Raw genomic sequence first — 288,358 nt, 5'->3', positions numbered from 1 at the left:
AACAGCTTATTAATCAAGTACATTACAGATCACGAAAATGAGGAAAACTATCTTTGACCAATCAATTTGTGTAATATATTTCCTATTTCCTGTAAACAGCTAATAAGTACATTATCATTGACATAACAAATTGCTCTCTGAATAGATACTTTTTCATCTCTACAATTACACATACAGTGAGAAATAACAAGCAATGTATTGCCCCCAGACACATATTATTGTATGCCACTCATGGTTGATAAAAAAAACACATCAGGAAGTGCAAACCAGTTACTTTCCACACCACACACACACAGATTACATAACCTATCTAAACAGCATCTAGTATGCTACACACATACAGGAACTACTACAGATACAGGTAGTTTGTATAGAATTCGACTATATATGACTGTAGAACCTGACCTCTTATACAATACAATACATAGTCTAGCTATCATAAATATCATTTAATACACTTATCAGTCATCACATGTATCTTTCCCCTGACACTGTGGTGTAGTGGTGTTTGACTGTGATCTATCGCTTGATCGAGAAGTATCCACACACATCAAGATGATTATAAACATCAAGATGATCATACACATCAAGATGATCATACACATCAAGATGATCATAAACATCAAGATGATCATACACATCAGACACAAATTTTTAACTATCAAAAGAACATTCGAGGTAGATAAGCTTTTTTGTGTGTATGGAGTACGGATAAAAAAGGACAGCTATGTGGCTTCCACTAGTATTGTTAACTATTATCAAATCTGATTAATAAACTGCAGACTCGCTGTACATAATAACCTTTAGCAAGTCACCTAATCGTTTTCCTACCCTCATGGACACAACAAGTACACAAAGTTTAGACTAATGGTACAGGTCCATCAATAGTCGAACTCTTGGTTCCATGCACACTTGAGCAACTACAATCGCTACCTAATTAAGAACAATTAGCTATTAAATTATAATATGTATACTCTTATTGAGTCTGTAAAATTAATTATAACTCTAGCAGAGTTTACTGGACACAAGAAATATCATGTCACTTGACATTATCCCTTTAAACAATTTGATAATAATAATAATAATAATAATAATAATAATAATAATAATATCATGATAACAATTCAATACACTTTGTGCAACATACATCAGTTACCATGGCAGCTTTTATGCGGTACAGGAAGTTGACTTGACCGTGGAAATCCCTTGTAAACTTGTTCATATAAAATTCTTACCACAGTCCCTTCGCGGTGCGTTTGCCTGGCACGTCTGTCCAGCAGTGAGGTCCCCGCACAACATGACAAGTAGCAGAACACCAAACAACATCTCGACCATCGCCACACAATTGAAGAGGGATTGACTAAGTTCACCCAATCCCAAGTCACTCTGGTGACTAGTATGGGCGCTAGCGGGTTTTTAAAGCCATTCAAGGGACAACCCTCATAACCACATGCGGCTGTTACATCCATAATTCAGTAGGGTCCGCAAAGTGAAAAATCGATATCCTCCAATCAACTACCTAACTATTGTCACGAGTTAGGCTAACTGTAACAATAACACCAGCATGGCAGCCAAGTTTGTCACTTTCTTCTGGTAGAAAACGATACTGAAATGTCTTAAAATCACGTGATTTTTCGTTGCAGCGGTTCGTTGGGTTCTTCGTATGGCTATCGTTTTGTTCACTCATGTTGAGTCCATATGCGCCTATAGGCGCTTTTATAAAAAAAATATTTTTTTAACAATTAATGATATAAGATAAAACAGTACATAATTAAATATGGGCCTCATCGACCTGCAGAGATTAGTGTGCACCTGTAAAGATTGATAATACGAGATGCGCGTGGACATACAGTCACATTAGAGAAGATATATTCAACTTTCAGGATGTGAGGTACGTTACGTTTTTGTACACTGCACAGTACTTTACCCTGGGTACATTGTTTGAATACTGAGACAGAAATTAATCTCCTTTTATAGTCATGGTTTAACTTAGTAATCTGCCTTGGCTTACACATGTGATCAATTTAGGGGCTTGGCTAAAAGAAGTGTTGTAATATCTATGAGTTCATAATAAAGCAGGCAATGACTCTAAGGTCATCAATGGCACGTACACACTTTAATTTTCAGTGGAACCCCTCTAAGACGGACACCATTGGGGAAATGAAATATGTCCTTTATATGGAGGTGTCCTTATTTAAGGGGTTTTCTAAAAGTTCAGTTTAATGCACGAGATTAGACAACTGGTGGAGCAAGATGAGTTATGGTACCATGAGAACCAGATATAATCAGTTTAATTACAACCGCAGAAGTGATCATTGACAAGTTATTGAGCATGAGTTACCTATGGTGTGTGGCCTCTACTACAATATCCAGACAAATAGGCACCACAAAAACTTTGTAACTACATGCTCCCATAAAGTCTTGTCCGGATTACTCCGTATTTGATTAGTTAATTATCACGATGGTTGGCTATACAGATTATGTAGTTTATCCTGTTGGCAGTTAATTCTTAAAGTGCACCAGCTACTACTTTCAGAAGACCTGTGTAAGAACATTAACAGCAGTACTTGTACACGCATTCATATGGCTTCTCATAACTTCAGTGCTTTGTCTCACACTTTGTAGAATAGGCCATACAGAGACAGTACTTTCTGCATTAAATGATTAGTTCGATTGATTGTTGTAACTGGCAATGAATCTTTGTTACTTGTGTCCGCGATTGGGGAGGTGCTGTACTGTAGTCCGGGTGCCAGTAAATTTCTGTATAATTTGATTGTCTTACCCTTCTGGATGTGTATTGCTACAACTCTTACTAGATAAGGCTGAAACTAACAGCCCATTGGTTTTTCGCTCTAGACAATAAAATAATCATATAAAATGAAGTTCGAGAAAAATGTAAACAAGTTGGGTTTTCGCTCAACTTGTCACATATTGTCTATCCTCCAAGATTAAAGTATGCTAGGAGACGATTATAATTCCCTAATTTTTCGTACAAATTTGTGTAAATCTTACAAACTTATAACTAGTCCATATCAACTGGAACAACTTCCCTGTCTGGAATAACTCATAACTAGTCCATATCAACTGGAACAACTTCCCTGTCTGGAATAACTCATAACTAGTCCATATCAACTGGAACAACTTCCCTGTCTGTCTACTTTGTTTTCAAATTCCAAGAATGCTGATTTATTGCATTTGTCAATACCTAGTACTGATGATAAGATGTTACCAAGGTAACAACAACTATAGGAAATCGTGCTTGTTGCAGTTCATCTCATATTATTTTTACCTATCGATATCAGTAAAATATTGAATTTCTCGATATTATTGGCTACTATGTCAAAGTAGTCTTATTAAACAGATGACTTCTAAGTAAGGTGTTACTGTAACTCATGAAGCAGAATTTCTATAAGCAGCTACAGTGGAACCTCACTTAAAGGACCCCCATATAAAAGACACTGAATGTTCAACCTTTTTATAGTGTATAGTTTTAAAATTAATGTCCCTGTACAGACAGACCTATACCAATATAATCATACCTCGAAAAATGCAACTCCCAATATAGTTGCCATTGGGAATATTCTCCACCAGATTCAGATAATAAAATGTGCCATTTGGAAGCCAAGCATTATAAATATCTAGATATACATAATATTATTTATTTCATCATTGCAGATGGATTTTATACTTACAACCACGATACCATCTACTTGGAACCAGGGATGATGTCTTTCGTATGTAATAATTACATACTAAACATTTCCACAGCTGTCCCAGCTCTGCGTCACCAGGTAGGCATGACTGCTTTGCTTTGTGTGTATGCATGTACAGTTGTGTCCACACTAGCTATAGGTCTTGTGTAACATGTAACCAATCCCCTTAATCTATATCCCAATATATTCACAGATTTATTGACTACATTGAGCTAGAGTTGCCAGGTGTAAATATCGGACAGTCTACCAGAATTTGTTGCAGTCATATGACACACAACACAGACTTGGATGTCATAATTAACTGCTGGACCTCAACCTAATTGTCTTTATGAACAAGTTACTGTGATCAAATGTAGAAGTTACAAATAAAGCAGCTCACACTTCATTTTATATAATAATGTATAATAGTACTTGCCGTTAAATGTTTCTCTAGATCTACACAGGAAATGTCTTGATGATATCTACAAAGTTGGTCTGTACAAAATATACTGCTTACGGCAAGAGTATACGGGATATGCATATTATCTACCTATGACCCAGCCTTTATACTGCAACTGGTGCTTTATTGTTTTCTCTATGAAGAGACCTGGTGTTTGTTCCCAGCTTCATGTACCACACACACACATGGTGTCCATTAGCAAGAGTCTTCATACAGTATTTCAGTTTAGTTTAGTGCTTACTACATACCCTATGGTGTATGCTATCGATTATGTCCATGTGTAGGTACAGTCTATTTCAGGTTGGTCGTCCACGTAGGCCAAATGCACAATATCACATGAATAAAATAACCAATGAAATTTCACACCAGGCAGACGGTGCGAGTTTAACCCTGAGGCTACTGATCTCATTGCTACTTTCGAGCATGTGACTTTTAACGCTTCATTTCCCTAGTCAACCAACTGGAAATAGACTGTAACATCCTCTGTGTAAGCCGGAATTAAGAACAACAATCATGTAATCATAAGATGATGTATCTCACAATATATTATAAAAGAAATGATGTATCAAACTCAGTATAGTGTATGTAGACTTGGCCAGATAAATGTACTCTTAGGAGGAGCTGTCTGCAGTCTGCTAGCATCATCACTGCTTGCGGCATCCAGCGGTCATGTATAGGCTAAGGAGTAGAGTGTATAATAGAGTAGTGGTCACATGACAGCATGTTTATAATAACTTGTGAGTATATACTCATGCACCTTGTGGTACTTATGAGCTCATGATATAGTGTAGCCTAGAACATGTGCATAATCTGACACTGTTTCCTAATAAGACTGTAAGTTGATGAGCTAACTATCCCGACAATTGTTTTCGCATTTTAATTGAGTTAGTTCTGGGATAAGACCAGGGTGCAGAGTTTTCACTGTGCAAGGTGCCCTTTGTCACATGTTGATAGTCACGGTTACTATGTGTCACTATACCGGGAATGGAGTGTAGTATTACCCACTCTTTATATTCCCACCATTATAATGACCCAACCCCTGTACTATGTATGACCCTGCAGTTACCCTATCACTCACATCAAGTTCATGACTGTGTAGTTTATCAGAGTGAAGGTCATCTAAGAATTACTTCATCTTACTGCGAACAATAATATATGTACAGATACAATAATTATTTACAGCATCATAACTGGTATAGCCGTTCTTCATTACCAGAGCATGCAAACACATGCTGTTACAAGCAGGCATACTGTACAACATATTAAAAGCAAACCAAACACTCAAGACACAAAACAGATAATGTAACTGTGAAAGATGGTTTACTGTATGTCCTCAATTGTTCCAGGGAACATGTACATGTGTCTGAAACTGTCAGTAGTAATTGGTGGTATAAATCCTAATTGATGAAATAAAACGGAATACTGTAATTTGCAGTATGTATGTGTAGACCGTTCCATACAATGATTCACAATGATGACACCACCGAGGATAATATCCACTGATAAGAAGGAATTTCATACATGTCACATATATACATGTAAGTACTCGTATTCTTGAGCAAAGCACATTAAATTTCACAAATCAAACTCCACAGCCTTCGTGATGTTTTTACTGGGTAACAAATGTATCACATGAGCTGGTTAACATGGATCTTGTGACCTTAAAAATACTCGAGTACCAATTTTACTATTTGAATACCGACATCCTAAACAATATCTCAGTACTTGCAGTATATGTTCAGCACTACAAAATAACTTTTTTTGGAACACGAGGTTCATGTTTGACAACCTCGATAACAACAAAGAGTGCAAGTTGAGTACGTAACTAATCAACTCATTGTTAATTTTCTTATCTTTTTTTGTTGAAATTAATCAGCTGGCAGAAGTAATTTCTGCCAGACCCATACTTTCATATGTACTGCGCTGCATGTGCATGACTTCCTTGTATGTTGTGCTGTAAAATCTTTAGTAACAATACTATTAATATTCTCAACACATTAGAGGGTATACGTATGCACACATGAACATTGCTGTTTACATTGCTGATCACTGAAAACTGAAGTGATTAGGGTATGTGAGAGATGAATGCTCCAAAGAAGTACAATTATAATTTAAAGCACCGTGTATGCTTGTATGTGCAAAAAATACAGCACTCAAGGGAAAATACAGCATTCAACTTTGCCTCTGCTGTAATAGCCTCTTGACATGCCCCTCATGCTGTATTTTCCATACGCAAGTGTGGCAGTGCTTTATAACATAATGGCATACTCACAATGTCCTAAACATTTTCCATACAAATGTAGATAATTATGCACTTTGGTCTGCATTAAGCAGTCACTGTACCTGTCTAATACCTATAATGGTCAGCCACGAATTCGCCACTGTATAGGACATGTGTGTGCATACAGAATTATCTATAAGAGCTGTACACATTGCACGAGGAAGGACATTACTGCATGATAGCAGGTCTATAAATACTGCAGATAGTCTCACGTGGCCAGATCACTATACTCTGTCATTGGGTAGGAGTAGTGTTGTAGGAGGATCCAGTACAGTTTGATACCCTCATTACATCATCAAAGCATGCAGCCCATGGGGTGAACTCTATTGTAACAAAACTGCAACATATTCAACTAACCTGTCTATCACTAAAGAACTTACAAATGCAAATTTTAGCATAGATAATTATTGTTGCTGTAAACCTTCAGTGCTGGTCACTGTAAAATGTTAATAATAATAAAATAATAAATAATATTATATACAAAATCTATGTTTTTAGACACATTTGGTAAATTTGTAAATGATTATGCATGCTTGTGATTAGAAACACAAGTGACTGCTACTCATCACATTGCTTTCTACTACACAATAAGGCTAGTAGTGTTAGCAATAGGAATGGGTGATATTGACATTTCTGGCATACGGTTATTGCCATGAGCCATTATCACGATTATTGCCCACTAAACCACTAAAACAAAAAACGATAAAACATTCACAAAATATTTAAGTCAAATGATTGTAAAAATTCCTCGATTATCATGATCATTACACGATAACTTCCAATTTTGATTATCACTAGTTGATGAAAATTAGATGATGTCGATTATTGCCAACAAAATGATCACGATTATCACAATAACCAAATAATTTCCCATCCCTAGTTAACACGATTTGAACTGTACCAGATACTACAACTCAATGACAAAGAAAAAAAAGTAGTGTGGGCACACAAGGCTACACACACCACAGACTGCTTAGGGCAATTGAAAGACTTCCAACTACCATTTATACATGTATAGCACAACAACATTAAAGTGTGTACATGCCATCGATGACCTTAGAATCATTGCCTGCTATATTAGGCCACTCCAATAAAAATTCATTGTTTTCCATTTCATTAATCTCAAAAATGTGTGAGGGTGGGTGGTTTTTTATAGACATTGTTACTAATTTTTAAATCCATGAGCCTCACAACAGCTACTAGAGCTGGCATGAAATACAGTACACAAACCCTATGGGTTATGACTCTGAGTAAAGTTATAGTTCCTGTGTACAACTGCTACATATTCATGTGATAAATAACACTTTACATCATATGAAAAAAATATAATGAATAAAACCGTGTGGAAGAGAATTTGCATACGGGCTGGAAATGGGAAACAATCAATTTTCTTGGAGTGGCCTTATGCCAAACTCATACACATTACTACATTTCTTTTAGCTAAGCCCCTAAGTTGATCACACATGTAAACCAAGGCACACCATAGGTAACCCATGCTCAATATCCTGATTACTTCTGCGGTTGCAATTAAACCGATTATATCTGGTCTCATGGTACCATACCCCCATCTTGCTCCACCACTTTCCTAGTCTCGTGCATTAAAACTGAACTTTTAGAAAACCTCTTAAATAAGGACACCTCCATATAAAGGACATATTTCATTTCCCCAATGGTGTCTGTCTTAGAGGGGTTCCACTGTAACATGCATAAATTTAAAGTCCATTGATGACCTTAGAGTTATTGCCGACTCTATTATGAATTCATAGACATTACAACACTTCTTTTCACCAAGCCCCTATTAAAGTTGATCACACGTCATAAGCCAAGACAGATTGCTAAGTTAAACCATGACTATAAAAGGAGATTAATTTCTGTCTCAGTATTCAAATAATGTACCCAGGGTAAAGTACTGTGCAGTGGTAAAGTAGATAATAACAACAACATTTCTCTACTTAGGTGGCCTCCCCAAAGTTGGCTCCGAGTGTGGCACTTGGCCGGAATCTGGGTGGCCTGCGGATCAAGTCACGGTGGGGTTGGCTTTTTTTTTTCAGCCCTTCTAGGTATTTGTCCAGTTTCCCTTTAGGATATTTAGCTCAAAGATTTTTGCTTAGGCTCCTAGGCTATGGGTAAACACCTCGAACAGGTGGTGTATGCCCTCCAGTGCCTAACTGGCAAAGTAGATAATAACAAGTGTACAAAAAATTTATGTGCCTCACATCCTGAAAGTTGAATATATCTTCTCTAATGTGCCTGTGTGTCCTGTCACAGAAATATCGGTCCAGCCAGACTGATTTTGGATACCAAAACTGGTCCGGCCGGACCAAATTTGGTTGACCAAGTTTAGTCCGGCCGGACCATTTTTGGCATCCAAAATTGGTCCGGCCTGACTAAAATTGGTCCGGCCCAAACTTGGTTAGCCACATGCACCCCCTGACCACTTGGACCAATTTTGGTTGGTCCGTGGGTGTACCCGGCATTGTGTGGACAGGTTGGTTCATGCTAAGTTTTTTGTGATCACTACTGGAAGAGTTCTCATGAAAACCCAATGAAAGCAATTTTGAAAACACTTTGAAAATGTTGAAAACCCTTTGAAAAGTCAAATTTCAGTGGGTGGCCAAGAATTTTCATTACATTTTCACATACTAAACCTATGAAAATCCATTGAAATTTTCATTTGAATATTCATTGATTTGTCCAATGAAAATACTATGAAAATAAAAATTAATTGGGTACACCAATGAAATTTTGACTTTTCATAGGTTTCTTTGAAAATTTCATTGAATTTTCAATGCCAAATTGCCCAGTAGTGGATGGATCACTGCAGCTGACTTAGCCTGGAAACTATATAAATGAGTACTGTAGTTTCATTTCCCGAGTTGATTTACAGAAAATGCATATATATATATATATATATTATTTATTTATTTAGGCTTTATGGTGTAAAAAACACCAAAGGTCTGTTGGTAGCAACCAACAGCCATAAAATACGTACAATTAACACTAACTACTTAAGTAATTACATAGTTACATAGTTAAGATTATAATTTATTAAAATTGGTAGTTGGAGGTTTAGTTTGGTGACTTCTGGAGCATGGACACAAGTAAGTGTAGAGTGCAGTTGTTGTTCTCATCAAAGTTAGTCAGGAAATGGTCCCACAGATATGATTTCAGTTTAGATTTCAGCAAACAAACTAACATGTTTATGTCTAGAATTGGTATGGCATTCCACAGGGATGGTAAATGATGAAAATAAGAATATCGCGACATGTTGTTAAGATGTTGAGGTAACAAGAGTTTGTTGCTGGAGCCTGATCTAGTATTAGTAGAGTTGAAAGTGATGTAGTTATTGATGTTGAACCGATTAGTTGGTGATTTGATAGATTTAATAGCAAACAGTATGTCTTGAAGTTCAAATATGTACATTAAAGGAAGGAGCCTCAGATTTATCAAACGGTCTTTGTAACAACTAGTGTAATCATTCAAGATGTATTTAGTGGCATGACATTGAATTCTTTCAAGGTTTAAAATGTCTTTCATAAAGTGAGGATGCCAAACTTGCGTACAGTAGAGTAACTGTGATCTTACCAATGATACATACAGTCTACCTAATGTAGAAGGTGAATGGGTGGGGCAAAAGTATGGAAAATTAGTCCAAGCATTTTGCATGCACGAGCAATGATGTCTTTGTAATGTTTATCCCAGCTTAGGTCTTCAGATAATATTAATCCGAGATCTTTATGAGAATCAACATGAGGTATAATTGAATTGGACATAGAATAAGAGGTGTTGAGTTTACGTTTGAATGATAAATGATTAAATTTCTTTAAACTAAAATCCAGATCAACATCCCTTGACCAAGTTAAAAGAGCAGTGATGTCATCTTGAAGAGCCTTATGATCAGAGAGTGTACTAACATGGATAAAGCACTTGGCATCGTCAGCAAATTTGAGTAGTAGGCTTTCATGAATGTATGAAGACATGTCATTGATGTAAACTAAAAACAGCAAGGGACCAATAATACTGCCCTGTAGAACACCAGAAACTACTGGAAGTAAATCAGAATAGCAATTATTGTTGATAGAAACCCTTTGATAGCAATTAGTCAAATAGTTCTAGAATCAGGACCATAGAGTACCAGTTATGCCCACTGACCACAGCTTGATCAGTAAGATACTATGTGACACTGAATCAAAAGCCTTGCTGATGTCAAGGTAAATAACATCTGTTTGTAAGGGACTGTTGATGATTTGATCAGTGAAAATTAACATCTGTTGTAGTGTAGAACAATTTTTGGTGAAACCAAACTGGGATGGACTGATAGACTTGCTAATATGAGAGATAATCTTGTTAAAGATTAATCTTTCAAGAACTTTTGATACAATAGATAATAACGAAATAGGACGATAGTTCTTAACACAATTAGAATCACCCGCCTTAAATATGGGCACGATTTTGTGGATTTTCCAACAGGTTGGTAAAGTGGAGTGGTGGAGTGATTGAATAAATAGATGATAAAGTGGCTCACTAAGAGCTACAGCACAACTTTGTAGTACTCTAGGGGAGATTTTGTCAATTCCAGCAGATTTGTTGACATCTAATGAGATTAGAGCTTGATAAACATCTGCAACAGTAATGGTAATTGATTGTAATGAGTTGTGTATAGCTGGGAGCTCATCAATCTTCGGGATAGAAGATGGATCATGGAAAACTGAATGAAAATATTGATTAAATAGGTTGGCTTTACTGTGGTCAGTATTAGCATTCAAAGACTCAAGGTTCATGACTGATGGAATATTTCTGGTCTTGGTGATAGATCTAAGGTATTTAAATATTTGTAATTATTAGATGAGGTATAACAATTAACAAGATCTAATTTTTATAGTAACAGAGTAATCAATGACTGGAATTCATTACCCCAATCTATTGTTGATTCTCCCTCTGTCAATGATTTTAAAACACTGCTGGACAGACACTACAGTAATTGCTTATTTGATTTTGTATAGTAATTAGAATAGCTAAGTATATAATTTGTTTATGGATGTACAGGCATAAGCCTTTATCCTTAAAATATAAATACAAGATGTAATTCGAAGTTCTGCTTAGCTATTTTAATTTGTCCTGAAGTGTATTTTCAATGGAGTTGATGCTGGAGATATGATTTGTAGGATGATGCTTGTATCTACGACGGAGTGTTCTAAGTCAATTGATGCAATGCCTTATCTCAGAATTGTACCAGATGGGATCTTGGTTTGAATGAACCTTGTACAATAGAATAAACAATTGCATACCTTCCACCAGTAACTGTTCAATGATGTGCCATATAAACTCTATATCGTGACTTAAAAGGCATGGTGTGAAATCAGAATGAATCATGTGATTACAGAGACCTTGGTAATCTCCTTTAGAAAAGTTGAAAGTAAAGTAAGTGGTTGATTTTTTTTATTAGTAGCTAGAAACTAAATTCCATGTCATAGCTATATGCAGCGACTAACACAGTCGCAAAATTAATGCTGTTTTAATTTAAAGCAGTGTGGTATGATAAAAGTCCTGTATTCTTCTTCTCCATGTCAATAGCTAGCTGTCGGAGTGGGAAGTAGAGGTTTTCTTCCGGCATACATCAACTCAAATGCATGGTCAATGCTGGACTCATGGTGTGCAATGTTGCATGCAAAAACACAGGTATCAAGATATTCTTCCCAAGTACGCTTTTATATGCTGAATAAACTTCACAAGCATCATCTGCTCTGCAGTGTTTCGTTGAATCTTTCATCCAGCCTGTTTGTGTTGACTATGACAAACAACTATAGCAACATGATGGAAATCACCGCCTATGCTGGATCACTTATACTTGAGGATGGTAAACAATAATTATATAAAATCTATCATTAAAACATGTCTTATCTTCAACTTCTACATATAGCTCAGAATTTAATTTGTTAATTCTGACCCTTGGTCAGTTCTTTATTAATCTGGGAATACCCATGCATGCATTGTCATAAACAGCTACACATATTATCTCAGGGACTGATCCAGAGGGGGTGAATGAGGTGGCTAGCCACCCACCATGCATGGCCTTGCAACCACTCAGACATGCATTATTTAATAATGCTGAAGATTACTGATCATGAACACTCTTTCGTTATATCGATATGAACTAAATTCCTGCATTGCATCAGATTCCAATTCTAGCTGGCTATAACCTTACAGTAGATGGTAGCAGTATACATGAATTTATCTATGATCATGGGCAGTATTAACTATATCACCAGGCAGAGGACTTCTTGAAGGAAAATATGGGGTCTGCTTTAGGATTGAGTCAATTTTACTTTTATGTCTGCAGTAATTCACCCTAAGGCTGTAGAATAATGCGACTGCCTCAAACATTTAAGTTGGCTAAGTAGTGAAAAACATATACTGAGAATATTATAGCTATAACCTTTAAGGTGATGTTTCTTCCTGTGGGGCACATCATTAGTAGGAGATGATAGTTCACAATTAGTTATATAATGGAGTAAACCTAAACTATCATCTCCTACATATCACATATGACAGAGAGGAATGTGCAGTATGTGCACAGGTGTTACAGGTGTATTACAGTTTGTTTTAACCACTGGTGTTAACTCATGATCAGCCTGTACTGGGATTATAAAATACATTAGGCCAGGAAAACTTGATTACTAGTTTCTCATCCACAAAAATTCAGATTTCCATGCAGGAGGGAGGTCATTTTTCATTATTCATTAGTAAAGAAAATACTCCAAATCAAGCTGTCTGTTATAAAGGTTAACTAAAACCTTTTAAGAACTATCACGTATGCATTAGCTACCACCTTCTCTGAGGTGCAAGTGACATTTGCTGCGCTGTAAAACGATAACCAGCTTTCCTAACATCAAAATACATGTGCACGTGATTGATAACAGCAATAATGAAATTAGAGGTGATGGGGTAAAAAGGGATGCGGGAGGGGATGAGAAACAATTAATCAAGTTTTCCCGGCCTTATTATGTTCACAAGAACATGCTACTAGCTATGTGCTACAAGCTAGATGATAATATTGTCAGCCCTTCTTCCCTGATGTAACTACCAAGACATTCGAGACTCTCATCTTAAAATCTGGGCCAGCCACCCACCTTGGTTTATTTCTGGATCAGTGCCTGCATCTCCTACTGGTATATATATATATATATGCACAGGTGAAAATTAATAAAATTATTTTTAAATTGGTTAAGTAGTGAAAAGCATACAGGGAATATTATAGCTATACCTTTTAAGGAAATGTTTATACCAGTATAGGAATATGTGATCAGTAGGAGATGATAGTACACGTTTAGTTATTTAATGGAGCAAACCAAAGCTATCATCTCCTACATATCACATACAAAAGAGAGAAATGTGCAGTATGTGCACATGCAGGTGTTATAGGTGTATTGTTATAACCATTAGTGTTAACTCATGATCAGACATTATATGTGCACAAGAGCACAGTGCACATGCTACTGCAGGGGCGGATCTAGTATTTCAGAAGGGGGGGTGCTAACATGGATATTTATATATGTAGCAAGAAAGTTGATAGTTGATACAACTAGTGTGATAAGCATGCTCTATCTAGGGGGTCTGGGGGCATGTCCCCACAGGAAACCTTTGCAAATTTGGCCTATTGAGATTGAATTTGGTAGTAATTTTGAGTGAAAAATGATGTCACTTTGTTTATGTGATACCATTATTCCCCTACAGCTTGTCAATATAACTAAAGGGTGCAGCCATGTAGCTAAAATTCAATCTTAGACTAACATCTTAAAGAATTAGTAGTGGAAACATATGGTATCAGCTGCACATGATCAAATTTAGTATTTAGAAGGGTATTACTTATTTTTGGCTTTGTCGTGAGAAACGATACTAAAGGCCTGTTGGATAACTGTTATACCAAGAGCCACAATGTTCTGAGTGCTCTATAATAATATTATATTATGTATAACATGCACTTTGTAGAGCTGTCTATGAATGTGTATAGCCATTTCTGAATTTATGTGAGGTTTATAAGTCATTGAAAAAAATCACATGTATATATACTTTAGAAATCACATTTTTAAGTCACATTTAAGGTAATAGATCCATAGTGGGAAGACATAGGCCATTGAAATTGCATATTATACCGAGTATCATAAGTCTTTAACTTATGACTCATAATAATAGGATATCTATAGTAAATGTCTACATCTCACACATGTAATATGTTACCAAATATATTATACCATACACAGTCTATATTCAACTTACAGTTTGGGTGAAGTTATGATTCAGAATGGAAACCTCCTTGCCCTTGGGGCCCCACTTTAGCTCTTTGCCCTGGGCCCCCTAATTAGCCCGTGGGGCCCCACTTTAGCTCTTTGCCCTGGGCCCCCTAATTAGCCCGTGGGGCCCCACTTTAGCTCTTTGCCCTGGGCCCCCTAATTATTAGGGGGCCCAGGGCAAAGAGCTAAAGTGGGGCCCCACGGGCAAGGAGGTTTCCATTATGAATCATAACTTCACCTAAACTGTAAATTGAAGACCAAAAAAATGTCATTACATGCTGACAATGACAATAGCTACCCCTCACCAACCAACCATATCTCCTTATTTATAAGCTTGCTACACTGCTCCTCTGAAGAATACTTTGACTGCTCTATTAGAGTATTTATATCTGATTGCTCTATTAGAGTATATCGATCTTTTAAACAGGTATTCAATGGGCCCTTCATGGGGCCTCCTGGGGCCCCTTTCAGGTTGGGTCCCGGAGCAATATGCCCCAGTTCCCCCCTGTGGGCGGCCCTGCCATCAGGTTCGATGTAAAGTGTATGAGCAGTTACATGTGAGACTACCACAAGTAGGGATAGACACTGGGAAAACAAAAGCCCAGATTTATTTGTGTGACACGGTCCAATGACAGTGCTAGTTTGTTTCATTAATTTCACTGTTTGATTAGCTATAGAATAACATTGTATATAGCTAGCCACACAAGTACAAGTCATATTCTACCATCACAGCACAATTATATCACAGATAATAATTAGCATTACGCTACCTAAAATCGATGGTCTTTATAGGGTATAGCTATAGGCTGTGAAAACCTCTTAAAACATTGAGATAGTATAGCATTAAGAAGAAAGTAGAGTGCCTAAAATATTTCCTGGTTTGTATGTACAATTGTCTAACATTAAAGCAGCTAGCATGTGTTTAAGCCAGACAGAAGCCAGACTAAACACTGTACATAGTTTTGTAGTTAAGTGGAGTGATTGATGTGCACTTGTACAGAAACAGTACGTAAATGTAGAGTAGCTATATATTCAAATCTTACAAACAAACACATCCTCACCTATTTCTCCTACTTTAAATCACACTGTGCTCTGAATTTATGAAGTGTTTACTATTTCAGCATATCCCATACTGTATACTTTACCCTACTTTATCTGTCAGAAACTATAAATAGTACATAGAGACAATAACACATTAAAGCGCTCTCCTGATTGTTATGTATTGTTGCTAAGTGTATATTGAATAATTGAATCATCATGTTTTCATTTTCATTTTCAGAGTTACAATGACTTCATCAGTTGGCCTAAATATTTTATTGATATTTTTAGGCTTCTCCGGTTTGTGATAAACGTATCATACACAGGCTCTGTCATCTGTGCCCACCCTTCTTTGCCTAAAGAGAAGTATTATATGCTATCTACCCGTACTGATGTCACCAGTACTCCCTGTGGCCAAACAGTGTAAGGTTGATAGAAACGTTACTTCCTTGCAAGATCCATGAATTTATAATAATGTTGGTGTAATCTGATGGCCAGATAAATTAAACATACACTTAGTCACCACATTTTAAGAGATGCAGTATGAACAGATTAAAGTGCAGAACCAAGAGTACATATATTTATATGGGGAGAGTATCTAACTCTCAGTATGGCCTGTACAAAAACCTAAAGTTCACCAAAGTTCACCTTTCATCAAATTACCACCTTCACTGGAAATAGAGAACTGTTGATTGGTGATTTATGTTGATGAGGGCAAAGCCTTTGTTCTCACAAAAGGCTGAGCTGTTACTTTACCCAGGGTGTTTGGTGAATGCATTCAAGTTAAACACTCTCCCCCATATAAATATTATGTACTCTTGGCAGAACTATACAGTACAATGAAATAGGGCATGTTGGTCCTATATTTGAAAGAGAAAGTGTTGATCATATATCTTAAGTCATTCAATGTAATGTGCAATAAGTATTATATTAGTGTTGAGTGGTTAACTCATATTATCTGTAATGTGGGTGTAGTTTGTTTGACTATTCTATTCTATGAATACTATCCTACTAGGGACCTGTGAGAAGACTCAAAGCCTGTGAATACACAGAGTCAGAAACATGTAGCTGAAATGTGAAGAATGTAGAAGAAAATCCCAGACCCAGGTTTGATCCCTTGCAACATGCAGTCTAGGCACATGCCAGAGGAGCCACAACAGCTGGGATCCTGGTCTCGGATCCATATATACATATCAAGACACACGATAGTGTGTCATGTGGCCCAAGAAGCCGGCGCGCCACACCGTGAGTATATTGACAGGAAGAAAGAAAACGTCATTTTCACACTTTTGTATCTCGGTGATAGCTTATCCGATTGAAACCAAATTTGCTGCAGAGTTGCCCGCCAGCTAGGGAAGTCTACATTCCAAATTTTAAGGAAATCACTCAAGCCATTTCCGAGATATGAGCGGCCAAAGTTTCGTTTTTTTTCTTCGTTTTTTTTTCTTCTTCGTCTTTTTGCACACTTGCAAAAATTGCTATAAAACGCAAACGCGTGGTCCGATCGCCTTGCAATTTGGCACACAGAAAGGGAGTCCAAAGGCGCATCCTAGCATCAAATTTGGTGCAAATCCGATGAATGGTTCAGGCGTTATTACCGATTATTCGCGTAAAACAAGATCGATTTGTTGTCACCCCTACAGGGTAAACCGCTTCATGGAATGAGCTGAAAATTGCTATGTAGATGGAGTAACCATCGTAGGAGTGCCTTTTGGTGGTTTGAAAGGAATCGAGATTAAGACCACGGAGATATGACACAAAACCCAACCTGTGTCACAATTACGCGATCGATTTTTAGTAATAAAAAAGTATTAGTTTTCACGCCTACTAGGCAAACCGCTAAGAGCAATGAGCTGAAAATCGGTGTATAGCTGGAATAATCTTCATAGAAAGTCCTTGCAGTAGTATAGAAGAATTGGATTACAAACCACTGAGTTATGATTCGAAAGTCAACTCTGTGTAGCAAATGCGAGATCGAGATACTCTAATAGAACAGTCACCCTAATAGAGCATTCAGATAATTTATTTACTCCATTATAGAATTCTATTACATTACAAGTTATTCTGTAGGGAGTTCAGCTGCAAACAGTTAATCTTATAGACAGTTCAGCAAGAAGCAAGTCACCCTGTGGAGAATTAAGCTACAATTATATCACTGTAGAGATTCAGAACATTACAAGTCACACTGAAGAGAGTTCAGCTATAAACAAGTCATGCACCCTGTAGAGAGTTCACCTACAATTAAATTACTCTCTAGAGAATTCAGCTACACACAAATCACTGTGCAGAGAGTTCAGCTACAAACAAATTATCCTGTAGAGAGATCAGCTACAAACAAAACACTTTGCAGAGAGTTCAGGTACAAACAAATCAATCTTTAGAGTGATTAGCAACAAACAAATCAACTTGTAGAGAGATCAGCTAGAAACAAATCAACCTGTAGAGAGATAAGCTAGAAACAAATCACCCTGTAGAGAGTTCAGCTAAAACAAATCAACCTGCAGAGAGATCAGCTACAAACATATCACCTTATAGACAGTTCAGCTACAAACAAATTACCCTGTAGAGAGATCGACTACAAACAAATCAACTTACAGAGAGATCAGCTACACACAAATCCACTTGTAGAGAGATCAGCTAGAAACAAATCACCCTGTAGAGAGATCAGCTACAAACAAATCAGCTTGTAGAGAGATCAGTTACACACAAATCAACCTGTAGAGAGATAAGCTAGAAACAAATCACCCTGTAGAGAGTTCAGCTAAAACAAATCAACCTGCAGAGAGATCAGCTACAAACAAATCAGCTTGTAGAGAGATCAGTTACACACAAATCAACCTGTAGAGAGATACGCTAGAAACAAATCACCCTGTAGAGAGTTCAGCTAAAACAAATCAACCTGCAGAGAGATCAGCTACAAACAAATCAGCTTGTAGAGAGATCAGTTACACACAAATCAACCTGTAGAGAGATAAGCTAGAAACAAATCACCCTGTAGAGAGTTCAGCTAAAACAAATCAACCTGCAGAGAGATCAGCTACAAACATATCACCTTATAGACAGTTCAGCTACAAAGAAATTACCCTGTAGCGAGATCGACTACAAAAAAATCAACTTGCAGAGAGATCAGCTACACACAAATCAACTTGTAGAGAGAAACAAATCACCCTGTAGAGAGTTCAGCTACAAACAAATCAATGTGCAGAGAGATCAACTACAAACAAATCACTCTGTAGAGAGATCATCTAGGAACTAGACACAATGTAAGGAGTTCAGCTACAAGCAATACACCCTGTTGAGATTTCAGCTACAAACAAATCAACCTGTAGAGCGATCAGCTAGAAACAAATCACCCTGAAGAGAGGTCAGCTACAAAAAATCACCCTGTAGAGAGATCAGCTAGAAACAAATCACCCTGTAGAGACTTCAGTTACAAACAAATCAACCTGCAGAGAGATCAGCTACAAACAAATCACCCTGTAGAGAGTTCAGCTAAAACAAATCAACCTGCAGAGAGATCAGTTACAAACAAATCACCTTATAGACAGTTCAGCTACAAACAGATTACCCTGTAGAGAGATTGACTACAAACAAATCAACTTGCAGAGAGATCAGCTACAAAAAATCACCCTGTAGAGAGATCAGCTAGAAACAAATCACCCTGTAGAGACTTCAGCTACAAATAAATCAACCTGCAGAGAGATCAGCTACAAACAAATCACCCTGTAGAGAGATCAGCTAGAGACTAGACACAATGTAAGGAGTTCAGCTACAAGCAAATCACCCTTTAGAGAGTTCAGCTACAAACAAATCAACCTGCAGAGAGATCAAATCACCTTATAGAGAGTTCAGCTACAAACAAATTGCCCTGTAGAGAGATCAGTTACAAACAAATCAACCTGCAGAGAGATCAGCTACACACAAATCAACTTGTAGAGAGATCAGCTACAAACAAATCACCCTGTGGAGATCAGCTAGAAACTAGACACAATGTAAGTAGTTCAGCTACAAGCAAATCACCCTGCAGAGATTTCAGCTGCAAACAAATCACCCTGTAGAGAGATCAGCTAGAAACTAGACACTATGTAAAGAGTTCAGCTATAGAAGAGGTCACCTTATAGAGAATTTAGCTACAAAGAAACCATCATGTAGAGAGTTCAGCTGCAAACAAATCACTCTGTATAGAGTTCAGCTAGAAAAAGTCACCTTGTAGAGAGTTCAGCTACAAAGAAACTGCCATGTAGAGAGTTCAGCCTCAAACAAATTACCGTGTAGAGAATTCAACAACAAACAAATCGCCCTGTAGAGGGATCAGCTACAAAAAGATCACCCTGTAGAGAGTTCAGCTAGAAGAAGTCACCTTGTAGAGAGTTCAGCTACAAAGAAACCACCATGTAGAGAGTTCAGCTGCAAACAAATCACTCTGTATAGAGTTCAGCTAGAAAAAGTCACCTTGTAGAGAGTTCAGCTACAAAGAAACTGCCATGTAGAGAGTTCAGCCTCAAACAAATTACCGTGTAGAGAATTCAACAACAAACAAATCGCCCTGTAGAGGGATCAGCTAGAAGAAGTTACCTTGTAGAGAGTTCAGCTACAAAGAAACTGCCATGTAGAGAGTTCAGCCTCAAACAAATTACCGTGTAGAGAATTCAACAACAAACAAATCGCCCTGTAGAGGGATCAGCTACAAAAAGATCACCCTGTAGAGAGTTCAGCTAGAAGAAGTCACCTTGTAGAGAGTTCAGCTACAAAGAAACCACCATGTAGAGAGTTCAGCTGCAAACAAATCACTCTGTATAGAGTTCAGCTAGAAAAAGTCACCTTGTAGAGAGTTCAGCTACAAAGAAACTGCCATGTAGAGAGTTCAGCCTCAAACAAATTACCGTGTAGAGAATTCAACAACAAACAAATCGCCCTGTAGAGGGATCAGCTAGAAGAAGTTACCTTGTAGAGAGTTCAGCTACAAAGAAACCATCATGTAGAGAGTTCAGCTACAAAGAAAGCACCATGTAGAGAGTTTAGCTGCAAACAAATCACCTGTAGAGAGTTCAGCTAGAAACAAATCACCCTGTAGAGAGATCAGCTAGAAGAGGTCACCTCGGAGAGAATTCAGCTACAAAGAAATCACCACTTAAAGAGTTCAGCTACAAAGAAATCACCCTGTAGAGAGTTCAGCTAGAAGAAGTCACCTTGTAGAGAGTTCAGCTACACAAAAACCATCATGTAAAGAGTTCAGCTGCAAACAAATCACCCTGTAGAGAGTTCAGCTACAAAAAGATCACCCTGTAGAGAGTTCAGCTAGAAGAAGTCACCTTGTAGAGAGTTCAGCTACAAAGAAACCATCATGTAGAGAGTTCAGCTGAAAACAAATCGCTCTGTATAGAGTTCAGCCAGAAAAAGTCATCTTGTAGAGAGTTCAGCTACAAAGAAACCTCCATGTAGAGAGTTAAGCCTCAAACAAATTACCGTGTAGAGAATTCAACAACAAACAAATCACCCTGTAGAGGGATCAGCTAGAAGAAGTTACCTTGTAGAGAGTTCAGCTACAAAGAACCATCATGTAGAGAGTTCAGCTACAAAGAAAGCACCATGTAGAGAGTTTAGCTGCAAACAAATCACCTGTAGAGAGTTCAGCTAGAAACAAATCACCCTGTAGAGAGATCAGCTAGAAGAGGTCACCTCAGAGAGAGTTCAGCTACAAAGAAATCACCACCTAAAGAGTTCAGCTACAAAGAAATCACCCTGTAGAGAGTTCAGCTAGAAGAAGTCACCTTGTAGAGAGTTCAGCTACAAAGAAACCATCATGTAGAGAGTTCAGCTGCAAACAAATCACTCTGTATAGAGTTCAGCTAGAAAAAGTCACCTTGTAGAGAGTTCAGCTACAAAGAAACCGCCATGTAGAGAGTTCAGCCTCAAACAAATTACCGTGTAGAGAATTCAACAACAAACAAATCGCCCTGTAGAGGGATCAGCTAGAAGAAGTTACCTTGTAGAGAGTTCAACTACAAAGAAACCATCATGTAGAGAGTTCAGCTACAAAGAAAGCACCATGTAGAGAATTCAACAACAAACAAATCGCCCTGTAGAGGGATCAGCTAGAAGAAGTTACCTTGTAGAGAGTTCAGCTACAAAGAAACCATCATGTAGAGAGTTCAGCTACAAAGAAATCACCACCTAAAGAGTTCAGCTGCAAACAAATCACCATGTAGAGGGATCAGCTAAAAGAAGTCACCTTGTAGAGAGTTCAGCTACAAAGAAACCATCATATAGAGAGTTCAGCTACAAAGAAAGCACCCTGTAGAAAGATCTGCTAGAAGAAGTCACCTTGTAGAGTGTTCAGTTACAAAGAAACCATTATGTAGAGAGTTCAGCTGCAAACAAATCACCCTGTAGAGAGTTCAGCTACAAAAAGATCACCCTGTAGAGAGTTCAGCTAGAAGAAGTCACCTTGTAGAGAGTTCAGCTACAAAGAAACCATCATGTAGAGAGTTCAGCTGCAAAGAAACCACCATGGATGTAGAGAGTTTAGCTGCAAACAAATCACCTGTAGAGAGTTCAGCTAGAAGAAGTCACTTTGTAGAGAGTTCAGCTCCAAAGAAACCATCATGTAGAGAGTTCAGCTACAAAGAAAGCACCATGTAGAGAGTTTAGCTGCAAACAAATCACCTGTAGAGAGTTCAGCTAGAAACAAATCACCCTGTAGAGAGATCAGCTAGAAACTAGACACTATGTAAAGAGTTCAGCTATAGAAGAGGTCACCTTATAGAGAGTTCAGCTACAAAGAAATCACCCTGTAGAGAGTTCAGCTAGAAGAAGTCACCTTGTAGAGAGTTCAGCTACAAAGAAACCATCATGTAGAGAGTTCAGCTACAAAGACACCACCATGGATGTAGAGAGTTTAGCTGCAAACAAATAATCTGTAGAAAGTTCAGCTAAAAACAAATCACCCTGTAGAGAAATCAGCTAGAAGAATATATCTTGTGGAGAGTTCAGCTACAAAGAAACCATCCTGTATATAGTTCAGCTATATTTTAAGTCACCCAGTAGAGAGATCAGCTGCTAAAAAATATCCTGTGGGGAATAATGGGCATGTAATAAATATATGTATATAATTTGTATAATGACTAATAAAATCAAAAATAATTGAAGTATTAAAAATCTTCTATAAGCTCTTTTCTTCTTCCTGTGGTAAATAAAAAAACACATGGGTTAAAAAAGCCCCAAAGCCAGCCATAGGCTGGCTTTGCAGTATACAAATACAAAAAGAAGTGATATCTAATCAAAAACAGCCAAACTGTAAAAAATGGTGCGGCCCCCAAAAAGGCCATGGTGAAAAAAGATGTGAAATCCAAGGTGGCGGCCAAGAAATGGCTGTGATGGTAGGTTAATGGTAAAAATTTTAATAACGACAATTCAGGTGAATTTTGTGCCACTTGGTCTTGGCATCAAATTCACCTGAATTGTCGTTATTAAAATTTTTACCATTAACCTACCATCACAGCCATTTCTTGGCCGCCACCTTGGATTTCACATCTTTTTTCACCATGGCCTTTCTGGGGGCCGCACCATTTTTTACAGCTTGGCTGTTTTTGATTAGATATAATACCATACCTGTTTCACTGCTACCCATGCTATTACTAGTACTAATTATGAGCACATGTGCTCAATATATGGTGGCTGTTGCCACTATTCCCAGACCCCAGAAACCAACATGTTAGCATCAACTTCTCGACTACGCTCCAAAACACTTGTGAATGTGCTGTAAAACTAGTTCTCACCCTTAATTAACATTTCCCAACTCGTAAAATGGCAGTGGTACTAAAACACCTTCTTAGAATCCATGATAATAGTCATTGAGAATAATCTCACAATTGCTGAGCCTTTTACAAAACAAACAGGGTGGTACTACCTCATCCACGTTGATGCTACACTGTATACTTGCTTTGATGAAAGTGGCTTGCTCTTTTAAAGTGCGACTACTTTCCTGGGATACATCTCAATATACACTGGTGTACATTTAGTTGTGTCCCTGTGAAGAGGCATACATGGCAAATGTATCCTCTGTAATTCCTTTGATCTGAGTTGCAAAAGTGGTAATTACATTTTTATCTATATATTCTGCATGTATACTTGATATGTTTATAAAACTAACATGCTATAATCGTACATTTACACCACATAATATACAATGACTTTAAATGCTGATATTACTTTTGGGATGATATCTTTTGTAAAGTCAGTTCATTCTTTGCATTAAACTTCATCTCAAATGAATTTCCAATTGGACTGCCAACTATATGTACTGGAGTAGAACGTCTTCTTTGTGTATAGTGCAATAACGTACTTCTCCTACAAATGTTTAATTTAAAGTGTGATACAATATAATTTTGTAAGACAACAGCATGTGTAGTAATTATCACTGAACTGCAGCAGCTACATGTAGCACTGCTTACTACATGGATAACAGATAGACAATGTACAATGTGCTATACACTAATGCTGGATATTTCATTGTCACAACATAAATCACTCTCAGAATCACCAAATCTACTATATAGTTGCTAACAATTTAGAAGATAAAGTAAATAAGAAATTCTACATATTATTTTCTTAACTTCAGAGCAATAGTGTTAGAGATTAAAGAACATTGCATGGACAAAATCAAAAAAAAGTTTACTTCATGAGCAAAAATTTTCATGATACATAATTTTACAGATTTTGTGGTTAATGCAGCAACTGGTAAAGTAAAATTCGTAAAATTTCATAATGCGTAATGACTTTAAAAATTTGCCAGTATTTTAACTATCAGTAACTGCATTCATGGGCTGCCGTATATATGGAATTCTCCAGTTGGAGAGATTGTGAATTGTAAGAGGGAGACAATCCTTCATGTTAGTGCTTCAAAAACTCATTCAAATTTAAACTGGACGTAACTGGTACTTGAGATTGCTTTTAGCTCTCTGTTAACACCATCAACTGTGACACGCTGTTTGGCAAAGCACTAGCTTAAAGTTATGAGGTATATCTGGTGTAACACGAGCTCAAATACGACACAACACTACAATCAAGAAAATAATATGAAAATTTAATCATGAACATTCCAGTATTGGCATGGAGCTGTGAAAATATAATCATGAAAATCCTGATTTTGGTTAGCAAACATGAAAATTTCATACAGTGAAATTTTCCGTGCATACGCCGCTTAAACTACAGTTGAGGTGTGAACTGTATTTTGCAGTGCATTGAGTGTACTTCAAAGTTTAATAAAAACATTAATTAAAATGCAGACACCAGCAGTTTGTTGCCAACAACCCTCAGGAGAACTGAGTGCTGCCCAACAGAATAGTAAAACTCAGTGATCAGCAGCTTAGTCAACAGAAATTACTGAGGTTTATGATTGTTACACTAGTCAACAAGCTTGTTGTACTGCAGTGGAACCTCATGCAGTTATCTGAACTCCTTGGGACCAGAGGTGGTCCATTAGTCTGAATAGTCCATATCTCTGAAACTGTGTATAAATAACCTTAAAATAGCATAAAGAAAATTTTCAGTAATATCTACCCTAATAGAATGGTCACTACTCTAACAGAGTAGTCATTTCCGTAGTTCGGTTAACTGAGAAATCAGTGGGAACCAGATAACTGAGGTTCCACTGTACAAAGAAGATGGAACACTAGTGATGACATACACCTGGACTATTCACACTCATCTAGACAATTGGTCTCAGTGTACAACTATTATGTGTGTACACTGGCATGCACAGTAGCATATTTTATGTACATATTGGGCTTAAACATTTCATAAACAATTTGAAGCATTGTCTTGCTTGTGCTATATGAAAATTAAAGCATTCAGTGCTTGGCCTCAATGCTGGACAATCACTTAGCAGATTACTTCATTCTTCATTCTCCATATGGCAGTGCTTTAACAAACATGGTGATTGAGCTGCACATTTGCATTTTATAATGGTTTTTGTTAAGTGTGCAGAAAAAAGAATAATATAAATCTATGCGAAGAAATTAAGCCAAACTTATCAGTGGTTGTACTCGTATTTCATGAATGCATACAGTGATCTTGGTGAACTTTGCTAAGTACGGTGCTGAAAGTAGTGCAAATTTGCCATGTAAAGATCACTCAATTTGAGGAAAGGAGCACAAGTTACATATGCATGAAAATCACAAGTTCTTCTTGTCAATATACCCACCATGCAGCATAGTGGCTTTCTGGTCTACATGACACACAACCATGTGTCTTGAATAACAATTACCAAATTGCTTTAAAACTAATAGAAGTTATGAGCTGCTGGTAATACCTGTGTATTACATAATTGCTATACGTGAATGTAAAATTAATGGTTACCCTCATATTGCAACTATTGTAGCTGGTTTAATCCATTTTCTATCAATACACTACCTTTGTGAATTAATTTGACATTTCACCATACACACTACACTACTCATCCACATAACTACACACTACTATACAACAGGACCACATTTCTGTAACCATGCAGGCTTTAAATGTGTATTTATAATTTCTTAGTATGGTACATGAGGAAGATCAGGATCATCATAGTTAACCATTAAGTGCCTTAGTGATCACTAGTATACTGTATAATAATGAGCTGGCCACTTGTGTGAAATGTACTGGATTGCTCTTTAGTTAGACAAATAATTGACAGCAGTTGTGTAATTTACATAAGCAATTCAAAACTAATAGAGAGTTGTACACATTGTTTAGCGCTAATGGTATGGATATGTGTGTTCTGAGTGTATACTCACAAACAACTAACTTGGCATGACATTTTCCTTTCACTTTCTTGTAGACTTCTTTAGCAGCAAATCCAAACAATATTATTATTGGTAAGAAATAAAATGGGATCAAGACTGCAGCATGTCCACTGATCTGGTCCACATTACCACACTGGTCAATACTAAAGGAATGATCGCTATCAAACACTGCAGCTGTCTGTAACAAACTGGATCTTAGACTAGTTAATACTTGTGTAGTTATTACCTTGAAATGATCAGTTGATGTGATCATTACCATAAGCAAAATATCTCCCAATAAAACAACCTCTAATATATTAGTCCACAATTCTTGGTATGGTTGAATATACATGTATATTGCCACACTAATCATCACCAGTAACATCACTGGAATCTAGACACAATTAATATAAAGTACAGTGGTGTTAACAATAATGCACCATACCAAGTTTCCAGGAAATGCTGTGATCAAAATGATGAACAGTAATCTTCTTATTAATTCATTTGGTGCCCACCAGTTACACTGAGCAACAAAAGGCTCTTGTAGTAGTTTCTCAAAAGAGACAGTCCATAGTCGTAATGTTAAACAACCTTTGATCGCCTACAGAACACAGCAGGTGCTGCCTTTACCAAATAAACAAACAAACAGTACACAGCAAAATCATTTGCAATAAAAGTAACTGCTTTGGCTGAAAATGTCATATACAACAAACTGGCATTAATGTTGAGAGTGGCAATCAGAAATGACCTTTGTGAAACTTCTTTGTGACATTAACTGATTTAGTATATCCCAGGGGCAGTGGCTGTAGCCCCTGTGAAAAGATTATGGAGGGGTGTAGCCTCCTTAAAATTATTTTTAACTGCCAGTGAACAATTGTGCTAATTATATTACACCAAATAGCAAATTCCAAGCAATTCCAGCAATTCTACATGAATCAAGATAGATATACCCTAATAGAACAGTCACCCTAATACAACAGTCAACAAATAATTATTTAATGGTGACTGCTAAAATCACTCTCAGAATCAATTGAGTCAAAATGTTAATAAGATTACACACTGCCTTAACGAGATGTACGCACTGCTACCAGTGCATACATCTCATTAAGGCAGTGCGTATATCTCATTACCTTGAGACATTGCACACCTAATATAGGAGTGCACACTATATCCAGAAATTATTAGATTTCTTTGATGTTATACTGTTATCTATCTTATCTTATATAGGGAATCAAGAAAGCTGTGATTGTGGGATAGAATTTTGTCAAACATGCTGTGATTGTGGGATTCAATTTTAATACATCAACTGTAGTTTCATATGAAGAAGTTTGATACATGGAATGGACATTATTTTGCTTAATCATGAAACACTGTAATTTCCACAAACTAACCTGCAGAACTAATTCACAGTGCTTTTGTTTCATTGTAACACTACTTTAGTGAGGTGTCAAGACATCAAAATAGATCAGAGCATTCCCTTCAAATATCTGCCATTCAATTTGCCATGGAAAGAGTAAGTGATTTTCAACCTTAAACTGATGCACTTAAATTTTGTCTGATTTCCTTCTGTTATAGCTCACTTTATTTGCTATTCGCTGCTCTTTCCAAATCTGGTACAGAATCTGAGGTATCTATCACGTGTCGTGGGTTATTATGCCTTTTATTGCATACCCCGAAATTCCCAATACAAAACGTATGGGAAAATTTTCTACACCCGGTTGGTTTAGGCCATTTTGACGCACCACAATTTCCATTAATTGGACTTTTTTTAGAATCATTGTACTCACAGAGAGTTGCTCTATATGTATCACACCCAGAAAGTTACTAAACAGGCTTGAGGTAGCTGGTACACGATAATTAATTTAATTTTTAATGGTTTCTCAATCGAAATGTATTGGAAATGCCTGTTCCAGCTGACATTTTTGCCATGAACAAAAGAATAACAAATGTCCACAAACTTCTTGATATGGTTTTTTAACTTTTGGAAATGTAGTAAATAGTCATTAAAGAAACATAATCACTAGTAAGTCTCTTAAAATTACTATATGACCAATAGTAAAATCAAACTACTGTTTGATGTATTAAAATTGTCACAGATTGTTTGGCAAAATTCAATCCCACAATCACAGCTTACTTGGTTCCCTATACAAGAGAAGGGTATACAACTAAAGATTTTTCCAATTAGGTAGGTTTGCATGCTTTTAAAGTAGAACATATTAGTTATACCCGGGCACTTGTGCTTGGCCTGTATATACGCACTTGCCCTCAGGCCTGCAGCCCCCCTTGGGAGTGTGCTTATATATCAGGCAAAGCACTCATGCCCATGGTATAACTATTACATACGTATGTGACTGAATATTGGAAAAGCATTCCAAATTGCACATTAGAAGTTTAGAGATAAACGGTTTTAATGATTTCAAGTCGGCATAACTCACCAAGGATAACAAGTGTGCATATGAAATTTACACAAGATGTGCATAAATCCATTACCTTTCAGACCACTTCCAGTACTTGTAGCTGCTTGTAGATCCCACCAAATAAGATAGAAAATCTGAGCAGTTGGACAAACAAAGCAGTATCACAAGTGCTCTTAAAGGGGAGAAGGGTGAGGAGAGACAAGGTGGGCAAGAGATAAACTTTAAAATGGAGGAAGACCACAACTGAAGTCCAGACAAGAGATTACAGGGCTGTGCTGGTTTCTTAGTGGCTAATGTGCAGCAAAATCAACAGAAAAATTGTTTGGCCAACATTATCAGGACCTCCACCAGTAATCCATTGATTCTTGCCAAGCCAGACCCTTCACAACACCTGAAACCACCATTCGAGCTCTTCACACCACCCAGAAAAGACGTCTGTTAAAACCAGCCTCGAGTTGTTTGAGTACTTCTGAGTGTCAAAACTTGTAGTACAATAGTGTAGCTATAAACTCAATCCACAATGCAAAACTTTAAGTATATAGCTTTATATTAATAATCTCAAGGAACTGATGCTCTGTACATATCTGTCTCAGCATCAAAGGCAGTTGTGGTCAGGGCTATTTAATAGTTCTACCGTGGCCACGAGGGATTTGCCTGATATATATGCCCAAGCCCAAGGGCGCGGGCATATATATCAGGCAAATCCAGAGTGGCCATGGTATAAGTAATATATACCACTCTGGTATGCTCACCTAATAGGTGAAGGAAGACAAACCTGCATTCACCACATTACTATTATAAAGAGGTTTGCAAACATCGATTGTGGGTTTAAATTGTGGGCACAAAAATGAAATGATTGTGGGTTTCACTGGTTGTAGTGATACCATTTTAAACCAAATAACCACATTGTGGATGAATAAAGTTACCTAAGGTGCTAAAATAAACACTTAGACATATAGGTTGTGAGTGTTTGAGGCATCTTTTCATGCAGTTGAAATGTACTCTGTAGAAAAACAATCCCCACATTACAAAGATGATTATTTAGTGATGCTTAGTAACTGAGCTATGCAATGCTGACTCACTCAATTCTTTTTGCTTCACAACAATGCCCCTAACTAAACCAACATGTTTAGCTCAAACCCACAATGCAAAACTTTAAGCATCTCTATATAAATAATCAAAGGGAACTAATGCTTTGTAGCTGCCTCAGTATCAAAGGCAGTTGTGGTCAGGGCTATATCATGATATCGCCCTATCGCCCTGTGGTCAGCGAAACATGTGATATATAACCCTGTGGTTTCCTTAGATCTGAGGTGTCAAAGTGGTATATATAAAAAGGACTTTGTGTAGGAGGATCAAAGCAAAAAAAGCGTTCTTTTTAGTTATACAAACACAAGTGTTCTATATTGGGCATTTATAGAACACTTCATAGTAACTATATAATAATTATATTTGTAGTATGGTGCTTAAGCAGATCAATGGCTGCCGCCAGTGTTACAAATCAGTTGTAAACTGGTTTACAAATAATTATATCATGGCTAAGTACCTCCTTGTCTGGCCACTAATTAGTTTAAAGACATCAAACAAAACCAAAATACCAGACCAACATAGGAAGTCACAATGAATTTGGCTAATGCATCAAGAAGATGAATCGCTATGGAATGAATTAACACACAACACTGCACTCGTCTGAATGAAAGGGAAGCAGTACAACTGCTGGGCTGAGTTTGTAGCTATTTGTACACCACACTCTCATTCGCCAATAAATTAAGCTAACCAAGACCATTATAACGCTGCACCACTCAACAATGAGTATCAGACACTTCAGGTACATCTGTCTAAACAACGTGAAGCAGTACAATGCATGGCTGGAGTGATTGGCATTGATGCACACCTCGCACTTGAGCATGGGAAATGTGCTACCAATGGATAAACTAGCTAACAATGAATGAACTAACCATCAAGGTACGTAGTAGTAATTGGTGAGTTAAATTGTTCCTTGTATACAGCGCTCAGCGGTAGCCAATATTAGCCTTGTTTTCTTGTTCCTTCCATGTTACAAATGGGCACCTATGATCTGCGCATGTCCCATACCACAAATCAATTAGAACGCACTCATTCAGTTTGTATCTGATTTGTAAACAACTCCACCCTCAGGCCTTCAGCCCTCGGTTGTCGTGTTTACAAATCAGATATATACAAACCTCACGGGTGTATTACAACTATAACCCATATCACTATCATTACATATTTTCATAGCAGTATAAGTAGGATATTGCAGCACGTTTTAGAAATATTACCCATGACTTTATAAAGTTTATGTCATCATGAGGCTTTATAAACTTAAATGGCTTCATGATGCAAACACTGGACTTTATCTACAGTGACTTTATGTGTGAAAGTTGGCTGTGTTATTTGACCTAGGCATACATACCTATGGAGATATTTTTTTTGTTGATCATGTATATTTAAGCCATGCAGGGAATTACAAAGCGATATCCAAGTCTAAGCAACAGGAACAGCTACAAGACAGTAAATGGTGGAGAATTTTCAAGATAATTATCACTCATTGGTTTCTTTCTATACTACCGTATTGCCTCGAATTATGGTCGTCTCGTATAAATGCCTGGTCCTGTTTAGTTGCTGTGGGTATAAAGCATCGTAACAAAAATAAATTCCGGGTTTCGAATAAATGTTGGGTCTCAAATAAACGTCTAGTGTAGTCATTATTTTTAACAATTCCATAAACCATGAAGTGAGGAACGTTTTATAGAGTTCCTTTAAGGTAGAATCTGTGAAATATGGAAACATCAAGGAGAGTCCAAGAGAGTACAACACCAAGGTACTTGTGAATGCTGATCAGGTATATAAACACATAGTCGCTGGTCTTGTTTAGTAGCCAGGGTAAAAGTTGCTTGAAAGAAATAAACTCCCGGGCCGTAATTCAAGACAATACGGTATACGTACCTACATGTTCCTTCATGACTGAAATATGATCGATCAAAGCAAGTTCTTCATAGGCATCTGCATATCAATCCCCCAATTATCACTGCCAAATATCTGTTCTTAATGTTATTATTGTAGATTAGGTGACCTCATCTACAGCAATAACGTTAGGGTCCATACCAAAGGAGTGCATCTTTCATTAGTGACTACTAACATCATAAACTTGCTTTATTATAAGGAGAAAATAACAGTTAATTCTACAACATATTGTGGGAAGGCTCCATAGTGCTGATACACTTAATGGAAAGCTGCAACCTACTATCTTTCCTGCAGCAACAATAAATCACAGGCTACTAGTACTTTTTTTCTGAAAATCCACAGGCAGAAAGTTCCTAAGCTTGTAAAACACCAATTAATTTCTTTAATAGACATTATTAAATTCAGTCATTTATCAGTTGTCTTCACTGATGGAGAGAACCTTTCATCACACTTGTGAATTTTAAAGAAACAAATTACTAGCAGCCTAAAATAAATGTTTAACTAAACATAGTAGTACATATACTGAGTGTGTCAGTACATGGAGCCCACACACATTGCAGAAGTACCTAGTCTACATTTCCTAACATCATTGCAAGTTTCATACTTTCAGTATGGTAGGGTGACTATAATCAAGATTTAAGTTTGCAAATTAAAAGATTTGCGTACTGTAATTTGATTTTTATCATTGTAAAAGTAAAGTTTTATTACTTACACTTTCTAATATTGTAGCTTTATAGCTACTGTAGCAATACATAGTACTAGAGATAATTGTAGTTCCATTCGTAACTTGCTGCTTTTAATGCTGTAGTTATCAAGACACACGGTAGTGTGTCGTGCGGCCCAAGAAGCCGGCGCGTAACACCCGTGAGTATATTGACAGGAAGAAAGAAAACGCAATTTTCGCACCTCCGTAGCTCTGTGCTTCCTTGATGAAACAAGACGATTTTTGCTGTGTACATTCCCTCCAACTGCAGCACTCCACATTCCAAATTTGAGCGAAATCTCTTCGCGCGTTTCAGAGATATGCGACTTCAAAAATTGGCTCAGTTTCTTCGTTTTTTTTTCTTCTTCTTCTTCTTCTTATTATTATTTTTCTTGTCGCACACTTACAAAAACTGCTATAAAACGCGAACGCGTTATCCGATTGCCTTGAAATTTGGCACACAGAAGGGGGGTATAAAGGCGCATCTCGGTACCAACATTGGCTGGAATACGATAAACAGGCAAAGAGTTATGAGCGATTATTCACGAAAAATAACACCAATATGTTGTCACGCCTACAGGGTAAACCGCGTATGGGAAGAAGCTGAAAATCGGTGGGTGAATAGGTTAACTATTGAACCTCAAACCTTTTGTGGTTTGAAAGAAATCGAGCTAAAAAAACAGGAAGATACAACGAAAAAACCAACAGTGTGTAACAATTACGCAATCGAGATTAGCTAATAAAAAAACGACTACTTGCCACGCCTACCAGATAAACCGCTTGGGGTAATGCTTTGAAAATCGTTGTACAGATGGAATAATCATCTTAGAAAGGCTCATCAATGGTGTAGAAGAATCAGACTTAAAGCCACGGAGTTATAACACGAAATCCAACTTGGTGCAGCAAGTGCGAGATCGAGATACTCTAATAGAGCAGTCATCCTAATAGAGCAGTCACTCTGAAGAGAATTCAAGAGATCAGCTAGAAACAAGAAACCTGTATAGAGATCAGCTACACACAAGTCACCCTGTAGAGAGATCAGCTAGAAGAAGTTACCTTGTAGGGAGTTCATGCAACTATGGAAAGGGATAGTTCAGCTAGAAAAAATCACCTTGTAGAATTCAGCTACAAAGAAACCACCATGTAGAGAGTTCAGCTACAAACAAATCGCCCTGTGGAGAGATCAATAGAAGAAGTTACCTTGCAGAGAGTTCAGCTACAAAGAAACCATCATGTAGAGAGTTCAGCTACAAACAAATCTCCCTGTAGAGAGATTAGCTAGAAGAAGTTACCTTGTAGAGAGTTCAGCTACAAAGAAACCATCATGTAGAGAGTTCAGCTACAAACAAATCTCCCTGTATAGAGAGATCAGCTAGAAGAAGTTACCTTGTAGAGAGTTCAGCTTCAAACAAATCACCCTGTAGAAAGATCAGCTAGAAGAGGTCACCTTGTAGAGAGTTCAGTTACAAAGAAACCACCATGTAGAGAGCTCAGCTACAAATTAGTGACTTTGTAGAGACATCAGCTAGAAGAAGTTACCTTGTAGAGAGTTCAGCTACAAAGAAACCATTCTTTAAAGAGCTCAGCTGCAAACAAATCATCTGTACAGAATTCAGCTACAAATAAATCACCCTGTAGAAAGATGAGCTAGAAAAAGTTACCTTGTAGAGAGTTCAGTTACAAAGAAACCACCATGTAGAGAATTCAGCTACAAACTAGTGACCCTGTAAAGACATCAGCTAGAAGAAGTTACCTCGAGAGAGTTCAGCTACAAAGAAACCATTATTTAAAGAGCTCAGCTGCAAACAAATCACCTATACAGAATTCAGCTACAAACAAATCACCATGTAGAGAGATCAGCTAGAAGAAGTTATCTTGTAGATAGTTCAGCTACAAGCAAATCACCCTGTAGAGAGATCAGCTAGAAGAAGTTTACTTGTAGAGAGTTCAGCTACAAAGAAACCATCATTTAGAGAGTTCAGCTTCAAACAAATCACCTGTAGAGAGTTCAGCTACAAACAAATCTCCCTGTATAGAGAGATCAGCTAGAAGACATTACCTTATAGAGAGTTCAGCTACAAAGAAACCATCATTTAGAAAGTTCAGCTTCAAACAAATCTACCTGTAGAGAGATCAGCTAGAAGAAGTTACCTTGTAGAGAGTGAAGCTACAAACAAATCATCCTATTGAAAGATCAGATAGAAGAAGTCACCTTGTAGAAAGTTCAGTTACAAAGAAACCACCATGTAGAGAGTTCAGCTACAAACTAGCCACCTTGTAGAGACATCAGCTAGTAAAGTTACCTTGTAGAGAGTTCAGCTACAAACAAATCTCCCTGTAGAGAGATCAGCTAGAAGAAATTACCTTGTAGAGAGTTCAGCTACAAAGAAACCATTCTGTAAAGAGCTCAGCTGCAAACAAATCACCTGTACAGAATTCAGCTTCAAACAAATCACCCTGTACAGAGATCAGCTAGAAGAAATTACCTTGTAGATAGTTCAGCTACAAACAAATCACCCTGTAGAAAGATCAGTTAGAAGAAGTTACTTTGTAAAGAGTTCAGCTACAAAGAAACCATTTTGTAAAGAGCTCAGCTGCAAACAAATCACCTGTACAGAATTCAGCTATGAACAAACCACCCCTGTAGAGAGATCAGCTAGAAGAAGTTACCTTGTAGAGAGTTCAGCTACAAACAAATCTCCCTGTAAAGAGATCAGCTACCTTGTAGAGAGTTCAGCTACAAAGAAACCATCATGTAGAGAGTTCAGCTGCAAAGAAATCACCACTGCCCAAATTTCAAGGCAATAGCTCTTTCCAATCTGAAGTTATCAATTGTCAAAGTTGGCAAATTGGATGTGTGGAAGGCCCCTTTTCGCAAATCCGGTCACATATGTATTATATATATAATTGTACATCTACTGATAAAATATTTAAAGTACGTACATCTACTTCATCTATTCTTCTTCCTGTAGTAAAGAAAAAAAACATAGGTTTAAAAAGTCCCAAAGCTGGCCATAGGCTGGCTTTGGGGTATACAAATACAAAAAGAAATGAAATCTAATCCAAAACAGCCAAGCTGTAAAAAAAGTGTGCGGCCCTCAGAAAGGCTATGGTGAAAAAAGATGTGAAATCCAAGGTGGCGGCCAAGAAATGACTGTGATGGTAGGTTAATGGTAAAAATTTTAATAACGACAATTCAGGTGAATTTTTGTGCCGCTTCACAAAATTTACCTGAATTGTCATTATTAAATTTTTTACCATTAACCTACCATCACAGTCATTTCTTGGCCGCCACCTTGGATTTCACATCTTTTTTCACCATAGCCTTTCTGAGGGCCGCACACTTTTTTTACAGCTTGGCTGTTTTGGATTAGATAGACTTTCAACTAAGATACTTTAAGCAATAAAAATTATAGCAATGATATTATTTTCTACCAGTATATACTGGTGTGGCAAAAAGAAGATTGAAATACTCTAATAAAGCAATGACATGGCAGTTAACTAGTCCATATAGTTAGGTTAGCCATACCACTTGCAGACATGTGCCATCATCTGCCATCATACAGGTGTACAAACATTCATTTGATAGATTACATTGTGGCTAAACCATCAAAACATTTTAAAATTTTGTTCAGTGCAAATAACACTAAAATATCCTTAAAATAAAGAATTTTAACATGAATTTTTTTGAATAGCTATCTAGTCACCATTTCATGGCAACACTTTTTAACAAGATTTCGGAGACTGGTAGAGCTCCCTCCTGTTGGGGTATAGCGCGAATTAAGTTGATATATAAGAATGGCTCTTCAAATGATTCCTCAAATTTTTGGCCTATTACTCTTACCTCAGTGGTCGGAAAGCTGCTCCACAAGATTCTTAGTCATCATCCTGAGGAATATTTAAGAGTCAATAACTACTTGGATACTAGTCTCCAAAAGGGTTTTGTCAGTGGCTTACCTGGGGTATTTGAACATATAAAAATAATATGAATACTTGTATCATACTGATGGCTAGTTGTACTCTAGTATCACCAGAGCTTCTATTGTTACTTATCACAGCTGCATTGCTTTTACAGTCAATGTGTGTACTTTGCATTTGATCATGATCTTACTCAATAGTGATTTGAAAATTAAACATACCCAACTATAGTGTAATGTGGTACCATAGAATTGGGTTGTTGTTAAGTGCATGTGTCTATTAAGCGCATATTATTTAAGCGCATACACACATTTCTTGTGATTAACCATGGCTGATAAGTGCACATGGTCAAATGCAAGGTTCAAGAAGTGATAAAGCTACACACAGGAAGAAACACTGGAATTATTGGAAAATGAATGTCTCCTTGAGCACTTACATCTATCTTGAGATTTCTCTTCATGTGTATACAGCAAATCGGCCTTCTGGATTGCAACATTCTTGTTCATTTTAAAGGATTTCACCCAGAAATAGAGTCAAATATTGTAGTCAGGGAATTTTAATATAATCTGGGAATAAATTCCTTACCAAGAAATTCTTTTACCAATGTGTTTTTAAAGGTGTCTACTAACTCTCCTCAAAGATTTAAACACAACTCCCCTAGGGGAACTCATGACAGCTGCTGGAAGTTGGACTACCCATGAGCCTTATTTGGTAATATTTGAAATTGTCTGATTGCTGTAAGCATAGTGTGAAATGTCAAACTACATAACTCAAACTATATTGCACCCTTCCAAGGGTAGATTTATGGGGGAGGCTAAGGGCCCCCCTTTCCCTTTACAGAACAGTGTCAGTGAGTACTATTCCTAAAGCAATAGCCATTATAATTAAATATTTAAAGTATCTTTATAATATGAACGACATAATGCATTCCTGACATTACTGTACCTCAGTAAACTGCTCCCAATAATGAGTAAAGGCAGAAGACTAGCTTCCTTTTCTTGAAACATTTTGATTTGATTGTGGGTTTTATTCCCATGTTTACAAAGGTTTTAATTGTGGGTTTTTGGCAGTGAATTCTACAAGGGCTCTTTTGCATCTATTAACAGGTTATCCAAGTGATAGTGTAGTAAGTTGATATAATAGATATCAAACAATGACATCCTACAATAAGTTGTAAGTCATGCAGCAGGAATGATACTGAAAAAAAACAACTGAAAACACTGCCTTTAGAGAGTAACATCCCCCCTCCCCTAGGTTGGCATGCTTTACATGCTAGTGTGCCTCACACACTAATGTAGTTACCTAGGTTTGTGTGAGAAGGCTTGGTATACTACAAATGTCACTGTCAAGTTTAGCCTCCTAAATCCTACATCTGCCCCTGCACTCCTTGGTTGAAATTAAGCCACACCTAACTATCTAATGTATGAAAAATGTGCATGCAAATTCTTTGATTCATGTTTGTGCAAGCTATAATTTTAGCTATACTGAAGCCTTAACTCGCTTAGGTTGTTCAACCGACTGATAATTATCGCTCAACGAGAAATGACAATTGAGGCAAGCTTAGAGTATGAACTGACTCCCCTGCCTTTGTCCTTGCTCAGTAACAAAGATCATAAAATGAACAAGGCAAACAAAGCAATTTTTTCCAACACTAGTATGGATGCGCCGATTTTGCCGGCAAATTTTTTGGAAAAATACGTTGGTAAAAGCAAAGAGCAAAATGCTGGAAAAATAGGTGGAAAATTGGAAAAATGGGCACCAAGGAATGGCAGCTTAGCACATTTTGTATGAAAAAGATCGAGATACTCTAATAGAACAGTCACGCATGGTATTAGCATTATTAGGATAACATGAGCTCATAGGAAATGGTGACAAAAGATCGAGATACTCTAATAGAGCAGTCACTATGTACAAAATATTCTAATAGAGCAGTCACACATGCTTGCAAGCTTGAGATACTGCAATTAATTTTTACTGATGCTCAACAAAATAGAAAAAACCCAAGCAAAATATTGAGCAAAATAGGTGAAAAATGAAAGAATTGCTGGAAAGAAAAATAGGTGGAAAAAAAAGCAAAATAGGCTCATCCCTAAACACTAGCCTGAAAGTGTTGACTGACCCACTCGACCTCACTGACCAACAGTCTGGTAGTGGATGGTGGATGGCTTCTTTACATGGTGAAGTGGGAACAAGGCCATACTTGGCAGGAGATTGCTGACAGTTACCTGAGCTACGTACAGTATCTTGGCAGGTACTCTAGGAAGATCACCGTGGTGTTTGATAGCTACAGCAGCTCACCTAAAGATCATGATCACATTAGGCATACAAAGAACTCCTGCTGTCATGTACAGATTTGACCGAATATGATGCATTTGACACCAAGGGCAAAGTTCCTAGACAACACTCATAACAAGAGTGAAATCATCCATCTCCTCTCTTCAGCATTCCAGAAACATCAGACCACTGTAGAGCTGTATGATAATGATGCTGACACTTCAATTGTGAAGGCTGCATTGGCTGCTGCTAAGGATGACTCCGTTGAGGTCAGTGAACCCCATGGATGGTTGCTATGTTGCTATTCTATTTCTTATTATTTTCAGGTGCGGGCAGAAGATGCTGATGTGCTAATAATGCTAATACACCATAGTTCATACACCAATCATCCACTCTTCTTTACCACGTCAAAGGGTTCTTATGATGACAGGAGAATCCTAGAATCTCTGAAAGACAGAGGCTCTACCTGCTATTTTGTCATGCCTTTACTGGTTGTGATGCTGTTTCTGCCATTGCCAGTCATGGGAAAACCACTCTATTTGACAAGTTTTGTGCTGGGGACATTGATGAACACATGGACACCTTCCTTGATGTACAGGCTAGTAAGGATGTGGTGATCAGGAGTGGCATTTCAATTTTCCAGCACATTTTCCATGCACCAGGTACTGCCTTAGCTGCAATTCGATACAGCATGTTCTCACGAAAGGCAGCAGCTGGGCTAATCAAACCAGAAACTCTACCTCCAATGGAGGGTGCAGCTGCACAGCATTCTCTCCGTGCCTATCTACAAACCCAGGACTGGATGCTATTGCAGAGCATGTCTTTGGACCCCAGTGGCTATGGATGGACATTGGGGAGTAATGGCTATGAGCCAGTTCCAACATCAGTGTGCGAAATAACAGTCAGGACACTGACAATTTCCGGTCAATTACACTAGTTGTCAGGCCATAATTGAATTTGTCCAGAAACAATGTCCTTTCAAGGTATAGCACTCAGTTTAGAGTGTGATAGTAGGAGGCCAGACATAGTGACATCAACATGTAATTGAGTTATGTGTTTATGGTTTGTGGTGGCCACAAAGCCATGTCCAAGAGACCAACAGGTTACATTGCACAGCCTGTTGACTCAGTTACTTGGAACATGTACTTATAACCTGTTAGCCATTACTAGCTTTTACTTGTGGTATTCATCTGTACACTCAACTTGCATTTTGAGCTATATAGAATGGAGTTCATTTTTTACAAGGCACCATTTCATAGCAGCAATAGTATAGTTTGACTACATAGCTATTATATACTGAATTAATTCTCCTTTGAGTCCTTTCCTACAAATGCTCCTGTAATAGCACTGAATTTATAGGACCTTATATGTGACCAGAACCCTAAAGTGTTGTGCTTTTCTGATCTGTCACTGTTATTGAGTGAAAAGTAATAATCAGTTGAGTGAAAAGTAATAATAATCAGTTGTACAGTGACCCCAATGCTTGAAACAAATAATTTGGCAAGAAAGGAGAAATGCAAAAAATGTCTGGACAAATTGATTTATGTCCACTCAACTTTCATGTTGTCCTGACAGTGTGTCAGCACATGTCTAAAATGTTATTTTGTGCACTGCAACATTAGACCCTATGGCACCTGAGAAACTTTTAAAGTTCATAAGCTGTAATTGTAAAGGAGATTGTAGCAACCGACGGTGCAGCTGTAAGAAGAACAATGTCAAGTGCATCTCAGCATGTGGAAATTGCAAAGGAATTACATGCAAGAATTGCATTGATGATGGAGAGTCTGGAGAAGACCCAGACGTTGACTTATGAGGCAATAGACATTATCAAACTAGTCCTTAAGAAATACATGAGTTCCAACTAATAATAATAATAATAATGAGTGAATGTGGTCTTTTCATCAATTTCAGGAGTGGTTAAAAGCTTACAATGTATACATAATAAACCACATGATTTGCTGTACTAACAGCAAATCAACCATTTTCAAATAAGGTCATGGATAGTCCAACTTCCGGAAGCTGTCACGGGTTCTCCTAGGGGAGTTGTGTTTAAATCTTTTGAGGAGGGTTTGTAGACACCTTTACAAACTCATTGGTAAAAAAATTTCTTGGTAAGGAATTTATTCCTAGATATGCCAAATATCTGCTAATATCCCCTGACTATTGGTACATGCTGGTGTGGTGACTAGCATGAAACTACTAACTCCTCTATTACAACGTAGTGATTCCGTGTTAACACACTATAATTATTTATTAGGAGTATGTGCCTAACAGATAGTGTGATATTTTACAAAAGTTTTCTCTGAAACACATTGACTCACTTTAAATTTTCCTAGTACAACCACCACCAGAGCTATTATCAGTAGTGTACACAGTATCAGTACTAATATGGCAAATATTGCTAGACCAGCATGACCTCCTGAGAAGCACTCCACTGTACCATCTACAAACCATCTCTATGTGAGAATGAATAAAAGAAAAACACAAATGCTGCAAGGTCTTACCACAGATTTATGTCCATTGCCATCCCTTAATATGGGACAGTTCAGTACAGACACTGAAGTATTCACTGCATCAGTGAACAATAATAATATCAGTAGCCACACTCCACTACATGATATATAATCCTTGTGATACTTTCTGTATAGATAATAATTGATACATATTATTAGTACTTTATTATTATGGCATTATATACCTGCTGAGGAACTGTATACAGCAACAGATGATAGAGAACAACAGAACTGGAATATATCGGAGACTATACGATACTAGTGCAGTCATTCCAGGATAGATACAAAAGTCATAAGGGAAGTAGAGACTGGCAGCACTGCTAATGTAGTGGAGCTTTAGGAAATATAACAGTACAAATATTACCCATTAACTAACTAGTCACTTACGTATGGTTGAACAGCACTGAATGTGACTGGAAAGTATTGTGCAATATATGGAGTGACCTATGGCATATATTAATAGAAAATTATGTAGGATAATAATTTGATTTACCTGTAAGTAGAACAATACTGGATATAGCCAACTGAAAATGGTTACAGATGATAGTAGGATTACTGTTATCACAATAATATCCACAACAACTACAAGAACAATAACACAATTGATACAGTAATAGTAACAAATGGACTGACCTAAACCAAAGATGAGAGCAATACTACCATGTCCACAGGATACACACTTGTTAAGGAGAACACTAACTCCTTTGTCACCACGACACTTGCCACACAAATAACCTTCAAGATTGTTATGAATTATAATTCTAATTGCTGTATACATAAAAGTAGGCACAATGTTTTTACTATTAATTTTATGCTTTCGAGGAATGCTCAAAACTTATGCTCAGTATTCCCTCCTATATTATTAACTCTTGGTATTATGATAAAATATATACACAAAAGTGATTGTTTTATGAGAGTGCATCAACTGCTACATTACAACATGTGACTGTCTATTAGACTATTTCAATTTCGTTTATTTAAGTAATTAGCCAAGAAACAGTTTGTATAATACGAGTATCACATATTTGTTAATATATATGAAAATGCAATATAAAATTATGTTCATATTTTTGGCTCACACATTGCACATTGTTATTACACTTTAAAGAAAATCATCATTATCGCATAAATGCTGGATGCTTTGCAAGCCTATTATACTGAAATTTTAATGAAACAACTGACTGTAAACTATATAAACAGTTGTAAGTATACATACACTAAATCAGCTAGACACTTCATAAAAATATATCTTATTAGTTACTGTACCTTGTCTATCACAGACACACTGGAGATGATCATTATCATAATAATATACACTGTTACATAAATTACCACCATTATCCTCCCTACTACACTGACAGTAACCAGGTGGACACTGGTAATATTCCATCATCCCATTCAGTGACTCCCCAGTGTTGATATTGGTAGCCCATAATCCTTCCTGTAATGTACAATCTAATCCAAAACAGCCAAGCTGTAAAAAAGGTGTGGTCCCCAAAAAGCCATGGTGAAAAAAGATGTGAAATCCAAGTTGGCAGCCAAGAAATGGCTGTGATGGTAGGTAAATGGCAAAAACTTTAATAACGACAGTTCAGGTGAATTTTTACTGCCTCCTCCAAGTTTCACTGGGACTTAGCAGCAAATTCACCTGAATTGTCATTATTAAATTTTTTGTCACATACCTACCATCACAGCCATTTCTTGGACAACTTGGATTTCACATCCTTTTTCACCAAGGATTTTTGGGGGCTGCACCCTTTTTTTACATCTTGGCTGTTTTGGATTAGATATCATTTTTTTTGTATTTGCACTGTATTCTCCAAAGCAGGCCATAGGCCAGTTTTGGGGTCTCTTTTTACCTGTATTTTTTCTTTACTACAGGAAAGAGAAACAAGATGCAAAGGATTAATTTTGAACATTCATTTTTATATTTGTACAAATTTTATATAAATGAGCTTTTCTCAACAGGTCAACAGTATGTAACTTTCTAACTTGTTACAATTTTCGACAGTCAATTAATCCTTGTTACAAATTACTATATAACTTATTATAATTACTTTAATCTACTACATAACTTAGTTGCTTAACTCTCTACTGGGTTACTTGTTTGTAGCTGAATTGTAGCTGGGTTGACTTGTAGGTAGCTGGACTTTCTACTGGGTTTGTAGTGGAACTCTCTTAAGGTATGCAACTTGCTTGTAGCTGAATGCTCAACTGGGTGACATTTTTGTAGATGAACTCTCTCCAGGCTGATATTTTTGTGCTACTGAACTCTCTACAGGATGGCCTGTTTGCAGCTGAACTTGTTATTTGTTTGTAGCTGAACACTCTACAGTTAATTTCTTTGTAGCTGAATTCTCTACTGGGTGACTTGGTTGTAGCTGAACTCTCTACAGAATGACTTGTTTGCAGCTGAACTCTCCAGAGGGTGATTGTTTATAGTGGAATCCTCTACAAGGTGATTTGTTTGAATATAGCTGAACTCTACACAGGGCGATTTGCTGGTAGTTGAGCTCTCTACAGAGTGATTTGTTTGTAGGTGAACTCTCTACAGGGTGACCTGTTTGTAGCTGAACTCTCCACAGGGCTATTTGTTTGTAAGTTAACTCTCTACTGGGTGACCTGTTTGTAGCTGAACTCTCCACAGGGCTATTTGTTTGTAAGTTAACTCTCTACTGGGTGACCTGTCGGTAGGTGAACTCTCTACTGGGTGACCTAAACTATCTACAGGTGATTGTTTCTAGCTGAATTCTCTACCACGTGACTTCTTTGTAGCTGATTTCTCTACCGAGTGACTAACTTGTAGCTGAACTCACTACTGGGTGACCTGCTTGCAGGTGAACTCTACAGTTGACTTCTTTCTGGCTGATCTCTCTACAGGGTGGCTTTTTTGTAGCTGCTCTCTCTATAAGGTGGCTTTTTATAGTTTAACTCTGATTTGTTTATAGCTGATCTATCCACAGGATAATTTGTTTGTAGCTGAATTCTTTGTCAGGTCTAGATTGTAGCTGAACTCTCTGCAAAGCTACTTGTTTGCAGCTAAACTCTCCACAGGGTGATTAGTTTGTAGCTGGACTCTCTACTGTGTGACTAGTTTGTAGCTGAACTCTCTACTGGAGGACCTGTTTGTAGCTGAACTCTCTACAAGTGACTTGTTTCTAGCTGATATCTCTATAGTGTGGCTTTTTGTCACTGAACTCTCCACAGGGTAATTTTACTTGTAGCTGATCTCTATACAGGGGACTTTTGTAGCTGAATACTCCACAGGGTAATTTGTTTGCAGCCGAGCTCCAACTTTATGTGTAGCTGAACTCTCTACTTCATAACTTGTTTAGGCTGAACTCTCTACTGGGTAGCTCGTTGCATATTGTTACATAGCTGAACGCTCTAATAGAGTTACTCACAATGCTGTATGCTCTGTACTTTAAGAGTATCTTAATCGCGCACTTGCTACACAGTGTTGGATTTTGTATTGTAACTCAGTGGCTTTTACTCCGATTCTTCTATACTAATGCAAGAACTTTCTATGATGATTATTCCATCTATACATACTGGTTTTCAGCTCACTCTTCTCAGTGCTTTGCTTGGTAAGCGTGAAAACTAAGCTTTTTATTCACAAAAACTCGATTGTGTAAGTGGCTAGTACAAGGAGTAGCTCACAAGCTTTAAAAATCCAAAATTGTGTACGAGAGTCCCAATATGTAACTATTTAATACGTATTTCAATGAGTATTTATAAATACAATTTTAAAAACTTATCTACTTTCTAAAGATGTTTCACGCGTGTTGTCACTACTACTACTTGTGTAGGAAACAGGGACAGTAGACAAGAGGAGACCAAAGAAGCCTCGACAGGAACACAATTGTGCTTTATAATGGTTGATTCATGAAACATTCAGTACCTAGTTACTCCAAATAGTCATTGTAACTACCTAGTCATTGTCTGAAAGCCTCATCTTTGATGAATTTTGCTAGTTGCTGCCCTTGAAGTTCATGAAATTAATGCATGAACGGATGGAAACAAAAATAATTGTATTTAAAAGCGATTATAGATTTCAGGATTTCTTAGTATTTAATGGATTTATAATTGGATTTCTCAGATAGTGTACGAGAGTCCCAGCTTGTAAGCTACTCCTTGGGTTAGTACTACTTCTGGACGTGTTTCATGGTTGAAATTGGTACATAAGTTAGCTGTTCTGGAGTATTTGGCTATCAATATGTAGTTGTATGTGACCCATTGTGGGAAAACCAGCCTTATCACCTATTTATAAGTATTGAGAAATACCGGATTTAAGTGTTTAATGTGTTGTATATAGCTCGCCAATGGTTGAAGCTATGTGTACCACATTTTCACACATTTTACACCAATTCCTTACCTTCCAAAGTATCCACTGTGCAAGTAGCCAACAACTAAGTTTTCCACCATTATAGATAGTTTTAAAACCATGGTTGACTGTAACAAGCTAGCTCCAAAAGGGAGAGGGAGGCAGGGGCTCAGAAAGAGGGCAAGAGGCTTTTAAAATATTGAAAAGGAAAGCATAGGGATAAATCAGGCCAAGCTATGGGCCATTCAGGTCTCAAAACTGGCTAAAATTAAAGGAAATTCACAGCAGAGGTGTTTATGCAACACCACAGAGCTGTGCAGTAGCTAGGGTCCGCAATCTGAAAAATCAACTTTTACAAATTGATCCCCCTACCATTGTGGGATGTTCATTGTGGTATCCCATTGCTAGATCCACCATGAAACCGGAGGCACAATTGTTGTCTTCACAGAAATATCGATTTTAGTATTTCACAAGATGCAAAATTTATTTTTTTAAATTTGTGCTCCACAAAAACTTAGCTAAATATTATTTACAGTTATTGTAGTTAAAAAGTACGTACAGTAATAAGCAAATGATTCACCGGGTTCCTGGCACAGGGTTGCTTTCTTTCAAAAATCAGAAAACAAAACAGAGTTTTTTGAATTCAAACTGCCCTAACAACCAGCCAAGACTAGAAAACCAACTTTTCCTCATAGCGATGTGATAAGGTTGGATGCATAGTCTGTCTTAAGCTGTTAGTCTGGAAAGGATCTGAAATTTCTCACCATCTTGGCAAAGAACGTCAAAATGTTTGGTTGTCATTCCATGGGGTTCTCTCAATGGTGCCAAAATCCTTTCCAGTACTACTGATGCTACATTTGTCACCTAATTTTGTTTAGAATGATGATAAATGATGGTCCAAAAAGTTTGGTAGTAGTAGCAGTTGTGATATTATGATGCAGTGTGCCAGCAACTCATGATCACCAGGAGCTCCACCCAGCTCGAATGAAAAATAAAAGGTTTTGTGCCTTTTCGGTTATAATGGTGATCTAGGGTGATCTAGTAAAGATTTGAAGCTGCTGTGGAGCGTGAGAGGTGAAGTCAAATTTGAAATGTTTAGCTGCTTGTCATGGTGCGTTGCTTAGAGCAAGGCGTGGAAGCTGTGGATGAAATAATAATTGAAAACCGCAGCTACCAAATGTCCAGGGACATCTTTTGCCATAGCTTTAGTCAATAAGTAATGATTGTTGTGACTGCTGAAGTGCTGCAAAATGGCTAGAAAGCACAACACATTTCTTTAATGCTGCTGAAAATTTTGATGGTCATCACCCAGATGATAAGTCTCAGATCTTTTCCAAATTAGCAGCATAGATAGACTATGCACCCAACTGTATCAAAAGACTCTGAGGAAGAGTTGGCTTCTCTTGTTCTGGGTGGTAGGACAGTTTGAAATCAAAAATTCGTATTCGTTTGTATGTTTTTTCAAAGAAAGCAACCCTGCGCCGGTCACCCAGCAAATCATTTGCATATTATTGTATATACTTTTAACTACAACAACTTTGAATATGAGTAGCAAGTTTCATCTGGTCCTTCGTGTGGAGCACAAAAAATTGATTAATTTTGCATCTTGTGAGATACTAAAATGATATTTCTGTAAAGGCACCAATCATGTCTCTGGTTTCATGGTGGATCTAGCAATGGGCAATGGTATACTACAATGAACATTCCACAATGGTAGGGGGATTGATTTATAAAAGATGATTTTTCGGATTGCGGACCCTATATGTACAGCCACATACAGCCATGACCAGAGCTCCATTATGATCCCACACCTCATGTATGGATTGCCACTGGATTGGGAAAAGCAGCCAGCAAAACCAGACCACTCAAACCTAGCTGATTTTGATTGTGAAATTAGATTTGTGTTCTTGGTGAAAAATCCAATCTGCTGACATGAGTGATAAGACCAGTTTTCCCAGGCTCAGTCTTATGTACTAAAAGCATGTCAACAAAATTGATTTTAGAGTCACATAATGTCCTCGAGAAGGCTAATGTACGAATATCATCACAGAAAGTGGCATACCCTTGCTATACGCAAAAGGCAAGGTTCTTTTTCTTTGATGTTAATATAATGACACTTTGATTACAAATTACCTCTTATAGCCACAGTACAAAGAAGTATTGCTAAATAAAACAAATCCCAAATTTATTATTATGTGAGTGACATGGCTATATGTAGGGATAAATCCATTATGCTTTTTCTTCCTAATTTTCTTCAACAATTATCTTATTTTAGACTATTCTGTTCATTATTTTGCCAGTAGCATTGTATTTTGCTCAGAGTTTATTAACATTGCACACAAATCATTAAGTTGAAATGTGCTTATTATGTTTTGTGGTTACCATTGTATGCCATTAGTGACTGCACTATTAGAGTACCTTGAAATCTTACTACACTGTATATGACTCCTCATTGTAACATTTTGAAAGAGGCACAGAATCGTACATGTATTGGCATGACGTTTGGTGAGTATATTCATCTGGGGCCTAGATTTAACCGTGAACAATTAAATAAAGTGAACTGAACAGTAGGCCCCCAGCCAATTATGTCGGCATAATTTAAAGCATAATAGATGACCAATTAGACCAAAAGCATCAAGCATAATGCCAGCATAATAGGGACGATATTTAAAAATTTTATTAAAATGTGCAGCCAAATAATCACTGCCAATAATATTATTAGTGCATTTCATATTTAATATAACTTATTAAACCATTTCTTTGTTGGTTATTCTTTGCAGAAATAAGATCGAGATATTCTAATAGAGTAGTCACTTACTCTAATACAGCAGTCAGGAAAGGCTGATATACTCTAATAAAACAGTCAGTTCTAGAGCATAATCTTGATTTTGAAAGCATAATTTTGAGCATAATAGGCTTAATTTGTGAGCAATGCTCAAACGTATAATAGGTAAAATTTTGGGCAAAATAGACCGGGGCCTACTGAACAGCAATGACAGTAGTGGCTGACTGGTTATGGGTTTGAGTGTTAGGTTGGAGGTATGTACTCGGTTAACAACTTTCCTGCTTCTACTTGACTGATTTATTGGAGAATCTCACCCCCATAATTTTACACTTCGGTTTTGGCATTGTAACTGTGTATCTAAGGATTTCTCAATGTTTTTTACAAACTCTTACACATTTCAAATGTATTCTATACCCTGTGCATGATGCTTCTCTGACAGCAATAGTAAAAGGGTTGTGCATGGATTGACTATAGCAGTTATACTTCAGTCCACTAGGTCTTTATAATACGTGTTACTAAATTAGTATATAACTCTGCAGGTCCAGAGCTTATTTGGTTCATTGTATTGTAGTTTGTATAAATAGATTAGGAAACAGTGAGATATGTATCATAATAAAGTATGAGAAACAAGCTCTTTGTATCAGTGATGATAAATTTTTATTTAATTTTCGCATGGTTTCCATGTGGGAAAATACGTAGAATGAAAATGGACTAAGAGGACAGTAAAAGTGTATAAGTATTTCTAGTAAGTAATTTAGACTCAAGGAATTACTATGCATAGACTCTACATCTGTATGCAAAAACAATAACTTTATTTACAATTGTAAGTTCCAACAAATTTCTCATAACAGTTATCATACAACATAAATCCAGCAGGTACCTTTAGTATCAGTCTCCTCTCAGTTGGTGCACAATTAACAATATTCACATCATGGTCTTTGTTACATGTACACTCGTATCCACCCACTGACTTCAATGCCTGGAATGAATGACCAGCAGGACAGGTAGTGATATTTAGGTGGAAGTACAATGATTTATCCTAGAGTAACACAGAAAATACCACCTATATATTATATAAAAACGTAATCATCTATTTCTACAATGCAGTTTGTACAGGTTCATATTCGAGCCTGTACCATATATGTGACTGGATTTTGGAAAAAACGATCCAAATCGCACACTAGAAGATTCGAGATAAACGGTTTTAAAGAATTCAAGCCAGCATAACTTTCCAAGGATAGCAACACGCGTATGAAATTTACACAAAAGATGCATCGATCTATTACCTTTCAGGCCACTTCCAGTACTTGTAGCTGCTTGTAGAGTTACCTGCCAAATAAGATAGAAAATCTGAGCAGTTGGAAGAGTGAAGTAGTATCACGAGTGCTCACAAAGGGGTGGAGGGTGGCGGGTGGAGGGTGGTGGGTGGAGGGTGGCAGGTGGCGGGTGGAGGGTGGCAGGTGGTGGGTGGCGGGTGGAGGGCAGCGGGGTGGGCAACGGTTAGACCTCAAAATGGAAGCAGACTACGATTGGAGTCCAGAGATGAGATTACATGGCTGTGCTGGCTCCTTAGTGGCTGATATGTAGCAAAATCTACAGAAAAACATCTGGCCAACATTATCAGGCTGTCCACCAGTAAACCATTGGTTCTTGCCAAGCCAGGTCCTTCACAAAGCCTAAAGCCGCCACTCGAGCTCTACACACCACCCAGAAAAGACGTCTGTTGAAACCAACCTCGAGTAGTTTGAGTGGTCAAAACTACTAGTACAATAGTGTAGCTATCCAATGGAGGTGTTAGTTTGATTTTGCCTGATGTGTGATTTGGATCGGTTTTGTAAAATCTGGTCACATATTTTTCACATATTATAGGTCATGGACTAGCAACAGCTAATGCAATAAATAGTATATTTACATTTGAGTATATAGGGATCATAGAAGTAAACAGCAATGAAACAAGGGAGGTCATGCATCTACACCTACATCTATAATCATAGTATTGTATATCAACGTTGAAACCGGGTCAGGTCATCCGGGTCACATTTTCTCCGGGTCATCCCGGTCCGACCCGGTTAATAAATTATCCGGGTCTAACCCGAACTGGAGAAACGAAATTGTTCGTTTGACGACGTGGAAATTTATAAACGCTAGTCACGTAGCTCTTTCGTGAGCCACGCCCACTTATTGCGTTACAAACCTACGCTCAGCCACGCCCATTTATTAGTAAGTGAAATCTGTAGCTCAAAACTGTGTCCGTTGCTGTCTGCAAGCTAACGTGGTGCCACGCCCACTAATCCATTATTGTATGAGTCGTATATAGTCTAATATAGATTTTGTGGCAGGCTAAGTACTTTTGTGAGCCACACCTACTTTAATATATCGGGAAATTATAATACTAGATATGGACGAAGCCACACCCAATTGCTGTCTGTAAACTCACAGTAGCTACGTGGAACCAACCCCACTGACTGATTTTAAATTATAAACTTACCGACTTAGTTATCACATAACTACTCGTTTACTCAACACGAATCGAACGATGTTGTATATAGAAGGGATCATTTCCTGCCTAATACATCACCCAAAACCCAGCCTCATTTTTCTTTTATACCAACAATCTTGGTGGTGCTGGATTAGGCATAATCAAGTCCAAAAATATCTTTAGAATGACCCTAAACCTCTCCAACAAACTTCTATGGGCATTATTAAAATTACTCTTCAACTAACTAACTGATACCACCAGCCATGCATAACTTGACAGTGGTTAATGCTATTAACTTGAGTATCAACTTAGGCCAGGCAAAGATAATCTAAACCAAAACAGCCAAGCTGTAAAAAAAGAGTACGGCCCCCAAAAAGGCCAGGGTGAAAAGATGTGAAATCCAAGGTGGCAGCCAAGAAATGGCTGTGATGGTAGGTTAATGGCAAAAATTTTAATAATGACAATTCAGCTGAATTTGAGTTGCCTCCTCCACGTTCCACTAGGATTTGGCACCAAATTCACCTGAACTGTCATTATTAAATTTTTTGCCATTAACCTACCTTCACAGCCATTTCTTGGTCGCCACCTTGGATTTCACATATTTTTTCACCCTGGGGGCTGCACTCTTTTTTTACAGCTTGGCTGTTTTGGTTTAGATATTACTTCTTTTTGTACTGCAAGCCACAAAGCCAGCCATCAACTGGCTTTGGTGCTTCCTTTTAACTTGTTTTTTTTCTTCACTGTAGGAATTGTGGAACAAAAGCCAAAAGCAATTATGTGTATACCTTTTTGTCTGATTAAATATTTGTATATTTTACACTGAATGATATCACATATGTAATAAGGTTATTTCTTAAATAACTGAACTGTGGTTGAAGCTCTCATTGTTTGTAGTATGAACTCTTTTCAGGGTGACTTGTTTCAAGCTGAGCTCTCTACATGGTGATCTGTTTCTAGCACATATTTCTACAGGGTGATTTGTTTGTAGCTGATCTTTCTATAGGGTAACTTGTTTGTAGCTGATCCTTCTACACGGTGATTTGTTTATAGCTGATCTCTCTACAGGGTGACTTGTTTCTAGCTGAACCTCTATTGGGTGATTGAACTCTCTACAGGGTGCTTTCTTTGTAGCTGAACTCTCTACAAGTTAAGCTGATCTCTCTACAGGATGACTTCTTTGTAGCTGAACTCCCTACAGGGTAATCTGTTCATAGCTGAGCTCTCTACAGGGTGATCAAGACACACGGTAGTGTGTCGTGCGGCCCAAGAAGCCGGCGCGCCACACCTGTGAGTATATTGACAGGAAGAACGAAAACGCCATTTTCACACCTCTGTATCTCAGTGATCACTTATCCGATTGAAACCAAATTTGTTACACAGTTGCCCGCCACCTAGGGGAGTCTACATTCCAAATTTGAAGGAAATCGCTCCAGCCATTTCCGAGATACGAGCTGCCAAAGTTTCGTTTTTTTTTCTTCGTTGTTTTTTTCTTTCTTCGTCTTTTTGCACACTTGCAAAAATTGCTATAACAAGCAAACGCGTACTCCGATCGCCATGAAATTTGGCACACAGAAAGGGAGTCCAACGGCGAATCCTAGCATCAAATTTGGTACAAATCCGATGAATGGTTCAGGAGTTATGACCAATTATTCGCGTAAAACAAGATCGATTTGTTGTCACGCTAACAGGGTAAACCGCTTCATGGAATGAGTTGACAATTGCTATTTAGATAGAGTAACCATCGTAGGAGTGCCTTTTGGTGGTTTGAAAGGAATCGAGATAAAGACCCTGGAGATATGACACAAACCCCAACCTGTGTCACAATTACGCGATCGATTTTTACGAATAAAAAAAGTATTAGTTTTCACGCCTACTAGGCAAACCGCTTAGAGCAATGAGCTGAAAATCGGTGTATAGCTGGAATAATCTTCATAGAAAGTCCTTGCAGTAGTACAGAAGAATCGGATTACAAACCACTGAGTTATGATTCTGAAGCCAACTCCGTGTAGCAAATGCGAGATCGAGATACTCTAATAGAACAGTCACCCTAATAGAGCATTCGGCTAATTTATTTACTCCATTATAGAATTTTATTACATCACAAGTTATTCTGTAGGGAGTTCAGCTGCAAACAGTTAATCTTATAGACAGTTCAGCAAGAAGCAAGTCACCATGTGGAGAGTTTAGCAAATATATCACAATAGAGATTCAGAACATTACAAGTCACACTGAAGAAAGTTCAGCTATAAACAAGTCATGCACCCTATAGAGAATTCAGCTACAATTAAGTCACTCTCTAGAGAATTCAGCTACACAGAATTCAGCTACAAACAAATTACCCTGTAGAGAGATCAGCTACAAAAAATCACCCTGTAGAGACATCAACTAGAAACTAGACACAATGTAAGGAGTTCAGCTACAAGCAATCACCCTGTAGAGAGTTCAGCTAAAACAAATCAACCTACAGAGAGATCAGCTAAAACAAATCAACCTGCAGAGCGATCAGCAATGAACAAATCAACACAAATCTACCTGTAGAGAGATAAGCTAGAAACAAATTACCCTGTAGAGAGTTCAGCTACAAAAAATCACCCTGTAGAGACATCAACTAGAAACTAGACACAATGTAAGGAGTTCAGCTACAAGCAATCACCCTGTAGAGAGTTCAGCTAAAACAAATCAACCTGCAGAGAGATCAGCTACAAACAAATCACCTTATAGAGAGTTCAGCTACAAGCAATCAGCCTGTAGAGAGTTCAGCTAAACAAATCAACCTGCAGAGAGATCAGCTACAAACAAATCACCTTATAGAGAGTTCAGCTATAAACAAATCAACCTGTAGAGAGATCGGCTAGAAACTAGACACAATGTAAGGAGTTCAGCTACAAGCAAATCACCCTGTAGAGAGTTTAGCTAAAACAAATCAACCTGCAGAGAGATCAGCTACACACAAATCAACTTGTAGAGAGATCAGCTACAAACAAATCAACCTGTAGAGAGATCAGCTAGAAACTAGACACAATGTAAGGAGTTCAGCTACAAGCAATCACCCTGTAGAGAGTTCAGCTACAAACAAACCAACCTGTTGAGCGATCAGCTAGAAACAAATCACCCTGAAGAGAGGTCAGCTACAAAAAATCACGGAGAAACAAATCACCCTGAAGAGAGGTCAGCTACAAAATATCATCTTGTAGAGAGATCAACTACAAACAAAACACTTTGCAGAGAGTTCAGCTACAAACAAATCAACCTTTAGAGCGATCGGCAACAAACAAATCAACCTGTAGAGAGATCATCTAGAAACAAATCAACCTGCAGAGAGATCAGCTACAAACAAATCAGCTTGTAGAGAGATCAGTTACACACAAATCAACCTGTAGAGAGATAAGCTAGAAACAAATCACCCTGTAGAGAGTTCAGCTAAAACAAATCAATCTGCAGAGAGATCAGCTACAAACAAATCACCTTATAGATACTTCAGCTGCAAACAAATTACCTTGTAGAGAGATCGGCTACAAACAAATCACCCTGCAGAGAGATCAGCTACACACAAATCAACTTGTATAGAGATCAGCTACAAACAAATCACCCTGTAGAGAGATCAGCTACAAACTAGACACGATGTAAGGAGTTCAGCTACAAGCAAACTACCCTGTAGAGAGTTCATCTACAAACAAATCAACCTGTAGAGCAATCAGCTAGAAACAAATCACCCTGAAGAGAAGTCAGCTACAAAATATCACCCTGTAGAGAGAAACAAATCACCCTGAAGAGAGGTCAGCTACAAACACAACACTTTGCAGAGAGTTCAGCTACAAACAAATCAACTTTTAGTGTGATCAGCAACAAACAAATCAACTTGTAGAGAGATCAGCCAGCTACAAACAAATCAACCTGCAGAGAGATCAGTTACAAACAAATCATCTTGTAGAGAGACCAGTTATACACAAATCAACCTGTAGAGAGATAAGCTAAAAACAAATCACCCTGCAGAGAGTTCAGTTACAAACAAAACACCCTGTAGAGAGTTCAGCTGCAAACAAATCACCTTATAGAGAGTTCAGCTACAAACAAATTACCCTGTAGAGAGATCGACTACAAACAAATCAACCTGTAGAGAGATCAGCTAGAAACTAGACATAATGTAAGGAGTTCAGCTACAAGTAAATCAGCCTGTAGAGAGTTCAGCTAAAACAAATCAACCTGCAGAGAGATCAGCTACAAACAAATCACCTTATAGACAGTTCAGCTACAAACAAATTACCCTGTAGAGAGATTGGCTACAAATTAATCAACCTGCAGAGAGATCAGCTACACTCAAATCAACTTGTAGAGAGATTAGCTGCAAACAAATCACCCTGTAGAGAAATCAGCTAGAAACTAGACACAATGTAAGGAGTTCAGCTATAATCAAATCACCCTTTAGTGAGTTCAGCTACAAACAAATCAACCTGCAGTGAGATCACCTACAAAAAAGCACCTTGTACAGAGTTCAGCTACAAACAAATTACCCTGTAGAGAGATCGGCTACAAACAAATCAACCTGTAGAAAGATCAGCTACACACAAATCAACTTGTAGAGAGATCAGCTACAAACAAATCACCCTGTAGAGAGATCAGCTAGAAACTAGACACATTGCAAGGAGTTCAGCTACAAGCAAATCACCCTTTAGTGAGTTCAGCTACAAAAAAATCAACCTGCAGTGAGATCACTCACAAAAATGCACCTTGTACAGAGTTCAGTTACAAACAAGTTACCCTGTAGGGAGATCAGGTAGAAGAATTCACCTTGTAGAGAGTTCAGCAACAAAGAAACCACCGTGTAGAGAGTTCAGCTGCAAACAAATCACCCAGTAGAAAGATCAGCTAGAAGAAGTCACCTTGTAAAGGGTTCAGCTACAAAGAAACCATCATGTAGAGTGTTTAGCTGCAAAAAGTCACCTGTAGAGAGTTCAGCTAGAAACAAATCATCCTGTAGAGAGATCAGCTAGAAGAGGTCACTTTGTAGAGAGTTCAGCTACAAAGAAACCACCACATAAAGAGTTCAGCTGCAAATAAATCACTTGTAGAGAGTTCAGCTACAAATAAATCCCCCTGTAGAGGGATCAGCTAGAAGAAGTCACCTTGTAGAGAGTTCAGCTACAAAGAAACCACCACATAAAGAGTTCAGCTGCAAATAAATCACTTGTAGAGAGTTCAGCTACAAATAAATCCCCCTGTAGAGGGATCAGCTAGAAGAAGTCACCTTGTAGAGAGTTCAGCTACAAAGAAACCACCACATAAAGAGTTCAGCTGCAAATAAATCACTTGTAGAGAGTTCAGCTACAAATAAATCCCCCTGTAGAGGGATCAGCTAGAAGAAGTCACCTTGTAGAGAGTTCAGCTACAAAGAAACCATCATGTAGAGAGTTCAGTTACAAACAAATCACCCTGTAGAGAGATCAACTAGAAGAAGCTACCTTGTAGATAGTTCAGCTACAAACAATTCACCCTGCAGAAAGATCAGCTAGAAGAAGTCACCTTGTAGAGTGTTCAGCTACAAAGAAACCATCATGTAGAGAGTTCAGCTGCAAACAAATCACTTTGTAGAGAGTTCAGCTACAAAGAAACCGCCATGTAGAGAGTTCAGCCTCAAACAAACCACCTTGTAGAGAATTCAACTACAACAAATCACCCTGTAGAGAAGAAGTTACCTTGTAGAGAGTTCAGCTACAAAGAAACCATCATGTAGGGAGTTCAGCTGCAAAGAAACCACCATGTAGAGAGTTTAGCTGCAAACAAATCACCTGTAGAGAGTGCAGCTAGAAACAAATCACCCTGTAGAGAGATCAGCTGGACGAAGTCACCTTGTAGAGAGTTCAGCTACAAAGAAACCATCATGTAGAGAGTTCAGCTGCAAACAAATCACCCTGTAGAGAGTTCAGCTACAAAACAATCACCCTGTAGAGAGTTCAGCTAGACGAAGTCACCTTATAGAGAGTTCAGCTACAAAGAAACCATCATGTACAGAGTTCAGCTACAAAGAAACCACCATGTAGAGAGTTTAGCTGCAAACAAATCACCCTGTAGAGAGACCAGCTAGTAGAGGTCACCTTGTAGAGAGTTCAGCTACAAAGAAACCATCCTGTATATAGTTCAGCTACATTTCAAGTCACCCAGTAGAGAGATCAGCTGCTAAAAAATATCCTGTGGGGAATAATGGGCATGTAATAAATATATGTATATAATTTGTATAATTACTAATAAAATCAAAAATAATTGAAGTATTACAAATCTTCTTTAAGTTCTTTTCTTCTTCCTGTGGTAAAGAAAAAAACACATGGGTTAAAAAAAGCCCCAAAGCCAGCCATAGGCCGGCTTTGCAGTATACAAATACAAAAAGAAGTGATATCTAATCAAAAACAGCCAAGCTGTAAGACCATGGTGAAAAAAGATGTGAAATCCAAGGTGGCGGCCAAGAAATGGCTGTGATGGTAGGTTAATGGTTACATTTTAATAACGACAATTCAGGTGAATTTGGTGCCAAGACCAAGCGGCTCAAAATTCACCTGAATTGTCGTTATTAAAATTTAACCATTAACCTACCATCACAGCCATTTCTTGGCCGCCACCTTGGATTTCACATCTTTTTTCACCATGGCCTTTTTGGGGGCCGCACCTTTTTTTACAGCTTGGCTGTTTTTGATTAGATTTGTTTTGCAGCTAGACTCTCTACATGGTGGTTTCTTTGTAGCTGAACCCTCTACAAGGTAACTTCTTCTAGCTGACCTCTCTACAGGGTGACTTGTTTCTAGTTGATCTTTTTACAGGGTGAATTGTTTCTAGCTGAACTTTCTGGGGTGATCTGTTCATAGCTATATTTGTAGCTAAACTCTTTACAGGATGACTTGGTTGTAGCTGAATTATCTATAAGATTAACTGTTTGTATCTGAACTCCCCACGCATGCAATATAATTCTATAATGGAGTAAGTTATAAACGTAGCTGAATGCTCTATTACGGTGACTGTTCTATTAGAGTATCTCGATCTCGCATATGCTACACGTAGTTGGCTTTCGAATCATAACCCAGTGATTTGATATCCAATTGTTCTGTACTACTGCAAGGACATTCTATGATGATTATTCCAGCTCTACACACCGAGTTTCAGCTCATTGATCTAGGCGGTTTGCCTGATAGGCGTGAAAACTACCGTACTTAACTTTTTTTCGTAGTAAAATAATTTTCGTATGCAAAATTTGTACGAAAATTTCTTGCACGAAAATTTTTACTCAAGATCGAACTACTCTAATAGAGCAGTCATTCACATAAATCATACGAAAATATTTTTACACAAAAATTTTATCCTGAAAATTTTTTGCACGAAATTATGGTAATATTTTTTGTATTCATAAAGTCGATCGCGTAATTGTGACACAGGTTGGGATTTGTGTCGTATCTCCATGGCCTTTATCTGGATTCCTTTCAAACCACAAAAAGGCACTCCTACGATAGTTACTCCATCTACATAGCAATTTTCAGCTCATTCCTTTGAGGGGTTTACCCTGTGGGTGTGACAGACCTTCGACCTTATTTTACGCGAATAATCGGTAATAACTCCGTGAATGTTCATCGGATTCCTACCAAACGTGGTACTGAAATCCGCTATACTGAGCCCTTTAAGTGCGCCAAATTTCAGCCCTATTGGAGCACGTATTCGTGTTTCATGGCGAATTTTGCAAAGTGTGCGAAAAGAAGTAGAAGAAAAATACGAAGAAAACAAAACGAATTTTTGGTCGTTCGTATCTCGGAAATAACTTGGGCGATTTTCTTCAAATTTTGTATGTAGACTTCCCTACCGAGCGGGTACTTCTGCAGCAAATTTGGTTGCAATTGGATAAGGGATCACGGAGCTACAAAGGTGTTTACTTTCTTCCTGTTAACATGCTCACGGTGTGGCACGCCGGCTTCTTGGGCCGCTCGACACATTACCGTGTGTCTTAATTCACAGTTTTTTGCCATTACTCAAATGATAGCTATTGCAAGGCTGCTCCAAAATTTTTATTCTTCACTATCACATTGTGTCTCGAATTATGCACAGAATACATTTTAATATAGAAGAGCTGAAGCAACCATGAATCTAAGATCTTATACTTCATATGATTTAAGATATTCTAATACTGCAGACTCTAATAGAACAGTCAGACACAACTGAATCAGACTGTAAGACAATAGCTATTGATAATTGCATTCTTAATGCACGTGTGAGTAACTATAGTCTATACTGCAACTTGTGATTTACTGTACTTGTATATTATCACAGATCTTCTCATTTAATTGCTCTCAAAAGACTCTGTGTAATATCATATGTGATCAAGTAGCAATTGTAGCTACTTTTATAATCAATTGTAAATAGCAGCGGCCATACCTATAATATATTGATCATAAAAGCTCAGTGGATAAATTAGCTGAAATGCAGTTCATCAAATCCATTGCAGCTACTATTGTAGCTGTAGGTGCAAGTAGGTGGTATATACAAGTATAAATGAACTTACAGGTGACTGGAATACATTGACTCTAATAGGAAATGTCATGTTGACTTTTGAAACATCATCTATTGATCCCAAACTGTATGTGACATTAAATCTCAAACTTTGTGGAAATAGCACCCTAGCTGTAGGGTTGATTAAGATGTAAGGACCCTAAATATATAATATAAAGCATGGACCTTATAATATTGCATACAGTGTCTTTGACATCTGGACTTCTTTTCATGTTGCTTTCAAAAGTTACTATTCCCAATGTAGTTTGATTTAATTCATCCTTCGGTATCATCAACACCTCAAAGCTTTCACCAGGATAAGCACTTACCTACAATAAGTATATACATGAGAAAGTAATACCCCGCAGGTACAGTAACTGTAGCAACTTACAGACTTATTCAGTAGTTTGATTGTGTCAGTAGGAGTTAGCAATGGTGAACTGCTCATTTTATAACTGTCATATGTGATAAACAGCGGCCCCAGTATATTAGTACTATTATGGTTAAAGAAAGGTGGGAGCCATGGGCAGAGTTCTACTTTTGTGTATAAATCACTTCCAACAACAGCTGTATTGTCCATGAAGTTAATGGAAGTCTATGTTGATACATACTACAAATACATGATAATAATTTGTGGTATACACACCTGGTCAGGGTTTAAAGAATCAAAAGGTACAGATGGATCTGAATACTGCAAAAAACATAAAGAGTGAGTGAGAGTGTTTCTGAAAACACTTGGAGTAGTCGGAAGGTCGGCGTCTACCACAACAGATGCACCAACTCTACATTAAAATAATCTTTACATAACTCAATACATCACATACATGTATGATACCTGCCAGTATTGTTAATAAATTTAACATGTGTTCCATTATGAAGTTGGATTTGACTGAAGGAGTAGAGATGCAATGCACCACCCTCATTGACAATGCCTTTACTGGCATCTGTTATGGCATTGTTTCCATCATATATAATATTTCCTTCAGCAAAAACCTTTCCAGAAATCACCTGAAGAAAATCAAGTTGATATTATGCTACATCTTAAAACCAAGCATCAATCATAAAGTATGATAGTACTGTATAGTAGGGACCACAAAGGAGTAGGCATGGTCCACGAAATAGCATTACCCTAAAACCAGCCTCAATTTTCCCTGACGACGCTGAGGCAGTATTTGTTAGGAAAAACTAAGCCCAAAAAAGTTTTCAGATCAACTAGAAATGCTTTCAACAAGTTACTACAGAATTTATCATTTAACGGAATTTTCTACTGACTGACTGACTGACTGAGTAATGGACTAAGTAACTGACTGATGCCTTCAGACAAGTGTACCTCAACAACGGCTGGATTACAAACACAAACATTCACAAAACATCTCTCAGAATGACTACCCCCAAAACCATTCATGGCAATGTCCAAGCAAGCCCCCTCTTGAGTATTTGAGGTGGAAAGTTGGAACTCATCAGGATTGTGAACAGGATGCAGTTCTGGTTCAGTACACAACAGGGAGCACTCCTCTGTCAAAAAGTAGTAGTGAGGTCCCTTATCTCATTGTGGTGAAGGGAAGGTAATTCCCCCCTCAGACAAGAGAGCACATGATCCACAGAGAAGGGAACCCCGCAAGTACAAAGAGTTGAAGTATGGAGATACCGCAAACAAGGCCAAGGAATCCTGGAAGGTGGACTTGTGTAGAGCAAAACCATGCTCATTCAAGGGGAGAGCTGAAAGCCAATCCAAAACCTATTTCACAGATGCTAGTTCTACTGCATGCTGTAGTGTGGGTTTCAACTGCTGACACAATTCAGAAGGACTATTTAATTATTTAGAGTAAGTTTCTAACTTTGCTTTGCACACAGAACATTTTCTAAATTGTTGGAAAGGAAGAGCCTCAATAAAGCTCTTAGAATGGTCATGAATACACAAACAAAGAGACTCAGCAATACGATGTGAAGCAGCTAACTCACTGTTATCTGTGATAGTTGGAAAAAATACCCTGGCCTCCCCAACAAGTAGAAAGAGCAAACAATTGTCGTAAATTGTCCCAAGGTGGTGGACAGCCTGATAAGGTAGGGATAAAATGTTGGCGAATTATGTCCTTGATAGGTTGAAAGATCACACTGTCAAATAGGACAGTCCAAGAAACAAACATCCAATGGCTTGACAAACCATGTGTAATATATAGCATAGTAAGCAGCATGGACCTGACTCTCTGCAAATCTAGCCAAAACCGTAATCTCTTTAGATCACACTGGGCGAAAAGTCCCATGTCCGCTTGTAGGTAATGAGTATAAAATTGCCATGAAATTTGTCATTTCAGCCACATTTCATACTTAGAACATTAGTAGATTTCAGTAAAGTTTCATACAGAGGATAGAGAAAGATTTACTGCATCTAGAATGGTGCTGGAAATGAGGCAGCGAAGAAATGTACATTTTAACACTGTGAAATGCATACAGGATGTAAAAAATCCTGTAGCTGAAATCAACATTTTCTATATTGTGCATCTGCTTTATACTGCGCTAGTAATATAGCTAGCAATGTCTCGCTCCTGTGTTGTATTCACTACCCACAATACGTATTTCATTAATAAGTAAAAAAGCACATCATTTGTACAGCAACTATAATTTTCAGTTCACTAATTGAAGTTCTTGACACCCTCAGGATTCTTTTTTTCTGAGGGATGTTACATCACTAAAATTAATGTAGATTGGCTCTTTTACTTCTGTCCGTTGAGTGCAGCTTTCTTCTCCTAATCTGTTTCATCACTAGTTATATATAGTTCTTATAGGTAGCATCTGTAAAAATGTTGTTACAATAAAAATATTGCTATGGCAATTTTTTTCTGTGACAAACCTTGAATTAATGTATACTATTCCTTGTACAGTGTCATTCATAGCTTTCACAAGATCCAGCCATGATCACAGGTTTCTCCACTGCCTAACTTCAATAGACTACAAAATACTGATTTCCAACAACTATAGCAGAACTTACTATGTGATTTCATCTACAGTACTACCACAAGACATCTTCATCAGCAGTCCAAGTTTTGAAAGCATCAGTAACTACTTTGTAACTTCCTTTGACAACTTTACGTAGCTAGGTGATGTTGATGGCAGATCCCACTGCCATGCAATGATAGATAACAAATTAATAATGAATCATGAATTAGCCACATCTTCTTACCTCACAATTGCTACAAATGCAGCTCTTCCTATATGTCTTTCTGCAAAGTTCCCTATGTCAGGGTAGCTTGCACTTGCAGTCATCTATAAAGTAGACTTAACCAATTCACTGTGAGGTAGTTGTACTATAGAGAAGATGAGTGCTTGTGAAATGCACCCAGTTGTCTCTCGACCCAGGGGGTGTTATCCTCTACTCCTTTTGCCAGCAAGCAACATGCGATTTTGTAGCCGCCAAATGCATGTAGCACTGTAGCTAGCTACTGTAGCTAAGGTATACAATTGTGGCGTCGCCGGAAAAGGATGGAAGAAGCGATATCTATGAACGATCATAAATGCTGTGACAGTCTTTATAGCTATACCTGCAGGTAAGTCTGCCATGGAGCACAAGCACTGTTCTAGTTCTGGATGACAACAAGCTGCATCATTGCTAGAGCCTCGTTATTAACTGCGACTAGAACAATCGGAAGAAACATGCAGCGAAGGTGATTGTGTGCAATCTGTACATGCATGCACTGCTTGAAGTATCTTAGTTTACTACAGTGGTATATCCCCAGTATATGGAACAGTTAATTGTTTGTTATTTTAGTAGTTTTTCAGTACACCCGCATTCACTGATGTTTTACTGAGAGTTTAAAACTTAGTGAAATAATTATGTTCCATATACTTAAGTTTACTGACACTTTACTATCAGTATAACTACAGTAAGGCATCTTAACAAATTAGTAAACTAAGAACCTTCAAGCAGTGATGCATGCTGTTGGTATATATATATATATATATATATATATATCTAATCCAAAACAGCCAAGCTGTAAAAAAAGAGTGCGGCCCTGAGAAAGGCTATGGTGAAAAAAGATGTGAAATCCAAGGTGGTGGCCAAGAAATGGCTGTGATGGTAGGTTAATGGTAAAAATTTTAATAACGACAATTCAGGTGAATTTTGTGCCAAAACCAAGCGGCACCAAATTCACCTGAATTGTTGTTATTAAAATTTTTACCATTAACCTAGCATCACAGCCATTTCTTGGCCGCCACCTTGGATTTCACATCTTTTTTCACCATAGCCTTTCTCAGGGCCGCACTCTTTTTTTACAGCTTGGCTGTTTTGGATTAGATTTCACTTCTTTTTGTATTTGTATACCCCAAAGCCGGCCATAGCCTATGGCCGGCTTTAGGGATTTTTAACCTGTCATTTTTTCTTTACTACAGGAAGAAGAAAAGATGAAACAGGGTGATTTCTTTGTAGCTGACCTCTCTGCAAGGTGACCCTTCTAGCTGATCTCTCTACCGGATGACTTGTTTGTAGCTGAACTCTCTACAGGGTGGTTTGTTTGTAGCTGAACGCTCTACAAGGTAACTTCTTCTAGCTGATCTTTCTACAGGGTGATTTGTTTGTAGCTGAATTCTCTACAGGGCGAATTGTTTGCAGCTAAACTGCTGAACTCTCTACAATGTAACTTCTTCTAGCTGAACTCTCTACGGGCGGCTTGTTTCTAGCTTATCTCTCTACAGGGTGACTTGTTTGTAGCTGAACTCTCTACAGGGTGATTTGTTTGTAGCTGAACTCTCTACAAGGTAACTTCTTCTAGCTGATCTTTCTACAGGGTGATTTGTTTGTAGCTGAATTCTCTACGAGGCAATTTGTTTGCAGCTGAACTCTCTACATGGTAGTTTCTTTGTAGCTGAACTCTCTACAATGTGACTTCTTCTAGCTGAACTCTCTACAGGGTGACTTGTTTCTAGCTGATCTCTCTACAGTGTAACTTGTTTCTAGCTGAACTCTCTACAGGGTGATTTGTTTGTAGCTGAATTCTCTACAAGGTAACTTCTTCTAGCTGATCTTTCTACAGGGTGATTTGTTTGTAGCTGAATTCTCTACAGGGCAATTTGTTTGCAGCTGAACTCTCTACATGGTAGTTTCTTTGTAGCTGAACTCTCTACAATGTGACTTCTTCTAGCTGAACTCTCTACAGGGTGACTTGTTTCTAGCTGATCTCTCTACAGTGTAACTTGTTTCTAGCTGAACTCTCTACAGGGTGATTTGTTTGTAGCTGAATTCTCTACAAGGTAACTTCTTCTAGCTGATCTTTCTACAGGGTGATTTGTTTGTAGCTGAATTCTCTACAGGGCAATTTGTTTGCAGCTGAACTCTCTACATGGTAGTTTCTTTGTAGCTGAACTCTCTACAATGTAACTTCTTCTAGCTGAACTCTTTACAGGGTGACTTGTTTGTAGTTGAACCCTCTACAGGGTGATTTGTTTGTAGCTGAACTCTCTACAAGGTAACTTCTTCTAGCTGATCTTTCTACAGGATGATTTGTTTGTCTCTACAGGGCAATTTGTTTGCAGCTGAACTCTGTACATGTTAGTTTCTTTGTAGCTGAACTCTCTACAACGTAATTTCTTCTAGCTGAACTCTCTACAGGGTGACTTGTTTCTAACTGAACTCTCTACAGGGTGATTTGTTTGTAGCTGAACTCTCTACAAGGTAACTTCTTCTAGCTGATCTTTCTACAGGGTGATTTGTTTGTAGCTGAATTCTCTACAGGGCAATTTGTTTGCAGCTGAACTCTGTACATGGTAGTTTCTTTGTAGCTGAACTCTCTACAATGTAACTTCTTCTAGCTGAACTCTCTACAAGGTGACTTGTTTCTAGCTGATCTCTCTACAGGCCTAGGGTGACTTGTTTCTAGCTGAACTCTCTACAGGGTGATTTGTTTGTAGCTGAACTCTACAAGGTAACTTCTTCTAGCTGATCTTTCTACAAGGTGATTTGTCTGTAGCTGAATTCTCTACAGGGCAATTTGTTTGCTGCTGAACTCTCTACATGGTAGTTTCTTGTAGCTGAACACTCTACAATGTAACTTCTTCTGACTGAGCTCTCTACATAGTGACTTGTTTGTAGCTGAACCCTCTACAGGGTGATTTGTTTCTAGCTGAACTCTCTACAAGGTAACTTCTTCTAGCTGATCTTTCTACAGGGTGATTTGTTTCTAGCTGAATTCTCTACAGGGCGATTTGTTTGCTGCTGAACTCTCTACATGGTAGTTTCTTTGTAGCTGAACTCTCTACAATGTAACTTCTTCTAGCTGAACTCTCTACGGGTGACTTGTTTCTAGCTGATCTCTCTACAGGGTGACTTGTTTCTAGCTGAACTATCTACAGGGTGATTTGTTTGTAGCTGAACTCTCTACAAAGTAGAGGTGTGCAATTATCTAGATATATCCGATTATCGAGATATCAAAGATTTATCGAGATAAGGATGATAAGTTTAATTATCTAGATAATAATAAACTTCCGTAAATTTCTTGTATACCAAAGAATATCTGATGGTGTGGCCACCTTTAACTCTCCAACCACTTGAGCACAGTGGTAAAACTAACACTTCCACTTCTTCAAATTGCAATTTGCTCACTTTACTGGTTACATTTATGGCAGTCAACTAAAACAAATATTTATTACAATTATCTAGATAAGTTAGATAATCGAGATAAGCCCAAAAGGAAATATCGAGATATGTCTAAATTTGTAATCGCACACCTCTACTACAAAGTGACTTCTTCTAGCTGATCTATCTACAGGATGACTTGTTTCTAACTGAACTCTCTACAGTGTGATCTGTTCATAGCGGAACTTTTTACTGGGTGATTTGTTTGCAGCTAAACTCTTTGCATGATTGTTTCTTTGTAACTGAACTCTCTACAAGGTAACTTCTTCTAGCTGATCTCTCTACAAGATGACTTGTTTCTAACTGAACTCTCTACAGTGTGATCTGTTCATAGCGGAACTTTTTACTGGGTGATTTGTTTGCAGCTAAACTCTTTGCATGATTGTTTCTTTGTAACTGAACTCTCTACAAGGTAACTTCTTCTAGCTGATCTCTCTACAAGATGACTTGTTTCTAACTGAACTCTCTACAGTGTGATCTGTTCATAGCGGAACTTTTTACTGGGTGATTTCTTTGCAGCTAAACTCTTTGCATGATTGTTTCTTTGTAACTGAACTCTTTACAATGTGACTTCTTCTAGCTGATCTCTCTTAAGGATGACTTGTTTCTAACTGAACTCTCTATAGTGTGATCTGTTCATAGCGGAACTTTCTGAGTACTGGGTGATTTGTTTGCATCTAAACTCTTTGCATGATTGTTTCTTTGTAACTGAACTCTCTACAAGGTAACTTCTTCTAGCTGATCTCTCTATAGGGCAATTTGTTTGTAGCTGAATTCTCTACAGGGTGATTTATTTCAGCTGAACTCTCTACATGATGGCTTCTTTGTAGCTGAACTCTCTATTAGGTACCTTCTTCTAGCTGATCTGACTACAGGGTGACTTGTTTGTAGCTGAATTCCCTACTGAATAACTTGCAATGTAATATAACTAAGTAAATTATACATGCAGCTGAATGCTTTATTAGGGTGACTGTTCTATTAGAGTATCTTGATCTCGCATTTGCTGCACGTAGTTGCCTTTCGAATCATAACTCAGTGATTTGTAATCCGATTCTTCTGTACTACTGCAAGAACTTTCCATGATGATTATTCCAGCTACATACTGATTTTCAGCTCGTTGCTCTAAGCGGTTTGCCTGGTAGACACGAAAACTAATAGTTTTTTTATTCATAAAAATCGATCGCGTAATTTTGACACAGGTTGGGTTTTGTGTCATATCTCTATGGTCTTTATTCCGATTCCTTTCAAACCACAAAAAGGCACTCCTACGATGGTGGCTCCATCTACATATCAATTTTCAACTGATTCCTCCAAAGGGTTTACCCTGTAGGCGTGACAGACCTTCGACCTTATTTTCCCCAAATAATCGGTCATAACTCCGTGAATGTTCATCGGATTCCTACCACAGTTGGTACACAGATCCGCCTTAATGAGCCCTTTAAGTGTGCCAAATTTCAGCCCGATCCGAGCACGAATTCGTGTTTTATGGCGGATTTTGCGAAGTGTGCGAAATGAAGAAGTAGAAGAAAAAAACGAAGAAATTAAAACGAAATTTTGTTCGCTCGTATCTCGGAAATAGCTGGAGCGATTTTCTTCAAATTTGGTATGTAGACTCCCCTAACTGGGCGGCACGTCTCTAGCAAATTTGGTTCCAATCGGATAAGGAATCACAGAGTTACATAGGTGTGAAAATTGCGTTTTCTTTCTTACTGTTAATATACTCATGGTGTGGCGCGTCGGCTTCTTGGGCCGCACGACACACTATCGTGTGTCTTGATATACGAGCATGATAGAGCAGTGACCTCATCCATGCGCAGCCATATAGCTAGTGTGGTGGATGCACTGTGGCTAATTAGATTGTCCACACTGATTAGTAAAAATATTCATGTACTTGAATGCATTCCTGTCAACTTCTTAGTCAGCTTTAGACTACACTAACAGAGCAAAGCCCAACACACACACACACACACACACACACACACACACACACACACACACACACACACACATACAAACACACACACACAAAAACAATATCTTCACTACCACTTGCATACCTGACTGCATCTGTGTGCTAGCTACTCATGTAGGCTGGTGCTAAGAGTCATCGTAAGCATAATGAGGGCAGGACTAGTATTATACGTAACTCACAGAAAGGTGTACCATACAGTATCTCATGTGAATGTATGGGCATGGCAGCCCAATTAAGTATCACCTGTACCTTCACCCACTACATATGTTATATCAGAGCCATGGATGGTCTGCCTCCCCAGTTGTCACTAGGTTGCCACTTAACACCTGGATAACTGTACTGGGCATCAAACCTGGCTGAAACCTTTCAATTACCAAACTCAGACCACTTATCTTAACTGCCTCATTTACTCTCTCTATCTCTCGCACGCACGCATTCACACACACACACACACACACACACACACACACACACACACACACACACACACACACACACACACACACACACACACACACACACACTAGCTACTACACAACATTAAATTTTTCCATGTATCAAAGCACTGATTGTGCCTACCAAAGGTAATGGATTTGATAGTGACAGACTGTTAGCAGCTACAGAATTTTTTTGTGATTTATAATGTCCGTGCTTGCATGCATGCATGAGTCAAAAGCAAAGTATAAGTCCTTTCAAACTATTGGCACACAGACTAACAGCTGTTCCTTCAAGCCATTAAAATGAATATAACCATTAATACTAATGAAATAATGGGCTGTGGTGGATTCCCAGTATGCAAATTCATAGAATTTTTTGCACTACACATCACTGCCTGCTTCGAAGAGCTTTTGCTCAATATGCTTCACACATCACTGTGGAGATTATTGTGAACACTTGGCACTTTTAAGTTAGTTTTAATATAGAAAAAGCTAGCTACCACCATTAGCAGGACACATGTGCATAGATGAATTGCATTCCATCTTAAGAGCCTCTGTGATTGAAACTTACTTTGCTATATGCTTAATGCATGTTCCTGACATGTAGATATGTATTATTGTGCACACAATAGTTGCTAACAGGTGACTAGAAATTCATTTACAACAGAACAAAGTAATGTTATAGTTTAATATGTATTCAACCAAAAGCATTTAAAACTAGGGCTACCAAAAAAGTCACCATTTAAGAAAGGTCCCTATTTAACAACTGGGTAAACCGGAGCAATGTGAGTAACCTTTCTTGCTCAAGGAAGCAGCAACAGCAACGTAGCATCAACCCTGGCTGAAACCTTACAATTACCAAACTTTGTGCCTACTAAAATTCATGCATTTGATAGTGACAGTCTGACAGACCGTTAGCAGCTATAGAAGTTTTTTTGTGATTCAAAATGTCTATAGACCATACTTACATGAATGAATAGCAAAGTATATAAGTCCCTTCCAAGTATTGGCGACACAAACACACTAACAGCTGTTACTTCAAGCCACTAAATGGATATAACCACTAATGAAATAACGTTAACGCGCTGTGGTGAATGCCCAGTATGGAAATTCATAGAGTAGATTACTAAGCTACACTTCACTGCCTGCTTTGAAGAGCAATATGTGAAAAGCTGTGAAAAAAATGTGAACACTTGACACTTTAAACACATAAAGCTGCAGCTACCACCATGCAGGATCAGGTAACATAGTTAAGCAGGACACATGTACATAGATGGATTGCATTCCATCTTACGAGCCTCTGAGATTAAACTCTTACCCTGCTGACATGATAGAATTTTGTTCACACGTTGCTGCTAAGAAGTGACCAGAAACTCATTTACAACAGAACAAAGAAATGGGCAGGTAGCTATAGTTTATGTATTTAACCAAAAGATCTACCAAAACATTTGAATATAGTTATGTGTAATTCTTCAACTCTATGAATATGACCAATTAGCTGCCACCACCCTTCTCACTCAATCAAGACATGCAGTTTCTTAGCAAATAGCTAATTTTAGGAGAACTTTATTCCTCATGCAAGTCCTTGCACATTACTAGCTACTAGTTACATGTGAATGATGATCACATCTAGTTGGTCTCATAAAGTTATTAAAGCATACAGGTCTCCAAATCTGTATAGTAAATCTGTGAACTAAAAAAAATTGATGTGATACTAGCTATAGACCACCATACGAGAGTGCTGTAATCCAAACATTTTGTTTTCTTACAACATCATAATTCTTGCATGGATAGAAGCCATTTAACTGTAAACCAACATTGCAATTAATAAACCATCTAAGTGTCATTAGTGTTTTTTTCCTGCAATAAAGTTCTACCAATAACCTCTTGTACCAAGAGTCCATACTATAAGACCTCTTTATTATGAACTATTGATAGTACACATATACGATCAAAAATCAGTAATTTACTGTTATACATTACATACACTTGTCAGAAAGTGCCCAGTGGCAGTGACACAAAGACTAACACCTGTTGGTTTGACAACCATCCACTACAGGATTGGAGGAAAGACTATACCACAGTTGGCTGTGGTGCCTCAACAGAGACTAGGGGAGGTCACAACATTACAGTATAATGTGTTGACGTCATCCATGACTGACCAAAGAGTTGAGATTAGCCATATTGTATATTGTCAATGTAGACTTGCGTGCATCATGTATCAGGTAATGTAGACAGTATGATGCAGCTATTGCACACAGAAACTAGCTATATGTAAAATGATGTGATATCATCATAGCTAAGTTGATAGCTTGCTTCAGTTATAAAATTAATGTAAAGCAACATTACAATAATATGTCACTTGAGCGATAACCAGGAATGCTAGGATGGCATCAACTTAGTCACTGCACTGTAGCTATGTTACACATAATCACCCACATAACTGTAAAGGCATATATTCCCATTCCTTATATATACACTAGGGGAAATTTTTATGGTGTACATGCATAATATTCATAGCCACTTACATTTCCTTTATTATTATATTCATGAAATGCACTATTTCTTTTTTATCTCCTGGCAACCAAGTGCAGGTTATTTTATCGTAGTAATCAGTACCTTTCCACAAATCCAGGTATATCATTGTAGTATACATTAAAGTACATAGCATGAAGATGGTGAACCGCTGAAACAGTAAGTAAAGCCATCGCTAGATATTTACTAAAATAAACACTTTGTCACAATGCCATACTCCCCAGCTGTCTGTCACTATTCATGACAAATTCTAACATCCATATTGTACAAAGACACAAAGTGTAACACACAATTAAGGCCATAAATTCATGTAATATTTACCTTGGCATACAGTACATAACTATCCAGCTCCGTGTGTTGACTGTTTACATTGTCATGTTGAAAGCCCTAAAGGGTTGAGTATCATCACTGTATGCCATAGCTTCTTTTTTCTGTAGCACGGTAAGTCACTGAGAAATATGGTGTAGTTGATTTAGATACAATTCTGGCATCACGTAAAGTTAATTTTAAAAGTAAAATAGAGCTTCCTTAGTATAACAATTCATATACCACCAAAAGTTATTGCAGCAGCATAATATGGGTTACAGTGTTACACATTGTTGTAGAGACACTCTGTTATATGATGTTGAAAGCCTATGTTGTGTTGAGAACCAAGTTTTGGCTCAGTATTACACTGAGCTAAACACAAGAAACCTGCAGTATCCATTTGATCAGTTTACAGCTGCATTTTCACTAGTCATGAATGTGGTGAAAATCTTAATACTGATTTTATCTACATTTCTTGTAAATGTTAAAGCAATTTACTGCAATGTGACACTAACAGGAAATTGTACAGAAAATGTTCAAAAACATTTCCTGCATGATAACTCGAATAGGAAATTCTAAAGGAAATCATTAAAAAAATTTCCTACGTGCTGACACAAGCAGGACATCTTACTTTTCGTGCAGTGTCAGCCTTTGATCTTGTCAGCAACAAAAGATTGTATGTAACTCTTTAAACCTATGGTAGAATGGCCATCACCGGTAACTCTGATACCAGACTCACTGAAGGAAGAAATAGAGTCCTGAATCAAGTGATCCTTCATAATCAGCAAATGGCAAAGTACCCTAAAGAAATACCTAACTAAAAAGGCGGTCCGACCACTTACGCACAGCACCTATCTTCCCACAAGCAGAAGCATCATCAGCATACCAAATTTGTTCAACTCCCGATGGTAATTGCTGCATCAAGTGAATGGTTGTCAAGGCATACATAATATGTATATTCCCTACTTGTTCTTAATGTCTGAAGAAGGTACTACATAAGGTGACCCTTAGCTATGCCTTTGTGATGCCATCCAGATGGTTGATGCAAGTATTGCTGAATAGAGCAGTGGCCTTGCACAATGTGAGACAGATTTGTCCTCCTTTTGCGACTATCTATATTTACTGTAGTCACAAAAGGAGTAGTCTCACATTGTGCAAGGCCACTGCTCTATTCAGCAATACTTGCATCAACTATCTGGATGGAATCACAGTCACCACAAACAAACACTCAAGCAACAAATGGATAGCAGTCTCCATACCAGCCGCTTGTCCAGCACAAAGTTGCAAAGGACCTGCGGCCGCCATGATATCTTCTGTAATGATAGAAAGAACTACCTTGGCCACCAAACACCTCACACACACACACACACACACACACACACACACACACACACACACACACACACACACACACACACACACACACACACACACACACACACACACACACACACACACACACACACACACATACACACATCAATGGGCCAAACACCCGGCTGCTTGTCTAGAGCAATCAGATGACAGGCAAAGGCGGCAAGAATATCTGGGGTGACAAAAATTGAATAAATGCATCTAGCAAACAAAACAATAGCAATACACAAATCACTTGATGCCGAATGGAAGGCAGTGCAGAGTCATCTCCAGCAGCAGGCATTCATTCCCCAAAGTAGGCCTCAGGGAATTATGCTCCTAAGTTTCATCATTATTCTATTTCGAATTTCTCCAAAAAAGTTATCATTATGCTAGTATTATTCCCAAAATGTACTCATTATTCTCAAAATTATTCCCAATTTTTATTTTTTTAAATGTTCGACTTCTGCAAATTAATCATGTTTAGCAGGATTTTTGTATGGTAATTATGTTGTTCTATTACCCAGGAAATTAGCTTTTAGCTGCTAAGATGCTTAGTCACTATTGCAATAGAGTAAAGATTATTCCGCTGACTGTTCTATTAGAGTAAGTGACTGCTCTATTAGAGTATCTCGATCTTAACTTATGCGAAATTGCATTTTATGCCAATTGTATCACTTCAAAATGCCAGAATAATTCCCAATTCTTTTACCCCATCATTATGCTCAAAATTATGCAGGCATAATTCCCGGACTCCTACCCCAAGGACCAGTAACACCAGTTGTTTGCAGAGCTGCAAAACGAATAACACAACCATCTAAAGCATCGAACACAACAGGGTGGATACAGGAGGATTGTCCCAGTTAGGTAACAAACAGTTCAAATAAAGTGGTAGAGCAGAAGGATAATCAGATTCGAGAACATCATGGGCATGGGGGTCAGAATCAGCCTTATCATCCAAGATCAACACCCCACCATTGTGCTGACCAGCCAAGGGTTGTAGAGTTGTCTTTGTCTTTCCCTCAAGCATCAACTTTGCAAATACATAAGATGATTGATCATTCTTCCAGGTAATATGTTTAGACTCAAGATGGGCTTGGATTGTTCTTCCCTCATGCAGAAGTTCAGAAGTATCTTGATTCTTTCAAAAAGCTAGACGTTGCTCCAATCTCTTTACATTATCAGTTGGTTTAGTGCGAGGACATGTATGTTGTAACAATAGTGAGCTTGCCACAAACACAACCTTAAAAACAATGAACTCCAGGGCAGAGCCCTGACCTACTGCACAAAACAATCTGGCAAGCTCACACACAAAGGAATTACCAGCAGAGCCACAAGGGGTCATTTCTTGGCCACTGAGTCACCTCCTTGTTGGCTGTATTCATATCATCACAAAAACTAGCTGCATCCTTTACACCCAAGGTAAAATTTGGCTCAGTAACAGGAGGAAAACCCATAAGCTCAAGAGGATAGGTTGACTCTAGAGTAGTAGGATGAGTTGATAAGTCAGGAGGATGAGGGGACTCATAAGGAGTAGGGAAAAGTGTTCTTGAAAAGGAATTCACCACCTCACCGGGGGGATTAAGCAGGAGAAGGGGAGTAAGTCAGATTATCCACCAGAGCAACAAAGTGGCAGTACTGCTTTCCAGGAATGGTTGGAAATTGGCTAAGTGGTTGATCCAAGTAATGGATAGTGGCCTTCCAATTCTTAGCAGAGGCCTTGCTTGCCTCACGTTGAAACTGACACAGAGAGATGGTACGAGAACCCAACTGAGTACAAGGACTGGATCCACAGGATAAGTCTTTATTTAGCAACTTTGCTTGTAAAGTCCCACAATAGACTATATTCACACCAACACTTGACTCTTAGAATGTGATGAATCATTAAAGAAGTTTATTAGTCCCTATGGTGCATATAGCACTGTGCTTAGCGTTTCTGCTTAAAAGTATATTCTTGAAATGCTCTATATAGTAACAAAATCCATAATAACTGTATTCACTGACTGTAATAGAGCATTCACCAAATTTGTAAAATTGTTATGTTATGTTATGATTATGGGTTTAAGTTTTTTTTTTACAGATTGGAGCAGGCTCGGCCTTCGTAGTATAAATGGGGCTCAAAAATCAATCTGGATTGCACTGAAGTGATCCGCAATCTGCAGTATAAACAGGCAGAAAGTTTATTTTCTACAATTTCTGCAGTGAGATTCTACAAAAATATTGGTGCTAACTATTATTATGATGGATCTAAAGCCTAAAAATTATGGTTTAAGTTGTTGAGAGAGCAAGTGATGAAAAAGATGCCGTTTTGGTCAATTTTTGCTCAATAATGGGATCACTCAGATTGTGAAATCTCAGAAATTAGCCATACTTGGTACATAACTTCTTTGCTGATGGGTGACTACTATTGTGGTTTGAGGAAGTTTTGGCTATCATTCAATTCATTTTCTAGACGAAAACCCAATTTTGAACCCTAAAATCCTGTCTAAATGATGCAGTGACAGTTATCATGCTTCACCAATCAAACCACCAGTACTTTTTTGTGAAGTCTTGCTCACAGTGTGAAGGTTGAAGTGCAGTATTGTGATAAAAGATTATCATTTCCGGGAGGTACAGTTCATAATTTCATGATTCTCAGATATTTCAATCAATTTACATTGACTCCAAGAAGGCAATAGAATTTAATGCCACTGAAGCTGTATTGAAGTGGGGGAGACAACATGTAACAGCAGTTAGCAAATTATTTTGAAGATGTCAATTTTTTTACATTGGTAATTACCCCTCTAATACCCAAACCCTTTACACTTTGCCACTGCTGTCATTTGCTCACCTCACTTAATTTCTACTTTATAAATAGTTCTGGTTTAGTACACTAGAAAGATAATTCGTAACTCTATCAGCGGAAATTTTATATGTCACTGAATTTGACAAAACAAGGCTTACACACGCATCCAATTTTCTGACTTTAACTAACTGTAAGTTGACTAGCTATACCTATTTGCCTAAAACTTTCACACAATTCTTGTATAGCATTGTAAAACACCAAGTAAAAATTTGAAACTAATGGATGCTCCTACACTGAGTGATGAAGCCTTGTTATGCGTCAATTTTGGTCACAAATGCGTTGTGCTCAGAAAAAATGTTTGCGTTACTAGAATACTACAAAAATTATGAAAATAGCCTATATCAAGTGTGTCATGTGGCCAAGTACAGCCGGTGCAGGTGGTTAAAGGTCCACTGAAATGATAAAATCAACTTGTGCTATAGTTAATCCTCACCAACAGTAATACAAGTTGATGTATGTGATTCAGTCTAGATCAATAGATATGACAGATTTTAGGTCTTTGTGGTTGATGACGCAAGATGCGTCATAAAGCATCATACCGGGAAAGCTCAATACGCATCACCGCTATAAAAATCATAACTAAAACGATGTTTGCAGTATAGTCGATCCGTATAGCTTCTGATAACACTTTAATCATGCCAAGACGCTGTGTAGCAGCCGATTGCCACACTGAATGTGGACGGGGATACAGTTTACACGAGTTTCCTAGTGATGGTACGCTAAGAGCAAAATGGACACGGGATGTACAACAGCAGCGAAGGAACTGGGGAGGGCCAACGCCCCATTCTTTGCTTTGTGCAAAGCATTTTACACCCGAGTGCTTTGAAACTGACGGCTTACGCTATCGAGATGCCATAGGTATCCCTGCTAAGAAGCGCTTGAAGCGAGGTGCCATCCCGACCATATTCCCCAGATCTATTCATGGTGGCCGCAGCCAACCATCTGCACCACCCAAGAGACCAGCTTCCGAACGAAGAAGACGAAAATCAGTAAGTAGCAGTAAAATTAATACAACATATTGAAAATCAACAAAATTTATAGCTTTTGAAAAATCAAACAGTAAACTTTTATACAGATAGCTGATGAGGTCCTACAAACTAGTTTAACAGAAGATCTGCAGAGTACACCGCCGTTAGAATATACCAATACCGAACAGCTGGAGTCTGCTACATCTGAACAGTTGGAGCCTGCAACTTTTTCACAGTGGGATACTGAGTCTGATCAGCTAGAAGTTGAGTTAGAGTCTGCTACTACTGAACAACCACCTGCACAAATGGAAATACAGACACATACACAGAATAAAGGTCAGTCCTGGTATTAGTTATGTGACTAAATTGAAAATAGGTTCTCTGGTAATAGAGTCAGTCGGAATACAGTGTAATCTTCTAGCAGTACCTCCACTGAAAAAGTTTTCCCGCACCACTGAACTGTTGCTTTCTAGTGAGCCTGAGGAAACTGAGCCAGACGAAACTGATCTTGAGAGTTCTTTCTACATTTCTCAGGATGAAGCCTCAACAGAGTAAGTAATATTTTGTCTACACTTATAAACATTTCATCAGCACCTATTAATATACACAGTGATGACATTCAGCAGCCATGTTCTTCAATTCACTCAGGTTCAACACTGGATGAACTAAAATACATAGTGTTTAGATCATCTCTGTTAGAGCTGTTCACTCATTGTCCATCATGCCATAGCTTATGCCCTGGAATAACAACAAAGCCACAGGGAACATTTGATGTAGATTATGTACACTATGTATACTATGTACACTATTTAATGTAGATTGTTGATTGCTGTAATGCACTTCAACGAGAACTTTGCAAGGGAACAAGCCATAACCAAGTCTGGCAAAGAGAGGATAAAATTTTATTATCCAAAAGCCAAACAAGAAGAATGCACGCCTAAAATTGTGCCAGTGCCACCAACCTATAGTAAGCCATGTGAAGGTATAAATCATGGATCGAAATTTGCCTTTGTAGGGTATGCAGCACAATTAATGGCGAAGACAATATATTTTGTCATACATCCTGACGAGAGGCCACCTTTACCAGAAGAACCACCACATTTGACCAGCCAATATGAACACCCCGACAAAGACTTGATACCTCGCTTTTCACGTTATAAAAAATAACTATGTATAATAATTTAATCGTTGATACACAGATAACATGTTATATTATATGATACATACTTAATCTAAGGTGTAGGTGGTGGGTAATGATGCCCAGTATATTCTTCTGAAGGAAACTCGTGCCTGATCCTGGACACAATGCATGATGGTAGCACTACACGCCTGTACATGCCCAAATAGTGCCACCCCCACCACGTCATCTGCCTATAGGCAAGGTATCGGAATCTCCTGGAGGGAAAGATTGCTATAAAATACAGTAGCAAACTTATTAGCAGCAACCTGTTTTCATCATCAGGAACATCACTACTGCCATGGTGGTAACGATGACTATGCAGTGAGACCAGTAGTACTGTCCGGCATAAGCACACTGTAGCAAAATCAGTGTGCTGTGTAACACATACAGGATGGGTTGCAGGACCAGAATCTTCCAAAATGGAAAGAGTCTGCTCTAGTTCTTTACAACAGATAGATTCTCTGTCCGTGGACATTACTTCACAATGACCACACGTACACCTACAAGTATATTACAGAACAAAAGGAAGGCTTTAAAGTTATCTTCTAGATACTTGTATTATCTATACACACAAAACTTCCCACTCCTTATCAACCTACCAGTCAGTATTCCCCACGCGGCTAACTTCAAAATCTTCGGTTTCGGTGGGTAGGCTAAAACTCGCGCTAGTAGAAGGCCCAGGCTCCTCATCAGAATTGTACATCGGCTCAAAGCGATATGGCAATACTTCGGACGGTAAAGACAAGTGCAACTCTTCGCTCGCCTCTACTGATGAATATGTGGAGGAAGATTCGTCTGAATCATTACTGCTGAACGATGAATTGCGCGAGCTGCCACTTTCTACCATTGTAACACGAGTAATAAAACTCTCGTGGTTCCCGATCTTACGTCACAGATTCAATTATTCGTGACGTGATCGAACTTTGAGGGTTAATATCTCGGTATATCATTACAATGAAATCATTAAAAAGGTGTTTTTGTGCACTGCACGTTATAAACAACACGTCCATACAATAAAATAGGAGGTAAAATTTCCATTTCAGTGGACCAAAATTTTAATAACGACAATTCAGGTGAATTTTTGTGTCGCTTCACAAAATTTACCTGAATTGTCATTATTAAAATTTTTACCATTAACCTACCATCACAGCCATTTCTTGGCCGCCACCTTGGATTTCACATCTTTTTTCACCATAGCCTTTCTGAGGGCCGCACACTTTTTTTACAGCTTGGCTGTTTTGGATTAGATTTCATTTCTTTTTGTATTTGTATACCAGCTTTGGGACTTTTTTAACCTGCGTTTTTTTCTTTACTACAGGAAGAAGAAAAGATGAAGTAGATGTACTTTAAATATTTTATCAGAAAATGTACAAATTATATATACTGTATAATACATATTTGACCGCATTTGCGAAAAGGGGTCTTCCACACACATCCAATTTGCCAACTTTGACAATTGATAACTTCGGATTGGAAAGAGCTATTGCCTTGATATTTGGGTAGTGGTGAGCACCACTATAGCTGAATACATGGAGAAATTTTCAGGTTAATATGTTACTTGAACACTGAGTTATGGTCTCCAACGTTTACGGAATTGGATGTGTGTGGAAGACCCCTTTTCGCAAATCCGGTCACATATATTGATTACAGAAATCTCCATGGTGGTTTCTTTGTAACTGGACACTCTACAAGGTGACTTCTTCTAATTGCTCTCTCTACAGGGTGAATTGTTTGTAGCTGAACGATCTACAAGGTAACTTCTTCTAGCTGATCTCTCTACAGGGTGATGTGTTTGTAGCTGAATTTTGTATAGGTGATTTGTTTGCAGCTGAGCTCTTTACAGAATGGTTTCTTTGTAGCTGAACTCTCTAAAAGGTAACTTCTTCTAACTGATCTTTCTACAGGGCAATTTGTTTCTGGCAGAATTTTCTACAGGGTGATTTCTTTGCAGCTGAACTCTCTACATGGTGGTTTCTTTGTAGCTGAACTCTCTACAAGGTAATTTCTTCTAGCTGATCTCTCTACAGGGAGATTTGTTCGTAGTTGAATTCTGTACAGGTGATTTGTTTGCAGCTGAGCTCTTTACAAAATGGTTTCTTTGTAGCTGAACTTTCTCCAAGGTAACTTCTTCTAACTGATCTTTCTACAGGGTGATTTGTTTGTAACTGAACTATCTACAAGGTAATTTCTTCTTGCTGATCTCTCTACAGGGTGATTTGTTTGTAGCTGAATTCTGTACAAGTGATTTGTTTGCAGCTGAGCTCTTTACAGAATGGTTTCTTTGTAGCTGAACTCTCTACAGGGTGATTTGTTTGTAGCTGAAATCCCTACAAGGTAACTTCTTCTAGCTGATCTCTCTACAGGGTGATTTGTTTGCAGCTGAACTCTCTACATGGTGGTTTCTTTGTAGCTGAACTCTCTACAAGGTAACTTCTTCTAGCTGATCTTTCTACAGGGTGATTTGTTTGTAGCTGAATTCTCTACAGGGTGATTTATTTGCAGCTTAACTCTCTACAAGGTGACTTCTTCTAGCTGAACTCTCTACAGAGTGATTGATTTTTTTTGCAGCTGAACTCTCTACATAGTGGTTTCTTTGTAACTGAACTCTCTACAGGGTGATTTGTTTGTAGCTGAACTCTCTACAGGGTGATCTGTTCATAGCTGAACTCCCTATAAGGTAACTTCTTCTAGCTGATCTCTCTACAGGGTGATTTGTTTGCAGCTGAACTCTACATGGTAGTTTCTTTGTAGCTCTACAATGTGACTTCTTCTAGCTGAACTCTCTATAAGGTGACTTGTTTCTAGCTGATCTCTCTACAGGGTGACTTGTTTCTAGCTGAACTCTCTACAGGTGATTTGTTTGCAGCTAAACTCTCTACATGGTTTATTTCTTTGTAACTGAACTCCCTGCAAGGTGACTTCTTCTAGCTGATCTCTCTACAGAGAGATTTGTTTGTAGCTTAACTCTCTACAGGTGATTTGTTTGCAGCTGAACTCTCTACATGATGGTTTCTTTGTAGCTGAACTCTCTACAAGGTAATTTCTTCTAGCTGATCTCTCTACAGGCCGATTTGTTTGTAGCTGAACTCTCTACATGATGGTTTCTTTGTAGCTGAACTCTCTACAAGGTGATTTCTTCTATAGCTGATCTTTCTGCAGGGTGATTTGTTTGTAGTTGAACTCTCTACATGATAGATTCTTTGTAGCTGAACTCTCTACAAGGTGATTTCTTCTATAGCTGATCTTTCTACAGGGTGATTTGTTTGTACCTGAACTATCTACATGATGGTTTCTTTGTAGCTGAACTCTCTACAAGGTAACTTCTTCTAGCTGATCTCTCTACAGGACAATTTGTTTGTACCTGAACTCTCACATGATTGTTTCTTTGAAGCTGAACTCTCTACAAGGTGATTTCTTCTAGCTGATCTTTCTACAGGGTGATTTGTTTGTAGCAGAACTCTCTACAAGGAAACTTCTTCTAGCTGATCTCTCTACAGGGAGATTTATTTGTAGCTGAACTCTCTATACATGATTTGTTTGCAGCTGAATTCTCTACATGATGGTTTCTTTGTAGCTGAACTCTCTACAAGGTAACTTCTTCTAGCTGATCTCTTTACAGGGTGAATTGTTTGTAGCTGAACGATCTACAAGGTAACTTCTTCTTACTTATCTCTCTACAGGGTGATTTGTTTGTAGCTGAACTTTCTACAAGGAAACCTCTTTTAACTGAGCTCTGTACAGGGTGAATTGTTTGTAGCTGAACTATCTACAAGGTAACTTCTTCTAGCTGATCTCTCTACAGGATGATTTGTTTGTAGCTGAACTATCTACAAGGTAACTTCTTCTAGCTGATCTCTCTACAGGGTGATTTGTTTGTAGCTGAATTCTGTATAGGTGATTTGTTTGCAGCTGAGCTCTTTACAGAATGGTTTCTTTGTAGCTGAACTCTCTACAAGGTAACTTCTTCTAGCTGATGTATCTACAGGGTCACTAGTTTGTAGCTGAATTCTCTACATGGTGGTTTCTTTGTAACTGAACTATCTACAAGGTGACATCTTCTAGCTGATCTTTCAACAGGGTGATTTGTTTGTAACTGAACTCTCTACAAGAAAACTTCTTCTAACTGATGTCTGAACAGGGTGAATTGTTTGTAGCTGAACTCTCTACAGGGTGATTTGTTTGTAGCTGATCTCTATACAGGTTACTTATTTCTAACTGATCTCTTGAATTCTGTTCAGGGTGACTGCTCTATTAGGATGACTGCTCTATTAGAGTATCTCGATCTCGCACTTGCTACACCAAGTTGGATTTCGTGTTATAACTCCGTGGCTTTAAGTCTGATTTTTCTACACCATTGAAGAGCCTTTCTAAGATGATAACTCCATCTGTACAGCGATTTTCAAAGCATTACCCCAAGTGGTTTATCTGGTAGGCGTGGCAAGCATAATAATAATAATAATAATAAAATTAAAAATTAGCTAATCTCGATTGCGTAATTGTTACACACTGTTGATTTTTTCGCTGTATCTTCCTGGTTTTTAGCTCGATTTCTTTCAAACCACAAAAGGTTTGAGGTTCAATAGTTAACCTATTCACCCACCGATTTTCAGCTTCTTCCCATACGCGGTTTACCCTGTAGGCGTGACAACATATTGGTGTTATTTTTCGTGCATAATCGCTCATAACTCTGCCTGTTTATGGTATTCCAGCCAAAGTTGGTACCGAGATGCGCCTTTATACCCCCCTTCTGTGTGCCAAATTTCAAGGCAATCGGATAACGCGTTCGCGTTTTATAGCAGTTTTTGTAAGTGTGCGAAAAGAGGAAGAAAAATAAGAAGAAAAAAAAAACGAAGAAACTAAGCCAATTTTTGAAGTCGCATATCTCAGGAATGCCTGAAGCGATTTCGCTCAAATTTGGAATGTGGAGTACTGAAGGTGGAGGGAATCTACACAGCAAAATTAGTCTTGTTTCATCAAGGCAGCACAGAGCTACGGAGGTGCGAAAATTGCGTTTTCTTTCTTCCTGTCAATATACTCACGGGGTTGCGCGCCGGCTTCTTGGGCCGCACGACACACTACCGTGTGTCTTGATATGAGACTGTTAATATCAAAACTGTACTGACATCACTGCAGCATTTCTTTGCCACCAATCATAATTTCATATTTTAATCATAAAGACTGAACACATAGCTACATTGTTCAGGCATTGACAACTGTAACACTTACTTGCACAGCAGTTCCTATGTTGTTTCTAAATCTGACATTATCAAATCTTGCATTGAAATAAGCAATGCTGATAGCTGCACCTCCTGCACCAAAGTTGCTGTCAAACAAGCTAATGTATATACCAGGACAATTAATTACTATTTCAATGTATTTATCATCTCCACACATACGTAATTACATTTTTATTTAATAGCCATAATAAATTAATTTTAAATGCACCCCTTTCACAACCTTGCTGCTTGGGCAATAGACAAAATGTACAAGCTCTATACTTATCTCTATCTTATCCCGTTGTAATACGTAACTGCAGGACAGATTTATTGAGGCAACTTTCCTACTCGATCAGACAAATCATAGCTTTGTGTAACGCACTCACATTCAACATAATTGTGCCACATATTTGCATGTGGGTCATAAAACAATTTGGAAAGATTTATAAATCAGGATCAACACTGACTTACCATATAGTGCAAAAGTTTAACAGGGAACATTTTAATGAATTTGGCAATTTGTATTGCAATTTGTCAACTTCAAAATTTTACATTTATTGCACACTATTGGACCATTTCCTCAAAATTTTACTCATAATAATGCTTGATTGCCCAATTCGTCAAAAATTTGCCTCATCAAATATTTGTGTTACACACGCACCGTTGATGCATCAGTGTAAATCATTTCAGCAAATTAATTTCACACACTACAATGAATCAATTTTATTGACTGCAAGCATAGTCAATACGTAAAGGCTTCATCAAGTTGTACTATTAGAGTCATTTATACATTATATTTTTACATGCGTAACTTACCAGTTAATAAATGCTACAGGAATAAAACTGCTTTTATCCACATGGATGTTATGAGCCGCATCCAATATCTGTACAGTGCCATAAACCTCTGTAGCTGAATTGTTGACAAAAGTGCACTGCTTAAATGTCACAGAATTAGTTAATCCTCTTAATACTGGAATTTGGGTAACCCCAGCTTGTTGAGCGGTGTTATCCACAAATGTACAGTTATAAGCAACCATACTACAAACTGCTTCATCATTTTCTTGAAAGCGTACTGCATAAAACATGGCTCCAGATTTTGTAGCTCTATTTCCCTCAAACATAATGTTTTCAAGGATGTATGTATGGTTGTTGTATACTGTGAAAATTACACAGAACAACCCTCCACCAAAAAGACCAGCTATATTGTTATTAAATGTTGAGTTACTTACTATACAGTTTAATACACTAGAAGTGTTAACAAGAATTCCTAAGCCTCCACCTCTACTGTCAAAAATATTTTGACTTAAAGATTGTTGAAGTGAAGTCCTATAATCTAAACCATTGATAGTTGCAGCCACATTATTAATAAACTTACAATCAGTTACAGTAATGTTAACACTAGTTGCTGCTACAGAATTGTATGATATAGAGAGACCTCCACTACTTGTCTGGAATGTTCTAATATCACTACCATCAGAAGTGTTGTTGTAAAATGTACAATTCCTCACTAGCACATTTGGTGAGTTGTTAATGCTTACTGCTCCATTTTTCATATGCCTGTGATGTGTACATATATAATACCTACAAGTATATCTTATTATGTCCCTCCAATATACACAATGTATGAAATGTAGCACTTGGCTGAATTACTGCATTAATTGTTATTTCTGTATTATTTTTACGCTACTTCATGTGACTAAGTCTGCAAAAATAGGGCATGTGAGCAAAAAAAGTTAATGACTTATTATGCCTTTACACTATGGCCAATACTTGTGAAACATTAAAGTAAGTTACAGAATGCATATATTCTTATTCTATTTCACTAACCGATTAAGTGACTGGGTGTAGTTCCCATATGCCTTATTTTTGCAGGCCTACTCACATATCATGGAGTAACGATCAAATCTATTATACCTAACTTGCATATATTTGTACTACAGCATACTCCCAGTATGGGCCATCAAAATTACAGCCACAATCCACAGGCTTCCCTTGAATTTGCAGGAAGGGTGTTAACATGCTTTGGCTTGCATACACTAAGGCTACTAAAAGTCACCACCTCCTAAAGTGTTACTCACTCAATCAGCATTTATATCACAAGGGTAATTTACTATAATATCCAGAAAGACTTGTGACATACGGAGTTAGGCACTTTCTCCATTACTATTTACTCTTGCTTTTAGCAGTTAGTGACAATTGAATAATTATACCTTGCATTGTGGCACCCCAATTCTTGCCTCATGTTATTTTAGAAGTCATTGGTGGAACACTCACTAAAAAATAATGTACAGTCATGGATAGCTTCAAGATACTTGAGACACCCTTATGTGATAGAAAGAAAACCGCTGTATGTATCCATGCATGGCATCATTAAAGTGGTTCTATTTGTACCATATGATAGACAATATTGAAGTGCTGTAAATACATAGCAAGAGGTCACATGCTGTTAAGCTGGAAGAATCTTTACTAGGCACATAGAAGGTCACCAGCTGTTAGTGTATAGCTAGCTGCTTTGAGGTGGGACTGTACGTAAATCAGTGGATTGTCATTGTGTGACCTTGCCCCATTTTTGCTGTTTCTTGGATCAGCTTGCATAATTTAGTCTCCTGCCTATGACATGAATGGCATTTATGTGCTATTTTAGCCAATTCTGTAATTTGATAAATATTTATTTTCTAATAAGACCCTGGTCTAGGGCTGCTTGTAAATTCACAATGATAAATATCTTGACTGCCAGAAGTATGCCACATTGGAACACTCTGGACAAGTTTTTAATTCATATTCCAAAAGTCAAAGTGCTATGGAAAGAGCAGTCCATGCCGAGTCACAATCACGCTAGATGGTGGAGCAGGTGTAAGGTGTATGTAATGGAAACACCACTATCAACACTATCACATGTGAAAACTAGGTTTTCTTAGTTGAAAACAGTGTTTATTCTAGGATTTCTTCTTTGGGGGGGAATCAGGAATTTGGGGAGTGACTAGGTGAAAGTTTGTTATATAGTTGTCCAAGTTCACAACTATATAAAACAGTTGAGGTAGTTTGCTAAATACTGGTTAGTCATGTAAGGCTGTGTCACGCATGAATGTTGATTTTGATTGATTTTTGTGATTGTGCGTATGAAGACTGATCGCACACAAATTGTAAAGATTCAACATTAGATATGCAGTGCATTACACTGTTATGTCATACTATACACTCATACATCAATCTCTACCAACCATATATATCATCTGGCGAGTATTAACTATCATTGTACATATGATACCACAATTACAGTAAATTATAAGATTATCCAGGGGCGGATCCAGAGCCTGGAAAGAGGGGGGGCACCTTGCTGAAAAAAAGTTGAAGAGCAAAAAAAAAAAAAATGTCAACAATGATAGCCAGTTATCCTTTACCAAATATATTATATCACGTATGTTATGTAAAATAAAATCCTATTTATAGCTTCCTAAGTAAGCTACACTTCCCCATGAACACTGTGACTGCTTTATTAGAGTGATTGGTGATTGACTGCTCTATTAGAGTATCTCGATCTTATATACATTTTTTGAAGGGAGGGGGGGGCGTGCCCCCTGTGCCCCCCCTGGATCCGCCACTGATATCATCTGGCCAGTATTAACTATCATTGTACATAATTATGATACCACAATTACAGTAAATTATAAGATCTGCATGGGTGGATGTCTTCCAAGAAATAATTAAGATGTTTGAAATTAAATACTAGGGAATTTTCATGTGGGTTATTGCAATACAAGAAGTTTTTCAAAATCAGGCTTTCTGAGATTAAATCTGGGGGGTATTTGTGCTGGCTGTGCATGCGGTTTTGAAAGTAGAAAATTTTTACAAATCACACCTTCTGAGATTGAATGTAAGGAGAGTTTTTTCTATATTGGGTAAACTTGGGCTCTCAGATATTGAATTTATTAATGTATTTTAAATTGATCTGATACTGAATCTGAGAGGCAGCATTTTAAGGTTGTATTTGCATTTGTTAATCTGGGAAAATTTTACATATTAATCACTCTGAGATTGAATCTGAGATCATTTTTGATAAGTTTAGTGTGTCATTTCTAATATTAGTTACTCACAACTTTAGGGGGGTGAGGTTGAGATTTTAGCGGGGGGAAGTTCCCCCCCCCCCCCCCTAACAGCCCTAGAATAAACACTGAACTTAAAAAAGCAGATTTGGTATCATTGTAGCATATTATACTAAAGGCCTTTTCACACCTGATGCGAATTGCATTGGAAGTACATTTATAAAATGCATCAAGTGAATTCAAAGTGCATTAAACAATTTCACACTCTCAGATGGAATGACCACTACATGATTGCACTGCATCATTTCAATGCCATTAACACATGATTGGTGTAAAATTAATAGCATTGTATTTCACAGCAGTGTCTTTGGTGTTTCTAATGCTACATCTTTGCATTACTGCCCTTAGATGGAGGAATGTGTATTACTGGCAGAGCTAAAAGATGATGGGAGCTAACTAGAGGCAAGGGTGATGGCACAGCAAAGATTGTGATTGCAGATTTCAGCATTTGATAGTACAGCGCAACTGCAGTAGGTGAAGCCCTTACAATTGGTCACAAATGAGTGGACTGTGATTTCATAGTTAATTTATAGCTAGATTATAATTGTGTACACAATGGTATGGCATGTGAGTGTTTAAATATAAGGCTTAGCTGTCAAAGTTTATAGCCCTGAACAGTCTTCACAAATGATGGAATGCACATACGTATATACAGCACATAGTATTCTTTTCAAATTCTATTCACAGGATTTCCAAAATGAGAATTTTAACTGTATGTGGTGGGTGATCTCAGATGCAACAGACACTAACAAACAATATTGATGTCTTGAAAATGCAGAGAAATGTGCCTATTGATGTGATAATTAACCTTCAGATTCATTGGCAAAAATCTCCTTAAAATGGAACCATGTGTAGACAACTGAAAAATACTACCTTACTTACTGGTCTAGCCTTTGTTCTCCCTATTTTCTAGATTACGCATGCCAATGATGTCATATGTGAGCAATTACATTAGCAGAAATGCGGTGACTACTCTATTAGGGAGTTTTGTCGTAATTCAACTTGCATCTCCAGTATAGTTGTAGATCTAACTTCAGTATACAGTGGATCCTTGAGTGGTGGTTCATTATGGTATGTCTGCTTAATTAAATCCTTAGAAATGCTAAGCGTGTTCATATGGTTTTCGGCGACATCCGTGGTCATGTGTGGTAAATGCCTATCACCGAAGATTTTCTTAACGTGATTCATACCACCAATGAATTTATTACCACTTATGGTGCATTTTGTAGTCTTCTAATGGATCGTGGTATAGTAAGCTACTGTAGCATGATCGTTTACCTTCAATTAACTGAAATCCACAAAATTACTATAATAAAACTCTCTAATAGAGCATTCAAGTTTGACCGAATTTCTGCTAATGATTTATATATATATATATACTGTTATGTCATGCTTCATGGTATGAACCACCAACATGGACCATGTTAAAGAGAAGTCCTTACAGTTGATAAAGTTTCATAATAGTCACCAATACTATGAGGGGGTGAGTAACATGAGAAGGCTAAAATACATTTGGAAAACATGGTTTCACATCTAAATAAAGTACCCCACAGAAGCCATAAGCTTCCTGGCTCCTATTACGCTTCCTATTACAAACGTATAACAGTAGCCATATAGCTACATGTATATAGACAAAAAGATCCTGCTAGTTAAAGAAAAGTTTGGCCTGTTACTTAGATCTCCAATCCAGGACAATAAGGATGGCAATGGCAGCCCTTTCTCTGGTACCCACAGCTGAGTGGCCTGGCTGCTTACCTAGTTGACACCTATCATCAGGACCCAGCTGGGCAGTATACTGTATACGGTAGTATACAGTATACTGCCCAGCTGGGTAGTATACCCAGCTACGGTATACTACCGTAGCTGGGTAGTATACTGCCCAGCTACGGTAGTATACTGTATACTATACACAGCACTATACACTTACTGGAACACACAATTCTGGATCACCACATTGTTCACTTCCTCCAAATATATTGGACGAAGACATTCAGTAAACACTAGTCCATCAAATACAACCATTGAGGCTTTTGATAGCAAAAGATTTGATGCATAAACCACACCCGTGCATCTTATATATGCCCTATCTCTCTCTACTTGCATCTTCAAACTATCATTTTCCTTTAAGTCAACTCCATGTACAAACTTTGTTACATTTAGTTGATAACTATTTGCAGTTAGTGACAACTGAATATACCTGTAATGTAACAGAAAGCGTCATAACGGTCAAATGTAACTTACAACAGGGAGGAAAAACAGCAAAATAACATAAAATAACAACTAATTAGCTAGCTACTAAGCTATAAACAAACTTATAGTTACAGCTAATACATTAAAAAAATATTATAGCTAATTACAAAACTTGAATATAGCTACCTTGGATAGCGGCATCCCAATTCTCGTCTCTGTAAAGTGATCTTGTCCAAGAAGAGATCTAGCTGCGATTGGTTGGACACTCGTTCGAAATAATGTACAATATTAGCGCCACTGCAAGTTGTAACATGTGGGGAGACTAAGCTTACGCAAAGTGATCCAAGAAACAGCGAATAATGAAGCGGCAAGTTCGCATAATATGAACAATCCATTGTTAGGATAATCAAACAATTATTCAATGGACGGAGTTCATACTAGTGAAGAATAGGTGGAGACTATTCTACGGAACGGAACGGAACGGAACGGAACTGAACGGAACGGAATGATGGACTAAACCACTGAACGGAACGCTTTCTAAAATTGAAGCTTGCAACTTACCATTGCTGAAACTTCCCTTATAAGTTAGCAGTGGCATCTCCAGTGGGTGATTAAACATAAGATAAATAGAATTAACGGATCGATTGTGGGTTTTTGTTGGTTGTCATTAGTAACGAAGTATTATTGTGGGATGAGCTGTATCAGTGATGTTCATCCATACGGAAGGGAACTTTATGTGAGCTGTTTTTCTTATTTAGACTTTAGAAAACAGTCTGGGCCGGTCTTTCAAGTCATAAGTCAGTGTATAAATAAAGCAAGCATGAAGATACTGGTAACAGGAAAGAGCCAGCTGAATTAAAACTTGAAGAATTTTGTGCAGTGTGTGAGGAGCAAATATTTTGGCAGACCGCAAGGAGGGTATATTCTGCAAACATCACTGAAGTGTATGCATGGAGTTATTTATATATTAACAGCTGGTGCAGTGGACTAATGCCATATTCAATAGTGAGCTGATTTTATCTGTTGCACAATTCAAGGATGTGTCTGACTGCTAGCCTTGAATCAGGCTAAATGCCATAACTCCAAGATCAGCCAAATCTCTATTATAAGCCGCATGTGAAACCATGCCCACAGCCACCAGGCAAACGTGATTTGGACCAGGATATGTGTGTAATTTCAATGTATCTAGTCAGACTTGAAATGGAACACTCACATTAATTATATACCACCTAAGAATCCTAGGATTTCTTAAGTGTAACATTTCACATGCTTCACTTCAAACAAAACAGGTTAAATTTGTTCGTCTATTTTCAAGTGATTCCCAGTCCAGCTGGTCCATGAAATTACAATGGGATCACATGTATTTGTTACAGTGCGGGCTGTCCTGTGTTGGATCTACTCTAGAGTTGAGATTTCAAGGTAGACTCACTGCCAATGTACTGACACTAGTACTGTTGTAGCATGTTTAAGTGGAGGACAATTAAATGAAATAGTAATGCTAGATTATTTATGTATACAAATTTTTCATAATGAAATTGATATCTAATTTTGATTTGTACTTCCACTTTGCAACATATTCAAGAACAAGAAGCTACCACACTTAATCTCCAACCACTGTCATTAATTAACCAAGATCTCACTAGTCTGTAATTCACCTTACTGTAGTGATTTTATTGATTCAACTGTATGTTTTCTTCATTTTCCTTTGAAGTTGTACCAAGAGTTCATAATAAGGTGGAGAGTGTCTAACTTGAACGTATTCACCAAACACCCTGCTTAAAGTAACACCTCGACCTTATTTCAGAACAAAGGCTTTACCTTCTTCAGCAACACTAATCAACAGTTTTCTATCCCCCAGTAAAGGTGTTGATTTGATGAAAGGTGAACTTTACGCAGGGTGTTTGTACAGGCCATACTGAGAGTTAGACACTCTCCCCCATACAATTCCGTATTACGAACTCTTGGTTGTACAGTATAGGTAAACAAAGATAAGTTTCTCTCCCATCTTATTCTAGGATTTCTATTGACAAGGAAAATTCAATTATTTGTATACAGGCTCAAAATTGAGAAAATATAAAGAAAGTGAATTAATATTATACAGTCAGTTTGCTTTTGGATATTTAATGTCTCCAACCACAACAAAAATTCGATGAATCCATGCATCTCATCACTGGTCGTCTGAACATTCTGAAAGTGATACCTCACTCAATAAACCATATAATCTGTTTATTAGACTGAATAAAGTCATGATTACCTAAACAATCAATTAATGTTTTATAATTATCCTATTCCATTTTCCTGGAGGTTCCACTGATAAAATGCAATTTCAGCAATGATAGCAGATAGCAGCTAGCCAAGCTGCAAGTTGATTCAGAAAGCATTCCATTCTGTAAAATAGACTCCATCCAGAATTCAACTCAGTACTCAGGCTGAGATATCTGACAAAAGTCCACTACTCTGTTAATGAATCATTGATGTTCACACAATATAGCCTCCTTGAGGTATCTGAATGTTTGCTCCTCACACACTGCACAAAATCCCTTTAGATTCTGCTTAGACTGAGTTGATTCAGCTTGTCACCATGCTTGTTTCCTTTGTAGTGTAGCTATACACATACTGATTTATGCCGATTAGAAAGGCTGGGCCTCAGACTGTACATTCTAAAGTCAAGTAAGCAAAAATAACTCACATACTAGTAAAAACAAGTCATGCATTAGTTCCCTACTTGATATATCCGAAGATGAACACACTAGAGTCAGCTATTCCCACAATTAGTACTTCGTTTCTAATGACAACCAACAAGAACCCACAATCGATCCTTAAATTCGTTTTATCTTTCTTGGGGTAACGTTTGATTACCTGCTGGAAGTGCCACTGATAACTTGTACAGCAATGGTAAGCTGCAAGCTTGAATCTGAGAAAGCATTCCGTTCCGCAGTTTAGTCCATCATTCCGTTCCGTTCCGTTCCGTAGAATAGACCCCACCAGAAGAATATTGGATGCTGTAACCTTTAGTATTAAACAAAATAAAATCGCCACAAACACGTTTCTATTAAAGAAAAATTGATGACAGTGTATTGCTGTAATTACCTCCCACTTTGCGTTAAAAGATGATATTACGCTGAGATAACAGCGCCTTCACTTCCCTTCACGTAAACTGTTCTTAATCGCAGAGATAGTGGCGACCTCTGATATCTTTAGTACACAACCTCTCTCTGCTTCTCTGTGATAGTGGCGACCTCTAATATCTTTAGTACACAACGTCTCCGTGTTCGCTGAGATAGTGGCAACCTCGGATATCTTTAGTATACAACCTCTCCGTGTTCGCTGAGATAGTGGCGACCTCGAATATCTTTAGTACACAACATCTTCGTGTTCGCTGAGATAGTGGCGACCTCGGATATCTTTATTATATACTAATCAAATGTACTGAAATCGCTGGGATCACTGCTACTGCTTTCTCCCGCCCACACAAAATGTACAGAATGGTGTATTTTTATTTTTTACTATACAGGACTGTACAAATCAATAAACAAAAATTAAGAGCTTAAATGATTAAATTACAGAACTGAAGGTCTACCAGTGTCTTGCACTGGTAGCCATAATTAATACTTACAAAGTACAATAAGCTATATAACTACAAATAATAATTACAATGGGTAGCTATAAAGAGTATAACTTAAAGAATAAAATAGTTTGTAGGAGCTGAAATGTTAAACATTTGGAACAGGGGCAACAGAAATAAAAAGTACATAGATTATTACAGTCAAAATTGCTAACAAATGATTCCAAAAATAATTCTCAAGTTGAGTTTGAATTTGAAAGTTTGAGGGTCTGGGATAGGTCAATTAATGGTAAGCTGTTCCACAATCTGGGTATATGGCACAAGTAGGAATTCATTACTTATAGTATACATATAGCTTAAATAATGGTAGGCATGGTATATACTGCTTACCCCAAAGGGATGGAGCAATGCATTGATAGTTCATCAATGATTATTATGATGACAATTTTGTACAGCTTAATCAATAAACGAATATTCATATGGTTCTACATGGGGTACTTAGAGGTAATAAGTCACTCTCCAGAGTTCCTATACAGAAATTGACAAGGAGCAAACATCTTGACTGCCTGGCAGACTCTTGTAAGCATTCGAGCATTAATCGGATGGCTGCAGGTTCGAGGCTGCCCAGTGTAAAGCCTTAATAAATAAATAAACAAGACCCTCATGAGAATTTCTGAACATGCATGTGGCAAATCTCCCTTTTTACTGTATCAGAACTGTTTGCTTGTTACAAAGTTAAGTCACAAGACTTATGTATTGAGTACAAAATCAGTACCAACCACATACTAATCTCCTCCTCCAATATTGTGGGACTATCTATCTCATGACCAAATATATAAGTAGAGTGGCTAATTGAGCAAATCGTTCACTTTTTCAATAAAAGCAACAAACTTGGTACAACATTTGCTTAATTCATACTATTTCATATTAGATATGGTGAATTTAAAATTACCAATCATATCATGCTCAAAGAACCTGAAAAGTAAAGTTAGTAGAAAATGTATTGGGGAAGCCATAAAAGAGCTCTGAGCTGGCTCAATAGTACATATACCAAGAGTTCTATTATGAACTCTTGCATATACTGAAACTTAGCATTTGAATAGACACGTTAGGGATGGTAATATCCAAATCTGATCAAGGGAGGTGTTCATCCAGGTCACTAGCTTGCCATATTAAGATGTATGGAGGGTCATGGCATATGAAGCCATAGATGTACAATACATTGTTTCTATTTGGTCGTACCTGTACTTTTAACACTGAAATATTTGCTCCATTTGTAGTGTTTAAAAACAGGTAATTTTAACACATTTTGAATTTTTTTCTGATTACACCTGAAAATGAGATACATTCAATAAATTAAAATGAAGGTTCTTAATGCACTTGTGTGGTTTCCTTACCAGCTAGAAGTGCACTTATAATCTACTTTAAAAGTTTCGAAACATGCCCTAAGGCAATGAATTTGACATGGCACCGTATCTAAAATGATTTAGTATACCTTACTCAACTTCCACAGAAAATTTAGTGCTTTTATCACAAAGTGAACAATTTCATCAAAATTTGTTGCTTAGCCGCTCTACTATATAGGCTTACATGGACTATGAATTCAGAAGTATAGAAAGCGGTCCATTCTAGAGTTTGCATGGAACATGTATTCATAAGTATAGAAAGTCCATACTGACTGTTTATAGCCACATAGTATACAGAGAAATATAATTTTATATTATTGATATGAATCAAGTTTCCATGCCACTACAACAATTTATAATAATTAATCAACTGCAAAAGCTACAATGAAAATAATCAAACCACACAGTTATTATAAGTTACATGAAACAAAAGGTTCTACATTGTTTTATAATTGTTAACAATAATGTACATAATAATAGTAATATCACTCTACAGTGTCATAAAATCAATAACAAGTTTAGATACCGTGGTGTATTTCTGTAATGATATAATAGTACTATATTAGTTAATTAGTTAAGTATAATAACAATAATTATTACAGCAATCATGAATAAATTATAATTGATGCAAATCTAGACAAGTAGTCGATTACCTAAAACCAGAAAAGTGCTACAGTATTTTAACTTCTCCCTTTTCAATGGATTTTTTTAAAGACTTTATAATTTCATAGTCTTCAGGACCACAGTCATCAAATGATATTAGATAGCCCTGTTTATTGTATCTTATAACCGTTCCTTTGTACCATGTTGTGGCACTGTTATCAGGATCATTATAGAACTCCACACTAACACGCTTACCTATAGCCTTCTTTCCTGTTGGGATTTCTTTAGTCTGCCTGGACTTTGATGATAATGCAGACCTCTTTTCAGGGGGCTTTAGGGGTCTTCGGGTTCTTCTTCTTGCCTTTACATGGTAAGTAATTGTGATATTGGCTGCTATGGCAAACTTCTAAAATAGCTTGCCTTCGATCTTCAAGATATACATGTTCCACTAAAGGCTTTAAAGAAACTAATTTCTGGTTTTCTGGTACACTTTGTCGATTAATAGATTCCACTGGATTGGTGGTTCCTGGTAGATCTTCCCATTCTTCAGCTGAAAGTGAACTGTATGCTTTACTCAGCTTCTTCAAAACATGAGGTCTTTTCCACCAATCCACCCAGGTTTCTGTTTCTTTCCATCTGCTGGTATCCACTTGAGTGAAATCTGTGGCCCTAAGATCTGGTGGTAATTGATCTGTAAATTGTTCAGATGACTGAAAACCACATAACACATCAAAAGCTTCATCTACCCTTTGCTTGGACGGCTCATCTGGGATTCTCATCTGAAAATGTGATAGCTAGGTGATGTTGTAGATGGATTTACTAACTTGGAAACACGCATAGCAGACCTCAAAAAATGTACTGCACACCCTCGCAAAACATTTGAAAGTTCTTGTCCAAAGCTAGCAACAAATGCATTTGATTCTGTATCGTCAAAATCAACTAGTATCTCTTTGTGAGCAGTTTTGATGTTGTATTCGCTATGATAGAGTTTCACATTTTCAACTAATTTAGACAACACTGTACCAATAGATTCAGCATCTTGACGGTTCAATAATCCTCGTCCACAAGCAATGTACTTTGAAGTAATGGTATTAAAACAGATGACATTAAGTAGATATGGAAAATGGTGGCACCCAGTGTGGTCAATGTCTACGCAAAGAACTTCTGCCTGTGACCAGTGCTTTGCCTGAAATGGTGACCGAAACAATGCAAATTGTCTGTCTCTGCCAAAGCAGTATGCATCATTTTCATCGATTTGGTATTTTCCTACCAGTTTATCTACGGTTTCACTCTGTTGACAGTGGTTGCTCTTATCAATACGCTCTTTAATGTTAGGGAAAGAGGCTATGATCTTAAATGGATTAACCTTGTCATTGTCAATTTTATCCACCTCTTTCCTGGCTTTCTTTACATGCACTCTAACCTGTTCTATGTTTATAGCAGCTAATGAACTTTCAATTGGTCTATATTCCATACCTGCTCCATTCTGAATCTCCTTAGGAGTGATACGCATGTTCCTTTGTGCTGCATTGGCAATGTCACGTAACACATTTGGAGCTATCTTCCATTCGGGCGGAGAACTATGATTGTGAATTTGTCCTGTTTGCTCAGCACTCAGTACTACAAACCATTTCCTACCATCTTCCAAAGGATTGGGAGGGTACACACATGCAATATAACAGTTACAGGGACCTGTAGATAAAAGGGCAGCATTTTTATACTCAGTGCATCGATTTACCCGTTGTTTTGTTGACACCGTATATTTGCACCCCTCTCCAGCACAGACCTTTATGCCTGAACGATAAGATCGGTTGGCCATCAGCTCTGTTTCAACTCCATCTATATTAACTTGAATTGGTTTAATACCAGCTTGCGAACGTGAGAACTGTATCACATTTAATAGATAATGGGGCTTCCTAGTTGCTTCAGGAAGTGAAAAACAATCATGAAAGAAAAACACATGTCATCATTTACTTCCGGCCCTAATCCAAGAAACTTGATTTTGTCAATAGTTCCTTCTATCGAGCAACCTTCCAATGCAGCAATTAGTCTCGGTTTCAACTGCTTACCCCGGTTCTGATGACACTTGCTATATTTCTTGCTTTCAACCACTCCCAACATTACATCAACAATATTTGACTGTGGATCAACTGACATTACAGAAGTCAGATTATTGAGGAATACTTCCCCGGTCAATGCAAGTGAATATTTTCGATGCACTTCATGACGATTTTCATAAGGGCGAAAATCAAATGTTACATTAACGTAACCCAAATGAACAGCAACATATATGACTTTATGCCATGACGGTTTTGACATTCTAGCATCATTAATGTAAAGACTACTACCCCAACAAGTATCATTATCACTATCAAGCAAGTCAGATAAACTATCAAAACTTCTCACATATGTTTCATTGCACTACAACAAAACTGAGATCAGCAGGGTCTTGGTGACTCTTGGCAAACTGGCAGCATGTAACTGTTGCATTGTATTAAATAATGTTGATAGAAAAGGCTGTATGTCAATGCTCCATTGACAGATGTGATCAATTTGTGCACATACTGTGCACAATGGGCTGTTTGAAACAAAACATGTTGGCGGATCAATATCACCAGCACCTCCATCAACGCAGCCAAGGACCTTGAAAGACATTTTCCATGGTATACAGAGTAAACAAATTTCCATGCTGTAACGTAGGTTTCTATGACCTCTGATCTTTTTTGTTCATAATGTGCATTTCCTTCATTTGACTTTTCTAATGCCGATTTTAGCCACACTCCTATCTCTTATCATCTTGCACTTCATTAAATAGTAATAACCCTAAAGCTGTGCTGTTTGGCTTCCTTCCTGCCCTACCCAATTCTTGCAGTAAGACCCCTAGATTACGGGGACAGCTTATCCTTATTACCTGAGTAATGTTGGGTTGTCCACACCCAGTTCATAAGCTTCAGTGGCTACAAGAACTGAATAATTTCCCTGCAAAAATTTTTTCTCAATTTCTTCGTGTACAGGAATTTTCATCTGCCCAGTATATTTGCCTACATTAACATCTCCTCTTTTAATAACATCTGTGACATCTTCTACATCTTTAACAAAGTCCAAATATAGCACTGTGGATTGGTCTTTCATCAGAGGTAGGACTTTTGAAACAGTTTCTCCCCACATAGATTGACTGCTGGACAAAGCAGACTGATACTCATCATCTTCATCACAATCTTCATCATCACAATTAATACTATTGCTGATGTCTGCAAATGGTCGATGTCTTCGCCGTCGATATCGTTGAAGTAATATCTGCAAATTGCTCCGGCTTACACTGTTGATCAAAACTACGCATTTATCACTTTGCAGAAATTCCTGCTTTAATTCACTGATCTGTTTATCAGTCAAAGTAGCAGACATTGCAACAATAGGGCAAGAAAGCTCTTTTAGCCGTTTCATGCTATCAAATGTAGACCGGTAATCAGGCATGCGGTCAAAAACCTTGTGGGCTTCGTCAATAGTCACCATACAAGATATTTCGCTATTATCTACGAATATGTGAAACATTCCACTGGTACCTGAATATGTACCAGAGGAAGGAGTTCCAAAAAGGTATTCAGGAGTACAAAAAACTATCTTAGGCAAATCTGTACATTCTTTAAACAGGCGTCAATAATTGGCTGTTTTATTAGGAATGTCTGCTGCATTGCCCAAAGCAATGGCATCAATTTCTTTGCGTTGTAACATTTCAACTTGGTTTATGATTATAGCTACTATTGGCTCAATAACAAGGCTGACCTTGCCATGTGACAGTAATGCAGGCAATGTAAAACAAACTGACTTTCCCGATCCAGTTGGCTGTACTACTATGACATCATTACCCCTGTTTATAGCAGCCAAGCATTGTGTTTGGAATTCCTTTAATTCTCTGATGTTGAGCTGTGACTTTGCAGTGGCTATATCACCAAGCAGCCATGGTTCAGATGACAATGCATGTTGTACGTCAGTTTCATGTGAAAGTGATCCATGTGGTACATCAGTGTTCTCTACAAGTGATATTGATCCATGTGGTACATCTGAGTGGTCTGGAAGTGATGCATGTGCTACATCAATGCTGTGTGAAACCTCATGGCCACCTGAAGCTACAGGTATACTGGAAACTGGGACTTCTTTTAAAGGAGATGTTTCTATGGCTAGAAAGCTGTTGGCTTCTGTGTCATCATTATTTACTTCTGTGGAATTTGATTCATCATCATTGCTGTCTAAATAATGCTCCAATTCTTTATATACATTAAAAGCTGAGGGACGTAGCAAGTGATCATGCAGCTGACATTTTTCAATTATACTAACTATATGCTCTGGAGTTGTGTCTGGAATAACAGGGCGATACCCATGCCTAACTCGTTCAATAAGATCAAATGAAACATTCTTCCATGGGTTTATACCTAAGATGACCTCATAAGCTAAAAGTCCTAAAGAGTACACATCACTTGATGCTGTAGGCTGTGAGTAAATGCCATCATCACTAAACAACTCTGGGGCCATGTACGCAAGTGTCATCAGTTGCTTTATTGATACTGATTTAGAAGATGATGGAGTGACAATTTCATTGCCTAAATATGCATAATCCGTAACCTTAAAGCAGAACTGTTCGTTCTCCTCACCACATACTAGCACATTGAGGGGTTTGATGTCCCCATGTACTACACCCTTGTCATGCAAATATTGAATTCCATCTGCAACATCTGCAATTGCAGTAATTCGTAAATCCAATGGTAACAAGCTACCAAAATGCAGCTGCAAGTCAGCCAAGTTCTAACAGTAATACCATTAACAACCTTTTCACAATACTCCATTATTATGTATCCTTCTTTTGGACAGATTCCTAAGACTTTCACAACATTACTATGTGACAGCTCAAAAAGACCTTCATAAGCAGCTATCACACTGGATGCAAACCTTGAAGAATAGAATTTCAATTGCTTAACAGCAACCATATTTTCTCCCAAAAAGCCCTTGTACACTCTACTTGAACCACCATCTCCCACTTCATCTGATGTTTTGACAATTTGTCTATTTAAATTAAACCTACTCGCCCAATTGCTATCTACTAATCTTGGCAATTGTGGCACAGCAAAACTGTGTTTCCTACGTTTCTTTCTCACTGGCTCGTCTGAAAGTTCCACTATTATGAAAGATACAAGTACCAATATTGTACCACTGATGATCAATGCTTACTTTCCGCGAAACTATTAGCCAACACGTGCTCGATTTCCCTGCAGTTCAGTGTGATGCACCCTGGAGTAAGGCACTGAATGTTTCGCTAGCTACACAAAAAAGATACACGTAACTATGGTAGACTACCACTGAAAACCAATCTCCTACTTACTTTTCCACAAAACTAATCCAACATGTATTACCACGTGTTGAATTTCCCGCGATTGTGATGCACGTGATGCTTTAGTACATGGAAACAGGCGCTTGAAAGCACACCAACGACTAGTCTGGCGCCGCCCGCCCCTTCGCAAAAAGTAAGGGTCTGGTGAAATACAAATACCTAATCATTTCAAAAGGAATTCAATTAGACAGCGCACGTAATGCTTGTTACGTCAGATAATTGCACTTCAATTCGAACAAAGCATTGTGTTGCCAAGGCGATTTCTGTGTGAACGTCATTGGTATGCACTAATTGGCTAGCGCCGAATCTGGGCGCTAGAAATGATTTAGTATCTGTATTTCACCAGACCCTTACTTTATGCGAAGGAGCGGGCGGCGCCAGACTAACCAACGACATGCGTAAAGTTGAAACCTCGATTTTATATAGAGTATAATGCATATAAGGCTACTCCAAATAAATTCTCTGTTTCCCGTCCTGAACTCAAGCATATTTGCATGCCGGCGGGCAGGCGGTCCATTTCCAAAAAAACAAAGCAAAAAAAAAGGTCCACTCCCATTGTTTCATTATAAAATTGGCACAACCATAAAAAGCTGCATAAATGCTTGTTCCTTCCTTTTAAGTTGCAAAAATAACATAAAAGTAAAGATTGTATCGACCTGATATATATAGCATTGCTGGAACGTGAGCTGACACCATTTCAAGATGGCTTTACTGAGTCTCACTGTGAAAAAAGAGGAATATAAGATGGTATATCTAATGGCTTAAACTATACAAATAATCTCAGTATAGTCTTGCATTACACTAACTATCTTATACTTTAGTATAAACCCCATCTTATATTATGGGAAACAGATTATATTTTAATTTAATACACATTCTTTGTATGGCTTTGTTTGCTTAACTAAATGTGATAACTTTTTAGCTTCACCATCAGGTCTCATTATTGTCTCATTTTTAGCTTCACCATCTCATTATAAGCATCTCATGTGACTTAAGATTTTTTTTACTGTACCAAACAAAGTCATGATGATTTTACAATAAGTAGCTACACTTCTGTTAATCACTATAGCTAGCTAACTAGCTTCAGTTTGTTGTGATAATTTCATACGCACACATTTTCATATAACAAAGCATATAATACCACTAAAATTAATTATTCAATCTAAGAGCCATACAAATCTAGATTTTCTTGCACAGTTAGCACACCTGCAAAAGTTCGTAGTAATGCTTGTTTAAAATTGAAGGGGTCAGTGGTGTGCGCATGCGTATTAGGTGCAATTAAGTCGCCATCTTTGTCGCTATTGTGTTGTATTAGAGGTTGTAAATGTGAGTGATACGACGGTGTATCTCGCGGAGAGAGTGTGCGCGATCGGCGCTATCGTCCAATGAGCCACGATGATAGTTATGGACCACAACTGTACATCCCTGCTGGCTGTAGTGGTGAAGTGGCGCGGCCAAGTGGACAATTCCTTCGATGGCAGCAATCAACAACAGCTCTAGATGAGTAAGTATTAGACTAAAATGGTAGCTTGTACGATAGGTTTAGCCGTATTAAATTGTTTATTGTGTATTGTATGACAATGGCCTGCAAACGATTCAACTTTGGTGTTGCTGTGTACGTATTACATGTTTTATATCCTGTTATCTCAGCTTATGGCGGATGACGAGTGGACACAGTTCATCAGCCATCAACGGTAAGAGTATACATGGTCTGCTCTTACGATTTTGTATATTATCTCTTCAGAGGTACAGTTTCTTGTCGAACCTCTTAGTTCTACAGGCTGTCAGTGTACAACATCTGCAGTGTTAGTTTCCTTCAATGGCAGCTGCTTCCTTTAAAGAATCTGGTAGTGACCATATGCGGACAGTTTTGTTCTTTTTTCACGGAGTTGATCAACGTCATCTTCTAATTACTTACAGCTGTAAGTGCATTAAGCCTGATTGTGTTTTTATTCATTCTCTTTTCAATAGGGTAGAATTACAGACTTGGTCTCAGTTCTAGGAGATTCTTCTTATTGCTAACATCTGTAAGTAAGTACACTGAGAGTGTCCAGTATACAATTTATATTTACCTTCATTTAGGTTTGTGGAAACTGGTCTCATTTCTTCTGGGAACCGGTCTCATTTCTTCATGTTTTTCACTACTTTTTATCAACAGCTGACGGCTGCTAACTTGTCTGGTACTGTAAATGAGTTGAGTGTTTTCAAGAACCTGTTCCGTCTTGTTTGTCCTTATTTCACTGACCATGCTCGTATTGCTAACGAAAGTAAATTCACTGAGAGTATGCAAATTATATTATATTTAGTCTTGTTTCAGTTGTACTTAGTGATTACAAGATTCTTGGACTTGGTTATCAGTGTATCAGATGCTTCTTGTGAGCTTACGTAACACGTTAGCCCAACAAAGTCACATACTAAGTGCATGGCTGTTTTATGTCTGGTTAGACTTTCTGATAATACCTGTAAGTGCACCAAATAATCCAGAATATGAATTATGTTTGCCTCCATTTAGGGTTGTGAGACCTGGTCTTATTAGACTTGTCTTAGATGTACATGGATTGTCGGTCTCAATTTTAAAAGATTGTTACAAACTGTAAGTACTGTGATTGTTCAGTATACGCATTATATTTACCATCTTTAATAGAGTTGTGGGACCTAGCCGCCGTTCTACATGGTAATACTAGGTTTCCAGACAAGGTCTCAGTTTTATGAGATTCTTATTGTTGCAAACTGTAAGTCCAACAATTATCCAGAATACAAATTATATTTACCATCTTTGTATTAGAGCTGTGGGAGACGACTATCAGATTGTCACAGAGTTCTACATAGTGATGATAATACAGGTAATTTGTAATGGAACTTGTGAATTGTATTTACTGTCTTACCTGCTGCAGTTGGATAAAGACTGATAAATGACGAAATTGATTTGATACTGCCATGGCCAAGGAGACATTGATTTACTAGCTGTACTTATTGTGGTTTTAACATATTTACAGAATTAAATTCATTACAAATATAATTATGGAAATTATTTAATTAAGGTAGCCACAGATTATAGGAAAGTAAAAAAGTGCAGTAGTATAGTAGCCAATATATGGTCGAAATAGGCTTAGTATAGTCTGATAATACACCGCACTATACTAGTGATTTAATCTCTAATATATGACTGTCTTAAATGTATTCAATAAGCTTGTTATAGTAAAGTCCTAATCTAATAATATATGCTGTACTATTTCATTCCAATACTAACATAATAAGACTGTTATAGACCTTATTATTCTGAGCTTTTTTCAGTGTCTGTCAGTATTCAAGAACAACCACAAAATAATGAAAGAATACGGAATAATAGAATATTTAGAGCTGACAGTAACCAAATACGGGCTGTGGACGGAAAACAGATTTGGAGTGGCCTAATTAATCATGAACTGATTTTAAACTGTATTACTTAGTGTAGCTATAGGTCTACTAGGTGGGATTTTTTTATTCTTTATATTCTGTAATACATGCTAGTGAGCCTTTAGGTTTTCTCGCTATGTTTTTACCTTGCCATGCCCACAGTATGTTTTCTGCATGGCTCACTTTGTGGTTGCATGTTTCCCGAGGTTTCACATGTTTATTTGTTTGTGTACATTTCAGTTCTTCATCAGAAATAATTTTGATGATGGTTCTCTCTCTTGCATATAGCAATTTTTTTATATTTCACATCTTGCTGTGCTTACACCAGTGTTTATTTAACACTTCTCTGTGGTCGCATGAGACTGAGGACACATTCATGCTTTTATTGCAGACATATACATTTTCTCATTGTTCAATGATGGTATCAATTATTTACAAATTATATATAAAAGTTATACCAGAATTTCTGTGTAAATCTATCAAACCGGCTGAGTCATTGCATGTAGCTATATTCTGGGAATGCCATTCCACTAGGAACCTGTGAGAAGGCTTGTGAATACAGAGAGTCATGCAGAAACATGTTACAGTAGCTGAAATGTGAAGAATGCAGAAAACTCCCAGACCCAGTGGTGTCCCCACAACATGTAGTCTAGTATGTATCTAAGGTAAGGTGGAATCTATTTGCTGAGGGAAATTAATGAATGTCAGTATGATTCACAGGTACATCATGTAAGTGTTGTAGATGGTATTGGTATACCCACAGGTGTTACGAGTGACAGCTGCAGATCTATATTAGGCCAAAGGGGTAGCTATACTCCTGCATGCATGGGTATGCAAATCAGATTCTTTAAAATTTTGCAACTTTAAAGTAGCTATGATCTTCTAGTTTCAATATATCATTGGCCAACCAAGAGAGTTCAGCAAAATAGTAACACTATAATAGTCTAGTGTTGTCCTGATCATATACTTACTATGCACAACCTAGCAGCTCTAGGTCTTCTCTGCAACATTTTTGAAGAGTCCATATCATGGAGGCCTATTCTATTATAGGACACATGTAGCACTGATGTCTTAAAGCAATGTTCTTTGATATGACATGAGCAGGGTCACAAATATGATTCAAGAATGCTAGAGCTGCATAAGCTTTTGATTTAATGTGTCCTTTCTGAGTTACAATAGTAGTTATAGTTAGAATTGCTATTATAGGGCTAACACCTCATAAACTCAATTGTGATAATTGGTTTATGCTTTCCCTGATACATGTTGGTTATCATAAACAATTTTGGCTCAAGATAAATAATTATTAATGCTTGCCGAGAATGCATGAAGAGCCTTACTGCATAATGATATTGACCTATAATTGCTAGAGCTAAAATGAATATTCTAAATGCCTATGAAATGAGTAGTTGTAAAAATAACAAATACTGATTCGAATATTCTAAATATGTTTTATTCACAAACACTTGTGATTATGTTTTTGTAGGAAATGAAACTGTACTTCATTTGTGCTGATCTATTGGTACAACTACTATAAGCCCCATATATTTCATCGAAGTTTTAGTCTATTAGCTATATTGATAAGAATTATTAATTATTCAAAAGAGCTTTTGCTTTACCATTGTAAAGTATGTCTATAGAATATTGAATCTGCTCACATAGCATTGAATATTTGATTTAGAATTTAGAATGAATAACGAACTATTTGAATGGTTTGTTTTAGCCCTAATAACTATTATAGGTAATGATCTATCACCTTTTCTGAGCAGCTTTCCAGTCAGAGTCTGCACATGGACTTGTATAGAGTGCATGAAGCTTTGAGCAATTTTGATTAGCAGTTTCTTTTAGCATGGACCAAACTGAAATTAGGTTATAGCTACATGATAATACTCTGATGATAATGACAAGGCAGATGTTCCCTCTATTTTCACTGTTGAAGATACTTCACATTTACCAGTAACCACACAGTGAAGATGAAGCTCCTAGGATGTAACCATCAAGTTGCAAGATTTCTCTCAGGTTTCAAACCTGCATTATATTGCTGCATATTAACTCTTAATTCATATACCATGTAGGCCACAAACGCTTATAAATTCACCAAAATTAATTTAAGGAGGTTCTTAAGACCCTTCTAAATTTCTTCTTGCACCATTTCTTCTTTATCTACCTATCCATTATCATAATAACTGTAGTTTTTTATTTAAGGGCCATTTAATCTCAGCGTTTATCCTAGGTTGACGTCTGTCTGATACTTTAGCTGAACTTGTAAAAGACACTTTCTACTGATAACCTTAAATTCTGATCTGACCATCTATCGTTATTGCATTTGTTTTAAAAACCTATACTCTGAAAGGTAGTTATATAGCCACAATTATTATGTTAAGGAAGAATACCAGTTTAGCAGAACAATCAGCTGAAAATCCCTAACCACTACAAAACCTATACCCAGATGAAGAATTAATTGGAATTTTTGGGGACTGAACTAGCTACCGACAATTTTCTGTCGATTGGAATTTTTCATTAAATTTTACTAGTCAGAATTTAATTTCTAAATATTGTCTTTAAATTTTCGTCACAGCATCCCATATTTATAGCACAGGACTTCAAGGCCAGAATGGCTGTGTCTTACTTAGAACTCACTGAATCTTGTCATTTATAATTTATATGTACATATAGTTATGCTATAATGTTTTTGTACTTCTCATTTCACTCTAGTTTCATTTTAAGAGCCAGTCTTTGGTCATATGTGACTAAGGTTTTCTGTGTGTATACTTAGTGCATTACACTCTCTCATTTCATTCACTGTATATTTTCAATAATGATGGTTGCGTGCAAACAAGAAAATATAAGTATACAACAAATGATTAGATGTATTGGGTATGCTGAGGGTTAAGTGATAATTATACAGTAATTACACATAGTTAAATAAATCATGGTTATAAAAATGATTGTTAATTAAAGGGGTATAGTACTTCAAACTGTTGCGGCATTGGAGATATGTTTCAAAAATTCCACTAAAATATAGTTGCACTTCATTAAATGTCAGCCATGTGACTGACCATTTTATAATGTGATCATTTTGAAGAGCTATAATCATCACTATACTTCTTTTATTAATTTTATTTATTTATTTATTAATTTTATTTATTTATCTGTTTATTTATTCATTCATTAAGATTTACAGCATAAGTTCTGAAGGTCTGTAGACTCCTTAAAGTTTTTACAGAAACTATATGTTTGAAAAGGTGCATGAGATTATCATTAGTGTCATTGGCAAACATATGCATGAATACAGGACTTGAAACAATTGATGGTCTATAATACCAGTGACAAATTAAACATTGTGAAGAGCTCGCACAGGACCTAACACTGATCTCATACATGGTACACTACTTGTTACTGGGATGTATGACCTATATAAGTACAACTTAATAATTGTTCTTGTGTAGTAATTGGGTAGTACAAGATCTTTAAGTAAAAATTCATGAGCAGAGATCTAGACCAGTGGATAAATGTCTCACATGCACTCTCAATATGCATGTGATCATTAACAATAGATCCCCTAAACTTGTAAAAATTATACATATATAGAAGTTAAATTAATTGGTCAATAGTTTGACTCTGAAACAAGATTCCATGCACTCTTGTGAATGGGTGGTACATGGGAAGACTTTCAGTCTACAACATCTATACAACTATTAAACAACTTATTGAATATATATATATATATATTAGACGGCAATGAATTCATCAGGCCCAGGATATTTACCTCCTGTGGATAATGCAGTTTTTAAAGTGTATGTCCCAATGGTTACATGTGCTCAGATTCTGAAATGTTCATTCTTTAATTTAATTTGCAATGATTACTTTTTACCATTGAAGATATACTACCATCATTCCTACAGTTCATCCAACAGGCTCTCCCCTTGCTGTTGATTCTATTGACATGACGCTAGAAATTATTTTCAGTAAAGTGATAAATACTGAAGTCACCAAAATGTCCCAATACAGACACCACATGCAATGATGATAATAGAGTGGATATTTTGGTGGCCAGGAGACACTTTAGATTTTACAGTGGTTGCTACCTTGGGAATATATAGGCATGAAAGTCAGCATGATACATATGTAGCTTCTTAGTACTTAACTAGTCTCATACTCATAGCATTTTACATCCGGGGGCCTGGCAATAGCACGCCTGCAGCAGAGAAATGTTTCAGGCAATATTAGTACTGAGCTGGCTGAAGGTTCGGCAAGGCCGCCCAAAGCTAGTCATGGACTTTTCTCCTTTCTCCACCTTTTCAAACATACTTTATATAACAACTTTAAATAGGTTGTAGGATCAGGTGTCCTACAGACCTTCAACACTTATAGCTGTGAAGCCTTAGCTAGTAGATAAAATAAATTAAAATTAGAAACTCATGCAGTCAGCTCTAAGAATATGAAAGAATGTTCCTTATCCATGGCTGCTCCTTACCACACTTAGAAATTTAAATAAGCCCCTAAGCATGTGGTTGCCATGGTTGCAAGTGCCTGCTTAGTCCACCAAGTGATAGCCTTTTTATAAATAGTATTAATTTTGTACAAAGGGGAGGGCGCACCTGGCTCTAGACAAACTACAGAACCGTGGCATATTAAGAATCGTGGCATATTAGTAACCTAGCAGTCATAGCAACCATACTACACCTGCAAATATGACTTGTTTAACTGAAAGCAATAAATTCTTGACAACTCGGACAAAACAATTTCTGTTTTAATTTCTATTTCACCCATGATGTGTACATCTGTGTGGGCAGGAGAAAGCAGTGGCAGTAATCCCAGCAATTTCAATGCATTTGATTAGTATATAATAAAGATATCAGAGGTCGCCACTATCTCAGCAAACACGGAGACGTTGTATACTAAAGATATCCGAGGTCGCCACTATCTCAGCGAACACGAAGACATTGTGTACTAAGGATATTCGAGGTCGCTACTATCTCAGCGAACACGGAGACGTTGTGTACTAAGGACTGCCTAATAGCCATAATCTTGGCTATCAGACAGTATTTATATCAAAGGTATACCGTGCTGCTGAAGTCTCCGCGTTTGTGGTGAGTTTGATTCAAAGTTTTTTCAAGCCGCCATAATCTTGGCTATTAGACAGTCTTTATATCAAAGGTATACCGTGCTGCTAAAGTCTCCGCGTTTGTGGTGCATTTTATTCAAAGGTTTATCAAATCACCATAATCTCAGCTATTACACAGCCTTTATGTCAAACGTCTTTGAAGTTGCTGATATCACAGATGGTACCGTCGCCTTTAATACAAAATGTAACACTTTCACACCTCAGATCAGAGGAATTCTTTATGCTACAAATGTGATGTGGCACACTTAGCAGTGCAACATCTAGATGTTGCATTACAAAGTGTGCTGACAACTCATTACTGCATTCCACTAACTGTACAGCTTTAATGCTTCTTACTATTGAATACTGTAGTAAAATGTATATGAAACCTATATGACCAACATCCACTTTACATTGTGGGCTTCAGTGATCTCCTGTGGCCTACAATTGAGCCTCCTGTGGCTCTCAATTGAGACCAACCGAATCCCACAATCAAAACTGTCTCGTGGTGATAAGGTTTCTTATACATTTTGAAAACCTTACATAGTAAGTACTAGTGTTATAGTAACAGCTAATATGAAGCTTTGATATAGTAACAATAATGATATATTCAACCACCACAGAGGATCCTGGACAAATGCCAGACCACATTAAAGGCACCCTCAACCACATCAAAGGCATTTAAGTTAAAAGTGGATTTAGCAGCTTAAAACTACTGTAAAAGTAACTTGAAAGGGTTAGAACTACTTTAAAAAGCTTCTTTGAAGTGCAACATATTAGTTGCAACACTGTAAGTCGTGCATTACCTGATATGTATGCACTCGACCTCGGGCGCTGCGCGCCCTTGGGCACCGTGCATACATATCAGGCAATGCACTCCCCACAGCGCCACAACCATTACCTGCATTACCTCCAATATTTATATATTATATATATACCCCATGTTGCTGACCCTTTTGATCCATGGTCCATGCAGAACCAGGAACAATGCTAATCCCCGTGTGGTCCCAGTTCAAAAGTAAATCATCTGGGATTTCTTGTAGCTCTTTAACCATGACAATATCAGCTAAGAAATGGCCTTTGATAGCATCAAAATCATTGACCAGATATTTTGTAGTTGTACTACCCCTTCTTTTAACAAATTTCATACGATACAATAATGATTTTTCCCAATCGGATGTTATTCTTGTAAGGCCATCCTCACCCATAGACTCATCAGCTATTAATCCTGGGTTGTACTTTCTAACGATTGCTCTTGCAGCTGCCATTGTTATCTCCATTGTAACTAGCCCACCTCCTTCGCGAACACTTCTAATGTAAGATTTTACCTCACTGTCAAGTGTATCCCCCAGAAGTAATGGTCGACCACGTTTTGCTACAGGTGGCACAGGTATTGCAGAAACTTCCTCACCAGCTTTTCGTTTCCTTTCCATCTCCCTATTGTATGTTGTAACCCACCCTCGAACAGAACTCTCATCAATAACTTTATCTGTAGTGCTGAATTTCCTAGCAGCTCGACTATTGCCGTTTTCAATAGCATATCTTGCTACTTTTGCCTTGAATTCTGAAGTATACTTATTGTAAACGCCCCTCTTTTCACCAGTAGACTTGAACTTGCTAGAGCCATGGCCACTCGCGTTTATGACATGCATGACTTCAATATTAGCAGCTGCAATTGTAGAGGGAAGCATTTTGCTGCTCAATGGCCCCCTGGGATCTGGCAAATGAGCTTCACACCGCTTCTTAGAGAAATAATCTAAAAGTGATCTCGACATAATCGCCAGCTGACAATCACGCCAAAATTATCTTAATCCCACAATTCTTGGCTAGCTAGCTGATCATGCAGAATAAATTTTCCCGAGTCGTGAGCTCATTCTGGAAATTCGGGAAAATTTGCACCTCGGGAAAATAACCCGCTATACGGTATGTATTGCTGCTAAGTGTATATTGAATAATTGAATCATCATGTTTTAATTTTCATTTTCAGAGTTACAATGACTTCATCAGTTGGCCTAAATATTTTATTGATATTTTTAGGCTTCTCCGGTTTGTGATAAACGTATCATACACAGGCTCTGTCATCTGTGCTCACCCTTCTTTGCCTAAAGAGAAGTGATGAAAATATATGCTATCTACCTGTACTGATGTCACCAGTACTCCCAGTGGCCAAACAGTGTAAGGTTGATAGAAACGTTACTTCCTTGTAAGATCCATGAATTTATAATAATGTTGGTGTAATCTGATAGCCAGATAAATTAAACATACACTTAGTCACCACATTTTAAGAGATGCAGTATGAACAGATTAAAGTGCAGAACCAAGAGTACATATATTTATATGGAGAGAGTATCTAACTCTCAGTATGGCTTGTACAAAAACCTAAAGTTCACCAAAGTTCACCTTTCATCAAATTACCACCTTCACTGGAAATAGAGAACTGTTGATTGGTGATTTATGTTGATGAGGGCAAAGCCTTTGTTCTCACAAAAGACTGAGCTGTTACTTTACCCAGAGTGTTTGGTGAATGCATTCAAGTTAAACACTCTCCCCCTTATAAATATTATGTACTCTTGGCAGAACTATACAGTACAATGAAATAGGGCATGTTGGTCCTATATTTGAAAGAGAGAGTGTTGATCATATATCTTAAGTCATTCAATGTAATGTGCAATAAGTATTTTATTAGTGTTGAGTGGTTAACTCATAATCTGTAATGTGGGTGTAGTTTGTTTGACTATTCTATTCTATGAATACTATCCTACTAGGGACCTGTGAGAAGACTCAAAGCCTGTGAATACACGGAGTCAGAAACATGTAGCTGAAATGTGAAGAATGTAGAAGAAAATCCCAGACCCAGGTTTGATCCCTTGCAACATGCAGTCTAGGCACATGCCAGAGGAGCCACAACAGCTGGGATCCTGGTCTCGGATCCATATATATATATATATATATATTTATATATAATACCATACCTGTTTCACTGCTACCCATGCTATTACTAGTACTAATTATGAGCACATGTGCTCAATATATGGTGGCTGTTGCCACTATTCCCAGACCCCAGAAACCAACATGTTAGCATCAACTTCTCGACTATGCTCCAAAACACTTGTGAATGTGCTGTAAAACTAGTTCTCACCCTTAACTAACATTTCCCAACTCGTAAAATGGCAGTGGTACTAAAACACCTTCTTAGAATCCATGATAATAGTCATTGAGAATAATCTCACAATTGCTGAGCCTTTTACAAAACAAACAGGGTGGTACTACCTCATCCATGTTGATGCTACACTGTATACTTGCTTTGATGAAAGTGGCTTGCTCTTTTAAAGTGCGACTACTTTCCTGGGATACATCTCAATGTACACTGGTGTACATTTAGTTGTGTCCCTGTGAAGAGGCATACATGGCAAATGTATCCTCTGTAATTCCTTTGATCTGAGTTGCAAAAGTGGTAATTACATTTTTATCTATATATTCTGCATGTATACTTGATATGTTTATAAAACTAACATGCTATAATCGTACATTTACACCACATAATATACAATGACTTTAAATGCTGATATTACTTTTGGGATGATATCTTTTGTAAAGTCAGTTCATTCTTTGCATTAAACTTCATCTCAAATGAATTTCCAATTGGACAGCCAACTATATGTACTGGAGTAGAACGTCTTCTTTGTGTATAGTGCAATAACGTACTTCTCCTACAAATGTTTAATTTAAAGTGTGATACAATATAATTTTGTAAGACAACAGCATGTATAGTAATTATCACTGAACTGCAGCAGCTACATGTAGCACTGCTTATTACATGGATAACAGATAGACAATGTACAATGTGCTATACACTAATACTGGATATTTCATTGTCACAACATAAATCACTCTCATAATCACCAAATCTACCATATAGTTGCTAACAATTTAGAAGATAAAGTAAATAAGAAATTCTACATATTATTTTCTTAACTTCATAGCAATAGTGTTAGAGATTAAAGAACAATGCATGGACAAAATCAAAAAAAAAAGTTTACTTCATAAGCAAAAATTTTCATGATACATATTTTTACAGATTTTGTGGTTAATGCAGCAACTGGTAAAGTAAAATTTGTGAAATTTCATAATGCACAATGACTTTAAAAATTGACCAGTATTTTAACTATCAGTAACTGCATTCATGGGCTGCCGTATATATGGAATTCTCCAGTTGGAGAGATTGTGAATTGTAAGATTGAGACAATCCTTCATGCTAGTGCTTCAAAAACTCATTCAAATTTAAACTGGATGTAACTGGTACTTGAGATGGCTTTTAGCTCTCTGTTAACACCATCAACTGTGACACGCTGTTTGGCAAAGCACTAGCTTAAAGTTATGAGGTATATCTGGTGTAACACGAGTTCAAATACGATACAACACTACAATCAAGAAAATAATATGAAAATATAATCATGAACAATCCAATATTGGCATGGAACTGTGAAAATATAATCATGAAAATCCTGATTTTTGTTAGCAAACATGAAAATTAATACAGTGACATTTTCCATGCATATGCTGCTTAAACTACAGTAAACTGTATTTTGCAGTGCATCGAGTGTACTTCAAAGTTTAATAAAAACATTAATTAAAATGCAGACACCAGTAGTTTGTTGTCAACAACCCTCAGGAGAGCTGAGTGCTGCCCAACAGAATAGTAAAACTCAGTGATCATCAGTTTAGTCAATAGAAATTACTGAGGTTTATGATTGTTACACTAGTCAACAAGCTGGTTGTACCACAGTGGAACCTCAGTTATCTGAACTCCTTGGGACCAGAGGTGGTCCATAAGTCTGAAGAGTCCATATCTCTGAAACTGTGTATAAATAACCTTAAAATAGCATAAAGAAAATTTTCAGTAATATCTACCCTAATAGAATGGTCACTACTCTAACAGAGTAGTCATTTCCATAGTTCAGTTAACTGAGAATTTGGTGGGAACCAGATAACTGAGGTTCCACTGTACAAAGAAGATGGAACACTAGTGATGACATACACCTGGACTATTCACACTCATCTAGACAATTGGTCTCAGTGTACAACTATTATGTGTGTACACTGGCATGCACAGTAGCATATTTTATGTACATATTGGGCTTAAACATTTCATAAACAATTTGAAGCATTGTCTTGCTTGTGCTATATGAAAATTAAAGCATTCAGTGCTTGGCCTCAATGCTGGACAATCACTTAGCAGATTACTTCATTCTTCATTCTCCATATGGCAGTGCTTTAACAAACATGGTGATTGAGCTGCACATTTGCATTTTATAATGGTTTTTGTTAAGTGTGCAGAAAAAAGAATAATATAAATCTATGGGAAGAAATTAAGCCAAACTTATCAGTGGTTGTACTCGTATTTCATGAATGCATACAGTGATCTTGGTGAACTTTGCTAAGTACGGTGCTGAAAGTAGTGGAAATTTGCCATGTAAAGATCACTCAATTTGAGGAAAGGAGCACAAGTTACATATGCATGAAAATCACAAGTTCTTCTTGTCAATATACCCACCATGCAGCATAGTGGCTTTCTGGTCTACATGACACACAACCATGTGTCTTGAATAACAATTACCAAATTGCTTTAAAACTAATAGAAGTTATGAGCTGCTGGTAATACCTGTGTATTACATAATTGCTATACGTGAATGTAAAATTAATGGTTACCCTCATATTGCAACTATTGTAGCTGGTTTAATCCATTTTCTATCAATACACTACCTTTGTGAATTAATTTGACATTTCACCATACACACTACACTACTCATCCACATAACTACACACTACTATACAGCAGGACCACATTTCTGTAACCATGCAGGCTTTAAATGTGTATTTATAATTTCTTAGTATGGTACATGAGGAAGATCAGGATCATCATAGTTAACCATTAAGTGCCTTAGTGATCACTAGTGTACTGTATAATAATGTATAATAATGAGCCGGCCACTTGTGTGAAATGTACTGGATTGCTCTTTAGTTAGACAAATAATTGACAGCAGTTGTGTAATTTACGTAAGCAATTCAAAACTAATAGAGAGTTGTACACATTGTTTAGCGCTAATGGTATGGATATGTGTGTTCTGAGTGTATACTCACAAACAACTAACTTGGCATGACATTTTCCTTTCACTTTCTTGTAGACTTCTTTAGCAGCAAATCCAAACAATATTATTATTGGTAAGAAATAAAATGGGATCAAGACTGCAGCATGTTCACTGATCTGGTCCACATTACCACACTGGTCAATACTAAAGGAATGATCACTATCAAACACTGCAGCTGTCTGTAACAAACTGGATCTTAGACTAGTTAATACTTGTGTAGTTATTACCTTGAAATGATCAGTTGATGTGATCATTACCATAAGCAAAATATCTCCCAATAAAACAACCTCTAATATATTAGTCCACAATCCTTGGTATGGTTGAATATACATGTATATTGCCACACTAATCATCACCAGTAACATCACTGGAATCTAGACACAATTAATATAAAGTACAGTGGTGTTAACAATAATGTACCATACCAAGTTTCCAGGAAATGCTGTGATCAAAATGATGAACAGTAATCTTCTTATTAATTCAGTTGGTGCCCACCAGTTACACTGAGCACCAGTTACACTGAGCAACAAAAAGCTCTTGTAGTAGTTTCTCAAAAGAGACAGTCCATAGTCGTAATGTTAAACAACCTTTGATCGCCTACAGAACACAGCAGGTGCTGCGTTTACCAAATAAACAAACAAACAATACACAGCAAAATCATTTGCAATAAAAGTAACTGCTTTGGCTGAAAATGTCATATACAACAAACTGGCATTAATGTTGAGAGTGGCAATCAGAAATGACCTTTGTGAAACTTCTTTGTGACATTAACTGATTTAGTATATCCCAGGGGCAGTGGCTGTAGCCCCTGTAAAAAGATTATGGAGGGGTGTAGCCTCCTTAAAATTATTTTTAACTGCCAGTGAACAATTGTGCTAATTATATTACACCAAATAGCAAATTCCAAGCAATTCCAGCAAGTAAACTGGATTCTACATGAATCAAGATAGATATACCCTAATAGAACAGTCACCCTAATACAACAGTCACTGTAATACAACAGTCAACAAATAATTATTTAATGGTGACGGCTAAAATCACTCTCAGAATCAATTGAGTCAAAATGTTAATAAGATTACACACTGCCTTAACGAGATGTACGCACTGCTACCAGTGCATACATCTCATTAAGGCAGTGCGTATATCTCATTAACTTGAGACATTGTACACCTAATATAGGAGTGCACACTATATCCAGAAATTATTAGATTTCTTTGATGTTATACTGTTATCTATCTTATCTTATATAGGGAACCAAGAAAGCTGTGATTGTGGGATAGAATTTTGTCAAACATGCTGTGATTGTGGGATTCAATTTTAATACATCAACTGTAGTTTCATATGAAGAAGTTTGATACATGGAATGGACATTATTTTGCTTAATCATGAAACACTGTAATTTTCACAAACTAACCTGCAGAACTAATTCACAGTGCTATTGTTTCATTGTAACACTACTTTAGTGAGGTGTCAAGACATCAAAATAGATCAGAGCATTCCCTTCAAATATCTGCCATTCAATTTGCCATAGAAAGAGTAAGTGATTTTCAACCTTAAACTGATGCACTTAAATTTTGTCTGATTTCCTTCTGTTATAGCTCACTTTATTTGCTATTCGCTGCTCTTTCCAAATCTGGTACAGAATCTGAGGTATCTATCACGTGTCGTGGGTTATTATGCCTTTTATTGCATACCCCGAAATTCCCAATACAAAACGTATGGGAAAATTTTCTACACCCGGTTGGTTTAGGCCATTTTGACGCACCACAATTTCCATTAATTGGACTTTTTTTAGAATCATTGTACTCACAGAGAGTTGCTCTATATGTATCACACCCAGAAAGTTACTAAACAGGCTTGAGGTAGCTGGTACACGATAATTAATTTAATTTTTAATGGTTTCTCAATCGAAATGTATTGGAAATGCCTGTTCCAGCTGACATTTTTGCCATGAACAAAAGAATAACAAATGTCCACAAACTTCTTGATATGGTTTTTTAACTTTTGGAAATGTAGTAAATAGTCATTAAAGAAACAGAATCACTAGTAAGTCTCTTAAAATTACTATATGACCAATAGTAAAATCAAACTACTGTTTGATGTATTAAAATTGTCACAGATTGTTTGGCAAAATTCAATCCCACAATCACAGCTTACTTGGTTCCCTATACAAGAGAAGGGTATACAACTAAAGATTTTTCCAATTAGGTAGGTTTGCATGCTTTTAAAGTAGAACATGTTAGTCATACCCGGGCACTTGTGCTTGACCTGTATATACGCACTTGCCCTCAGGCCTGCAGCCGCCCTTGGGAGTGTGCTTATATATCAGGCAAAGCACTCATGCCCATGGTATAACTATTACATACGTATGTGACTGAATATTGGAAAAGCATTCCAAATCGCACATTAGAAGTTTAGAGATAAACGGTTTTAAAGATTTCAAGTTGGCATAACTCACCAAGGATAACAAGTGTGCATATGAAATTTACACAAGATGTGCATAAATCCATTACCTTTCAGACCACTTCCAGTACTTGTAGCTGCTTGTAGATCCCACCAAATAAGATAGAAAATCTGAGCAGTTGGACAAACAAAGCAGTATCACAAGTGCTCTTAAAGGGGAGAAGGGTGAGGAGAGACAGGGTGGGCAAGAGATAAACTTTAAAATGGAGGCAGACCACAACTGAAGTCCAGACAAGAGATTACAGGGCTGTGCTGGTTTCTTAGTGGCTAATGTGCAGCAAAATCAACAGAAAAATTGTTTGGCCAACATTATCAGGACATCCACCAGTAATCCATTGATTCTTGCCAAGCCAGACCCTTCACAACACTTGAAACCACCATTCGAGCTCTTCACACCACCCAGAAAAGACGTCTGTTAAAACCAGCCTCGAGTTGTTTGAGTACTTCTGAGTGTCAAAACTAGTAGTACAATAGTGTAGCTATAAACTCAATCCACAATGCAAAACTTTAAGTATATACCTTTGTATTAATAATTTCAAGGAACTGATGCTCTGTACATATCTGTCTCAGCATCAAAGGCAGTTGTGGTCAGGGCTATTTAATAGTTCTACCGTGGCCATGAGGGATTTGCCTGATATATATGCCCAAGCCCAAGGGCGCGGCCATATATATCAGGTAAATCCAGAGTGGCCATGGTATAAGTAATATATACCACTCTGGTATGCTCACCTAATAGGTGAAGGAAGACAAACCTGCATTCACCACATTACTATTATAAAGAGGTTTGCAAGCATTCCAGAAACATCAGATGATTCAGATCACTGTAGAGCTGTATGATAATGATGCTGACACTTCAATTGTGAAGGCTGCATTGGCTGCTGCTAAGGATGACTCCGTTGAGGTCAGTGAACCCCATGGATGGTTGCTATGTTGCTATTCTATTTCTTATTATTTTCAGGTGCGGGCAGAAGATGCTGATGTGCTAATAATGCTAATACACCATAGTTCATACACCAATCATCCACTCTTCTTTACCACGTCAAAGGGTTCTTATGATGACAGGAGAATCCAAGAATCTCTGAAATACAGAGGCTCTACCTGCTATTTTGTCATGCCTTTACTGGTTGTGATGCTGTTTCTGCCATTGCCAGCCATGGGAAAACCACTCTATTTGACAAGTTTTGTGCTGGGGACATTGATGAACACATGGACACCTTCCTTGATGTACAGGCTAGTAAGGATGTGGTGATCAGGAGTGGCATTTCAATTTTCCAGCACATTTGCCATGCACCAGGTACTGCCTTAGCTGCAATTCGATACAGCATGTTCTCACGAAAGGCAGCAGCTAGGCTAATCAAACCAGAAGCTCTACCTCCAATGGAGGGTGCAGCTGCACAGCATTCTCTCCGTGCCTATCTACAAACCCAGGACTGGATGCTATTGCAGAGCATGTCTTTGGACCCCAGTGGCTATGGATGGACATTGGGGAGTAATGGCTATGAGCCAGTTCCAACATCAGTGTGCAAAATAACAGTCAGGACACTGACAATTTCTGGTCAATTACACTAGTTGTCAGGCCATAATTGAATTTGTCCAGAAACAATGTCCTTTCAAGGTATAGCACTTAGTTTAGAGTGTGATAGTAGGAGGCCAGACATAGTGACATCAGCATGTAATTGAGTTATGTGTTTATGGTTTGTGGTGGTCACAAAGCCATGTCCAAGAGACCAACAGGTTACATTGCACAGCCTGTTGGCTCAGTTACTTGGAACATGTACTTATAACCTGTTAGCCATTACTAGCTTTTACTTGTGGTATTCATCTGTACACTCAACTTGCATTTTGAGCTATATAGAATGGAGTTCATTTTTACAAGGCACCATTTCATAGCAGCAATAGTATAGTTTGACTACATAGCTATTATATACTGAGTTAATTCTCCTTTGAGTCCTTTCCTACAAATGCTCCTGTAATAGCACTGAATTTATAGGACCTTATATGTGACCAGAACCCTAAAGTGTTGTGGTTTTCTGATCTGTCACTGTTATTGAGTGAAAAGTAATAATCAGTTGAGTGAAAAGTAATAATAATCAGTTGTACAGTGACCCCAATGCTTGAAACAAATAATTTGGCAAGAAAGGAGAAATGCAAAAAATGTCTGGACAAATTGATTTATGTCCACTCAACTTTCATGTTGTCCTGACAGTGTGTCAGCACATGTCTAAAAAGTTATTTTGTGCACTGCAACATTAGACCCTATGGCACCTGAGGAACTTTTAAAGTTCATAAGCTGTAATTGTAAAGGAGATTGTAGCAACCGACGGTGCAGCTGTAAGAAGAACAATGTCAAGTGCATCTCAGCATGTGGAAATTGCAAAGGAATTACATGCAAGAATTGCATTGATGATGGAGAGTCTGGAGAAGACCCAGACGTTGACTTATGAGGCAATAGACATTATCAAACTAGTCCTTAAGAAATACATGAGTTCCAACTAATAATAATAATAATGAGTGAATGTGGTCTTTTCATCAATTTCAGGAGTGGTTAAAAGCTTACAATGTATACATATTAAACCACATGATTTGCTGTACTAACAGCAAATCAACCATTTTCAAATAAGGTCATGGATAGTCCAACTTCTGGAAGCTGTCACGGGTTCTCCTAGGGGAGTTGTGTTTAAATCTTTTGAGGAGGGTTTGTAGACACCTTTACAAACTCATTGGTAAAAAAATTTCTTGGTAAGGAATTTATTCCTAGATATGCCAAATATCTGCTAATATCCTCTGACTATTGGTACATGCTGGTGTGGTGACTGGCATGAAACTACTAACTCCTCTATTACAACATAGCGATTCCGTGTTAACACACTATAATTATTTATTAGGAGTATGCGCCTAACAGATAGTGTGATATTTTACAAAAGTTTTCTCTGAAAAACATTGACTCACTTTAAATTTTCCTAGTACAACCACCACCAGAGCTATTATCAGTAGTGTACACAGTATCAGTACTAATATGGCAAATATTGCTAGACCAGCATGACCTCCTGAGAAGCACTCCACTGTACCATCTACAAACCATCTCTATGTGAGAATGAATAAAAGAAAAACACAAATGCTGCAAGGTCTTACCACAGATTTATGTCCATCACTATCCCTTAATATGGGACAGTTCAGTACAGACACTGAAGTATTCACTACATCAGTGAACAATAATAATATCAGTAGCCACATTCCACTACATGATATATAATCCTTGTGATACTTTCTGTATAGATAATAATTGATACATCTTTTAAGTACTTTATTATTATGGGATTATATACCTGCTGAGGAACTGTATACAGCAACAGATGATAGAGAACAACAGAACTGGAATATACCGGAGACTATAGGATACTAGTGCAGTCATTCCAGGATAGATACAAAAGTCATAAGGGAAGTAGAGACTGGCAGCACTGCTAATGTAGTGGAGCTTTAGGAAATATAACAGTACAAATATTACCCATTAACTAACTAGTCACTTACGTATGGTTGAACAGCACTGAATGTGACTGGAAAGTATTGTGCAATATATGGAGTGACCTATGGCATATATTAATAGAAAATTATGTAGGATAATAATTTGATTTACTTGTAAGTAGAACAATACTGGATATAGCCAACTGAAAATGGTTACAGATGATAGTAGGATTACTGTTATCACAATGATATCCACAACAACTACAGGAACAATAACACAATTGATACAGTAATAGTAACAAGTGGACTAACCTAAACCAAAGATGAGAGCAATATTACCATGACCACAGGATACACACTTGTTAAGGAGAACACTAACTCCTTTGTCACCACGACACTTGCCACACAAATAACCTTCAAGATTGTTATGAATTATAATTCTAATTGCTGTATACATAAAAGTAGGCTCAATTTTTTTACTATTAATTTTATGCTTTCGAGGAATGCTCAAAACTTATGCTCAGTATTATGATAAAATATATACACAAAAGTGATTGTTTTATGAGAGTGCATCAACTGCTACATTACAACATGTGACTGCTCTATTAGACTATTTCAATTTCGTTTATTTAAGTAATTAGCCAAGAAACAGTTTGTATAATACGAGTATCACATATTTGTTAATATATATGAAAATGCAATATAAAATTATGTTCATATTTTTGGCTCACACATTGCACATTGTTATTACACTTTAAAAAAAATCATCATTATCGCATAAATGCTGGATACTTTGCAAGCCTATTCTACTGAAATTTTAATGAAACAACTGACTGTAAACTATATAAACAGTTGTAAGTATACATACACTAAATCAGCTAGACACTTCATAAAAATATATCTTATTAGTTACTGTACCTTGTCTATCACAGACACACTGGAGATGATCATTATCATAATAATATACACTGTTACATAAATTACCACCATTATCCTCCCTACTACACTGACAGTAACCAGGTGGACACTGGTAATATTCCATCATCCCATTCAGTGACTCCCCAGTGTTGATATTGGTAGCCCATAATCCTTCCTGTAATGTACAATCTAATCCAAAACAGCCAAGCTGTAAAAAAGGTGTGGCCCCCAAAAAGCCATGGTGAAAAAAGATGTGAAATCCAAGTTGGTAGTCAAGAAATGGCTGTGATGGTAGGTAAATGGCAAAAACTTTAATAACGACAGTTCAGGTGAATTTGTACTGCCTCCTCCAAGTTTCACTGGGACTTAGCAGCAAATTCACCTGAATTGTCATTATTAAATTTTTTGTCACATACCTACCATCACAGCCATTTCTTGGACAACTTGGATTTCACATACTTTTTCACCAAGGATTTTTGGGGGCTGCACCCTTTTTTTACATCTTGGCTGTTTTGGGTTAGATATCATTTTTTTTGTACTTATACTGTATTCTCCAAAGCAGGCCATAGGCCAGTTTTGGGGTCTCTTTTTACCTGTCTTTTTTCTTTACTACAGGAAAGAGAAAAAAGATGCAAAGGATTAATTTTGAACATTCATTTTTATATTTGTACAAATTTTATATAAAATAATGAGCTTTTCTCAACAGGTCAACAGTATGTAACTTTCTAACTTGTTAAAATTTTCGACAGTCAATTTACAAATTACTATATAACTTATTATAATTACTTTAATCTACTACATAACTTAGTTGCTTAACTCTCTACTGGGTTACTTGTTTGTAGCTGAATTGTAGCTGGGTTGACTTGTATGTAGCTGGACTTTCTACTGGGTTTGTAGTGGAACTCTCTTAAGGTATGCAACTTGTCTGTAGCTGAATGCTCAACTGGGTGACATTTTTGTAGATGAACTCTCTCCAGGCTGATATTTTTGTGCTTGTAGCTGAACTCTCTACAGGATGGCCTGTTTGCAGCTGAACTTGTTATTTGTTTGTAGCTGAACACTCTACAGTTAATTTCTTTGTAGCTGAATTCTCTACTGGGTGACTTGTTTGCAGCTGAACTCTCCAGAGGGTGATTGTTTATAGTGGAATCCTCTACAAGGTGATTTGTTTGAATATAGCTGAACTCTACACAGGGCGATTTGCTGGTAGTTGAGCTCTCTACAGAGTGATTTGTTTGTAGGTGAACTCTCTACTGGGTGACCTGTTTGTAGCTGAACTCTCCACAGGGCTATTTGTTTGTAAGTTAACTCTCTACTGGGTAACCTGTTTGTAGCTGAACTCTCCACAGGGCTATTTGTTTGTAAGTTAACTCTCTACTGGGTGACCTGTCGGTAGGTGAACTCTCTACTGGGTGACCTAAACTATCTACAGGTGATTGTTTCTAGCTGAAATTCTCTACCACGTGACTTCTTTGTAGCTGATTTCTCTACCGAGTGACTAACTTGTAGCTGAACTCACTACTGGGTGACCTGCTTACAAGTGAACTCTACAGTTGACTTCTTTCTGGCTGATCTCTCTACAGGGTGGCTTTTTTGTAGCTGCTCTCTCTATAAGGTGGCTTTTTATAGTTTAACTCTGATTTGTTTATAGCTGATCTATCCACAGGATAATTTGTTTGTAGCTGAATTCTTTGTCAGGTCTAGATTGTAGCTGAACTCTCTGCAAAGCTACTTATTTGCAGCTGAACTTTCCACAGGGTGATTAGTTTGTAGCTGAACTCTCTACTGTGTGACTAGTTTGTAGCTGAACTCTCTACTGGAGGACCTGTTTGTAGCTGAACTCTCTACAAGTGACTTGTTTCTAGCTGATATCTCTATAGTGTGGCTTTTTGTCACTGAACTCTCCACGGGGGGATTTTACTTGTAGCTGATCTCTATACAGGGGACTTTTTGTAGCTGAATACTCCACAGGGTGATTTGTTTGCAGCCGAGCTCCAACTTTATGTGTAGCTGAACTCTCTACTTCGTAACTTGTTTAAGCTGAACTCTCTACTGGGTAGCTCGTTGCATATTGTTACATAGCTGAACGCTCTAATAGAGTAACTTACTCACAATGCTGTATGCTCTGTACTTTAAGAGTATCTTGATCGCGCACTTGCTACACAGTGTTGGATTTTGTATTGTAACTCAGTGGCTTCTACTCCGATTCTTCTATACTAATGCAAGAACTTTCTATGATGATTATTCCATCTACACATACTGGTTTTCAGCTCACTCTTCTCAGTGCTTTGCTTGGTAAGCGTGAAAACTAAGCTTTTTATTCACAAAAACTCGATTGTGTAAGTGGCTAGTACAAGGAGTAGCTCACAAGCTTTAAAAATCCAAAATTGTGTACGAGAGTCCCAATATGTAACTATTTAATACGTATTTCAATGAGTATTTATAAATACAATTTTAAAAACTTATCTACTTTCTAAAGATGTTTCACGCGTGTTGTCACTACTACTACTTGTGTAGGAAACAGGGACAGTAGACAAGAGGAGACCAAAGAAGCCTCGACAGGAACACAAGTGTGCTTTGTAATGGTTGATTCACGAAACATTCAGTACCTAGTTACTCCAAATAGTCATTGTAACTACCTAGGCATTGTCTGAAAGCCTCATCTTTGATGAATTTTGCTAGTTGCTGTCCTTGAAGTTCATGAAATTAATGCATGAACGGATGGAAACAAAAATAACTGTATTTAAAAGCGATTATAGATTTCAGGATTTCTTAGTATTTAATGGATTTATAATTGGATTTCTCAGATAGTGTACGAGAGTCCCAGCTTGTAAGCTACTCCTTGGGTTAGTACTACTTCTGGACGTGTTTCATGGTTGAAATTGGTACATAAGTTAGCTGTTCTGGAGTATTTGGCTATCAATATGTAGTTGTATGTGACCCATTGTGGGAAAACCAGCCTTATCACCTATTTATAAGTATTGAGAAATACCGGATTTAAGTGTTTAAAGTGTTGTATATAGCTCGCCAATGGTTGAAGCTATGTGTACCAAATTTTCACACATTTTACACCAATTCCTTACCTTCCAAAGTATCCACTGTGCAAGTAGCCAACAACTAAGTTTTCCACCATTATAGATAGTTTTAAAACCATGGTTGACTGTATCAAGCTAGCTCCAAAAGGGAGAGGGAGGTAGGGGCTCAGAAAGAGGGCAAGAGGCTTTTAAAATATTGAAAAGGAAAGCATAGGGATGAATCAAGCCAAGCTATGGGCCATTCAGGTCTCAAAACTGGCTAAAATGAAAGGAAATTCACAGCAGAGGTGTTTATTCAACACCACAGAGCTGTGCAGTAGCTAGGGTCCGCAATCCGAAAAGTCAACTTTTACAAATTGATCCCCCTACCTTTGTGGGATGTTCATTGTGGTATCCCATTGCTAGTTCCACCATGAAACCGGAGGCACAATTGTTGTCTTCACAGAAATATCGATTTTAGTATTTCACAAGATGCAAAATTAATTTTTTTTTAAATTTGTGCTCCACAAAAACTTAGCTAAATATTATTTACAGTTATTGTAGTTAAAAAGTACGTACAGTAATAAGCAAATGATTCACTGGGTTCCTGGCACAGGGTTGCTTTCTTTCAAAAATCAGAAAAAAAAACAGAGTTTTTTGAATTCAAACTGCCCTAACAACCAGCCAAGACTAGAAAACCAACTTTTCCTCATAGTGATGTGATAAGGTTGGATGCATAGTCTGTCTTAAGCTGTTAGTCTGGAAAGGATCTGAAATTTCTCACCATCTTGGCGAAGAGCGTCAAAATGTTTTGGTTGTCATTCCATGGGGTTCTCTCAATGGTGCCAAAATCCTTTCCAGTACTACTGATGCTACATTTGTCACCTAATTTTGTTTAGAATGATGATAAATGATGTTCCAAAAAGTTTGGTAGTATAGTAGCAGTTGGTGTTTCTGTGATATTATGATGCAGTGTGCCAGCAACTCATGATCACCAGGAGCTCCACCCAGCTCGAATGAAAAATAAAAGGTTTTGTGCCTTTTCGGTTATAATGGTGATCTAGGGTGATCTAGTAAAGATTTGAAGCTGCTGTGGAGCGTGAGAGGTGAAGTCAAATTTGAAATGTTTAGCTGCTTGTCATAGTGCGTTGCTTAGAGCAAGGCGTGGAAGCTGTGGATGAAATAATAATTTAAAACCGCAGCTACCAAATGTCCAGGGACATCTTTTGCCATAGCTTTAGTCAAAAAGTAATGATTGTTGTGACTGCAGAAGTGCTGCAAAATGGCTAGAAAGCACAACACATTTCTTTAATGCTGCTGAAAATTTTGATGGTCATCACCCAGATGATAAGTCTCAGATCTTTTCCAAATTAGCAGCATAGATAGACTATGCACCCAACTGTATCAAAAGACTCTGAGGAAGAGTTGGCTTCTCTTGTCCTGGGTGGTAGGACAGTTTGAAATCAAAAATTCGTATTCGTTTGTATGTTTTTCAAAGAAAGCAACCCTGCGCCGGTCACCCAGCAAATCATTTGCATATTACTGTATGTACTTTTAACTACAACAACTTTGAATATGAGTAGCAAGTTTCATCTGGTCCTTCGTGTGGAGCACAAAATTGATTAATTTTGCATCTTGTGAGATAATAAAATGATATTTCTGTAATCATGTCTCCGGTTTCATGGTGGATCTAGCAATGGGCAATGGTATACTACAATGAACATTCCACAATGGTAGGGGGATTGATTTATAAAAGATGATTTTTCGGATTGCGGACCCTATATGTACAGCCACATACAGCCATGACCAGAGCTCCATTATGATCCCACACCTCATGCATGAATTGCCACTGGATTGGGAAAAGCAGCCAGCAAACCAGACCACTCAAACCTAGCTGATTTTGATTGTGAAATCAGATTTGTGTTCTTGGTGAAAAATCCAATCTGCTGACATGAGTGATAAGACCAGTTTTCCCAGGCTCAGTCTTATGTACTAAAAGCATGTCAACAAAATTGCATTTTAGAGTCACATAATGTCCTCGAGAAGGCTAATGTACAAATACCATCACAGAAAGTGGCATACCCTTGCTATACGCAAAAGGCAAGGTTCTTTTTCTTTGATGTTAATATAATGACACTTTGATTACAAATTACCTCTTATAGCCACAGTACAAAGAAGTATTGCTAAATAAAACAAATCCCAAATTTATTATTATGTGAGTGACATGGCTATATGTAGGGATAAATCCATTATACTTTTTCTTCCTAATTTTCTTCCAACAATTCTCTTATTTTAGACTATTCTGTTCATTATTTTGCCAGTAGCATTGTATTTTGCTCAGGGTTTATTAACATTGCACACAAATCATTAAGTTGAAATGTGCTTATTATGTTTTGAGGTGACCATTGTATGCCATTAGTGACTGCACTATTAGAGTACCTTGAACTCTTACTACACTGTATATGACTCCTCATTGTAACATTCTGAAAGAGGCACAGAATCGTACATGCATTGGCATGATATTTGGTGAGTATATTTATCTGAGGCCTAGATTTAACCGTGAACAATTAAATAAAGTGAACTGAACAGTAGGCCCCCAGCCAATTATGTCGGCATAATTTAAAGCATAATAGATGACCAATTAGACCAAAAGCATCAAGCATAATGCCAGCATAATAGGGACGATATTTAAAAATTTTATTAAAATGCGCAGGCAAATAATCACTGCCAATAATATTATTAGTGCATTTTATATTTAATATAACTTATTAAACCATTTCTTTGTTGGTTATTCTTTGCAGAAATAAGATCGAGATATTCTAATAGAGTAGTCACTTACTCTAATACAGCAGTCAGGAAAGGCTGATATACTCTAATAAAACAGTCAGTTCTAGAGCATAATCTTGATTTTGAAAGCATAATTTTGAGCATAATAGGCTTAATTTGTGAGCAATGCTCAAAAGTATAATAGGTAAAATTTTGGGCAAAATAGGCCGGGGCCTACTGAACAGCAATGACAGTAGTAGCTGACTGGTTATGGATTTGAGTGTTAGGTTGGAGGTACGTACTCAGTTAACAACTTTTCCTGCTTCTACTTGATTGATTTATTGGAGAATCTCACCCCCATAATTTTACACTTCGATTTTTGCATTGTAACTTTGTATCTAAGGATTTCTCAATGTTTTTTACAAACTCTTACACATTTCAAATGTGTTCTATACCCTGTGCATGATGCTTCTCTGACAGCAATAGTAAAAGGGTTGTGCATGGATTGACTATAGCAGTTATACTTCAGTCCACTAGGTCTTTATAATATGTGTTACTAAATTAGTATATAACTCTGCAGGTCCAGAGCTTATTTGGTTCATTGTATTGTAGTTTGTATAAATAGATTAGGAAACAGTGAGAAATGTATCATAATAAAGTATGAGAAACAAACTCTTTGTATCAGTGATGATAAATTTTTATTTAATTTTCACATGGTTTCCATGTGGGAAAATACGTAGCATGAAAATGGACTAAGAGGACAGTAAAAGTGTATAAGTATTTCTAGTAAGTAATTTAGACTCAAGGAATTACTATGCATAGACTCTACATCTGTATACAAAAATAATAACTTTATTTACAATTGTAAGTTCCAACAAATTTCTCATAACAGTTATCATACAACATAAATCCAGCAGGTACCTTTAGTATCAGTCTCCTCTCAGTTGGTGCACAATTAACAATATTCACATCATGGTCTTTGTTACATGTACACTCGTATCCACCCACTGACTTCAATGCCTGGAATGAATGACCAGCAGGACAGGTAGTGATATTTAGGTGGAAGTACAGTGATTTATCCTAGAGTAACACAGAAAATACCACCTATATATTATATAAAAACGTAATCATCTATTTCTACAATGCAGTTTGTACAGGTTCATATTCAAGCCTGTACCATATATGTGACTGGATTTTGGAAAAACGATCCAAATCGCACACTAGAAGATTCGAGATAAACGGTTTTAAAGAATTCAAGCCAGCATAACTCTCCAAGGATAGCAACACGCGTATGAAATTTACACAAAAGATGCATCAATCTATTACTTTTCAGGCCACTTCCAGTACTTGTAGCTGCTTGTAGAGTTACCTGCCAAATAAGATAGAAAATCTGAGCAGTTGGAAGAGTGAAGTAGTATCACGAGTGCTCACAAAGGGGTGGAGGGTGGAGGGTGGCAGGTGGAGGGTGGCGGGTGGAGGGTGGCGGGTGGCGGGTGGAGGGTGGTGGGTGGCAGGTGGCGGGTGGAGGGTGGCAGGTGGGAGGTGGAGGGCGGCGGGGTGGGCAAGGGTTAGACCTCAAAATGGAGGCAGACTACGATTGGAGTCCAGAGACGAGATTACATGGCTGTGCTGGCTCCTTAGTGGCTGATATGTAGCAAAATCTACAGAAAAACGTCTGGCCAACATTATCAGGCTGTCCACCAGTAAACCACTGGTTCTTGCCAAGCCAGGTCCTTCACAAAGCTTAAAGCCGCCACTCGAGCTCTACACACCACCCAGAAAAGACGTTTGTTAAAACCAACCTCGAGTAGTTTGAGTGGTCAAAACTACTAGTACAATAGTGTAGCTATCCAATGGAGGTGTTAGTTTGATTTTGCCTGATGTGTGATTTGGATCGGTTTTGTAAAATCTGGTCACATATTTTTCACATATTATAGGTCATGGACTAGCAACAGCTAATGTAATAAATAGTATATTTACATTTGAGTATATAGGGATCATAGAAGTAAACAGCAATGAAACAAGGGAGGTCATGCATCTACACCTACATCTATAATCATAGTATTGTATATCAACGTTGAAACCGGGTCAGGTCATCCGGGTCACATTTTCTCCGGGTCATCCCGGTCCGACCCGGTTATTGATAAATTATCCGGGTCTAACCCGGACTGGAGAAACGAAATTGTTCGTTTGACGACGTGGAAATTTATAAATGCTAGTCACGTAGCTCTTTCGTGAGCCACGCCCACTTATTGCGTTACAAACCTACGCTCATCCATGCCCATTTATTAGTAAGTGCAATCTGTAGCTCAAAACTGTATCCGTTGCTGTCTGCAAGCTAATGTGGTGCCACGCCCACTAATCCATTATTGTATGAGTTGTATATAGTCTAGTCTAGATCTTGTGACAGGATAAGTACTTTTGTGAGCCACACCTACTTTAATATATCGGGAAATTATAATACTAGATATGGACGAAGCCACACCCAATTGCTGTCTGTAAACTCACAGTAGCTACGTGGAACCAACCCCACTGACTGATTTTAAATTATAAACTTACCGGCTTAGTTATGACATTAAAAAAAGGAGACAAAACACTTGCATCCAATTACAGACCAATATCGCTAACCAGTATCAGCTGCAAGATCATGGAGCGCCTAATTCACACTCATCTCTTCTCTCACCTAGAATCAATAAATATCCTCTGCGACCAACAACATGGTTTCCGACCTAGAAGATCATGTGAATCACAACTTATTACTACCGTAAACAACATTTCTAAATCTCTTGACTCTGGCTTTCAAATTGACATCATTTTTCTAGATCTATCTAAGGCATTTGATAAAGTCCCCCATCACCGTTTATGTAACAAATTATCCTACTATGGTATTAGAGGGGAACTACTAACATGGCTACAAAACTTCCTCATCGGTAGGCATCAACAAGTAACTCTTGACGGTTCAACCAGTGAGTCACATGCAGTTAACTCGGGTGTCCCCCAAGGAACAATCTTAGCCCCTCTATTATTTTTATGTTATATTAATGACCTACCATTATCAATCAATGCCAACATTGGTCTGTATGCTGACGATACCATACTTTATACTGTTATTCACTCTACATCCGACTGTTTATCACTCCAAAATGATCTCAACTCCTTATCACAATGGGGCACTAGATCTGGTATGTTTTTTAATCCTGATAAAAGTGTATTCATGAGAATCACTCGTAAACACAATCCGATCACATACAACTACACCATTAATGACATCTCTATCCAAGAAGTTTCATCTACTAAATATTTAGGAGTTACAATCACCAATGACTTGTCTTGGTCCACACACATTACTAACATCACATCCAAAGCTCTATCAGTCAAAGCATTCCTACAGAGAAATCTTAAGTTCTGCCCAACTCAAATCAAATTGAAATGTTATAATGCCATGATAAGACCAATCTTAGAATACGCCAATCCTGTCTGGTCCCCTCACATAAGAAGAGACATTGATAGGCTTGAACGAGTACAGAGGCAATCTGCCAGATTCATTATGGCTGACTTCTCGCGTTTCAGCAGCGTAACTAACATGCTCATTGACCTTAACATTCCCAGCTTAGAACACCGCAGACAAGTATCTAGTATCACCCTCCTCTACAAAATTGTTCTCAATCTCATTGATATATCCCCAGTTGATTTAATCCCTGTTACTTCTAACACCAGAGGACATGATCAAAGATTTCATCATATCTATGCAAGGACCAATCAGTACAGTAATTCATTCTTCCCTAGATCAATTAGACTGTGGAATTCACTCCCACCTGACCTAATCCAACAACAATCATTACAAATTTTTAAGTACCAACTGAAATTATTATTACATTCCCCTACCAATCAGTAATCCCATAATCAATCATATTGTAAAACATTTTGTATGCATGTTTCATATGTGCGTTAATCCTCAAACTGAGGCTGCACATTTTTGGAAAATAAATTTAAAAAAATAAATAAATAAATAACTACTCGTTTACTCAACACGAATCGAACGCTCAAAACGTAGTCTCACTCGCTCGAGACTACCCGAAAGTAACATAGCTCTTATCGCACGCCTCGGCATTAATTAATCCCGGTCTGACCCGGATTGCTATCCGAGGACCGGGTCACTGGGACATCCGGGTCAGCAGTAGTGACCCGGTTTCAACGCTGTTGTATATAGAAGGGATCATTTCCTGCCTAATACATCACCCAAAAACCAGCCTCATTTTTCTTTTATACCAACCAACTTGGTGGTGCTGGATTAGGCATAATCAAGTCCAAAAATACCTTTAGAATGACCCTAAACCTTTCCAACAAACTTCTATGGGCATTATTAAAATTACTCTTCAACTAACTAACTGATGCCACCAGCCATGCATAACTTGACAGTGGTTAATGCTATTAGGCCACACAAAGTTAATTATATGTTTCTGGTCCAGCTCAGATGCAAAAATTGACCAGGTTACCAGGCTTTTTTTTTTTTTTTTTTTTTTTTTTTTTTTTACAAATGATTAATACATACATAGCTACCAACTGCACTGTAATGTTTAGTATTAATGATGTAAAAAGTTTAAATTTGAGGAATCACAAAAGAAGGTACAAGCTGATAAACTCTATGAAAAATAAACTGAGGATATAGCAGCAAACACGCCCATTTACAATCGATCGATCGCGTCATGCTAAGGAAGCATCTTGGAAAGCATAACCAGAAAAAAAAACGCTTTGAACCACAAATAACGTACAGAGCTATCTTCTTAACTGTTTTATAGCCTTTCTATCGTATTATTTTACACAAACTTCTTAGAGAAAGCCTCGAGGATGCCCTGCATTTTTTGTTCGCGTAAGAGAGAGGGCACGCCCCCCTCTTTCCTCGAAGGAGACGCTATCTCTGGAAGCTTATGAGGCCTTCACCATTGTTTTTAAAGGTGGCCGGTAACTATCTATAAACAGAAAGGGAAAACCACTTAAGAAGAGTCGCCTAGGTACAGACACACGTTTTTACAAAAAACAAATTCAGTAAACAGGTGCGCGCACACAGCCGGCTGGGCGCGCGACTGGTTTAAAAATGACCCGCACGGGGACCAGAAACATATAATTGACTTTGTGTGGCCTTAACTTGAGTATCAACTTAGGCCAGGCAAAGATAATCTAAACCAAAACAGCCAAGCTGTAAAAAAAAAAAAAAAAAAAAAAAAAAAAAAGAGTACGGCCCCCAAAAAGGCCAGGGTGAAAAGATTTGAAATCCAAGGTGGCAGCCAAGAAATGGCTGTGATGGTAGGTTAATGGCAAAAAATTTAATAATGACAATTCAGCTGAATTTGAGTTGCCTCCTCCACGTTTCACTAGGATTTGGCACCAAATTCACCTGAATTGTCATTATTAAATTTTTTGCCATTAACCTACCTTCACAGCCATTTCTTGGTCGCCACCTTGGATTTCACATCTTTTTTCATCCTGGGGGCCGCACTCTTTTTTTACAGCTTGGCTGTTTTGGTTTAGGTATTACTTCTTTTTGTACTGCAAGCCACAAAGCCAGCCATCAACTGGCTTTGGTGCTTCCTTTTAATATGTTTTTTTTTTCTTCACTGTAGGAATTGTGGAACAAAAGCCAAAAGCAATTATGTGTATACCTTTTTGTCTGATTAAATATTTGTATATTTTACACTGAATGATATCACATATGTAATAAGGTTATTTCTTAAATAACTGAACTGTGGTTGAAGCTCTCATTGTTTGTAGTTTGAACTCTTTTCAGGGTGACTTGTTTCAAGCTGAACTCTCTACATGGTGATCTGTTTCTAGCACATATTTCTACAGGGTGATTTGTTTGTAGCTGATCTTTCTATAGGGTAACTTGTTTGTAGCTGATCCTTCTACAGGGTGATTTGTTTATAGTTGATCTCTCTACAGGGTGACTTGTTTCTAGCTGAACCTCTATTGGGTGATTGAACTCTCTACTGGGTGCTTTCGAATTCTTTGTAGCTGAACTCTCTACAAGTTAACTTCTTCCAGCTGATCTCTCTACAGGATGACTTCTTCTTTGTAGCTGAACTCCCTACAGGGTAATCTGTTCATAGCTGAGCTCTCTACAGGGTGATTTGTTTGCAGCTGAACTCTCTACATGGTGGTTTCTTTGTAGCTGAACCCTCTACAAGGTAACTTCTTCTAGCTGACCTCTCTACAGGGTGACTTGTTTCTAGTTGATCTCTTTACAGGGTGAATTGTTTCTAGCTGAACTTTCTGGGGCGAACTGTTCATAGCTATATTTGTAGCTAAACTCTCTACAGGATGACTTGGTTGTAGCTGAATTATCTATAAGATTAACTGTTTGTATCTGAACTCCCTACGCATGTAATACTGTTACACCTTTCCAGCTACTGTATAAGTCATTAAGTCTAAGTCCTTGAAACTAGGTTAGGTAATCCTAAGGCTGCAGCACATGTTGTTGTAGACCTTCAGTGCTGGTCACTGTAAAGTGTTAATAATAATATAATTCTATAATGGAGTAAGTTATAAACGTAGCTGAATGCTCTATTACGGTGACTGTTCTATTAGAGTATCTCGATCTCGCATATGCTACACGTAGTTGGCTTTCGAATCATAACCCAGTGATTTGATATCCAATTTTTCTGTACTACTGCAAGGACATTCTATGATGATTATTCCAGCTCTACACACCGAGTTTCAGCTCATTGATCTAAGCGGTTTGCCTGATAGGCGTGAAAACTACCGTACTTTTACTTTTTTTCGTAGTAAATATTAAATTTTCGTATACAAAATTTGTACGAAAATTTCTTGCATGAAAATTTTTACACAAGATCGAACTACTCTAATAGAGCAGTGATTCACATAAATCATACGAAAATATTTTTACACAAAAATTTTATCCTGAAATTTTTTTGCACGAAATTACGGTAATATTTTTTGTATTCATAAAGTCGATCGCGTAATTGTGACACAGGTTGGGATTTGTGTCGTATCTCCATGGCCTTTATCTGGATTCCTTTCAAACCACAAAAAAGCACTCCTACGATAGTTACTCCATCTACATAGCAATTTTCAGCTCATTCCTTAGAGGGGTTTACCCTGTGGGCGTGACAGACCTTCGACCATATTTTACACGAATAATCGGTAATAACTCCGTGAATGTTCATCGGATTCCTACCAAACGTGGTACTGAAATCCGCTATACTGAGCCCTTTAAGTGCGCCAAATTTCAGCCCGATTGGAGCACGCATTCGTGTTTTATGGCGAATTTTGCAAAGTGTGCGAAAAGAAGTAGAAGGAAAAAACGAAGAAAAAATAAACGAAATTTTGGTCGTTCGTATCTCGGAAATAACTTATGCGATTTTCTTCAAAGTTTGTATGTAGACTTCCCTACCGAGCGGGTACTTCTGCAGCAAATTTGGTTGCAATTGGGTAAGGGATCACGGAGCTACAAAGGTGTTTACTTTCTTCCTGTTAACATGCTCACGGTGTGGCACACCGGCTTCTTGGGCCGCTCGACACATTACCGTGTGTCTTAATTCACAGTTATTCACAGTTTTTTTGCCATTACTCAAATGATAGCTATTGCAAGGCTGCTCCAAAATTTTTAATCTTTACTATCACATTGTGTCTCGAATTATGCACAGAATACATTTTAATATAGAAGAGCTGAAGCAACCATGAATCTAAGATCTTATACTTCATATGATTTAAGATATTCTAATTTAATCAAAACAGCCAAGCTGTAAAAAAAGGAGTGCGGCCCTTGAAAAGGCTATGGTGAAAAAAGATGTGAAATCCAAGGTGGCGGCCAAGAAATGGCTGTGATGGTAGGTTAATGGTAAAAATTTTAATAACAACAATTCAGGTGAATTTGGTGCCGCTTGGTCAATTGGCACAAAATTCACCTGAATTGTCGTTATTAAATTTTTTACCATTAACCTACCATCACAGCCATTTCTTGGCCGCCACCTTGGATTTCACATCTTTTTTCACCATAGCCTTTTCAAGGGCCGCACTCCTTTTTTTACAGCTTGGCTGTTTTTGATTAGATTTCACTTCTTTTTGTATTTGTATACCCCAAAGATGGCCTATGGCCAGCTTTGGGGCTTTTTAACCTATATATTTTTCTTTACCACAGGAAAAAGAAAGATGAAGCAGATTTTATAAACACTTTACCTCATTCTGATTTTATCAGTAAATGTACAAATTATATATATAATGCATATATCAAGAGTTCATAATATAAAAAGAGAACATATATTTATTACATGTCAATTAATCCCCACAGGATAATTTGCAGCTGATCTCTCTACTGGGTGACTTGAAATGTAGCTGAAATCTCTACAGGGTGATCTGCTTGTACGTAGATGAACTCTTTACAGGATTCTCTCTACAGGGTGACTTGACTCTAGCTGAACTCTCTGCAGGGTTATCTGTTTGTAGTTGAATTCTCTACAGGGTGATTTGTTTGCAGCTGAACTCTCTACAAGGTAACTTCTTCTAGCTGATCTGTCTACAGGGTGACTTGTTTCTAGCTGGTCTCTCTACAGGACGATTTGTTTGTAGCTGAATTCTCTACAGGGTGATGTGTTTGCAGCTGAACTCTCTACATGGTGGTTGCTTTGTAGCTGAACTCTCTAAAAAGTGACTTCTTCTAGCTGAACTCTCTACAGTGTGATCTTTTCATAGCTGAACTCTCTACAGGATGACTTGTTTGCAGCTGAACTCTCTACATGATGATTTCTTTGTAGCTGAACTCTCTACAGGGTGATTTCTTTGTAGCTGAACTCCCCACAAGGTAACTTCTTCTAGCTGATCTATCTACAGGGCGATTTGTTTGTAGCTGAACTCTCTACAGGTGATTTGTTTGTAGCTGAACTCTCTACAAGGTGATCCTTCTAGGTGATCTCTCTACAGGATGACTTGTTTCTAACTGAACTCTCAACAGGGTGATCTGTTCATAGCTGAACTTTCTACTGGGTGATTTGTTTACAGCTAAACTCTCTACATGGTGGTTTCTTTGTAGCTGAACTCTCTACAAGGTAACTTATACTACCTGATCTCTCTACAATGCGACTTGTTTCCAGCTGATTTGTGATTTTTTGTATCTGAACTCTGTACAGGCTGACTTGTTTGCAGCTGAACTCTCTACATGGCGGTTTCTTTGTAGCTGAACTCTCTACATGGTGACTTCTTCTAGATGATCTCTCTACAGGGTGACTTGTTTCTAGCTGAACTCTCTACAGGTGATTTGTTTGCAGCTGAACTCTCTACATGGTGGTTTCTTTGTAGCTGAACTCTCTACAAGGTAACTTCTAGCTGATCTTGCTACAGGGTGATTTGTTTGTAGCTGAATTCTCTACAGGGTGATTTATTTGCAGCTGAACTCTCTACAAGGTGACTTCTTCTAGCTGAACTCTCTACAGAGTGATTGATTTTTTTTGCAGCTGAACTCTCTACATGGTGGTTGCTTTGTAGCTGAACTCTCTAATAGGTGACTTCTTCTAGCTGAACTCTCTACAGGGTGATTTGTTTGTAGCTGAGTTCTCTACAGGGTGTTTGTTTGCAGCTGAACTCTCTACATGGTAGTTTCTTTGTAGCTGAACTCTCTACAATGTGACTTCTTCTAGCTGAATTCTCTACAGGGTGACTTGTTTCTAGCTGATGTCTCTACAAGGTGACTTGTTTCTAGCTGAACTCTCTACAGGTGATTTGTTTGCAGCTGAACACTCTACATGGTGGTTTCTTTGTAGCTGAACTCTCTACAATGTAACTTCTTCTAGCTGATCTTTCTACAGGGTGATTTGTTTGTAGCTGAATTCTCTACAGGGTGATTTATTTGCAGCTGAACTCTCTACAAGGTGACTTCTTCTAGCTGAACTCTCTACAGAGTGATTGATTTTTTTGCAGCTGAACTCTCTACATGGTGGTTTCTTTGTAACTGAACTCTCTACAGGGTGATTAGTTTGTAGCTGAACTCTCTACAGGGTGATCAGTTCGTAGCTGAACTCCCTACATAGTAACTTCTTCTAGCTGATCTTTCTACAGGGCGATTTGTTCGTAGCTGAGTTCTCTACAGGGTGATTTGTTTGCAGCTGAACTCTCTACATGGTAGTTTCTTTGTAGCTGAACTCTCTACAATGTGACTTCTTCTAGCTGAACTCTCTACAGGATGACTTGTTTCTAGCTGATCTCTCTACAGGGTGACTTGTTTCTAGCTGAACTCTCTACAGGGGATTTGTTTGCAGCTGAACTTTCTACATGGTGGTTTCTTTATAGCTGAACTCTCTACAAGGTGACTTCTTCTAGCTGATCTCTCTGCAGGGTGATTTGTTTGTAGCTGAACTCTCTACAGATGATTTGTTTGTAGCTGAACTTTCTACAAGGTGATACTTCTAGCTGATCTCTCTACAGGATTACTTTTTCTTAACTGAACTCTCTATAGTGTGATCTGTTCATAGCGGAACTTTCTACTGGGTGATTTGTTTGCAGCTAAACTCTTTGCATGATTGTTTCTTTGTAACTGAACTCTCTACAAGGTAACTTCTTCTAGCTGATCTCTCTACAGGGCAATTTGTTTGTAGCTGAATTCTCTACAGGGTGATTTATTTGAGCTGAACTCTCTACATGATGGCTTCTTTGTAGCTGAACTCTCTATTAGGTACCTTCTTCTAGCTGATCTGACTACAGGGTGACTTGTTTGTAGCTGAATTCCCTACAGAATAACTTGCAATGTAATATAACTGTGTAAATTATACATGCAGCTGAATGCTTTATTAGGGTGACTGTTCTATTAGAGTATCTCGATCTCGCATTTGCTGCACGTAGTTGCCTTTCGAATCATAACTCATTGGTTTGTAATCCGATTCTTCTGTACTACTGCAAGGACTTTCTATGATGATTATTCCAGCTACATACTGATTTTCAGCTCATTGCTCTAAGCGGTTTGCCTGATAGACACGAAAACTAATAGTACTTTTATTCATAAAAATCGATCGCGTAATTTTGACACAGGTCGGGTTTTGTGTCATATCTCCGTGGTCTTTATCTCAATTCCTTTCAAACCACAAAAAGGCACTCCTACGATGGTTGCTCCATCTACATAGCAATTTTCAACTGATTCCTCAAAGGAGTTTACCCTGTAGGCGTGACAGACCTTCGACCTTATTTTACGCAAATAATCGGTCATAACTCCGTGAATGTTCATCGGATTCCTACCAAAGTTGGTACAGAGATCCGCCTTAATGAGCCCTTTAAGTGTGCCAAATTTCAGCCCGATCCGAGTACGTATTCGTGTTTTATGGCGGATTTTGCAAAATATGCGAAATGAAGAACAGGTAGAAGAAAAAATCGAAGAAATTAAAACGACATTTTGTTCGCTCGTATCTCGGAAATGGCTGGAGCGATTTTCTTCAAATTTGGTGTGTAGACTCCCCTTGCTGGCCGGCACCTCTCTAGCAAATTTGGTTCCAATCGGATAAGGGATCACAGAGCTACATAGGTGTGAAAATTGCGTTTTCTTTCTTCCTGTTAATATACTCACGGGTGGCACGCCGGCTTCTTGGGCCGCACGACACACTACCGTGTGTCTTGATACCGCAGACTCTAATAGAACAGTCAGGCACAACTGAATCAGACTGTAAGACAATAACTATTGATAATTGCATTCTTAATGCGCGTGTGAGTAACTATAGTCTACACTGCAACTTGTGATTTACTGTACTTATATATTATCACAGATTTTCTCATTTAATTGCTCTCAAAAGACTCTGTGTAATATCATATGTGATCAAGTAGCAATTGTAGCTACTTTTATAATCAATTGTAAATAGCAGCGGCCATACCTATATTATATTGATCATAAAGCTCAGTGGATAAATTAGCTGAAATGCAGTTCATCAAATCCATTGCAGCTACTATTGTAGCTGTAGGTGCAAGTGGGTGGTATATACAAGTATAAATGAACTTACAGGTGACTGGAATACATTGACTCTAATAGGAAATGTCATGTTGACTTTTGAAACATCATCTATTGATCCCAAACTGTATGTGACATTAAATTTCAAACTTTGTGGAAATAGCACCCTAGCTGTAGGGTTGATTAAGATGTAAGGACCCTAAATATATAATATAAAGCATGGACCTTATAATATTGCATACAGTGTCTTTGACATCTGGACTTCTTTTCATGTTGCTTTCAAAAGTTACTATTCCCAATGTAGTTTGATTTAATTCATCCTTCGGTATCATCAACACCTCAAAGCTTTCACCAGGATAAGCACTTACCTACAATAAGTATATGTGACTGGGCCTGCGAAAATAGGGCATGTGGGCACATGATTTTTTCCTACTTTTTCAATTTTCTATCACTCATAACGTTTTATGCCACTATGCTATGGCAATGTAATTTTCAGCTCTTGGTAAGCATTTAATTGGCTGTACGATGCAAGTTACAAAATGCAAATATTCTGTTCTAATACTGAGATACGACCTGTAGTGTGATGGTGTATAGTTTGTGCCCACATGCCCTGTTTTCGCAGGCCCAGTCACATATACATGAGAAAGTAATACCCCGCAGGTACAGTAACTGTGGCAACTTACAGACTTATTCAGTAGTTTGATTGTGTCAGTAGGAGTTAGCAATGGTGAACTGCTCATTTTATAACTGTCATATGTGATAAACAGTGGCCCCAGTATATTAGTACTATTATGGTTAAAGAAAGGTGGGAGCCATGGGCAGAGTTCTACTTTTGTGTATACATCACTTCCAACAACAGCTGTATTGTCCATGAAGTTAATGGAAGTCTATGTTGATACATACTACAAATACATGATAATAATTTGTGGTATACACACCTGGTCAGGGTTTAAAGAATCAAAAGGTACAGATGAATCTGAATACTGCAAAAAGCATAAAGAGTGAGTGAGAGTGTTTCTGAAAACACTTGGAGTAGACGGAAGGTCAGCGTCTACCACAACAGATGCACCAACTCTACATTAAAATAATCTTTACATAACTCAATACAACATCACATACATGTATGATACCTGCCAGTATTGTTAATAAATTTAACATGTGTTCCATTATGAAGTTGGATTTGACTGAAGGAGTAGAGATGCAATGCACCACCCTCATTGACAATGCCTTTACTGGCATCTGTTATGGCATTGTTTCCATCATATGTAATATTTCCTTCAACAAAAACCTTTCCAGAAATCACCTGAAGAAAATCAAGTTGATATTATGCTACATCTTAAAACCAAGCATCAATCATAAAGTATGATAGTACTGTATAGTAGGGACCACAAAGGAGTAGGCATGGTCCACGAAATAGCATTACCCTAAAACCAGTCTCAATTTTCCCTGACGACGCTGAGGCAGTATTTGTTAGGAAAAACTAAGCCCAAACAAGTTTTCAGATCAACTAGAAATGCTTTCAACAAGTTGCTACAGAATTTATCATTTAACGGAATTTTCTACTGACTGACTGACTGAGTAATTGACTGACTAAGTAACTGACTGATGCCTTCAGACAAGTGTACCTCGACAACGGCAGGATTACAAACACAAACATTCACAAAACATCTCTCAGAATGACTACCCCAAAACCATTCATGGCAATGTTCAAGCAAGCCCCTTCTTGAGTATTTGAGGTGGAAAGTTGGAACTCATCAGGATTGTGAACAGGATGCAGTTCTGGTTCAGTACACAACAGGGAGCACTCCTCTGTCAAAAAGTAGTAGTGAGGTCCCTTATCTCATTGTGGTGAAGGGAAGGTAATTCCCCCTCAGACAAGAGAGCACATGATCCACAGAGAAGGGAACCCCGCAAGTACAAAGAGTTGAAGTATGGAGATACCGCAAACAAGGCCAAGGAATCCTGGAAGGTGGACTTGTGTAGAGCAAAACCATGCTCATTCAAGGGGAGAGTTGAAAGCCAATCCAAAACCTATTTCACAGATGCTAGTTCTACTGCATGCTGTAGTGTGGGTTTCAACTGCTGGCACAATTCAGAAGAACTATTTAATTATTTAGAGTAAGTTTCTAACTTTGCTTTGCACACAGAACATTTTCTAAATTGTTGGAAAGAAAGAGCTTCAATAAAGCTCTTAGAATGGTCATGAATACACAAACAAAGAGACTCAGCAATACGATGTGAAGCAGCTAACTCACTGTTATCTGTGATAGTTGGAAAAATACCCTGGCCTTCCCAACAAGTAGAAAGAGCAAACAATTGTCGTAAATTGTCCCAAGGTGGTGGACAGCCTGATAAGGTAGGGATAAAATGTTGGCGAATTATGTCCTTGATAGGTTGAAAGATCACACTGTCAAATAGGACAGTCCAAGAAACAAACATCTAATGGCTTGACAAACCATGTGTAATATATAACATAGTAAGCAGCATGGACCTGACTCTCTGCAAATCTAGCCAAAACCGTAATCTCTTTAGATCAGCCTTTGACCTTGTCAGCAACAAAAGATTGTATGTAACTCTTTAAACCTATGGTAGAATGGCCATCACCGGTAACTCTGATACCAGACTCACTGAAGGAAGAAATAGAGTCCTGAATCAAGTGATCCTTCATAATCAGCAAATGACAAAGTACCCTAAAGAAATACCTAACTAAAAAGGCGGTCCGACCACTTACGCAAAGCACCTATCTTCCCACAAGCAGAAGCATCATCAGCATACCAAATTTGTTCAACTCCTGATGGTAATTGCTGCATCAAGTGAATGGTTGTCAGGGCATACATAATATGGATATTCCCTACTTGTTCTTAAGAAGGTACTACATAAGGTGACCCTTAGCTATGCCTTTGTGATGCCATCCAGATGGTTGATGCAAGTATTGCTGAATAGAGCAGTGGCCTTGCACAATGTGAGACAGATTTGTCCTCCTTTTGCGACTATCTATATTTACTGTAGTCGCAAAAGGAGTAGTCTCACATTGTGCAAGGCCACTGCTCTATTCAGCAATACTTGCATCAACTATCTGGATGGCATCACAGTCACCACAAACAAACACTCAAGCAACAAATGGATAGCAGTCTCCACACCAGCCGTTTGTCCAGCACAAAGTTGCAAAGGACCTGCAGCCGCCATGATATCTTCTGTAATGATAGAAAGAACTACCTTGGCCACCAAACACCTCACACACACACACATCAATGGGCCAAACACCAGGCTGCTTGTCTAGAGCAATCAGATGACAGGCAAAGGCGGCAAGAATATCTGGGGTGACAAAAATTGAATAAATGCATCTAGCAAACAAAACAATAGCAATACACAAATCACTTGATGCCGAATGGAAGGCGGTGCAGAGTCATCTCCAGCAGCAGGCATTCATTCCCCAAGGTAGGCCTCAGGGAATTATGCTCCAAAGTTTCATCATTATTCTATTTCGAATTTCTCCAAAAAAGTTATCATTATGCTAGTATTATTCCCAAAATGTACTCAGTATTCTCAAAATTATTCCCAATTTTTATTTTTTTAAATGTTCAACTTCTGCAAATTATCATGTTTAGCAGGATTTTTGTATGGTAATTATGTTGTTCTATTACCCAGGAAATTAGCTTTTAGCTGCTAAGATGCTTAGTCACTATTGCAATAGAGTAAAGATTATTCCGCTGACTGTTCTATTAGAGTAAGTGACTGCTCTATTAGAGTATCTCGATCTTAACTTATGCGAAATTGCATTTTATGCCAATTGTATCACTTCAAAATGCCAGAATAATTCTCAATTCTTTTACCCTATCATTATGCTCAAAGTTATGTAGGCATAATTCCCGGACCCCTACCCCAAGGACCAGTAGCACCAGTTGCTTGCAGAGCTGCAAAACGAATAACACAACCATCTAAAGCATCGAACACAACAGGGTGGATACAGGAGGATTGTCCCAGTTAGGTAACAAACAGTTCAAATAAAATGGTTGAGCAGGAGGGTAATCAGATTTGAGAACATCATGGGCATGGGGGTCAGAATCAGCCCTATCATCCAAGTTCAACACCCCACCATTGTGCTTACCAGCCAAGGGTTGTAGAGTTGTCTTTGTCTTTCCCTCAAGCATCAACTTTGCAAATACATAAGATGATTGATCATTCTTCCAGGTAACATGTTTAGACTCAAGATGGGCTTGGATTGTTCTTCCCTCATGCAGAAGTTCAGAAGTATCTTGATTCTTTCAAAAAGCTAGACGTTGCCCCAATCTCTTTACATTATCAGTTGGTTTAGTGCGAGGACATGTATGTTGTAACAATAGTGAGCTTGCCACAAACACAACCTTAAAAACAATGAACTCCAGGGCAGAGCCCTGACCTACTGCACAAAACAATCTGGCAAGGTCACACACAAAGGAATTACCAGCAGAGCCACAAGGGGTCATTTCTTGGCCACTGAGTCACCTCTTTGTTGGCTGTATTCATATTATCACAAAACTAGCTGCATCCTTTATACCCAAGGTAAAATTTGGCTCAGTAACAGGAGGAAAACCCATAAGCTCAAGAGGATAGGTTGACTCTAGAGTAGTAGGACGAGTTGATAAGTCAGGAGGATGAGGGGACTCATAAGGAGTAGGGAAAAGTGTTCTTGAAAAAGAATTCTCCACCTCACCAGGGGAATTAAGCAGGAGAAGGGGAGTGAGTCAGATTATCCACCAGAGCAACAAAGTGGCAGTACTGCTTTCCAGGAATGGTTGGAAATTGGCTAAGTGGTTGATCCAAGTAATGGATAGTGGCCTTCCAATTCTTAGCAGAGGCCTTGCTTGCTTCACGTTGAAACTGACACAGAGAGATGGTACGAGAACCCAACTGAGTACAAGGACTGGATCCACAGGATAAGTCTTTGCTTAACAACTTTGCTTGTAAAGTCCCACAATAGACTATATTCACACCAACACTTGACTCTTAGAATGTGATGCATTATTAAAGAAGTTTATTAGTCCCTATGGTGCATATAGCACTGTGCTTAGCGTTTCTGCTTAAAAGTATATTCTTGAAATGCTCTATATAGTAACAAAATCCATAATAACTGTATTCACTGACTGTAATAGAGTATTCACCAAATTTGTAAAATTGTTATGTTGTGTTATGATTGTGGGTTTAAGTTTTTTTTACAGATTGGAGCAGGCTCGGCCTTCGTAGTATAAATGGGGCTCAAAAATCAATCTGGATTGCACTGAAGTGATCCACGATCTGCAGTATAAACAGGCAGAAAGTTTATTTTCTACAATTTCTGCAGTGAGATTCTACAAAAATATTGGTGCTAACTATTATTATGATGGATCTAAAGCCTAAAAATTATGGTTTAAGTTGTTGAGAGAGCAAGTGATGAAAAAGATGCCGTTTTGGTCAATTTTTGCTCAATAATGGGATCACTCAGATTGTGAAATCTCAGAAGTTAGCCATACTTGGTACATAACTTCTTTGCTGATGGGTGACTACTATTGTGGTTTGAGGAAGTTTTGGCTATCATTCAATTCATTTTCTAGACGAAAACCCAATTTTGAACCCTAAAATCCTGTCTAAATGATGCAGTGACAGTTATCATGCTTCACCAATCAAACCACCAGTACTTTTTTGTGAAGTCTTGCTCACAGTGTGAAGGTTGAAGTGCAGTATTGTGATAAAAGATTATCATTTCCGGGAGTTACAGTTCATAATTTCATGATTCGCAGATATTTCAATCAATTTACATTGACTCCAAGAAGGCAATAGAATTTAATGCCACTGAAGCTGTATTCAAGTGGGGGAGACAACATGTAACAGCAGTTAGCAAATTATTTTGAAGATGTCAATTTTCTTACATTGGTAATTACCCCTCTAATACCCAAACCCTTTACACTTTGCCACTGCTGTCATTTGCTCACCTCACTTAATTTCTACTTTATAAATAGTTCTGGTTTAGTACACTAGAATGGTAATTCGTAAATCTATCAGTGGAAATTTTATATGTGACTGAATTTGACAAAACAAGGCTTACACACGCATCCAATTTTCTGACTTTAACTAACTGTAAGTTGACTAGCTATACCTATTTGCCTAAAACTTTCACACAATTCTTGTATAGCATTGTAAAACACCAAGTAGAAATTTGAAACTAATGGGTACTCCTACACTGAGTGATGAAGCCTTGTTATGCATCAAATTTGGTCACAAATGCGTTGTGCTCAGAACAAATGTTTGCGTTACTAGAATACTACAAAAATTATGAAAATAGCCTATATCAAGTGTGTCATGTGGCCAAGTACAGCCGGTGCAGGTGGTTAACATACTCGTTTTAAAGAACCAAAAAAATCCATTTCATGTATCCGTAGCTCCACAGTGCTTCAACGGTAATTAACGATTCTGCTGTGAAAATGTAGGCACCATCTGCCATTTCTAATTTGAGTTGAATCTAGCCAGCTTTCATTTGATATACAAACCTTCAAAATTTGGCTCTTTGTAAATAGTTGCATATAGCCATGCAGTCTTCGACAGTTCCTGTACTAAAACAGAAAAAATAAAAAAGGAAGTATCAAGGCCAACTATAGGCTGAAAACAAGTAATATCCACACACAAACAGCCAAGCATTGAAAAGAGGTGTGACCTTAACAGTGGCCTGGGTGAAAAAAGCTGTTAAGTCTAAGATGGCAGTTATCAAATGGCTTTTAATGCTAATATTGGCTGTGTGCATTGTTAAAATGTATTAATTAGCATTAACATCATTGCAGCCATTTATTGGCCGCCACCTTTGATTTTACAACCAGGCCACTTTTTAAGATCGCACCATTTTTCTCAGCTTTGGCTGTTTTTGTGCAGATACTGTTTAGGGTGGTGATAAACGTTCACTGCACAAACTGAAATGTAAGGATGATAATATACAAACTTGGCCTCGGTTGCATAGCATGATATACATCTTAATGAATTATATCACAAAGTTGTGTAGGCAGGCCAATAGGACCTGCAATATTATTATTCCATAACAGCTAAGCTAAGTTGTAAAAAGAATAATGATATTGACTTTTTGAAAAGTCAAGTTTAAAAATCAACAATGGTCAATGAATGGTTGCAATGATGTTAATGATAATGATGATATGAGACTGTTAATATCAAAACTGTACTGACATCACTGCAGCATTTCTTTGCCACCAATCATAATTTCATATTTTAATCATAAAGACTGAACACATAGCTACATTGTTCAGGCATTGACAACTGTAACACTTACTTGCACAGCAGTTCCTATGTTGTTTCTAAATCTGACATTATCAAATCTTGCATTGAAATAAGCAATGCTGATAGCTGCACCTCCTGCACCAAAGTTGCTGTCAAACAAGCTAATGTATATACCAGGACAATTAATTACTATTTCAATGTATTTATCATCTCCACACATACGTAATTACATTTTTATTTAATAGCCATAATAAATTAATTTCAAATGCACCCCTTTCACAACCTTGCTGCTTGGGCAATAGACAAAATGTACAAGCTCTATACTTATCTCTATCTTATCCCGTTGTAATACGTAACTGCAGGACAGATTTATTGAGCCAACTTTCCTACTCGATCAGACAAATCATAGCTTTGTGTAACGCACTCACATTCAACATAATTGTGCCACATATTTGCATGTGGGTCATAAAACAATTTGGAAAGATTTATAAATCAGGATCAACACTGACTTACCATATAGTGCAAAAGTTTAACAGGGGAACATTTTAATGAATTTGGCAATTTGTATTGCAATTTGTCAACTTCAAAATTTTTTTTTACATTTATTGCACACTATTGGACCATTTCCTCAAAATTTTACTCATAAAAATGCAATTCGTCAAAAATTTGCCTCATCAAATATTTGTGTTACACACGCACCGTTGATGCATCAGTGTAAATCATTTCAGCAAATTAATTTCACACACTACAATGAATCAATTTTATTGACTGCAAGCATAGTCAATACGTAAAGGCCTCATCAAACTGTACTATTAGAGTCATTTATACATTATATTTTTACATGCGTAACTTACCAGTTAATAAATGCTACAGGAATAAAACTGCTCCTATCCACATAGACGTTATGAGCCGCATCCAATATCTGTACAGTGCCATAAATCTCTGTAGCTGAATTGTTGACAAAAGTGCACTGCTTAAATGTCACAGAATTAGTTAATCCTCTTAATACTGGAATTTGGATAACCCCGACTTGTTGAGCGGTGTTATCCACAAATGTACAGTTATAAGCAACCATACTACAAACTGCTTCATCATTTTCTTGAAAGCGTACTGCATAAAACATGGCTCCAGATTTTGTAGCTCTATTTCCCTCAAACATAATGTTTTCAAAGATGTATGTATGGTTGTTGTATACTGTGAAAATTACACAGAACAACCCTCCACCAAAAAGACCAACTATATTGTTATTAAATGATGAGTTACTTACTATACAGTTTAATACACTGGAAGTGTTAACAAGAATTCCTAAGCCTCCACCTCTGCTGTCAAAAATATTTTGACTGAAAGATTGTTGAAGTGAAGTCCTATAGTCTAAACCATTGATAGTTGTAGCCACATTATTAATAAACTTACAATCAGTTACAGTAATGTTAACACTAGTTGCTGCTACAGAATTGTATGATATAGAGAGACCTCCACTACTTGTCTGGAATGTTCTAATATCACTACCATCAGAAGTGTTGTTGTAAAATGTACAATTCCTCACTAGCACATTTGGTGAGTTGTTAATGCTTACTGCTCCATTTTTCATATGCCTGTGATGTGTACATATATAATACCTACAAGTATATCTTATTATGTTCCTCCAATATACACAATGTATAAAATGTAGCACTTGGCTGAATTACTGCATTAATTGTTATTTCTGTAGTATTTTTACCCTACCCCATGTGACTAAGCCTGCAAAATAGGGCATGTGAGCAAAAAAAGTTAATGACTTATTATGCCTTTACACTATGGCCAATACTTGTAAAACATTAAAGTAAGTTACAGAATGCATATATATATATTCTTATTCTATTTCACTAACCGATTAAGTGACTGGGTGTAGTTCCCACATGCTTTATTTTTGCAGGCCCACTCACATATCATGGAGTAATGATCAAGTCTATTATACATAACCTGCATATATTTGTACTACAGCATACTCCCAGTATGGGCCATCAAAATTACAGCCACAATCCACAGGCTTCCCTTGAATTTACAGGAAGGGTGTTAACATGCTTTGGCTTGCATACACTAAGGCTACTAAAAGTCACCACCTCCTAAAGTGTTACTCACTCAATCAGCACTTATATCACAAGGGTAATTTACTATAATATCCAGAAAGACTTGTGACATATGGAGTTAGGCACTTTCTCCATTACTATTTACTCTTGCTTTTAGCAGTTAGTGACAATTGAATAATTATACCTTGCATTGTGGCACCCCAATTCTTGCCTCATGTTATTTAAGAAGTCATTGGTGGAACACTCACTAAAAAATAATGTGCAGTCATCAAGATACTTGAGACACCCTTATGTGATAGAAAGAAAACCGCTGTATGTATCCATGCATGGCATCATTAAAGTGGTTCTATTTGTACCATATGATAGACAATATTGAAGTGCTGTAAATACATAGCAAGAGGTCACATGCTGTTCAGCTGGAAGAATCTTTACTAGGCACATAGAAGGTCACCAGCTGTTAGTGTATAGCTAGCTGCTTTGAGGTGGGACTGTACGTAAATCAGTGGATTGTCATTGTGTGACCTTGCCACATTTTTGCTGTTTCTTCGATCAGCTTGCATAATTTAGTCTCCTGCCTATGACATGAATGACATTTATGTGCTATTTTAGCCAATTCTGTAATTTGATAAATATTTAATTTCTAATAAGACCCTGGTCTAGGGCTGCTTGTAAATTCACAATGATAAATATCTTGACTGCCAGGAGTATGCCACATTGGAACACTCTGGACAAGTTTTTAATTCATAGTCCAAAAGTCAAAGTGCTACAGAAAGAGCAGTCCATTCCGAGTCACAATCACGCTAGATGGTGGAGCAGGTGTAAGGTGTATGTAATGGAAGCACCACTATCAACACTATCACATGTGAAAACTAAGTTTTCTTAGTTGAAAACAGTGTTTACTCTAGGATTTCTTCTTTGGGGGGGAATCAGGAATTTGGGGAGTGACTAGGTGAAAGTCTGTTATATAGTTGTCCAAGTTCACAACTATATAAAACAGTTGAGGTAGTTTGCTAAATACTGGTTAGCCATGTAAGGCTAAATACTGGTTAGCCATGTAAGGCTAAATACTGGTTAGCCATGTAAGGCTAAATACTGGTTAGCCATGTAAGGCTAAATACTGGTTAGCCATGTAAGGCTAAATACTGGTTAGCCATGTAAGGCTAAATACTGGTTAGCCATGTAAGGCTAAATACTGGTTAGCCATGTAAGGCTAAATACTGGTTAGCCATGTAAGGCTAAATACTGGTTAGCCATGTAAGGCTAAATACTGGTTAGCCATGTAAGGCTAAATACTGGTTAGCCATGTAAGGCTAAATACTGGTTAGCCATGTAAGGTTGTGTCACGCATGAATGTTGATTTTGATTGATTTTTGTGATTGTGTGTATGAAGACTGATCGCACACAAATTGTAAAGATTCAACATTAGATATGCAGTGTATTACACTGTTATGTCATACTATACACTCATGCATCAATCTCTACCAACCATATATATCATCTGGCGAGTATTAACTATCATTGTACATATGATACCACAATTACAGTAAATTATAAGATCTGCATGGGTGGATGTCTTCCAAGAAATAATTAAGATGTTTGAAATTAAATACTAGGGAATTTTCATGTGGTTTATTGCAATACAAGAAGTTTTTCAAAATCAGGCTTTCTGAGATTAAATCTGGGGGGTATTTGTGCTGGCTGTGCATGCCGTTTTGAAAGTAGAAAATTTTTACAAATCACACCTTCTGAGATTGAATGTAAGGAGAGTTTTTTCTATATTGGGTAAACTTGGGCTCTCAGATATTGAATTTATTAATGTATTTTAAATTGATCTGATACTGAATCTGAGAGGCAGCATTTTAAGGTTGTATTTGCATTTGTTAACATGGGAAAATTTTTACATATTAACCACTCTGAGATTGAATCTGAGATCATTTTTGATAAGTTTAGTGTGTCATTTCTAATATTAGTTACTCACAATTTTAGGGGGTGAGGTTGAGATTTTAGCGGGGGGAAGTTCCCCCCTAACAGCCCTAGAATAAACACTGGACTTAAAAAAGCAGATTTGGTATCATTGTAGCATATTATACTAAAGGCCTTTTCACACTTGATGCGCATTGCATTGGAAGTACATTTATAAAATGCATCAAGTGAATTCAAAGTGCATTAAACAATTTCACACTCTCAGATGGAATAACCACTACATGATTGCACTGCATCATTTCAATGCCATTAACACATGATTAGTGTAAAATTAATAGCATTGTATTTCACAGCAGTGTCTTTGGTGTTTCTAATGCTACATCTTTACATTACTGCCCTTAGATGGAGGAATGCGTATTACTGGCAGAGCTAAAAAGATGATGGGAGCTAACTAGAGGCAAGGGTGATGGCACAGCAAAGATGGTGATGGCAGATTTCAGCATTTGATAGTACAGCGCAACTGCAGTAGGTGAAGCCCTTACAATTGGTCACAAATGAGTGGACTGTGATTTCATAGTTAATTTATAGCTAGATTATAATTGTGTACACAATGGTATGGCATGTGAGTGTTTAAATATAAGGCTTAGCTGTCAAAGTTTATAGCCCTGAACAGTCTTCACAAATGATGGAATGCACATACGTATATACAGCACATAGTATTCTTTTCCAATTCTATTCACGGTATTTCCAAAATGAGAATTATAACTGTATGTGGTGGGTGATCTCAGATGCAACAGGCACTAACAAACAATATTGATGTCTTGAAAATGCAGAGAAATGTGCCTATTGATGTGATAATTAACCTTCAGATTCATTGGCAAAAATCTCCTTAAAATGGAACTATGTGTAGACAACTGAAAAATACTACCTTACTTACTGGTCTAGCCTTTGTTCTCCCTATTTTCGTTCTCCCTATTTTCTAGATTACGCATGCCAATGATGTCATATGTGAGCAATTATTTATATATATATATATACTGCTATGTCATGCTTCATGGTATGAACCACCAACATGGACCATGTTAAAGAGAAGTCCTTACAGTTGATAAAGTTTCATAATAATCACCAATACTATGAGGGGGTGAGTAACATGAGAAGGCTAAAATACATTTGAGCTATTGGAAAATATGGTTTCACAGCTAAATAAAGTACCCCACAGAAGCCATAAGCTTCTTGGTTCCTATTACGTTTCCTATTACAAACGTATACTTCTATGATACAAAAATATGCAAAACAGCAGCCATATAGCTACATGTATATAGACAAAAAGATCCTGCTAGTTAAAGTAAAGTTTGGCCTGTTACTTAGATCTCCAATCCAGGACAATAAGGATGGCAATGGCAGCCCTTTCTCTGGTACCCACAGCTGAGTGGCCTGGCTGCTTACCTAGTTGACACCTATCATCAGGACCCAGCTGGGCAGACAGACAGACGTACAGACAGATGTAGACGTGCCTTTACACACACACACACATACAGTAGTATACTGTACACTATACACAGCACTATACACTTACTGGAACACACAATTCTGGATCACCACATTGTTCACTTCCTCCAAATATATTGGACGAAGACATTCAGTAAACACTAGTCCATCAAATACAACCATTGAGGCTTTTGATAGCAAAAGATTTGATGCATAAACCACACCCGTGCATCTTATATATGCCCTATCTCTCTCTACTTGCATCTTCAAACTATCATTTTCCTTTAAGTCAACTCCATGTACAAACTTTGTTACATTTAGTTGATAACTATTTGCAGTTAGTGACAACTGAATATACCTGTAATGTAACAGAAAGCGTCATAACGGTCAAATGCAACTTACAACAGGGAGAAAAAACAGCAAAATAACATAAAATAACAAAATAACAACTAATTAGCTAGCTACTAAGCTATAAACAAACTTATAGTTATAGCTAATACACTAAAAAAATATTATAGCTAATTACAAAACTTGAATATAGCTACCTTGGATAGCGGCATCCCAATTCTCGTCTCTGTAAAGTGATCTTGTCCAAGAAGAGATCTAGCTGCGATTGGTTAGACACTCGTTCGAAATAATGTACAATATTAGCGCCACTGCAAGTTGTAACATGTGGGGAGACTAAGCTTATGCAAAGTGATCCAAGAAGCAGCGAAAAATGAAGCGCCAAGTTCGCATAATATGAACAATCCATAGTTAGGATAATCAAACAATTATTCAATGGAACTCCAGAGGGGTCACCAACTGCTTCGAAATCTCGTACACCTCCAGTAAAATCCTACCTGAAATACGAAATCTTATGTTGTTATCGTGATTCTGATTCTATACTCGTTCTGGTACCGTAGCTTACACTCAACTGCTCCTGCACAAAAGTAAGAATGAAATCCGATGTTTCATTCCGCTTCGGATTTGTATAATCAAGTTGTGGAAGCCGCACAAAACCAGGAGCTGTGGGAAAAAAGCCGCACAAACCAGGAGAGAATGAGATCCGATGTTCCGCTCCGTTTCGGATTTATATTAAGCGAGTTGTGGAAGCCAAACAAAACCAGGAGTTGTGGTAAAGAAGCCACACAAACCAGGAGACTCGAGAATCCATGCAAACTGTCCAAAAGTATATTGATAAAATCCGATGTTCCGCTCCGTTTCGAATTTGTATTAAGCAAGTTGTGGAAGCCAAACAAAACCAGGAGCTGTGGGAAAGAAGCCACACTAAACCAGGAGAATCCATGCAGATTGCTCCTGCACAAACGTAAGAATGAAATCCGATGTTCCGCTCTGTCTCGGATTTGTATTAAGCAAGTTGTGGAAGCCAAACAAACCCAGGAGCTGTGAGAAAGAAGCCATACAAAACCAGGAGAGAATCAAATTAAGAATGAAATCCGATGTTCCGCTCCGTTTCGGATTTGTATTAAGCGAGCTGTGGAAGCCAAACAAAACCAGGAGCTGTGGGAAAGAAGCCGTACAAAACTAGGAGCTGTGGGGAAAGAAGCCGTACAAAACCAGGAGAGAATGAAATTGAGAATGAAATCCGATGTTCCTCTCCGTTTCAGATTTGTATTAAGCGAGTTGTGGAAGCCAAACAAAACCAGGAGAGAATCCATGCAAAGTCCGATGTTCCGCTCTGTTTCGGATTTATATTAAGCGAGTTGTGGAAGCCAAACAAAACCAGGAGCTGTGCCAAACAAAACCAGGAGAATCCATGCAAACTGCTCCTGCACAAAAGTAAGAATGAAATCCGATGTTTTGCTCCGCTTCGGATTTACTTAGCAAACTGCAAACTTAGCAACATAAACTTAGCAACATAAACTTAGCAAAACTTCATAAACTTAGCCACACACCAACTACAAAAGCAACTTAAGCATGCATGAGATGCTCCTGGTTTTGTGGGGTTTCGCACGGGATTTCCCCTGAATGATTGGCCTTTTTCCTGGTTTATAGGGCTTCAGCTGCGAGTTACTCCTGGTTTTGTAAGGTTTCATTTAATAGTTATGCCTAGGCTTTACTCCTGGTTTTATATGGCTTTGCAATTCCTCTCAATTTCGTGAGGCTTTGCTCTTACATGCCTGCTGAACTTCTGTTTCTTTCTCCCACTATTTTTTGGTGATTTCAGAACTTATCACTCTACACCAACCTGTAATTTAAAATCAGATTTTGCAGCTCTCGTTCGATTTTGCGAAATCTTTTGAAACCCATAAAATCTTGAGAAATTTGTTCAAGATTTTGAAATCCGTACCCCTTTTTCGTGAGTTGGTGACCCCTCGGGAACTCCCTTCAAATTCCTAATGCACCTATCAATGTATTGCCCCACTGCCTCTCCCCCCCCCCCCCCCCTCCCCTCGGGCATATATGGGGCTATAGTGGGGATTTGACACAGCCGAATGTCAAATGCCCCATAGTAGGGCAAACCTATCGTGTCAAATCCCCACCGTTGGCCCCAGTTGCAACTCGGGATTTGACATAGCGAAGGAAGTTACAACAAAAAATATTTGGGCACTTACTGAATGATCGTCAAATGCCCCATAGTGGGGCAGCAGTTTCGTGTCAATTCCCCCTGTAAATCCTCACTTACGCCCAAGGGGGGGGGGGGGGGATACATTGATAGGTGCATAACATCTACACAATAAATCTCGAAACATTGAAGAACGCGGTAAGTAATATTGTAATGCCCATTAGCGTGTTGCACCTAGTGGGATTTGCTAATTAGCTAACAATAATAATCATAATGAATCATGCGCTAGACTTTAACGTGGCGCACGCCCGTTTACGTGAGTTAAGTGCCTCATGGTCAACCGTGTTTTTCCGCGGAACTAACTATTATGAATAACCTTTTAACTTGCTTTTTAGTACAAAGGGTAGTCATCTCCATACCATGCACCAATTGATCATATCCAACAATTAAGCGACTTTTAATAAAAAAATTTTTATTGGCAAGATACACGCGTCTACACTGGAAGCAGGTTTTCAAGGCTCTGTTATGGAGCGTCAGATAACTTTTAAACCCTTTCCAGGTTCTAGCAGGAATGGCCAGCATGACATCTACTTTCACGTAAAATGTAACAGCTTAATACGGCCTTCTTCATGGTACAAAGTAGGGGGTTTAACATTACACATAGAACCATTGGCCATGAAAATATTGGCTCACCTCAACAATCCAGGCGCAAACTTTTTAACGATTCCAGGTTATACCAGGCTAGATCTATCCTTTCTTGAATACTTCAGCTAGCTATACCGTTCGTGACGAACGTTTTACACGGTACAAATAATTTTATAAAAATCACTATCTCAATCCAATAGTCGCATACCCTGGCTGAGCACTGATTATTAATGACGCGCGCGCTATATTGCGTGGGCGAGTTGCAATGGAGAAGTATTACGTTCTTGAATGTTTAATTCATCAACTTTTCAATGGTCAATAGTCCTTGTACATCATGCTAATAACTTTTTTAGATCACGTGATACATCTTTGTATTTTGTACATGTAATCAAATAAATATTTTGAAAAATGGTCATTATAAAAATTTCAAGTTACTTGTTTGCAGTTCTCCAACGTATAAACCTGTGGAAAAAACAGTCACATTTAAATTGGTGAATTTAAAAAATCTTTATCACGCACACACTACACACACACACACACACACACACACTACACACACACACACTACACACACTACACACACACTACACACACACTACACACACACACACACACACTACACACACACACACACTACACACTACACACACACACTTCACTACATATTCACATAAAAATAAAACACTACAAGGTATGGTAATGGTTGTTTACATTGGTTAATTTTGTGGTGTGCCACATATAGCAACAAGGGAAATGTGTATCTGTGATCAAGAATTTAATTTAGTTTGTAATATCAATCTTTGTCAACTAGAGATGAACTGGCTATTGGTAAAAAGCGAGGGGTAGCCAATGCCTTGGGAATCTTGTATGCTATGTGAGAAATCCAATCAGAAATACACAAATATATTAGAAACCAAATCCTAAATCCTAAATCATGTAAAAATAAAGGAGAAAGTGAGTTTAACAAAGTAGACAATGATCGATCATGAATAACTAGAACAAGATGTAGATCAACAACTGTACAGGTAGTTACTAGTTAGCAATATCACTAAATGCTTTTAAAAATACATAAAGATTGGGAGTCTCGTATACGCCAGTTGGGTGCTTTGCTTGGGCATTGACAACCCCATTTCTGTGTTTTGCGTGGGCGTTGGCTACCCCTCGGGAAAAATAAAATAATGAAAGACTATACAGAAGCTGATCTGTACAGAAGATGAGCCCTGCACAGCTACGTGGGCTTCTTTTTACAAAGCATACGCTCACCTTATTTGCACATTGCCCAATCATCATCATGGACGCTTCCACCTCCCACCGTGCACTAAAGTAATAGAAACAAACATCATTAAATAATATAAGCATTAATATTATTATAGCATAACACAGCAGCACAATATTACAGCATGATAAACAAACCAAAGTATTTATACAGAAAACTATGTCATAGACATTTAATCGTCTTTGAGCAAGGCCATTTTAACGAAGGCGCAAATTGGGCGTGGGCGGGAAATTCATTACATTCTTTTCGCCGTTTATAACTATCACTGGCAAACTAATGCATATACTATATCAAAGAACGTATATATTTAAACAGTTGTATGATACTTATAGACTGTTTTTTCACTGTCAACCACTTCTTGCGCGTGGGCGGCCCACGACCCCTCCCCTCCGCACCCTCCCACCCCCTATATGATATACGTGCTATACAGCTGAGCATATAAAAGTTGCTAAAATTAACAGGTTTTTGTAGAATCAGTTTTATTTTTAAAATTCTAATTGAACAAACAGTACATTTTCATACTGTAGCTGAATGACATTTAAATACATTGAATTGTCTGATATGTGCGCTTGCGACCGGGATCAAGATTTAATCAAGTGGTCAAGGGGTGTTTTGCAGTGAATCAAGCGATCAAGGCGTCCGCAAAAGTGGCAATCAAGCACCAACTTTGGGCAACACGAGAATTTACTAAGCTTTTAAGGTTGACGATCAAGAATCGATGAATTCGAATCGATTGTGGGACTCGTTGCTCTACTGCTCTGCTACCCTTCAACTACCTCTACTCCTTCACTGAAGACGTCTTCCACCCTTACTTATAGCACCTAAGAAGATTTCTTACTGTGAACGTCCCTTTCGGGACAGAAGAGCCAACCCAAGTGAGAAGCCAAGACGACTAAATCACCACCCAACACCAACCACAAGCTCAACGACTGTTGTACCATGGTCATCATTGTTTCCTGAACGGTACCGCTAAAGGTTCATAGCGTTTAAGTACCACTGTTTGTTTTCTGTACACTTTCGTTAGTATCTGAGGCGGAAACTGTCCACGCGCGATGTCTACCCCGGCTATCAAACGGACAAGAGCAGCCGCTGGAATATCTCCAGAAGCTAGAGATGCTATGATTCACAGTCTTCCTGGTGAGAACTGTCCACATTGTAAGCAGCCCTGTACTGCTGAAAATAAGGCAGTACAGTGCGATCTTTGTGGTGTTTGGGCCCACGTGAAATGTGAGGGTCTCCCTGAAGATATATATGAAAAGTTAAATCAAGTTTGTGAAATTGTTAATAACATTTCTTATTATTGCGAAGCAAACCATTGCAACAGTCGTATTAAACAGCTAACCCATCATCATTATAGAAATTTGCAGGCCTCAAGACTCAAACAGAAGAAAAGATTGAAGACTTGAGTTCAAAAATCCAACACTTGTTGTCAAATCAGTCTGGTATAAACATGGAAATAGACACAGTGACTCAGTCACTTCAAAACTCCCCCAACCAGTGCTGGCACAGTATTGAACACCACTGCATCAAGCATCGCAGATGAATTGGCTGACCGAGACCGATGAAAGAACAATGTAATCATTTACAACCTATCTGAGAAATCTGACCGTGAAGCTGATAAAAAGCTCTTTACTGAACTGTGTAAGACTGTATTTTCTGAGGAATTTGCAGTAGTAAAAGTACTGAGACTGGGTAAAAAGAATGAAAGTAATAATAGACCTGTATTAGTCACACTCAAACACAAAGTAGACAAATCATTTCTTCTTTCAAACTCAGCAAGGCTGCATCAACATGATGCGTATAAGGCAGTGTATTTCTCACTGGACAGAACAAAATTCGAGCATTTAAAGTACAAGAAGCTGGTAGAAGAACTTAAACAAAGAAAAGCAAAAGGAGAAACCAAATCTGATAATCCGAAACAATGCCATTGTCTACAGGAATGCAAGAACTCAAACAAATCCTAGCAGTACTGCTCCTTCAAATGTCCAACCAATGGTGCCTGCCACAAATCAAATGCAGAAGCAATCCCAAAATTGACTATCTCAAGGGGCTGGTCTCCAAGCAATTCTCAAAACCTACAATCATTGAATCTAGCAATTGTAAATTGTCGTAGTGTTGTAAATAAATGTCCTGAGCTTGAAACCCTACTCCATGTACAAAAGTTAGACCTCCTCATGGGAACAGAGTCCTACTTAGACGAAAAAATTTTGTCCTCAGAAATTTTTCCCCCACATTACACTGTTTATCGAAACGACAGAAATCGACATGGTGGTGGTGTATTCATTCTAATTAGAAATGAGATCCCATCTTCTCTGTTACATGTTTCTACATCAGTCGAACAAGTTTGGGTGCATATCCATATGAAACACAAGCAAAGCATCATATTGGGTTCAGTCTACTGTCCTCCAAACTCTTCAACTATCCTAGATGAATTAGAAAATACCATCAACGACATCAGAAATGCCCATCCAACAGCAAGAATATTTCTTGGTGGTGACTTTAATGCTTCTGGAATTGATTGGCAATGTAAATCATTAACAGAATCATATGTACCTGTATCCTTTAGGGAGAAACTCCTTTCAATTACAGAAGATCTTCATTTCGAACAGTTGGTTACCACACCTACAAGGGGTACAAACATTTTAGACTTATTCTTTGCTAGCCACCCAGATCTAGTGACATCCTGCCAAACTACCCCTGGCATCAGCGACAATAATGCAGTTGTAGCAGACATCTCCACTCAGGTTAAATTAGTAAAGAAACCTCCTAGAGAAATTTTCCTATATCATAAAGCAAACTGGGACCTTATACGAGAAAGAATGTTAGACATCTATGAGAGATATTTTGAACTAAACTCTACCACCCAGAGAAGTGTGAACGAAAATTGGGAATATATTTATGAGCAATGCTCACAACTAATACAAGAGATGGTACCCAAGGAAACTATTGGTAGTAAGTTCCACCTACCCTGGATGAATGCTGCACTAAAATGACTGGTCAAGACGAAACAGCGAACTTATAATCGTGCAAAGAAATACCAACGTACAGAGGATTGGGATGAATATAAAAGACTACAACATCAAACTAAATGTATGACGTGTCAGCAGCACAAACAGTATCTATCTAATATTTCAAACCCTGAATCTGGTAATAACAAAATGAAACATTTTTGGCATTATATTAAAAGTAAACGTCAAGACAATATCGAAATTGGCGCCTTAAAGGACCAAGCAGAGAATATAATTACTGACCCACTAGAGAAAGCAGAGATCCTAAACAACCAGTGTAAATCTGTATTTACCTCCGAGGACACTAGTTGTATTCCAGATAAGGGTAATTCTCCCTATCCATCCATCCCAGACATTCACATTACACTAAATGGTGTGAGAAACCTTCTTGCTGAGTGCGATACAACTAAATCCCCAGGTCCTGACAACATACATGCTGCATTTTTAAAACAAGTTGCTTCTGAAATAGCTCCTCTACTGGCACATCTCTTCAATCAATCATCAAGAATTGGCACTGTGCCTGACTCCTGGAAACAAGCTAATGTAACCCCAATATACAAGAAGGGTGATAAGACTGATCCCAGAAACTATCACCCAGTGTCTCTTACATCTTTGGTCTGTAAAACATTAGAACACGTTTTAGTTAGTCAAATAATGAAACACCTCAAGTCAGACAACATATTAACTGATGTACAATATGGATTTAGATCAAAGCGATCATGTGAAGCCCAGCTATTTCTTGCAGTTGATGATTTTGCCAGAGTAGTTGATAACAAAGTTCAGGTTGATGTGGCTATCTTAGACTTTGCAAAAGCTTTTGATAAAGTTGCCCATGCTAGGCTAGCTCACAAGCTGAATTTCTATGGTATAAGAGGTGAATTGTTACAGTGGCTACAATCGTTTCTTACAAATCGTACACAAAAAGTAATCATTAATGGTAGGCAGTCTTCGCCTTGCAGTGTAACATCAGGTGTACCACAAGGATCAGTGCTCAGTCCAGTGTTGTTTCTGATATATATAAATGATATTGTAACTAACATCCAGTCAGTTGAGACTTTTTGCAGATGATTGTTTAGTTTATCATCCTATCTACTCACCCGAAGATCATAAGATACTCCAAAGTGATCTTGACACATTATCATCATGGGCTGATATTTGGCAAATGAAATTTAATGTTTCAAAATGTTGCATCATGCAGATATCTACACTACATTCTGCTAGTGAGTTCTCCTATACATTGTACAAAATCCCCTTAGAAGTTGTTGAGAGACATCACTATTTTGGAGTAGTTTTAGATAACAAGTTGTCATGGACCCCTCACATAAATTAAGTGCCGGTGCAATAAAGCAAATTGTCTACTGGGATTTTTGCGAAGAACTCTCCACCATTGTCCACCTCACTTAAAAGAACATGCATATAAACAGATCGTCTTGCCATCTATTGAATACTGCTCTTCTATCTGGGATCCACATCAACAATCACTCATTCACAATTTAGAGATGATACAACATCGTGCTGCACATTTCGTGTTAAATAGACCTTGGAGAAGGAATCATAGGGACAGCATAACTGAAATGTTAGTGGAATTAAAATGGCCAACACTGGAAGATTGTAGGAAACAGGCACGTCTGATGATGTTGTTTAAGTTTGTAAACAAACTTTTATGTTCCTGCAAATCAGTATCTGCCAGTGCTATCTCCTGCAACAAGTACCAGGGCAAACCATCCCTTGAAGCTATTACAGTTGTATGCCAGAACAAATCGATATAGTAACTCTTTCTTACCAAGATCAATACCAGACTCAGGGGCGTAGGCAGGATTTCCAAAAGGGGGGTTCTGCCCTAAGTATAGAATTTCGTAGGTGTGCAAATGTAAACACGTGTACACGTGTAAACATGTGTATTCTTATAAATTCATTCGCAATAGCGAGTAGAGGTACTTGAATTCCTCTGCCTGAAGACCTGTAGCTACCCATTTCAGTGGATTTGTGTAAGTTAATTCAGTTCTAGTTAACCAGTATCACGATTAAAAACTTAACTCTGAAAAGGGGGTTCGTCCGAACCCTTTGAACCCCCCTGGCTACGCCCCTGCAGACTGGAACAATTTAGATATGGAAGATCTTGACAATATAGACTTACTTTCAAGAACCGTTTGCAAAATGCATAGACACTAAAATTTTGTTTTTGTACATTAGCGATTTACCCAATGGGTTTTGCAAATCAATAATAATATCTAATAATATCAAGGTTCTTGGAAATATGAAATCAAGCGATCAAGGCAATATTTTGGCGATCAAACTTTTTGATCCCGGTCGCGAGCGCATCAATTGGCGGTATGGAAGTGACTACCCCCTGCCGGTAGTACCATGGCCAAGACCAGAGGATATACCGTATTTATACCTAGTGGTTGTTTCAAGTTGCCAGATCGAGTGCCAGATATACATGTATAGCCACTGAACTAGTGCATCGATAGCTTCAACTCCGATACTATAGCTTCAATGTGCAAGGGCAGTCCATCAAGCCCGGGTAAAAAAATAAAAAATTTTTAAAAAATTTTTTAAAAAATGTGGAAAGTATAAACTTGTCTACGTACGTATGTACTTGTGTATGCATAGCGCATAGGGCTGAATGACTGGTAATGAAAAGAAATTTCATCAGGTCTAACACATGTTTCCAGTGTGTTTTTATCAGAAAATTTTCTCTGCTAAAGTATTGAGTGCACCTATCAGCGAGCCTATCAGTGCAGACCTTCCAACTCACACGAATTGCGCGGGTGACACCCGCATTTAAGGCTTTTCACCCGCATAAGTGCATTCATCACCCGCATAAAAATAATTTCCAGCCAGAAATCGCTAATGCTTTCACTTACACAATCAGGATCTGAATTGGCATCACGTAAGATACAATTAATATGATTGTGGGTTCAAATTAAATCACGTGAGAGGATATGCTGATGGCGGGAGTTTATTGGCGATGATATTCAACCATTTCATTGGATCAACGTTAGTTCACAGATGATTATTCTACTATTCTGAATGATATTGTAACATATGAGCACTAAATTTGGGAGGCATTGATTGAGAAAGTACAGTTGTGAGTCTTAACAGAGTCTCCAGAGTGCATTGCATAAAAGGAATACTACCTGTTGAGGAGTTATTATTATTATGATTACAGGGAAAAAAAGGCATAAGCCTGTGAGTCCTGCTCATGTACAAAAAGAAAATAATCATTAGATTTAATAATGCACTTGTCAATTTCATGCCCCACCCCACCCCCAGGTGGGGATTTGACATTGCTTCTTGTCCCCACCCCTGGGGCAATTGACAGTTGTCCAATTCACTGACCGATTTCCGATAGTTGCATTTCTAAACAATAAAATCGCACTTGCTATAATTTTACTAGAGCTACAGGGCAGGTTTATTACTAGTCGCATGCATGAAATATGTGCTTAATCATCCTTGAGGTGTTGTCAAATCCCCTACTATGGGGGTGGGGACATAGTGGGGATTTGACAGCCGATTTTGCCCCAGTAGTGGGGAATTTGACACTACGATTTGTCAAATCCCCTGTATTCCCCCACCCTCCCCGGGGGTGGGGCATGAAATTGACAAGTGCATAATTATCAAATAAAATCTTAAAGCTATTTACAGAGTTAGTTGACACTACTTCGTTAGGTAGACTATTCCAAGAATTTATTGATCTTATAGAGAAGAAATTACTTCGAACAGGTCTTTGTGCATGTGGCTTGAACAATTTGAGACTGTGTCCTCTTGTTATGCTAGACAATTGTTGGTGAAAAACATTTCAGACTGTAAGCTGACATTGCCATGTAAAATATTGTACACCATCAACATCTGCACGATGTCTTCGGTAAGATAGTGAAGGAAGATTTAGAGCACTTAGACGGTCATCATATTCTAAATTGAAAAGTTCTGGAGTTAAAAGACGATTCATTGTGTAAAGCATAAAATGACTGCTACCTGTTGAATTAAAAGATGATTCAGACTTTTGCATCACGTGATATGGAACAGGACCATCGTGGAGGATAGCAGATCGGTAAAATGATTGTAGCTCAGTCATGCAGTAGTAAATAAGCTGCAGATAACAGCAGTGTATAGGTTTAGCTAGGGGCAATGCACTTTGACAACCAATTTGTGTATGAATATTTGTTTTCAGCCCTCATGAATGTGGGCTCTGCATACACTTGGCTAGTTACAGGTAGCTGAGGGTTGATTCACCCGCACAAAACTTTTCCAAGGTTGGAAAGTCTGTCAGTGTCACACCCAGCCTACCAAAATATTTCCCGTCAGACTGCTGGGGAATTGCAGTAGTTATTAGACCATTCTCCACCACTGGAACAGCAAGTCCTCTAGGATAATCCTGAGACTTTTACTAAAAACGGACTTGACTCTTGACTAAATTTTATGTTCTTGTTATTCTAAAAGTATTGATTGTGGTATGCACTTTCGAATTGTGCTTGTTCTTTGTTACTGAGCAGACAGCACAGCTGATATGCTCAACTGCAGGTACTGTAATGATGCTGTTGTCACCTATCTAGCTATCACCAGTGTTGAAATCGGGTCACTACTACTGACCGGATTGACCCGGATTAATTAAAGCCGAGGCGTGCGATAAGAGCTATGTTTCGGCTAGTCTCGAGCGAGCGAGACTACGTTTTGAGCGTTCGATTCGTGTTGAGTAAACAGGGGCGGATCCAGACTTTTAAAAAGGGGTTCCACTTTGGAATTGCAACTTCAACCTAACTGTAGGTTGAAGACCAAAAAAAAAAAGGTCATCACCTGCTACCCTTCACCATAGATACCCTCAGTTTCGTGCTACATACTGCACTTACTAATAAATGGGCGTGGCTGAGTGTATGTTTGGAACGCGATAAGTGGGAGTGGCTCACGAAAGAGCTACGCGATAGCGTTTATAAGGGGATTGACTAAGTTCACCCAATCCCATGTCACTCACGTGACTAGTATTATGTAACCACAGTAGATTGCGGGTGAATCACGAGGTGACGTAACACGTACCTTACAACTCTTATTAGAGCGCTTTTACGATGATGACTTGCAGCATAGATAATAGACACCTATGCTTGCAGGATGCTTGTAAGAGAAGAACAGCGGTTTCTTTGTTGGGACTAGACCAAGTTTCACTGTGGTTAGCTACTGAACAAAGAAACTAGAGTACTATAAATGGTAAGTAGGAATGTATTGCATTGTACTGGTAGCTAGCTCCATAGTAATGCACCTATCAATGTCAAGCCACACCCCACCCAGTACGGGTTAGGAGGGGATTTGAACTTAAATTTTGCCCCCAGGGGTGGGGAATTTGAACAAGCGCTCTATAGTAGCATAGATCCTTTACAGTAGGTTTATACGTGGAGCGAGAGCACACGTGATAAAACCGCAGCACATCGTGTACCTTTGCCACTGTGGCTTCTGTTTTTACAACACGTTGGTTCTCAAATCCCCTTCCTATCCTCACCTCATAGGGTGGGACTATGTGGTGACCTGATAATTCACCCCCAGGTAGGGGAATTTGACTTTCCACTTGATCATATCCCCACCCTCCCCGTACTGGGGGGGGTGGGGCTTAACATTGATAGGTGCATAAGGCTACAGTCCACTAATACTTCCACTGTGGCCAAATAACTGGGCTGCTTACAAAGCTGCCGTAGTTCTTCCAAGACAGTACAGAGGCCAAACAGAAGTTGTCAGGCTATGGTGCATGGCTGTTAAATACTCATTCTGTATTCTGTTAGTGCTGCTGTTGGGTATGCCCTAGTTGTTGCATGCTGCCACTAGAATTTACTTGATTGACACAATAACAATATACTCCAACATACTGGGCAAGGCAATGTTTCTCATCATCTACCAGGCTGTGTTCCCTTTATCAACTGTCCCTTGTCATCCTTGGCAGTATTTAGGTCGTTGTGGAACTTCAGGCCTGGCCACTATTTGTGACACTTGGACAGTCTTGCCTGAGTAGCCCAGTGATAGTTTGCTGGGCAATATGGCTGCCAGAAGTGTGCGTATGTCTTCGGTTGTGTCCGGTCGTATTTTTCTTCAGTAGAAAACTATTACATTGTTCAAGTGTACCCAGCTGTTTAAGTGGGGATCAGCTGCCAGTTAACACCAGATCCCCATTAGATTAACCCAGGTCCTGACTTTAATTACTATAACTGGTTGTACTGATTTTTACTGGGGAAGAAATTCCCCAGGTATATGTATATATATATATGGATGTACATAGTACATGTTACATGATATCTGATAACAGGCCTAGGTACTGCATGATACATGACGGAACCCTCACTTGATGAGAGCACTGAGATTATTTGCAAGAAATCAGTTTTCGTCATTGGAATGTCTGCCCGGATTTGGTGGTTGGGCCAAAAAACTTCTGTTGAAGGTGTTACTAGTACACCACAATTATCTACTGGTGTTGTAGCTGATTCTTCTGATTCTTTTATTATGATAAGTAAAACTGTGGACGCTGAGGTGAACTATAAGTAGCTACCCCTCAAGGGCATCATTCATTGATCCATAGTTGCTGCCATGGAAGGCTTCCCTACAGGAGAGCTCTGAAAATTGTCCTTTATATCAATAGGATCTCCGTGGGTTGAACAATGTACTATTAAGGTAAGAGCTAGCTACTTAAGTGCAGTGGAACCTCTTAAGTAAAGGACACTTGGGGACCATGCTTGCTTGTTCTCTGTATGGAGGAGTCCTATGCAGGAAGGTTGACGTTATTTTAACTTGCAAAATTATTTTAGCAATTCTTTTAGCTAATATTCTGAAGGCTGCAACACACAACTTAGCAAGGAAGTATACACACTACATTGCATTAGACACAAGTATGGCTTAGACAGCAACTAGCTAGCTTTACAGTAGACTGCATGATAACATAATGTAACTACTTAGTTTCTTACATACCTATTTATTCATAATCACCGTAAATGTTCCACAACACTCCTCCCAATTTGTACTGACTTAAAGACATAAGAGTATTGTAATGATTGGTGCAGTGCATGTTGTCTCTAATAGTGTGGAGGATTGACTTTAAGGAACTGCAATTAAATCAATATGTTATTTAGAGGTAAAGGCATGTGTATTCAGTGCACAGCAGGGGTACTCATAGATTGTCCATTACTTGTTATATAGAGGTGTACAAAGGTTACCAAATGGTAGGGGCCCATGATGTAGTGTCCGTAATTAGGAAACATTTCAGCGAATGTCCATTAATCGAGGTTCTACTGCTGCTAGATTTGTATACAACCAATTGGTAAAAGTTGCTAGCCAGTTCTTCCTGCTTCACAGGTAAGGTACATACACGTACACTGTATATCATCCTGATATGATGTGGATAATTTTAGGTCGTAAACAACAAGGCATAGGTGTTCTCAACCAGGTGTTTTAACAGGTGTTGATTCACTGAAGTTACTGCTGATGGTGCATATTGACAGGTACGGTTAGGTCTTGCAACAAAACTGTTTCTAAAGGGGAATTCTTTAGCATTACTTTACTAACTGCACTACAGCCAACTAACCTTATCGTATTTAGTGGAATTGCAATTATTGGGCACTAATTAAGTTGTCCGGGTGCCTATGTATGCAACTTATGGGACCAAATTATATAACCTTATTAATAGAGGTGTTACAGATAATTGGTTTGAAATGTTATGATAACTATTCATGTAGGAGGCATCCGATGACCTCATCACCAGCCATGCTTACAAGGTTATCATGAGCTCTTAAAGACCAAGTCATCCTACACTGTGTTATTGGAATGTGACAATGAATGGCAAAGTAGCCAAAGGCTATGGAGACAAGAGAAGGCAGCTAGAAAGAAAAACATCGGTCATACTTGTTTAGTGTTATACAGTCATTATGTTCCCTTGTAGTGGCAATAATATCTGAAGAATAAGAGAAGCCGAGAAATAAACAATAAGAGAAGCCGAGAAATAAAGAATAATGACACAGCTTGTCTAGACAGCATCCTAACATTCAACTATACATGAATTGAGACCTCCCATATGCAGAATAACTCTACTGTAAAACATGGTATGCACAAAATCTTTTGATCTTTGGGTCTTTAAAATCACTAAGAGACCTCTGGAGGGTTCACTCAGATCTTCGTGGCTTTAAAAAACTTTGACGGATTTTTATGTATCATCCTTAGTGTTTAAAACCACAAAGATCCTCATGGTAGGTTTCTAACTATTACTTAGTGTCTGTAAAAGTACTGCTTACTACAGTAGAGTGGTTAAACGACAAATTTTGATGAAATTGTTCACTATTGTGATGTGATAAAAGCACCAAATTTTATGTACAAGTTGAGTAAGGTATACTAAATCATTTGAGATATGGTGCGACATCCAAATCACTGCAGAAAGCCATACAAGTATATTCAAATCTTTGTTTTTGTTTAAATAGCGTGAATGTAATTTCAAATTTAGTGCAATCAGAAAATGTAATCAACTGTACTTAGTCACTTCTAAAGGTGCCAATATTTCAGTGTAAAAAGCAGAGACACAATCCGATAGAAACAGTATCTATGGTTTTGTATACCTTAATTCTCCATGCTTCTTAACATTGCAAGCTAATGAATGACCTGGATGGACACCTCAGCTTCTGGATGTGTAGTTTATGTACACCTCCCTTGATCATCTCCTGGCCAGATCTTTAAACTCGACATAGACTACAAACGTTTTACAAAGCATTCCACACCCAAATTCCTTTAATTATCTTCCAATGACCAGAGAAACCAGGCAATATCATTTCATGCCTCCAACAATTTTTACATCATACCAAAAAAAGCTTTTTTTCCAGAACAGTACAAGAATGGAACTTGTTACCACGATTCCTAATCGAACTAGATGGCTTTGATTCATTTTCTATTTCAAACTACTGTACCAATGTGAATGTATGATTTTTTCTTCCTGAGCATACCAGCATTGACAAATGCAGATGTAAAGTGTCAGTATGTTCACTTTTATGGCTTCTTCAATACATTTATGTTGGTTTTACTTTTCAGGTTCTTTGAGCATAATGATGGTTACTTTTAATGGCACTATATCTAATATCATATTAGTATGAATCAAGCAAATATGTGATCAGATTTGCGAAAAGGGGTCTTCCACACTTACCAACTTTGATGGTTAATGACTTATGATTGGAAAATGCTACTGACTTGACATTTGGCTAGTAGTGAGTACCAACATAGCTTTATGGATGGAGAAAATGTCAGGTTTGTACATTAGCTGAACACTAAGTTATGGGCTGATCTCCTGAGTTCATACAAATGGATGTGTGTGGAACACCCCTTTCGCAAATCCAGTCACATTGTATCAAGTTTGGAGTTTATATCAAAAAGTGAACAATTTTTTTTTTTTGCTTAGCCGCTCTACTATTATGGACACCAACTAATAGTGTCCTGATTATCAAGGCTTCCTGCTTTTCCAGGTCCGTCTATGTACTATGGGATACTTTGGGATCATTACTGAGTGTCCAGATTGCACAGGTGTTGCTGTAACAGGTTAACGGATTCCACTGTACCAGGTACTAATGACTATTGGTCATTAAATCTCCATCTGCTGCAAATGCTTTAAGGTGTGATATTATTACATGGTTACTTGTGTACAAAGTGACCTGCTAATTAGTAAGGGTAAGTGAAATTAAATTAATGCATTCTTTGCTATCCAAACTTTCTCATGGACAAATTTAGACAAGTCTTATAACTTGGTATTATTATAGTCATGAAGGAAATGATGATTTCAAACTGTCTAGGTGAAGGGGAGCAGTGTAATAAGCAGCACACACAATAGTGTAAATGTGGTCTAATTTTATTTGGTGATTTTAATTGGGAGACTATGCATTGGTTTTGTAACCATGGCATGGAGGGATATTGGCAGAATTTTATTTCAGGGAATTTTGTAGTTTATATTTCACACCAATGAAACCACATATCTGGTAATTCATTATATCCTTTAATTGTACATTAGATAATCACACATAATAGCTGTATTGGCCTGTCAGATCAGTATTGCTCCATATCATACTTCAGACAGCCATTCCTCCAATATCTCCTGTATACAAATACAGCAGTAATACCTCTTTTAAGCATCTAACTCTCCACTAGTTATGTAGACAAGGTCTTTAGCCTTGCACACTCCCTAGCAGATTTTTCAGGTCCAGAGCTTATAAAGATCAGAATGGATGGATGGATCAGTGAGATTATATCAACCAATCGAACTAACATAAGTTGGACACTGACTTTGCCCTTCTTCATCACATTCCACAAGTAGATAGCTTCATCTTTAGGAGCTCAGGACAACCCTTGCGAACATGGTTGGTGATGAGATCATTAAATGCTTCCTACGTGAATATATTTATCATGATACTTCATCTATTTATAAGGAGTATCTCTGTCATATAGTTTGGTCCCATAAGTTGTGAACATAAATTAACATACATGGGCATCTGGACAATTAGTGCCCAATACCTCAGGTTCACAGTACACAAATAAGGTAAGCAAGATGATTCTATCATTCCATCACACAAACTGGCTCACACCAGGTACTTTAGGGATGTGCCCAGGTTTAGAATAGTGGTGGCTACAAGAGACAGGGATGAGTCCAGAAATGTTGTGTGAGGCCTTAACTCGTGTATGGCAGAGGTGAATTTGTAGTGGTTGTTGAGTGGTAGTGGTGGCTATTTCATTTGAGAGGTCATCGGTACCGACCGCTGTGGGCTCATCCCTGCTTCATGGTTTGTAACAATGTTTAGTTTAGTACATGGGCCGTGTACATAAACAGTCCAGGTGGACCTAATATCTTGCAAAAATGGTCCAACTAGATCACATGTGACAACAAAATGGTTGTGATGATATACATAGGATAGTTGATTACTTCACCCAACAGTATCAAAGTTAACATCCCACCCATGGTACACCACACATGTTTCCACTCAAATAGATAGCCAGGCCATTTGTTAGTTTATGAATGGAGCCATACTAGTATATAGTGCTGTGGTAAGCTTTCTGATCGGCCAGGCAAAGTACAGATAACTTGTTTCTGATTGTCCACTTAATACCTCAGCTTCGATACAGGGTGGGTTAGGAATTTAGGAGTATGCAATAATGAAAAAGACTATATCTCAATAACTTTCAATAATGAAACCAATTATCACAATAATAATGAGTCTTTATAGGTGCAAAAAAATTGTTTATGAGCAAGCAAGTAATTATTCTCAAAATGGTTCAAACAGCACTGCCACAACTGGTTGGAGAAATGTCTCACAAGTGTACCCTCAAACTGCCCTTGTTAACAGTATACAAAGGTTTCTATTATCTCAATAATTAGAAAATCAATCACAGCTGTAAGTCATACAGGTGTATAAGTGATTATTGCACAGCACTAATCTAGGTAACCAAAATTGCAACAACAGCAGGCTATTTGTCACTACAAAGATTTGAAAGACATTCTAATCACAATTGCTTATAGACCCTAAGGAGTGGTCCGGCTAAACATTGCTATGGCTTCAGATTTCATGATGTTTTATTTTTATGGGGAAACTGAGGGCAGAAGCGTTGAGTGTTCTATTACAAATACAAAGTGGAATAACTAGACATGGAACAAGTCTTTTACCTAGTAACTTACTTTTCAATAGCAATACTTTACCTTTCAGATTCCTTTACATTAGCATCTATAGAACATATACATTTTTTGCCCTATAAAAAAGTGGATGCACTTTTCACGGCATGTATTAAAGTGCCACACCCTTGTGCGCACAGAGTCTATACTGTTATCGCTTTTCTGAAAACATTTCATAGATCTATCGTATCATCAAGCTTGCACAAAGTACGTAATATATTTTAAGGTGGTGGATGTAAAGTGAGGTAGGCTGCAAAAACTAGGGCATACCCAACAGCACTACCAGTGAATACAGAATGAGCATTAATAGCCATGCACCGTAGCATAATTAACAAGCTGACAATTGGCTGTTTCTTCTGCTTGGCCTCTGTACTGACTTGGAAAAAGAACTACGGCAGCTTTGTAAGCAGCCCAGTTATTTGGCCACAGTGGAAGTATTAGTGGACTGTAGCCTTACTATGGAGCTAGCTACCAATATAATGTAATACATTCCTACCATAGATATTCGAGTGTATTCTAATATCTATGTTCCTACTTACCATTTATAGTACTCTAGTTTCTTTGTTCAGTAGTTACCCCACTGAAACTTGGTATAATCATTGGAAGACATTTGATCACTTACACTGATTTTCAAAAACAAACCGCTGTACAAACATCCTGCAAGTCTGAAACGTAAAAGCGCTTTAATAAGAGTTGTAATGTACGTGTTACGTCACCTCGTGATTCACCCGCAAAATACTGTGGTTGCATATACTAGTCACGTGAGTGACATGGGATTGGGTGAACTTAGTCAATCCCGTTTATAAGTTTCCACGTCGTCAAACGAACAATTTCGTTTCTCACGTGATCCAATCCGGGTCAGACCCGGATAATTTGTAAACCGGGTCTGACCCGACCCGGTTTCAACGCTGGCTATTACTATGAAAGAGATACTGTGTCCTCTTTCAAACTAGCTACTTACACTACATGTACACTTACTCTGCACTCACAATAATCATGATAGAGAAAAAGCTATTATTGTGATATAAGAAACACATATTATTTAGTGAAAAGCTGCTTGATATTTGCAAAATATGAGGATATTTCTCTGGCAACATGTGGTGATCCATAAAAATCAATAATATTGTCGACTTCGTCAAATCATTGTTATAAAATGATTGAATAAAACTTGTCATGTGAAAACATTAACATATTCAATTCATTTAATGTATCATGACTATTGTGATATAAGTTCCACGATAACGTGATTATCGTGATATTAAAATTTTCATATTGTGGCATCACTAGTCCACGTTACACCATATAGTGAAACCTCTATAATCCGACGCTCATTGGGATAAGAAATTTGTGTCAGATTATTGAGGTAGTATTACATAGAAAACTATGTCAGATTATAGTGATTACAGAGCCGTTAGATTAGAGTGTATTGTCCAAAGGTTCTTGATTACATCAAGACTTTACAATACAGGGCCATAATGCTCCCTTACTTATTATACCATTGCTTAGCTCCTTTGCCACATGGTGAATCCAGGGTGAAATCATGATAATCAGGGTGGAATCACCCAATACTAAAATCTTATGGGACTTTAGCTTGGCAATTGACTATACATATGCTGCTAATTGTCCAGACATCGTATTGTTTGATTATCAGAAACGGAAAATATATTTTGTGGAAGTGTCTTGCCCAGCAGACATTAATGTGGTAGTTAAAGAAGATGAGAAGTTTAGTAAGTACACCTCTCTAGCAGCTGATTTTCACCAAATGTACAATATGCCAGTTACTATTATTCCTGTGGTTCTGGGCTCCACTGGAATTGTTTCAAAACGATGTTTGACTTACTTGAATAAACTCCCAGAGTTTTCAATGACACTTTTTGGCCATCTGCAGAAAGTAGCACTGATAGGAACTGTTCGTCTTCTTCAGTCAATTAATTTTAATGTATGAACTGTTTGTCCTATGTTTTATACATGCTCTTATGATCAGTTCCTTTCTGTACAAATGTGTGTACATGCAAATTCTTAATGAATAGTAGTAGTAGTAGTAGTAGTTGTAATATTGGTGGTGATGGTCCTGAATGTTGCACTATAACGTGATTCCCAAGCTATCAATGACTGTTCGGTGAAACCTTTCAAGCAGAGCTACCCACAGCAGGGGGGGGGGGGGGGGGGGGGGGGGGATGGGGCATTTTTCCACAGGCCCCTTGAATACCTGCTAAAAAGATCGATATACTCTAATAGAGCAGTCAGAGTATTCTTCAGAGGAGCAGTGTAGCAAGCTATGTATGTAGTTATAAATAAGGAGATATAGTTGGTGAGGGGCAGCTATTGTCATTGCCAGCATGTATACATAATGACTTTTTTTGGTCTTTGATTTACAGTTAATATAAGCTGAAGTTGTGATTCATAGTGTAACCCTCCTTGCCCCTGGGGCCCACTTTAACTCTTTGTCCTGGGCCCCTTAATTTCTCTGGGCGGCCCTGCTTTCAAGCACAGGAAATGATATTATATTAGTGACTCCAATGACTCCTGTACCTTCTGGCTTCTATGTAGTGTACATGTGAATGTACATATAGATCTCAGACGATTGTAAGTGTACTGATTTCAGTTTTGTAGATTTTTTTACTATGTAAATCACTAAATTAAGACTATACTTTTAATGGTACACATAATCACCGACCACTTCACAAACATGTATTATATTATGATCAATTGTTGAGTTGATGATGTGTAGCAATTGATAAGTGTTTCAAATATATCTCAAATTGGTCTGTTAATTGTTCCCACTGTACGTCACATCCACCAGCAATATCTTTGTTAACACTTCACCATTGTATTGTGAATTAATAGCAATCTGTGTTATTGGGGTGATTTAGTAGGTAATGTTTGGTTGCTGTATTTAATGGCTGGTAGATTATAATATAAATACTTCATATAACTGTAACAGTTTAATTGATTTTAAGAGATGTGATGTGTGTAGCGCCAATGTTGAAGAATTGGATGTGTGTGTGTGTGTGTGTGGGTGTACATGTCTGTTTCTGTATTATGCGTACGTGTGTAAGCAAAGATTTCATGTAAAAGCAGCCAGTGATGTGATGAAGGTTTACAGCTGTACAGAGCCTGTATTTACATTCAGCCAGGTAACCTAAAGGTATGTGATTACTTCCAGCCAAGTTATGATCAAAGTACAGGTGAAGTATATTTCACATGGATCTTACACTGTACCGCTAATCGTGGAATTATTGGATCGATGTAGTAGATGTTGCTCACAATAGAAGATGGATGCTATATAGGAGATTAGTGTGTATACTGTTCTGTGTAACAACAGGATAAGTAGTCCATAAGCATTTACTTAGACTGCAAGATGTTAGTGGATCAGTCCATCAGGATTTTTTTCTGTGAGCTCTTCATGTTATGTTGTAACTCTAAATAACATATGCTTTCAATATTAAGTCTTTGTCATCATGAAATAATTTTGATTTCATCCATCTGATAATCAAAGTATTTCTACATCATGTCTACCCTTAGGAGCACCAATACCATTATTACAGAAGTTGCCTACAGGTCACTTCATGAATATGTACTACCAAGGGATACTTAGGGACTTTGCAACTACATCCAAGCTGCTAAAATTATTTTTGTTGATTATTAACTTGGATCTGTCAACATATTAGTACATAAATATTGCTACTTATGCACTGAAGAATGTTTGTTGGCCTAAAATTATCATTTTAATCTTACAGAAACTAATTCTACAAACATAATTCAATACGTTAATATAACACCATTGAGGATATTATTTGTGACAACAATACAGTATTATGTCAGAACTAAAACAAATTACCTTCAACAATTTTTATCCTTATATAGTTTAACACATTAATCTTGAGTCTTGATATGTACAAATGTTAAAGTTAACTGTACAAATATTGCAAAATAAGAAATTGTCACACAATTGATTGTCCACACTACACGCCTGCTGGTCACTCCCATGTGATCTTAAAGCTGGAGGTGAGGTCAGCATTTATACCAGTCAATAACAACACATTGTTGGTAGTGTTGAACTGGAAGCCAGATATGGCTGCTCCATTGTATGATGCCTTACTAGGGGATCCCCCTACTCCTAACACCTTCACAACTCCTAAAGGAGGTATCTTCAGTAGATCACCAGCCTGTATATAGTACACAAATGAAGTTTGAGGAAATACAAACAAGTTTGCTCAAAGGGTCTTATCAAGAGTTCATAATATTATAGGGGGGGAGAGTATCCTACTTCAGTATGCCCTGTACAAACGCGAACGGCCAAGTGTTTCCGTTTACCTTCGCTTTCTATCGGATATTGCATTACCACCTGAAGTGTAAAATTTCAAGCACGTGTTGTGGTGTGCTCGTGCCATATCGTTAACGTTTATTGATGTGAAGAAACTTGTGGGATGGAGACTACCCCAACGAGGCCATTTAGCCGTTCCAAGATCTGCCGCGATAATAGTAGCGATCCGGATTATGCTCCTGTCTCAAAACGGTTGCGAACGGAGCTCAAGGTTGCTCCTGATTTGCCAACCACGCACCTCTTTCTGGAAACTGAACCAACGCCAACATCCTCGCCAGCACCGCTGCTTGAAGGTTCATTATCGCTTACTAGTACCATCAGTGGTGGAGTAGAAGTGGTAAATCCAATCGAAGAAGAAATGTACGGAGAGACTTCAAACTCTAGTGAGGCACGCGTGTCTTCTGTGGAGAGCAGTGCTATGGAATTGATACCAAAAGACGATGAAAGTTCGAGGTCAGGTTTATCAGAGAATGACAGGAGTGTAGAACGTGATGGAATAAGTACTGTCCCGCCTCTAAGCCATTTCCAGCAGTTGGTTGTAGATAAGTTTCCTGAACTGAAGCCTACTTTTCTTGAAGATTCACACAAGAACAGCATTTTGGAAATTACTCACAGAACAGTACACTACCATCCACCTGCTGGATATGTAAATCGTGTAAGAATGGTCTTGTATGTGAACAGCAATGGAGATAGATATTGTTATAATGTTCAAGCTTTGCTAGTATCTGTGAAAGAGGGAGTGGTTTCTACGGATAAAGAATTTGTTGAGCTTTGCAACAGTTTACGGCATTGTAAGGGGTTTGTGTTTTGTCCAGGGATCAGCTATCAGAGATATCAAGATGAATACTATTCAGTGCTCCGTTTTCACAACAAGCAAGTTAACTTGACTGAATCTCCATTTCAGCGGGTAGAATCAAAAAGTTGCTTGCGTTGGTATAAGTTACCAAAGAATGCCACATTTGCAGAGCAAGCTTCTGATGAAGTTCTTTGTACACATTGCAAACGTCTTGTTTCACGCTTGGAGGATCGAAAAAAGATCTCAGAAAATGTCAGTCCTTGTAGGCGGGTCAAACGACAGTCTGCAAGCTCTAATTACCCAATAATGTATTTATCACCAGCTAGTGTAAAGAAACGGAAGGAAAATATGCAAGCAGAAAGATCCAAAGACAAGGCATTGTTAGCCAAATTTTCAAAGCTAGATATCACCTTGGATGATTCTCAGCATGATGAAATGTGTAGAATTACAGATGAATTGGAAACCCACCACAAGGATCAGCTGGAGGACATCTACCAGGAGGCTGGTGGTTCTAGAGAAGCTATTAAAGATATTTGGCAGGCAGACAAAGAACGAGCTGACTTTTACAAGGATCAGAAGAAAAATGGTATTTAACATTTAATTTGTATGTAATATTTTAATTTCGGTTTACTGATTAGGTTGTGGGAAGCGAGGGAACCGATGGAGTCTGGTTACTATTCGCATTGGTAAGGCATAACTACTCTGATATGAAATAGTATAGTATGTCCAATGATTTTTTTGGAATATTATTTTGCGGGACAAGGAGCACTACAAATGTCCGAACTTGATCAATTCTATTCTTGAGTTATTAAATGTTTTTGTGAATCAGCTCAATGTGGACATACTATATAGTTTGCTTTCTCTCTAATGTAGCTCTTTCTGTGTTTGTAAGAAGTCCTGCGGCATACGAGGCTTTGAAAAGCTTTAATATTCTTCACTTGCCTGCAAGAAGCACTTTGCAAGCATACACTGGATGTTTTCTTCATGAAGGAGGTGCATCATGGGAAAGCATAGCCAAGCAAGTTGAACTATTTCAACAATTTAAAGCATCGCAGAAGGCTCAAGGAAAATTGGAACCCCTTGCTGACGGTGTCCTGATTTTCGATGAAGTAAAGGTCATTTCACGCTTAATGTGGAACTCAAGAAGCCAGACTATCATAGGCCTGGCAATGAATGCTGAGGACCAGCAGTCTCTACATGATGTGTACGAGCTGTTCCACAAGGACAAAGCTGTTGAGCAAACAAGCTACATCATGCAGTTCTTGTGGCGTGACTTGACCTCATCTTTTGATATAGTTGGACCCTACTTCACCAGCTCAGAAAATTTTACTGCTAAAGTCATACATGCATGTGTACTTGAGACCATTCAATTATTTCAGGTAATTGCAATAAAAATAATATAAAGTATTGTAACTTAGATATGATATTCTTTTAGATACATGGATTTTCTACCAGCTTACTTGTATGTGACGGAGCAGCACCCAACCTGACTGTGGTGAAGTCGACACATGGCCATTCTGGGGCATACAATATCAACAGTGAATTAAGTGACCAGTACGAGGTTAAACCATATTTTGTTAACCCTTTTAATCCTCCCCATTTAATTCACTGGTTGATTTGCCCAAGTCACCAGGTAAATAATCAATCATTTCAATGTTTGCATTAATATGTGTATTTAGCTGAAGAACATGATCAACGCTCTCCACTCATCTCGTCCAGGTGGAACAAAACGTTTCACCTTGGATGATAAGCAGTTTGGTTGGCAAACAATAGTGGACATGTTTGACAGAGAATGTCAACGTGTAAAGAATGGTAATGCACGTATGATACCAAAGTTGCGTGAAGCACACATCATCCGTGACTCATGGATCAAGTTGAATGTAGCACCAGCAAAAATTATGCAGGTTAATTACAAACAGAAATGACATGAAATACTCATCATTCATTTCTTTTACAGCAGGAGCAAGTACTTGGTGAACTGTTTGACTACACTCAACAACATCAAGATGCTAATCAAGTGAAGTACACTATGAAGTACCTTGAGGCATGCAGCAAGATTTTTGAGAATGGTCTGCTAAGTCATGATCGTGTTACCGATGTCAATTCAGCAATTCTTAAAAACATTAGAGAAGGGTTCAAGTTTTTTCGCAGCTGGCACAACTCCCTATCTGAAGCCGGTAAATACCTAACAACTATCTTTTGTACTTATTTTACAATGTCATGTTTACTAGCCACTCCGAATCAGCCAATACAGCCTAACAAATTTCTGGCATGGCAAAGTAAGTAATAATTTGTAGTATTTATTGGTACATTGCTGTTGGCATCATTATGTGTATTTTTTTTGTAGCATGGGATTTACTGAGAATTTGTGTTTATGGATTTGAGTCTTTCTGCACCTATTTTTTAAACCGATATCCTAACCGATTTGTTAGTCCTCTACGAGTATCTGGCAGTGCAGTGGAATCTTTATTTAGCCAGTACAAGAGATCAGCAGGTGGCAAGCTGGATGCCATTAACTACCCGATTTCAAGAGCAGCCCATCTGATCAAGGAGACTGTATCTACCCATCATTCTGGTTCAGGATATAGGAACCAGTCTCTATGTACTTTTCAGGGAGATGTCTGCCTGAAAAGGAAACAGTACAACAAATTACAGAAGTAATACAAATATTTTTAATATTGTGAACAAATCATGAGCTAATTATTGTGTCCATAAGAATTATTTCTTTTTGCTTTTCAAGTTTACATGGTGGGTTAGTAGAGTATCCCTTAAATTTTGTCCAGAGACAGAAGCTGTTCCTTTTTTAATAGCAGATGTGGCTTTATAAGAGTCCAAAAATTCTTGAATGCGTGTGTTTGTCAGTTTTGATACAAATTCATGAAATACATCATCTATGACTGATGACTGGAAACTTTCCGTAGACTCGAAACGGCTTGTCAGAACAGCTGAGAACAACTCCTTATGCTTAGCTTCACTGTGAACACGCTTAACAGTTTCTTGTACCAGCAACTTTCCATACTTGCGAAAGCCTTCCTCATTGCAACACGTCTTCACAGTTCGATCTACTTCCTGCAAAAATGGTAGTACTTCTTCACAAGGAAAGTACATGTACCCTCTATCTCTATATTGTAAGTATTTTGGTACATGCTCCTTGTTTTTTGTGTTTAATGCTTGTAAAATATGAATCTCTTGAGATACCTTTTCTTTTTGCTTGGTTTGATCGGACTTCATGGATTTATAGCGGCCATGCAACATGCTTGCCAACGTTGCCCCACCAAATCGGTAGTACACATCAACAGGATCAACCGTGGCACATTGGGCAGCAGTTGTATCAGATGATACCTGCAATGCTGATTGGCTCCCTTTAAGCAGCTTATTGAAGACTTCAGCCAAAAAAACTAACATAAAGATCTTTGCCACTTCATGTCCAACCATTTGTGCTTCATAGAAGCTCACCCACTGTTGCCGAGCTAATAGCAGAGTGTTTGTGGTGGCATCAGATGGATCTAATGGTAGTTGGGCAAGTTCTGTAGTGCTTTTGACTAAAAAAATACTACACTTCTGGTGCCACTGAAATTGAAACGTTATAAACTTGTCCTTCTTCTGTGCACAGGCTAGATAAAGCTCGATAAACAAACTCTTTAGACATTTCACAACGAAAAAAATATCCTTGGGTTCAAATGCCAACGAAAACTCTTTGACTGAAGTGTTAACGTGCTCTGTCAACTTGTAGCGGGTGACATCTAAGCAAAACGCTGCTACCTCGGACAGAGATAGTACACGAACTTGCTTGACAAGGCTTTCCCGTTCCTTCTTAGTCGCAACCTTTCTTCGTCTTGCTTTCTTAGGAGCAGGTTCTGTTGGCAACTCATCAAAATCTGGAGACATCTCTACCACGCATTCTTCTAATCCCAAGTCAAACTGCTCTTGCCGTTCCATTTAGATCACACCATGTATTTTTGTGACTTCGCGTGATATCGATGATCACTTTTCGTCACGTGACTATTTAGCACCTGGATGTGGCAATAAGTATTGCATCATAACTTGGCCGTTCGCGTTTGTACAGGGCATACTGAAGTAGGATACTCTCCCCCCTATAATATTATGAACTCTTGGTCTTATGCATGTCACTAACTTGTACAGAAAGTCTTTATGAACGACAAATACATTAAAGGGACAATGTGACGGATGGAAGCTGTTATGATTTCACTGGCAGTAAAATCATAACATCACGTAATTTTTAGTTCATATACTCCGTTTTCCACATTGACATGGTGCGTAGGGTACGGTGTACTGCGGGCGTTGGAATATAACGAAAATACCATGGTGGATGGGAAAGCGCCAATTCAAGAATATGCCTATCCATAGAGATGCTTTCACAATGGCAAAGATAACAAAGCTAAATGGATCTCTCAAATGATAATGCTGTCGCCATCTATCTACTGGAATGTCACAAAGCATTGCTGGGACAGGAAGCACCACAACAGACAACATACAACTATATATACGGGTGAGTAGAGAAGTGATGTATGTGTAGCGTGAAGTATAGACCAGTTCTGTTTTCCGTCTATTATCCCGGGTCCTCCATCCAGAAACAGGAGGGTAGTTCCCTGATAGCCACTGTCCATTGTTATTGTAGTGCATTGGTAGCTTTTAAGCCAAAACTTGTGCTGACACACTCAAAATAAGCTACATACTTCGAGGCATAGCTATTTGATAATATAATATCCAAACTTGGCTCAATTTTTCACATATCAAATTGTATTTTTAGTTTTTGATTACTTCACTTGTGCAGAATCGCAGAAATGGAAAATGATATCCAGCTCTTCCCAATTATGGTATGAACTCCTGTATTCACTTCTACTCCATCTGCACATCGCTCTCTACTGACTGGTGGTGATGATGATGATGAAATGTAACAACAGTTCCTACCTGTATTTATTGAAATATTATATCTTAACTGCATACTCCAGCAGGGGCGGATACAGGGGGGAGGGGGGTCAAAGGGGGCTCTTGACCCCCCTCCAAAAATTTTTAGTATACCAAGATCGAAATACTCTAATAGAGCAGTCACTCTAATAAAGCAGTCACAGTATTAGAACAGTGTGTAGTGAGCTATATATTTAAAGGATTTTTATGTACATTATTAGCTATAAATGCGTGGTTGGTGAGGTGGGCAGCTATTGTCAGCTGGCTGTGACCTTTTTTTTTTGTCTCACCCTATCAAACCAGAGACAATGTAGTGCCTCAGTTCATTTTTGACCCCCCCCCCTTTCCATAAATCTGGATCCGCCCCTGTCCAGGCATAGTTTTTTGATAATTTAATTTTAAAATTCAGCTCAATTTTTCACATATCAAATTGCATTTTTAGTTATTTTGATTACTTCACTTGTGCAGACTTGCAGAAATGTAAAATGATATCCAGCTCTTCCCAATTATGGTATGAACTCCTGTCTTCACTTCCACTCCATCTGCACATCGCTAACTACTGACTGGTGGTGATGATGATGATGAAACGTAACAACAGTTCCTACCTGTATTTATTGAAATATATATCTTGTTTCTATTTGACTAGTTTATCTGCAACAGAAATGTGTGAGCGCTCTAGACAAGTGCAGGACAGAGGGGAAATGTACCAATAGTTCAGGAAGTTAAATGTAATCAATCCATTCTCTTTGTATAGATTATCAATGAGGGAAAGCTTAGGAGAGGTAGAAGCAGACTATAATTTGTGATGGACATGATCGGTAACTCATTGTTACATTCACTGGTTGGTTATCGACCTACAATATGTACAGTGAAGAAGAAATTACCTTTCACCTGTATGCAGATGCTGAAAGGGGTATGTTTTCTGATTCAGAGCCAAGGTAAACGTGCAATGGCAGCCCTTGTGTGACTAGAAGATTGTGTTTATGTGTGTAAGAGGAAACGATGACAGAAGAATATGAGGTTTAAGAAGTGACAGACAATGAAGATGAAGTACAGTAATATGGACCAAGATGTGATAACTCAGCAGGTTATTATGTGAATATTTTGATTGGATCTGTAATATGCAACTATGCATATGCGTCTTCTGTTATTAGTGTCAATGTTTATTCACAGGTGGTAAGGAGGTGAAGGTTTTATGCTACGTGGATAAGCTGTTTGAGCTGGTTGGGAGTCAGTGTAGATCATGTCATTGTTGATGCAAGATCACCACCAGATTTGCTGGATGTACATTAGTGATCAAGATGAAGTGCAGTACAGGGCATGTGTATACATCGTCTTTTTCTCCTACTATCAGAAATGCAAACCAACATGCCATTTATAAATCTAACTTAGTCTTTGCTTCTGCATTGTTGTTTAGTGGAAACAATCACTACAAGATCCAGCAGTTTTTCAATTTTATGGATGTTAAGTGCATCTCACCTAGTACGTATTTCACCTAGCATGTATTTCACCTAGTACGTATTTCAGATACCAAACACTTTACCTCTGCCCAGCAATTTCAGATTTTTACACCAAAACTATAGCAAGCCAACATTTTTTATAATTCACTGTTTATTTTACTAGGACTGTGTTTTACAAGAATATGGTTAAGAAGAAGTTGTAGTTTCTGGTGATGGACGATGTGACTCCCCAGGAAAATGTGCAAAATTGCATACACATGATGGAGACATCAATCAATGTTATACTACACAGTGAGACAGTGGACAAAAGAGAAGTCCATAATAAGTCACCCAACATGGAGAGAGAAGCAGTTGACAGGGTAACAAAGCATTTAAAAGAGAGTATAAATATGGTTGAGATAACCACCGATTCGTCGACTTCAGTTACAAAGATGCTTGGTGTGTTTTTAATGTGCATGAGTGATAGCAAGGCCAGTGTGAGCATGATGTTCTGACGGAGCCACCCACTACCATACATGGAATGCAGATACCATATTTTGCACGTAGGGATGCTGACTTTAGACTGCTACAAAATTTTTTGACTGACAAATGGTGGATGACATCACTGAAGTACTTCACCCTGTTCAAAACAGGGATGTTCTATACAGTGGAACCACTCCATATGGGATACATCAAGAGTGTCACTATCAGTCAAGTACCCTTATTTCAGGTGTAATGGGATCATGAACAACTGTCATGATTATCAACATTTTCCTGTGAGGGGTTACCACTGTAAAATTTTAGTGTAAAATCTTACATATCTGGTCTTGTAATTATGTACATAATATGCAGGAACACTGGAATGTTGGAGAACTTCCATAATACGTTCTTGTCATATTGTCCAAAAAGAATTGCATTTGGGTAAGTTCGGTAGAGTTAAAATATGAATGCACATTAATTGGGATGTGATAGTGATTCGGCCTATAGAACAAGACTACAACTGGCTAGACGACAATGCCCATGCTGATTGCAACCCCAGACGCCATAGTGAAAGCCAGGATTACCTATACCATTGATGATACAGAAAGCAAACCTGCAATTGTAAAGTACCGTAAGAACTGCCTACTTTTACTTCTCTGTTTGCTTCTAACATTTCTTCTACTCTTGAGGAAGACGGTCCATCGCTGGGTGGCTTGTTCTTGCAAGGTCCAGACTACTTGCATCATTCCGTGCAATGCTGCCCCCTTCCCTTACAAGAACATCTTTACGCCCTCTGACAAGTAGACTTACACTGGCATAACTGCAGTGCACAATGAGTTTTATATGTAGAAAAGAAGCACATATATTAATGCAAACTACCTGCTCATCATTGTCAATTTCTGTATCAAGGTTGGCATTGTTTGTTGATTCGTCTTCGTTCCAACATGTGTCGACAAAACCTTCAGCCATTGCGAATCTTCATCAGATACATGCAGGGGCGGAGGAAGTAATTGATATGAGGGGGGGCTGGGCTGACCCAGACTTATGGAAATGAGGTTCTACATTGTCTCTGGTTTGGTAAGGTGAGGCCAAAAAAAAAAAAAAAAAAGGTCACAACCAGCTGACAATAGCTGCCCACCTCACCAGCTACGCATTTATAGCTGATAAAGTACATAGAAATCCTTATATGGCTCGCTACACACTGCGCTAATACTGTGACTGCTTTATTAGAGGGACTGCTCTATTAGAGTATCTCGATCTTTATCGCAGTTTTCAGCCCCACTCCAAGAAAGAGATAATTTCGGCGTGGTATCATTCAGAGGGGGGGAGGGGCAGACCAAGGGGAGACCTCAGCCCCCTAGCCCCCCTCCCCTTCCGCTGCCTATGGATACATGTGAGCGTAATTATGCAATTCATAACAATTACGTGATCAATATGTGTTTACAAGCTTACGCAGCTTCCTTCCGTTGCATTGTCCCTTTAAGTAGTTTTGTTCACTGTGTATGCTGAAGCAATTAAAGCATGTGTAAAATAGTTTTATACGTACTACACTGTAGCACACTTTTACCCATTGTATTTCAACAGAAAAGTGACTGCCTCTGGAAAAGCTAGCAACACATGTATATGTGCAAGTATATATCAGGAAATGCTAGTCTTGAGTATTATGGTTGAGATAATGTGTACCAATTTTTCATACATTTTATACCAATTCATTACTTTAACATCCCAGTCTGTAACCATACAACTTATGATGTTCAACAGTTTGTCTTATAAACACAGTATGGTTCTAGCTGTTTTTAGACCATGTGCAGTAAGGTGAAATACTCGAATTTCATTAGCTACTTGCAGGTATATAAATCCTATAGATCCCTTGTTTATGTCTTAATTGATCCCTGTCTCTGGGGCAATACAAAACATGGCAACTATGCCTGTAACAATGGTAACCCATGGGTGTTTAATTGAATAGCAATTATGTTCCCTTACAAGTTACAGGGAGGTGTATTGGGCTTGTTTCCACAATGAATGCTACATTTGTCGTGTCACAAGCAGCTGTGAAGGTACAACAACGAGCTGTGGTCTAAAACACCAAAACACAGGGTTCCATGGAATTTAGAAACCCTTAGGCCCTGTAGTAGCGCCCTCACTTCACTCATGCGCCACAACACAGGGCCTTCGGGTTACTAAATTCTGTAGAACCCTGTGTTTTGATGTCTAACTATTATGTAAACAATGATAAGCATTTTACTGACAGTCAATATGTCATTAACAAAATGCCATATAACTGTTATATAGTATGTTCACGTTGAGCTGAACCCTGAAAAACAGCTAAAAATTAAAAGTGGATTTTTTTCTCAACAGAGTTAGCATTTCTGCCAACCAGATGATTATTGGTAACAGCAAAGATGTCAACAACAGACACGTACGGTTTGGCTCCATTACAAGTTCGGGAAAGGGCTCTAATGGACAATGTACTTATATGGCTTCTCCATAGGAAATGTATTGTGAAAATTTTGATTGGCCGTAAATATTATGTCAAACATTTAAACAACAAGATTTTGAAATATTTTTAGCGGATCAAGCAGTACTACAAATGAGCCAAATTTCAAGATCGTGTGTAATTGCATCCATGAGTTATTAAATGTTTTTGAGGATTCAGCTCAACGTGAACATACTATAGTACTGAACACACATATTTAACTACATACCTGTCCAGCAATGTCACTGATCACCTGACCTGAACTACCACTACTGGTAGCATTAAATGTTAAGAACATCCACCTGTGGAAAATGTTACAAATATTGTAGATGCTAACTAGTATAGCACTCACTGGCTGGTACTGACAGTCTCCCCATCATCAATGTAAAGATCACCAGATGCTTTACCGTTATTATCGAGAGCCACCACCAGTGTACTATCAGTATTACGTGAATCATAAGTGGTCAGGCCTGTTCCTTTACCTGGTATAATACTACCACCTCTAACATGAACCTATTGAGGGGGAAGATTTAGTGACATATTGGTGTGTATGAACATGGGAGTGTGTTACTCTGTATATACTACCTATATTAGGTAAACAGTGTTAATGATACATACTAAACACCACAGTGATGAAGCTGATACAACTGAGGATCCATCAAGTCAAGGGTAGAGCTACGTAAGTAATAATCTCAATAGCATGCAGCAATGATACCTACAGTACATGACTTATTGAAATAAAGAAGACTTTACCTATCATGATAATAGTCAACGACACATTTGATTACACAACTATGAGAAACATCTCCTAACAGTACCAAAAATGAACATTCAAAATTGGAAAGCAGTGGGACCTCCATTACCCGAACATCTCTAATGCCACCACCTAAATCACAGATAAACAAATTTGCTTGGATAATTGACACTATACAGAACTCCATTCAATTACTCTAATAGAACATACATCTGTTGACAAAATACTCTAATAGAACAGTCACTTTTGATGTTTGGATCATTGATGGTTTAGTCAATTGAGATTCAGAATAGTCGGGTTCTAACTCTCCCTTGTCCACTAGTCTCAATCTGTGACTCACTTGAATATGATCAATAGGAGTGTCTAGGGTAGCTGTGGTCCCTCCAGATGTTGTTGCTACCTGATCAGTGAAGACATCATACCACTTGCCAGCTGGGAAATAAGCCTTGACTGTTGTTGAACCTGTAAGTGTAGTAGAGTAATGGTGTTATGGAACAGTTTTATGTGCAAACATGTGAGCAGTAAGTGTAGAGTACATACACAGGTAACTACCCTACCCACCCACCCTACACATATATGTGACCGGATTTGTGATAAAGCACCTTTTTCACACACAAAATTTGACTCATTGTGTTTGAACTTTGAAACTTCAAAACATTGCATATCATTGTCAGAGATTTTCCATGATTGAAGCTACATTATCTGACTGTACTTTGATATAAAGAGCAAGGAGTCAGTTTTGCAAATCCGGTCACATGTGATCATCTTAGCTAAATAGAAGTCTCAAACCTATCTATCTTCGTGTTTGCTTGTTCATGGAGACTTTGAAAGTGTTTGTGTAGCCCAATGGGTGTGCTCATTATGAGTGATTGTTTGCATTGCAGTAAAAACCAGTATCATCATATTTCTTTAGTTGAATGGTTGAAACTTCTTCCTAAGTAGCTGTACAAGTAGGCCCAAAACTATACCTTGGTGGATTAGCTAATTCATGGTGAACACTTTGAGCTAAGTTTTAACTCCATTGACTAATGTACATGTGAATTATGGCTGTGAATGTGAGTGCAAACCATGCAAGTTTTTTTTTACTGAGACAGGCACATGTAGCCAATCACAGGTATGTCCAGCTTTATTGTAAAACATCCCCCAGTAGTTTCAAGTTACCATTACTTAGGCTACTGCAGGGTTGCTGCAATTAAGTTACCCTCCTAAGGTTTCATTCCACACAACCACTAACCTTGTTCTAGTACAGGACTGACCAGTAGTCCACTACCCACCATAAACTGTCGGTCAATAGAGTGAGTGTTATTATCAGTTGGGAACTCAAAGAACAATGGTCTAGTGACAGTAGCTGATGGGATGGTAGTGACTGGCCTACTAGCCTTGTAGAATAGTGTGTAGTAGTAAGGTAGGATGGAGTAGCGAAGACCTAACATCTTACGACTGATAGCTGCCACTGATGACCACTCGTAGGGCTCCTACAAGATACAGAAATTACAGTAAGTTTATACGGAACTAGTCAATTCTATTGCAATACTCAGTTGTATACAAAAAAAACACCTCTGCATGACTGTTCTATTAGAGTAGTTTATTCATCCATTTGTTGCCATTTATCTCAGCACATAATATATTGGACCATTATATGTAGCTACATACAACATCAAATATTCCAACAACACTTGTGACTACAGAACTACTACACAAGTTGTGTACGTTTTATTAGAAGTTACTGCCACAATGGAGCACTAACAAATTGTATATATATATATATATAGAGTCAAGCCACAGATGGGAAAACACTCCCAGATTAGCTTGATGGAATAAACAACTAACATACAGCTGTACCTGTGGCTTGGCACCCTTGACATTATGGTTCCTAGAAAATGGGTAGAATGCTCCTAACTCCATCCATCTGCTACATAACTCTTCTGTTGTGTCACCTGTGGAGTACACATAACACAAACACACATGGCTACATTGATACATGTAACACTTTCACACCTCAGATCAAAGGAGCCGCCCAGGCTACATTTCGTATGAAGCTCAGCTAGCCAGGCTACATACGAAATGTAGACAGGGCTACAACTGAGCAGCGATTATATAGACGTTTTTGCAGAAATCGATAGTGGGATCGATTAATACTCACGTGATTCGGATGCACGACTCGGATTTCACCATGGAAACTACTCAGACAGATTGTGTTTTGTTATCCTTGCCATCCTACGAGTTTAAAAACATTGGGCTGAAGTGAGAACGAGTGCTATAGCTTATTCACCGATTGTTTCCACACATTTTTGAAAATGGACACGCCCCCATCATGAAGCTATTACTCTGCACAGAGTAACCACTCTACAAGCAAGCTTACCTATCTAGGCCTTTAAAACATTAAACTCGTGTAACTGAAATTCTCCGTGATATCTCTAGGATATGTCTGTTCATCATAACCGAACGTAACCAGAACATACTAGTTGCTGACCCATAATCAAAATTTTTAGGTATGCATATATAATACATCCAGTGGCTGCACTCGTATTGGCTTGGGTGATTGATCACCCTGTACAAGCTATCAGCCTGATAAGTGTTACAAATTAGCTGTAACATGGGGCATTTAAGCTTTGCCTGATATGTATGCCCTCATGCCCGTGTTAGCTATTACATAAACAACACAATGAGGATTTTTAATTAAGCTGGTTCATGTACAGTGATCTATTGGAACTCTTTAAGTATCACAGTGAAAGATCATAAATTGTGTTTAGGCCACACACATACGTACTGAACAGCACAACATCTAAACACGTAGTACTTACAAACATCTTACTCACCATTAAAGCCACATATATCAGATCCCACCAATGGAATACCATACATTTGGAAGGACAACATTTCTGGTATACTATAGTAGAGGTCATCATACGAAGCATGATTATCACCTGAGAGTGAACAATATCAGTTAGTGTAGTGTAGTGTGATCCTGTACCTGTCCAGTGACCAGTGTGAGCACCTGATCCTGGGAAAGTTGACCGACTAAGTACAAAACATCTCTTTCCTTCTCTGACACTCTCTAAGGCACTACAAGTAGCAATACTCTCCATCAAACCTGTAACAATATTATGTGCTGTAGTACAATGTGTGTACATCCACCTGTAATCGTGTATGTGTAACTGTAGTGTGTAACACCCACTCTCTACTAATTATACTACACATACATACATACATACATACATACAGGTCTGACATGACTTGGTACCGATACAAACACTTTGTTGATAATCTCCACAATTATGCAATGCCTCGACAGTCTGATATTAGGCGACAATCTGAAGCAGCCACAAGCATCACACACGACATACTCAATATCACCTTAAATCTTAAATACAAAGCTGTGATCCTTACATGAAGTATGATATTTGGCTAACCACAACACATTCACTGGTTTTCTATATATTTCTGCCATTGAGGCCCACATGAAAGGTATACAATTATTAGTTGTACCCACCCAAAAATGCACTTGTTACTCAGACCAATGTGTGTATTTAGTATGAATACCAGTGACCTGTGTGCTACCGCTTATTGCAATCCACAAACCTACAGTATTGATTGATTGATGTGTGCAAATGTACTGATCCCAATAATAAAACATTGTGTATATGATACTTGGCTTGCATGCTGCTCCTGATACCCTGCGTGCTGTATTGAACACTGACATCTATAAGGTACAGTTTCTTAAAATGCCACATGCACGAAGATCATAGATTCCACCAACTTTCTAAGGTTTCTGTTCTAGTGGCCATATTGATGGTAATGGAGTAAGTGGTAGCAAACATGTTAGAGTAGGCAAGGAGGAGTTTATCTTCCTCGGCCTAGCAGAAGTGTATCAGCATATCCTGCTAAGGAAGACTGATTGTTCAATTAGAGATTTCTTCACCCTGTGCACTCTATTAAAGTAGTTGAACAGAGTTCACACGACTTGAATAAAATCAAAATTGTATACAGTATATATATATCTAATCCAAAACAGCCAAGCTGTAATAAAAGAGTGCGGCCCTGAGAAAGGCTATGGTGAAAAAAGATGTGAAATCCAAGGTGGCGGCCAAGAATGACTGTGATGGTAGGTTAATGGTAAAAATTTTAATAACGACAATTCAGGTGAATTTTGTGCCAAGACCAAGCGGCACCAAATTCACCTGAATTGTTGTTATTAAAATTTTTACCATTAACCTACCATCACAGTCATTTCTTGGCCGCCACCTTGGATTTCACATCTTTTTTCACCATAGCCTTTCTCAGGGCCGCACTCTTTTATTACAGCTTGGCTGTTTTGGATTAGATTTCACTTCTTTTTGTATTTGTATACCCCAAAGTCGGCCCATGGCCAGCTTTAGGGCTTTTTAACCTGTCATTTTTTTGTTTACTACAGGAAGAAGAAAAGATGAAGCAGGGTGATTTCTTTGTAGCTGACCTCTCTGCAAAGTGATCCTTCTAGCTGATCTCTCTACCGGATGATTTGTTTGCAGCTGAACTCTCTACAGGGTGATTTGTTTGTAGCTGAACTCTCTACCAGGTAACTTCTTCGAGCTGATCTTTCTACAGGGTGATTTCTTTGTAGCTGAATTCTCTACAGGGCAATTTGTTTGCAGCTAAACTGCTGAACTCTCTACAATGTAACTTCTTCTAGCTGAACTCTCTATGGGTGGCTTGTTTCTAGCTGATCTCTCTACAGGGTGACTTGTTTCTAGCTGAACTCTCTACAGGGTGATTTGTTTATAGCTGAACTCTCTCTACAAGGTAACTTCTTCTAGCTGATCTTTCTACAGGGTAATTTGTTTGTAGCTGAATTCTCTACAGGGAGATTTGTTTGCAGCTGAACTCTCTACATGGTAGTTTCTTTGTAGCTGAACTCTCTACAGTGTAACTTCTTCTAGCTGAACTCTCTACAGGTGGCTTGTTTCTAGCTGATCTCTCTACAGGGTGACTTGTTTGTAGCTGGAGTCTCTACAGGGTGATTTGTTTGTGGCTGAACTCTCTACAAGGTAACGTCTAGCTGATCTTTCTACAGGGTAATTTGTTTGTAGCTGAATTCTCTACAGGGTGATTTGTTTGCAGCTGAACTCTCTACATGGTAGTTTCTTTGTAGCTGAACTCTCTATAGTGTAACTTCTTCTAGCTGAACTCTCTACGGGTGGCTTGTTTCTAGCTGATCTCTCTACAGGGTGACTTGTTTGTAGCTGAACCCTCTACAAGGTAACTTCTTCTAGCTGATCTTTCTACAGGGTGATTTGTTTGTAGCTGAATTCTCTACAGGGCGATTTGTTCGCAGCTAAACTGCTGAACTCTCTACAATGTAACTTCTTCTAGCTGAACTCTCTATGGGTGGCTTGTTTCTAGCTGATCTCTCTACAGGGTGACTTGTTTCTAGCTGAACTCTCTACAGGGTAATTTGTTTCTAGCTGAACTCTCTACAAGGTAACTTCTTCTAGCTGATCTTTCTACAGGGTGATTTGTTTGTAGCTGAATTCTCTACAGGGCAATTTGTTTGCAGCTGAACTCTCTGCATGGTAGTTTCTTTTAGCTGAACTCTCTACAATGTGACTTCTTCTAGCTGAACTCTCTACAGGGTGACTTGTTTCTAGCTGATCTCTCTACAGTGTAACTTGTTTCTAGCTGAACTCTCTACAGGGTGATTTGTTTGTAGCTGAATTCTCTACAAGGTAACTTCTTCTAGCTGATCTTTCTACAGGGTGATTTGTTTGTAGCTGAATTCTCTACAGGGCAATTTGTTTGCAGCTGAACTCTCTACATGGTAGTTTCTTTGTAGCTGAACTCTCTACAATGTAACTTCTTCTAGCTGAACTCTCTACAGCGTGACTTGTTTCTAGCTGATCTCTCTACAGGGTGACTTGTTTCTAGTTGAACTCTCTACAGGGTGATTTGTTTGTAGCTGAACTCTCTACAAGGTAACTTCTTCTAGCTGATCTTTCTACAAGGTGATTTGTCTGTAGCTGAATTCTTTACAGGGCAATTTGTTTGCTGCTGAACTCTCTACATGGTAGTTTCTTTGTAGCTGAACTCTCTACAATGTAACTTCTTCTAGCTGAACTCTCTACAGGGTGACTTGTTTGTAGCTGAATCCTCTACAGGGTGATTTGCTTGTAGCTGAATCCTCTACAGGGTGATTTGCTTGTAGCTGAACTCTCTACAAGGTAACTTCTTCTAGCTGATCTTTCTAAAGGGTGATTTGTTTGTAGCTGAATTCTCTACAGGGCGATTTGTTTGCAGCTGAACTCTCTACATGGTAGTTTCTTTGTAGCTGAACTCTCTACAATGTAACTTCTTCTAGCTGAACTCTCTACAGGATGACTTGTTTCTAGCTGATCTCTGTACAGGGTGATTTGTTCCTAGCTGAACTCTCTACAGGTGATTTGTTTGCAGCTGAACTCTCTTACATGGTGGTTTCTTTGTAACTGAACTCTCTACAATGTAACTTCTTCTAGCTGAACTCTCTACAGGATGACTTGTTTCTAGCTGATCTCTCTACAGGGTAATCTGTTCGTAGCTGAACTCTGTACAGAGTGGTTTGTTTGCAGCTGAACTCTCTTACATGGTGGTTTCTTTGTAGCTGAACTCACTACAAAGTGACTTCTTCTAGCTGATCTATCTACAGGATGACTTGTTTCTAACTGAACTCTTTACAGTGTGATCTGTTCATAGCGGAACTTTCTACTGGGTGATTTGTTTGCAGCTAAACTCTTTGCATGATTATTTCTTTGTAACTGAACTCTCTACAAGGTAACTTCTTCTAGCTGATCTCTCTACAGGATGACTTGTTTCTAACTGAACTCTCTACAGTGTGATCTGTTCATAGCGGAACTTTCTATTGGGTGATTTGTTTGCAGCTAAACTCTTTGCATGATTGTTTCTTTGTAACTGAACTCTCTACAATGTGACTTCTTCTAGCTGATCTCTCTACAGGATGACTTGTTTCTAACTGAACTCTCTATAGTGTGATCTGTTCATAGCAGAACTTTCTACTGGGTGATTTGTTTGCAGCTAAACTCTTTGCATGATTGTTTCTTTGTAACTGAACTCTCTACAAGGTAACTTCTTCTAGCTGATCTCTCTACGGGGCAATTTGTTTGTAGCTGAATTTTCTACAGAGTGATTTATTTGAGCTGAACTCTCTACATGATGGCTTCTTTGTAGCTGAACTCTCTATTAGGTACCTTCTTCTAGCTGATCTGACTACAGGGTGACATGTTTGTAGCTGAATTCCCTACAGAATAACTTGCAATGTATACATGCAGCTGAATGCTTTATTAGGGTGACTGTTCTATTAGAGTATCTCGATCTCGCATTTGCTGCACGTAGTTGCCTTTCGAATCATAACTCAGTGATTTGTAATCCGATTCTTCTGTACTACTGCAAGAACTTTCTATGATGATCATTCCAGCTACATACTGATTTTCAGCTGGTTGCTCTAAGCGGTTTGCCTGGTAGACACGAAAACTAATAGTTTTTTTATTCATAAAAATCGATCGCGTAATTTTGATACAGGTTGGGTTTTGTGTCATATCTCCATGGTCTTTATCTCGATTCTTTTCAAACCACAAAAAGGCACTCCTAAGATGGTTGCTCCATCTACATATCAATTTTCAACTGATTCCTCCAAGGGGTTTACCCTGTAGGCGTGACAGACCTTTGACCTTATTTTACGCAAATAATCCGTCATAACTCCGTGAATGTTCATCGGATTCCTACCAAAGTTGGTAAGGAGATCCGCCTTAATGAGCCCTTTAACCCTTAAACGCGCAAAGGCCATTATAGTGGCCCTCACGCATGGCAGTAAACAAAGCGCTGTAACTTCCGAACCATTGTCCCTATGGCTACGCAACTGCCATCATTTAATTCGTGATGTAATAGTGAATGAAATGATATGTAGGGTTTTACCCTACACTGAAACACAGGGCCAAAACTCGCCATGAAACTTACTTTTTACGAAATGAACATGTAAAACTGTTTACATACCTTTGGAAAAAACTCGTATCTCCTTCCCAGTTCATTCTATTGTTCTGCAATAAACGCCGATCGATTCACCATTCAATTATGCCTCAGGCCATACATGGGTCACGTGACTCAGCCAATTACAAATATGGCTGCCACCGGAAGGAATACGAAATCGCGAAAAGTCAAGACGCTGTTCTTCATCGCTTCATAACAAGTGAGCGCCTGTTGTTACAGTAGTTATTTAAACTTCCACTGATAGCCTATTGAATAAACTTTCTGTTTATATAAGGTGTTAGGCTAATTCAGTTTAGCAAACTCTCACCACTTTCAATATAAAACCAATTTTGGTAAAACACGCATTTCTCAAAACCTGCGTGCGCGTTTAAGGGTTAAGTGTGCCAAATTTTAGCCCAATCCAAGCACACATTCGTGTTTTATGGCGAATTTTGCGAAGTGTGCGAAATGAAGATGAAGAAGAAGAAAAAAACGAAGAAATTAAAACGAAATTATGTTCGCTCGTATCTCGGAAATGGCTGGAGCGATTTTCTTCAAATTTGGTATGTAGACTCCTCTAACTGGGCGGCACGTCTCTAGCAAATTTGGTTCCAATCGGATAAGGGATCACAGAGCTACATAGGTGTGAAAATTTCGTTTTCTTTCTTCCTGTTAATATACTCACGGTGTGGCGCGCCGGCTTCTTGGGCCGCACGACACACTATCGTGTGTCTTGATATCAGTGCCAAGTAATCAAAAGATGGAAATGTATCTCGCTTAATCTATTAGGGCTTCTCACATGTATTATACTGTTTACTAGACATATTCTCTGTGAAATTAGCAAGAAAGTTCATGGAAAATTCATACCATATGAATTTTGTAATGGATTTATACCACTGCAACAAATTTCATACACTTTATAATTATTTCATATAATTTTCACTCTAAAAATTTATGAAAAGATGCCATGAAAAGGTTTTATACACAACAAGCTTTGCATGAAATTTACATGAAAATTTAGCAGTAGTACGAGTCTATACTATGGTGGTATGGAGGGAAGGCTGGCAACATATTAGTGCTCCAGTGAGATTCAGATGGATTTGTAACTTCCTATGGTAACAATGTGGCAGTTTAAAGGGGAATTTCCCTAGTCAAACGAATCACCACCAAACCCAGATTAAAAGACTCACCTTCAAGTGTAGTACCAATCTGACAGAAATCAAATTGGACAGTACCAGAAAGAATCAGATTTTAAGTAGTATGTAAAAAGTGTTGCACTACACACACACACACTACACTCTACACACACACTACACACACACTACACACACACTACACACACACTACACACTACACACACACTACACACTTACCAAACAGATTATGACTATTATACTCCATTACTCCTCCATGATGTAAAGCATCCATGTCTAGTGTCTTAATATTCAGTTTAGTGCTAGTCCCCTGGTTGTTGATGTTGTAAGGTGGATTGTTGGGATCAAACTTCAACCCATCATCCACTGATCGTCTCAACTCCTCAGGATGTGAGCTACCAGAACATTGTCCATTACAGAAGTTACTAATCTCATTCATGTCAATCCATAAACCATCCAATTTGAGTAGTGTACTGTAGAAGGTGCTGATCTGGTAACAAACAAGTTTACATGTCTATAGCATGTACAACACACATGTGATTGTCTCAGCAAACCCCCACTAGTTTGCACAAGCATACATACACCTTAAGAAAACAAAAAAAAATTGGTGAAATTATGTGTGTGTAGCATGCAAGTTTTAATCGCACAATTTCTCAGGGAAGCAAGTCTCAAAGGGTTGCTGAATTAGGCAGATCATGGATCGACGTATTACGTGATGAACATATTCCACTGCTCATTGCAGATGCTTATAAGCACTGTGTCAGTATATAATCTATGATTAAATCATTGATAGTATATTCTACGTACGTAGAATATATTATCAATGATTAAATATGCTTGATATAATAATTATTTGACAAAACGCTGCACACATCATTTCATTGCTAAAACGCCCATACACCATTCCTGGATTTAGCACTGTATCAATTGAAGGCACAGCCACCAACACACACTATTACGGTCTACTACCTGAAGTATTAAAGTTTAAGCCAGCCAGTATTTTTCTTTTGTCATTTAGTCATGCCGCAACTGTAATCCTACGATCATTCTATAATTTACCTTTTCTCATGGGAGGAGAGTGCGCCCTGGCCATCAGTCTGGCATCAGACTGCTGAATTGACCTGCTTTCCTGTTCAGAATCTTCGCTTCAATAAAGAAGATCATCAATAGTTAATCAGCTCGCCAAGTTAACTTACTCAGAAGTCGATAAATCCATAGTGTCCTCATCCATGGCTAATGATGTACACATGCAGCACCAGATAGTGGACTATATAGACATACTATATACGTATGACCGTAAACGGCCGTAGCTAAATCCGTAAATCTGGAACGGTGTGCGGGCATTTTAGTGATGAAATGAAGTGTACAGCGTTTTGTCATCATTTGTAAAATAATTATTACCAAGTATACTACAACACTGACCCAATACTTATAAACATCTCCAATGAGCAGTGGAATACGTTCATCAAGTAATCCATTGATCCGTAATCCATTGATCCGTAATCCATTGATCCGTGATCCTCCAAATACAGTAACCCAGTCTCAAATTGATTAAACCTATACACAGAGAGTTGGAATATCCTTGTTAGCCTCAAGGTATACATGTCATGTGTATTTGTTTACGATGTGGTAGACATTCATTTAAAGTATTTGTGGCTACAGGGCTAAGCCTTTATTGATTTGCCAATTCATGGTGAAAATTTAAGCCAGATCCCAATTCTGTAGTCCAGTGCAAATGGAAGTTAACTATGGTTGCCAATTAAAGTACCTGTAATTTATTTTCTGTGTAGTGATCACTGTACAAATACTGTCTAGCACTATAATTCCAAAACTACTCATCCTAATAGGCTGAAACTGCAGTAACCGATTCCTTAGATACTTTGGATGATGCCAGACAATAATTTGAACTAGGCGGGTGTTTTACTGAGATGGTCACATACTTGTGAGATCTACTTATTAAGGTGCCTGTGTAATAAGGTCACCTGTAACTTGATAATCCCCAAATGTGTCATTTGTGTACAAAGTAACCTGTTTAATGTAGCCACCTGTTTAATAAGGTCACCAGACACTAGAGTAAGCCAGTTCAATGACATTTAAACGCTGGAGGGTGACAGGATGTGTACAAGGGGTTAGCCACACCCTAGCTCAGAACAAAAGCATAATGGTCAAATACGTAAACAAAAGATGGGAAAATCGATGGGGAACAACTCCACCACATGGTTTACTTACTCTCTAGTCCACCAGAACTAACACATTAATTCCCTCCATAGAATGGAGGAAACATCAGAACTATGTGGTGTTGGCTAGTAGTAGGAAAACTTGCCCTAATACAGTCACATTTTTTAAAGCTAGTGGCTACATTAGACAAGTCACTTAACTCACTTTTGTACACAAATGACACATTTGGGGAATATCAAGTTGACTGGTGACCTTATTAAACAGGTTAGACAGGTCACTTTGTACACAATAAGCTACAACAGCAGGAAATATACTTACACTTGTATGTACACGTGACAATTGTAGTTATGTATGTAGTCATGTAGTAGTCATTACATGAGTAGTACTATCATATTTCATGAATTATCTTCCAACCAATGACACTTAACAATATAATGATATTATAATTATACTAGTACATGATTGCTGGCATCATTATAGTACCTGTACATTGGAATGTTAATGTCACTACACGTACACACATACATTGTACAAAAGGTATTTAAGTATGTACACGTGCAGTACAGACAACACTTTGGATAAGTACAAAATGATTGTTTTAATAGAGTACATGTGATGTACACAAGTAGTACCCACCTGATCTTTCCAGTAGACAGCAGCCATGGGGTTGAAGAAATCAGGAAATGCCGTCACTCCTGGCCACACCTTCCCCGTGAACACATTGCCATTCTTGTCCTAATAGAGTAACATAACACAATAAGACAAGAACATTACCTACATGTGTGCGTGCGTGCGTGTGTGCATGCATGCGTGTGTAATCATATACTCAAAAAGACTGCACACTGATCACACACTGTACAAACACGAAATATACACACATACGGACTAACAACACAGACCTACTCACCTTAACAAACACTCCCTTAGATATCCCATCATCATAAGGCTTGTAGCCATGATCCACCTTAATACCAGGATCAACAATCACAACTAGACGATAATATTTTATGTGCTAACAACTTTGTCACAAGAGAATATATAATAACTACACTCAGGCACAGCCACTTAATAATGCATTACATAATTATATGTTATCTTCCCCAATTTTCAGTTCCTTACCAGAACTGATATCATGTACACTGTATAGCATTTGTAGGAGAGTACTAGTAGGGTTGTTTACGTATATAACATGTACATTAAAAAATCCTTGGTCAGAAAAGGCAATCATGATGAAACGAAGTAAGTGATAAGTCAACAGGAGGAATCCTATTGACCACTAGCAAATAAACTCTTTCTCAAAATAAAAACAGATGAGAAGGAATTTCAATAGAGAAGGACACATGACAATGTTTCATACAGCCAACAAAACAAGTGTAGTACAATACACCAATATAGTTGAAAGATGATGATATTTCTGATACATACATATGTAGTACAGTTAGAGTCTGCACATGTACAATCAAAACAGATAGAAAGTAAGTGACTTTGTCATAATGTCTTTGTCATGCAGTTTAAATCTTTATCCAATGCAGAGCAATCAAGAGTTTAGTATTGTTTAACTGGTATGTGTATATGCAGGATAAGAATTCAGACACATACCGAAGTGGGCACTACGATAAGGGTTTCTTGCAATACAACTTTTATTAAAATATTTTTAAATACATAGAGTGTAATGCAGACCTCACATACAGCACACATCCTGTACAATTCATCTGGAATGTACTAATGTAATAAATGTATGTGTTGTATACATTGCTGTGACATTTACTGGTCTGAATTATACGAATTCCACTATCAAATAACTCAGTCTTCAAGCAATAACCAACACACATGCAGGATATGGTCAGTTAAGGTGTGGTCCCATCAAGTAGTATAATTGTTTAATTATCATTCACACATACACTCTTGTATAAAATATATTATTACTACCGCAAATGTGTTATCTACGTATGCACGTATAACACATACACTACACACACGTACACACACACCACACACACACACACTACACACATGTACACACACACAGAGTTCTACAGGAATACATACATACAAACATACACCATAATTATTCTATTCAGACACATCCTCACCATATTGCAAGCTCCTATTATGAAGATCTTCCACAAACTGAGTCATCTTGGATAATGGGTAGTTATTGGGGTCCAGGGTGAAGTCTTTATACTGTAACAACAATACCATGTGTGGAAATAATAACAGCACATGCATACAGTATGTACCATAACATACAAATATGTATGCATGTATGTACACACGCACGCTCGCACACACACACACACACACACACACACACACACACACATATACACACACACGCACGCACGCACGCACACACACACACGCACATGTCCAATTCTTCAACATTGGTGCTACACACATCACATCTGTTAACATCAATTAAACTGTTACAAAGTTATATGAAGTATTTGCACTATAATCTACCAGCCATTAAATCCAGCAACCAAACATTACCTACTAAATCACCCCAATAACACAAAGATTGCTACTAATTTACAATACAATGGTGAAGTGTTAACAAAGATATTGCTGGTGGATGTGACGTATAGTGGGAATAATTAACATACCAATTTGAGATATATTTGAAACACTTATCAATTGCTACACATCATCAACTCAACAATTGATCATAATATAATACGTTTGTGAAGTGGTTGGTGATTATGTACCATTAAAAGCATAGTTTTAATTTAGTGATTTACATAGTAAAACAATCTACTAAACTGAAATCAGTACACTTAAATCATCATCAACGGTCATAGATCCATATGTACATACATACACACGTACATACACTACACAGAAGCCAGAAGGTACAGGAGAGTAAGCTAGTAAATCATGTTTGTGGGAACACTGAGGAAAAGCCCCTAGGGACTTTACACACTTCCCCTGTTTTGTTTCTTCTATGTAGCTGGACCATTGGAGTCAATTTTTATAATCACTTCCTGTGATTAAAAGGCTTCACCCAAAAGTTATTGATAGCTCGGGAAACCTGTTATAGTACAGCATTCAGGACCATCACCTCCAATATTACAACAATGTGTTATTACGACTACTACAACAGATCACTCACCCCATCCATATAATCTATATCAGTCCACATTGTGTCCAGTGGAATCTGTAGGAGAATATAACACTATAGTAATGTGTATATAGTATGTATGTATGTATGCACGTACGTACAGTATAGTGTATATTTCTGATGGAATACTGTATGTGTGTACTGTATACTACACTCTTTAAATTCTATCTGGATATGGAAAAAGTTTCAAGATAAGGACCAAAGGTTTGTGTGTGTGGGCAGAAATGTAAGGCCTGGTACACTAATATTAAGAGTGTAGCAATACTCCACTACATTCCACAGGATGATCGTTGATTGGCAAAGCCCTAGACTTCTTAGGCTTGGTAACAATCCCTACATGAACTGTATATTAATGTAACAAAAACAAGAGTAATATGAGTGAAATTATCAAACTCCTTGTATTACACCATGTGGGTTACACATCAGAGGCCTGAGAAGCTGCACTTATCAACAGCAATCAACAATCACCCTGCAGAATGCAGGATGGAATTCTTTGTCAGACCCACTTTTCCCCACATACACATACGTAAAAGAAAGTAGTGGTATAGCAACCTGAGACTAGTACTGTTCAACTCTTTAGGGATGTCACTAATGGTTACACACACATAACAGTTACCATGGTTACCTTGTTAGCAGCATATTTAGTGACCACATCAGATAATGCCTCCACATTGGGGTAACCATAGCGACACTGGTGGAAACCTAGAGCCCAGTAGCTACATGGAAAATATAACCAATAAGAGCATTAGAATGAGCCACACCCATACTCACGGTGGTAGATGTGGTCTTCCAATCACTTCCTGATATTGCTGGACCACACCCTCAGGGGTTGGACCCAAGAAGAAGTAAAAATCCAACACTCCTAAAGTAGAAGAGTTTATAAAAATTTCCAACCATCATTTTCATGAACTCAGTATTCACATAATCTCACTGGTCATATTCCCCCGCCTTTGAAACCGTAGTATGCCTGCTTTGTGAACAAGTGCCTCGAGTATCAATGAATCTCATTTAACGAGAACTTACTATGGCTTTCCTGTTGAGCATACATACCTTCACAGAGCAGTGAGATGTGCCTCGATAGTTCTACATATCAATTATCATAAGCCTAGGCTCTGTGAATTACACTAAAACTGTGAACAATTGTATGGCATCTTCTAGAGTAGCTCGCATGCAGGTCGCCACGTGTGTGTCACACAACATACACTTTGAGAAAATTCATGAAAAGTTGTGAATATGCAGCAAATTTCATACTGCACACTGTAAATAGGTAATTAGTGTGTACTGTAGTATGGCAACATTATAAACTAAAAATTCTAGCAGGTGGCTAGTACATCACTTTTTGTACACAAATCACATTTGAAGTGTTTTAGTGAGATACAACCAGTAGCTATCCCTCCCTACATCACTATACTACACCTTGTATATACTCACCTCCAATCACTCTGTATGTCAGGAAGTTGTTACCATAAACAACATCCATCCCATTACTGTTACGAAGGTAGACACCATGAGCCTTTCCTGACTGTCGTAGGTCCATGTAGAATGGGTGAGAACCATCTGTGAGGTGGAGATGAATATGTGTTTTAATAGGTACTACTGGATGGCATCCATGAAAAGTGGTTTAATGGGACCTGGGTTTTATGTCCATGAGTGAAGCCCTCTACAACATGTGGCAACTTACACAAGTTCAAGTTAGGTGGAGTTGCAGTGTCGAAATTCCACAATGTAAATGTCTGACCTCTGCAGTAGAAAAAGAAAATTAAAAAGTTAATACGATTAAGCAATAAGACCCTTTGAAGTTTGAAATCTCATTAGTGAGGTCAACAACAATCTTATGAGTGTGGACTCACAAAACACACTCCATCAGCCACTTAGTTACTAAGCTAGTCACTTAGTTACTAAGCTAGTCACTTAGTTACGTAACTAATCAACACAGAAGCCTAGCTACTGTGTTGATGTTTTATTAAGTAAATTTGGAGTTTAATGGTCACTGATAAGTTTAATCACTTAACATAGAAGCCAAAGTGGAACACTCAATCATAGGCTCTATTATTTTCTCAATAACCTAATCATGTTTCTAAATGTTCAAATCTTGAGGAGAGCCTTTCTAGTGTACAATACACTCACACATGCACACAAACAGTAAGTATACATGTATTGTACAAGTGACCTTATGTACACATACACACGAAAGTACACACACACGCACGCACGCACGCACAAAAGCAAAGCCTTTAGCTGCCGCTACACAGTCACGCTGCCCAGTAGCCACACTACTCAGGTGCTATGAGTTGCATGGGCATGCCCTCCTAGGGCAGGACTAGTAACCTGCAGGAGGCTGTACCATGTCTCACAGGTGAAGGTGTGGGCACCTGAAGTCCCACCTGGACCTTCAACTGCTATATGAGACGTGGACAGCTGAGCATTTGCTTCCCCAGTTTACACCAGGTACCCATTGATGTTACAGCTGAGTGGGCTGCTTCCCCAGACCACCAGGTCCCCATTTTAACAGCTAGGTATATTGGAGCAATGTGATTAAAGTTTCTTGCTCAAGGAAACAACACCAAAGTGGCCCAGCTGGGAATCAAATCTGGAACCTTTCGATGGACGCCCTAACCACTTGGCTATGTTGCCCCACAACACACACACACACACCATGCACACACAACACACACACGCACAACATGCACACACAACACACACACACACGCACAACATGCACACACAACACACACATACTGTAGGTAATAATACTACTGTAGTAAGCTACTAACCTTTTCAGTTGTAGTGCCACTTTATGCTCCCCTAATCCATATATGCTCTCTGTACCAGGTAGGGTAGTGGATAATGTGAGGTACTGGTCTGCAAACTGTACTAAAAATTGTAAACATGTAGTGTTACTAACCTGTCTACATGTTTCATGTACAGTGTGTATGATATTCACACTTGAACTACATACATACGTACATACTATAGAAGAACAATACAACAAGATGATACAATGTATGTATAATGTCTTGCCTCAAATTTAGGGCTAAGCCTTTATCATTCACCTGGCCATGAGACTAGTACCACATGCAACTGGCTTTTACATGCTCAGCAAAAACCTGCATAGTTTGCACAATTTCTGAGCTTCTTTTTTTTGTCTCAGTTTTGTCAACAGTGTGCAAAGATTGGGTTATCAAAGTTTCAGCTTATTGTGGTGAATAGTTTGGAATTATAGCATTATACAGTGGGAAGTAGTGACTATATTCTGTGGATACTATCCCACTAGGGACCTGTGAATACAGAGAGTCAGAAACATGTGTACCTAAAATGTGAGAATGCAGAAAGAAATCTCAGACCCAGTGGTGACTTGGTCCCCAGCAACATGCTGAAAATAATTAAATTCATTCTCAGCCATAACTGCCATAATGGTCTACAGAGCTGGGATTTGGCTTAACATGCAAATCAATTAAGGTACTGTATAGTTGTAGTCCTGTAGTCACTGGCAGATACAAGTTGGTATGTACGAAGACATTTTAAATGAATAAATGCCAAAGACTTTGTTTACAACTACAACATCATAATAAACACACAATGAGATGCACACTATTGGGGCTACTACAACAAAACAAACTCTCCATGAGTAGGCAAATCTGATGGTGCATAGTAGTAATGAGCGATATTGATATTTTGCTATATGATTATTGCCATGAACAAATCACGATTATCACGATTATTGTCCACTCAAATGTAATGAAAAACACTAAACAACATCATCATGAATTGTTAATTAAATGGTAGAATTACGTACATGAAAAATGTACAAATATTTGTCTGACCATCACACGATTATTGCACGATAATTGCCGATTTTGATTATCACTAGTCAATGAAAAATACACAATGTTGATCATTGCCAATAAAATAATCACGATTATCATGATAATTGAATAATTGCATTGAATCAAGCACAATTTCACCTTTTTTTTCTAATTTCATTTAAAGGGCATAGAACTAGGCAGCTTTTTGCTGAGACAGTCACAATTATGACTGTACTTTACATTCATGTTAGACCTGGAGCTTATTTCTGCTGAAATGTTATATTCCCTGACAACTAAACTGGGTTGGGACTGGCTGTAATTTGAGGCAATATGACATGTAGTAAACATTCAATACACAACACAAACCAGAGCACAGACCAACAACTCACATGGCTGATCACTGTGTGATGTATTAAACAACACTTCTCCATCACTAGCCCTGTATACACACAAAACAACAACTAAACCAACACTAGTAAGCTTTCCATCATGTACATTAAGAACCAAGATAGTAAAATGTGACCACAATTTGGTCTATGATAATAAGTGACTTATTACATCATTACCTGGTATAGTTTATCTATGTGACCACATCACGCAATACATAATCACACATTAGCATAGGAACAGCTGTTGGAACATTCTCACACAATAGTGTGAAACCCACTATGCTGCTCACACATTAGCTGTACTGTAGAAAATGGTCACCACCTGTACCCTAGCCATTGTTATAATATTGTATATGTATCCACTACCATAAACCCTGCTGATGTTCGAAAATAACTCACCACAATTAGTTCACATGATTCTACAGCATGGACATGTACAGTAATCGTTCGTGTGAGTATAACTGATCGTATTGGTTAATAAACAGTTATCATTACTGTGTCATTAGCCAGTAAACAAATGATTCAGAATGGCAAATGATTTCGTCTACTGCTATTATAGCACAGATACAATCAAGCTGGTAGTTACCCCCCCCCCCTCGAAACTTCCCCAGTCTTCTCTGCAGTACACAGGGGTAGGGATTATTCCATTAGTAAGTCAGTTGTGGCAAGCATGCAAGTATCTTTATAATTTGTGACACAAATCTCTAAATCCACCTGAATTTTGAAATACAAATTCTGTTCCAAAAATAACCCACTACATGACACGAGTATGTGATTAGCCCATACAGTAGGGTCTTCAAGTTTAACTAGTATAGTTAAAGCACTTGAAGCTGTCCCACTGTACGTACTGCTCAGAAGAAGCAATGACAACCAAATGAATATGACCCACATACTAGGCCATTCCTCTATGGCCAATTGCATAAATAATAACATAACGTGTGAAACAAGTCCGTAATAAGCTATTGTGCCATAAGCCAAGAATATTAGACACTATGATTGTTAAAAGGTCACACAGAGCACACCAGAAATATGTGGGTGGATGATATTCTGCTGAACTCTGTAACACTGGGTTAATTAGCTGTCAATACTAAGTTGAATGCTGTGTAAACCACAACCCCTGTTTAGTGCAAATTACGTAATCTACATGTTGTAATCTTTTAATTCACTATATGACTAGTGATGTTATATATGTGGGAAAATTGGTGTTACTGCCCATGTCAGCAGAGAACACAAAGCTAAACTATCTAATTTCACAATCAAAATCAGCTAGATTTGAGTGGTCTGCTTTTGCTGGCTGCTTTCCCAAGCCCAGTGGTGATCTGCATGTGCGGTGTGGGGCCGTAATGAAGCTCTGGTAAGCCTGGGGATGGCTGTATGTAGCTGTACAGCTCCATGGTGTCGAATAAATATCTGTGTTGTGAATTTCCTTTCACTTTTGCCAGTTTTGAGAGCTCAATGGCCCTCAACTTGGCCTAATTCATCCCTACGCCTTCCTTTTCAATTTTTTGAACAGCCTCTTGCCCTTCTTCTGGGCCCTGCCTCCCTCCCCTTTTGGAGCTTGCCTGATACAGTCAACCTCAGTTTAAAAACTATCTAAAACAGCAGGAAACTTAGCAGTTGGCTACAGTGGATGCTCTGGAAGGTGAGAGATTGGTGTAAAACGTGTGAAAATTTGGTACACATAGCTTCAACCATTGGTGAGCTACAACACGTTAAATTCTCGATACTTTCAAATAGGCGATAAGACCAGTTTCCCCAGACTGGGTCGCATATCACATATTAATGTTTGCAAAATTTTCGAGGTCAGTATTAAGTACATACATACCTGTTTAATAAGGTCACTGTGTAATAAGGTCACCTGTCTAAACCAGCCAACTTGATAATCCCCAAATGTGTCATTTGTGTACAAAGTAACCTGTCTAATGTAGTCACCTGTTTACTAAGGTCACTGTGTAATAAGGTCGGGAAATTCAGTGCACAAATCACCATGCACACACAAACTTACTACAATAATACATTACACACACACATGCACGCACACACGCACGCACACACGCACGCATACACACTACACACACACTAACACACACACTACACACACACACACACACGCGCGCACACAAACACACATACCTGGTAACAGCAAAGTAGAAAGGTTCTCCCTTCTTAGCAGTAGTAATCTTGTATAATGGATTAGCTGGATGTGATGATGGGACACTACCAATAGGACTAACACTAGAAGAACGACATAATGATATAACAATGTAGCCAGTACACCTGTACACAACAACAACAAACTAGGGTTGCTATGGTGATTATAGATATAGTGTAATGATGGGGGAAGTCCCTACACAACAGGAAGGCTACACTTCCTGTCAGGGACCAAACATGTACTCAGTTTACACCACCAGTGTTGATAGGTAACTGCATAGAGTGACAGGAAAAAACAAGAGTGAAAACAAGCCATACTCATCCACTTATTATAACATAACATAATTATAGTAACCAAGTTGACTGCTATTGCCAAGGAAGAGATTTTTCATTTTCTTTTGTAATCAAGTGAAAATATATTTCTCATTAACTGCTAGCTAGTTATTCAGCTATTGTTACCAGCAATTTTACCGAGATTAGCTATATTCACCCTCAAAATTAATCAGTTGTACTATACAGCAAAAGAAGTATAAACCAACAGGTGCAAACAACCACTCATTGCTAGCTTACTCTGTTGGTATCTCCCATCGTTGCTTATTAGAGTCGTGTATCTTAACATGAAGTCTCTCATCACTCTCCATAGTGATATCCATTGTTAGTGGTGATATGAGGTCACCAAATTGTGATGAGGTCGACCCGCTGACTTTAAGAGTTATCTGTGGAGAGAGCTGAATAGATGTGTAGAAGTGTTAGTATTGAATGTACCTTAGTGCCCAACTTGTTCGGCATCACAGCATCAACATGATAAACTGAAAGAGGAGATGTCTTGTAGTAACACCATGGCTGACCCTGTACGCAAAGAGAAAAGAAAGCATGCATTTGAGTCTAACATGACAAGATCACAGCAACACCACACATTGCTCAATCATTATCACATACTTCAGTTGGAGTCCAACAACACCCTTTGGTCTGTACACACTCGGGCTCCTGGATGCCAAAATATCCTAAAAAGGAGAAAACCAAAATAGGTACACACATTACACAACACAGAGAAAGGAAGTATGACCAGAAAATTGGTTTCTGATAGACCATGGGAAATCCTGTACTTTTCCTCAACTCAAGAATGTAAATAATTAATTAGCAAATGACAATGTTAGTTATAACAATAAGTTATTGTCATGGTCACTGTACTAATAGGCTCCCATACCACATCAATAACACTACAGAACTACTTTGTAATTAGTATATAACTATCCTGACCCAACAAGACACCTTGGCTGTACTACACGTCCTGCAGAGTTCAAAGATTAAAATAGCTACTTATGTACACAGTTAAATAAAATTATATATCAGCCTACTTAGCACCTTGTGAAAGTAAATAATTTAAGCTGTATGCTAGGGAGCCAAATAAGGCTAGGGATTGTTGATAAATACGAAGTGGTATGCACACACAAGGGAATAACACTTGCTACACAAATAGTTCAGAAACTGTCCACATAACTATACACTTGATCTACACATTTCATGAACACAAGAATTTTAATGATACCAAGTGGTTTCCACAACATCAACAGATTATTAATCAAGTACATTACAGGCCACGAGAATGAGGAAAACTATCTTTGACCAATCAATTAGTGTAGCTGTAACATATTCCTATATCCTGTAAACAGCCAATAAGTACATTATCATTGACATCACAAATTGCTCTCTGAATAGGTATTTTTTTCATTTCTACAAAACACACATACAGTGAGAAATAACAAGCAATGTATTGCTCCCAGACACATATTATTGTATGCCACTCATGGTGGATCATATTTCAGGAAGTGTAAACCAGTTACTTTCCACACCGCACACACACACACACACACACACACACAGATTACTTACCCTATCTAAACAACATCTAGTACGCTACACACATACAGGAACTACTAAAAATAACTTGTATAGAATTTGATTATATATGGCAGCAGATAATGGTAGAACCTGACCTCTTATGCAATACAATACATAGTCTAGCTATCATAAATATTATTTAATATACTTATCAGTCATCACATGTATCTTTCCCCTGGCACTATGGTGTGGTGGTGTTTGACTGTGATATATCACTTGATCAGGACGTATCCACACACATCAGACACAATTTTAAAGAACATTCGATGTAGACAAGTTTTTTTGTGTATGGAATACAGATAAAAAAGACAGCTATGTGGCTTCCACTAGTAAACTGCAGACTCAGCTGTACATAGTAGCCTGTAGCAAGTCACCTACTCACTTTTCTACCCTCATGGACACAACAAGCATACAGGGTTTAGACTAATGGTACAGGCCCATCAATAGTTGAACTCTTGGTTCCATGCAAACTTGAGCAACTCTAGCAGACTAGCAGAGTTTACTGGACACAAGAAATATCATGTCACTTGACATGAGAACAATTCAATACACAACATACATCAGTTACCATGGCAGCTTTTATGTGGTACAGGGAGTTAACTTGACTGGGGAAATCCCTTGTAAACTTGTTCATAATTAAATTCTTACCAGTCTCTTCACAGTGCATTTGCCTGGCACATCTGTCCAGCAGTAAGGTCCCCGCACAACACAAAAAAATAATTCAATCACAGCCACACGATTGAAGAGGTCACACCACACATGACCAATCTAAACAACATCTAGTATGCTACACACAATTACTAAAGATAGCCAGTGTAGAATTTGACTAAATATGGCAGCAGATAACAATAGAACCAATACATGTATGTATACTGAGTCCACTGATAAATATCATTTAACATACCCATCAATTAATGGTCATCAAACACTACGTTCTCTTTACACTATAGTATGGGTGGTGTTCGACTGTGGCCAATCACTTGATCAGGAAGTATTCAGATAATCATAATAAACATCAGATACAAAACTATCAAGAGTTCTTTTGTGTGTGAAACATGAATAAAAAGGACAGTTGTGTGGCTTCCACTAGCATTGCAAAATAATCAATAAACTGCAGACTCAGCTATGCATTGTAGCCCATGGCAAGTCATTTGATCATTTTTCTACCCTCATGGACACAACAAGCATATGGCGTTTAGACTAATGGCACAGGTCCATCAATAGTTGAACTCTTGGTTCCATGCACACTTGAGCAACTCTAGCAGACTAGCAGAGTTTACTGGACACAAGAAATATCATGTCACTTGACATCATGATAACAATTCAATACACTTCGTGCAACATACATCAGTTACCATGGCAGCTTTTATGCGGTACAGGAAGTTGACTTGACCGGGGAAATCCCTTGTAAACTTGTTCATAATAAAATTCTTACCACAGTCCCTTCGCAGTGCGTTTGCCTGGCACGTCTGTCCAGCAGTGAGGTCCCCGCACAACACGACAAGTAGCAGAACACCACACAACATCTCGACCATCGCTACGCAATTGAAGAGGTCACGAGACTATACCGCGTGACAACAGTGCGTGACCTCAAAGGCGGGGCAAAGCACGCACAATCACACCTACACACACGAATTGTCATAACACAATCCATTTGTTACATGTTAAAACCTGCAACTACAACTGTATACAATATAGACAACTGTTCTGTTTTAACTTGAAGGGAATCTCATACATTACAAGTAAAATTAATTACATAGCAACAATTTTAAAAATCATTTACACTGATAAATAGTCAATTATACTTCTGTTGAGTGACCTGAGCTCAGAAGTCAATACTGGAAATTGATGAACGATTACTTACAGAACTGGATGGGGAAATTGTAGGATATATTATGAAACAGCTGCGACTTTCGTCTGAATCAACGGCAGATAATGCTTTGAATGCTGTTGCTCCTTTATCCAGATATTGCTGAACTTTTGGCAAAATGTATAGCAATTGTTCCATTGCTTGAGGCAATGTGGAAATTATTTCAATTTGGAGAATTTGCTCGTCATTAAGACTCATGAGAAACATATCTGATTCTGACGTGCTGTCACTATTGTAGATGGCATAGAGACAAGCCTCTTGAGGACGCAGCTCAAAATTTGATGGGGGAAACTCGCTGGCATCAGTGTCTTCTCCATCGCTGCATTCATCATTGTGAGATGCCACTATCTTCTTAATTTTCTCAAAATCTTTGTCAGAGCTTCCTGACATGGTGCGACGTCTAGTACCCATCTGGGTCGGGGCTGGAGCCTTAATGTCAGCAATGAATGAAGTTTGAGATGTGACTTCTTCATCAAGTGTAGCCATAGATGAGGTCACTATAGAACACATACAAAATCACATCTACACCACTTTAACAATATCAATTAACATATTAATAGACCACTGAACGGTTTCCATTCTTGTTTCAATTTACTGACTATTAATAAAGGAGTTGGTCAGGTTACAAGTGCACACTTTACATGGTGAGCCAGACATACTGCCCCTATTGGGATGTGCAAATTCTCTACTGTTTTACACCAGGTATTTGTATAATACACACACATTAACACTTTTAACACACTTGTATCAACACTGGCTTGGTGTACCAATGGAGATGACTTGTGTTCAGGGGTTTTCATCACAGCAACAGACTACATAAAATAAATAAAATTATAAATACACAACAATGCAAAATATGCATGCAGATTATGTTTATTTGTGAATTACTACGGTACTTAATAACAGTGGAAACCACATAAATTAATTAGCATACACCAAATTGAAATTAATATTTGTACTTGTAAACATGTACTAATTGTAAACATGTACTAAAGCAGTTGATTGCAAGCCACTTTACACCTTAAAACATTTTCCATCATTATCCTGTACTAGTACACAAACACGATATTCATTGATTGAATAACAAGTTCCACTCACCTGGTTACGTCTAGGAGAGCTTCTTGGTGATGTTGAAGGTGTACCAATACGAGACACTGGAGCAGAAGAAGTTGGGTTATTGGGCAGTCCCGGACAATCCTTCCCATCGGGCCTCGATGATATCAAATTAGCTACGGCACTGATCTTTGGGGCTAGTTTCTTATTCTTGCGTTTCTCATGTTCGTATGTAGTGATTGGTTTGTAGGGCTCACGAGGTTCACTATATTCAACAGGATGGAATTTCATGTTAGGGTGACTGCTCTTCCGTTCTTCATCATGCTGTTGTTGTATCTCTTGCAAGGTGAATCGACGTTGTTGTTGCTCAGTGGATGGTTCATCTGTATCAGAACTGGTCAAGAAGATGTCATCTTTCTTTGGTTTGTTACGAGGCTTGTAGTAGATGCTAAGTGATGAACAAGATCCTACTGAGTCACTCAGTTGAGTAGAGCTACCAGTTTGTGGAGCAGCAGCAACAGGGGACTCTGGAGGCTCGATCACTTCCACAATTGGTGGAGTTAATGACAATCGTTTCTTCTTCTCAGCTATTTCCTTCCTGACCATGGACATCATCTGCTTGTTTGGCTTCTTTAACACTGGAGACACTTTCTTTCCCGGAGGAGACAGCCTTTTCCCCGGAGGAGATGGCCTCTTCCCCGGAGGAGATATACGTCTGAACTTAAAACCACTGGGTGGTGATTTCCTTTTAGATGGAGAAAGTTTCTTTTGTGGAACAGATGTTGGGCCAGTCTTGAAATCAGTAGGACTCTTGGGAGCTTTAGGAGTAGTTGGTGTCTTTGGAGTGACAGGAGTCTTTGGAGTGACAGGAGTCTTAGGAGTGGTGGGGCTTTTAGGTACCACAGGGCTTCTAGGGCTTGTAGGGCTCTTTGGTCGTGCACTGCTGATTGAAAAAGTGCCTCTTGGACTGCATAAAGAGGGACCTGAACTAGCAGCCCCTGTAGAAATGACCAGTGGAGGGGGCTTAGTTTTAACAACTTTCAGATGCTCCATAGTGACAGGTTCTACAACAATTGCTGGAGTAGTAGCCTGCTTGCCAGAAGTCTTCCCTGGTTGAGACCTAACAGGTGGCACCTTCTTCTTGACTTCCTGGGCTCTCTGGCGGCGTTTCTCCTTTTCGTTGATTTGCTTCTCTAATGCAGCACGACGTTGCTGCTCTAACTGCAGACGCCTCTCACGTACTTCATCAAAGCGATCAGCGGCAGGTTTACGAGCTGGTCGTGACTGCTGTTGCTTCTGACTATTACTGCCAACAGATGAGCCAGAAAATGACTTCTTCATTCCTCCATGGGGTGGGAACAGGTTGCCAGAGGAGGAGTGACCCATAAGACGCCTGTGCTCTGATGATACCTCATCTGTCTGTGAAGAAGATGACTGCTTTTTGGCATCTGTAGTGCCATTTTGCTCGCCAGCACCTGTAAATGTGACAAAACAAAACAGAATTAGTGATGGATCACCCAAGGGAACATCATAGGGATATATCAACACAAAAATGAGGTTAAGTGGTTACATCACACACAGCAAGTGACCTTGCATATCTGTGATAAATATTTGTACACAAAAGCTATTAACACAACCAAACAATAAACAACCACCAAAATATAAACACAAAATATTTGGCCATTTCTTACAATTTCTTCGCATTTTGTAACGCTCTCCAGAAGCTTGCAAGTTATTCTTTCTAAAATTGTTTGTTGCTTGTAAGTTTTCGCTAAGATCCGGCTAATTTATAGGCTACGAGCTATTGTTTCCTATTTTACTTCCTGTTTCCTTCTAACACTTAGCTATTACTAAACTGCTATCACAATTTATGGCTTTCAACCCCGATGCCATACTAGGGTGGCTCGTTTCGAAGTGACAAAACGCTGCTAGCAAACAAATAGATGTCATATCAAGCATACGGACAATGTTACTTGCCTTCTCGGTCTTTCTCCATGTATGAGAGAGACAGTAGTTCCATCTGTTGGTCCATGGTAGAGTTAACAGTAGTAGCGTGCTTGCTTTCTACCGCCATCGCTGCGATATGAACACAACCACGTAACTCCTTACTAACTAAACCATTCCAATCAGTTGGGTGTCTTATATATCAGCCGTCACGTTTTTACGCACGTGGCTCAAACTGTCGCACGTGAGAGATTTTTTTTCGCGGAACAAAAATGGCTTCTTTGTCCCCACCAGTGATTTGTTGGTTTCTACTCTTGTTAGCCTCGAGAACTAATGGACAACAGAATTGCCCGCAAGCAGATAGCATTAATCCTCCTTCTGGTACAGTTGGGGTGGAGTTTACGATTAATGGCAGTGATCTGGAAGAAGTCAACTCTGTCATAGTTGGAGACGCGGTCACGAGTACACCTCCGTTTTCCAGTAATGATACGCATTTGCAGTTTACTCTAGATCAAGTACTTGAAACTGGTTCTGTTTCCGTGGAATTAGTGGCTACGCGCAACCCACCCTGTAACAATGTGATGACCACCGTGGACCTCAGAATGGGTAAGTTGTGTACCGTCAAATGTCTGCATTTCCAGTGTTTCACTCATATTCTGGTATGATGCACCCTATGAATGTTAAGAAACTATTTCCCCAGTACAGGCAGGGCTGGGATTTGACAATTCAATGCCACACTAGCAGTCCCCCTGTTGGAGTACTCTCACTACCTGTAAACTAACACGAGACTGTTGCCGTTTGGTAAGATAAAATTACTACAGTTGTGAACGTCCCACACCCAGGGGGATATTTTGCTCCTATAATCCCCGGTTAGCCCATGGTGGGGGTTACAAGTGATAGGTGCATAATGTCTCCAATGACTCCAGGGACTGTACACTAATGTTAGTTAGCTTCATACTAGCTAGTGCATTAGTCTCGTGCCGAGCCGGGTTCACATTAATGCGCAAACACCGTCTGGTGACAATGCTCAAATTTCTTGGACCTGAAAGTGTGATCCAGCCAAAATATTGGCTGGCCAATCAGAATCGAGGAGTTGCATAATCGTTTTAAAACACTGAAATACCATTCGAAAATGGCTAGGAATAAAGTAAAACTAAACACAGGGCATTTACTAGATGCGATCTCTTCATTTAGCTATCGTATTAGTAGAGGATAGTGTTTTATTTCTGGTGACACGTCGAGTCACGATTCATAAGGTGAGACCGGGAAAAAAAATTTTGACAACAAACGTCTTGACTAGCTAACCTAGGAGAGTAACTTCTAATATACGGCTTTAAATAGTCTGCTTTTTCGTCTACTTCCATGCGATTGTACAACTCATCAATTCTGATTGGCCAGCCAATATTTGGCTGGATCGCACTTTTGGGCCCAAGAAACTCGAGCATTGTCACCAGACGGTGTTTGCACAGTAGCGTGAGCCCGGCTGGGCACAAGACTACTGGTGTATATGTGCAAATTTTCATAGTACAAAAAATTTTTATGGATCAGGATTTTTTACACTTTTATTGCTCGTGTATCACTCATATACCATATATATATAACAGCTATTATTTGGCAGTGCACATGAGAGTGGTGTAAGGACAAAGTGTGCATGCTGCAATGCACAATCATTTTTGTGCTGAATTATGGATTCAGTCACTACATGCATCTAGTTGCTTTCATGATTGAACCGGCCCAACTGGATTCAGATCTGACCCGCTTTAAAGAATATCCATGTCCTGCTGAAGCCCAATTTGTTTTGTGGATCATGTCCACTTATCAGGATCAATTGCTGTCTGTATGTAGAGTCTCACCTATTTATCAATGGTCGCACGTGAATTCATGTCTGTTGAGTTCTGCAAGCTTGTGTGGAGCCACGCCCACTAATCGAGTGTAAGAGTTCCAGTTTAGTCCATATGACACACCTGTTTGCACATACTATATGTCCGTCTCACCTGGTAAGTGCAATATTAACTGTAAACAGCTGGTCACCAGGAACATGCAACTCTAAGAAAGTATCAAACTCATGCATGGAACCGCACTGATTTACCAGCAAGGTGTACTTAAGTAGTATCGACGAAGTCACACTTGGTTTGTCAAAACCTGTTTCAACAACTGCTATCAAAAGCACACAAGTTATGAAAATAATATTGATGATGTTTTTTGGAGGTTTAGTGACTAGTATCGTCAATTCACCAAATTAAGTTACATAAAACATGCAAGTCCAAAAGTACATTGTCATCATCGAACAAATACAGCGTGTTGAAAGCAAATACTTTTACCAAATTTTACCATCAAGGTATCACATCTGATATAATCTTACGCTAGCACAGACATTTGTAGCTGGAATTTCACACATGGCTTAGAAAATTGTAGTCTTTTCTCCTTAATTTTGAGATGTAGATACTGTATAAACTGTCCCTAGTAATTTTCTTGTTTGACTGTTCATAGAAAATAAATACATCGTATCTTTTTGTTGATCATTTCTGAAGCCAATAAGACGTGTGTTGCCAGTTTTGTTTACAGTGTAAAAGATGTAAACCGCATTGTTGTTGTTTCCCCATTTGAAACACCTTCGTACTTTGTATATACTAGTAGGCATTCCAGCCCGATTTTTAAATTTTGGAAAAACGGGCTTTTTATATGTTCAATAGATAGAGTATTGATTACCGATCTCAGAAATATATAGTTTGTTGGGTTGGAATTAGCTACTTTGGCATGCACAGTGCTTAAAAACTGAAAAAAGGTACATTTTTTCTCCAGGGCTCCCCATACATTTTAAAGGGAAAAATGGCACAATTGAATCAGGAAGCCATCTAGCAATCTGGACTATCTTGAAACTGCAGTTGCTTCTAGCTGCAAGGTTGTACATGTAATGAGAGTAACTTCAGGTCTTATTGGATCTCAGCAATCTTTGTATACTTTGTGGTGAGCAAATATGCTTCACCGCTATTGCACACTTCTCAATACAATGGTGTATACCCATATAGGCAAGTGGCTATCTCAAGTTGGTAAAAACATCAAGTTAACTTATAAAGGTAAACAACTAAAGTGGAGGTGCCACAATGATGCAACAATACCTAAGGTGGAGTTGTGGTTCAATTATGGCATTGTTATGCCGACTTTGAAGTGGTTCATACTTTTGAGCTGATGACTCAGCCATTAGAAAATTGCTCTGGAGCGGAAAATCGCTAACCCGAGTGAAGTAACTACGCACTTTAAAGTAAGCACCAGTGACTACCTTCCACCCGACAGTATGTTTTTTAAAGTTTTAAAGTATTCTACATATATTACAAGGCTTGAAAAGATTACAAAACAACACAAAACGTACTTATATGTAACGCGCACGATAAAACTAAGATTTTCATGATGATCAGCGTGTGGACAAACCCCACAGCGATTTTCATCCTCATTGGAGCTTAGACGACGGAGCAATCCCAAGTTAAACACGAGTTGTCATTTTGTGCCAGGGTTCTATTGGGGAATATACGGAGAATTTTTTTATTAAAAAATCTTGGATACTGGAATGCCTAATACTAGTAAATGCAGACCTAATACTACACCATGGTGGATTCGCTAAGTCATAGTGAACACTTCCAACTATGTAGTCAGTCCAATATACACACAATATTTACATATGGCTAACAAAGCTACAGCATTTTCAGACCCTAATGAAGCATACACCATTACCTGTATGTGACTGTCTCAGCTCACACCATTTCCAAATATTTTTTTTATTGTTCAGTTTTATTAAGGAATGGGTAGCAGAGTACAGTAGGTTTGGAATAAAAGCACTAGACAGTAAGAATAACAAAGAAATCAATTTGTACGGTGACTGAAAAGTTCCTATATTTGCAAGTGTTGAGCAGGTGACACGTTCTGTAGTAAATGGAGTTGTCGACTTGCAGTTCTTAAATGGCTGGGACTATGACTGAGTGTTATCATCTCCAAAAAACATGCCAAACACATCAAAATTTTCTTGTTGCTGCAAGTTTGATAAATCAACATGTAAAGGAGGTTGGCGGATCACGATTTGGTGGATTTACCATGCAGCCATTATTGAAATACATAGCAGATTGTTAGGCAAATTTCCCGTCATGCTGAACTTTTGGAACCTCTCTTAACAGAGAGCTATGCTCATAACAAGGACAACGGTTTTGGTCCCAACAGCTAGTACAGCTACTTCTGTAATGTAGTATTCTTTGTCGCTACAGAACTGCTCCGTATTTTTGTAGGGGAAATAATTTTCAAAACATTTGCAGAAGAGAAATGAATTCATCAACAATTTTCTTCATGGAAAATATCTGGTAGTAGAAATAATTATTGGGAATATTTTAGATGGAATACAAATTGGTGTGTTTGTATTAAATTTTTAGCTGTTGCATATAGATTTGTCAAATGGCAATGTCTGTGTATCTTTTGGCATCCTAGCATTACCCAAAGCTGCATAAAGTGAAGTGAAAGTAATGTAACAGACATGCCATCAAGGATCTGTTCTCTTGCATGTGCTTACGCTGGAACCTGTTAACACTTCATTCCCCAAAAGTATCCCTTACTGACCATATATATAACACTTTGGTAATCAGGACACTCTATTGGTTGGTCCCAAGGTATCATATTTCAACAGGTTTTGGTGATGTCACTTGGCAACATTTATTGATAAGAATTCCAACTTGCTAAGGGAATTTTGTAATGGACTTTACACTGTACACTGGTTATGTGTCCTTCCTTTTTCTATACTAATTGTGTGGGTGGAAAATGTAATATTTCTTTGATGCAAGTGTGTAAGGAGGAAAAGTATTACCCTTAATAGTTTCTTATTATGTACTCTTAACATTTCTTTGATTGGATAACTAGTAAATATTCTGTGTCAGAAGCAATGGCTTGAACTGGACTTCATTTCGTATAAATGTACGTACACTAGGGATACATACACTAGGGATACATACACTAGGGATACATACACTAGGGATACATACACTAGGGATACATACACTAGGGATACATACACTAGGGATACATACACTAGGGATACATACACTAGGGATACATACACTAGGGATACATACACTAGGGATACATACACTAGGGATACATACACTAGGGATACATACACTAGGGATACATACTATACTTACTGGTTAAAGGTCATGGTGTTTATTGTCTTAGTTCAAAAAATCTATGTGGCAAGTATTCAAATTTGACCACCACTTGATGCACAAAAACAATGTTAAAGCACTTATTTTTGTGACACTACTCAAGTACGGCTACTATTGAAGGTGCAGTGTTTAACCAAGTAAATACAGTATATGCCTCGGGAATTATTTTATTAGCTGTTGGGTAAGGCCATCATGTTCACTACACCTTGGATGTGGTCTTATGGTGGGGACCAGGTGGTGTACTATTATCTAATTAAATAGTCTGTAATATATTAATTTACTGTACCATGATGACATAACCCTATGATTACAGGTGAGAAGAATTTGTATATGATAGCAATTATTAGGAGCCACCCTATAGTAGTGTTTGTTCAACCGTACGTCCGACCCACCCACCCATACAACCATTCCCAAAACTTTACGTAATGAATACGGACAGTCAAGCTAAGGTTCACCCATTATGTTGTATAGCATCATCTAGTAGAGCTGATATTGATGAGAATGATTTAACTTAGAAATTTGTTGTATAAAATGAGGTAGCTGCACTAGTGTAACTGGTATGTCATGGGTGGTATAGGGTGACACTGACACAGGTTAATACACATCACACTTCCTGGTTACAGGTATGTTATGAATCTTGTTGTTTACTGTTTACTGGTGTGAAGATGTGTGAAGTTTTAGTTAACACAAATGGTGATAGTCTGGCCATTAATATATAGCCAAAGTGTTGATTGATAATATTTTTAACATGTCATTTTCTCACCTTGTGCCTCTGTCCTGTAGGATCTATCTGTTTCTTATGGTGGACACTGCAACCATGGTTTTAAATTTCTTTTTAGCCAAAGCCTTTTTACTTAAAAATCTTGCCCATCTTATTCTTGCTATTTCCCTTGGTAGTTTAGGATTCCTTTATTCCTCTCTATAAACAGTGGACAAGTCTTGTTTGTAGGCTGTGGCACTTCCAACATTGTATTACATGAATTGCCAAGCAGAGCCAAGTAGAGGGTAAACACAAACTGCAGTTCCCACCTTGTTTCAGTCAGCTGCTACGTTAAGTTGCTTCCTCCTTCGTGTACAAACTACAAACATGCTACAAGTATTGTTCACAAACTGTCCATGAACAATTAAAATAACTCTTTATAATACTCTTGTATCTTCTTCCATCAGCCTACCAGCTGCGCACAGTGCTGCCTGCTCGTGGCTATTACCATGGATACACAGTTCACACCAGCCGTCCTGCTGCGCATGTCAGCTGGTGATGCAGCATGACATGGTATGAACCAGCTGCATTAACTTGTATACATACACGCTGACATTCTAGTACAGCAGCTGTAGGTAAGATATACTTGAGACTCCTACCTGTGAAATTTAGCTATTTTGATGAATACTATTATACTAGCTAGAACCTTTGTCATTAGCCTTAGTGGACCATCTTGTGTATTATCTGACAATCCTCAAACAGAGAAATAGAGTGGTGTCTGTCCACTTCCTGAAGTCCCTTTGTACAGCTTTGCTATGTATTATATTGATATTCGGTAATAAATTAAAGTTGCCTCCATTTCATGTCACTTTTCATAATGAACAATGACCTCCTGCTCGCATACAAGTACAAAATTTTGTGGGCAAGAAACAAGTAAGTCTGTCTGGCTTAAACAATAATGATAGCCAATCACAACAACAGGCTATCTTCTGCTATAAGTGTTAGTTGAATCTTCCTAAAATCTGATACAGTATCCTGCCATTGCAGAGCTTTTCTGAACTGTAAAATGATATCAGCATAAAAAATATAGTCTGTCAGTCTCACATGATTAATTGGGACGAGTGCCGTACACTGGCAGTAGCTGATTCAACTACAGTATAAGTGTCACATTGTGTCACATTTCTGAAAGTTTATGCAACAAATATTAAAAGTCCCATTCTATTATTTAGTGTAGTCCATACAAGCATCACGTTTGCCAAAAGTTTACGTATCGGACAATGAAAAATTTGCTTTGCATGTTGCATGACATGTAGTTGTATGATAAGCAATTTTGAAAGTTTGGAAGAGCGAGAAGTAAAGTGGAGTGCAATAGACTCATCATATAAGGGGAAGGGGAACTGAGGAAGAAAGACAAGCAAGCTATGTAAAACACAGTGGTATATCATAGCTAGTATGTTTTTTCGTCAAAATTATACAGTACGATAGTAACTGTATAGTAGGGACCACAAAGGAGTAGGCGTGGCCCATGAAATAATATCACCTAAAAAACAGCCTCAATTTCCCCTGATGACGATGAGGCAGTATTGGTTAGGTAAAACTAAGCCCAAACAAGCTTTCAGATTGACCTGAAATGCTTTCAACAAGTTGCTATGGAATTTTAAAATAATTTATTTAACGGAATTTTCTAGTAACTGAGTAACTGACTGACTGATGCCTTCAGACAAGCGTAACTTGATAACGGCTAAGGCTACGGGCTTGATTTTTTCACTGTTCGACATCGCTTTGGCCCGACAGGTGCCTTTTCACATACTGCAGTATATACAATGCACTCTTCGTGGACTTACCAGTGTCCTCCTTTGTGTCCCATTCATCTTTGCTGACAGCGAAAAGTGTCAATTTGGCGATAGCACGTGATGGCTTCCCTTCATAATGGAAATTGTCAGTATTTGTCATAGCAAGAGTTCATAATATATATATTTAGGTATATATATATTATGAACTCTTGGTCATAGTGGTTATTTTGATAGCAGAGACGCTTTTCAAACAGTTTTTGATTCATACTGCTGTGTAACGGGTTGAACATAGCCGACAACAAAGCATACTGGATACTTCACTTTTCAGACGATAATTGTGACCGGATCTGCGAAAACAGGACATAATCGCATATTTTTTGAATTCCTGTTTATTATATATTTATAATCTACTTAGCCAAGTGTACCCACTGGTAAAGTTTCAGCCTCATATGCCAATAACGTTTGGAGTTACAGCCCTACAAAATAGCAACAACAGAAAATCGATATGTACAGCAAGTATAGGGAAAGTATATTACAGGTGCTTACAAAAATGGTAGTAACTTACCAATGGATTGAGGTACGGAGCTAAACGTTTCACCATCGTGTTCGCCATGAACAGGGGAATCGATTACTGGGTAAGTTTTTCCTTTACTTGCCCTTCTTCACTGCATACAAAGGTGAAATTTGTGAAGAAAAATCAATCACATACGATTGCTTCGACAAGATGCAAACAAACGTCCATAACTTACGTATCCTTGGGTCTACTACAATGAAACAAAGATTTTCCAACTCCTCTTGAACAGGTGAATAAGATCATATCCAGGTGTTTATTGTTAGTCCCTTCCTTTACTAAGAAAGAGGGGTTTTAAAAATACGCAAGTATTTCACCCAATATATTCAATGCTTTGTACTGTAAATTTAGGCTTGTGTGATTATGTCCCTTTTTCACAGATTCGGTTACAATTATTGATATGACCCGGGGCATGCGGCACCATTTCTTTCAGTATGCGTGGATTGCAGAGGTGCTTTTCGAACAGTTCTTGATTCGAAAAGCTGCGTAACAGGTTGAACATGGCTGACAACGAAGCGTAATGGATACTTCACTTTTCAGACGATAATTGGGGCGCACGGCGCCATTTCAGATGCTGTATGCATGCATTCACCAGTCATAGTAATTATTTACAAAAAAAAGTTATCAAACAAGTACACAGAAAAATTTGTAATTTTCAACTAGAGTAGGGACCATAGCACATCGATAAAAAGTACTGAAACAAGTTGGAGTAGTGCACGATATTAAATCACAGTAAAACAATATGAAGTGTTATATCCCTACTGTGCATTTATCATGAGCACAGTAGGGATATAATACTTCTTATTGTTTTACTGTGATTTAATATCGTGCACTACTCCAACTTGTTTCAGTACTTTTTATCAATGTGCTATGGTCCCTACTCTAGTTGAAAATTCCAAATTTTTCTGTGTACTTGTCAAACGGTACGGTCATACCGTTTAAGTAGGAATCCAGGTGAAATTTTCGCGTGCCGCCCAAAATTTCGCCTTTAAAAATCATCCTAGAGATATCTTACAAGACAAAAATCACCTTTACGGAATAATACTACAAGATTATTTAAGGCACTTAGACTACGCTACTGTATGGAGGAATAGATTATATTCCTTACTGATATAATCTATGACGAAGGGTACTGTATGGAGTTACTGGTACTAGATCGCTTCATGACAGATCACAAGATCACGCACATTCTTCATTCTACGCATTATCAATCTATCGATTGAAACCACGATGACATACCCCTTTTGCACTAGCTGTATTTCAGTGACCACACACCTTCAATTTGGAAGGCTGACTCAAGATACTCTATAATCAATCGACCCTTTTTGAGCAAGCGCACATCTTTGCAGGCTGACTCGAGATACTCTAACACAGCAGTCACCCTAATAGAACAGTCACATGTTTATAGCTAGCTGTATGCTTTAGCAAAAAACTAAACAAACTAGTATATAAATTTAAAAATAAAGATCCAAGTGATAAAAAGTAGTGAAACAAGAGAAGAACAATGGTAGCTATTACAGCATAGCTCAGTGGGAAATTCCTACTTTGACATTGAACACCAAATAATGGTTATATCATGCCAAAGTAGGGATTTCCCACCAAGCTATGCTGTAATAGCTACCATCGTTCTTCTCTTGTTTCACTACTTTTTATCGCTTGGATTCCTACTTTATTTTTAAATTTATAATTTTTAATATACTATAGTATTATAGCAAAGAGAATACATAAAAACAGCAATGAACAGCAATGAGAAGTTGTACTGCAACAATGTAGGGAAAGATTGTGGCCTATCAAACACTGAAATGCTTACTAGATGGTATTCTAGATCCAATGAAAAGAGAAAAGCAAGGTTTTTATAATACTGTATAATTAAGGGCGGTAATATCTTTATAATACACAGTTGTTAATTTAATCAAAAGTCTACAAAGTACTTCACAGTACAGTAGTGTACAGATCACGTTAACTTCTCTAGCATCCTAGATTCTCATAGAAGTGATAGCCAGCCTGTTCACATCACTTCATTGTATTTGCCTTTTCTGCTGGTGTGTAAGCTGGCAGTTTTGAAAGTTCCATCAAGGGAACATGCATACACAAAATGAGAATATTCATAAGCACAAAAATACCAAAATGGAAACACTCTACTTTCCTGAATCAATAATTAGAATCATACAGTACAATAGTAACTGTATAGTAGGGACCACAAGGAGTAGGCATTACCCACAAAATAACATCGCCCAAAATCAACTTCAATTTTCCCAGATGACAATGAGGCAGTATTGGTAGGTAAAACTAAGCCCAAACAAGCTTTCAGATTGACCCAAAACGCTTTCAACAAGTTGCTATGGAAGTTTTTAAAAAGTAATTTAACAGAATTTTCTAGTGACTGACTGATGCCTTCAGACAAGCATAACTCGATAACGGCTAAGGCTACAGGCTTGATTTTTTCACAGTTCTACGTCACTTCGGCCCGCAAGGTGCCTTTTGGCATACCACAGTACATACAATGCATTCTTCATGGACTTACCAGTGTCCTCCTTTGTGTCCCATTCATCTTTGCTGACAGTGAAAGGTGTCGATTTGGCGGTAGCACATGATGGCTTCCCTTCGTAACAGAAATCGTCCGCATTTTTCATAGTGGCTATTTTGATTGCAGAGCTGCTTTTCGAACAGTTCTTGATTCGTACTGCTGTGTAACGGGTTTAACGTAGCCAACAGTGAAGCACAATGGATACTTCACTTTTCACGTGACGGTTCCTCCAATAGGCTGTGTATATCGAAACTGAACCACTAGGATTGAATGGGGTAGACTGCACCATTAAATTAAATGTAAGAAAAGAGTTCGATTGGCACATATTTTCCATTGATAACCCCACGACATAGCTTCCCTGTACAAAACATATGCGCTCACGTGTGGGTGTTGTACCTCCTGTGCCTTCAATTAGAGTATCGTATCATATTCAGACATTTTGGTACCAGGAAACGTTGGCTCTTTCTGTTGTAATGAAGGTAATGAAGGGTTTTCCTCTTTTATACAAAAATGCCAGATCTGTTGGGAAAAAATCTGAGTTATTTTGTCCGTGATTCGGAGATTGTATATTTGTATTCTAATGTATACTATACAAACACACTGTACATTTATATGCGCACACACACACACACACACACACACACACACACACACACACACACACACACACACACAAAATGCATAAATTGATGTGCTAAATTTTCTATACTTGTAGCAATCTCATTTTCAAGTCTAGTACCGAGCAGTGGTCAGACTGACACAGTGGCAAGGTTTACAGGATTATTACCCCCAACGAACGGTGATAATAGTATGATAAACAGTGTCTTCATCGGTGGGGTACAAGCTGAAATATTGACACAGAATTCCTTCATTCTAGATGTGAGGATAGGACCAAGTCAAGTTGCCATACCAAATGCTAACATAACAATAGTGACTAATTATTCCACCTTTATCATTGCTAATCCAACTTGGGACTACACTGCCCCAGGCAATATTACCATGGTAACACCATCAAGAGGACAGGAAGGTACACGTGTAGTGATCAGTGGTGAGAATTTAGTGGCATCTAGTCGTGACCCACAAGTGTTATTAGCTGGTATTGAAGCCATGGTAGAGAGTGTTAACTCTACTACAATAATCTGTAGGGCTATGTCCGGTACTCCCAGGATGGGCTCTGTAGCTGTTAACCACACAGAAATCTTAGCTGGAGTGTTGTACGATGCACCAACTTTTTTAAACCCCAACTCATGGGAACAGTTAGCTGATGGTAACATCACCAGAATCATTCCTAGTGCAGCCGCAGCTAACACCACCATTCTGGTGTGTGGGGACAGTCCTTTGGGAGACAGCAATGAGACTGCTAGTGTTACAGTTGGTGGAATCCGTGCTACACAATTTAGTGCCACATCATTTATCATAGAGAGCCTAACATGTATCAACGTAACCTTACCAGCTGGGCTTACTGGTATTAATAGTATAGAAGTAGTGGCCAACACTGGGGCTATAATCAGATCACAAGTAAACATTAGTATTGCTACCGTCAGTTCTACCAGTCAAACTATGGGACAATATGGTACAAGGGTGAACATTACAGGTGTGGAACTGTTTCAAGATATCACGTCAACTTATGTGATGCTGGCTGGGGTTAATGCTACCATTGAGGATCAAGATGATATGAATAGACTTTGGATTGTGGTCAGAGCTGGCAGGCCACCTTCATTGTTTAGTATGAACATGACAGAAAACTGTACCCAATCGGAGATGTGTGTGCTTTTCGATAATATTACCAGTAACTGTGCTGGTATCAACTGCTCAACTAGTTTTAGTAATGCCACTTTCATCACTGAGATGTGCTTAACTAACTGTACTGGCCAAAATATATCAGTATGCTATTCCCAGTGCAGTCCTGATGGTACACTTAATCAGACATGTTTCTTACAATGTGGACGAAACTTGAATATTTCCATCAACTCAACATGTTTGTCAACTTGTGAGATGCCATGCTGTGTTAACGCCTCATTCCTAAACTGCACCAATGTCACCACTTGCGTTAATGTCACCTTAATAGAGCCGATTAATGTAGCGTTCACTGGACAGGTAGCCATAGTAACAACAGAGTTAGGACTGGTGTTCAACTTAACTAGTGAGACAATATTGTGGACGTACAATGTTACTGGTAGGATAGATACTGTGGATCCATCCTTTGGACAGATTGGTACCAGGGTGGCACTGAATGGGACAAACCTATTTGGATATGGTATGGCTTTAGATCAATTGCTGGTTAATGGAACAAGAGCAAATGTTGTTTTTGCTAATGACAGTGTTGTGCAGTTTGATGCTCCAGTTATTGATGGTGACAGATCAAGTGTGGGCCTAGTTGATATACAGCTAACATCTGATTCTGGAGCTATTGTGGAGCTAGCTGCAAGATTTGAGTACCGCACACCTGGAATGATCAATGGATTTGTACCACCTGAAGGACAACAAGGAACTTATGGTATGTGTAGTTGTAGTGTGTGTGTACGTGCATGCGTCTGTGTGTGTGTGTGTGTGTAGTGTGCATGCATGTATGTATGTACTTAATGGGGTGCCTGTGTATGTGAGTACGTAGTGGAGTGCATGTGTGTGTACATATATGGTGGAGTGCGTGTGTCTGTGTGTAGTGTGTACGTTTGCACGTGTGTCTGTGTGCTTGCATGCATGTGTGTACGTAGTGAAGTACATGTGTGTGTGGAATGCATTTGTGTTGTGTGTGCATGCGTGTGTGTGTGTGTGTGTGTGTGTGTGTGTGTGTGTGTGTGTGTGTGTGTGTGTGTGTGTGTGTGTGTGTGTGCTGTGAAATTCTACAGCAGAACTTCAGTTACAGTACCAACTGATTGTTCTATTAGAGTAGTGAGGCTTACTAGGATACCTTTACACTAACACCTCTGTAATCCAGAATACCTCTATAATGTGACATTATTTTGTATACTAAAAATACTTTTTCTATGCAATACTACCTCCATAGTCTGACATCCTTGCTAATTTGACACACTTCTTATCCCAATGATCGTCAGATTATAGAGGTTTCACTGTAATTAATCTTTTTTCAAACTACACTTACAAAGTGTTTTGCATAACTGACATTTCAACCATTACGTATGTCATATTAAGTATTATATTATGATATTTCTTTTCCCATTACAGTGAACATCACAGGAGTAAACCTCCTTGGCTATGGTACAGCAGTGACAGAGATCACGTTTGGATCACAGTCAATGGATGTCCTTAATGCTACTGATGCATCAATCTTTGTTAGAGTTACAGGACGTGGAAACCGCAATATAGAACCAGTTAATGTCACCATTATATCTGACACTTTTGCTATGGTCTCCTCCAGCCCGTTAACATGGCGTTTCCTAGTCCAAGGTGTTGTTATAGCCATCAACCCTACTGTGGGGCAGATTGGAACTATTGCCAACATAACTGGGCGGGGACTGTTGGGGGGAGGCACTAGTGTGGCTTCAGTCTACCTTGATGGTGTAGCAACAAATGTGATGAACTTCTCTGACACTTCGATTGTGGTACGTATTAGTGAAGACATCACACAAAGACCAGGAACTGTTCTTGGTGAAATACTGATAGTAGCTGACACAGGAGCTATGGTTACTGCCCCACCTACTGTCACCTTTACCATCAATGAAGCAGGAGTGATTACAGGGTTTTCACCTCGTACTGGCAGGGAAGGAACATATGTTAATATCACTGGAATCAATCTTCTAGCATTTGGTAATGAGATAACTCGTGTTACAATTGCTGGCATTGATGTACCTCTTGATTCTATTGAATTCAACACAAACAGCCCTAATACAGTGAGAGTAAGAGCTGGCCAGTTCAATTCAACTATCAGTGGCAATATAGTAATATATATTGATACTGGACCAATAGTCACTTCTAATACTACATTCAACTTCACCTATGTTGCTCCAGGCATTGTCACAGCTATAACTCCATCATCAGGTGTAGAAGGTGTTGGAGTGTTGATCACTGGAGAAGACCTCTATATTGCTAACACTTCTCTGGTCAGTGTCTACCTAGCTGGTGCCCCTGTTGATAGGATTGTGGTTGATACTGTATCAACTATTGCTGTCATTGCTGGACCTCCTTCAGCCAATAGTACTACATCTACAGAGGTGCTAATAACGGCTAGTGATGGTTCCATTTCACGAGGGTTTGCTTTTACCTACAGCACACCACATCAACTAAACATCACTCCGAGCATTGGTCAACACGGCACAAGGGTGACCATAAATTTTCCTGCTACGTTTGACACTACAAACGGATATTCTGTACTTGTTGATAATATTCCAGCAACGGTGTTAAACCAAACATCTTCAGCTGCCACCATATCCATCCCTAGAGCACAAAGATCGGTGAGTTATGTGGTTGATATTTCTGTCGAGAATTCAGATGGATCGGTGGCCAGACTGGTTAACGGGTTCACCTACATTGCAGAGGGTGTGATTAATGATGTGTCCCCTGCTAGCGGACAACAAGGTACTGTTGTCATGGTAACAGGTAGTGGGTTACTAGGGGGTGGTGACTACATTGTTACTGCAACCTTAGCTGGCTTGGATACCATGGTAACGAACAGCAGCAACACATCAGTGATACTGGTAGTGACAAGCAATGGTGACAATAGCATGTCTGCAGTAGGTGATGTAGTATTATTATCTAACACTGGAGCCATGGTGATACTGTTACGATCCTGGACTGCTGTTGTACCTGTTGTAATATCAACAGTGTCTCCAGTTATGGGACAATTTGGAACACATGTCAACATTACTGGGAGCTACTTGTTACAAGGTGGTCTGAGTGTGAGGTCTGTTCAACTGGCTGGTGTGGAGGTGTATGCCATCATAGATGAGTCATCAACTAGCATACTAGTACGAGCTGCTAATGCGTCAGCTAATCTCACTGGACCTGTTAGAATTGAACTGGAGACTGGAGCATATGTTGAGTCTACTGTGAATTGGACATATACACCTCGTATCATAGTTAGTAGTGCATTCCCTATAATTGGTGCGGTAGGTAGCACGTTGATGATACGACTTGATAATGTCATGAGTAACAGTATAGACAACGTCACCATGGTAACATTGGGAGATTACCTTGCTAATATCATCTCTGAACCATCACCAGATTATGTTGAAGTGACAGTACCTCGTGGAAACTATTCAACAGATCCACTTAGCTTATCAGTAGAAACTATTTCTGGAGCTTTAGTAACTGAAGATAACGTGTTCACTATTGAAGAACTAGGTAACATCTCCACTGTATATCCTACTGTAATACAACAAGGAATTACTGTTAATATTAGTGGATATAATTTCTTGGGACGCAGTAATCAAACGTACGTGCAAGCAGTGTGGCTAGCTGGAGTCCCAGCTAATCGGATTATTGAACATGACAATATGTCGGTGTTAGTAGAGGCTGGATACAGTGCTAGTAATGTCACAGGTAATGTTGTTATAGTATTGAACACTGCAGCAAGAATTTACAGTATGCTTAACACCACTAACGTGAGTTACTATCCAGCACAGATACAATCAATCACTCCTACCAGTGGATATAATGCTACTCGGTTCAATATCAGTGGAATAAACCTCGTACAACCAAACAGCAGTCTCATGTCAGTGACAATCAGTAACATCACAGCGATGGTAGAAGATTACAATTATGACTACATTATCGCTAGGGCTGGTGAACCCACCACTAGTGACATTAATAGTAACATGACGGTACGCGTGACATCGCAATCGGGAGCATACATAGAATCAGAGAACAGTTGGAGATATATTTCTATACCAGTTATTACCAGTGTGCAGCCATCTAACATGTCAGTAATGGCAGGGGACAACATTACTATATTTGGAGTGGACCTGCCAGTGGATAATGCTACATCTGATGTACGAATTGGTGGTGTAATGGTTCAACGGGTGCTTTATGCCAATGAGTCGGTTATTGTAGCACAAACATCATTTGGCTTTAGCAGTGCTGACTTACAACAAGTTGAGATCAGAGCTATGGATGGTGCTGTTATCACCAGTGACCCCCTAGTGTCGTTCATCACTGTAAACTACACTATAGTAAGTGTGTCACCACCTGCCGGCCAGAATGGGACCATGGTTACTATCACATTCAACTTACTACCACCTAACATAAATACTGTTGCCCTCGCTGGAGTAATGGCCACAATGGTAAATGTATCTAACACAACTAATAGTGTAACAGTTGTAGCTGGATTTGGTAACAATGTTCTTGGTGATATTACGGTGCAAGGTGATGATGTATTAATAGGGTCACTGAGTGGATGGAGATATTTGCCAGTTTTGGACAGTTCTCAGGTCAGTCCACAGCGAGGACAGACGGGATCACTGGTCACTATAACACTGGGTACATCTCTACTCACAGACTATAATGTTAGTAATGTGACACTGGCAGGTGTGGTAGCTAATGTCAATGAAACTGGTGTTAATAGCATAGTGGTTATAGCTGGTGCTTCTGATGGTGCCAACTTGTCCGATGTCGTTGTGTATTTCACAGGAGGAATACGACTAACTATTCCACAATCATGGACCTACCTTCCTCCCATCACTGTTACTACAGTATCCAACAATGCCGCAGGCTATTTTGGTAGTATTGTTACCATATATGGAACAGGGTTCCTGAATGGCCAATCTCCTAGTATGGTGAATATCACACAAGTATTGTTAGCTAACATCAGCACTTATATTATCAGCTATAATGATACACAGATCGTGTGTAATATTACACAATTTGTTAATTCTTCTAGTGAAGCTGTTATTGGACCAATATATGTTCGAAACAGTCTTGGATTCAGTGTTAACACCAGTGGTATACTGAACTTTACTTATGTACGTGTTGATGTCATGTCCGTATCACCAAGCCAAGGGCAGAACGGTACCATAGTTACACTTCAAGGGGTGGGGCTATTAGCTGGTGCAACAAATATCACAGCTGTCTGGCTTAATGGTATACCAGTGAGAAGCATTATCAATTATACTGATAACATGATTGTGGTACAGGCTGGTTATTCTAATACTGGTGCTCCAATGGGTGATGTGAACTATCGTACTAGCACAGGAGCGATGGTGACAGAGCCTGGGGCATGGTCTTATGTCACTCCAGCTGTCATCACCAATGTTGATCCAAGAATGGGAACAGAAGGCACCATTGTAACCATCCTAGGGACTGATCTACTGGCTGGAGCTGATGGGGTAGAAGCAGTATACCTTGATGGGGTAGCAGCATCTGAGATAGAGGTGTCTTCTAACACTTTAATCCAAGTGGTAGCAGGGACTAACCCTATTTCAGACCCTTCACCAGGTTCTGTCTTCATACGACTTCAGTCTGGAGCTGAGGTGTTTGCCAGCGATGGCTTCAGTTATGCCGCACCAGGAAATATCATGGATATCAGTCCAATGACTGGACAAGATGGAACCTTCATAAACATCACTGGTAGGTCACTGTATCCCAGTGGTGATAGACTAACTAGTGTTACACTTGCTGGAGTTAGTGCTACTATTCTGAATTACAATACTAGTTTTATCCAATTGAGAGCTGGTCGACCAGCTATACTGGAATCATTTGGTGGTCCTGTTGTGATCACTGCAGAATCTGGAGCTATACTGACACATACTACAAACTTTACCTATTTACAAGAAGGGATAATTTTCTCTGTCACTCCATCACAAGGTCAGAATGAAACAATAACTGAGATCAAAGGACAAGACTTGTTTGGAGGTGGTACATCACTAGACTATGTCCAGTTAGCTGGAGTTACTGCAAATATTGACACCGTCAGCAGCAATACAACATGTGTTAGGGTGACCGCAAGGGAAAACCCCTCCAGTAATAATAGCAGTATTACAGGTGATATTTTACTGAGGTCTAATACAGGCGCTCGTGTGAGGCGTGTTGACGGCTGGACCTACGTACAGAGGGGAGTCATTGACACTATTACCCCTCAGAGTGGTCAGTATGGTACAGTAATTTCAATCATGGGACAGAGGTTGTTATCAGGATCAACTGGTACACCACAAGTCACTATTGGTGGTGTTACTGTTACTGTAACATCAAGCAATGACACTATGATCACAGGTGTTGTGGGTGATCCTGCACATGGTGATGCATATAATGACACCGTGTCGATAACATCAAGTGATGGTGGTCTACTGATGACCAACTTTGTCTGGAGTTTCAACCAGCGAGGTATTATTGCTAACTTTACACCAACAGAAGGTGATAATGAAGAGTTAATCACAATTACTGGCACTAACCTACTGGGATCGGGTACTATGATAGTTGAAGTGCTAGTTGCCGGGATTAATGCTATGAGCTTCACAGTTAATAACACTTACGGTACTATTACAGCTGGTATACTAACTGAAGCTAATGATATTATTGGTCCTATTAGACTGATCGCAAACACTGGGGCTATAGTAGAGTCCACGGGCATGTACACATTTTCTAGTCCATGTAGAACCGACCAGTTTGTTGTTCCTAACAGTAACCCTGTAACATGTGGAGATTGTGATAGTGTATGTGATACATGTGCTGGTCCTACTGACAGTGATTGTAGACAATGTTCATCAACCTCATTCATAGTACAGACCAATGGTACTGCTGTACAGTGTACAGCACAGTGTATAGAGTTTGCTAATGTTAATAGACAGTGTGTGGGGTCATGTTTAGCTGGACAGTATCAGAACCACAGTGATATTGAGAACACTACATTCTGTCTTGATTGTAGTGACATGTGTGCCCCTAATACCAACTGTTCTGGACCAGAGCCGACGCAATGTGCTGAGTGTAGATTTGTTCGTTATCAGTCAGAGTGTATTGCAGAATGCCCCCAGGGCACTTATTTGGCTAACAACAATAACACTTGTCAAATGTGTCACCCTCTGTGTGACATGTCTGCAGGCTGTACAGGGCCATTACCCACCGAGTGTCGAAGATGTGCCAACTTTAGTATCACCAGTAACATCACTGGGCTGCCAATGTGTATTGAGCAGTGTCCCAGTAACTATTACATCAGTGGTACCTCCTGTCTACCTTGTGATCCACTGTGTGAGGATGGGTGTAGTGGTAATGGTCCCTTCCGATGTGACCGGTGTCGTTTTGTTGGAATGAGGTCAAATGACTCCATCTCCATACAGTGCTTGAGTAATTGTGATGTTTCTTCTAACAATATTTTCTACCTTGACAACAGTACTAACTTGTGTGAGCGGTGTAATGATCTTTGTTCTGTCATTGATGGATGTAATGGACCTACTCCTAGTGACTGTCTTAGCTGCCGCAACCAAACATTCATGTTTAATGGCATGTGTAGACTGGAGTGCTCCTCTGTGTCTACATTACAATATTATGGTAGTACAGTGACAGGTAATTGTGAGCTGTGTGATGATTCGTGTGGAAGAAGAGGATGCACTGGTCCTGGACGTACTGACTGTATTATGGATGAACCAGAAGATGAGACAGACACATTTGATGCTGGTATAGGAACTATTATAATTGTGATCGTAGTATGTATAGTATTACTCCTATTGGTACTATTGTGTGCTATATTGTTCTTATTCACCTGGAATAAGCACAGATCTGGCAAGTATTACCCAGAGGTCCCACCCCCTGCTGACTATGAGCAAGCAACTGAGATGGCTAGCAGATATGCTGTATTCAAACCAGAAAAGGAGACAAAGTTTGACAATAAATCATCTGCTGGAAAGGCAACAGCAGCTTCTACTAAAACAGCTCCACAGGAACCAACAGCTGATGAGTTGTACACAGAGATGTCGGGTGATGATACACTAAAGAGACCACTAACAATGGACGATACATATGATGGTGTGGGCCCTGATACTACAGCAGCTAATCCAACACAAGAGTTATATATTGATGTTCCCAATTCTCCGGGTAGTACATTACAGTCAGGTATATCCCCATCAGTGTTAGCTAGCCAGGATGTCGGAGGTGAAGAATATGTTGATGTGAGTACCCCTGGTGTCATCACTAATCCTGGATATTCTGAGAATGATGACTTGTATGAAGACACTGATCAAGCCATTGAGTCTGCTAAGGCCTATGTTAGACTACAAAAAGTAGAGAAACCCGAAGCACCCCCAAGCCTTCCACCCAGCAGAGGCAAGAAACCGCCCATGGCAGCACCTGCTAATCCACTTCAAAGCTCACTAAGCAGGTTACAGCAGCCCCCACCACAAGAGCCGGATGATATTTACGAAGAAGCTCCTGTAGAAGAATGTCTTTACGATGCTATTGGAGGTGGGGGACCTGAAGTGTCACAACCTCCATCATTTAAACCACCAGCACCTAAACCAGCACAGGCTCCTGCACCTAACGCTCTACCATTACCTCCTAAATAATGCCTATCACTAACTGCTGAACTAATGAAAATCATTCATAATTATTTTTATCTAGAATATTATTTTAATAAAATATGGTGTGCTTTTAACTTTATTTTATCATGCATTTCTAGTTTTACAAACAAAAAAAAAAAAAAAACAATTATAAGCATTGTAATATTTTTTTTACATTTCATATTGTTGTTTTAAAATTACATATTGTCGTTTAATATCTATCACACTTGTTTGAATTTTCAACTGTTCATCTATTATTATTATGTTAGCAGCATCATGAAGAATTCAGGCAGACAGCTTTATATAATAGGTATGCCAAGGTGATTGTTCTATTAGAGTAGCTCAAAAATTAAAGTTTTGGGAGTTATAATTATGTATATATACATGCAGCTACAGTGCTAGTGGGGACCACCTAATGTTCAGATAACCAAACTCTGAATTGTGTAAAATTATATACTTCTAATTTTGGATTTTCAACTGGCTAGAATTTTAAATATGGTAGCTGGTTGATAGGCTTAAGCTTGGGTCTACTATGCCAGCAGTTTCTGCAACAAAACTATCAAGTACAGTAAACAAAAGCTCCTAATTTGTAATAAGATTACCAGACATTGAACACATCAGGCATTGCAGGAAAATTGCAAAAATTAAAGTACAACTGTACTGTTGTGATGATGGTTAAATCATTTCAATTCCCAGGTGGAGCTGTTTATTCATGCTAACACAAATTCACAATGATTTATTCTCGATGAAATTAAGTACCAGTCATTATCTTTGATATAGTTTGGTTTTATGGGTGGGCAGTAGCTATATAGAACAAATAAAATATCATAGTATAGAATATTTTGATCTCCTTCCCAGTCATCTATATAGAGCAACTTACCATTACATGTTCTGATCTTCAAATACTCAGTTGAGAAGCCTACAAAATCTATCAACTTACACAACTTACAAAGAGTGAATATATCAGGCATAGTCAGCTACAGCTAGAGCTGAATAGCCAATTTCAATTGTGGTAATATAAGTCATTTATAACTGATGTCAAGTAGCATTGGTAGCTTTATTACAAGGGCTTGTTGGAAAAATATTACTATATATATAATAGCGTCTGTTGCCATTACTTAACCTATCAAGTTAAACGTATACATTTTGCTTCACTGCAAAACATCATTACAAGTTGTGAAGATCTTGTTCAAATTAATTTTATGATTTGTGCATGGGGGTTCTTCCTACAGAGCTTTGTCACTTACACATGTAACAGTGACCACTGACAGATAAGAGTTTGTGGAGTTTAAGCAGTGTACCTTACAATCACAACCAAAACATTATAATTAATACAGTGTGAGTGATTTCATAATTATAATGCAGAAAAGTGAACAGTATTGTCAGACACATGACGTAAAAGCTTCATTCCTGTGGTACACAAATCTTCAGATGTTGTGACCACATTATGGGGCATGCACCTTCATCAGCATTTCTTGTAGTTAAGTACAATGTTTGTACAAATGCATGTGTGTTTGTTTATGCCCAATTTAAATATTTATAATTAGCTTGCATGTGTAAATAAATACAATGTGCTTGTACTGCTAAAGAATGATTAATGGACTTTTTTCCATTAGAGTACAGTAACATCTATAACAGCTTTGCTATTAGTAGAGATAAAACCACCAAATGGTACTAACTACACTGTGAGGTAATTGTTAAAAAAATACTTCCAGATGGTGAACAGGTCTGAATGTTGCTGTGGTGCATCAACATATATAGGAATGTAATGCAGGATGTCCGAGCAGGTTCTTTTTTAGGACTGTACCAGTAGTTGCATGTATCTGAGGACTCACTTGCATTAATTTGATTTATGTTGCCATTAGGGTGTTCAGACATAATATATATTGGATTACACTAGACGATTGCATAAAAGTTAGTGGATCAAACCAATCTTTACAATTCCTAGCCGCAAATATCCTCTGGGAGGCTATGATACTTTGGCAGGTAGCATCATCTAAACATTTTCTATCAGATGACATGGAGATAGCTATGGTAGAGGTGGAAAATTTGATGAAATTCAGAAACTGTCCAATGTAAGCTGTCAGCTGGTATAATGAAATTTCAATGGTCTCATAATATAGTCAACCTGCTAATTATTGCAACTTTTGATTGTTTCTTATTCCGTGCTGATTGTAAATGATGAACAAAATCTAACGGACATGTCATACAGCACAACGGGCCTGTGAGTTGTACACAACAATATCAGGGTGATATGAAAGTATTAAAATGGATGTTGGGATAATGGCATGGTTAATGTAAAACCATATAAAAACCATAATGAGTATAGTAGCTAGGATAGAGCTTAACTGATTATGACAAGAAGTGCAATGCTGCTGAGACAATGAAACAGGATAACCATTCAGAACATGAGTTGTTTTGAGTTGGGTGGAATGAACACTTGGAATTATGGTGGGTAGAGTATCAGAAGCAGCTCATAGGAGAAATGATAGTTGGTCAAGGTGAAATCCTGCTTGCAAGAACTTTAGAATCACATATACCAATTGGACAGAAAGTGTTGTCTACAAGTGATCTTCACATTGAGCAAATTTTTTTTGGCTACAGATATCAAACACAGATAGCTGCTTCTGGGCATTAGTTAAGATGGAGCACTCAAAGCATTGTAGACCTAGCTCCTGAAGCCAGGGGGTCAGAAGTAGCACTTACACAGGGCAACAGACCAAACTTTGCTTCTCTGGACAGCAATAATTAAACTCCTGGGTAATACAGTATAACCCTGGAAGTACTACATGGAAAGTTAAACCATTTCTTGAGGAAATGAGTGGCAATCCGGAATTACTTTGAAGTAGAGTCCAGCTTGAAACTGCATCTACTCACATTTGTAGTAAAGAGATTATATAGTTCCTATAAATCCAGACTATATGAATTTGTATTCCCCATGAATAGGGAGTATGTTGTTGGCAGTAAGCAAATCAGTCAAATGAGTAAATTCATCTCATTACTAGCAGCCTTCTTGGTAGCACTTAAGAATATGTTGATAAACTTTCCAGTTCAACCTATCGTGTGGAACCCTTAGGAAAAGGTGGTAATATTTTGAAGCCACCAAACAAAAATTTATGAGATACAATTTGAGGGCTTAACACATAAATCTATAACAGTGGCTCTCAAATCTAATGATTGCAACACAGATTTGTGTACGTTTACCGGTATGCCACTTGAAAGCAAAGTAACATCATCAGCATATTCTGGCCTTGAGGGAGTGTTCCATTAGATTGACACGCTTATGGGAGAAAGTTTCCAATTAGCTTTAGAACAGCATGTATACCATGCTTTGATCTTTGATGCCTCTAATATCAAGAAACCTCTTGGCATAGTTATGAAACCTGTTTTGATTGTGGATTTCAAAAAACAATGCAGTTAAAATTAAACACTGAGCCATGTTAGGAACCATACATAAAGCAGTCATTTAGAGGCCTATATAGCTATAATGTGACAAACTCTATTATAGCAACCAATTAAAGAGAGGACGGTGATCCTTTTAGCTACTATGTCTCATTTCAGCAGCAACTAAAAATTAAGCAAAGCTACATAATGCTCAATTATATGAATGCATCATTATGTAGCCTTATGTCTACAATGGACTACTGTATGTTCACAGCTGCTTTGCTACATATTGATCAAAGGATATTACTAGTGTATACCACAGTGGAACTTGCTAAAGGCCATTGGTAACATGAAATCCTGTATGTGTGAACACTACAAATCCTATACTGAACAACAATGGATAATTAATCAGCTAGTTGTAAATATTATTAATAAAGCTTTACAGTGGCCAGCACCAAAGGTCTGACAGCAACAGCAGCCTATTGGTGTTGATAATTTGATATCCGAAGCTTAATATTATTATTATTTGTAAAAATGTTTCCATTCATACATACAATTTACAGTGAATTTAAGGTATTTGAGATGTACGTAGAATAGATTCATTCATGCATGGTATTAAATTTCATTGGCAATATTTAGTATTCTTAGCTTGGTGTTTGGATATATGCATCACTACATTCTGTGATGTACCTGATATCGTTCCTTAAACTTTTACCATATGTGACTTTTAGTCCATCCCAAAGCCATTAAAATTTGTTCTTTTTCTAAATTCTCTATCATTTCTGGTAATGTGTAACTGTATAAAAAAGTCAGTACAAAATAAAAATTATTAGTATGACTGTACCATGTAATACTGTTAGTAAATACTTTGCATACAATATGTCAACAGATCACGGACCACTGAACATAAATATCTAATGGTAGCAAATAGATTAGGAAGTGTGGTCACACAAAAACACACAAAACAGAATAACAATCAAAACTTATATTCTTCATCACAAATCTTCTTGTAGATATCTACAGTCAGAGGGACATACACTTTGTTGACAGGCTCCAGGAAGAACACTGGATCATTAATACAATTAATGTTGAATGATTCTTCCTTGAGCTGACGTTTCATGATCTTGCTAGTACTGGTATAGTCTAGTTTATCAACAAGACGTACAAACAGTGGAACAGCATAACTGGGTAATCTCTTCTGAACTTCTTTTGCAAGCTCAACAAAGTCAATATCATCTTGTTTCACAACAGCTATCATTCCAGCACGACCTTCACTACCAGTTATCTCCACACCATAACAAGCCACCTGGGAATCATTAAGTATCTTAGCAACAGTGTTCTCAACTTCTGTAGTGGATACATTTTCACCACGCCAGCGGAACGTGTCTCCAGATCTGTCGGTAAAATAAAGGTAGCCTTGTTCGTCCATTTTCATGATATCACCACTATGAAAGTACATATCCCCCTTGGTGAAAACATCAGTTAATATTTTCTTCCGTGTCTGGCTCTCAAGTCCCTTGTAGCCATCAAATTGTCTGGTTGCACTTTTTGGAATAATTTCTCCCACTATTTCTCCTGGTTCATTGTAATCCACTATTTCACAAAATCCAGAAGAATTTCTAATTGGTTCATTTGTGTCAGGATCAATACGTATAAGATGAACAGAACTTGGAGTTAAAAATGAAATAAATCCAACAGCACCAACTTTTCCTGTGGTATTTGTTACACCAGTATTTCCTTCTGTTGCACCATAAAATTCACCAATTTGAGGAATCTGATAACGTTCCTCAAACGTTTCCCAGATGTGAGCTCTTAGTCCATTTCCAAAAGCCAACCTAACACAATGTTGTGTGTCTGATGGTTTAGTTGGCTGAGATAGTAAGAATCGACAAATTTCACCAATGTATATTATCACCTGTGAAAGCAGAACAACATAATTATCATACAGTACAATAATACAGGGGTCGTACTATCACTCAAAAAACAGGGCTGGAGCTCAGTGGTCCAGCCATCCATGGACTGCAGTGAAGGTCATAGTAATGCACGCTACTTTTATTGGGCTATAGTCTATACTGAATTCTCTATTAGAGTATCACAATGACAGCTCTATTGGAGTATGACTGCTCTATTCGACTATCTCAATCTTTTTACAAATTAAAAGTGGTCCTGCCAATGCCGGACCGGCGAGACTGTGGGCTCCGGCTCTGCCCTCACTTTATATTAATGAGTCATTTATAAAATTTTATAGAAACTTTTTGTGTGCATGTGATGTCATTCTGTTGACACATTTCACAATAATATCACTAAACTGCTTCTAACCTACTGTTTGGTATTGCTAAGGTGCTGTGATGGTATTATAAGACTGGTTGGATATTTTTGTGGGAAGCACTAACTTTCATGCATGTACAGTACCACCATATTGTATGGTAACAACTAGTGATACTTAAAATCCAAAGGCTTTAGACATTATACCAGATGACATCAAATCAGATGACATCAAATCAGCCTACATTAAAGGCTTTGAAGTGTTACATAATATTAGTGTGCAGTGCTATGGTCTGCCTAATATCTCTACTCAACGACCACCCAACAAGCTGCAGATATGCATAATAAGGGCCAATAGTCTAGTAGTATAACTTGGATTTTGCATGTTGTGCCATTTGTACACACTGTGTATTGACCTACCGTACACTTGTATTTGATGCAGTCATTCCAAAAGTTACTGGCAGAGAACTTCTTCCTCAGAGCTAAAGTACTCCCCAGTGTAATCATTGCTCCTACACCCAACGTGTTACCACTGCTGTGGTAGAGTGGTAGAGTATTATAGATGATGTCTGACTCATGTATCCCAAATGCTTTAGATATTGCCAGTGTAGAAAACAGGTACCTAATTTAGCACAGAATAATATGAGCAAACCAGTAACACACCAAGACACATGGTAGCGTGTCATGCGGCCAAGAGCTCCAGCACATTACACACTGTGTGCATATTGACAGGACGAAAATAAAGTGTGATTTTCATACCTGCATAGCTCATAGTCTCTTCTGGAATTATAGCTGTCCTCCAGGTATAAGGTAGGCCACACAGAAAATTTGATTAAATTCCCTCCAGTCACTCATGAGATATGAGTGGTCAAAACTTCAAGTTTTTTCTTGTTCAGGGGTATAGATTTTTTATTTTTTCGCACACTTATTATAAAATGAAAATGTGCAATTCAATTATCTTGAAATTTGGTACAGATAAAGGATGTATAAAGAAAAATTCATGCACTAAGTTTGCAACGGTGCTATGAACGTTTATTCACATAAAATGCTAATGGGAACAACTTGAAATTTGGTATGTACATAGACTAGCCATTGTACCAGTGTCTTTTGATAGTTAGAAAATGAAGAAGTAACAGCTGAAGAGTAACAAAGCAAAAACCAAACAACTGTAAATGCTGGGTTGAATACTAGAGTACAGACACTGTGGAGTAAAAAAGCACATGAAACATGTCGAAATAACGTTACTATCACAGCTGATGACCTTCATAAATAGAAATTTCTAAAAGTTTATAATTTCATAGATCTACCAATGGAAATTCTAGAACAATCTGTGTGCATTCTATTAGAATTCCTCAACAAAAAATGTCTGCTCTATTAGAGTATTACAATTAAACTACCAAAAAGTCAAATAAATTATAATTATAACTTCTGTCTTCCAATAAACATCATTGTGTCTGTAGATAAAATAAACCCCAAGGCCATGCAGCCACATAGTGTACAAATAGAAATGAAATCCCATAAAAACAGTCAAATTGTGAAAAAAGGTGCAGCCTTCAATAACCAATAACTTGAAGTGAAATCAAAGGTGGTGGCCAAGAAATGGCTGCAATATAAATGCACAGCGATTATTATTATTTTTCATTAACATTATTGCAGCCATTTCCTTTAATTTCACAACTTCTTTCATACAGCCTAAAATAATTAAAGGCCACACCTTTTTCACAGCTTGGCTGTTTTGTGTGGATTATCAATGACCATATATGAAGTCAGGTTTACCTGCTGTGTTTTATAATGGCAGGTTTGGGTAGTCCAGTAGTCCCAGAAGTGTAAATATAAAACAGAACTCCTGTCAAATAGACAATAAAGATTATGAACACAGTAGTAACAATACTTACCAAAGAAAGACTTGTCGTATAGTCCATCTGGTGGGGGTTGTTTAGAAGCAGCCCCTAATTTCTCATCAAGTTTAACAGCATTTTGGACAACTGATGAGTATCCATGAACACACATCATTTTAAACTCTCCAACATCATCACCTAAAAGCACACCATAAACTAATTTTTATAATACAATGTAATTATTAAAGCACTACATCAAGCCTGTGTAGTGTGTGTGTGTGTAGTGTAGTGTGTGTGTGTAGTGTAGTGTGTGTGTAGTGTAGTGTAGTGTGTGTGTGTGTGTGTGTGTGTGTAGTGTGTGTATGTAGTGTGCGTGTGTGTGTAGTGTAGTGTGTGTACTGTGCATTTGTGTAGTGTGTGTGTTATGCGTGTGTGTGTGGTGTGTGTGTGTGCGTGCGTGCGTGTGGTGTGTGTGCAAGACTTTTTAGCCAAGGGTGGGAATTTTACTTAGGATCAATAGAAGTACAACTTGAAATGTGTATATAATTTTAAAATTAAAACTGGATACATCATACATACATACCTTGCAATGAAGAAGAAATATTAGCCACCACTTCAGAAAACTTCCCTCCATACACTAAACACTTTGCTCCAGAAACACTTATACAATGCAGTAAACCATCTCCAGACAAGTTAGTATTAATAAGTGCTGTATGGATTCCAATCTTTGCCATTCCCAGCCATAGTCCAACATATTCTGGTGAGTTTTCTAACAGTATAGCAACTGTATCACCAAATGTGAAGCCTTCACTATGAAAATAGTTAGCTACAGAATTAGAGTACTCCTCTAAATCTTGAAATGTCCATATCTGATCTTCATACAAAATGGCTGGCTTGTTTCTGTGCTTGACAAGTGTGCGATTAAACAGATCAAGTATTGTAGAATTTTCTGCTCTACAGCGTTCCAGTTCCATAATAAACTCTGTACCCATCTTTTTATGCCTGTAATAGACAATAAAGTCACATATTTGTGTGCATAGAAAATTATGCAAGTGTGTTTCATGTTGTTAGGTTCAGAAATATTCATGTAACTTGCTTGCCAGCAATTGCTATTTTACAGGTATCGTATTTATCTGTACTAAACCTGGTTTAAATAAATTCCAGGTCGTTTATGAACCACTGTTTTAATACAGGATCAAGTATGAGATTACAATAGGCTCAAATAAATGCCAAGTCGTACAATAACTTAATTTGTAGAACACAAATTTCAAAGAGTCAAAAGCAATACAAAATATAGTGGTACCAACAACTGGCTAGTGATGTAAGTTGAATTCAGCACTTACACCCACAACTGTTGACCTCACGATGATTATAAAGGATCACAACCCTTTGAAGAGTGAAGTTTGAACCAGCTGCAGCATTGAAGAAGGCAGTGAATCCACCTGCACAGCCAACATAATAAGATTCCTTATTTCCAGTCACCTTGAGAGCAATCAGGTAGTGAGGTTACTATTATTAATAACTAATTTCATTATTTTGGTGAGCCTTCAAAATGACAATCCACTGTCCACCAGCCAACTTGTTTCAAGCAAGGGGATAGATGTTTTAAAGGGCTGTGGCTTTTCATACGTCACAGACAACAACAACAACAAAGCAACACATAAGAGGAGTAGTAAAATGTTTCGAAGTAAATAAATAATGGTTTTGATTGCTATAGTAAGATAACTGAGTGCTATAGAATTGTTGACTGCTCTATTAGAGTATTTTAATATTTAACAGCACAAAAAATATTGATATTTCTTTAACCTTAATTACAGCAATAATTACCAATGGGTAGGTAAAGTGGCATGTGGGTGGGTGATGGGAAAATAAGAAATTAAGGCCAAAAGAAACCAAGATGGTTTTTCAGTGTCACCTTAATTATACAGCAAGGGCCACCCTCTAACAAGCCAAAGAAATACAATCAAGGACCAAGAAACCAGAGAGAAGAGAGTTCTCCAAAATAACTAAAAACTAGAGGTGTACCGATATAAGAAAACTAAACCGATCCGATACCGATATGATATGGATTAATCATTTTCAAACGGATACGATACCGATACGATATACTGATATAACTAAGTGTAGCTATTTATGTTTGAAGAACCACATATGCCATGTTTACTTTATTTTAGCTTCTGAAGAAACTACTGAAGACAGTCTTAAGATTATTGGCTATGCTTGGTTACTCATGGTGGTGTGGCCTCTATTGACAACTCAGACTATAAGGCACCCACAAATATTTTAATACATGCCCCTGCCAAGATTAGTCCGGATTACTCCGCATTTTAATGGCTTGTAGAGATGGCTGGTTGTTTTATGCTGCTCTTGGTTCATCTTTTTGCTGTTTCCCCAGGCCCACGACTATGAGTGTTTGTTGTATGATTGGTAAGCTTTGTGACAAAACAGTAATTATCCACGCACTTAGATGGCTTCGCGTAACGTACTGCTTTTAGACAAAGAAGATAACTACTGTTTCTCGCCCTTGTTAGTTAAATAGTAGGGTTTATAATATGGCTTGATCATTGGACAGTGTCCTCAAGATAGTTCAGTTGTATATCGGTGTATCGTATCGGTTTTTAGCAGCAATATCGGCTCCCACCGAGAAATGTCTATATCGGCCACCGATACGATATGTATCGGTATATCGGTACACCTCTACTAAAAACAGAACATATGTCAACAATCATGTGCCAATTTTTAAAAATATGTGTCAACCCTATGTCTCACATCAGAAGCATCACTTAGAGGTGTTGACAAGCCAGACAGATCTGACTATAAAAAGTCACATACTAGTTAACCCAGTAAATAACAGGTCTTGCAAGTTATGATAGAGAGATACCAACTGGAATTGGTTCAAATAGCCTGGCAAACCAAGCCCCATGCCGGAGATAAATACTCCACAGAGGAGCAGGGAAAGATCTCCAAGGAGGTCAAAGAACTACTGTCGAAAGGTGCAGTAGTGGAGGCTACTATTTCCCAAGAAAACTTTTTATCACAGGTCATTCTAGTAGAATGAGGGGAGGAGGGGGAAATAGTAGTAAGCCCAATAGCTCTCAATGCATTTGTGAAGGACAAACATTTCAAAATGGAGGGGTTACTCCTAGACCTCATCCCGGATACCTGGTATGACAGTAGAGTCGGATGCCTCCAGGATGGGATAGGAAACCCACAAAGGTAGACAACAAACAAGGTGAAGATTGTCAGGGAAGGCAGCCTATATCAAACTACAAATAGAATTCATGATTCTGCAATGTTTTGCCAAACACTTCAGATGAAACTCACAGCAGTGACATCAACAAACTGGGGAACTCACTCCTTGTATTGTGTCAGGTAGCAGAAACAACATGGGATTGTCCAAGGACAATGTGACAGTGAATTAGGAATCGAGATCAATGAAAGAACACTGAGATTGGAGGCTAAACCCACAATCTTTAGACAGATGAATCAACTAATGGGCCCATTAGAAATAGGCCTGTTTGCATTGAGACTGACAAAGTAATTATAACTACAGAGGTTTTATAGCTGGAGACCAGAATTACCAAGCAGGAGTTCATAATGAGTCTGGGGTGTTGGTATAGAAGAAAACTAGGTTGGAAAGCATGATCCAGTAACAGGAAGTACTACAGCTAGATGGCTGAAGACATGTTTAAGCAAGGCAAGCATTAATTCAAAGCCAGAGATGCACCTCTGGGAGTCAGATGACAAACCAACTTTGGGGGGCAGTTGTGTCATCTCTAAGCATGTTGATATTGACCGAAATGTAATTTCCGCGAATGGCTCAGGGTACACAGTCAACAATGCCTGCAAAGAAAAGCTTACGGCAGCTGTGCGAAATACAACTATTGCTGCCCAGCGATACAGCACTGGGATGCTTGTGCACCACTTAGGTGCTTGAGCCTTGTGCAGGCAAACCTCCTCCTGTTTTAGGCAGGGCTAGCAACCTGCAAGAGGACTAGCCGCAGAACCTGAAATTCCACAGTGACCCCAATACCGCTAAGCAATGACAAGGACAGTTGGGCATTTGCTTCTCCAGTAAACATAGGTACCCATTGATGTTACAGCTGGAGGCAATGCCTGCATGTAATTACATGAGGAAAGTGAATTTGAAATATCAACATTTCTACCCTCCAACCCAACATAATTTGTAAGGTGTTGTCGTTTTAAATTTCTCACAGGTAGCTACTGATTGACAAATAGCAGTTTCTGGTTTTCTACAAAGAGCCAAGTTACAATAGACGTGTGGCCATAAGAATGACATCATTTGTTAACTCATGAAATTGATACACTCGTTACATGTTGATATTTCATCTTCCTCTCTAATAGCTAGTCTGGCGCCGCCTGCTCCTTCACAAAAATGTAAAGGTCTGGTGAAATACAGATACTAAATCATTTCTACCACCCAGATTCGGCAGTAGCCAATTAATGTGTACCAATGATGTTCACACAGAAGTCACCTTGGCAATACAATGCTGTTGTTCGAGTTGAAGGGCAATTATCTGACATAACAAGCAGTTACGTATGCTGTCTGACTGAATTCCTTTTGAAACAATTTGACATTTGTATTTCACCAGACCTTTACTTTTCTGCGAAGGGGAGCCAGACTATCTAATAGCATACGTATACAGGCACTGCATACACTGACGGAAAATATTTTAAATGTTTAAAGGTCTTGCAAGGAAAACAAACTTTTTTTATGTGATTAAAGTTATGTTCATTTATATTAGCCATATAAAGTTATTTGCGTACATGCTCTTTGGTAGCTAATTTACACCATAGATCATATATTCTTCGTACGGGTATGAATAATATACGATCTATGTTTACACCCCAATGGTGAATAAATTTAAGTAATAAAATGATCATAATTTGGAGTAGAATGAGCTATTCACTTTAAACAAAAGTCAAGTTGCTTCTTAGATCAACACCTTCAATTTGAAATCATGAAAAAAGCGTGTAAAATAATGCCTCAGGGAGATAAAGACCGGGATAAAGACAAATGATGAAAATGCCAGTCTATAGGGTCAGCTAAGGTCAAATATGCATGTCAACAAATGAATAAGCCGCTAATAACTATGGTGTAACTACACAATATACCTGAGGTCTCTCGGGATTACTTGACATATTTTAATCGCTCGAACAAGGACTTTCCAACCACCTAATGTCAAAAAGAGGATAATGGCAACTCCAAGCACGACAGTGAAGTTAGTTCCATACAACAACAGCCCTGAAACAATCAAGGATCCAAAAGCAAACCATTTGTGCACCTTGATCCGACCCGCCTTCATCTCTATCCCCCGCTCGATCCTTCGAGTAGGCGGCTTTAAACTAGATGTCCCTGCGCGTTAGAATGGGAGGGTGACGTGTAAATTTAACCCGAAACTTAACGCGTGCACAGCAGTAAACTTGATTCTCAACTTGATTGTAAAGTTGGAGCGTGTAAAACTGATGTGTGAGTCACCTAGCAACTATCAGAACATTTCTAGTTGTGTTACGCCCAGTGGAGTATCGTTACAAGCTGGTGAGAGTCACTCCTGCTCGTGTGATCCAGGAGAATGCGGGAGATCCCCCAACACGTGTAGTTGCCTCAAGGGATACCCTCCAGCTTATGATGACGATGGGGCATTGCTACCCTTTAAATTATCGCCTGAAGCGCCTCCTATTTATGAGTGTAACAGTTGGTGCGCTTGTGGAGCGGACTGTAAAACTCGCGGCACACAAAGAGGTGACCATCCAGCACTACAAGTTTATCAGACAGACAAGAAAGGCTACGGAGTTAGAACAACTAGAGATTTAGTAAAAGGAGAGTTTGTATGCGAGTATGTTGGTGAACTGATCCCCCTCAGTAATGCTAAGAACAAGTTGTCAACGTTACCCCCTGCAGACCCTTGTTTTGTGCTAATTTATAAGGAACACTTTGGTACAGTCAAGACGTTGTGTACTTGTATTGATGCTACAGTTAAGGGGAACACAGCAAGGTTTATTAATCATTCCTGTGATCCTAATTTAGTAATGTTGCCAGTACGATCTGATTCCATTGTACCTAGACTGTGTTTGTTTACCTTGAGGGCTGTTACCATGGGAACAGAGTTGTGTTTCAGTTACGGTGACACTCTGGCTGGATCTGGAAAACCGTGTTACTGTGGTAGTGAGATGTGTAAAGGGTATCTCCCTTATGAGCCAGACATGTAACCTTGTTTTAGCTAAAAGGTGGATACATTGCTACAACACAGATAAGACTGTCAGGGCACATGAGATTAGAGAACAGACTATAACTTGACATGTTGTTACATACGTACATTGTGTGATGAAGTGTTGAAGGATTGATATGAAATCTTCTATAAGGCATTACACACTTAAACCACTATTTGATTTTCTGTTTTTCATCTGAAAATTCTGCAGGCAGGTCATTACCATTATTGCCACAATAGCTAGTCTGTGTCCAATTTTCATGCTAGATTCTGGTCTGTTTTTTATGTACGGTCTCCAATGACAAACACCTGTGACGTCTGTTTGACGTGTAGTTTGTGCTTGTACAGTTCTTCAAACGTTACAATGTTAAAGGCTCACTGCATTCTGTGATTATTCTGTACAAGCATGACAATGTTAAAACCTGACCTATGCATGTTCAGTATTCAGGCACATAATGGCTAATTCTTTAATAATGATGAATGTGGCAATGGAAATGCATGTAGTCACTGATGAAAAGCAGGACATACTATTTATAATATTAGTGGCACGACCTTACAGGAATACAAGTTAGCCTATGTATTTACTACTATAATAATCTTGATTGCCAGATTATAATTAATTTAGTTGGTAACCAAGTGTATATATTAATATTTGCTGTATCATTACATTGACTGTTTGCAATTGTTTCCCATTCATAATTCAGCATATACTGTAGATAGAAACATTCAAATGTTTCAAAATACTTTTTACTACGTATATGCCATCTTGTACCTACCATAGATTTTAGAAGGGTGTATATGGTTGTATACACTGACCGATTTTTCATACGCTAGTGGTCTGACACCAACTGGGATCCTGTACAACACATTGGAATCTTAGAATAAAATTAGAATCATTTACATTTCATCAATATTAGATAAAAAGTATTTGTAAAAGTTTTGACATCCAAATTATTGATAATTAGCTACAAGTTGGAATTTTGTTCAGAATCTGTCAAAATTTAGTGTCGAAGATTTGGAATCTTACTTAAGGATTTTAGCAGAAGAGGTAAGCCAGATGTTGACACAATCCATGGCCACTTTAGAATAGTCGAATAGCTACACAGTTTGGACTGTTGTGGGGCTTGTGATCACCATGGCAAATCTCAAATGATATCAGGAAATTTATTGAACGGTTGTCACGAGGATACACATCACATTTGTAATAGAATCATCATTCACAGACAACCAACCACTAAGGCACATGATACATGAAGGCACTATTGCCTGACAAAAATAAACACCCAAAAATACACAGTTGGAAAATGACTCTTTTCTTCTAATATAAAATTTACCACAGTAGTGTTGCGGCGCCCGCTGATTAACTACAATAGCGGGCGCCGCCACACTAGACAATTCCGCATGCAGGGGGACTGGCCCTCATGGAGAGCAGCTCATTGCACGACTAGATATAGATGTGTACCATGTCTTTTGGAAAATCTATACTGTACTATAAAGCGTGTCTCAGTAGTGCGCATTCAATGAAATATCTAAATCACGCATGCGCAGTAGTCCGAAAGGAGCAAGAGAGGAGTTTGAAGTGCCAAAGTATCACTAAGTGTCTATCAGGTAAAGCCAATTTTCGTACATAATATTGTGTTTCTACTTTAGAAACTGGTGATGTTTATAACTTATCAAACGGCGTCGCCCTCGGCGGCCTCGGAAGGCCGAGTGCCAAGCTTGTGGAGTGCCTGACATTGACATCCGAGTGAAAGGCGGCGAAGATACTCACGAAGAAGGCTGAACAACCGAGTGTTCTCATGTATACTACAAGTGAGAACCACATAGACTAGTTGTGTATGTTCTTTTTGTTGTATTTATTTATTTATTTATTGTTACTGGGCAGACGGCAATTGCCGAGGCGATCAACGCCCCAAAGAAATCACACATACACATAAGATATACAGCAAACAATTAGATAGACAATAAGTAATTAGTAAATGTATCTATGTTTTCTGATTCTATGACAGATACTGGCAAGCTGTTCCAATCTTTGATTGTATACGTGCTTCGTAATTCGATGAGCAATTAAACTACACAGACTGAGTGGATGAGCTTTCCAAAGCCGTGTGGTGGTTTGCGTCAGCGTCTGTTATTGAATTTACACTAACACGGGTAGAGCTACAGGGGTGAACCCTGTTTAGTCTAATGCAGAGAATTTTGTTTGTTTTATGCAATTGCAGCATTGTGTGGCCATAAACCCCTTTTGTATACTGTATAATGCCACTCCAAGTAAGTTCCTGTCTACTGCCTGCATCTGTTTACTTCAAAATTTCTGTTCCATATTCTGTTGTTTTCTTGTATACTATAAAGTGTATTAGGGATCAAGAAGAACTGAGCTTTTCCAGCCAAAAATATCACCCTAAAACCAGCCTCCATTTCCCTTCATGACAGCTTGGCAGCATTGGTTAAACACAAAAATGTCTTTAGAACAGGCTTAGTAATCACATGTCAGTGTGTTATCAAATTCAGCACAATTTCACAATAATTAATGTGTATTCCTGTAACGTAAAAGATGGAAGGTACAAGCTAAAAATGTTATTAGGTAGTTCGATTTGATTTATTCTCGGTACAATGGAATAATGGAAATGGACTGCCCACCCACATGCTAGTATACTTGAGAGGAGGACAGAAAACCAAAAATTTAGTTACTCACACTCTCACGAGATGACGTTGTGTTTGAGTGGTACCGTAATTAAGCTATTATGCACAATCTTCATAACTACTTGACTGAAATATAAACCACATGCTTCATAATAATTATTGTGAGGTTTCATTTGTTAACCAATAAACTAGTGTGTAGTGTGTGTGTGTGTGTGTGTGTGTGGTGTGTGTGTACTGTGTAGTGTAGTGTAGTGTGTGTGTGTGTGTGTGTGTGTGTGTGTGTGTGTGTGTGTGTGTGTGTGTGTGTGTGTGTGTGTGTGTGTGTGTGTGTGTGTGTGTTTATCTGAGCAGTCATTTTCCTCTTAGTAACAGCTACCACTGACCACCTGCAAACAACTTGTTGTTGTAATCACAAGTCCTTTGAATGTCAGTATTGTTACAGTATTGGATAGAGATTACATGTTTACTGCACATATTATATTATTATCAATACATGTATACATGTACACATTGTTGTTGTGAATAACATCTTATTTGAAGGCATAATTATTAGCATAATGGTGTACAGAAGTGAATTTATTATTTTGTTATATTGTAGGAAAATTTACACTTGATAAGTGTGAGTTGGTTGTTTATAATGTGTGTACTGTCGTTTGCATCAGTATTCGAATCCCGTAATGCCGTGCGTGACTTTGTAGAGCAGTGCGTTTGATGTTATTTTATCACGTTAACCATGGTAATGGATGGTGGTTATGCCCATCACGATAACCAGTGGTTAGCGTGATAAAATAACCACTACGCACAATGTTACGCAGTTACGCACGGCGTTACGGGATTTGAATACTGATGCAAATGACAGTAGCTATGTTGTGTGAGTGTGAGTGCGTGCGTGCGTGCATGCGTGCGTGATCATGATGTACAATACTGTAGATTATAATTATGGGACATGTACTTTAGACATGTACTTTAGACACAATACAATTGATTACAACAATAGGTAATGGGTAGATAGCTTCTTACATGCAATGATGTTATAAAGCTACTTATTTGTATCACTAGAGCATATTATAGTCATAGCCCTACTGTTATTGCGAGGACTGTTATATACTACTGCCAGGGTATAGTCTACTTGTATTCAGAACAAATATTTAGAGTTCCGTACAGTTGTTGTGTGCTGTTAGGCTGCTATCCTACTACCTTCCCACTTTTTATCCCAGCAAAGTTCTATGCTATTGTCCCTCTATCATTCTTGGAGGTGAATCATCTTTTATCTGTCTACCAGTACAACTGCACCTTCCTCTAAGTTACGATTTTCATTCTCCATGTTGTCTTCTCCATATTCCTCTTGTCTTGAAGGTGGTAGTGATGTTGTCAAAGAAATAGCATTTAATGTATATATCCTTTACTGTAACAGCCATGTCTCCTTGGCTGTTTCCATTTTCCTCTATTGCTCCATGTAAACTTAAGAGAGCAATATGTAGCTCATTATACCAAGTTTCTTGTACACGTTTGGCAAGTTTCTCCAATGTCTCTTTAAAGTGCAGTCTGCATGGTGTGGCTAAAGTAGTGGTGAATGCTGACCATTATAATGACATGTATGGTCTAGATACGTACAAAGTCAGTCATCCGGAACTGTAAGATCAGTTGTGAAATTATTATAGATATTATAGAATTGGAGTATGTTGGTGATTAAGTGTTTGTTTTATTAAATCTCCTAATTCATGTCTCAAACAATAAAGAAAATAAGTAGTACAATGTGGGACTTCAAAATGATATTATGAAGGTGGTCATTACACTGTACTTAGTGCATAGACATTGACCAGAGTCTGGGGTACCAGCTGCACATGGGGGTAAAAGCCCTCAGACAAGGTTAGTGTCCTACATGATCATTGATCAAAGTGTTCATTATACTAAACTTGCCACATTTCTCCTCTATAATTAAATTGCCGATTATCTACATTGTAAATGACAAGCAGGTTAGCTCCCAAAGACACCTGGAGACATCCAAGGTGGTATACCCCTGAGGGGGTCTCTTTCTGCAGAGGTGTTAGGTAGTGGACCACTTGAAGAATTACTGACGACCTCATCACTTCTTTAAGAGGTTCTCGGTGATGTCACAGGTAATGGTTACAACATGTTCAGTGTACTGGTAATCACCAACTAAGCATACAGTGTGTCAGTTTCTAGTAAGTTTTAAAATTCTCAAATGAAGACATTGTTTCTTGTTAGCTGCACATCTTCAACTGTCCTTGACCACTGTTTATGTTGGGAGATAAGATGTTCCTAGTCTTGGTCCCCTTGGCTCTTCAATAATTTTATAATGTACTTAATTAACTATACATGTATCATGGTGTAGGGGACATTGTTATTCTATGAGAGCTACTACTATGTGTCGTTGTACCAGTACAAATCCCACTACTGATGTTATTGTTCCACTTGTGATGCTGTGGTAGTAATGGGATCTGGTGTAGCATGGCTACTGTCATCTGTGCTGGTAGCTGTGGTGGATATATGAGACATTCCTGCCTGCCAACATTGTTCTGAACACTTACTCAACAGTGGAATGGTCAGCTCCTACTGCCTTACACAACAATAATTGTGTAATCAATTTATCTAATAATATACATCTCTTTCCTTTTTTATAATCTGCACTTGCAGGTATATATTACCATAAAAGGTATATATCACCATCAACATTTCTTTGTCATTTGAAACTTGTTTATAATATTGATGGAAAGTTGTGCAGTTCTTGTGTGTGGGTTAGTTATTGTATGTGAGATGAACATAGGTACAGAACCTGCCAAGGAACTCGGTGGAGTTCTCTAGAGCTGCATACTGAAAACACGTGGTTTGTAGGAGCTACTTTTCATGTAATTATTACTTTATTTATTAAGGCTTTTCACGCCTCGGATCGGGGGAGCCACCCGGGCTACATTTCGTATGTAGCCCAGCTAGCCAGGCTACATATGAAATGTAGAACCTGGCAGTGATTATATAGACGTTGATGCTGAAATCGATTGTGGGGATCAATTAATACTCACGTGATTAGGATGCACGACTTGGATTTCGCTATGAAAACCACTCAAACGGAAAGCGTTTTGTTATCCTTGCCATCCTACAAGTTGAAAAACATTGGGCTAAGGTGAAAACTAGCGCTATAGCTTATTCATTCAATCGTTTCTGCACATTTTCAAATACGGACATGCCCCCATCACGAAGCTACCACTCTAAACGGAGTAACCACTCTACAAGCAAGCTTACCTGTCTAGGCCTTTAATGAACTGCGTAGTTTTCCCATAAACGATTCAATAGCACTGATTAAAACATTAAACTCGCGTAACGGAAATTCTTCGTGATATCTCTAGGATATGTCCATTTATTGTAACCAGGTGCTGACCCATAATTGAAAATTTTAGGTATGCATATATAATACATCCAGTGGCTGCACTCGTATTGGCTTGGGTGGGTTGATCGCCCTGTACAGGCTATCAGCCTAACAAGTGTTACATATTAGCTGTAACACGGGCATTCGGGCTTTGCCTGATATCTATGCCCTCGGGCCTGCGGCCCTCGGGCAGTCGGGCATACATATCAGGCAAAGCCCTCATGCCCATGTTACAACTATTACATGTAATGAGTGTAATAACATTGTTGTAACTGAAAGGATGTAAATCTTCCATTACTTACTATAATATACAGTCATCATGCTTTATAATATCTGATGTTAAACTACTAACAGATACACCAGATTTCTTCATTTTGTGCAGGAAAAAAGTGACAGCTAAATGCATGAAAAAAACATGAACTGTCACCAGGCATCTTGTAGACATTGTAACATTGTCTACCAATCAGCACAGTTTCCAGTCATGGGTGGTCTCCCCTCAGGTCAGCTGCAGTGTCCACTTTCCACCTCTTCATCGCCTTACTTGTACCTAGTGTGTCGATTAGCTTCAGCTCACACCATTCTGTTCCATACAGTTGGAGAATGTGCTCTGCCAGCTCAGCCCTGGTTGGGAATCCTCTTGTGCAGCCTCCTCGGATTGTCATGGGTACTGTTTTGGGCGAGATGTCGGACATGCAGTTCACTACTGGCTTGCTCATCACCTCTTGGGCTTTCAATCTTCACCTCCTCTAATTATCTATACTACACTCCTTATGCCAATTACCCCATCTGTCTGGAGAAACCCACAGCATTCAAGAGGCAAGCCATCCACTGGAGCTGATTGTTTGACAGTTTGGTCTGTTTATGTCCGACAGTCTTTAACCGTTTTCAAAACTTCCTGAAGGTTCTTAATATTTTGTAGTGTTGGGCGATATATCGATATTATATCGTATCGTTTGATTTTTTGCTGATATCGAAAAGTATCGATATATTTTTCAGAATCCGATATTTCGATACGATACATCACGTGATCTGAATTTAATTTTAAAATGTATTTTAGTGTTAATTGTAGCTTTCCATTACCTTCAGCAATTTTCAAATCACTATTACTCTTGAGTATGTGGGCGGGGAATCCATTGTGTATAGCTATAGCTACCTACTATCAAATTATGTAAGAAAACTGGCAATTTACATGAACAAATAATGTTACAATATCGTATCGAAAAGTATCAATATCGGTCAATTTTAGTCAATATCGTATCGATATCGTATCGTTCTGAAAATCCTGATATCGCCCATCACTAATATTTTGGTTGTTCTGTAGCCAGCATGCTCGCGATCAAACAAGCCAACTCGCGATCAAAAAATCATTATCGCGATATGATAATTACAGCTTACGGCTGTCGCGATATTGCTGTAAGATTACTAGAAACATTGTTACCAAGTTTATTTAACTGTTTTGTAACTCTTTAGGCTTGCTTATTTACGAAATGTTTGGTTGCAAGGCTATATATAACAAGCTGTGTATATTTATCGGCCGCCCACACAATTAGTCGATCGCTTCGCGAAGGGTCTAGAATTCCACTAAAAATGCTGCTTGAGAAGCTGGCTTAGCTGTTTTATAGCTACAGTGGAACCTGTCTATAATGGTCACCTTGGGACCAGATATATCTGACCTTATATACAGGTGGCTGTTATAGAGAAAACCTGTATAAGGTGGTCAGCAGCATTTTAGTGGCTATGGCCGTTATAAATGAGTGATTATTATTAAGAGGCTCGCGCCAACCGCAATGCAGTAATATTTTTAGTACAGAAAGGACAAGGTGAGCTTGTTATGAATGTTGGTTATAGCTATTGAATTAAACAATGAAGCCTGATAGATTATATAGTATTCATTGAAAGGCAGGAAGTGTGATAATTGTGCATTATTTGAAGTGGTGCCGTGGTGCCAGACAGTTGGCTTAACAAGCCACCATAAAAGGTAGCGACCGCTATATGAAGGAGAAAGTTATGTATACAGTGATTCATAGGCGAATTCTTGGTTGGCCGTTATACTCGTTAGACAGGTGACCGCTTAATGCAGACAACAATACATACATTTGTATGGGAAAATATTTGGGACCTCGTGTCCATGGCCGTTGTGCAGAGGTGACCGCTTAATCCAGGTGACCGTAACACAGGTTCCACTGTACTTGGCTTGCTTTGTCATGGAAAAGTTTGGCTACAAGGCTGTAACAAACTGATTAGAATAATTGGCTGATTAGAATAATTGTTTTTATGTGTAACAAAAATTGTAGAAATATCGGCTGCCCACGCAATTAATTACCTAATTGATGCACTTACAAGAAAACCAAGCAAATTATATTTCAGAAGGCCCCCTTGCATTACCATCAGCGAGGGGGCAGGTCCTACAACCTCCAGCGACTCCACCAACCTTACTCCAGAGGCGGGAAAGATCAGGGAGCATTTCAGAAGACCAACAAATGACTAGAACTTCATGCACACACCTGACATACAAACTAGTCATGCTGATGGCTTTAGTTAGGCCATCACGTTCGGCAGATCTAGCATCTCTAACCATAAGTAAGTGCCAATTCAAACCAGAGGGAGTTTCCTTTTTGCCCTCTGATCTGGCAAAGCAGTCTAGACAGGGTAAACCTTTAACTGATATATTTTTTGCTACCTTTCCTGGGAACAAAGAACTGTGTCCAGTAGAGACTCTCCGTCGCTACCAGACAGTAACATCTCCTTTGAGGAAGGAGTTTGATCAACTCTTTGTGGCCACAGTGATACCTCACAAACCAGTAGCACCTTGTACAATTGCCTGGTGGCTAAAGGAAGTGCTAAAACTATCAGGTATTGATGTTAGTATTTTTACAGCTCACTCTACGAGGAGTGCATCAGCATCAGCTGCTGCAGATTCTGGAGTGACAACAAGTGACATCCTGAAGGCTGCAGACTGGAGTACAGAGTCAGTGTTCAGAAAATTCTATTATCGCCCTACCCGGTACCCTTCATATGGCCAGGCTGTGCTGTCGTCAACAAGTAGTGAGACCTAAAATATTAATTTTTGTGTGGGTGTGTGCTCATGCTTAACACATTTACTCGACTTCACCATGTTTTTGAGCTACAAATAACACCATTGATATGTGAGACAGAGCCTTCTGAAATATAATTTCCAAATGGCTCAGATCACAAAGTGATTGCATGCTATTTGGGATTATATGAAGAAGGTGAAGTCGAGCATATCAATGGTCCCACCCACCCATGCCCTATTCTGACATACATCTGGCTCACTGTCAAAAGGCCAAAGGTGTGAAAGCATGGCAAATTTTATAAGGATTCCTTGCGCATGCGTATGTGCGCACGTGCTTAGTATCCTTTTCTATTTAACGACCAACTAGCTGTAACTCTAGGAAACCAGGCCTTACACCATTGATATGCTCGACTTCACCTTCTTCATATAATCCCAAATAGCATGCAATCACTTCGTGATCTGAGCCATTTGGAAATAGTAATCTATGATGGTGTTAATTATGCTTAACATGCAATGAATACTTGGAGCTTGACTGAAGATCATTCAAAGTGTAATTATCGTGATATTATCGTATCGTGAATAATACGTCAATATCTATCGTGATAGTGAATTTTCTACTATCACTCAGCTCTACTTGCAATTGAGATATTTAAAGTACTAGGACATCAAAGTTGTTATCAATCACTCGTGTAATAACCTCTGATGACTTTAATATTAGAGCAATATATCACCTTTAACAACTACATATCTATAACCTGTTACAGATACAAACACCTTCCCTTCGGTCTCAGTTGTGCACCTGCCCTGTTCCAGAAGCTAATTGAGCAACTTGTGGGTGACATAAAAGGAGAGGCTTGCTATTTGGATGACATAGTAGTGACAGGATGCTCTGAACAGGATCACCTGAGCCACCTTAGGCTAGTAATGGAGAAGCTGAACACTGCTGGTCTCTGCCTGAAACTAGAGAAGTGTCATTTCTTTCAAGAGAGTGTAACTTACTTGAGCCATGTCTTAGACAAAACAGGCATTCATCCAAACCCAGATAAGATCAAAGTAATTACTGCCATGCTATGCCCACAGAACCAAGAAGAACTCCAATCTTTTCTAGACATGGTAAACTACTATGCTCGATTCATATCAGGGTTAGGAACTAATTGTGCTTGTCTTAATAATCTTTTACAGAAACACAAAAAGTGGCAGTGGTCCAGTAAGCATACCAAGGCAATGGAATCAATTAAGAAATTGTTGACATCAGCTGATGCATTGGCACATTACGACCCATCACTACCTCTCAGTCTTGTGTGTGATACCAGCCCAGTGGGCATAGGAGCAGTGATTTTTCATACTTACCCTGACGGTAAAGAGAAACCTATAGCATATGTGTCATGTAAACTGACATCGGCTGAACAAAACTATGCACAAATCCGAAAGGAAGCCTTGGGAATCATATTTGGAGTCCAGAAGTTCAGACAGTATTTGCTGGGTCATAACTTGTAAGTTTCAATTGATTACTGATCATAAACTACTTGTCACTATTTTTCATCCTCAGAAAGGTATCCCAGAGATGACAGCCAGCCGTTTACAGAGATGGGCCATTATCCTCTCAGCCTATCACTACGAAGTTAAGTACCAACCATCTTCCCAGCATGGCAATGCTGATGGGTTGTCTCGCCTGCCATTACAGGAGGTACAGCCTGCACAAGATGATGAAGCAGAAATTGTTTGTGCTCTGGAAGAACGACAGTTTCAGGCATTTCCAATTCGTGAGACTGACATTAAGGCAGCCACAGTGAGGGACCCAGTGCCATCACAAGTCTACAGTTTTTGTGCTAGAGGAAGGCCAACCACTTCACACTCTCTAGACAAGAAGCTAATTCCATTTTTCAACAAACGTTTACAGCTCACAACTCATAATGGTTGTCTAATTTGGGACCTTCGAGTGGTAATTCCTTCACAATATCAGAAGTCAATCCTAGAATTGTTACATGAGGGCCATCCAGGGATGTGTAGAATGAAGTCACTTGCTCGACTACATGTTTGGTGGCCATCCGTGGACACTGATATTGAGTCCCATGTCAAGTCTTGTGTGAATTGTGCTGAGACAGCTAAAGATCCCACAATAGGTACCATTACATCAATGGGATTTTCCAGCCAAACCAAGTGGGGACCACCTAATGTTCAGATAACCAAACTCTGAATTGTGTAAAATTATATACTTCTAATTTTGGATTTTCAACTGGCTAGAATTTTAAATATGGTAGCTGGTTGATAGGCTTAAGCTTGGGTCTACTATGCCAGCAGTTTCTGCAACAAAACTATCAAGTACAGTAAACAAAAGCTCCTAATTTGTAATAAGATTACCAGACATTGAACACATCAGTCATTGCAGGAAAATTGCAAAAATTAAAGTACAACTGTACTGTTGTGATGATGGTTAAATCATTTCAATTCCCAGGTGGAGCTGTTTATTCATGCTAACACAAATTCACAATGATTTATTCTCGATGAAATTAAGTACCAGTCATTATCTTTGATATAGTTTGGTTTTATGGGTGGGCAGTAGCTATATAGAACAAATAAAATATCATAGTATAGAATATTTTGATCTCCTTCCCAGTCATCTATATAGAGCAACTTACCATTACATGTTCTGATCTTCAAATACTCAGTTGAGAAGCCTACAAAATCTATCAACTTACACAACTTACAAAGAGTGAATATATCAGGCATAGTCAGCTACAGCTAGAGCTGAATAGCCAATTTCAATTGTGGTAATATAAGTCATTTATAACTGATGTCAAGTAGCATTGGTAGCTTTATTACAAGGGCTTGTTGGAAAAATATTACTATATATATAATAGCGTCTGTTGCCATTACTTAACCTATCAAGTTAAACGTATACATTTTGCTTCACTGCAAAACATCATTACAAGTTGTGAAGATCTTGTTCAAATTAATTTTATGATTTGTGCATGGGGGTTCTTCCTACAGAGCTTTGTCACTTACACATGTAACAGTGACCACTGACAGATAAGAGTTTGTGGAGTTTAAGCAGTGTACCTTACAATCACAACCAAAACATTATAATTAATACAGTGTGAGTGATTTCATAATTATAATGCAGAAAAGTGAACAGTATTGTCAGACACATGACGTAAAAGCTTCATTCCTGTGGTACACAAATCTTCAGATGTTGTGACCACATTATGGGGCATGCACCTTCATCAGCATTTCTTGTAGTTAAGTACAATGTTTGTACAAATGCATGTGTGTTTGTTTATGCCCAATTTAAATATTTATAATTAGCTTGCATGTGTAAATAAATACAATGTGCTTGTACTGCTAAAGAATGATTAATGGACTTTTTTCCATTAGAGTACAGTAACATCTATAACAGCTTTGCTATTAGTAGAGATAAAACCACCAAATGGTACTAACTACACTGTGAGGTAATTGTTAAAAAAATACTTCCAGATGGTGAACAGGTCTGAATGTTGCTGTGGTGCATCAACATATATAGGAATGTAATGCAGGATGTCCGAGCAGGTTCTTTTTTAGGACTGTACCAGTAGTTGCATGTATCTGAGGACTCACTTGCATTAATTTGATTTATGTTGCCATTAGGGTGTTCAGACATAATATATATTGGATTACACTAGACGATTGCATAAAAGTTAGTGGATCAAACCAATCTTTACAATTCCTAGCCGCAAATATCCTCTGGGAGGCTATGATACTTTGGCAGGTAGCATCATCTAAACATTTTCTATCAGATGACATGGAGATAGCTATGGTAGAGGTGGAAAATTTGATGAAATTCAGAAACTGTCCAATGTAAGCTGTCAGCTGGTATAATGAAATTTCAATGGTCTCATAATATAGTCAACCTGCTAATTATTGCAACTTTTGATTGTTTCTTATTCCGTGCTGATTGTAAATGATGAACAAAATCTAACGGACATGTCATACAGCACAACGGGCCTGTGAGTTGTACACAACAATATCAGGGTGATATGAAAGTATTAAAATGGATGTTGGGATAATGGCATGGTTAATGTAAAACCATATAAAAACCATAATGAGTATAGTAGCTAGGATAGAGCTTAACTGATTATGACAAGAAGTGCAATGCTGCTGAGACAATGAAACAGGATAACCATTCAGAACATGAGTTGTTTTGAGTTAAGTGGAATGAACACTTGGAATTATGGTGGGTAGAGTATCAGAAGCAGCTCATAGGAGAAATGATAGTTGGTCAAGGTGAAATCCTGCTTGCAAGAACTTTAGAATCACATATACCAATTGGACAGAAAGTGTTGTCTACAAGTGATCTTCACATTGAGCAAATTTTTTTTGGCTACAGATATCAAACACAGATAGCTGCTTCTGGGCATTAGTTAAGATGGAGCACTCAAAGCATTGTAGACCTAGCTCCTGAAGCCAGGGGGTCAGAAGTAGCACTTACACAGGGCAACAGACCAAACTTTGCTTCTCTGGACAGCCACTGTGAAAAAAGCTCAGAATAATAAGGTATATAACAGTCTTATTATGTTAGTATTGGAATGAAATAGTACAGCATATATTATTAGATTAGGACTTTACTATAACAAGCTTATTGAATACATTTAAGACAGTCATATATTAGAGATTAAATCACTAGTATAGTGCGGTGTATTATCAGACTATACTAAGCCTATTTCAACCATACATTGGCTACTATACTACTGTACTTTTTTACTTTCCTATAATCTGTGGCTACCTTAATTAAATAATTTCTATAATTATATTTGTAATTAATTTAATTCTGTAAATATGTTAAAACCACAATAGGTACAGCTAGTAAATCAATGTCTCCTTGGCCATGGCAGTATCAAATCAATTTCGTCATTTATCAGTCTTTATCCAACTGCAGCAGGTAAGGCAGTAAATACAATTCACAAGTTCCATTACAAATTACCTGTATTATCATCACTATGTAGAACTCTGTGACAATCTGTTAGTCGTCTGGTAGAACTGTCCCACAGCTCTAATACAAAGATGGTAAATATAATGTGTATTCTGGATAATCGTTGGACTTACAGTTTGTAACAATAAGAATCTCATAAAACCACGACCTTGTCTGGAAACCTAGTATTACCATGTAGAATGGTGGCTAGGTCCCACAACTCTATTAAAGATGGTAAATATAATGTGTATACTGAACAACCATTATACTTACAGTTTGTAACAATCTTTTAAAACTGAGACCGACAATCCATGTACATCTAAGACAAGTCTGATAAGACCAGGTCTCACAACCCTAAATGGAGGCAAACATAATTCATATTCTGGATTATTTGGTGTACTTACAGGTGTTATCAGTGAGTCTAACCAGACATAAAACAGCCACTTAGTATGTGACTTTGTTGGGCTAACGTGTTACGTAAGCTCACAAGAAGCATCTGATACACTCATAACCAAGTCCAAGAATCTTGTAATCACTAAGTACAACTGAAACAAGACTAAATATAATATAATTTGCATACTCTCAGTGAACTTACTTTTGTTAGCAATACGAGCATGATCAGTGAAATAAGGACAAACAAGACAGAACAGGTTCTTGAAAGCACTCGACTCATTTACAGTGCCAGACAAGGTAGCAGCCGTCAGCTGTTGATAAAAAGTAGTGAAAAACATGAAGAAATGAGACCGGTTCCCAGAAGAAATGAGACCAGTTTCCACAAACCTAAACGAAGGTAAATATAAATTGTATACTGGACACTCTCAGTGTACTTACTTACAGATGTTAGCAATAAGAATCACCAAGTCTGTAATTCCTATCCCATTGAAAAGAAAATGAATAAAAACACAATCAGGCTTAATGCACTTACAGCTGTAAGTAATTAGATGACGTTGAACAACTCCGTGAAAAAAGAACAAAACTGTCCACATATGGTCACTACCAGATTCTTTAAAGGAAGCAGCTGCCATTGAAGGAAACTAACACTGCAGATATTGTACACTGACAACCTGTAGAACTAAGAGGTTCGACAAGAAACTGTACCTCTGAAGAGATAATATACAAAATCGTAAGAGCAGACCATGCATACTCTTACCGTTGATGGCTGATGAACTGTGTCCACTCGTCATCCGCCATAAGCTGAGATATAACAGGATATAAAACATGTAATACGTACACAGCAACACCAAAGTTGAATCATTTGCAGGCCATTGTCATACAATACACAATAAACAATTTAATACGGCTAAACCTATCGTACAAGCTATCATTTTAGTCTAATACTTACTCATCTAGAGCTGTTTTTGATTGCTGCCGTCGAAGGAATTGTCCACTTGCCGTTGGCAGCGCCACTTCACCACTACAGCCAGCAGGGATGTACAGTTGTGGTCCATAACTATCATCGTGGCTCATTGGACGCCGGCGATGGCGCCGATCGCCGCGTACACTCTCTCCGCGAGATACACCGTCGTATCAGGTATCACTCACATTTACAACCTCTGATACAACAATAGCGACAAAGATGGCGACTTAATTGCATCAGTAATACGCATGCGCTCCCCTTCAATTTTAAAAACAAGCATTACTACGAACTTTTGCAGCTGTGCTAACTGTGCAAGAAACTCTAGATTTGTATGGCTCTTAGATTGAATAATTAATTTTACTGGTATTATATGCTTTGCATTATGAAAATGTGTGTGTATGAAATTATCACAACAAACTGAAGCTATAGCTATAGTTAGCTAGCTATAGTGATTAACAGAAGTGTAGCTACTTATTGTAAAATCATCATGACTTTGTTTGGTACAGTAAAAAAAACCTGAAGTCTCATGAGATGGTGAAGCTAAAAATGAGACAATAATGAGATCTGATGGTGAAGCTAAAAAGTTATCACATTTAGTTAAGTAAACAAAGCCATACAAAGAATGTGTATTAAACTAAAGTATAATCTGTTTCCCATAATATAAGATGGGGTTTATACTAAAGTATAAGATAGTTAGTATAATACAAGGCTATACTGAGATTATTTGTATAGTTTAAGCCATTAGATATACCATCTTATATTCCTCTTTTTTCACAGTGAGCAATAATTAAACTCCTGGGTAATACAGTATAACCCTGGAAGTACTACATGGAAAGTTAAACCATTTCTTGAGGAAATGAGTGGCAATCCGGAATTACTTTGAAGTAGAGTCCAGCTTGAAACTGCATCTACTCACATTTGTAGTAAAGAGATTATATAGTTCCTATAAATCCAGACTATATGAATTTGTATTCCCCATGAATAGGGAGTATGTTGTTGGCAGTAAGCAAATCAGTCAAATGAGTAAATTCATCTCATTACTAGCAGCCTTCTTGGTAGCACTTAAGAATATGTTGATAAACTTTCCAGTTCAACCTATCGTGTGGAACCCTTAGGAAAAGGTGGTAATATTTTGAAGCCACCAAACAAAAATTTATGAGATACAATTTGAGGGCTTAACACATAAATCTATAACAGTGGCTCTCAAATCTAATGATTGCAACACAGATTTGTGTACGTTTACCGGTATGCCACTTGAAAGCAAAGTAACATCATCAGCATATTCTGGCCTTGAGGGAGTGTTCCATTAGATTGACACGCTTATGGGAGAAAGTTTCCAATTAGCTTTAGAACAGCATGTATACCATGCTTTGATCTTTGATGCCTCTAATATCAAGAAACCTCTTGGCATAGTTATGAAACCTGTTTTGATTGTGGATTTCAAAAAACAATGCAGTTAAAATTAAACACTGAGCCATGTTAGGAACCATACATAAAGCAGTCATTTAGAGGCCTATATAGCTATAATGTGACAAACTCTATTATAGCAACCAATTAAAGAGAGGACGGTGATCCTTTTAGCTACTATGTCTCATTTCAGCAGCAACTAAAAATTAAGCAAAGCTACATAATGCTCAATTATATGAATGCATTATTATGTAGCCTTATGTCTACAATGGACTACTGTATGTTCACAGCTGCTTTGCTACATATTGATCAAAGGATATTACTAGTGTATACCACAGTGGAACTTGCTAAAGGCCATTGGTAACATGAAATCCTGTATGTGTGAACACTACAAATCCTATACTGAACAACAATGGATAATTAGTCAGCTACTTGTAAATATTATTAATAAAGCTTTACAGTGGCCAGCACCAAAGGTCTGACAGCAACAGCAGCCTATTGGTGTTGATAATTTGATATCGAAGCTTAATATTATTTGTAAAAATGTTTCCATTCATACATACAATTTACAGTGGATTCAAGGTATTTGAGATGCACGTGGAATAGATTCATTCATGCATGGTATTAAATTTCATTGACAATATTTAGTATTCTTAGCTTGGTGTTTGGATATATGCATCACTACCTTCTGTGATGTACCTGATATCGTTCCTTAAACTTTTACCATATGTGACTTTTAGTCTATCCCAAAGCCATTAAAATTTGTTCTTTTTCTAAATTCTCTATCATTTCTGGTAATGTGTAACTGTATAAAAAAATCAGTACAAAATAAAAATTATTAGTATGACTGTACCATGTAATACTGTTAGAAAATACTTTGCATACAATATGTCAGCAGATCACAGACCACTGAACATAAATATCTGATGGTAGCAAATAGATTAGGAAGTGTGCTCACACAAAAACACACAAAACAGGATAACAATCAAAACTTATATTCTTCATCACAAATCTTCTTGTAGATATCTTCAGTCAGAGGAACATACACCTTGTTGACAGGCTCCAGGAAGAACACTGGATCATTAATACAATTAATGTTGAATGATTCTTCCTTGAGCTGACGTTTCATGATCTTGCTAGTACTGGTATAGTCTAGTTTATCAACAAGACGTACAAACAGTGGAACAGCATAACTGGGTAATCTCTTCTGAACTTCTTTTGCAAGCTCAACAAAGTCAATATCATCTTGTTTCACAACAGCTATCATTCCAGCACGACCTTCACTACCAGTTATCTCCACACCATAACAAGCCACCTGGGAATCATTAAGTATCTTAGCAACAGTGTTCTCAACTTCTGTAGTGGATACATTTTCACCACGCCAGCGGAACGTGTCTCCAGATCTGTCGGTAAAATAAAGGTAGCCTTGTTCGTCCATTTTCATGATATCACCACTATGAAAGTACATATCCCCCTTGGTGAAAACATCAGTTAATATTTTCTTCCGTGTCTGGCTCTCAAGTCCCTTGTAGCCATCAAATTGTCTGGTTGCACTTTTTGGAATAATTTCTCCCACTATTTCTCCTGGTTCATTGTAATCCACTATTTCACAAAATCCAGAAGAATTTCTAATTGGTTCATTTGTGTCAGGATCAATATGTATAAGATGAACAGAACTTGGAGTTAAAAATGAAATAAATCCAACAGCACCAACTTTTCCTGTGGTATTTGTTACACCAGTATTTCCTTCTGTTGCACCATAAAATTCACCAATTTGAGGAATCTGATAACGTTCCTTAAACGCTTCCCAGATGTGAGCTCTTAGTCCATTTCCAAAAGCCAACCTAACACAATGTTGTGTGTCTGATGGTTTAGTTGGCTGAGATAGTAAGAATCGACAAATTTCACCAATGTATATTATCACCTGTGAAAGCAGAACAATATAATTATCATACAGTACAATAATACAGGGGTCGTACTATCACTCAAAAAACAGGGCTGGAGCTCAGTGGTCCAGCCATCCATGGACTGCAGTGAAGGTCATAGTAATGCACGCTACTTTTATTGGGCTATAGTCTATACTGAATTCTCTATTAGAGTATCACAATGACAGCTCTATTGGAGTATGACTGCTCTATTCGACTATCTCAATCTTTTTACAAATTAAAAGTGGTCCTGCCAATGCCGGACCGGCGAGACTGTGGGCTCCGGCTCTGCCCTCACTTTATATTAATGAGTCATTTATAAAATTTTATAGAAACTTTTTGCGTGCATGTGATGTCATTCTGTTGACACATTTCACAATAATATCACTAAACTGCTTCTACCCTACTGTTTGGTATTGCTAAGGTGCTGTGATAGTATTATAAGACTGGTTGGATATTTTTGTGGGAAGCACTAACTTTCATGCATGTACAGTACCACCATATTGTATGGTAACAACTAGTGATACTTAAAATCCAAAGGCTTTAGACATTATACCAGATGACATCAAATCAGCCTACATTAAAGGCTTTGAAGTGTTACATAATATTAGTGTGCAGTGCTATGGTCTGCCTAATATCTCTACTCAACGACCACCCAACAAGCTGCAGATATGCATAATAAGGGCCAATAGTCTAGTAGTATAACTTGGATTTTGCATGTTGTGCCATTTGTACACACTGTGTATTGACCTACCGTACACTTGTATTTGATGCAGTCATTCCAAAAGTTACTGGCAGAGAACTTCTTCCTCAGAGCTAAAGTACTCCCCAGTGTAATCATTGCTCCTACACCCAACGTGTTACCACTGCTGTGGTAGAGTGGTAGGGTATTATAGATGATGTCTGACTCATGTATCCCAAATGCTTTAGATATTGCCAGTGTAGAAAACAGGTACCTAATTTAGCACAGAATAATATGAGCAAACCAGTAACACACCAAGACACATGGTAGCGTGTCATGCGGCCAAGAGCTCCAGCACATTACACACTGTGTGCATATTGACAGGACGAAAATAAAGTGTGATTTTCATACCTGCATAGCTCATAGTCTCTTCTGGAATTATAGCTGTCCTCCAGGTATAAGGTAGGCCACACAGAAAATTTGATTAAATTCCCTCCAGTCACTCATGAGATATGAGTGGTCAAAACTTCAAGTTTTTTCTTGTTCAGGGGTATAGATTTTTTTATTTTTTCGCACACTTATTATAAAATGAAAATGTGCAATTCAATTATCTTGAAATTTGGTACAGATAAAGGATGTATAAAGAAAAATTCATGCACTAAGTTTGCAACGGTGCTATGAACGTTTATTCACATAAAATGCTAATGGGAACAACTTGAAATTTGGTATGTACATAGACTAGCCATTGTACCAGTGTCTTTTGATAGTTAGAAAATGAAGAAGTAACAGCTGAAGAGTAACAAAGCAAAAACCAAACAACTGTAAATGCTGGGTTGAATACTAGAGTACAGACACTGTGGAGTAAAAAAGCACATGAAACATGTCGAAATAACGTTACTATCACAGCTGATGACCTTCATAAATAGAAATTTCTAAAAGTTTATAATTTCATAGATCTACCAATGGAAATTCTAGAACAATCTGTGTGCATTCTATTAGAATTCCTCAACAAAAAATGTCTGCTCTATTAGAGTATTACAATTAAACTACCAAAAAGTCAAATAAATTATAATTATAACTTCTGTCTTCCAATAAACATCATTGTGTCTGTAGATAAAAGAAACCCCAAGGCCAGCCACATAGTGTACAAATAGAAATGAAATCCCATAAAAACAGTCAAATTGTGAAAAAAGGTGTAGCCTTCAATAACTTGAAGTGAAATCAAAGGTGGTGGCCAAGAAATGGCTGCAATATAAATGCACAGCGATTATTATTATTTTTCATTAACATTATTGCAGCCATTTCCTTTAATTTCACAACTTCTTTCATACAGCCTAAAATAATTAAAGGCTACACCCTTTTTCACAACTTGGCTGTTTTGTGTGGATTATCAATGACCATATATGAAGTCAGGTTTACCTGCTGTGTTTTATAATGGCAGGTTTGGGTAGTCCAGTAGTCCCAGAAGTGTAAATATAAAACAGAACTCCTGTCAAATAGACAATAAAGATTATGAACACAGTAGTAACAATACTTACCAAAGAAAGACTTGTCGTATAGTCCATCTGGTGGGGGTTGTTTAGAAGCAGCCCCTAATTTCTCATCAAGTTTAACAGCATTTTGGACAACTGATGAGTATCCATGAACACACATCATTTTAAACTCTCCAACACCATCACCTAAAAGCACACCATAAACTAATTTTTATAATACAATGTAATTATTAAAGCACTACATCAAGCCTGTGTAGTGTGTGTGTGTGTAGTGTAGTGTGTGTGTGTGTGTAGTGTAGTGTGTGTGTAGTGTAGTGTAGTGTGTGTGTGTGTGTGTGTGTGTGTAGTGTGTGTATGTAGTGTGCGTGTGTGTGTAGTGTAGTGTGTGTACTGTGCATTGTGTAGTATGTGTGTTGTGCGTGTGTGTGTGGTGTGTGTGCGTGCGTGCGTGCGTGCGTGCGTGTGGTGTGTGTGCAAGACTTTTTAGCCAAGGGTGGGAATTTTACTTAGGATCAATAGAAGTACAACTTGAAATGTGTATATAATTTTAAAATTAAAACTGGATACATCATACATACATACCTTGCAATGAAGAAGAAATATTAGCCACCACTTCAGAAAACTCCCCTCCATACACTAAACACTTTGCTCCAGAAACACTTATACAATGCAGTAAACCATCTCCAGACAAGTTAGTATTAATAAGTGCTGTATGGATTCCAATCTTTGCCATTCCCAGCCATAGTCCAACATATTCTGGTGAGTTTTCTAACAGTATAGCAACTGTATCACCAAATGTGAAGCCTTCACTATGAAAATAGTTAGCTACAGAATTAGAGTACTCCTCTAAATCTTGAAATGTCCATATCTGATCTTCATACAAAATGGCTGGCTTGTTTCTGTGCTTGACAAGTGTGCGATTAAACAGATCAAGTATTGTAGAATTTTCTGCTCTACAGCGTTCCAGTTCCATAATAAACTCTGTACCCATCTTTTTATGCCTGTAATAGACAATAAAGTCACATATTTGTGTGCATAGAAAATTATGCAAGTGTGTTTCATGTTGTTAGGTTCAGAAATATTCATGTAACTTGCTTGCCAGCAATTGCTATTTTACAGGTATCGTATTTATCTGTACTAAACCTGGTTTAAATAAATTCCAGGTTGTTTATGAACCACTGTTTTAATACAGGATCAAGTATGAGATTACAATAGGCTCAAATAAATGCCAAGTCGTACAATAACTTAATTTGTAGAACACAAATTTCAAAGAGTCAAAAGCAATACAAAATATAGTGGTACCAACAACTGGCTAGTGATGTAAGTTGAATTCAGCACTTACACCCACAACTGTTGACCTCACGATGATTATAAAGGATCACAACCCTTTGAAGAGTGAAGTTTGAACCAGCTGCAGCATTGAAGAAGGCAGTGAATCCACCTGCACAGCCAACATAATAAGATTCCTTATTTCCAGTCACCTTGAGAACAATCAGGTAGTGAGGTTACTATTATTAATAACTAATTTCATTATTTTGGTGAGCCTTCAAAATGACAATCCACTGTCCACCAGCCAACTTGTTTCAAGCAAGGGGATAGATGTTTTAAAGGGCTGTGGCTTTTCATACGTCACAGACAACAACAACAACAAAGCAACACATAAGAGGAGTAGTAAAATGTTTCGAAGTAAATAAATAATGGTTTTGATTGCTATAGTAAGATAACTGAGTGCTATAGAATTGTTGACTGCTCTATTAGAGTATTTCAATATTTAACAGCACAAAAAATATTGATATTTCTTTAACCTTAATTACAGCAATAATTACCAATGGGTAGGTAAAGTGGCATGTGGGTGGGTGATGGGAAAATAAGAAATTAAGGCCAAAAGAAACCAAGATGGTTTTTCAGTGTCACCTTAATTATACAGCAAGGGCCACCCTCTAACAAGCCAAAGAAATACAATCAAGGACCAAGAAACCAGAGAGAAGAGAGTTCTCCAAAATAACTAAAAACTAGAGGTGTACCGATATAAGAAAACTAAACCGATCCGATACCGATACGATATGGATTAATCATTTTCAAACGGATACGATACCGATACGATATACCGATATAACTAAGTGTAGCTATTTATGTTTGAAGAACCACATATGCCATGTTTACTTTATTTTAGCTTCTGAAGAAACTACTGAAGACAGTCTTAAGATTATTGGCTATGCTTGGTTACTCATGGTGGTGTGGCCTCTATTGACAACTCAGACTATAAGGCACCCACAAATATTTTAATACATGCCCCTGCCAAGATTAGTCCGGATTACTCCGCATTTTAATGGCTTGTAGAGATGGCTGGTTGTTTTATGCTGCTCTTGGTTCATCTTTTTGCTGTTTCCCCAGGCCCACGACTATGAGTGTTTGTTGTATGATTGGTAAGCTTTGTGACAAAACAGTAATTATCCACGCACTTAGATGGCTTCGCGTAACGTACTGCTTTTAGACAAAGAAGATAACTACTGTTTCTCGCCCTTGTTAGTTAAATAGTAGGGTTATAATATGGCTTGATCATTGGACAATGTCCTCAAGATAGTTCAGTTGTATATCGGTGTATCGTATCGGTTTTTAGCAGCAATATCGGCTCCCACCGAGAAATGTCTATATCGGCCACTGATACGATATGTATCGGTATATCGGTACACCTCTACTAAAAACAGAACATATGTCAACAATCATGTGCCAATTTTTAAAAATATGTGTCAACCCTATGTCTCATATCAGAAGCATCACTTAGAGGTGTTGACAAGCCAGACAGATCTGACTATAAAAAGTCACATACTAGTTAACCCAGTAAATAACAGGTCTTGCAAGTTATGATAGAGAGATACCAACTGGAATTGGTTCAAATAGCCTGGCAAACCAAGCCCCATGCCGGAGATAAATACTCCACAGAGGAGCAGGGAAAGATCTCCAAGGAGGTCAAAGAACTACTGTCGAAAGGTGCAGTAGTGGAGACTACTATTTCCCAAGAAAACTTTTTATCACAGGTCATTCTAGTAGAATGAGGGGAGGAGGGGGAAGTAGTAGTAAGCCCAATAGCTCTCAATGCATTTGTGAAGGACAAACATTTCAAAATGGAGGGGTTACTCCTAGACCTCATCCCGGATACCTGGTATGACAGTAGAGTCGGATGCCTCCAGGATGGGATAGGAAGCCCACAAAGGTAGACAACAAACAAGGTGAAGATTGTCAGGGAAGGCAGCCTATATCAAACTACAAATAGAATTCATGATTCTGCAATGTTTTGCCAAACACTTCAGATGAAACTCACAGCAGTGACATCAACAAACTGGGGAACTCACTCCTTGTATTGTGTCAGGTAGCAGAAACAACATGGGATTGACCAAGGACAATGTGACAGTGAATTAAGAATCGAGATCAATGAAAGAACACTGAGATTGGAGGCTAAACCCACAATCTTTAGACAGATGAATCAACTAATGGGCCCATTAGAAATAGGCCTGTTTGCATTGAGACTGACAAAGTAATTATAACTACAGAGGTTTTATAGCTGGAGACCAGAATTACCGAGCAGGAGTTCATAATGAGTCTGGGGTGTTGGTATAGAAGAAAACTAGGTTGGAAAGCATGATCCAGTAACAGGAAGTACTACAGCTAGATGGCTGAAGACATGTTTAAGCAAGGCAAGCATTAATTCAAAGCCAGAGATGCACCTCTGGGAGTCAGATGACAAACCAACTTTGGGGGGCAGTTGTGTCATCTCTAAGCATGTTGATATTGACCGAAATGTGATTTCTGCGAATGGCTCAGGGTGCACAGTCAACAATCCCTGCAAAGCAAAGCTTACGGCAGCTGTGTGAAATACAACTATTGCTGCCCAGCGATACAGCACTGGGATGCTTGTGCACCACTTAGGTGCTTGAGCCTTGTGCAGGCAAACCTCCTCCTGTATGAGGCAGGGCTAGCAACCTGCAGGAGGACTGGCCGCAGAACCTGAAGTTCCACAGTGACCCCAATACCGCTAAGCAATGACAAGGACAGTTGGGCATTTGCTTCTCCAGTAAACATAGGTACCCATTGATGTTACAGCTGGAGGCAATGCCTGCATGTAATTACATGAGGAAAGTGAATTTGAAATATCAACATTTCTACCCTCCAACCCAACATAATTTGTAAGGTGTTGTCGTTTTAAATTTCTCACAGGTAGCTACTGATTGACAAATAGCAGTTTCTGGTTTTCTACAAAGAGCCAAGTTACAATAGACGTGTGGCCATAAGAATGACATCATTTGTTAACTCATGAAATTGATACACTCGTTACATGTTGATATTTCATCTTCCTCTCTAATAGCTAGTCTGGCGCCGCCTGCTCCTTCACAAAAAGTAAGGGTCTGGTGAAATACAGATACTAAATCATTTCTACCACCCAGATTCGGCGGTAGCCAATTAATGTGTACCAATGATGTTCACACAGAAGTCACCTTGGCAATGCAATGCTGTTGTTCCAGTTGAAGGGCAATTATCTAACATAACAAGCAGTTACATATGCTGTCTGACTGAATTCCTTTTGAAACAATTTGACATTTGTATTTCACCATATCCTTACTTTTCTGCGAAGGGGAACCAGACTATCTAATAGCATACGTATACAGGCACTGCATACGCTGACGGAAAATATTTCAAATGTTTAAAGATCTTGCAAGGAAAAACAACTTGTTTTATGTGATTAAAATTATGTTAATTTATATTAGCCATATAAAGTTATTTGCGTACATGCTCTTTGGTAGCTAATTTACACCATAGATCGTATATTCTTCGTACGGGTATGAATAATATACGATCTATGTTTACACCCCAATGGTGAATAAATTTAAGTAATAAAAATTTAATGATCATAATTTGGAGTAGAATGAACTATTTACTTTAAACAAAAATCAAGTTGCCTCTTAGATCAACACCTTCAATTTGAAATCATGAAAAAATAATGCCTCAGGGAGATAAAGACCGGGATAAAGACAAATGATGAAAATGCCCGTCTATAGGGTCAGCTAAGGTCAAATATGCAGTGGCACCATGTCAACAAATGAATGAGTAAGCCGCTAATAACTATGGTGTAGCTACACAATATACCTGAGGTCTCTCGGGATTACTTGACATATTTTAATCGCTCGAACAAGGACCTTCCAACCACCTAACGTCAAAAAGAGGATAACGGCAACTCCAAGCACGACAGTGAAGTTAGTTCCATACAACAACAGCCCTGAAACAATCAAGCATCCAAAAGCAAATCCTTTGTGCACCTTCATCCGACCCGCCTTCATCTCGATCCTTCGAGTAGGCGGCTTTAAACTAGATGTCCCTGCGCGTTAGAATGGGAGGGTGACGTGTAATTTAACCCGAAACTTAACGCGTGCACAGCAGTAAACTTGATTGTAAGGTTGGAACGTGTAAAACTGATGTGTGAGTCACCTAACAACTATCAGAACATTTCTAGTTGTGTTACGCCCAGTGGAGTATCGTTACAAGCTGGTGAGAGTCACTCATGCTCGTGTGATCCAGGAGAATGCGGGAGATCCCCCAACACGTGTAGTTGCCTCAAGGGATACCCTCCAGCTTATGATGACGATGGGGTATTGTTACCCTTTAAATTATCGCCTGAAGCGCCTCCTATTTATGAGTGTAACAGTTGGTGCGCTTGTGGAGCGGACTGTAAAACTCGGGGCACACAAAGAGGCGACCATCCAGCACTACAAGTTTATCAGACAGACAAGAAAGGCTACGGAGTTAGAACAACTAGAGATTTATTAAAAGGAGAGTTTGTATGCGAGTATGTTGGTGAACTGATCCCCCTCAGTAATGCTAAGAACAAGTTGTCAACGTTACCCCCGGCAGACCCTTGTTTTGTGCTAATTTATAAGGAACACTTTGGTACAGTCAAGACGTTGTGTACTTGTATTGATGCTACAGTTAAGGGGAACACAGCAAGGTTTATTAATCATTCCTGTGATCCTAATTTAGTAATGTTGCCAGTACGATCTGATTCTATCGTACCTAGACTGTGTTTGTTTACCTTGAGGGCTGTTACCATGGGAACAGAGTTGTGTTTCAGTTACGGTGACACTCTGGCTGGATCTGGAAAACCGTGTTACTGTGGTAGTGAGACGTGTAAAGGGTATCTCCCTTATGAGCCAGACATGTAACCTTGTTTTAGCTAAAAGGTGGATACATTGCTACAACACAGATAAGACTGTCAGGGCACATGAGATTAGAGAACAGACTATAACTTGACATGTTGTTACATACGTACGTTGTGTGATGAAGTGTTGAAGGATTGATATGAAATCTTCTATGAGGCATTACACACTTAAACCACTATTTGATTTTCTGTTTTTCATCTGAAAATTCTGCAGGCAGGTCATTACCATTATTGCCACAATAGCTAGTCTGTGTCCAATTTTCATGCTAGATTCTGGTCTGTTTTTTATGTACGGTCTCCAATGACAAACACCTGTGACATCTGTTTGACGTGTAGTTTGTGCTTATACAGTTCTTCAAACGTTACAATGTTAAAGGCTCACTGCATTCTGTACAAGCATGACAATGTTAAAAACTGACCTATGCATGTTCAGTATTCAGGTACATAATGGCTAATTCTTTAATAATGATGAATGTGGCAATGGAAATGCATGTAGTCACTGATGAAAAGCAGGACATACTATTTATAATATTAGTGGCACGACCTTACAGGAATACAAGTTAGCCTATGTATTTACTATAATAATCTTGATTGCCAGATTATAATTAATTTAGTTGGTAACCAAGTGTATATATTAATATTTGCTGTATCATTACATTGACTGTTTGCAATTGTTTCCCATTCATAATTCAGCATATACTGTAGATAGAAACATTCAAATGTTTCAAAATACTTTTTACTACGTATATGCCATCTTGTACCTACCATAGATTTTAGAAGGGTGTATATGGTTGTATACACTGACCGATTTTTCATACGCTAGTGGTCTGACACCAACTGGGATCCTGTACAACACATTGGAACCTTAGAAAAAAATAGAATCATTTACATTTCATCAATATTAGATAAAAAGTATTTGTAAAAGTTTTGACATCCAAATTAGGCCACACCAAGTCAAACCTTAGTTTCTGGTCGCCCGCCCGCATGGTAAACCTGGAACCCTAGTTTATGAGGACTATTATTAATATTACCGGTGCTTAAATGCATGTAACCCAGCAAGACACTTATTTTTTACTGCAAAAGATTGAGATACTCTAATAGAGCAGTCAGGGATTCCAATAGAGCAGTCACACTACTCTTAACTCTAATATTAGGTATATATGCCACACTAATAAATGTTTCTAATTATAGCTAGTTTTGTCCTTGATTATATAGCTGTTCAGATTATAACTGTTACTAATGCTTCTGTAACCAAAGTAATTTCAGTAGCATTAACTACTAGTCCATGCAGATGGGCCATAGCTTTAACTTTATAATTCAAATGTAGTCCTCTAATGATTAGTCTAATAACTTCAAATTCCTTATCACTGAACACTACAGGGGTATGGAAAGCCGGCAACATTCGGTGAGCTTAAACTTAAACTTTTCCATAACTAAAATTAGATTGGCAAGTAGAAACCCTTATAGTTTAAACATTCCCAGATGATCACTAAAAAACACTAGTCTGGAGCACTCAATGACTCAAAACTTTGACAGTTACTTTTCTCAAGGTTATACTGAATAGAAGGCTGGAAACACATAGCTAGTGAGCTAAGACTTCACATTTGAATGAAGAATTTCTGATGTGAAAATAGAAGTTAAATTTCATTTTGGATCATGATCATTTGAACAACTTAGCTATAATAAGTCATAGTAATACTTTCCTGACATAGCTAATGAGACATTTATTTCACTTGGAAAGCATAAGTAGCTACATGAGCAAAGCATTTCTTATATTATATTCTAAATAAATAAATAAATAAATATACTTAAATGCTATACATCAGTGTATAGCTAGCCATGATCCATCAACAACTTTCCTAGTGCATTTTTTGCCGAAGCACAACTACTTATGCTGTTGGTTAAGTTTGACTAAAAACAAAATCAACATGAATTTGCTAAATTGAGCAAATAATAATACCATACAGTATATTGTCACAGTAGCGTCTATAGTCCTGAAGTCCTGATCATCCGCCCGCCCGCATCCATTTGTAGGCTTGGGAGTGACCAGAAACTAAGGTATGACTTGGAGTGGCCTTATTGATAATTAGCTACAAGTTGGAATTTTGTTCAGAATCTGCCAAAATTTAGTGTCGGAGATTTGGAATCTTACTCAAGGATTTTAGCAGACTGAGAGGTAAGCCAGATGTTGACACAATCCATGGCCATTTTAGAATAGTCGAATAGCTACACAGTTTGGACTGTTGTGGGGTTCGTGATCACCATGGCAAATCTCAAATGATATCAGGAAATTTATTGATCGGTTGTCACGAGGATACACATCACATTTGTAATAGAATCATCATTCACAGACAACCAATCACTAAGGCACATGATACATGAAGGCACTATTGCCTGACAAAAATAAACACCCACAGTTGGAAAATGATTCTTATCTTCTAATATAAATTATTTACCACAGTAGTGTTGCGGCGCCCGCTGATCAACTACAATAGCGGGCGCCGCCACACTAGACAATTCCGCATGCAGGGGGACTGGCCCTCATGGAGAGCAGCTGGATATTCTTCATTGCACGACTAGATATAGATGTGTACCATGTCTTTTGGAAAATCTATACTGTACTATAAAGCGTGTCTCAGTACTGCGGTTTTCCAAGTTCTTGCAATGGAAAGCGTCATGCGCTAATAATGTGTCAGTATGCGCAGTTCTTTAAAAACTCCTGTAATATTCTGTGGCTGTCGAGGTGTATGCGTAGACATCCTTGAAGTCCTGTGAGTCAGTAGTTGTCACTGAAAATTCACTGTTGAACAGCTGCGCACGTACATGCTTGTATAGCGCATGACGCTTTGCATTGCAAGAACTTGGAAAACCGCAGTACACTGGATTTCAAGTCCGTTGTCCTATTTAAACTCGCGCATGCGTTTCATTTATGTGTAAGATGGCTGTCCGTCACAGTCATTCAAATGCTCGCGCCGTACGCATGCGCGAGTTTAAATAGGACAACGGACTTGAAATCCAGTGTAGTGAGCATTCAATGAAATATCTAAATCACGCATGCGCAGTAGTCCGAAAGGAGCAAGAGAGGAGTTTGAAGTGCCAAAGTATCACTAAGTGTCTATCAGGTAAAGAATGCATTCCAATTTTCGTACATAATATTGTGTTTCTACTTTAGAAACTGGTGATGTTTATAACTTATCAAACGGCGTCGCCCTCGGCCTCGGAAGGCGGAGTGCCAAGCTTGTGGAGTTCCTGACATTGACATCCGAGTGAAAGGCGGCGAAGATGCTCACGAAGAAGGCTGAACAACCGAGTGTTCTCATGTATACTACAAGTGAGAACCACAGTGACCCTACAGCTTTCTGTGAATCTCAGTTTGATGCTTCCCTGCGAATTACTGCACCGTTAAAAGACTTGATTATTAGTCAGGTAGCACATGCTCATCCCCCAGATACTCGATCCATCAAGGCTCAGGTTCACCAACACCGGCGTGAGGCTTCTAAGAAACGGGCTCTTGAGATCAGAAATGGTCTCTCTTCACAGCTTCAAAGAGCTATTGATCTGAATAGTGAACCTGGAGCCTCTTCTTGCAATTGGCTTCTAGCTTTACCACTGCAAGACCAGGGTTACCATCTGACAAAGCAGGAGTTCTGGGATGCTCTTCACCTGCGTTATGGATGGACTTTACTGAATACTCCTAGCCACTGTGTGTGTGGCTCGCCTTTCACTGCTGATCATGCAATGATCTGTCGACGTGGTGGTTTGACCTTTGTTCGCCACAATGACCTGCGTGATACAACTGCTGAATTACTTTCAAATGTTTGTACTAATGTTGCAATTGAGCCACCACTTCAATCCCTGAGTGGCGAAGAACTCACCCCTCGATCAGCTAACTGCCAAGATGATGCCAGGGCTGACATTCATGCACGCGGATTTTGGGGGCGGCGGCAAAGTGCCTTTTTCGATGTAAGGGTTTTTCACCCAAACGCACAAAGCTACCGCAATGTTTCGATACCATCTGTGTATAGGCGTCATGAGATGCAGAAGAAGAGGGAGTATGGTGACCGTGTCCGTGAGGTGGAGTTTGCATCTTTTACTCCATTGGTGTTTGCCACAACTGGGGGCATGGGGAAGGAAGCCATCACATTTTATCGCCGGCTTGCTGAGCTCCTTTCCAAACGTAGTGCTTTATCGTACAGTAGTACTTTGGCGTGGATTCGCTGTACCCTGTCTTTCTCCCTGTTGAGGTCAGCAACGATGTGCATCCGTGGAAGCCGCTCCATCTCGTTTAGATCACCAGATGCTTCCCCGGAAATGGGCCTAACAAATGGCCCTAGGGACTTTTAGATGTCCCGCTTTTCAGTTCTTGTCCAGCACGTTTGCCTTTTGTGCTGGGGGTGGTAGGAAAGGGCATTACATCTAGCCCTGGAAAAAAAAATTAAAAAAAAAAAAAAAAAAGTGAGAACCACATAGACTCAGAGATGCCAACCTCTGAACAATTTTAGGAGTGAGACCTCAAACACTACCAGCAATGTGGACCAGATTCAATTAGCTCCAGGATTTTTGGTAGTGAAGACCAAAAAAAAAAAAAAAAAAAAAAGGTCGTCGCATGTTCTAAGTACAAAAATAAGCACAGGTCTGCCCAATTTTAAGCACAGGGCTAATTACGAAGCAGATCAGGCGCGGTGAGAAATGCGTGAGAACTAAGCTGAATCATCCAGCCTTTCTAATTATTATGATGCGGGCGGGAGGGTATTACCATTATGCCATTATTGTATAATATTAACACACTGATGTACAGACCTTGTCCAAATTGTCTTTCTTTCTTACTACAAACATTTCCTTCACCAGCTGATTCTACTTTTCGTGATCGCCAACTGTTTTTCGACAGTCAACTGAAAACCTGCTTTGATGAAGTCGATAGAGCACGATTGCAACTGGCACTGCAGCAGTTTGCTAAGGAAAACAACAGTCCTCCTGGTGATATATAGCGAATTGTAGCGTTCATCAACAAAATTATAACAGTTTGGTATCACGTGTTCTTCTGAGCATGCGCAGAGTAAATAATGGCTTACCATGCGGTAGCTTAAGAAGGATGCGGGCGGTGGATGAGAAACTAATAATCACCAAATAGGGGCCTTATGTGTAACAAAAATTGTAGAAATATCAGCCGCCCACGCAATTAATTACCTAATTGATGCACTTACAAGAAAACCAAGCAAATTATATTTCAGAAGGCCCCCTCGCATTACCATCAGTGAGAGGGCAGGTCCTACAACCTTCAGCGACTTCACCAACCTTACTCCAGAGGCGGGAAAGATCAGGGAGCATTTCAGAAGACCAACAAATGACTAGAACTTCATGCACACACCTGACATACAAACTAGTCATGCTGATGGCTTTAGTTAGGCCATCACGTTCGGCAGATCTAGCATCTCTAACCATAAGTAAGTGCCAATTCAAACCAGAGGGAGTTTCCTTTTTGCCCTCTGATCTGGCAAAGCAGTCTAGACAGGGTAAACCTTTAACTGATATATTTTTTGCTACCTTTCCTGGGAACAAAGAACTGTGTCCAGTAGAGACTCTCCGTCGCTACCAGACAGTAACATCTCCTTTGAGGAAGGAGTTTGATCAACTCTTTGTGGCCACAGTGATACCTCACAAACCAGTAGCACCTTGTACAATTGCCTGGTGGCTAAAGGAAGTGCTAAAACTATCAGGTATTGATGTTAGTATTTTTACAGCTCACTCTACGAGGAGTGCATCAGCATCAGCTGCTGCAGATTCTGGAGTGACAACAAGTGACATCCTGAAGGCTGCAGACTGGAGTACAGAGTCAGTGTTCAGAAAATTCTATTATCGCCCTACCCGGTACCCTTCATATGGCCAGGCTGTGCTGTCGTCAACAAGTAGTGAGACCTAAAATATTAATTTTTGTGTGGGTGTGTGCTCATGCTTAACACATTTACTCGACTTCACCATGTTTTTGAGCTACAAATAACACCAGTGATATGTGAGACAGAGCCTTCTGAAATATAATTTCCAAATGGCTCAGATCACGAAGTGATTGCATGCTATTTGGGATTATATGAAGAAGGTGAAGTCGAGCATATCAATGGTCCCACCCACCCATGCCCTATTCTGACATACATCTGGCTCACTGTCAAAAGGCCAAAGGTGTGAAAGCATGGCAAATTTTATAAGGATTCCTTGCGCATGCGTATGTGCGCACGTGCTTAGTATCCTTTTCTATTTAACGACCAACTAGCTGTAACTCTAGGAAACCAGGCCTTACACCATTGATATGCTCGACTTCACCTTCTTCATATAATCCCAAATAGCATGCAATCACTTCGTGATCTGAGCCATTTGGAAATAGTAATCTATGATGGTGTTAATTATGCTTAACATGCAATGAATACTTGGAGCTTGACTGAAGATCATTCAAAGTGTAATTATCGTGATATTATCGTATCGTGAATAATACGTCAATATCTATCGTGATAGTGAATTTTCTACTATCACTCAGCTCTACTTGCAATTGAGATATTTAAAGTACTAGGACATCAAAGTTGTTATCAATCACTCGTGTAATAACCTCTGATGACTTTAATATTAGAGCAATATATCACCTTTAACAACCACATATCTATAACCTGTTACAGATACAAACACCTTCCCTTCGGTCTCAGTTGTGCACCTGCCCTGTTCCAGAAGCTAATTGAGCAACTTGTGGGTGACATAAAAGGAGAGGCTTGCTATTTGGATGACATAGTAGTGACAGGATGCTCTGAACAGGATCACCTGAGCCACCTTAGGCTAGTAATGGAGAAGCTGAACACTGCTGGTCTCTGCCTGAAACTAGAGAAGTGTCATTTCTTTCAAGAGAGTGTAACTTACTTGAGCCATGTCTTAGACAAAACAGGCATTCATCCAAACCCAGATAAGATCAAAGCAATTACTGCCATGCTATGCCCACAGAACCAAGGAGAACTCCAATCTTTTCTAGACATGGTAAACTACTATGCTCGATTCATACCAGGGTTAGCAACTAATTGTGCTTGTCTTAATAATCTTTTACAGAAACACAAAAAGTGGCAGTGGTCCAGTAAGCATACCAAGGCAATGGAATCAATTAAGAAATTGTTGACATCAGCTGATGCATTGGCACATTACGACCCATCACTACCTCTCAGTCTTGTGTGTGATACCAGCCCAGTGGGCATAGGAGCAGTGATTTTTCATACTTACCCTGACCGTAAAGAGAAACCTATAGCATATGTGTCATGTAAACTGACATCGGCTGAACAAAACTATGCACAAATCCGAAAGGAAGCCTTGGGAATCATATTCGGAGTCCAGAAGTTCAGACAGTATTTGCTGGGTCATAACTTGTAAGTTTCAATTGATTACTGATCATAAACTACTTGTCACTATTTTTCATCCTCAGAAAGGTATCCCAGAGATGACAGCCTGCCGTTTACAGAGATGGGCCATTATCCTCTCAGCCTATCACTACGAAGTTAAGTACCAACCATCTGCCCAGCATGGCAATGCTGATGGGTTGTCTTGCCTGCCATTACAGGAGGTACAGCCTGCACAAGATGATGAAGCAGAAATTGTTTGTGCTCTGGAAGAACGACAGTTTCAGGCATTTCCAATTCGTAAGACTGACATTAAGGCAGCCACAGTGAGGGACCCAGTGCCATCACAAGTCTACAGTTTTTGTGCTAGAGGAAGGCCAACCACTTCACACTCTCTAGACAAGAAGCTAATTCCATTTTTCAACAAACGTTTACAGCTCACAACTCATAATGGTTGTCTAATTTGGGACCTTCGAGTGGTAATTCCTTCACAATATCAGAAGTCAATCCTAGAATTGTTACATGAGGGCCATCCAGGGATGTGTAGAATGAAGTCACTTGCTCGACTACATGTTTGGTGGCCATCCGTGGACACTGATATTGAGTCCCATGTCAAGTCTTGTGTGAATTGTGCTGAGACAGCTAAAGATCCCACAATAGGTACCATTACATCAATGGGATTTTCCAGCCAAACCATGGCAACGTCTACACATTGATTTTGCGGGGCCATATAGAAACGAGATGTGGATGTTACTGATCGACGCTTACAATAAGTGGCCAGAAGTACATGTGATGGAATCCACTACGACAGAAACTGCTATCAAACACTTACAGCAGATCTTTGCCACACATGGAATTCTTCACCAGATTGTGTCAGATAATGGTCCCCAGTTCATGGCAGAAAATTTAAGCAGTTTTGTTTGTCTCGTGGAATTCACCACACAACAACAGCTCCGTATCATCCCTGCTTGAATGGTGAGGCTGAAAAACTGGTACAAACTTTTAAACAGAGTATGGATAAAACAAATCTGCAAACCACTTCAGAACGTCTAGATTGTGTGACCAACTTCCTAGCTTACTACAGAGCCACCCCACATTCTGTGACAGATCAAACTCCTTCTGAAATGCTAAACAACAGACGAATGCGTACAAGGTTGGATTTGTTACACCCCTGCCAGTTGAATGTTTAGAAATCTCTAGAATTCCAGAAGCAGTCATACGATGCCCATACTCAACCTACACACTTCTTGATTGGTGATCCAGTGTGGGTTTGTAACTTTAGACCTGGAAAATGGTGGCTCTCAGGCACTGTCAAAGATAGGAGGGGGAAAATAATGTATAAAGTTTTAATTGATGGCCAAACAGCAGTTCACAGCCATCATGCAAATCAACTTCGTACACGACTTGTTTCTTTACCTACAAATGACAGTTCCATATTATCTGACATTCCTAATCATACCTCCCCGACACAGAACAGTGACAATCCTCCTGTGTTGAGATGCTCTACAAGAATTTGAAAGATCCGAAGGCCATGGAGTCCTTCTAACTAAGAGGGAGGAACTGTAGTATCTGGACACGTGCACGCACTATGATGTAATACATTATGCTGTAACTGTATGCATGCATGTACATGTGTAGTTGTAGATCTTCTGTGTGCGTTAGTTGTTATAACCTTGTTGTTATTATAGTTGCTAGTTGTGTGTTGTAGTGCTATTATTATTGATTACTAATGATCTAATAATCCTGACACTACACTTATGAAATTTGTCTATTACTAAGGGTTAAGTTCAAGTGATATTATTATAGTAAGGCACCACTTGTGCCAGCTGTACTATTTCTTCAAGCACATTGTAACAACAAACTGATATGTGTAAAATTCTCACAGCTTGTATTTGAAATCTTTGTTCTTGAATTGCTGCTAATCATTGTTATGAGTTACTATTGAACACTTTTCAGTCTTACTAGTGAACAAAGATGTTGGTTGTTACTCTGCTCACTGTTGTTCTGATTTCTGCTGCTACTAATGCCACATCACCAGATGATCACCGATGTTCTCCTGATCAACCATCAACAGGTAGCAGTGCTAGTGGCATAGATGACCTCCAACAAGTCACTACCCTACAATACTGCCTGGTTGATGACTGTACTATCATGGTGATCGATACTGGAGAGGAACTGGATATTGTCTACACTACTAATAGTCTACTGATAGTGACTGTGAAAGGTAACCAAACTTCTCTGGTAGTTGTTAAGAGTGAGAATGAGCAATCTTGTGTGCAAACTGATGGTGAGGGAGTTATTGTCATTATACAAGAAGTGTTACATGCGCTAATTGCTCTAATGAATGCCTATATCCTTGTCTTGCATCTGATGTTCAAGGACATGCGCACTCTACTGGGACAACTACTAATCATCTATTGTACAAGTTTGCTGGCACTCTACACCAGTTCAAAGGTTATGTATTTAGCACCATTCACAACTAACTCTCTTTTCATGTGTCAAATCTTAACACTAATCTACCTCCTGTCAGTCATAGCTAGAGAGGCTTGTGCAACATGTATTCTAGCTTGTGTTGACCAAATAATGCATCGAAGTGACAACTTGAGATCAGGAATGCCTAAACACCAGATAAGAAAATATTTCATGTATATATTTGGAACACTGGCTTTATTTAGCGTGGTAGTAGTCGGTTATCATTTCATTACAGGAAATCCTGTGGGACCACGATCAGGTCCTTGTCAACAAGTTGATTCCTTTGTTCTTATTCTTATTGCCTTTTCATATGTTACTCTGAACAAGGCAATACAGATAGGCTTGTTTACAGTGTACCTGTTCTATTTGTTCAAATTCAGTAAAGAGCGAGTAATCCGTAACAGTGATGTACGCATAAAGCTATCTAAAATTGCCATCATTTTGGGAGCAACTACTGGACTTGCCCAAGTGGTTTGGCTTGCTGCACTTCTTGCTGGAATCTCTTCAGCTTATGGGAATGTGCTTGGATTGGTTCCTTATTTAGTTCAGCATTGTGTGATTGCTGCAGTGATGACATGCAGCAAACATATGGCTAATCGGTGCAGGAAGAAGTTTCATAGTCGGTAGACAAAGAGACATACTATTAACTAAACTATTTGCTGAGTCAGTTTACTAAGAATTCTTGTTATTGTATGTTCTATAAAGGTCTATATAACACTTCTTGTAAATCATATAATACAGTGTACATGTTGTGTTAGTTTTTGAAGTCATTTACCATTATAACTGCCATATAGTGGAATTGACTAAAAACATATGTAGCTTTACTCTATAAGCACTGTGTAACCTCTGTCATATGTTATTACGTAGTAGTGACTGTACTTATCCTGGGGTAGTAAACAGCAGTTACACCTTTCAGTAAATTACAATGTGGATGAACAAATCTCATGTGCGCTCGTATACTTTTCTAGTCTCTCTGATGATTGATAATAGGTATTCTAGCTAGGTGATTTTTTTGCACTATAGTCGGTATGCATTCACCTGAGCCCCCGCCTAACATAGTAATATCAAAGAGGTGACATGTATGTGGTCACTCCTAGTGGTTTTGTACAGGACAAGCATGTTTTCATGTTGTAAACATGTTTGCGTGCCTGAATCGTCCATACTAAATGTAGATATATTTAATGCCTCATAACTCACTTTGTTCTTGCCCATATCAAAGCGCTTTTTTGATTACCACAACGCTACTTAATGTTTGAGCAGCTGGCCCATGTAACAAAAATTATTAACAAGAAATGAGGGCTCAGGTGAATGTGAACAGACTGTTGTAGTAAAAATTGGAATTGCATGTGTATGCTATAGTGGTGTGCTACGTTACTTGGGAACTTATAATATTTGCTACAGGTATAGTAGTTGTAAAACTACTGATAAGACTGCTGAAGGTGCAGTCAAGCCAAGGGTTAATGCCACAACAATTCATCATGATATATGTCCATATAAATTATAATGTTAAGCACATTCACCATTTTTTCACAGTGGCCATTGATACTGATTACTGATTGTTGGTGTCAATAAGTGCCACCAAAAGCTATTGATACCGACCAGACGACTCAAGCATTAAACATACCACTTGGATGCTGGGGGTTAGTAGATAATATAAAACTATTACTGTTCTATAACAATAGAATATACTATGACTGTTCTATTAGTTGACCCAAAAATGCAGCTACCGTGCACCTGTCTCAGTAACCACCTCTATAGAAGGCCACCTCTCTATAATAAAGCCAACTTTAAATTCTCTAAGTGAAAATATTACAATACTAACCCACCTGTTTAAAGCAGCCACCTGCCTATTAAGGCCAAGTAATCTTATCCTGCAAGTGACTGGCTTTGGCATTGTGCACTCATACTTAAAACTTTTTATCTCTTATATATTTACTTAAACTACTCACGTGTATTAATGGGGACCTTCCCCTTTTGCATTTTAGTGTGGAAAATGTTTCCTAGTTCCTCCCGCTTGCTGCTACTGAGTCATTACTGCTGCAGACAAGCACACAAAATATGAAACAAGTTTTGCCTTGTTTGTGGTTTGTTTGTACCCTGCCTTTTTGGAGTTACATCAGAACCTTTTCCTTGAAAGTGACCTAGGCACAAGACTATGGGTACCTGGTTTAAGTTAGGGAAGCAAATGTCAACTGTCCGTGTATCATGTAGTTGTAAACTTTTATTTATTATTACTGGGCAAGCAGTCATTACTGATTATATCTGCTTGTGGAGTATAAACCCTACACCAACTCGCACATGCTTGAGTAGTGCATTAGCGGCCCAGTCATGATCAGTAGCACACAAACATTATTGAAGTATTGTTACTTCATAAAACATATATACACCTATAGCTAGGTACCATTGCAATGCATACACTGTACTATCAAATAAATAGCCTGTAAAAGTAAACAAAAATTGGTGGATGAAGGCGGTAGAAACAGTCTTGTTACTAGGGAAGGTACACCTGTGTATTGCATTCTAGTCCATAAACTCTGTGAGACGGCGGGAAACTAAACAATGAATCACTTGGAACACT

At 38.3% G+C, this 288,358-nt stretch overlaps 13 protein-coding genes and 10 long non-coding RNA genes across 39 annotated transcripts in view; 9 read left to right on the top strand and 14 right to left on the bottom strand.

The window, feature by feature from the left end:
* LOC136257564 (uncharacterized) overlaps positions 1–1,415 on the bottom strand; it is a 48,292-nt gene extending 46,877 nt beyond the window's left edge. The window contains exon 1 of one of the 2 annotated variants that reach the window (XM_066050794.1): positions 1,236–1,415. In XM_066050794.1, the coding sequence (XP_065906866.1) occupies positions 1,236–1,335 (100 nt within the window). In that variant the 5' untranslated portion in view covers positions 1,336–1,415. The remainder of the gene's footprint in view (positions 1–1,235) is intronic. The other variant, XM_066050793.1, reaches the window with a different exon arrangement.
* Positions 1,416–1,779: 364 nt separating this feature from the next.
* Positions 1,780–4,083, top strand: LOC136258033 (uncharacterized). Its single transcript, XR_010702522.1, has 3 exons — positions 1,780–1,891; positions 3,676–3,791; positions 3,907–4,083. It is a non-coding gene; the product is annotated as an uncharacterized lncRNA (long non-coding RNA).
* Positions 4,084–4,704: 621 nt separating this feature from the next.
* On the bottom strand, positions 4,705–15,869 carry LOC136259094 (uncharacterized). Of its 2 annotated transcripts, none has more exons than XR_010703190.1 (3): positions 15,786–15,869; positions 5,231–5,291; positions 4,705–4,830 (listed from the first exon to the last, which is right to left on the bottom strand). It is a non-coding gene; the product is annotated as an uncharacterized lncRNA (long non-coding RNA). The 2 variants fall into 2 exon arrangements; XR_010703189.1 differs by lacking the exon at positions 15,786–15,869 and adding an exon at positions 13,564–13,606.
* Positions 15,870–23,860: 7,991 nt separating this feature from the next.
* On the bottom strand, positions 23,861–89,598 carry LOC136257562 (uncharacterized). Its single transcript, XM_066050792.1, has 21 exons — positions 89,369–89,598; positions 88,920–89,189; positions 83,706–84,446; positions 82,900–83,008; positions 60,285–60,457; positions 60,096–60,231; positions 59,841–60,044; positions 59,653–59,778; positions 59,463–59,609; positions 49,331–49,489; positions 42,608–42,782; positions 41,975–42,076; positions 41,835–41,923; positions 41,729–41,785; positions 41,527–41,675; positions 41,333–41,468; positions 41,150–41,284; positions 26,977–27,132; positions 26,779–26,925; positions 26,555–26,730; positions 23,861–24,111 (listed from the first exon to the last, which is right to left on the bottom strand). Exons 1-21 carry the CDS (start codon positions 89,575–89,577, stop codon positions 23,970–23,972), a joined length of 3,738 nt encoding a protein of 1,245 aa, XP_065906864.1. The 5' UTR covers positions 89,578–89,598; the 3' UTR covers positions 23,861–23,969.
* On the bottom strand, positions 62,026–63,145 carry LOC136257565 (uncharacterized). The gene is made up of 5 exons (XR_010702073.1): positions 62,989–63,145; positions 62,631–62,945; positions 62,439–62,569; positions 62,301–62,388; positions 62,026–62,242 (listed from the first exon to the last, which is right to left on the bottom strand). It is a non-coding gene; the product is annotated as an uncharacterized lncRNA (long non-coding RNA).
* On the top strand, positions 76,035–77,724 carry LOC136257804 (THAP domain-containing protein 10-like). 2 transcript variants are annotated; one of them, XM_066051112.1, is made up of 5 exons: positions 76,038–76,514; positions 76,601–76,829; positions 76,885–77,044; positions 77,312–77,460; positions 77,509–77,724. In XM_066051112.1, exons 1-5 carry the CDS (start codon positions 76,161–76,163, stop codon positions 77,658–77,660), a joined length of 1,044 nt encoding a protein of 347 aa, XP_065907184.1. In that variant the 5' UTR covers positions 76,038–76,160; the 3' UTR covers positions 77,661–77,724. The 2 variants fall into 2 exon arrangements, with proteins under 2 accessions (XP_065907185.1, XP_065907184.1); XM_066051113.1 differs by lacking the exon at positions 77,509–77,724 and having other exon boundaries at positions 76,035–76,514; positions 77,104–77,328.
* Positions 76,544–78,576, bottom strand: LOC136257805 (uncharacterized). The gene is made up of 2 exons (XM_066051114.1): positions 78,273–78,576; positions 76,544–78,173 (listed from the first exon to the last, which is right to left on the bottom strand). Exons 1-2 carry the CDS (start codon positions 78,518–78,520, stop codon positions 77,726–77,728), a joined length of 696 nt encoding a protein of 231 aa, XP_065907186.1. The 5' UTR covers positions 78,521–78,576; the 3' UTR covers positions 76,544–77,725.
* A 1,620-nt stretch (positions 89,599–91,218) lies between the features above and the next one.
* Positions 91,219–92,472, bottom strand: LOC136257854 (uncharacterized). The gene is made up of 2 exons (XR_010702212.1): positions 91,908–92,472; positions 91,219–91,842 (listed from the first exon to the last, which is right to left on the bottom strand). It is a non-coding gene; the product is annotated as an uncharacterized lncRNA (long non-coding RNA).
* An 8,578-nt stretch (positions 92,473–101,050) lies between these two features.
* On the top strand, positions 101,051–103,158 carry LOC136257777 (uncharacterized). Of its 3 annotated transcripts, none has more exons than XR_010702157.1 (10): positions 101,051–101,643; positions 101,790–101,833; positions 101,884–102,061; positions 102,111–102,170; positions 102,222–102,406; positions 102,457–102,601; positions 102,652–102,732; positions 102,784–102,871; positions 102,925–102,982; positions 103,034–103,158. It is a non-coding gene; the product is annotated as an uncharacterized lncRNA (long non-coding RNA). The 3 variants fall into 3 exon arrangements; XR_010702158.1 differs by having other exon boundaries at positions 101,052–101,643; positions 102,111–102,166; positions 102,298–102,406; XR_010702156.1 differs by having other exon boundaries at positions 101,052–101,643; positions 102,111–102,166.
* Positions 103,159–112,098: 8,940 nt separating this feature from the next.
* Positions 112,099–152,729, bottom strand: LOC136257788 (uncharacterized). Its single transcript, XM_066051100.1, has 21 exons — positions 152,611–152,729; positions 152,154–152,423; positions 147,440–148,204; positions 146,638–146,746; positions 140,480–140,652; positions 140,288–140,423; positions 140,033–140,236; positions 139,592–139,717; positions 139,402–139,548; positions 128,333–128,491; positions 121,632–121,806; positions 121,026–121,127; positions 120,886–120,974; positions 120,780–120,836; positions 120,578–120,726; positions 120,384–120,519; positions 120,201–120,335; positions 115,214–115,385; positions 115,016–115,162; positions 114,792–114,967; positions 112,099–112,349 (listed from the first exon to the last, which is right to left on the bottom strand). The coding sequence occupies exons 2-18, from the start codon at positions 152,327–152,329 to the stop codon at positions 115,287–115,289; spliced, it is 2,937 nt and encodes a 978-aa protein (XP_065907172.1). The 5' UTR covers positions 152,330–152,423; positions 152,611–152,729; the 3' UTR covers positions 112,099–112,349; positions 114,792–114,967; positions 115,016–115,162; positions 115,214–115,286.
* A 2,805-nt stretch (positions 152,730–155,534) lies between these two features.
* LOC136257790 (uncharacterized) lies at positions 155,535–156,864 on the bottom strand. Its single transcript, XR_010702162.1, has 2 exons — positions 156,483–156,864; positions 155,535–155,681 (listed from the first exon to the last, which is right to left on the bottom strand). It is a non-coding gene; the product is annotated as an uncharacterized lncRNA (long non-coding RNA).
* Positions 156,865–164,443: 7,579 nt separating this feature from the next.
* Positions 164,444–167,686, top strand: LOC136257791 (uncharacterized). Of its 4 annotated transcripts, none has more exons than XR_010702166.1 (6): positions 164,444–164,705; positions 165,790–166,151; positions 166,557–166,696; positions 166,741–166,829; positions 166,886–166,975; positions 167,210–167,686. It is a non-coding gene; the product is annotated as an uncharacterized lncRNA (long non-coding RNA). The 4 variants fall into 4 exon arrangements; XR_010702165.1 differs by lacking the exon at positions 166,557–166,696 and having other exon boundaries at positions 165,790–166,010; positions 166,060–166,151; positions 166,776–166,829; positions 167,210–167,684; XR_010702164.1 differs by having other exon boundaries at positions 166,557–166,829.
* A 1,790-nt stretch (positions 167,687–169,476) lies between these two features.
* Positions 169,477–171,854, bottom strand: LOC136257789 (uncharacterized). The gene is made up of 2 exons (XR_010702161.1): positions 171,702–171,854; positions 169,477–169,885 (listed from the first exon to the last, which is right to left on the bottom strand). It is a non-coding gene; the product is annotated as an uncharacterized lncRNA (long non-coding RNA).
* Positions 171,855–175,038: 3,184 nt separating this feature from the next.
* On the bottom strand, positions 175,039–210,630 carry LOC136257560 (uncharacterized). 2 transcript variants are annotated; one of them, XM_066050788.1, is made up of 24 exons: positions 210,492–210,630; positions 208,094–208,158; positions 207,920–208,003; positions 207,725–207,870; positions 207,137–207,238; positions 205,004–205,053; positions 203,583–203,682; positions 202,490–202,548; positions 202,240–202,365; positions 201,580–201,670; positions 201,434–201,524; positions 200,800–200,844; positions 199,781–199,871; positions 198,595–198,677; positions 198,324–198,422; positions 195,729–195,999; positions 189,338–189,457; positions 189,183–189,290; positions 188,206–188,300; positions 187,598–187,838; positions 186,704–186,825; positions 185,962–186,122; positions 185,839–185,911; positions 175,039–175,331 (listed from the first exon to the last, which is right to left on the bottom strand). In XM_066050788.1, the coding sequence occupies exons 1-24, from the start codon at positions 210,589–210,591 to the stop codon at positions 175,143–175,145; spliced, it is 2,712 nt and encodes a 903-aa protein (XP_065906860.1). In that variant the 5' UTR covers positions 210,592–210,630; the 3' UTR covers positions 175,039–175,142. The 2 variants fall into 2 exon arrangements, with proteins under 2 accessions (XP_065906860.1, XP_065906861.1); XM_066050789.1 differs by lacking the exons at positions 175,039–175,331; positions 185,839–185,911 and having other exon boundaries at positions 185,958–186,122.
* Positions 175,396–180,382, top strand: LOC136257559 (uncharacterized). 2 transcript variants are annotated; one of them, XM_066050787.1, is made up of 8 exons: positions 175,398–176,871; positions 176,924–176,971; positions 177,159–177,664; positions 177,721–177,918; positions 177,965–178,189; positions 178,243–178,462; positions 178,517–178,564; positions 178,633–180,380. In XM_066050787.1, the coding sequence occupies exons 1-8, from the start codon at positions 175,593–175,595 to the stop codon at positions 178,944–178,946; spliced, it is 2,838 nt and encodes a 945-aa protein (XP_065906859.1). In that variant the 5' UTR covers positions 175,398–175,592; the 3' UTR covers positions 178,947–180,380. The 2 variants fall into 2 exon arrangements, with proteins under 2 accessions (XP_065906858.1, XP_065906859.1); XM_066050786.1 differs by having other exon boundaries at positions 175,396–176,871; positions 178,243–178,564; positions 178,633–180,382.
* Positions 210,631–210,691: 61 nt separating the features above from the next.
* LOC136257561 (neurofilament heavy polypeptide-like) lies at positions 210,692–214,174 on the bottom strand. 2 transcript variants are annotated; one of them, XM_066050790.1, is made up of 4 exons: positions 213,957–214,174; positions 212,025–213,454; positions 211,669–211,738; positions 210,692–211,423 (listed from the first exon to the last, which is right to left on the bottom strand). In XM_066050790.1, exons 1-4 carry the CDS (start codon positions 214,051–214,053, stop codon positions 210,882–210,884), a joined length of 2,139 nt encoding a protein of 712 aa, XP_065906862.1. In that variant the 5' UTR covers positions 214,054–214,174; the 3' UTR covers positions 210,692–210,881. The 2 variants fall into 2 exon arrangements, with proteins under 2 accessions (XP_065906862.1, XP_065906863.1); XM_066050791.1 differs by lacking the exon at positions 213,957–214,174 and adding an exon at positions 213,671–213,915.
* Positions 214,171–235,394, top strand: LOC136257558 (mucin-19-like). The gene is made up of 3 exons (XM_066050784.1): positions 214,171–214,529; positions 225,428–227,209; positions 227,899–235,394. The coding sequence occupies exons 1-3, from the start codon at positions 214,196–214,198 to the stop codon at positions 235,155–235,157; spliced, it is 9,375 nt and encodes a 3,124-aa protein (XP_065906856.1). The 5' UTR covers positions 214,171–214,195; the 3' UTR covers positions 235,158–235,394.
* Positions 235,395–239,166: 3,772 nt separating this feature from the next.
* On the bottom strand, positions 239,167–248,021 carry LOC136258192 (long-chain fatty acid transport protein 4-like). Of its 3 annotated transcripts, XM_066051516.1 has the most exons (7): positions 247,895–247,974; positions 247,775–247,835; positions 243,222–243,640; positions 242,696–242,836; positions 242,577–242,646; positions 241,221–241,422; positions 239,169–240,450 (listed from the first exon to the last, which is right to left on the bottom strand). In XM_066051516.1, exons 3-7 carry the CDS (start codon positions 243,628–243,630, stop codon positions 239,512–239,514), a joined length of 1,761 nt encoding a protein of 586 aa, XP_065907588.1. In that variant the 5' UTR covers positions 243,631–243,640; positions 247,775–247,835; positions 247,895–247,974; the 3' UTR covers positions 239,169–239,511. The 3 variants fall into 3 exon arrangements, with proteins under 3 accessions (XP_065907586.1, XP_065907588.1, XP_065907589.1); XM_066051514.1 differs by having other exon boundaries at positions 239,167–240,450; positions 247,775–248,021; XM_066051517.1 differs by lacking the exons at positions 247,775–247,835; positions 247,895–247,974 and adding an exon at positions 243,982–244,003.
* A 14,690-nt stretch (positions 248,022–262,711) lies between these two features.
* On the bottom strand, positions 262,712–264,470 carry LOC136258754 (uncharacterized). 4 transcript variants are annotated; one of them, XR_010702979.1, is made up of 10 exons: positions 264,218–264,470; positions 264,026–264,069; positions 263,801–263,975; positions 263,711–263,746; positions 263,471–263,655; positions 263,280–263,431; positions 263,149–263,229; positions 263,010–263,097; positions 262,888–262,956; positions 262,712–262,836 (listed from the first exon to the last, which is right to left on the bottom strand). It is a non-coding gene; the product is annotated as an uncharacterized lncRNA (long non-coding RNA). The 4 variants fall into 4 exon arrangements; XR_010702978.1 differs by having other exon boundaries at positions 263,280–263,420; positions 263,707–263,746; positions 264,218–264,469; XR_010702977.1 differs by having other exon boundaries at positions 263,280–263,420; positions 264,218–264,469.
* Positions 264,471–266,359: 1,889 nt separating this feature from the next.
* Positions 266,360–275,109, bottom strand: LOC136258159 (long-chain fatty acid transport protein 4-like). Its single transcript, XM_066051471.1, has 6 exons — positions 274,882–275,109; positions 270,322–270,740; positions 269,785–269,925; positions 269,666–269,735; positions 268,319–268,520; positions 266,360–267,563 (listed from the first exon to the last, which is right to left on the bottom strand). The coding sequence occupies exons 1-6, from the start codon at positions 275,070–275,072 to the stop codon at positions 266,625–266,627; spliced, it is 1,962 nt and encodes a 653-aa protein (XP_065907543.1). The 5' UTR covers positions 275,073–275,109; the 3' UTR covers positions 266,360–266,624.
* A 98-nt stretch (positions 275,110–275,207) lies between these two features.
* On the top strand, positions 275,208–275,951 carry LOC136259470 (histone-lysine N-methyltransferase SETMAR-like). The gene has a single exon (XM_066052957.1). The coding sequence runs from the start codon at positions 275,208–275,210 to the stop codon at positions 275,949–275,951; it is 744 nt and encodes a 247-aa protein (XP_065909029.1).
* A 2,520-nt stretch (positions 275,952–278,471) lies between these two features.
* On the top strand, positions 278,472–279,252 carry LOC136258380 (uncharacterized). Its single transcript, XR_010702769.1, has 3 exons — positions 278,472–278,593; positions 278,976–279,069; positions 279,120–279,252. It is a non-coding gene; the product is annotated as an uncharacterized lncRNA (long non-coding RNA).
* Positions 279,253–279,265: 13 nt separating this feature from the next.
* Positions 279,266–280,363, top strand: LOC136259469 (uncharacterized). Its single transcript, XM_066052955.1, has one exon. It carries the CDS (start codon positions 279,266–279,268, stop codon positions 280,289–280,291), a length of 1,026 nt encoding a protein of 341 aa, XP_065909027.1. The 3' UTR covers positions 280,292–280,363.
* The last annotated feature ends 7,995 nt before the right edge of the window (positions 280,364–288,358 follow it).

The sequence above is a fragment of the Dysidea avara genome, chromosome 6, assembly GCF_963678975.1.
Source record: "Dysidea avara chromosome 6, odDysAvar1.4, whole genome shotgun sequence".
NCBI lineage: Eukaryota > Metazoa > Porifera > Demospongiae > Dictyoceratida > Dysideidae > Dysidea > Dysidea avara.
The sequence above is the reverse complement of the archived record's forward strand: the minus strand, read 5'-3'. Positions and strand labels throughout refer to the sequence as shown.

Coding starts and splice junctions, on each gene's coding strand:
- LOC136257788 (XM_066051100.1), bottom strand. CDS start 152,329: ATGCAAGTAGAGAGAGATAGGGCATATATAAGATGCACGGGTGTGGTT. Junction 121,128..121,631: donor GTGTGTCTGTGATAGACAAG/GTACAGTAACTA, acceptor ACAATCTTGAAG/GTTATTTGTGTGGCAAGTGT. Junction 120,975..121,025: donor TGCTCTCATCTTTGGTTTAG/GTTAGTCCACTT, acceptor TTGTTCCTGTAG/TTGTTGTGGATATCATTGTG.
- LOC136257805 (XM_066051114.1), bottom strand. CDS start 78,520: ATGGTAGAAAGTGGCAGCTCGCGCAATTCATCGTTCAGCAGTAATGAT. Junction 78,174..78,272: donor CGCGTGGGGAATACTGACTG/GTAGGTTGATAA, acceptor ATATACTTGTAG/GTGTACGTGTGGTCATTGTG.
- LOC136257804 (XM_066051112.1), top strand. CDS start 76,161: ATGCCAAGACGCTGTGTAGCAGCCGATTGCCACACTGAATGTGGACGG. Junction 77,045..77,311: donor CAGGATGAAGCCTCAACAGA/GTAAGTAATATT, acceptor TATTTAATGTAG/ATTGTTGATTGCTGTAATGC. Junction 77,461..77,508: donor GCCAGTGCCACCAACCTATA/GTAAGCCATGTG, acceptor TTGCCTTTGTAG/GGTATGCAGCACAATTAATG.
- LOC136257561 (XM_066050790.1), bottom strand. CDS start 214,053: ATGGCGGTAGAAAGCAAGCACGCTACTACTGTTAACTCTACCATGGAC. Junction 211,739..212,024: donor GCTCTCCTAGACGTAACCAG/GTGAGTGGAACT, acceptor TATTTTATGTAG/TCTGTTGCTGTGATGAAAAC. Junction 211,424..211,668: donor CCAAGCCAGTGTTGATACAA/GTGTGTTAAAAG, acceptor TGTGTTCTATAG/TGACCTCATCTATGGCTACA.
- LOC136257560 (XM_066050788.1), bottom strand. CDS start 210,591: ATGGTCGAGATGTTGTGTGGTGTTCTGCTACTTGTCGTGTTGTGCGGG. Junction 207,239..207,724: donor CGATGGGAGATACCAACAGA/GTAAGCTAGCAA, acceptor TCGTTCTTCTAG/TGTTAGTCCTATTGGTAGTG. Junction 189,458..195,728: donor TAATAGTCATAATCTGTTTG/GTAAGTGTGTAG, acceptor ATATTGTTACAG/GTTTGATGGAGAGTATTGCT.
- LOC136258159 (XM_066051471.1), bottom strand. CDS start 275,072: ATGAAGGCGGGTCGGATGAAGGTGCACAAAGGATTTGCTTTTGGATGC. Junction 269,926..270,321: donor TATTTCTTCTTCATTGCAAG/GTATGTATGTAT, acceptor GTGTGCTTTTAG/GTGATGGTGTTGGAGAGTTT. Junction 267,564..268,318: donor GCATCAAATACAAGTGTACG/GTAGGTCAATAC, acceptor CTGCTTTCACAG/GTGATAATATACATTGGTGA.
- LOC136257562 (XM_066050792.1), bottom strand. CDS start 89,577: ATGGATTGTTCATATTATGCGAACTTGCCGCTTCATTATTCGCTGTTT. Junction 60,458..82,899: donor ACATAGGAACTGCTGTGCAA/GTAAGTGTTACA, acceptor GATTTTCTTCAG/GTGATTTCTGGAAAGGTTTT. Junction 24,112..26,554: donor AAAGGAAAATGTCATGCCAA/GTTAGTTGTTTG, acceptor AAACATTTGTAG/GAGAAGTACGTTATTGCACT.
- LOC136258192 (XM_066051514.1), bottom strand. CDS start 247,965: ATGAAGGCGGGTCGGATCAAGGTGCACAAATGGTTTGCTTTTGGATCC. Junction 242,647..242,695: donor ATACGACAAGTCTTTCTTTG/GTAAGTATTGTT, acceptor TCTATTTGACAG/GAGTTCTGTTTTATATTTAC. Junction 241,423..242,576: donor GCCATTATAAAACACAGCAG/GTAAACCTGACT, acceptor GTGCTAAATTAG/GTACCTGTTTTCTACACTGG.
- LOC136257559 (XM_066050786.1), top strand. CDS start 175,593: ATGGAGACTACCCCAACGAGGCCATTTAGCCGTTCCAAGATCTGCCGC. Junction 177,919..177,964: donor TGATTTGCCCAAGTCACCAG/GTAAATAATCAA, acceptor ATGTGTATTTAG/CTGAAGAACATGATCAACGC. Junction 178,190..178,242: donor CACCAGCAAAAATTATGCAG/GTTAATTACAAA, acceptor TTTCTTTTACAG/CAGGAGCAAGTACTTGGTGA.
- LOC136259470 (XM_066052957.1), top strand. CDS start 275,208: ATGTGTGAGTCACCTAACAACTATCAGAACATTTCTAGTTGTGTTACG.
- LOC136259469 (XM_066052955.1), top strand. CDS start 279,266: ATGTATACTACAAGTGAGAACCACAGTGACCCTACAGCTTTCTGTGAA.
- LOC136257558 (XM_066050784.1), top strand. CDS start 214,196: ATGGCTTCTTTGTCCCCACCAGTGATTTGTTGGTTTCTACTCTTGTTA. Junction 214,530..225,427: donor CACCGTGGACCTCAGAATGG/GTAAGTTGTGTA, acceptor CTATACTTGTAG/CAATCTCATTTTCAAGTCTA. Junction 227,210..227,898: donor AGGACAACAAGGAACTTATG/GTATGTGTAGTT, acceptor TTCCCATTACAG/TGAACATCACAGGAGTAAAC.